The sequence below is a fragment of the Nyctibius grandis genome, chromosome 9 (assembly GCF_013368605.1).
Source record: "Nyctibius grandis isolate bNycGra1 chromosome 9, bNycGra1.pri, whole genome shotgun sequence".
Taxonomy (NCBI): Eukaryota; Metazoa; Chordata; class Aves; order Nyctibiiformes; family Nyctibiidae; genus Nyctibius; species Nyctibius grandis.
Genome location: NC_090666.1, coordinates 20,137,611 through 20,384,275, shown reverse-complemented (window position 1 = coordinate 20,384,275; position 246,665 = coordinate 20,137,611). Strand labels below are relative to the sequence as shown.

The 246,665-nt window shown below is 39.0% G+C and overlaps 2 protein-coding genes across 6 annotated transcripts; both read right to left on the bottom strand.

Annotated features, from left to right (window-relative positions):
* Positions 1-11,935: 11,935 nt before the first annotated feature.
* ITGB6 (integrin subunit beta 6) lies at positions 11,936-51,812 on the bottom strand. The gene is made up of 17 exons (XM_068407347.1): positions 51,770-51,812; positions 44,227-44,291; positions 43,700-43,776; positions 42,873-42,952; positions 40,016-40,220; positions 38,828-39,074; positions 37,781-37,946; positions 37,076-37,237; positions 36,217-36,312; positions 30,691-30,780; positions 25,535-25,669; positions 24,917-25,334; positions 23,742-23,964; positions 21,087-21,184; positions 16,170-16,289; positions 13,927-14,093; positions 11,936-12,064 (listed from the first exon to the last, which is right to left on the bottom strand). The coding sequence occupies exons 3-17, from the start codon at positions 43,758-43,760 to the stop codon at positions 11,963-11,965; spliced, it is 2,370 nt and encodes a 789-aa protein (XP_068263448.1). The 5' UTR covers positions 43,761-43,776; positions 44,227-44,291; positions 51,770-51,812; the 3' UTR covers positions 11,936-11,962.
* Positions 51,813-73,956: 22,144 nt separating this feature from the next.
* Positions 73,957-222,097, bottom strand: RBMS1 (RNA binding motif single stranded interacting protein 1). Of its 5 annotated transcripts, XM_068407504.1 has the most exons (15): positions 168,335-168,662; positions 152,458-152,551; positions 138,910-139,085; positions 112,994-113,052; positions 110,083-110,174; positions 98,519-98,676; positions 95,907-95,986; positions 87,083-87,198; positions 86,150-86,199; positions 85,964-86,057; positions 82,640-82,690; positions 80,367-80,477; positions 79,610-79,690; positions 78,278-78,362; positions 73,957-75,371 (listed from the first exon to the last, which is right to left on the bottom strand). In XM_068407504.1, the coding sequence occupies exons 2-14, from the start codon at positions 152,458-152,460 to the stop codon at positions 78,285-78,287; spliced, it is 1,149 nt and encodes a 382-aa protein (XP_068263605.1). In that variant the 5' UTR covers positions 152,461-152,551; positions 168,335-168,662; the 3' UTR covers positions 73,957-75,371; positions 78,278-78,284. The 5 variants fall into 5 exon arrangements, with proteins under 5 accessions (XP_068263605.1, XP_068263602.1, XP_068263603.1 ...); XM_068407501.1 differs by lacking the exons at positions 152,458-152,551; positions 168,335-168,662 and adding an exon at positions 221,880-222,097; XM_068407502.1 differs by lacking the exons at positions 152,458-152,551; positions 168,335-168,662 and adding an exon at positions 221,880-222,097 and having other exon boundaries at positions 87,092-87,198.
* Positions 222,098-246,665: the final 24,568 nt, after the last annotated feature.

Sequence of the window (246,665 nt, the reverse complement as noted above, 5' to 3'; positions counted from 1 at the left end):
GTTATGGATTCAGGCGGGCAGAAAGCTCTGTATTAATCTGATTTTCCATCTGGAAACGCTTACTTCCTTACGCCTGCACTCCAGGTACTTCTGCTATAAAAAGAACCAGAAAATTACACAGAGACACTGGAGGTGGGAGACCGCTGGTAGCACAGTCCGTGTTCACAAGTTTGCTGCCCTTTCCCTGACCGTCCCCACGCTTACAGACCCCACGCAGAGACTCTGTTGTTTTAGCTAGGTCAGCTTGTCCACTCGAAGTCACTTTACATTTTGGCGTGGGGAAAAATAATTGCCTTCTTCCATTTCGTTCATCTCTCTTCAGTCAAATATTCGCTGCCACTCTTGGGTTGAGTTTCAGTCTTACACAAGCTACGAATAGCAGAGGGAAAGTCAAAAGCAGAACCTCTGGGTTTAAAGATAGAGTAGTTTTACTGGAATCAGCAGAGCAGTTCATTTTTAATCTGCATAAGCATGTTTCTGCATTGTTCTTTATGCATAGCAGACAACTATATAAATATATATATATACATAAATGTATAAAAGTAAACACACGGTGTTGGAGCATAACTGAACCGATCCTCTCTTCCTCCGTGTCCGCCTCAATCATGATACAAGGATGGAAACAGAAGCCTTGGGGCTTGGGGGGAGCTTCTCACTTGTAGTTTGGTAGAAAAAGGAATTGAGAAGCAAGTGAAGCTGAACACTTAGAAAGAAGCAGATAAGAGGAGGGGTTTCTCCCAGTTTAACAGATGATAAAAATGTCTGGCAGAGAACAAACAGCAGGAAACATTGCTGAACAAGCTGTTCTGGACGTGAGCTGACTGTGCAAGACAGAAAGGTTGTAACTCTTGGGGAGCTGTAATGTACCTCTCAGGAAAGCTGCAGCTTTCAGGGAATTTCAGGTTCTGAGAGAGAAGCTTATTAATGGGCAGTTTATGAAAATCTGGCCACTCAGAACTGACTACATCTCTTTAGGAGTATTTGGCCACTGCTTTGCCTACTGAGCTCCAGAAAAGGGCTCTCTTGCTCCGGAACCTGCTTCTGGGTCACACTGAGAGATCACGCTGTGTTCGTGGCACTACATTTTAAAATAAAGGTGCCAGTGTGCAAAACTGAGGCTGCTCTAGGCTGTGGTAAGGAGCCCCACCTCAGGTGGATTTTTCTGCTCATTTCCGTAAGATCAAAGTAAGCATGTTCTGATTACAGATTCCTAATAATTAACACATCAACAATGTTTTTGTAAATATTTTACTAAATGCAAATTAGCAACTTATTAATTCTGAGTAGTTTTCCTGCTTCTTTTTTTTTTCTTTGGTATTCAGATCTTCCTCTTTGACTAAACAGTTTTTTACTGTCTTGAATCTGTTCTGTTCTTACTAAACTGGTAAATCCTTTGTAGTGCAGCTGCAGTTATACTGGCCTGGGTATTTATAGCTAAGCTATACCTACTTAATTACAATAATAAGACAACTTTGCTGGCATAGTGGCTTGTAAAACCAGCATGGTTGGCCACATTTTCTGAAGTAAACTTGGTGACAGTTTATATTATCTTGCACATTGAATTGTATAACTTTTTATTTTATTTTAATTATTTGTTTATTTGAAGCTTTTACATGCCTGCCTTCAAGGCATTAACTGTAGTGATTTGGCTCCTTTATTTCATTTTCTATCTGGAACCCACTGTTTTAAAGTATTTTTCTCTTCATTTCTCTGTCGATGATCTGTTCTCTTTCTTTTTGTGTGTACTTGGACCCATATATATATATGTGTGTGTATATATATATATATATATATATGCACTTGTCTGAGCTGATCTGCCTTTGCTATTTAGGTACTCTACATGGATGTTCAATACCTTCCCCTGTCTTTGCTTAGACATTAACTCAGCCTTCTGTATGAGACCTATACACAGATATGAACCCAGTGCGCATTCATGGCCCTCATCCACAAATACAGGCCCTCATCAAATTCACGCTGATTCCATTTTCTCACAAACCCATTGCTTTTCCAAGACACACACACAGATCTAGCGTGTCATGTGCTCAGCATCTTCTCACGCAGTAATTTCTGTTCATAATCTGAAGTCTGAGGGCAGGTCCCAGAATGGGAATACCAAAGCAGAGAATAGCTAGGAAGAAAAAGCAGGACCAAAATTGCTTGCATTGGCCGTGCCTAGCAAGCAACAGTTCCATCTTTTTCAGAGGCACCATCCTAGATCCTGTTTAGCTCTGAAAAATGACAGTTCCCAGGCATCTCAGGTCAACTCCCAAGCTTGAATTCATCTTCCCTTTCACTTAAAAGTTTTTCTTTTTACCCCAGACACAGAACTACTCTCATTTATCAGCTCTGCCACTCCAGTTACACCTGGCTACAGGCACTACTTCCACCTTCCCTACCTCCTCTGACACGTCCCAACCATGCCCAGCAACACCCATTTTCCTTTTGGCAGCTCTACCTGCCTGTTCCTGTTACACCACTCCATCCTCCCGTGCTCCCAGGCAATCGCTGCGGCTGCCAGGCTCTGCAGTTTTGGTCCCCATCAGCCCGCATCGGAAAAGACAGCCCTACAGGACAGATTATGCTGGCCAGTTTCAGATTATCATCTGAAATCCCTAGTTGCAAACTGGCAGTTTAATGTTCACTAGTCGAAATGTGTGGTTTTTTCTAAATGTGTAAAAAGGGTTTTTTTATTAGCTGTTCATAGCTTTAGGCTAGAAACTTCTTTTTCCAAAGTGAAAAACTCCCTTATAAGGGTGCCTCCAAGAGCATTAATACAGCCTTATTCTTCTAAAACTCTGCTAGGTAGCTGCTACTCCTGCATGGGCATGAAGTGGAGAGAGTAGCTACCTATGTGGCTGTTACTGTGCCACACGAGCCATCCCCTGGTGAATCCTCACCTTTCCAAGCCCTCTGTCCCTCCTCTCCCAGTAAATGCTCGCTTGAGACAAATCTAGAATAGTTCGTTATAATATAGGTGCTTTAATATTGGGTAGAAATTTTACTGTTATGATAAATCTAGTATGTCAGACTGGCTGTTGATGGGCAGTAGTATCAAATTCAATAGCAGACAGACATTCGTGTAATCCATCCAATGTAGTATTAAGGGAAAAAAAATCCAATACTGCAATACTTGCAATAAACCAAAACTGGCTAATGGAGCCAGAGCTGCCTCTGGCCCGTCCTCATTAGCTTCTCAAAGCCTGTCTTCACTGTATCCTTTCCCTTTGAGATCCTTGACACAACCATACCTGCTATGTAATTCATCCTTCCATGTAACACAGTCATTTTTTTGCCATTTTTGTCCTTTTCTCACAAGGGTTCCCTTTCCACGCTTACCCAATACAGTACTGCATACAAAATTTGCCTGCCTTACCTTTATTTTTCCCATATGCAAGGCTTTTAAGCGAATCCTCATTTCACTAATACATACACACCAATACTCTGTATTTTGCATAATTTTAACTACCTGCAGCTAAAGCAAAAATACACATACGCTTATAAATTATACACACTGCAGTCCAAATGCCTCTCAGCAGTGCAGCCAGAAGGACATGGGTAAAATAGAGGGTGAAAAGAGTTATTTGCAGCATCCCAAACGTGCTGTCAGCATCTCTGCAGGGAACGCCAAGAAACCAGGGAAGTGGCTGTGGCTCTTTTACCCTCTGAACATCCTCTCTTGAAGTCCTTGAGGGGAGGGACGCTACCACGTTGTGCAGGGAGCAATCTTGGATTGTCCCTTGATTGCCTTTTACTGAACTTCTGAGAAAAGCCAATATTAGGTCAGGACTTTGGATCAGTAGAGCAAAACCAAATCACACTGGCACCGTAGAAAGGGGAATTCCATGCAAAGACCAAATATTCAGCAGAAGTCTATTTTTATCTGCAGTCTTCATGCAGCTTTTAGGTACTTCTGTTCCCAGCTGCCCCACGTCTGAAGTCGATGGCCTAGACAGCCTGTGACTAGAGATGTTTTTCAAAGTATTGCTATCCCAGTTAACTAGTGCGGGTTTACAGGGCTCAGAGCCGTAATGTACAGCTGATCCACTGGTTAAAGCATTTCATGAATTTGTCACATAACAAATCTCAGTGTTTAACTTCAATTTTCAATTCTGGCAAGGAAGCTAATTTGTTGCTTAAGTTTTAAGCATTTATGTGCTTATAATGACTTTAAGCCTGTGTATATGCCCACCTACATCCATAAGGTAACTGAGACACAAGTACTTTGCTAACGTAGAGTAAGCATGCTTACAACATGGCTGCCATCAATGTATATATAGGGAGCCTTTCCATTGTTAGTACTATTATAGTAAAATCAATAGGAGAATAAGACAATTTTTGCAAAGATTTGCTGCAAAAGTGTAGTTGGTATGTTCCCAAGAAAAGCTATTAAAATTAGACTCTCGACTTGTTTACTAAACAAACCCATGACTCATTGTATTCAATACCAGAAATTACACATATTGTGATCAACAAATGTTTTACTTTTTAAACAAACCAATAAAGCCATAATTTAATTGCTTAGCAGACATTTTAGAATAAATATAAATCCCATAAAACTTTCACAAGTTTTGTTTCATGGTTTAAATGCACCTGAGAGACTGATAGTTTTCTCTGTGTTTTTTAATCTTATGCAAACAGGTTTGTAATAGGGAGTAAGCAGGTTCCACTATAAAAAATGGGAGTGGTCATTGATTCTGTCAGTGAAACATCGAGGACGCTTTTTATCAGCTCCAGGAAAACTGATGCTTTCAAGCACAAGTCCTCCAGTCAGTGTGCCCCTCCACGTCTGCATGCCCATGCTGCCCCACCAGCCAGCACTGGCAGCAGGAGTCCAAGCCTGTGGTTGCTGGTGTCCAGTGGCCACTACCAAAACTACTCTTGCTAGGCCCATTGCGTCTCTGTGCATCCTGCTGATTTAGCAGTGTCTGAAACAGTGGCGTGTCTGTGAGCTGGGCCTGGCTTTGGTATAAACTGGAGTGGGCAGAAGTGAGGGCTGGGAGTAGCCTTAAGTTTTGTCATTTACTAAGAGACTAAGAACAACAACTTAGGGAGAACAGACAACCTCTAACAAGGTACCATCCATCTAGTTGGAAAAAAAAATTGACTGGGTGTAACACTGAGAACAAGGATATAGAAAGCCTAGGGCATCAAGTGTACCTGGTGCTGACATGACTTCACAGGTTGGGAGCGGGCGTGCCTTTGCACCTTGTACACTCCTTCTCAAAAGAGCTGAACTTTTTTTTTCAGCCGTGAGTACACATTTAGAGTCATAAATCCTACAGCTAATGGAAACATTTACTGTGCTCATTAGAGAATATGCACACAGAGAAACCCAAAGCAAATTTACTTTGCCTCTTTCCTTTAACCAATTTCTTCTCAGGTGGAATAATTTTTGCATTAGATACCTTACCTTGTATTCAATAAAAATGCATATCCAATTATATTTTTGTTATCTTCAATATTTCATCTTGTGGCAAATCAGATATACAGTCAGTTCCATATTTGAGGATTTAAGAACCAGGATTTAAGAAAGTCTGTAAGTCAGAGCTTCCACTGGCTTCACACAGTGGTAGAAGCTGTCTTCATTACTTATATAATTATACTTTATATTATATCCACACACACACACATATGGGTAGGCACCAGGGAACCACTTGTTAAAATTTCTGCTCTCTTCTCTGAATTTTATGCTGATAAGACAATAGAAAAAAGCAAAAATATTTTTCCTTTGCATCCTTCCGTGCCCAAATTGAAAATTTGTTAACAAGCATGAGAAATTAAATTAGATTGATAAAACCCAATGATCTCTAGTAGCTGCTCATTTCAGATAGGAGGAGAATAACATTTGCTGGTAGATTTCCTGTGCAAGAACTAGACACGTTTGTGAGAATAGCATCATTTCTCTGCAGGGAAATTCTGTTTACTATCATGAGGCTGAGTTTATAATCACATGCAAATGTGCAGTCAAAAAACTTAAATGCTTTAATTGCAATAGAGTAGATGCTCTGCCAATGAGTCACTGAAAGGCTCTAACAACTCTCTAACCAGTGGGACTTATCACTGATGCTATTAAACCAGTCAGGCCAGGTATCTTGGCCTTTGATATGGAGAAAGGCAGGAAAATTCCCAGCTATTCATCTTTCTCCTCCTTTATCTCTTTAGAATCTCAACATGGAAGAACTCAAAATTTAATCTAAATTAATTAAATCGGTGACTGTACAGCAAATCACATAAACTGAATTAAACGTGTTCAGACACTCTTGTCCTTACTTTGGAATAAAGATTAACTAGATTAAGACCAGTCCAATTCAAAGTGAACGTTGTCTACGCAGTTTTCACATGGATTATCCAGCCCACAATAAAGTCCTAGATGTATTTTGGAATGAGTTTCCTGAGTGCCACTGGTGGACAAACCTGAAGGGAAAGTCTTTCCACAAGCTCTTTTGGGATGCTGACTAATCACCCACAGTAAGTACTATGTTCAGTGAGAAGCCTCTCTCTCCCTGAAAAAGCTCCGTATCTGCCATATACAGAGAGCTTCACAAGGGGAATCCAAAACCTGTAGTCTGCAGGAGGGAGATGTTGAACTGGTTTCTTGCAGCTGCTGTCCCAGACAGCTTGGAGCAGTAGCGGCAAGTACTCTAGGATGAACATGAGAGGTACAGAGCACTGTATGTGTGAAAAGTCAAATTCTCTTGCTTAACCGTGGTTGATTTGGTTGTCACCTTGTGTGTTGGCTCATGACACATGACCACTGAGGACTTTCTCTCCCTGAAGACATTGGTGGGGGGGGAAGTGTGTCAAAAGTTTTTGTAACAATTCATTGACTTTGAGGATTTCTAGGACTCTTAGCCTGAACTGTTCATTTCCTGTTTTGATATATTTTCAGGCTTAATGTCCCCATCACCTTTGAGACTATTGGGGATTTTTTGTTGTTGTTGTTTTCTTGTTTGTTTGTTTTGTTTTTTCCTGTTTGGTTTGGGGTGAGGGTTTTTTGTTTTCCTTTTTTTTTTTTTTAAACTGTCCTTTTTCAAATCTACCATAACCTAAAATAGAAGCAACTGAGAGTTTGCTACATGGTAATTATACTATAATTATAGGTCTGGTGTTTAAGTCAGTTGAGAGTTTTAGAGAAAGCAAGTTTTAACCTCTCACCTAAGAAGATCAACAGGAGATACAATTTGCCTTTGAAGCCCGAAGTTGGTGGTAAACACTTCCAAACACAGGTAACATCCAACTGCTGAACACTAAATAGAAATTTCCTGTTTCTTCATACATAAAGACCTTGGTTTTATTTACACTCCTACCTATTCTAAATATGGAAACAGTAATGAAAAAACAGCGTTGAGAAAAGTTACCCTGTGGAAAAATGGCTTTTTTAAAAAAATACATCACGCCTTGAGAACTTCACCTATCTGAATACAGAAATGTCTTGAAACTGTTTTAAATTGTCCAATTTCATTAAAAATAAATATAAACTGTAGTGTAAATAGCATGAGGAAGGGAGAGGTCGCAATGAAAACTAGTTTTTGGTTCTCTCTGCTTTTGCATGATGACCAGTAGAAGAGAGAGACTGAGCCAGCTTCAAGAAACAAAGTACTCATCTGCCAAGATCTTTGAAAAGCCAAAGCCTTTGTATTTATCTACACTACCTGTCGTTATTGTGCTTTCATTCCTACCTGTCAATATTAGCCGATATGTACATCAGTGAAAACACAGAAGAAAAGTTTCTAAGCATGAACCATTCCTAAAAACAAACAAAACTAAAAAAGTACAGACTTTTGGGGGTAGAATACGTTCTAAATTACATGCCATGGGTATAGGTTATGCAATTTTATTAGTTTCAGTTTTCAAAATCCACTGTGAAATGCAAGAGAACATGATCTTACTGTGTGCCTGGAGAATACAATAGACTTTAAATACAATTCTGTCAAGGGTGCAGAGGAATGTTCTCTTTCTCAGAGCAGGAAATCAGCAGATGTCAAAATACGTGACTTTTCATTAGAGGGAAAGAAGGATTAGAGATTAAAGAGAAATTTGCACTTTGCCATGTAGTTCCAAAAAGATATTATTGCTGTTACACTTATGGAATGGATCTTTAGCTTTAAGCAAGTTGTGCAATTTAAGGATGGCTGTATAAAAGAATGCCACATGTAATCAGTCAAAGTTCCAGAAACAGGTTCCTTACAGCATTCATCCATTAACTCATTTCCCTTGAAAAGTAAAAGGATAACAAATAGAAGAAAATCCAGACGTTAAATCTCATGTGCTGTCTTAAAAAAGGGGGGAGAGGAGTTATAAAATAAGCTCTAGGGTTTGCCACAGAGTGATAAATTTGCTAATATTCATCAAATCATGTGAAAACAATGATAAAGACACATGCCAAAATGGAAAATGAATAAAGAACAATAAAAGTATATTAAAAAATGCATTCAAATTTTACAATCTTTATTCAAGGTTAAATAACTCCTTTTTTACAGAAACGAGTTGAGGCATTTACCTGTTTCTTTCAAATAGACTAAGATAAAAATTATCTCTTTTTTTTTTACTTTTAGATGGTGTGTGATAAGTTTTGTGGGGCAACAACTCCCTTATGCCCACTGAAAAACAAACTTGAACTTCTGTAAAAAGGCAGACAAGGTATGGAGAGTATTGCACTTGACATCCGAGTCTTGTATCCCAGACTCATTACCCACTAGTTATGTTACAAAATGAAGTTGAATGCAATCTGGACATATACAATACAGATTAACATGCAACTTTTATAAATCAAATGAAAAATTACCCATTTAACATACATTACTGAAATTACCATTCTACAGGGTGTAAAGGATACACAAGTAACATAAAACCGCTAATGATTATTCTTTTATTCAGTTTAACTCTTCAGTGAACAGAAGTATTACTATTAAAAAATGTTTTGGCCACTCTCAAGGTCCAGCCTCAGGTCAAAACAATATTAATGAAAACAGCAGAAAGACTTTTTCATCCCACTCACCACACACAAACCCACTCACAGAATTTGGTGGAGATAAAAAGAGAAAAATATGAACTTTGATACAAATGAAGATAAAAATAATATAGTTAATAAAAAAAGATGAACACCACTCTTGTTTCTAGGGTGAATGCCAAGTAAGATCTGGAAAATTCTTGAAATCTGGGGGTTTAGTCGTAATTTGTGATCTAAATTAATGCTGTTAAAAGGATGGCTCATATGGATGAGACCTTCCTCACCAAGCCGTTCTATTTTCTCTCTTCTGATGAACTCTTAATTGTTTGAGTGATTTCCATCCTGACCATTTTGAAGGTGCACAGAACATTTATACTATGGTCAGTCACAGCAGGGAAACTGCAAAACATCCTGCCTGATTTCTGTACATCTTTGATCATTTGGAGAGAGATTGCGAGGAGGAGCAATTGGGCTGTAAACATTGTCTACATACCAAATTGGGTGTTTGCTGATGATCGGAAGATGCAAGTGATGGGAAGAGAATGAGTAGCTTTATGAAATGAAATATCCTGTAGCAACAGGGAATGAGACCAGCGAGTGTTTGGTATGAAATGCAAACACCACTTTGTTAATAATGTTTGAATACTGAAATGTATTTCAAAATTGAAATGGGTGACCTACAGAAGAAGGGCTTTCAACCCTAATATTGAGCAGCAGAATCAGCCTCCTCAGAACTTAAAAGGTATTTATGAAGCAGTATAGATTTTTATTACTTTAAGAGTAATAAAAAATATTTTCATTTATTTCAGAGAAAGTTTGTCATTTGGTGACTTCTACATGAAAAACAAAAGAGTAACAGATAATTTACATGGGCTAAATCCAGGTTTCCCTAGTTCCTTAGGCAATTCTTACCCAAGTGGAATCTGAGGCAGAATCCAGGGGCCAGCTTTGCCTCCCGTGAGTTTATCCATGAGCCAGGGAAACAGGGTTTGGTCCCATGTGTAACTTGCACTGACATCTGTGGAAGTATAGTGGTTGGAAGGGCTGCAAATGCAAGCCTTTGCCTGTGCACGGTTTCCACTATGAGATATGCAGAAATACTGAAGAGTATGGATGTGAACCTGTAATTAATCTGTTACAGTTTAATGACAGCCATAATCTCCTTCACACTGCAATAATTTTGTATTTAATATGTGTTTATAGCATCACCTTCTTTCCAAAGGCATCTGATACTGTTTATTTCTCTTTGCACAGAAGTATATACTATGGGTTCTAATCCACTATTAGATAGTATTAACCAGTTTGTTTAAACAAAACAATCTTTGTAAATCAAAACTAATAGTTTCACTGAAACTAGATCCTCATCTGTAGCCATTGACTCCAGTAGGCTTTGGATCAGGCCCTAAAACAGGCATGGGTCAGAGCTAGCTCATAACTCAGTCTCACATCCAGGAATTATAGAGGATACAGAGACTGAAGTTGCACAGACTTTGTAAATATTTATTACAAAATGGACATCAAGCTTTTTAGATCAAATACATGATTTACCATAGGGAATGTACATATTTTTTTGTCTGTGACTTTGTCAATGTACCTTTGATTTCTAAATCTTCTTTTGTAAGTACATTCATACGTGCATTTTGACCATCTCTTCCAGAGTACTAAAAAATGCAGAGGAAAAGTGACATCAAAAAGTAAAGTTCATTATTGTTAGCTTAAGGTAGTCCAGTGTTGTAATTTTTTATGCCAGCATGTCAGCTGATTTTATTGAGGCTTTTTTTTCCCCCTAGTGCTATGCATGATAACAGCATTACAATTTAAGAATTTATGGCAAGTCATTAGTAACTAGCTAAAACTGAGATTTAAAAATTCTCATTAACATCGTGGAAATTAATATGAAGTGGAATCCATAGATCTATTTGTTGCTTGAAAAAAAAATGGCCCAAAAGAGCTGAATAAATTATTTCACACATTAATAAAAGGTTTGGCTGCTGGGCATTGAAAGAACCTCACGATTTTGGATATATCAATAAGAGAGTACTGTCTTTGTGTGTGATACTGAGTCTTTGTGTGTGCACTTTTCCTGCAGGTAAAGGGCTCCTGCAACAGTTCATGTAATGGTCCAGCATGTGAGGTTTAATTTGAGTGCCTATACAGGATGTAAATGGTGAAATGGAGTTCTGGTAATCCTCTGGTTTAAAGTTTCTTTACCAGGGTCTCTAATTTACAAATATTTCTCTTTTGCTCTACATCCTCTCTACTAGAATTTAAAGGAAAGAGGAAAAAAAAAAAAAAAGCAGTCTATGCCTGGAACAGGAAACAACTCTGCAAGTGACTAAGGCCTTGATTTAGCTTTCCCTGAGATAACCTCAGGGACTGGGTTCTTAAAGACCACCGAACAGCAACAAGGACAAGGAAAGAGGGAAACAGGACAAGAAAGAAGAATTAGAGAGGAGACGTTTCTGTATACCTTAGATACACAGAAGATGATAGGCAATAACACTACTAGTTTCTGATGAAAAACTATTCAGTCACACAGGTGGTATGAGGAACCTGTAACCACAGTAGTTTAAGCAGCATTCATGAAAAAATTATCTTCTTAAATTTAAACCAACCCACCAAATAGACGGGTACAAATACATTCCTAAACACAAATATGTGGGATTGTGTGTATGAACAAAGTAGTATACAGCTCATTGTATATACCTAATTTCACAAAAATAGGCTTGCATATGATAATTTTTAATCCTCAGTATTAATGAGAAAATTAAAAATATTTGTGATGCTATTTTTTTTAAGATGGAAGGCTTTAATATTAAAGTTTTTTAATATATTTCTACTAAGCTTTACCACTAATATGTTATCTATAGTTTTCCCAACACAACATATATTTTCTCTAACAGAATAATTATACTACTGCAATGTGCAAACAAATATCACATAATCAGCTGAGAAGAAACAAGTGTTTTTAGATTTCCCTCCAGTAAAACTCAGTTTGTAGTGTCAGAGGTGCTAATAGAAATCTGCAGCCATGGCCCCTTTTTGCTTTTCTTGGTTCTTGTAAGTTACATTTTTAAAAGTGGTTGTTGAGCCTCTGTACAGTGGATTTGTTTCCTAAAAAAACCAAACAAAAACAGAAGAAATGGGAGTCATGCAACATTTAACTCATCTTGCCATTGCTTCAGCTGCAAGCAGCTGTAGCTGCACACCACCGCCTTGAGCGTACTGCTTCAGCAAAGGGACCATTTTGGTCCATGGTTCCTGACCCAGCGTTATGCTGCAGCTCGTACATCCACCAGCTGGTGCCACTCTGCTTCCCAGGGTGCAGAAGAAGATGATTTGTACTTGATTTTGTGAGGAACTCGGGCCAGACCTCTACCTGGCCCAGCAATGTGTTCCCAACAGCGGGCGATGCAGGCTGCCACACCTTTCACAAACCTCCTAGGTCAGAGGGGATGTCATCCTCCTATGGATTTGTCTATAGACATTTTGAATCCATGCAAACTTTTATCATTCAGAATATCTTTGGAAATAATAAATCATATGCCCTAAGCAGGTGTTGTGTAATGATGTCTTTTGGCTTCTTGGGAGCCTGCTATCCTTCTCACTGTGCTTGTATGGGAAAAGTCCCTTCTTCAGTTTCCCCAGTCATAATTTTATAGACCAGTAACACACCCTCCTCCTGCTGTTTCTTTTCTCTAGTGAGGACGGTCCATTCTTTGTGCAGAAGTGATTTTATACCTTTGATCATTTCAGAATAGCCTTCAGCAGCTCACTTATTCCAAGCCACTGGAATTCAGACTGTTCTATATGAGGCAGCACAAATCAGTCTAGGGTCAGGAACATGCTTCCCTTTGCATATGCCTCCCGGATTAAAGTAATGCACATCATCAGACAGTACTTTATCAATTATATCCGATGTAATTTGTGTATTAAATGTTGTGGTTGGACCATTCAGAAAGCACAGATAGTGTCTCAGCAGTGAGGTGTGACTTGTCATGGTCCTCTTGCTTGAGCCACACAGACCACCACGCACTGGCAGAAGGGCAAGTCCCACAGGGGCTTTTAATCCTGGCTTCTCATCTTTCACTTCCTATCATTTCCTCTTGCGACAGAAAAGAAAACTAAAATGCTTCTATCAAGTGTATCCTTCCCGCTCACCATATGTAGCTCTCACAAAGGATTAAGAAAACATTCTCAAGTGGCCTTGCCTGTAAGTAACTGATTTTTCCCATCTCAAAGCTGAAAGGCCAGCAGTGTCCGTTCCTGCCGAAGTGTTGCAATCACAGGGCCTTGTATGAGAATGGAGCAGGATGAACAGCAGTGTATCGCCTGTCCTCCTGACACCCACCAGAAATGCTTACTCAACATGCTTTTTTTTCAAAGGGCCCCAGAAGTCTTAAAGCTTTTGCAGAAAAGCAAAAAAGTCAAGGGCAGAAAGTAAAGAAAAAAGGGGAACATGTGGTATAAGCTTGCGTTAGACATCAGTGAGCTATAGATAGAAGTTAAGGCCTGAATTTCTCTGTCCTTTTACCTACATTTTGGACAGCTTTCATTCATTGCTCCTCTGTGTGAGTGGGCTCTCATCATGACAGAGGCTATCAATAATCTTTCTTTCATAAAACAGGCTCTGTTTCTAGGAAGAGGGGTACACCTCTGATAATTACATAGGCAGCGAACAACCTTGCTAAGATTAATCAAAGGTGAGGTACTAATTAAAAAACAACTAATAAAAAAAATGTTATCTACATACTTTTACATGCGGAAGAAATGAAACCAGGAGATTGAACTCTAGCTGGTTTTCATCCCTACAAAATATCATAATTTTGCTTTATAGAATACTAAACATAGTGCAAACCTACCAGTAAAATCTATCAATTTAAAAGAACAAAACCATGAAACAGAATTTTAAAGGCAGTTTTGTATCATGCAACCAAATTAAAGAACCTCATATAAAATCAATGCATTTAACATACCGTTTGCCATTTAACTTTCGATTTTTCTGCTTCAAACTTGGCCACCTCTTTTCGGTCTTGAACTGACACCAGTAATTTCCATATACAAAGTAAAACAATGCCAATGAGAAGGATAGCAAGGGTGACACCCACCATTATCATTGGGATGTTTGGAAGCTGTGGGCAATCTGTGGAAACAAAACCAATTATGATTGTGGATATCCAATCAACAAATTTTAGGCAATTAAAAACAGCCAAGAGGCATGCTGGGCTGCTTGTGCGCAGCAAGATATGCATGCCTTTTCCTTCAAGGCCATGTTATTTTCCTCCTGCTAGCTTGCTAAAGAGTTTGTGAAACTGGCTGAAAAATATTGCATTAAAATGTTAAAAAAATTAATTGCTAACTTCTTCCACTGCTTTTTTACTGTGTCGATTAGCAGCTGCTGGATACAGACCCAGATTCTGAAGAGAAAAGTTAGAAAATTATTTTCAGATCTGTATCAATATAATTCTAAACAACAGGGCTGAGTTGACAAGGTTATGAATTTTACAATGTTACAGCCGAAGCTCTACTTCAATTAACTGATATTCCGTGTGTTGCAGAAGAAAAGGTTCTAGTGAGATCTTTATCAGGGTAAAGTCACCAATGATATTGAGAAAATAGAGGAAACTGCATTTCACTCATGAAAACAACAAGAAAAAAACCTGTTAGACTTGCTGAAAACATTGTACTGAACAATTTGAAGGAATTTCACATTTCATGTTCTGCAATAGATTTTATCATACAGTATATCAGAGACTCAAAATTAAAACTGAAGTTTTTGCTTTGCCAAAACACAAAGTTTGATTATTTTAATATTAAAAAGTATTGCTCATGAAAGTTGGTGAACACTACTATTTTACAAAATTTTCTGCTGAACCATGGTTTAAGGACATTTCAAAATTCATTCAGTCTTATTTGGCTTACATGATTGTATTTCACATTACTTTTTCACTTGATGTCATCATTTAACTAATTCTGAGGAGTCTGGTTTGAGCAGTGTGTTAACACTCTGGCTACTGGTGCCATACTGAATTCAGTTGCATAAATGAAATCAATTTCTAGAGCATTTCTGGAGCTCTCATCTCAGTTCACGTGCATCACAGCCGCCACAGCATGATAGTTTCAAGGCCCAGGAGCACAACAGCAGATGACAGCGAAGCTGGTTATTGTAGAGCTGTGGGAGGGCCGCTACACAGCATTTAATGAACTGTGCCTTCCCTAAGATATTTCTTTCACTTTTTTTTTTTCTGGATCTACTTAAAATGCATAGTAAATGTATTTAATAAAGAGAAAATCTTACCCTTAAATTCTTGAGTCTTAGGGGTGTGGTTTACAAAGGGATGCGCTTCTTTAGTACTAGCTTTGTTACAACCACCTTTGCTGTAATAGTAACCTATACAAAACCAGACTACTGTTCTTATGGTAGAAGGTGCTTTTTTGTGCAGTGAAATCACTTTCATTCTCACATGTATGCTAGAGAAAGGCTACACAAACGGTTAACAAAATAAATGCCATTTGTGCACACAGAACGAGGTTAAAAATCCCTGAAACATAACTAACATTTAGCACTGAGACACTGAGTGTGTCCAAAATCAAAAAATGCATTTCTATTGCCTGGAAAATAAACTGTTTGGCAGCTGAAAAGTGGTGCCTGTGTTCTCTCCTCTCCTACATGATTAGGAGTATTAAGGAAAAAACAGTAGGAAAACAACAGTAAATAAAGAAGTAATGTTAAATGAAAGGATATAAAGAGATCTGTTGAATATCTGTTAATTATGCAAAATATTCAAAACTTAATGATACTGCTGCATTAAACGTAATTATAAATATATTTTAGAATTTCATCAGATATACCCAAATAGTCTTTTGGATATTTGTCCATCTATGAAATAGATGTCATTTCAAAGTGAATCAAAGTTTTCCCATATAATGCAAATGACATTTGGTATCATCATCTTCGAATTGCACAGAGCTTTAGAAAAAATCAACTTACTTTTGCAGCCCAAGGATCATTCTGCCCTTCTTTCATGAAAGGCCAAGTATTTATTTTACTACTGCATTAAATAAGTACTTGAGGAGGTGCTCTTTTGGCTGGGCAGAGGAGAGGTGCAAACACAAGGAGGTACAGTGCTGCTTAAAAGAGCTCAGCTTCTAGATAGCTCACCCTGCCTGTGTTTCTAAATCAGATTTCATGTAGAAAAAAACAATATTCACTGCTTACCTTTCTGTTCTATGCTATGAATGACTGTCCTTCCCTGTTTATCCATAGCCAGTAGAAACGTGATTACACATTCACTTTCCCCCTGCAAAGAGCAGGGAATGGATTTATCCTCTGAATAATCTGCAGAGGAAGAGAAAAAGTCATTCATCAGATCAAATGAAATTTAACATGTAATAACAAGAGAGACTGCTGGTATGTTTGTCACAGCCTCATCTGTGGATGGTAAAGAGTGAAAGATGATAGCAGAAATACCCTCAGAATTTCTACTAAATTTAACAACTTTTCTTCCAACCCAAGCTTTGTTTTGTTTCTGATTTTTTACTTACATTTCCAAAGATCTGGTGCAGGTATTGTCAGTCTGCACTGACCATCTAGTGCACGTTTGTAATCTAGTGTACTGTGAATTTCAATGAATTGGAAGTGCTTCCAAGATGCTTAACCACCAGCTGGCTAGGAAATGTAATAGTCCCCAATTATAAGACAAAGTAAGCAGTTATGTTCTCTTTGGTTTACAGCTACACCTACCATGTCTAGATTATGTTTCAGAAGTAGATATACATACATCAAACAGCAATGGATACTGTTTAAAGGGTTGCCATTTATTTCTTCCACAACAGCCCTCTCAAAGATTAGTGTGTCCAGTACTGCCACGACAGTAAATACAGATTAATAACAGAAAACTGCGATACTGGAATCTTTGTGATGTGGTTCCAGGGGAAAGAGATAAAAACTGACCTGAGATAAAAATCTGCCCCATTTATTTGTTTCTCCATTTAATGTAGATCTGCACAAAAACTTAATCCATTTTTTTTTCCAGATGATTCCTAACTGGGAAATCTTTTCTGCTGAGAAAAGTTAATTCAAAGGGAACAGGAGGACAGGAGGAAGCTGTCTGTGAGGGATGATATAAAGCAAATGAGATGATCGAAAATTGAGACTGCAGGTCCAGAGCCAGAAATGCTGTAATTTGGAGCATAACCATTATATAATATTTTTACAGAGCAAAAATATCTGACCTTATAACTCTGTGCAATAATACCTCTGGGTCTGAATGCTTATTATGTTTCCGTATAACCCATGATTTAATAGCCTTGGAAATCTAGGTATGATTTTCAATACATTTTTAGGGTTTTTTTTAGAAGTAAGAAAAAACAATAAGCTTCTCAAGCATTTCTTTAAAAATAAGTGTCACTCTCCATTATTTCTTACTCATTCAAAACTCTTACTGAAATTTCCTAAGCAACTGTGCTAAAAATCTGAAGTCCTCAAACATTAATATGAAGAGTAATGAAATATAAAGTAGGAATCAGACATGAATATGGATTTTAAAGAAACCTATGGTACATAAAGAAATAAGTGCTCACTTTTTTAAATTTTTTTTTTCGTATTGCTTATTATCATAAGGTTTGGCCTCATAGAAAACACTATTAAACACCATAGAAAATATGAAAATATAAACAGTTGACTATCCTACAGTCCTTTTCTCTGCATGTTTTAAAAGAAGAGTCACATCTGGTTGGATTTTAATGGAAACATGCTCTTGATTTGTGATAATCTTGTATTTAACCTGTTGCCTGTCCTTGGTGGCAGAGCAATGTGCTATCTATCAAGGTGACAGGCAGACAAGACTTGCTGATTTAACAAGATTTGGGTATGTTAGAAGAGCCACAAACTGCAGACTGAGTGTACTGAATTCATGGCACTCATTGCCAGGTCACAATTCCAGTAACACTGTCACAAGTTTTGCAATATTTGTTGTTTCTCAACTCTTTTAAGCAAGCAGATCCAAAGAATATTAGCTTGCTTTTTTTTTAAAAAAAAAAAAAAGAAGGAAAAGGGAAGTTGTTAGCTATCCTGAAGGCAGAGAAAAACTTGCAGGAGTATTCCAAATATCATCCAGAAGGCAGTAACTGCAAATATATTATTTTTAAATTGTACTTATTAATTTAATGTCATAATTTGAGACCCAGGGGAGCAGAAATCTGATTATGTGCAAGCATGTAGAAATGAAAGCAAAGATGCCGGTTCAAGCTATTCAGAACCCAGCTTACGCTTAGTATTTTTATTTCTTTGACATTATTTTTAGGATAAGGGATCACTAAGAGAGACTATTGCATAGATTATTTTCAGTTCATCAGCACAAAAATTTGCCTAGGTAGGTAAACTGTAATTTACACCTGTGTAATTTTCTGTGTTCTGCAGTGAATCATCATACTTTTCCCACTTCTGCCTGCAGCCTAATTCCATTAATTTCAGTGGCATTTGAAATCACTGCAGTCATACTGAAAGAAGAATTGGGTGACAGTGGCAAGCTGGAGCCTCAAAGCGCGAAAGACAGTTTCCTAAGAGATACTGAGAGGAAAGAGTCAATCAAAAAATTGACTGTAAATTTAAATGTTGTTATGCCCTTTCTTGTTTGTCTTTTGTTCAACAAAATACTTCTTTTTTTTTTTTTAACAGTTTCGTCTCACTTTGAGTCAGGACAACAGGGCAGCGCTGATATGGAGGTTTATTCAGGCTCCAGCATCCACTTTGTTGCTGCACTGGGAATTTGTGTGGTGTCAGCAGTATGGGGTAGGAAAACCTCTGTTTCCCCAAGGAGAGTGTAGCTATCCCTGTTGGGCTTGTGGCAGTAGCCTGGTGCCCTGCGGCCAGGGTGGTGACAGGAGCTGCTCTTTAGAAATTGCGGTTCCTCCTGGGTAGCGAGTAGAGCAACAAGGGCTCTTCTTACACCCGTCTGGCAAAGGGGGGATTAGCCTGCTTTAATATTCAAATATTAAAAATAGATTAAAATAAATATTCAAAAGCAGTGCCTGCGGTGGAGATAAGCCCAGTGAACGCGAAGCCACAAACACCTCCAGAGCTTCTGTGCCAGCCCGTGCCCTGCTGGACCCCCATCAGAAAGGCTGCCCGTGCCGCGGCCACGCCGGTGACCCCGCTGCGGGGAGCAGGGAGAGGAACCCCCAGCACCCACAGAACCGCAGCAGAGGATGCGAAAAGCACAGCTCAGAGGCTACAGCAGGCATTCCCAGGAGACAGGAAAGTGTAAAGCCTACGCTTTTTTTTTGCTCCACAGTTCCAGTCATTGTGTTGCAATGTATGCACGCAAAAGAGAAAGTAACCCTAAGTGCTAATATTTCATTTAACCAAGAGCTATTTCTAGTTTTCAAAAAGCCTTGAAGCATTAAAGAAACTGAAATATAAACCAGAAAGAAGCAGTATGCTACCGTATGAAATTGCTCAATAATCTGTCTTAAATTTTGTGTGGTGGTCTAGTTATACCACTTTCAAAAAAATGTTTTTTTGAGTAATACAGTTTTGATTTTAGTTTTTTTTTATTATTATTATTTTCAAGTTTTCTTTTTGCCCTCAGGACTTCTTAATGAGGCTGCCTCCATGCCAAAACTAATCCTTTGAGCTATTACACAAGCATTTAAGATTAAACACAGTTCGCAATAGCATCCTTTTTTTTTTTTTGAGTGGTTAGAATGGGAACAGTTATCCAGCCTTCACTACAGCAGTTGCTGTAACTGCTGTAAATACATTTTAAATATAAAGGATTAGCTAACAGTCCCAATCAGGGAAGCACAGGACAGGAAAAAAAAAAAATAAGCAGGAACAGGAGGCGATGTTGTCATGCTCATATTCCTGTGACCTCCGTGTATGGGAACAGAGCCATATAAGTGACTGCTTCTGCTCTTGATTGGTATTCATTATATTTGAAAGTACAATGTCTTATATATTCCTAGCTACAGATATCTGGCAATAGCAACATGAAAACTTTACTGACTACAGAGGTTCTCATGTGTTTTTGAAGCTTATAAAGACATTTTTATATTTATAAACAAATACAGATATCTACAAAGGCAAACAATAATAATAATATTAATAAAAATACATAATTAGAATTAGCTTTCCTTACAAGGGCAACATTTGCAACTTTTCAGCTCTATATTATGGAGTAATGTCATCAAAAACAAAAGGCGTAGCTTTGTTGGAAAGATGTGTATCAGTGAAATTTATGCATGCGTGCAGCTCTGGATGGGCTTCCAACAGTTTGCAGGCACAATCCTTAGATGTGCTTACAGCATTCTGCGTTGTCATCCTGACTTTTAGATTTGTAGGATTTAATGCTTATGTTTACATCTGTGGTGTGGATATAATGCACCTATGTCCTGCCTCACCTAACAACTGCATTTTGCCATAGGATTGGGGTTAGATTTGCTATAAGAATAAACACAGACTGCCTGCTGTACAGGCAAGCACCTTCCTCTACAGGAAAGAAAAAGACTCTGATGTAGTATTTAATTTAAGGTTGCATTTTTTTTCTGAGAGTACTATTTTATTCAAGTTTAATTCCTATTCCAGAAATTCCCATTAGTGGAGGGCAGTTTTGAATTACAATGAGCAACTGAAAGATGTGCTTAGCCTTTAGGATATGGGGAATGTCTCACTAAAACCTGACAAGAAGCAGAACGTCTTTGCCACAGGTTAAAGGGCTGTGTCTAGCTGCAGACTGTAATCAAGAGTCTGCATAAGGACTGGAGTCAGGTTTTGCGTTTGTGTGGTAAAAGAAGCCACACTGGAACTCATGGTGCAGGTGTGACCTAATCTCAGGGGCTTTCATCAGCCTCTGATTTGCAGGGACTGGTATTTATTAAATTCTGTCCTTTCTTATATCAACTGCTTATGAAGTAGTCATGATCCAATGAGTTAGTTAACCTGGAGGGGCAATACCAGCCCTGATCTGCATTTCCTACTTACTACAGAAGAACCATAGACAGACAGCAATTGCCTTATGATCCCTAATAGAATTCCATGGCAGAAAAACAAGGCTACTTTCAAATATAAAATTACTGAAAGTGGAAACTATTACTAATCACGCACACGCAGAAAAGGAAGATTGAGTGTACAAACCCTCTGCAGTGCTGACAGTTGCATCAACCAATTTGCATTTTTCACTGCATTCTCCTGGCGACTTGTCATCGGAAGCCAAGTGACATTCCACACAGCTCCTGTGGAAAATAATTCAGCGGCTCATCAATCTCTGTCTGTCATAAAGGAACAATATAAAAGCCAGTATGTATGCATCTGCATTTTAAAAAGAAGCTAAACAAAAGGTCTTGTGCTATGGATACAGTAGTTCTCAGAAATATGATAGGTATTGCCACCAAAAAAAAATCCCAACCAAAACCAAAAAACCTCCACCTGAATAAAGGTATTGTGGATAAGCTCTCTCTTGTCCTCTTTTCTCTCCCAGCTTATTAGCTACCAGACAGAACCCCAGGCAACATTATTCATGTAGGTCTATCAAAGGGGTTACTCACACATAACATTCATTTAAAAAAAAAAATGTCCTGAACTAAGCTCACACTAAATACCAGCCAAAGGAATGCCTATCAGATGAACAATATCTGAAATCGACTTCAGAGAGATCAAGCTGGGGCACCTACTATAAGTCTTCCTTTGTTGAAAGTCTATTGAATAATGTATTAAAACACTATTCCAGTATCTCTACAGATGTCTCTTGGATGTGATTACTTGTCTCAGGAATGACTTACTTAGATGCTAATTATACTAATGCAGTTTATTGGAAAATTATTTATGTTATTTAGTGGTGGAATGACAGGAATATTATTTAAAGCTATAGAGTTTAAACTGATTCCTTTAGAAGTCTCTCTAAATCTTCCCAGAAAATCAGTGAGGATTTTAATAAATCCAGAGTTCATTCATGGAAAACGGAAACAACGAACAGAACTCATATATGAAAATTTTTGATGTAAAATGTATCTTGCTGGTTCTCCGCAAATAGCCTCAGCCAGATTGATGGTCTGAGATTCTGAGAAGCAGCCTGAAGGACTGACTGCTTGAAGAAAAGGAAAGAGAACTGCAACAAAACATAAAAAAAAAAACCCTGGCCATCTCCTGTTGCAATGAGTTACATATATCCATGGGAATATGCTAAGGCTGCTGAGATTATCTTCACAGGATGGAGATGACCTTATCACTCACTCTGGAGAAGGTGAATAGTAAAAGCGAGCAGGTAATAGGATAACCTCTATCTCATGGAGACAAATTCAGTGTTGTTGGTGGTTTTGTCATATTTGCCATGTTTCTCATACTACCACTCTTTTTCTCAGCTGCCCAGCCATTAATCTCAATCCCCTCTGACCTGGTCTTTCAGCTCTCTCCGTTACCCTACTCAGGTATTCCCAATGTTCCCTCTCTTTTGGCTTTCCCTGCCCTGCATTTCAGCAAGGGAAGTGACCGCAACAGAGAGAAAAGATCTAACACTGCATACAATATGCATGTTTAAATAGGCTAATGTAGTGCCCAATGTGTAACTTTATATTTCTTATTCTCTGCCAAATTGGGTAGAGCAAAGAAGCAGCATTGTCCTTTATGTTTAGAGCAGTTGCATGCAGTTGTTGTCTTTACTTAAAGCTTTGAACAAACTGTTTGGCTTGGTTTTGTAGGTCCAGTTTAGCACTAACATAAACGACAATTGGATCACATGCCACAGAATAGCTTCTCATCTCAGACATAGTGTAGACTGCAATGACAGGCATGAAAATACAGTGGCAGAGAGCTGGTATGGAACAGAAATGGACCTCAGCTCTAAATAAGTAGGCACAACATCATCATGAAACGTTAATGCAACTTACACTGACTTGGCGCTCAGCAAGCAAAACCAAGGTCATTTAATAACATGTATTTTCTGTGAAGTCTAAATCAACTTCTAGCTTAAATTTCTGCTGAAGCCTGCTCATTTTGGGCTGACTTTAGCCCTGCAAGAGCTCACATAATACAAGCATAAGCATGGGTGTACTTAGAGGGTCAGCTATATGTCACCCATATTTTTGGTTGCTTTTCCTATCATGCACCGTAGCATACACCACACATCACAGCAGGAAAGCTACATAAATTTTGTGTCTCAGTGAACAGAAAACACTTCACCATTTACAATCAATTTATCATCAACTTATACATGACATACAGCTACCCACTGATTTCATCCCCAGACTATGACCTAGTTTATCATAGTTGGGCCTCTTTAATTCAGCCAAGCTTAACTGAATTTGGACTATGAATTTGCACATGTGTAAAGCTTGAGCAGACAGCGTGACATTATTAATTCATATGCATGAGAACAGTAATACTAACACCAAATTTTTCTGTGAGTCCTCATTTTTGCTGTAGCAGCTATACTGGGATGTTTTCACTCTGTACTGTGGACTGGAAGGAGGTTCATCTGGTTTTGTCTGATGTTATCATATAAGGCCACCATTCTGATTAGCTCTACAGCCAGGGGCAGCAGTGGAAGTGTGATGTTTTACTTGTGCTGCTTGAAGGTGGTTAAATTGTTTTCCATAAAGTTCTTTTGTACAAAAGTAATGCTGATAAATGGCTGGTGTACGAGTTATGACTACCCCTCTCAAAGGGCAAAGAAGCTCTTGGGTTCTGGTCTATAAATCCAATTTACAGTAGCAGCAGTAAGCACACTGCTGAGGCAGTATAGGAAATAGATACCTGGGTGATACAAACATCAGAGACATAAAACCATCACATTACCGCCTGGAACTGCAAGGGTCACTGCAGAGAGGGCATTTTTCACACGTTTGGCCTGAAGCCCCTGGATGGGTGCAAGCACATGACCCACAGATGCATTCTCCTCTCCCACTGCACAGCGTCCCATCCTCAGCAATGCAGGAGCTGGTGTCAGTTGTGCAATTACAGTATTCCCCAGTCCATCCGCTGTGGCACATGCATTCCCCACAATCACAGTCACCATTGCCTGGGAAAACATTTATTATACTTCAGATCAGTCTCTTAATAAGAATCTGAATGATGGCCTTTAAAATAATTCTCCTTAATAGCAGATATTTTCCCCTCTCCAGCTCTTCTCACTCTTAAACATCTTTCTTCCTCCGCCAGCATTTCCAGTTTTAAGCCAGAGGATCAAATTTTCACTTAGACTGGCTGTAAGTGCAGCTTCATTCTCTTCACGGAGTCCTCCACACAGATCTTACCTCCTGACAGTGCACAACCTGATGGGTAAATCCTCTTTCATTTATAGCAGCATAATTTCAGCCTATCTGTTCAGCACAGTCTCATGGCTAGTTCCTGCCAGTTTAATGCTACTCCCATTGCTTCAATAGAATAACTTCTGATTTATAATGGTATAGCCCAGGAAAAAAATTATAAATACAAGTTCTCAAATTCTGATTGTATCTTACTAAGATAAACCAAGAATCATCAAGGTTACTGGCTTAAAATTATAAAAATATCAAAATTATCCTAAAAGTGATTAATTAAGATTAATTAATTGAGTGCTATGCTTTGATAATTATGTCAGAGTGAAATTGAACACTGGCTAACACCGAGGTGTGTCAATACACTTACCTGAGCTTCCTTGGAGCTACAATCACCTACAGCCACTAAAAGTCTGACGCAGTGTGATGGTAGCTGATATGCTCCAATAAAGCCACGACAACTTAGACTAGATATGGAGTGCTTCAAGGTGTCTCATTTTTAAATTTGAAAACAGAGTTAAAAACCGTTCCTTGTTTTAAGTCTAAAGATCATTCAGAAATAGTAAATTACAGTTTATACAGAATTGATTACAACTGAATATATGCTGAAAATACAGATTCACACGCTCATAGCTAAGAGTGAGACAATAAATTTAAATGCATTTAAATGCAATTCAAAATGCAGACACTACAAACAGCGTCGAGGGACCGTACCTCCACACTGGAGCCCTCTGTGCCTCACACACGAGAAGTCGTCGCATTCACAGCGTGGCCCGTACACCTTTCCGTAGGGGGACGGGTGGCAGGCGCACTGCCCGCAGTAGCAGTCGCCCCTGCCGCTGCAGGAGCTCTGCTCTGCGGAGCCCTTGCAGGAGCTGGCGCCGAGGGAGCCCTCGTCACATTCGCAGTGTGGCCCCACATACCCCGGGCTGCAGATGCACACCCCGCACTCGAACGATCCTTTCCCTCTGTTGCATTTGGGGCTGTTTGTCTCGGCCTTTGCCTGACAGTTACAGCTGCATTGGGGATTAATTTCCATCTCCAGCGTGTCACTGAGCCCCACTGGTTTTATCACAATATGCCTTCTGGTTTTGTCACAAGAGGGGAGACTTACAGTCACATTGAAAGAGACCTGGAAGAGAAGATGATGGCTGTTCAGAGCTGCAGACCTGCAGAAGCACATGCAGAGGACAGAACAAGAGGGTTGTAGATACCACCTGCTTTTTTTGTAACTTGTTTGGAGGAAGATTGTTTGATAAAGAGTGAACTCTCTACCTCGGTGTCCTGAATTCACTGGAATTCATGTCTTTTGAGAATTTGTTCTTTACTTACTGTGTCTCCCACTTTCACACGAGAGCATTTCCTCTGATGTGGAAAAAGGGTCCCATTGTTACAGATGGCCGTGAAAGAGAGATTGAGCCCTTCTGTCTCTCCCAAGATCTCCAGCTCCACCTCGGACCTCAGCTCCTTAAAGGAAAAATGTGTGAGATGAATGGAGTGATAACCCTGCCAAGCGCTGCTTAATGCTCCACGTCTGTGTAATGTGGATTATAACTTAGCCCAACCTACACAGGAGTAAATTTGTGGGTTTAGCACTTTATTTACAGACTTCTCTTTTGCAAGAAAAATGGAGAATGAGCAAAACAAAGAACGTGCCAACAGAACCAGCTTTCTGTGGAAAGCAACAGTGGTATCAGTTTAATATCCGCTCTCACAGGGCTTATTTCCTGCCCTTGCAGGAGAATAAATTCAGTCTTTTATTAAATCATCTTTCACCACTAAGTGCTCTGCTGACTGATACAGGCTTTCCTTTAGCTCTGGTCTTACCAAGGGACGGATTTGTGTCCCTGATTGCATTGCTAGCACTGGGCTTTTCCTGATTAGCCAGCCTATGTCAATATTGCTCCCCATTTATCTCTGCTGGTAGAATCAAACCTCACAATCTCTCTCATGGCAGGGCAGGCTCTGAGCCCAGTTTTGCCTCTGTGCAGGGCCTTCATGACTGAGCTTGATGTTTCCAGGGCCAGAGCCAGAGTCAAGTCCCATGGTGAGTTCCTATGCTTGCTCTGTTCCTTTCTACTCCCGATGGAAATTCCTGCTTCATGAGCTGTCGGTGCTATTTCAAGTTGTACTCAACAACATACTCATTTATTAAATCGATTTGTTCAATCAAACTTTCATTTTTTAAGTGACAAACTTACTTCTTGAACTCTCTCACACCCAGATTTTTATATTTAACACTTTAAAATATTTTATAGCAACTTTGCTTACATAACTTAGCCTTAATCCAAAGCTTATAGCAGACTATGGGGAAATTCCCTATGACTTCATCGGACTGTGGATCCAGTAAACGGAAATTTTTCAAAAGTACCTTAGCAATTGCTGAGCAAAAGTCTCACTGACTTGGCTTTGTGCTCTTGTGAGCTTAATTGCTTTACAAAATACCCCCTGCACTTCAATCAGAGCATGAGGATCTCGCCGACCTTACTTTAGTGAGTCATTCTAGTAAAGGCATCAGGGTGACTCACTGGAGTAAAGGTCTGGTGGGGTAAAACAACCTAAAGGTAAAATAGGTATAAACCTGCATAGCCAACAACTCCCTGTCCTTTGTGCATGTTCTGTATTCCCTGGAAATTTGTCTTAGGGTTGTTCTTGGTGGGGGTTTTTTAACGTCTTTTTGTTTGGAAAACCTTGTCAGTAAACCAAAGCACTTTAATAAAGGACAGCAACATGTCGTGCAAGATGCATTCATGTAATACCCAGAGCTCTTTCCAGCACACAGCCAGAGCAGTAACACTGTGCGCTGGGCATCACATTGGTAACCTTGGTAGCTCTGGATGTGTCCAATTTTCCTTTCACATTTGTTTTAGAGTTGGGTGCTTATGTTGCTATTGAAACAATGCAGAGATTCTTGGATAATAATTTGTTTGCAATAGCTGGGCTCTCACAAAAGGACCGAATAATAGCAAATCTCTAGATAAAACTGTGAATGTGGGCATGTGCTAATGTTACAGGAAATACCAGCAAATAGTCCCTCTTCCACCAGCTGCAAAACTGTGAGGCTCAAATAAAGTGCAACTGAGAGAGAAAATTAAATGCTGCTGAACACCAAGTCGTAATACTTTGAATCCTGGTGCCTGTATTGGGTCATTAGGAACATGCCTTGCCATTGTGAGAGGTCAAAATACGCACCTTATGCCACTGAAAATGAATGTATAAACTGTGACAAACTCCAGTTTCTTAGATCTTAATATCTGTGAGGACTTCTAATGGTGTCTTAAATCCACTAAGCTGCCTGGCCATAGTTTGGGGAAAAATAGCGGCCAGTTTAGTGAGCTTTAAGGCATTCACGGAGAAACATTTGTAGTTCAAAAAATTTTCTGAATCAAACACCAGACAAAGCAGTGTTACAGACTTGTGCCCTTCTGTTATCTGTCCTGTTTTAATATATTATTTCTTTGATCTTATTTTCCTCTAAGTGAAAAGGGAACCAAGCACTGAAAAAGAGTGGATTTTTTCTGAAATTTTAAAATCCTGGAGTGACTTTAGTCAAACGGCCTGATATCTGTCACAATGCATTTTAGCCTACAGCTCTGCAATACGAAGTTATGCAGAATTCAATGTTAAACAAAGCAGGCAGAAATATGCTTACAGAAGAAAATGAATCATACTTGGAAAGAACACGAGAACTCCTTGTAACAAATATTTTGACAGCTCAGACTTTCTTAACTTGCTTACTTCCTCTCTGAAGCTTTTAGATAGCAACACATGGTGAATGGTGTTTGCAAAACCTTGTGTTTGCACAGCAAGCAAAGACTCAAAAGCACTTTAAAAGCATTAAAAGTTTTAGCCTGACTCTACTTTGGGCGGGGGGGGGGGGGGGGGCAAATAGTTTTTTTATTCCTTTTTTGTGGGTAAAGAAACAGAGACACCGGGCATTGAATTACACTGCTGAGAGTAACATGAGAGAGCTGTGACAAAAATGGAATTAGATCTTCTGTTTTGCATGTGATTCTTAGCCCTCATTTCCCCCTTCCCAGTCCAAAAAAATTTCGATGTCTTCACTTAGATCAAATAAGGTGGTTTTCAGTGTTTCCTGCATGGAAGATTTTCCATCATGAAGCAATAAAATTGTTAACCTTTAAGGTTAAGTGTAATAAAATGGGCTCCGGGAAATTTTGAGCGTGACATGTTGCTACTTGTACACTTTGTACATCTTGAAATGTATGTGGGATTTTAAGAACCTATGAGCCACACTGGTGCGTGGTTCAGACATGCTGTATCTGAATGAGGACACAATGAGTTATGGGCCAAAGGCAGGAGCACCATTCCTGCAGCCGCCTTCCTGCTGCTATGGGAGGGGAGCGAGCGCCAAGCTCAGAGCCCTCTCCAAACCCTGCGCACAGCACAGCTGAACCTGGGACTGGCCAAAACAACTAAAATAGCTCCTATCAGGATTTCTTGAGGCTGGGTCACCGCTGACAGCTCAGGGAGATGGTCTGCTCATCACACAGCAGGTAAAAAGCCAACAATGTCCTGGGCGTCATGAGCAAAGATGCTGAGAACAAGACAGAGGGCATCATTTTGCCTCTGTATAAACCTTAGTGTGCCATGTCTTGTGTATTGCAAGCTTTTCTGGTCTCCACATCTCAGGAAGGACTCATTGGAATCAGGGAAGGTAAAGAGAAGATCAGCTGAAATCACCAAGAGCAGCTGAGGAGAGACTTAAAAGGCTGGGATTGTCCAATTTGGAGAGAAGGTTGCGGGAGTGGAAGATGTCTCAGTGATAAAATATTATGAAATCATGAAGACCTAAAGATAAGGTGAATGCAGAGCTGTTATTCACCAAACCCTGCAACACCAGAACTAAGATGCACTCGGTGAAACTTTAAAGTATAGGGAGTAGTTTAAAATGTGGAAAAAAAAAAAAAAAATGTATCTTGACACAGTGCAACTGAACTCCCTTTTGCCAAAGGAGGCAATGGAGACTGAAAATATCAGCAAGTTCAAAAAGGAGAGTAGAAAAAAAAAATCGTAGACAATAGGAAACTCTAAGGGGAAGAGGCAAGGATGCACTCGTCACCTTTCCAGTGTTCCAGCAAGGCAGATGCCATGGCAGCGCAATTAGAGGAAGCACCATTCTGCACTTCACACAGTGTTACAGCAAAGGCAGCATAACACAGCACTGAGACAACTGTTTTATGTTTTTCCATTGCTCACTGGACAAACAAATGGTATTTCATCTGATAAATGTAGGAACCTTAGTCTGTACGTTAGAGTGCCAACCTCAAGAAATCCTGATAGGAGCTAGGTGTGACTAACAACAGGTTGGACTCCAGAGGTGAAGTTCTGGTGCCACTGGATGTTTAGCAATAGCTTTGCTCATGTAAAGATTTCCCCCCATATTTATTACAGCGTATAGACTCACAAGATTAACGTTAAAGTTCTTTGCCTATTTAATTTTCCATAGGATAGAGAATCTTCTGGTATTTTGTATGTAATTTAAGAAATCATAGCTCACCAATTGTATTGCTTTTATAAGAGTTATAAGAATTTGGTTTGCCTTCCTATCATCAAGACCAAAATAATTTTGGGCGTTATGATGATCATCTCATTCAAGTGATAGGAGGAAGAGCAGAAAAAAAAATAAGGAAAGAAACAGAAGCTCTTTGCAAAGAGTTATTTGGCATTGTAGCCAACTTGTAGAGCAGGTTTTTAATAAAAGGAGGCTGAGATGGAAGAGAGAAATCTATGGTATATCGGCATATATGTAAATTAATATATCTGTGAAAAGACCTGTAAAACTGTCTAAAAACATTCCCCTGACAGAAGAGAACCAGGCAGCCAGGATGCATTTTATAAACAAAGTTCTGACGAGCAGCACTGTGTTTATGTGCCTGCCATCTTTACAGAATATCTTGGTATTATCTAAACAAACCCATTCAAGTCTTGGTATTATCTAAACAAACCCATTTAATCTCCTGTGTTGTGCTTTTTAAAAACCCCAGAACAGCCTCACAGGGGCAGCATCAAATTGCTAAAGCAGAGAATAGCACTGAGCACAGGATAGTGCTTTTTTCTCCCAGATATTCCTGCAGAGCAATTGTGCATCTGCTCTGGTGACAGCTACAGATGGGAAGAGAGTTGAGTCCCTGTCAAGGTATTGAACTGGGACACCTGAATAACCTATAATTAAAGAAAGCTTAAGAGTAGGTGTGAAATACAGGACTTTGAAGAAGGCAAGACAGATGAGACAGTGATATGAATTTAGCATTCCAGCAGAACTAAGGAATGACAGAAGGTTATAGGCATTTTGTTTCTGTGCTCACTTAGTCCTCAGAGTGAACAAAACTTTTCCTGTTAAGGTCAGCACCTAAGCATAAAAAATGTTCTTGTAATCAGTGCAGATAAAGAATCAAAGACACTTGTTTTTACCAAACTGCAATCTAATTTTGAAAATATAGACATACAGGAAGAAAACACCTTACCTGATATGCAGCAATGATCAACTGGAGAATATTTCCAGAATCCTTCTGTAGTCGTCCAACAGTAGCTCCAGGAATAAGCTTTGCATAATTCTGAAAATTAAAAAAAAAAAAAAGCATAAAAAAAGACGAGGTGACAAGGAGCTACCATCTAGAAAAGAACAAAATATATTGGAGCCAACCAAAATAATAGTGACGTTTTCAAGGACCCTTGCAGATTCAATGATACACGTCCTATTGAAAAAGTCCTATGGAGAAGTGCTAGTTTCACTGAAACTTAATGGGACATATATTGCTAAATGACCTCTGTGTGCTTGGAAATTTGATACTATAGTATTTTTTAACTATAATTTTTTCAAATTTAGAATGAAGATATATTCTATCAACAGTTGTGTTTTTCTCTAATAAAAATAACCAAACCCAGATTCAGGTGCTCTACTGTTGCTGTACTATCTGAGTGTCTTGGACCCTATGGTTCATACCAGCAGTCACTTTTTTATCTTTGCAAGCAACTGAGCACCTTGAATTCTGGTTAGTGAGGGCACAGAAGTTAAGAAGTTTAAAGTAAGGGCTACAAGAACTTTAAACAAAGGCCCTTAAAAAAACTAGTGCTGGTTTATGATTGATGTAACACCCCACATGTATCCCAGTGGTCTGGGGCTATGATTGATTGTATGTTGACTTTATGTTAATAATATAGTGCCAATTTAACAATTTATTTCAGTGATAAGTTTTTTTTCTTTTTGCATTAAATTGCATTGTGACACTAACATGACATCTAGCAGCTAGATTTTAAATATGCTCAATTAAAATTTACCTTGCCTGATCATTAACTACATTAAGTTCTCTTGCTTGTACCCATGCCTTTGAAAAATAATAAGTGTTCGTCATTAAAACCACACATTGGTGATGTTCATTTTCCTTTGCAATTTATCATATCAATGCTGTTATTTTAATTTTAAAAAATTCCAGAGAGCTATTAATAAACATGGATAATTTGATACCCTTATATCCCTCTTATACTTTATGTCTCCGAAAGCCCTGTGATTACTTTATATATTATGTATGGGATACTTATCATTCATTAGATTTCTGAAGTGCTATTGTAAATCAGCAGGATTAACTGCATTTTATGTTACAGCTGGTGACTTTGCATTCCTGACTCGTCCTGCAATTAGTGCTCTCGCAAGGATTCTTAGACTATTGAAACTCTGCATTTTGTACACGTGGACCTTTCAGGAGGTAATTATAAGAAAAGATGATAAACCCGGAATTTAAAGTATAGCACCCTTTAATCTGTGGCATGCAAAACAAACAGTAGGGATATACTGTTCTGAAGACTTCGTTTTATCTTTCCTCTTTGAACAAAAATTTTCTGCATGGTGATACAAGGATGACGTTGCAAGCCCGGTCTAAGGGTGTATCTTCAGTCCATTGGTTAAACCCTGCCTTTTAGCACATATTTCTGTTTAACTGTTAACAAGGTGAGGCAGGCTGATGCTTTTGGAGTGCTACTATCATAAAACTCTGCAAAGGATGTCATGGAATTTAGTCTTTTAGCAAATACTCATTAAAAAATGAACTGCCTTTTTATAGAGATACTCTGATTCATGTTAGCGAAATGTGAAAATTATATATTTGAGTTCAGTGGGGTTATGTCTAACTTTTAGCAGTATAAGATAGAAGAATTTTCATCATAAAGAGAGTGTCATGCCAAATTTATAAAAATCATTTGAAATTCTGTACAAGTGTGGAGACTGGAGTATTTTTAGTTCAATTTTCAGCAGTGAAACGCAGTCCGAAAAACCCAATTTTCAAGCCATATTCTCCTGTGATATAAAAAGAAATAATCTGTCCCAAAAAAAGCAATTTCTGTTTCAAAAGAAGTGCTGCTTGGTCAGGATTAAAGAGGGAGTCTTTTCCCTCATCTAAGTTTTAATAAATTTTTAAAGAATTCTGCTTGAAAACAGATAATATCAACAATAATAACAACTACTTCATGAAACCTTACAGATTAGTGTTTTCTTTTATACCACAATAGGATTTACACAGTTTGTCAAAATATCATTATTATTGTAATATTTACAGATGCTTTTTGAGTGAATAGCTTTTATAGAATAAAAACATTCCCTGCTGCTTTGGTAAGACTCAGCTGAGACTAATGATGCAAAAAGTTAGAGATATATGAATATATTTTAAAAGACTTCTTTTTGGGAAAAAAAAAAGAATCCTTTTTATAAATAATCTCAAATTTTTATCAGGGCTCAGTGTAAGGAACTTCCTCCCCTCTCTTACATTTAATTTTGAATGGCCTTATAAATGTTTTCACGTGACTGCTTTTAAAGTTCTTGCGGTCAGGGAGAGCACCAGACCTAAACCTTCCCCCTCTTGTAGATTGCTGTGCAGTAGCTGTTTGGTTGCGTGGAAGGATCAAAACTAAAACCAGCTATGTTACAAGCATACGTATTCTGTGCTTGTGCGATCTGTAATATTTGTGTGTTAGATAATAATATACGTACGTGTAAGCGGATAAACTGAAAATTCAGTTGAAGAGGATCAAGAATATTAAATGACTGAATTATTTTGGGGTAAATTGTTGGGGATTATACAGGGCTAGAAATATAAAATATATATTTGACAGCCCGAACACTGTACTTAAGACTAATGGAATCTATGAAGTCTATTTAAAGAGGTGCTTTAAAAAGAGAGAGTCCTCACAGTCATTTTAATGTACGTTTGTCCCAAAGAACTGAATTATAAATAGCAATGGTCAGTTTTGGCATCTGATATAATTAGATGCTGAGTTCAAGTAGATTTGATATGAGATATTTGGGGAGAGGCTTTCCACCTCAAAGGGTAAAGTCTGTGAGGTTTTGCTGAGGAAGATTGCAGAACCTCCATCACTGGGTCTTTCAAAAAGAAGTAAAACACCAAGACAAGAGTGATTTAACGGTGGTGCCCAAGGGCCAGTTATTGTGTCCGCTCCCAGCTCTTCCAGGCTACCTGAGCAGTGGCAGAATAACTCTCATTGTCTTGCTTTGTTCTTTTTACATTCTTAAGCATGGATACCTGGTTATTTACATGTATATTACAAATTTGAATCACACAGATGAAAACATGACACTATTGTCTTGTTTGCAGGTCCTACATATACCCTTAAAAGTATACTGTAGTGTGGAATAAGTGCAGTGAGACTTAGATATGATTTTTGTACGTGCTTTGATTGATTTTCCACATCACCTACAGGATAGAAAGCAGACAATAACAACTATAGCTATCCAAATAAGTCACAGAAAGGAGTATTGAAAAGATAAAAGCCGCAGATAGAATATATTGAATGGAATTACTATATACCCTGCAAGACAGAAGATAGTCACGCTTTTTTTTCCTAACAAAGAAAGTAACAAGAACAAACCATTCCCCAGCTGGGTTAACAATGGCTTGCATTTTTTGTTAGCTATAAATCTTGGTTTAGTGTTCCCAGCGAACAAAGCGTGCCACTTGATAACTTTGATACTGGTATAACACTGACACAGGGATACTGAAATGGAAACCCCCTGATAAGAACACTGTTGGCCAACTCTGAGGGTGACCACCAGCAATTTCCAAGGGAAAATATAATGCCATCGGTAAGAGAAAAGTCTCTTTGGAAAAAATAAGGTGCTGTAAATCAAAGAGATACTTCCAGACTACATCATAGAACAGCCCTTATTCATGCAGCTCCTATTAAAATCAGGGAAAAGATTTCACTTGTCATTAATTGGGCCCCTATTAAGAAATTGTTAAGCAATAATGAGAACTAGTAAAAGCTTTTGAAGGTACAAATTTTAACTTATCTATGCTATGACCACAGAATCCCAATGCATTTATAAGTGATTGACTTCTACTATTGTTGATTTGAATTTTCACGCTTCATCTCAGTATTCTATGCAGTCTTTTAAAAAGCCAGGCAGTCAGTGCTCCAAGATGCAGAGTGATTCCACCCTTGTCAAGACTGTAATCTGAGAATCAGTTTATGAAAGATGTGACTCTTGTAACTTTTGTCAAACACCTGGAGTATGAGTCTTACTCAAGACAACTCTACAACTGGAACTGGTCAGAGAAGCACTGGGGGCGGGTCTTCCCTGGGTTACACAGGGGACAGAAATAGAAAACCATCATACTGGTGAGTATCTCAAGGGCTCATCTGCTCTCTCTGCTGTAATGTAGGACTTTTTTCCCTACCCTTTTTCTTTCCTGTTTTCCATGTGGTTATCACACCAGAGGAGCAGCTTTCTTCTCATTCCTTCACTTCTGGATTTTAATGAGGAATGTTGTGCAAAGGTTTTTCCTTTGGAAAGCCAAACTTATTGTATAAGCAGGATCACCCTTATTGACTCCTGCTCAACCAACCTGAATAAATTTGGAGGCACAATTTCTCTCCTCTTGTGCCCCTTCACGCAGCAATATGTGACCAGCTAAGCATAGGCTGCAAACCCACTTATTATCCTCACCGAATTCTTATCTAGAATTTCTTTTTGCATGTGAAGATTTCTTCCCAGCAGCAGGACTGGACAGAAAAGGAAAAAAGAATTGCCAATATCCTTCTTATTTTATCTTGGAGAGCTTTTGCTTATGTTCACTGCAAAAAGCAGTTAAGCAGCCGTTGGTGGCTTTGCCTCAGCTCACAGCTGGACCAGCAATGGGCCAAAACCAGCACGGGCCTTCAGGAGAGCTTTTATCTGTGGAGTCTGAAAACAGGTACCTGCACAGATGACTGGTGGAGCTACAGGAATGAATGATATTCAATTTATTTAAAAAAGGGATTTTGCATATCCATAACCACTGCTGCTCTGCTCTACCCTCTCTCCTCGCTCCCATTTCCCATGACATGGCTTCATAGAGCAGGGTATTATTTCATAGAACAGGATTCTGCAAATCCTAACATCAAAAATTCCTGTAATAAAGTGTTTTCTCTCAGTGGACATGAGGAATGATACATGAGAGAAGAGGACTTTGTCCATCATGTTTTGTATTTTTAATCTTGCCACTACTTTCCTATTTGTCTCATTGGAAAGAGACACAGAAATAAAGACAAATTAATAAAACTCTCAGGTCAGCTGAAAAAAACACATTGTCTCAGAGTTAAGCATGAAGACTAAATATATTTTTCAGAATATATTCTTGTCTTATAAAAGTAAGAACAGACTCAACTGTCCTTCTCTAGCTTTATGAAATGCAAAAGGCTAATCATAACGATTACACTGAATAGTCTAGCAATGCTTAGATTGACAATCCTTGACTTAAAAAATTAGTGTGATTCAACTTAAAATTCAATTTAAAAGTTACCTAAGAACGTCAAAATCAATACATGAAGAAGCACTTCCTAAGTAAAATAGCCTTTTTCTGATATATAATTTCTTAGCTATTTTTATTACATTAATATCTTACAGAATTCAGTCCTTAGTACTAGAATTACAGTATCAGCTGTGAAAAAAAGGGCAAACCTTAAAAGAAATACTGGAGAACAGAACATTTTAGTTTGCTCACCTCATATATGTGAACTTGCTCATTTGTTACAGCAAAAATTAATAAAACATTGTTTTGCACAAGTTTGTCGATTAATTGTCCAATTGTGGGATACTCCTGCAAACAAACAGAAGAGAGCTACATCAATCCATTTTTCATGGGCATCCAGTTGTTAATTATCTCCCATGAAACAGACATTCAAATGATCATAATTAACACCATATTCTCTGTAGAATATAAACTATAATTAGGCACTACATGTATACAAAATAAAATACAGTGTATATAATTTCCTCGCCTTGTTTTTAAGGAAACCCCTCTGAGAAAAGTACAATGCCAACCTCCATAGTGGGACACTTGGCTCAGCAGCATCTGTGATATATATATAATCCAAAGAATAACACTGTGCCAGAGCAACTGGTTAATTGTCCTACACTGAACACTTTAGTGTGTACACTCAGTATTTTTGACCACTGAACCTTTAGCTGATATGTTCTCCTACATGCACAGTGTCCTACGAATTCCTGAACTCCTTCTGGATTCACACCCTTGCAGGGAACATGATTAATGTAAATTTTGCCTTCCCTGTGGAAGGAAACACTAGTCAGGCCTGTTCCGTGTGTTTTCCAGGTTAGCAGGAATAAGATTTGTGCTTTCTTTTTTCCTAGCTATGATCTATCATAATTCCATACAAACGCACTATTCTCTTTTGACTAAAATGTGCAATTTCAAATAAAATAGAAGACAGTAAATATCTGGATTCCCTAACTCTTACACATTTCAGTGATAAAGGTATACTTTCATTAATTTTTCTAAGCTGCTCATGTTAGTCTTTAAATTTCCAGAATGTGAGAGTTGTACAAAATTCGTAGTAAATTACCAGAACAGTTGACATGGAATATTCATTATTGTGGTCCAAATGACAGTTCCCATCATTAGGAATAACAATCCCTGCCAGTTTACTGTCCATCCCAAAATGGGAATCAGCATCACTCACAAACACCAGCAAATGTAGAGAATCATTCCTCCATCCAATTTTTTCCTGTCATTTAAAATACGTTAGTTTAGCAGGCTGTGTTGCACTCACACTATAGAAAAGCAGCAAAAGATATGGAGAATAGCATCTCAAAATAAATGAAGGGAATAATTTTAAAGGCAGTGTCAAAAACATGACAACATCTCTTTTAAGAGATGATGTTCATTCCATCGTCTGTGGCTAACATTTTGTCTCCCTGTTCCAGTGTTTAATAACATGGGCTGGCCATGTTCATGTCAATCTGCTTACTGCTCTAAACATAGTTAATCAAAAATAGTTAAAGAAAAAACAATCAGAAAACAGACCCAGTAATTATACAGTTCATATTTTTTTTTATCCCTGGCAATTAAAAAGAAACACTAAAATATTGCAATATGCATGTTTAACTTGATACAGCCAAAAGTATTTTCATCCAAATGTAATGAGGCTCTTGGACTGCATTAAAAAAATCTTGAAAAATAATGATCTGTTGCTTTGAAATATAACCATATAATACTAGAAGTGGTAATATGCAGAATAATTAATATTATACCTAGAAGTTTCAATTACCTTGCAAACAGCTGCCTGCATAATTGCATCGAATCCTCCCTCTGGAGTGTCTATATTAGCAGAGATTCGCTGTCCTTTCACGATTTCATTGAATTTTTCAGCATCATTTGTTAGCGGCAAAACATGTTTGTACCCAAAGGTGGGTAAGCACTCATATGGCACACTTCTACAAGATAAGTGAGACAGCTTATGGATGTGAAAAATTATAGATACAGAGTGAAAAATCACTACAATGACTACTTTGCAGGCCTGTTTGGATTGAATTTTGGTCACTTCTCTCTGTGTCTGAGATAAATCTAGTGAAAAACGTTAAGAGAATCATAGAGCATGCTCTATGCCTCCTAGAAATGCCTCCTAGAGCAGAGTAATGCCTCCTAGAGCAGAGTAATTTAGCCAGGTAACAACGTGCAGTCCTCGCCATGCTCCCTGAGGTACCTTGTTTTCATACTCAGCAGCACATTAGGCTCTGTACTCCCGTAATGACATTCAGAGAGCACCACCAAGCTGCTGCAGGCCTGCTTCAGGCTGCAAAGCACAGCTTCTCCTGCACGTAGGTTAGGAAAGTGCTAGGGCAGCCTGGGTTTGGGGGATACTGCTGGACCTTAAGGGGAAAAAAAAAACACAAACAGGAAAACAACATTGATGGATAAATGAATCTGCTATTTTGTGTTGGGTTTGAGTTTGCACCTGGTTGGTGTAGCAATGTCATAAAATTCTTATATATATGTAGATCCTAGCAAATCAAAGAAAAATACATAATTATTCTGCATACCTGTTTGTTAACCCATTAAGCACATTTGGAACTAGCAGTAAAAGCTAAAAAGCAGAATCACTCCCAGATTCCTCTCTTCAAATAACATAAGACACAACAGAAAAATGATCAGAGTGCACAACTAAAAGAAACAAATCTTGTTTCCCAAACTGACTCAGTTATAGCTGGAAGAAGGCAGAGGTTCCAGTGAGGCTGCTGAATTGAATTTTGCCCTAAAGATTAATATTATGACTTAATGTTGGCATGCAAACCAGGTGGATATTTTCCCTGCCTACCTGCAAGGATTGTTTATTTCTTCAGCTGTAGTTTTGATAAATGGTGAAACTGGTTTTTCAACAAAAGATCCAAACCCCAGTCTGAAGTTGCTTGTCAGTTTTGACATTTCTTTGGAAAGAGTTGAACCCAGTTCTTTGATTGTATTCAGGTCATCATCCATGGAGGCTGAAAGATCCATGAGGTAATACAGATCAATTGGATAATCTTCAGTTTGGCGAACCTTGATCTGTATTGTTTCTTCATGTCCTATGAAGGTCATGGGAAAATGGGATACATATTAGCACTTCTAAATAGAAGTTATGAGCAACACCAAGTTTTTCAGAAACTTATATATATATGGTGAAAATTATGTAGTATTTCAAATCATCATGAGAATTAAAAAAAAAAAACAAACAAACCATCAAAAATTCTCTATCAACTAAAATCTCAAACAGGAGGTTTGAAAAATTAAAAGCAGTTCTGGTATTTTTTTCTAAACTGTTCTTCAGTGAAGGCATAACCATAGATTTACAACTGATTGCTGTAATTTAAAAGTATGAGAACATCACTTTGGCACTATGCAGCTTTAGAAAATTTAGATATGAAGCTAATTAAAACTAAAGGTAGCACTTACGGGACATATCACGTACTTTAGAAATTTAAAGAAAACCAGAGTATACGCACAGGTTTTATTCTCAGTTCCAACACTATGATATGACCTAACTGGGTGTCTCTTATGTTTCTTTATTCCAAATTTTCTCCAGGAAAAATTCACATCTCAAGGACCCCAAAGTAGGTCTAGTGTGTTTCCATAAATGTCACTGGTACCTTGTAAATCCTCAAAGCAAGATTTTATGCTGCCTCTGAGATATGCTGGTTGCCAGACCTGGGGGGAGAGGCACAGGAGCAGGGCTGGAGAGGTGGGGGGGGATTCCACTCTCTCACTGCCACCTCAATGGCAAGAGAATAGAAGAACTAAAAAAATATATCCTTACTTTTATGTTGTACCCAGCACTTCTGAAAGTATTTTCAACTCAGTTGAACCTATCTTCCATCTGATCAGTCAACAGATAATTTTGGACTCAACGCAAGTTTTTAATCTTTATTCTGTCAAGTTTCTTTTTTTTAGAACATTCAGTCTGAGACATTTCAGTATATCACATTGCCTGAAAAAAAAATATCCCACATCTATAAACTGAGTGTCTTACCTGGTCGCAGCCTGAGGGTTAATTTTTGAGGAGAAATCTGTGTGACATCAGAATTGCTATTCTGGGTCGCTACAGTTAGTGGCTTGTTTCTCTGAATTTCTACTTCTGAAATGGGAAATTCAATCAAATTCAACTGGCATCCTTTTGACAAAAGGTTTTCTGGGGTATCACACCTCCCATGAATTCCAGCCGAGTCCATGTAATTCTAAAGCAAACAGGAGAAGGAATGGATGAGTTAAATGTATTTACTGACCAGCCACCAGCACCTGGCTGACAAAAGGTCAGTCCCATGCAGGGGACGGAAACAAAGGTGGACGTTAGTGCAAACTAGTGCGGAAAGAGATCTAGGTGGCACAGAAATCTAAATTTGCCCTTCATGGATCGTGTCGCACAAGTGTATAATTAATGTAACTTACACCGATTTGGTATCCTGGGAGAAACTGAGCTATTGTTGGGGAATGGAAATTGTGCCACTCACTGCGTTTGGCTTCTTGCAGTACTGGGAATGATAACACAAAGCCCCCATCAGCCCCTGGTTTTCCTATTACAGGATTATGCCTCAAATTCAAACTGATGGTGGGGTACCCAGTGTTCACTGTCTTTCTGGCTTACTCTTTCTCCTCAATACTCATTTAACATGTTCACTGAAGCAGGTAGCAAGTCCTTGTTACTCTGTGTGGTGCCCAACAAGCACCATAGCCTCCCTCCCTCGCTCCCCAGTGCTGGCGGGACTCCCGGCACGCCCACGTCTATCTGGTTACATGGGGCCCAGTGCCCTACTTGACCTTCTCCCGTCCAGAGGAAATCACAAGCCTATCAATATCAGTTGGATAGCTTGCAGTTTATTTTTGTTACTCATTTCAAAGGACTTGATACACATTCCTTTCCACCACACTGCTGCAGGGTAGGTACTATCCCCACATAGTGGTGATGTTAATGGTTAGTTTTACAGAGAGGTTTCTGTGCCTTAGTAGCATTTCCTAGAGCTATGTCTAGAGTTTAGATCCTCAGAATCAGTCGGCTGCCTCCTGAGCTGGAAACTTCTCTGGCCTGCAAGACCTTTTGACCAAAACCTGGGCAATGCCCGGCAGAACTGGCACCGAAACTTTCAACTCCTGGCAGATGTTCATGGGCCCGTACCATGGGGCTGCTCTTTTCTCCTGGGTTTGGGTAAGCAACCTGGGGTTCAGCCATTAAATCACAAATATTCTCTGAATTCAGTCACTGAAAAACTTTCCATCCAAAGCAAAACCAATTTACTTTCAACCTATTAAAACCAGAACTGGGACCCTTCTTTCCATCAAAATGTCACCCTTCATGCCTGAAAATTATCAGGGATCTTATATATCTTGGTGGAAACAGTCTTGGGAATGGTGTTTTATTATTCTTCAGCCTGAATCTGATGTCTTTGCTCAGGCAAAACTCTCGCCAACAGTTTCTTAAATATAGTGCACATGAAAATCATGTACCATTACAAAACTTTCGCAAGGAGATCCATATAATCTCCTTTAGTTACACACTTTGAGTTGCTGGCTTTTCAAAACATATGTGAAGAGGCAAACTCATATTTCAAATACAACTATAAGGTGTGTTTTCATCCTACAGAAAACAGTGGTTTCTTTGGAGGCACTTGTGTTTACTCTGACACTAAACCTCCTACATCTTTTGCACTCTTGATGTGTTCTCTAGCAAACAAGTGAATGAGCCTATGAACAGAGAAAAAAATCATGTTTACTACTCTGAAGTTTTCAATAGTTCCACAGTTTTTTTAAGAAAAAAAACAATGAATTGTGTTTCATTTTTGTTTTCTAAAAATATATGGAAGTAGTCAAAATTATGTGATCAAATTTCATTTCAAGAAAATCCTGTTTTGTTTGTTAAGTACAAACATAAAAACTACTGCAAACACTCTAATGTGAGTGGGGTTTTTTTTCCCATGGTAACATTTTTTGCAAACTGCTATATTATTTTTAGCAAACTTATGTTGAAAAAAAGTACTATTTGGTTTTCGTGAGCTACTTCATAAAGCAGTATGTTAGTCCCATCCTAGGTATCATTTTGCTATTCAAAAAAGCAAGAAATACTTTTAACAGCAACCATGTAAATGAGAAACTATCATGAAAAAGACCTATTTTATTTCTCTATTATTTCTGGCAAGTTTTTAATTGTGATAGCTGACTATCTTGCTAAGACTAATGAACTAAGACTTAGAATATTTACTGTGAAGTAGGGAGATATTACAGAGCATCATTTACAGGTGAAAGTTTTAAAAGCAGAGATGTTAAGTGACTTGCCCAGGGTGACACAGAAAGTCTGCAACAGATATATAGCAAACAAATCCAGATTTTTCTTTTTTAAGCCCAATGTTTTAGCCAAAACACTTACACCTGTATCATACTAATTGTAAAACTGACACTATCATCATACTTAAAATCAACCACAGATTAATCATTTGTATATGCAAACTGACTGGAGCACCTTCTGTTTACACTGTCTGGCTTGGCATGTAATACATAAGATGCAGTCTGATCTCTGACTTGATGTCTGGCGCTTCATCTTCAGCCTGTGGCTGTCAGCCCTGAGGCTGGTGACCCTCTAATACCACTTTTATTTCTGCCTTAGATGAGGAAGGGATTTTTTTTAAAAAACAAAACAAAAACTAACAAAAAAACCCCAAACAATTAATAATAGACCATAAAGTCTAGACTGAATTCCACTTTTGATCTCCAGGAAGGCTTCGCTAAGCGCTGCATGCATTACAAAACCATGAGCTGACCCAATTAAGTCAATACTTCATCACTCAGAGCTACTACAAACAATTCAAGTCTTTGAAATTTTTTTGTATCATTTACTTTACCTCTTGAAAACACCAAGCGCAGTGTGGTCCGGAAAGCAAACAAACTTCACAAGTCACTGCGCTTTCCTGAGAACAGGTCCCTAAGTTTAAATCCAGGAAGATAAAAGACTATTAATAAGGTGTTTAATCATTCAGTTTACGAAGAATCTTGTCAATTAGAGAACATGGGAGGTAAAAAAATGCACACATTTAGCCATATTTAGGATTACTGATAAAATTCCTTCATAAAGGTATTTCTGTTGGTAGAAGATTAACTCTCTAAAAAAAAATTAAAAACCCACAATTGCTGTCAATTAACATACTTACTTTTGCATGCTTTATGGATGGCATTCACTGAGAACATGTTACTTGTTTTCTCCAGTGCACCTGATAAAGTGTTACGTGTGTTTCTGGTATGGCGCGGGTAAGACATTGACAATGTGACCAGGGACGTTAAAAGAACAGATTTATGTTCGCTCTGTATGCTTAATATTGCTTCACCCAGGTGTCTGCAGATATGTGGTATGATTTTAATTTATTGTGGAAGTACTAGTGAAATACTGAATCACATGTATAGTATTAAGTTTCTCGGCAGATCAAACACTGATTAGTATAACCCAAATTGCTCAAATGGCCATCCCTTTCATAAATGTTGTGCTCTGTAATGATCACATACATCTTAGATGAATTTGCAGGGTAGCCCTACAGCAGTCTGTCAAAAAAAGAAAGGTTGTTAAACCGAAAGGAATGATTAAATACAGAAGACAGAAAGCTATTTAGATCCAACTTCAAGCAGGAAACAATTAAAAAATAGTTTTGAAATGGATCTCTCTAACCTTGAGCCTTACCTTGCACATAGGTATTTCTTTGCAGAAATAGGAAACAGAGGCAAAGCAATTCAATCCCCATTCGTTTTCAGTGCTGGCTGCATGACAAAAAAATATTAGCATGTTAATTATCGTCCGCGTAAAGGTAGAATGTTGTAAAAATCATATGTTCCCGAAGGGTATGTTTTCAGATGTCACCTACACCGGATTGCGAGGAAACTTCAACCCTGCCGGGACAGACCATGAATAAAAGTGAAAACAAGGGCTACCTGGGCAGGTAAAGAGGACAAGCTGTGCATAAAGTAACGTGAACTCGGTTATCACTTCCTTGTTTTCCTGGACTCCTTATAAGGTATACAGGGAAAATTCATTCAGGTGAAGACTTCTGTCAATCCCAGTCGCTCTGGGTCCTAGAGCAACCCAGCCAAGACAGTGGGTTTTTGTGTGTACAGCAACTCTTAAAAGGCTCCTCTAAAATAATGCCTTTAATTGTTCCCTGAGGGAGTGTGTTAGGTAGATGGATCATTACCATTGCCAAGTGAGTATACCTGGAGAGATGTAAAAATCCCATTTTTTCAGATTTCCTGATGTGGATGGAAACTTGTAAAAGCAACTGTGAAAAAAAACAAAAAGCAGTCACTTATTATAATTGAGGACCTGGCTTCAGTAATTCAAGATACAGAGTACATTTATTTTATTAACATTGCAAACTGAAAAGGAAAAGCTTCAGTTGTGGATTTTTTTAATATGTAGAAGGAGGGATAATTACATTCCGAGTTCTGCAACTGAATTGGAAAAAAAATCATGTCAGCTTTAACTCTGTGTAATAAGTGGCCAAATATTCTGTAGCACAGATACAACAATATAACAAGTTATTGCTATCTCTTTTTCCCCCCAACCTGGAATGAAGGCAAAATATGCATTTCTTACAACCTTATTAAAAGGAAATAAAATTTCTCATTTGTAGATTTCATCTCTTCCCATCTTTTATGTTCTGCTATTGCCTATTTTGAAAATCATTTGTTCAGGACAAGCCCTTTCATATCATAAGGGTTTGCAACAGACTTGACTCTATGCAGCATAAAATTATAATTTCATCAGTTGTGTTGCTGGCCTGAAAACATATATCCTCTTTTTCTACAGTCATAAATCCTACAAAAGTTAGCTCCTAAGAACTAGGTTGCTCTCACCAAGAGAACTGGCAGGATCTCCCTTTTCAGACTGGTAGTAGCTGCAATCTTGGGGCAGGATGTGGCAGTAGGGATGGGTCTATACTAGTTAAACTCAACATGCCTGGAAGCGTTCCTGGTCACTGAGGCCAACTGGCACAGAAAGACCTGAGTTTATGCTTGCAAATTGCCTATAGGGACCATTCTAGCAACCAAATTGTGCCCAGAAATTGTTTGCAGAGAGTGTTAATTGGAAGAGGTCAAATTCATGCCAGGGAGCATTTTAACAGTTTAATAGCATAGACAATCTCATTCTAGTGCCTGGAAATATTCCCAGGCACATCCGATTTTACTAGTATTTACACAGTGTGTGGGTAGTTTCATAGCAGCTCAAGCTGGATTACGTCAAGCCTACCTTTGCCCTGCCCTTGTGTTCCCACCCCTTTGCTCCTACCAGTACTCATGTCCAAACACTGAGCTGATTCAAACTGATCCAATTAAAATCAGATCACCTTCCATGGGGAAAGTGAGGGGCTGCTTTTCACCTGGGTAGGTCCCTTGAATGGTGTGGCTGCCCAGTCCAGAGTGAGTGCCCAGGTCAAGGGAGGGAGCAGGAAATACAGGCAGAGTTGGCAGGAAAGGTGGGAATATTTAGGCTGAATTTAGCCCAGATTAGGCTGTTGTGGAACGGTATCTTAACATTTCTATTTACAACAACATTCCTAAGTCTCCTTCAACTGCTTTCTATACCTTGGAGCGTCCTTTGGAAGGCACTTGCTCAGCTACAGCACTTTCCTGTGGCATGAAAAAAGCATCGATTAGATTACGTTCCCTCGGCTGGTGAAGACACAACTCTGTGAGGACACTGTAACTATGTAAGGTCAAAAAGAAGTGGAGTCAACTGAAAATGTTTGCTCATACTAAGAAAAAAATCCTCCTGTAAGTGCCATCGAACACATCTTATTTCCTTGGTTTTAATTTACATTTGTGTACGCGTCCTTTAATGTTGTTGCTATGTCTACAGCCTTGCGGAGCTCCAAAAACCAGTGCTTTCCCTTTCAACGTAGAAGGTCACTTTGTAGCTCTTACTAGCCCCTGGTAATATAACAACACTTCAAAGCACGTGCTCAAAGGACTTGGTGGCAGTCCTTCATCCACCAAAAGGCACCAGACACCAGCAGTGTTCAGATTAAGGACCAGCCAGCTGAACAGCTGGCAATTAGCAAATGCTTATTTTTAGATTCAAGATGTCAGACATTTTAGTGTAGAGAGAATGGATAATACAACCTACATAAAACTTACAAATTCTGTTCGATATTATCAGTTCCCCATTTGCTTGTGTGGTAATATTTTATATAGATCTTGGCAAGGACAGCATGACTGGAGGCTAAGTGCCTGCCTCTGAATGGGATTGCTGCCAAAGGCTATCTGAATAAGAATTGCCTGAATAAAATAACTAGGTTTCTGCAAATTATTAAGAACAGACCTCCCCAGATTGTCTGGAGAGAGCAGAGAAGGAAAAGAAAGTAGCAGAACAAATAACAAAAACATACAGGAAAAAATAAGGAGAGAAAAATAAAGGTCAGTTTTGATTTTTAAAAACACACACAATGAGAAGATCACAAGACTGGACAGAGTGGGAATAAAAAACTCACTGATAGGAGCACAGGAGGTTAAGAGAAGTCCAGGAAGGGAGACAGCACGTACCAAGAGTAGGTCTTGGGCAAGGCAAGAAAACCTAGGCAGGAAGCTGATAGATGATTCTTGTTTTGAAATGTCATCAAATATCTTGAGTAATATCTAAAGGTAAGTTGGCCAGGAAATTCCTCTACTAATTTAATGTTTTATTGGCTTTAACTATCACACATGCTAGAAGAGCAGAACTGGAATCCAGAGTAACCATGCTGATGTGGGGAAGATGTGTAAAATCCTTTGGGGTCCTGGCATTGCTTGTTTTGATAGCAAGGTTCCCCTTAAGAAGGTTTGTAAGACAGAGTCTTGTTTTGTTCACCTACATTAGGGGCATCAATCCAATGAGATATAACAAAAAGGTAGTTTATAGTACAGACAGAACACAATTCTTATTGTTTCCATCAGCCACTGCATATTCATTTTGGAGTAAATTCTGGTCTCAATTGAATCAGGATTACAGTTTTATAATGACACATCAGAACAGAAACAGCTGTTTATCTTTCAGTATGGGCAATGCTGAACAATGCAAGTCTGTGATTCTTTAAAAGATAATAAAATGTGCATAGGTTAAAATGTTTAGTGCTATTTCCCCATACCTGGCACTTATAATACATAAAGATAGCACAGAAAGATATTCTGTTCATCCAATCAACTTTAACAAATTCACTGGCAAGTAACAAACATTGAATATCGAGGTATAGAAAGAAAGCAAGCTAATGTTGGGGGCAGGGAATAAGAAATAAACCAAAAATATTAGCCTCAAGTTGTATTTCTTTAATAATAGTGGGCTTTTTTTCTCTAGAACAATGGTGTATCTTTTCTGGCACACTGAGCTGAAGCCACAAGCCAGCCTGTGTGATGGGTCTGTAAAGGTTCCAGAATGGGAAATGTTTGCCTACAGAAGGGTGCCTCACCATTGGCTCATTCAAATCTAAAAATTACTTCATTTGAGAAAAAATACCAGCCTCCCCTGCAAACAGGATATAAACCAATGTAGCATAATTACACATACAGGGAGACCAGCCCAAGAGAAAACAACAATTAGTTCCTTCTGTGCTAGACAAGGCTTGGAAGAGGAGGCATGTTGGCTCCAGTGAAAGCTTATCAGTCAACATAAGAGATCAGTATGTCCCAACATCATCAGAGAAAGGAAAATCTCTTTTAATTAGAAGATGGAGAGCTATCCATATGAAGGAGAAATTCTTGTAAGCAATCTCTTGACCTCACACACAACCCAGCTCTTAATTCCCAATGCTCTTCTCATACACACTCTCACCCTGGAAGCCTGGAAAAGTACTGAGCAATTTGAGGTCTGAATGTCCCACAGGCTGGGATGGTTCTCAGAATATTTGCAAAGATGGGGGAAGCATCTCTGGCACTTCGGAAAATATTTCTCTCTTCCTGTCCTTCATCAGAGAGTTTTGTGGGACTGGAAACAGTGAGATGGCGCCTCCCTGCTCTCCATTCACCTATAGTGACATTCACCACCTCAATGTACTGGTAAAGGGCTACACTCCTTAGGTCAGAGGCAGGTTGTTTTGTATTTGAATCATCTGGTGACTTTTTTTCTCTCCCTGGTTGGCTTCCAAATCAAATCTGTCTAGAAAGCTCATGGTGATCCCTAATGGGGAATCAAAGTAGACTTTAAAAGTTTCAGTCAAACATTTTGACCCAAAAGATGGCAATCAAAGAATATGCAAAAGTCTACAGAATCAGTGGGTCTCACAAAGATATATGTTCTGTAGCTGCACAGTCAAGTGCTTCCAGACTCTTGGGCCAGCAGAAATGAAAGGCATTTTCTTTGGAAAAAACATGTTCCTCAGCAACCTAACAGACCCAGTTCCAAAGAACAGCAATGACAGATGTTTCAGAGGATGCCTGCCAATTAGCTAAGAAAGGAAGCCTGAAAAAAAGTTTCCAAGCTTGAAACTTAGTTTCGTCTCTAAGGAGCTAGAGGTGATTTGAGTAGCCACGTGGCGGTGTGCATCTCCTGCAAAAAGGACAATCCAGCACAGACAGAAACCACACACAAATACAGCAATGATACTGGAAGGACTGTCCTGTTTCTACTTTTACTGCAGTGTAAGTCCTTGCAACACTTCAGGGAGAGCTGGCAAAAACATTTAAAGAGGAAGCAACAATCTTTAATGAACAGTTGTATTTAACGGGTAAATTCACAGTGACAGTGAATGCAACTAATCAGTGATTTTTACTTTTTTTCTTAATTTGAACTTTTTTCTGTATATAAAACAATAGTATCACCTAGCAAATCACTGTGTAAAATAAATAAATGCATCTGGATTTATACATTTTAAATGCCAGTTGATAGTATTTGCTAACTCTTTCTTTGTTAATCAGCTGGTGAGAGATGGGTATTACTCCAACAGAAAATGCCATCAATCCAAAGATACCGCTGCGAGCATTCGGGTCCTGTATAGAGGACACGGAGCCTGCAGTAAGCGAAGATGTGAATGCATGGTGACTGAGTTGCTTAACACCAGCTCTCATGTTTTGGGGTGTACTAGTATCATATCCCATTAGGGGCCTAGGACCAAAACACTGCAGTGTCGGGTAAGCCAGAGAGCCTACTCAAGGCGTGGGCAGGTGTGTGGAGAGGCAAAGGCCTCTCTTGCTCTCCTCTTCAGGTGTTGTTTGCAAGCACCGCTACGCACGATGGAGAGTGGCTTTAAGAGAAGATTGGAGGTTTCTGTAGCTCCTTCCAGTGGGTTACAGGAGCTGAAGAGCCACACGGAGGAAAGGAATTTTCCCCCTCCAGCTCTGAGCAAAGCGGGGTGTCAGGGTTTCATGACTCAGGCCATGACTCACGCTCTGGTCTCCTCCTGCTTCCAGAGCAATGCGCTGCTGTTAGATGAGGGCAGAGAGTGAAGTCAACAACCTACCCCTGAACAAACAGAGAGGAAGAGGAGGAAGAAGAAGGAATTGCTCACCAACTGTGCAATGAACAGCAAGCAGATAACCAAGGGTGTTTTCAACTCATATTTACCATGCCCACAGCTCTGACCCGGCTGGTTCCAGCCGAGGGCGTGAGTGAACTTTTGTCCTCGCTTTCCTTTGAAGGGGTGAGCACCCTGCAAGATTTGTTTGGTTTTCAGATTTGAATACACTCTCACACTCAAAGCAAAATAATCAAACCTCCAAACTGCAGAAGGGCTCAGGTGGAACCGGTGGGAAAACCACGTGGCATTCAAGCGGGACTGCCAGCCAGCCCACGGCACTCAAAACATGCCAGGGATTTCCACACAGCCTATCAAATCTGGCCTCAGTTTCTGTTTGCTTTTCGCAGTTAGAGGGTACACTTTGTTCTCCCTATGCTATAAAAGCCTGGCGCTGGGGCACCAGAGCAAGCACCTCTGTTCGGTGCTGGTGCAAGGCTGAACATGCTGATAGTGAGAACTGCGCTGAGCACTGACTCCACAACACTTCAGACCTCCTGTGCTTTAGCTGAAGAGCTTTCTGTAACTTACTCCATTCAGATCAATGCTAAGTGCAAGGTGGACCTGCTGTCCCTGTTGCATAAGGGCCAAAGGCAGTCCTGAGACAAGCAGGTTGCAGCGGCACCAAGAGAAATGTGAAGCTTTAGCACAGTCCTGCAGCAAGCTGGGCTAGGCGACAATGCAGAGGGAGGACTTGCTTTTGAAAAAGCCAGTAGGGTTGTGTAAACACTATGTTTTCAGGTCTGCCTCATCCACATGTAAACTATAAACTGCTGAGCTGGGATTAAATCACTTGTGAAAAGTGATTCCACTGTGGTCTTACACACAGAAAATAAATTTATCGTATAGTCAACCTTGCTGTACTTAGACCTACAGAAGTCCAGTCTTTGCTGAAACACAGGGTTTGAATCCAGTTAATCTAGAATAACCGAAGCAGCTAAGCATGTTTAGCTCAGCACCCAAACAGCTGCTAAAAACTGAGGAAAACGGGCTCAGGCACTGCCTGAAACCAGCAACATTTCTGCAGCTTTCCAGGAGCTATTCTGAACTCCACCAGCACGGTTTCTATTTACAGATACGCAGCGTTCAAGCCACTCGCTCCTGCCAGTGGGTGCAGGCTCTTTCTGGCTAAAGACCAGGATTTAGGGTTTCAGGAGCCTCTTGTGCAGCATGCTGCCATCTCATGGCTACTCGGCTGCTCTGGAGTAGAGGAATGATTACTTTAAAACTTACATGGAAAAAAGGCGTTCAGATACTAACAGCCCTATTACCGTTTAGCAATATTTTGCCTTGCTACATATGTAAGAATCTCTGGGGATGTTAATATCTTTGTTAAGTTTGGTCATTGAAGTTATATTAAAGTTATAATTTTTTGTTAACATGTTTTTTTCACATTCCTGTCTCATCTGTGACAATAAACAGAACATTACTTCTAGTGTCTTTGTTATAAGCTCATCTACATGTTTCTGGAATGTCAGAAGTTGTTTACAGTATCTTCGTCAGTATAAATTATTACTGTATTTTGAAAATATTGCCTTATTGTTATGTGTGTGTTTCTTATGGAAATAGGAAGGAAATTGAACCAACAGTGTCCGTTCACATGTAAACAGAAACATTGGAAAAGCAACCTTATATAGAACAATTAGTGCTTCTACGATTCTTCTTAAAGAACTAGTAAGAACTGTCAATATTATATATCTAAGTAAAACCATGCAAGACTAAATGTAAATAGAACCAACTCTAAATAAAAATAAAATCAACTAAATAAATTCCAAGTATTTTGGCTGAGTAATACCAAAAGGATAAGGCAGGGCAGATTTTCCCTAACAATGTTTTCCAGGAGTTCAAAATAATTGATCACGTAAATACTGTCAATAATATTTGATCCACTGATACCTTATGTTTCTTATCTCATATGTTTGCAACCACATTGCTGTGCTTCGGTTGGACACTTAGCACACAGAATTACCATCATTTTCAACCGTTTTTTTTAAAAATTTAATTCCTAAAATTTTGTAACATGTCAATATGTCACAGGAGGCCATAGAATCAGGCTTTCTATCTGAACCAATAGATTAACAGAAATTTCAAAAAATACTATTGCCACAATAGTACAAAGCAGAGGGCACAACACTGCAAAGGATCTCATAGATAACGAAGATTTGACCTTTCACCTTACACAACCATGTTAATAAACTTATGAAAAATCCATCATAAGACCACTCAGACTGTTTAACTCTCTGGCAGAGAGGCAAATAGAAAGCAGTTCTACTCACCTTTATGGTATATGCAAGAACTAGGTGAGTTCTGTATTATCCAATTTGCAAGCAAGTTCCATTTTACTGTGATACCCTCACCTACAGTGGTTTGTTCCTGTCACTCTTACTAGAAGACTTTTTCAGAGACTTCACTCTACTCATGGCTGGAAGCCTCCACAGCTCCAGCCTGGATGGACTGACTTTCAATTTATATCCATTTAATGACAACGTTGTCTGGTAACTTAAATAACTTCTTTCCTTTCCTAGTATTTGCCCTGCCCTTCTTTCCCCTCCCCTTGATGTATTTATAGACAGCAATTGTATAGCCCTCATTCTTTTTTTTGTCCAGTACTACTTCTCTGCATTTCTTTCAATATGTTCTTTCCTAATTATGGATGACAGACTGTTCGCAGTACTCCAGAAGAGCTTTGACCAGTGCCTCTTACAACAGTGTCTGTACTTAACATATCCCTCCTTGAGTTTCCTGCATCGTATCTAAACAGGATCATTTTTGCCTTTCCCATGGCTCCATCCCAGCTCTCTCACCGTCCTTCTGTGACTGACCAAGACATTATGGTCTTTTTCTCGCCCAACTGATAAGCCACAGTTTATAACAGAAGTAATTTCCACTTCAGTTTGTGTGTGGTCTGGCACTTGTGCTATTAAATTGTACCCCACACCTCCAACTCTCAAGTTCCCCCACAACATGTATTTAATGGTATGGATACTTTTCTCATCTGACCATGCCACTTTTAGCAACAATGAAGGTATTAATACTTTCAGAGACTAACTGAAACTGTGATGATTGAAAATCTCTACGCAACCTTTAGGTAGACCGATAATTTCCTTTCCAGAACAGATGGTACCATACGTACATTTCTTCAGCCCTTATATATTGTATTAAACATTTATTGCTTTCATCCTATTTTCTCCATTTTATCTCCACACCCTTATTTATTCTTTCTTGCAAAAATGTGTATAAAATGTCCATATTACAAAGGTCGGATTGCTGAAGCTGTAGACATGAAGTCACTTTTTCCTCTGCTTTTCTCTTTCCTTTGTTTTGGCAGATCTTTTAAGAAAAACTTGCTCCTGTACTCGAAATTTAATTAGCTCATTCTTTCAGCATTTTTAGGATAGATAACAGACATCATTCCACTATAGGCCTACTATACTCTGGATTTACTTTTCAAGTTTGTAAATGTTAGCTTTTACTTCTCCAGATTCTTCCCATCCTAATTCTATTTTTCTCCATGGTCTCTACCATCCTCTTCACAAAAAAAGAAGAAAAATAATTTATTTGATTTGGGCAGTATCTACACAATCTCTCATCTCTACCCCTTTTATTTGTATGGTAGAAGAAACTTTCAGTCTTTCAAATTTTGTTTACGGGTGGGAAGTCTGTAAACTTGACAAATCTGACTGCATCCTCTGCTGCGTGGTTCCCAAGAGACCATTTTCATTGATGATGTGATATGGTGGCGTTTTCTTCCCCTATGACTTTCACTCTCTTTGCTCACTCCTAATACCTTTTTTTTGAGGGATTTATTCATCTTATAAGGTGCTAATACCCTTCACTCTCTACTTACAGTGCAAAGTGCAGATTTTAAAAATATTATTTAAATTAAAGAAATTTTAATACTCAGATTTGGAACCTTCATCCACTTGACATTGATAACTAGTTTCTTTAGGTACAACAGTTCAGAAGGACAAATTCTGAGAAACTAACGAGCCTATTCTTATTTATTCTTTCACTTCTTTTCAATTTAATCAAGTTGGGATAACTTTAGCTAGGTTATTTTCTACAACCAGCTGCTCTATGTCATCACTACCTAACAAAGACCACCTAGAATAGCATCATGGTAGTCCAGTGACTGCTTAGTGATGAAATCTGCCAGCTATTACACCCTGGAATAACTGGCTCTACCGTTATCAGTAACATTTGCTTTATACTTTATTTCTGAGCAGTTAAAATCTCCTGCAATGAGACAATGCTTGGAAGCTTCTCTTTCATGCTTGTAGTCATCTGTGTTAGATATATGTCTAACAGTTCCTTAGCAGTCCTTCAGAAGACCTTTAGTTTGACAAATGCCATTCTGTCCATGCCACCTCTCTCTGACTCTGTAGGCAACTTCATTGTTACCGAGAGATGCTTCTGTACCTCTGTTTTTATTTCTAGTTTTCTCAACAGTCTGCACATTGGTTTAAGTGCATTTCAGTCATAGATTACCCATCCACCATACTTCGCTGTTCTTGGGAGATTCAGGGTTATCCTGCGTGCTGCAGTTCTAGCCTGTGTCTGTTTGCACACCATTTTTGTACACAAACATCTCTGCTCATCTTCTATGATAATGTGCTATTTTTTTTAATTACATTGCTCACATGCCTTTTATTCCTGACATCCTGGCCATTCACATCACATTCCCACCCATGTCAGTATTGATTTTTCCTCTCCATTTTGCTCCCATCTGATATTTCTTTCTTCCCCCGGTATATTCACCACTTTCTCTGCTTTTCAGAACCAGGCGTGGAAGTTACTTACAAGTGTCCCCCAACCTTCTCTCCTAGTTCCTAGCTTACAATCCTTTTACTGATTATACCGATCTATAAATACATACTGTTATCATGTATTATTTTGTAGCATGCTACATGATGCAATCATGTTATACTATATTGGTATCAATTATAGCAATATTGGTTCCAGAAAATTAATATCACTTTTGCTCCAATGGAGTTCATTTAGTTTGTGTGAAAAATTCTCTTTCTTCTCAGAAGTTAAATGCCTTACAACACTCCTCGTAACATCAATTCTTAAGACATCTGCTGCTCTTTATTATCTTGCAGGCTTTAACACACCCAGTTCAGGAATGAAACGCTGTAGTGGGAGCTTTTCCTTCAGGACAAACTTACTCACACTGATTTCCCCTGTTTTGTGTTCTCAGTGCTCCCTCCTTCAGTCTTTTATCCTACAATATGAGATGCTACAAAGTTGTATTTCATCCCAGAGATGACTGCATTGCCACAGATGCTAAAAGGTCTTCTGTTTTATAAATGGAATAAACAATAAAACTGCACGCATATACTGTATGTGCATCTGCCTGGAATACAATCATTTCATCTTGAAATTATGCTGTAATAGTACTGCTGACTTTACATTTATGGGGCAGTTTTAAAATAGCTTCCGTTAAAATAAATATATTTTTGAATGAAAGAGGTAAAGTGAAAGCTTGAATATACTTTTGAACTTGAGTAACTGTATGAGATGTCTCATCAGTTCTCCTGGAGATATTTTAGTCATTGGGAGTTAATCATTACCTGAAACTATGTGAAAAACCTATTCAAAGCCAGTCTACAATACAGTGTTGTGTTAGGGAAGAAAAGCAGACACTGAGTCATAGCTGTCAGTTATTCATTACACTTCAGTCAGTTATGATGTGATTCTTTCCAACATTATTCTTGCTTTTGATTTACAGTAAGATACTGATCTGGTGGATGAGACTCTCTCAATTAGAGCAAGACCCTGCCCAGTCTAATCAGGAGAGACGTTTGAGTGTCTAACTACCATAAGGTGACTACAAAACTTCAAAACTGTATGAAAAAAATACATAAGGGTAAAGAGTTAATGAATTAATGTTAATTTGGAAGAGGCACCTGAACACCTCAGAGCATCAGAGAATGATAGCTGCTCTCAGTAATGTCTGAGAGCAACAGAAGAGACCAAGGAAGAATTCAAACAGGTCAAACACTGGTGCTATGGTTGCAGCCGGGGACCATGCCAAGCCCTGAATGTGGTTATAAGCAAACCTCCAGGGAACAGCAAACACAGGTCTTCAGCTAACACACAAGACGCCTCTCTCTGCATTTTCGATGGACACGGTCAAGAGCAAACTGGTTCCTAACTTGGGCACATCAGGTGCTTACTGATACATGAAGAAATCTGGGCCAGAAAAAAGGCAATCCGATATATCGTTTGTTCATTTTATTTTTCAGCTGTCTTTCTGGACTTCAAAGCTGGGGAAGTTCCTCTCTTGCCCTGTAGCATATGAACTTTCTTGAATGTAGGAAAAACATAAACGCCCTCTTCTGCCTGTGTCATGTTAACCTGAAGATAAAAGGGGATGGGTATGTGACCTACAAGTCAAAATCATGGTAACAATTTCAAGCAAGATTATGTAATAAGTAGTGCCAGCAGTGGACTGAATATGCTAATGATGTCTTGTGGAAAGTACATATTTATCATGTTCTCATGTTCTCATGATGTCATCATTTTCTGTCTCATTTTGTGAAAGTTGATCAATATTTATGATTTTAAGCATATACAAAAGCAAACAAAATCATTGCAGTTATTTATTCAGACTGGGCTTGCACACAACTACTCACGATGCCTGCGCAGTCACATTACTGATAAAAACACTCGTTTTTACTAGGTCTCCTTCATCATCAGTTTGCTCACGTGGAGTAATAAAGCCTGTTTTTCCTTCATCCTGAACTGATATTTATGTTCTCATGTGTTAGCATCTGATTCATCCTTACAACTTTTATAGGAGTATTTTTCTTCCCCTGCTGCTTCAAAAACCCCCTCTTAGGTTTATTTGCTATGCTTGTGTGTAGAGCAATGATAGTCTAATTTAGCTCATGCTTCTGAACTTAAATATTAACAAATCTTTCAAGACTTGGCCTTTTGCTTACATTCTTCTAAGTTCTCAGTCTTCATAATACATCGTTTTCTTTATGATCCTGGTACTATGCTGCTTCTGTTGTTATAGTGATGCTTGAGGAAGATTGTTCCTTGGAAGAAATTGCTCCGCTCTTGCAATCAGAACCGGTCCAGGCTCAGGGTCAGAGAGCATCACAAGCTCCAACCTGGGTAGACTTCCTGGCTGAAGAAATTCCTTAGTGCAGCTCTTGTGGGAGAAATTTGGCAACCTCTTTCTGTTTATAGTGTCTGTTAATACTCTGAGTAACAGCACAGGCATCACAGAGGCCTTGATTGAGTTCTACAAGGACAGCAGGTAAATACTGCCAGAAAAATAACAGTCTCGTGTCAGGAACAGGGGATTTCCAAATCTGAGCCTGAAAGCCTGGGTGGAGAACAGCCAAGCATAGGAGATGTGGAAGCCAGGAAAAGGTCAGAGAGGGAGCAAAGCTTGCTGAAGCTGATTTTAAACAACCATTTGAAGTATTGGCTGTGGTTTTAATACCCATTGCTACTGGACGAGAGGAATTGCTGCTAGCATGGCACTGTGGGACCAAAGCAGGCAAGAAGCATCTTCTGGTGATGATAAGGATCATCATTACAAGTAGGTTTTCTGCCCTGGGGAGGGACAGCAGCATGTGCAGTCCTCCCCTCTAGACGGTTCTGCTAAGGAAGGAAAAAACAATCTCTACGTGACCTTAATATGACACCTCTGCAGACACAGCCAGGAGGCTTTATCATATGAGTGCTGTTCCTAGGTAGTCTGGCATGGTCTCATTTCAGGGGCAGCTGGCGCTAAATGAAACCTCATTTTGATCAGGCTCTACCTCCTGGCTGACAGGCCTGCAGATGGCCGAGTAGTGTCTTGTCACAGCCTTCAGGCTGTCTGGGTGCCAGCAATGGGAAACAAACCCTAAAGGAGAAACCTGGCCTCAGGTTTGCACCTCTGTACCCCCAAGAAAAGGATGAGAACCGCTGCAAGAGCAGCACTGCTCTGGCTCTGCCGGTCTGCTGAACTCACCCCAGCTGCTTCAGTTGTTACTGGAAGAAAGTGCTCAGCAAGTGTAGGGAAGAAACCTGATGCATTAATTTGTGTTTTCTTATATATGGGATAACAGAGAGCAAGTCGGATGAGAGTTTTGGATACCATTGAGATGCTGACCAGGTCACAGAAGTTTGATTTAAGAAGCATATTCCTATCTTCCTAAACTTTAAAAATGAAATGTTGTTAATGACAGGACAGGCATCTTACAGATTTCCCCAAGCCCCTTCACTCTTAACAGACAGTGTGAATGTTTTAATTAAAGCTTTGACAGAGAAGTAGATCAGGACTACTGTATCATTTTCCCTTCATGGCATGCTTCAGCAAGCTGATGCAGATTGCTAGGTCGATGAGATATATCAATATTATAAGACACACCATGTGTCAGGCCGAACACATTAAAGGCTTAAGTTAAATTTTAATACAGGTCACGAGTCACTCAAACTTATTCAGCCACCCAGAATTAATATCAAAAGTATGAGTAACAAGGGGGCTTTTGTTTTGTTTTTACATAAGCAGGAGGATGAGGCACCTGAAGGTTCATACGAGACAACTTTAACTCCACTTATGTAGAAATGGTTCAGACATTTAGATAACAACTTGGAAACACCTACATTTGCGTTTTGCTGAAGATCTCACCATAGCTTTCTGAGAACCAAAATTTTGACAACTTGATTTGAGGGGATTCTGTTAAGATGATTAACTCTGGTAAAAAAATCTGTGTATACATTAAAAAAAAACACTTTTAAAAAAAGTTGTCCCCCCCATCTCCCAAAGAGATAACAGGTAATGTTCCAATTGAATGCTACTTTACTCAGTTCTTCTCTTTTTGACCATTTATTGGTATTGTCAGCTAAAGTGTCTTACAAAGGTGTTCAACTGCAAAATTTTTTGGGGTTAGATCTGAACCACACAACTCAGTCACTGAAGTGACTTACTGCATTGAGTAGTCCTTGACTTTACTGGCATTAATGAGAACTGTATGCGCTAAAAATTATAAGTATTTACATGATCTTACGTACTTTGAACAATGTTATCATGATTCGTCATTCTTTATCTGTCTTTATTTTTTGCTGATTTTGTTTCTTTCATAGCTCACCTCTGTCTAGACCAACACACAAATCCTTATAAACACAAGCTTAGTCATACTGAGACACGCAATCTCAGCTGGGCAAACAGGTGATGTTCTCTAATACTTCTCATCAGATTAAGAGTTTTCCTTTCTATTTCAGTAGCATGGAAATATTTTGTTCTCAGAAAAAAAAGCTTTATTTTTTCCCCCTTATTGTAGGATGTGTGTTGATTAAGTATCTGATGATGGCGTTCACTGCGGACTATTATTAAAAGTACTTGCTGCAATAAGATTACTCATTCACTTTATGCACATTTTTGGTAAGCCTGTGGTACCTCAGAACCTGCGTCTGTCACTGGGGACAGCAGAGAAGCACTCGCAGAGCTCTATCAGCTCTGCCAGAAGGACGAGGATCATTTCTTGGCAACATGAATAGCAATAGCTCTAGAGTGAAAGACCATTGTTCAAAAATGGCACAATCATCAGAGATGGTGGCAGAGCAAAAGAAGCGCTGAGAGCATTGCAACCAGAGACGCAAGTAACAGATCTATTCATAGCAGTGCTTTTCCCCAGGGGATGGCGTCTTGCGAGAGACTTCATTAACTGCTGACAGCAGACAGACTGCGCTGGGAGTGAGAGGGAAACACTCGTCAGATGGCCCCAGCCACAACTGAGGAAACGCACAGAAGAGATAACTGGCAAGTGTGGTGCTTTCCTCACTGTTCAGAAGTTAGTCACATCCTGAATTAACGCTCTGTTCCTTTCCTTTCGGTACAGCAATCTTTTGTGTACAGACTCGCTGTTTGCACAAAGGGCGCTGCTGTAGATTCAATGTGCCTCTTGGAAACTTCCAGGCTGTAGAAGGTGGGGTCTGAATTCCAGATTGGTTGCTAATTGTAAGGAAAAACCCCAAATATTTTGGCATTGTTACTTTAATAGTCAGGAGAAGACACCTACCGAACCTTGTAATCTGTCATTCAATGCCGCGCTGTTTGACCTCTTGCACTGCGTGCGATAAAACTTCCCTCGCTGTGTGGCCAGCAGGACGTGTGCTCTTGTTGATGTCTCCAGCACATTTACTCACAGAAAGGGGGTCACACAGCCCAAAAGACCTATATCCTTAGAACCAGAGATCCCCACTCCTTCCACAAGCTTAAAAACATCCATCTCTACTGAAACTGACCCCGAGGGTGTCTGCCTGCAGGTGCTCTGCACACTAAAAAGGTCATACTAACAGCTAAACAGCTCACAGCTGAAACACAAGATTTTCTACACACAAGTACTTCCTACTTCACTCCAAAAATATACAGAAAACCACATTACCTTACCTCCCATTCCCCAGTACGCTTGAGCATTTTTTGGGTGCAGAGCAGACTCTCCAACATTGCAGCAGTCCTTGCACCACAGCTCAGCTTCCCACTGGATCACAGGGAGCTTTTCCTTCTCCACATGGCAGCTGCCTTGCTCCTTGCCAGCTGTGTAGCCCAAGCCTCCTTCTTTAAAAAACACACCCCTGTGCTGCTCCTTCTAACTTCAGTTTTCTCTGAATTCTCCAGGCTTACCAGATGTCTGTGTTTCAAACATTAATATCTTGATTATTGGCTTTCTTTAGCAGGTTCACCCACTCTCCAAACCCTATCTCCTCTAGCAAAGTGTAAAGAAAACTGGCCTAAAATGCCATTAGTCAAAAGTCCTATTCTTCCCAGAGGAAACACTAATAGCCCTTCATAACCAAGCAGGCTATTTATAGGAATGGTGACAGCGTGTCTAACCCCACAGTACAATGAGCATGAGGCAGTCCACACGAGACATGATAATAGAGGCTGTTCATACAATCAAAACTGGAATTCGTCTGCTGTATGTCAATAGTGATTTAAGCAACCACTTTCTTTCCTCACTCCAGAGGGAAGAAATAAAAGCCCTGTTAGCACAGTGACCTAGCACATCGTCACTGGAATAATCAATCCATTATTTTAAAGAGTAATGTAGAAGCTATTCTGATTTTTTAAAGTTTTATGTTCGTTACAGTCCTAACCCACTCTCTTTCTGCAATGCAGTGCTTCCGCCTCTCGCGCACTTGCTTTCTGCCCAGGTCGCACACACTTTCTGAAGGTGCTTCTTCCCCCTAACCTGCATTGCAAGTTCATCTTAACAGACATAAAACTAGGTTCTTTGATCTGAATAGCAGAATACAATTAGTTTGAGAAAAACAACAGACAAATCCCAGACAAGCCCCAGCCCAAACCAGAAATGTCAGGGGGGCAGAATTACCTTAGGGAATGAGCAAGGAAGCATAAGTACCAGCGGGCTTTTGAATCAGAGCAGCAAACAGCTACAACGCTCTCTTCTGAGGTACTAAGTGGGAAGCTGAGTACAAAGAGCAGAAGCATCCTAGAAGCATCGTTCCCCTGGGCAGGGGATGAAGATCTAGGGGAGCACTGTAAGGAGAGGGAAAACACACAGAAAACAGGCAGGGAGGAGATGAGGAACTAATGTAGGGTTAGGGAAGCACTTAGTGTAGGATTGGAAAAAACAGAGCAGAGGCAGGGAAAGGGCATTGCTTGGAGTAGGGCTGGGAGCTGTGGTGCCCAAGGCACCCTGCAGTGGCACAGCAGAGGCGGCAGCCCACTGACTCCTTCCCCATGGCCAGGCTGCCCTGCTACAGGGGCAAAGGAGCCTAATGCAGACCCTATGGGCCTCAGTCCCAGCTGGGGACTGCTCACCACCAGTACTGCCCTTTTCCTTCTACATAGAGTAATAAACAAAGCAACCACCCCATGCCTGCAACATCCAAGTAGGAAGATACCAACCAGCTCATGCTGCACCCTCCGACATCACGTCCACCCCACCCTTCCGGGGGCACAGCCCTTTGGGCTTATGCACACAGGTGGGAGGCAATGGGGCCCCGTGCTGATTCTCCCTGTGCTGCAGGAGCTCGGGGTGTGCTTGTTGCAAATAAACACCCTGTATTTTCCTCTCTCCCTCCCTGCCTTCAAAGAAATGAAATCCCTCAGCAAACTTCACTCACCTTGTGCCTGCCAGTGACTCCCACAAGCGAGCTGGTGACACAGGTCCTGTGGCAGCTGCGGGGTCCCTCAGAGGGTGGGTGATGTGGGGTGCTGCATGGCACCCCTGAAAAGCTCTGCCCCACTCCTGCTCCACTTGGTGTGTCCCTGTCCTCAGATGGGACCAGCTGTGCTGCAATGCCATGCTCAGGCAGGACCATGCCTGGAGAGCAGACCCCAGGGAGGTACACTGGTGATCACTGGAGGTTACTTCTTTAATGTCAGTGTCACCCACACCTGTGTCTGCTTTTTGACAGAAAAGCCTTGGGCCAGAGATGTCTCTGCGTTCAGTCCAGCTTCATAAGGATCAAGAGTCTTGGAAAATTTGAAAGGGAAGAGGATGTTTGTTAAACACTACATGTGCCCTAATGCACGAATAATAAGTAAGACCAGAAAATATTTTTCTTCAGAGCAAATATTTATTGGCAATATATACTTCCCTGAACTACATAAAGCTTGCAGCTGCAAGAACAGTGGTGGTAAACCAGAGGACCTAATATGCAAGGAACAAATTACATGTAAAATTATTCTTGACAAGCTCAATGAAATCAAAGCTGTCACTGCTTATGACAGTCAACATTACTGACCATATTGAATTTGCCTAGATACATCCCTGAGAGGAAAAACTGCAGGTGCCTAGCATAAAAAGTCTAGATATAGCAGCTCAACAAACTCTTATGTATAACTCTGCTATGCAAAATTAAGTAATAGAAGTACCTGAATATTTTATGGGACAAATTATTCTGATGTATATTTATTCAAGATAAAACTTTTGGCCAGAAATCTCAGGTCTGCATTCTTGAAGATATTTACTTAATCTATGGCTAAGACTTTGGGTCAAACTAGAGCTAAATTCTTAAATCACTTTAGACCATGATGGGGAAATATTGCCTGTACTTGATTTGTAGATATAAAAGATGCTGGAGGTGGTGGTGGAAGCAGTTTATATGTTATTACTTCTATTACAGTACTACCTCAATTAGAAACCGAACTTTGTGGTAGAAAATGCACAAATGTCATTAGATAAAACTCATGCCCCAGAAAATCAACACAGGTGAATTAATTCCACGGCAATAAAGGTAAACTTTGGGGTGCATACCATGTACAGAAGTTGCTAGAAAGGGGGCATGGCAATGGGGAAGGACTCAAAGGGGGATGGAGTCTGTAAGAAAACAGCAGCACAAGAGAGTATGGACTGAGGAGGGGCTTCGTGGTGCTACAGGAGTGTATGAGATTTACTTCTGCTCTTTGGTAAAGAAACTACTAAGCCCTGTACTGGGGAGAAATGCAGGCACCATTCAGGGTCTGTCCCATACCAAATACAGAGTCCTGAATTACTATTCAGAACAGAATCTAGTATTAAATATATGTAGTGGAGTGAAATGTAATGCAGAGTTAATAGTCTCAAAGTATTAATAAGGAAAATTTAGCTCAAACTATAATTTTCATAATTATTAAAAGAGTTAACTATTGTACCATGCAGTGAACAATTACAGGTGTCGTGTGGGACCGAATTCTTAGCAGACATCACAGATCATTTCAGTACAACTTTACAATTGCTTTGTTTAAACATTCTTAATGCAGTAAAGCATCTGAAAAAGCCAGAATGGGTTTTAGGCTGCACAAATGGACTATGACCTTCATTCGTGTTTAAAAAATAAAAGATATTAAAGTGATGCATAGTTAGTTACAGAAACCCTGACAAAACAGCTAAACTTCAAGCATACTATTTTCATAGCCAAATCAATCTCTGAAAAACCTTACAAAGTCAAGGATATGCCAGTAAACCTTTCATGTTATTTACACAAATCATCAAAAGAAATGAGCATTCACAAACTTATCTGTATTTCAGAATGACTTATGTTCCCTTTTGCAGTCAGCATCAGTATTTTATCAAGAAACTTGTTGGAACCACAGAGTATTTTTAAATAATTTTTTAATTCATAAGTTGCATGTATTTTTTGTATTCTCAGCTGCAAATTACAGTGATAATAGGAACAGACCTAGAATATGTGCTATGAAGCCTTTAACCACGCATTGCACGCATTCAGGACAGGCCTTTCAGTTCAGAAAGTGCAAAATGAATTACCAGGCCCATTGTCCAAAACCACTGCTAGACACATCATTTATCTATCTCTATTGTGGTAATAAAGAGATTCCTGGCATTCTGGTAGTAAGAAACCAGAAGTAATATATTAGTTTTCCTTTTCCTCTGCTACTTAAAAATGAACACATATGATAGAGCACATAGTTTAGAAGACTATGAAGATAGTATTCTATTGAATGACAGACTGTCTGGTTGATTTACATGAAATACCAAGTGCTCGTATGAGAAAAGGTTAAAATTAGACTGACGAGCAAATGTGCTACCAGACTGCTGGCTGACAAATGGCAAAGTTATGCCAACGTATTACTTATTCTGGAGGCGCCCACGAAGCAAGCAGGAGGATAGTAATTCATGTGCTAGAATACATTCACGTTTAGCATAAACAAAGAGTCCTCAGGGTCTGCAACAGGAACATATTAGCTATATGTAATTTATGTCAACAAATAAGTCAGTGGAACAATTTCATTGTTAGATATGGAATTTGAATGACTTGTGTTTTCTTAAGTCAAGAGTGGGCTGCTCTACCATCATTTAAATTAGTTCAGAATAATGCCCTGTTGAATGACTACATTGTTCTTCCAATAAGTTGACTATTGTGCTACATCCTCCTTCCTCCTACCAGTCACACAATGAAAATACAGATTAGTCATGTAGCTTTTCACAGTGGCTTTTAGATTAAAGTCTGATTGCTTCTTGGTCACTGTAAAGAGCAGCCTGGATCGCTGGTGGTAACTCCTTTGTCTTTCTCCTTTCTTTTCATTAAGTTCTGCTGACATCCATGCAGTCAGCTATATTAAAACTAGTTGGTTAAGAAATGTTAACTATGGAAAAATTTTAACTTGCCCAACTGAAGGCACTTTGGTTCTTAAAATTCATCAGTGAATATGCATCACAAACAGACCTTCATGCTCTGGGCACTCAGCAGATCTGAAAATAAAGTTCTATGAGAGATGGGTGCTAAAATCAATACATCAGAGATGCAGGATACTTCTGTAAACATTAGCTTGATTAGCAGCTAGATAATGGCAATAATGAATAATCAGATGTGTCTCAATTTTGTCTATAAACTGTAAATACCATTCTGAAAGAGACAGAAACAAGTTACATTACTGATGGCTGCTACTTTTTAACTCATCCTATACCACTTAACCAGTTACTACTTAAAATTAAAAAGGTGTTACTTTATGAAGTAGACAACACAAAACTGTATCTTTCTCCCTTTGGAGTTAATGGAAATTCTGCAGCTTACTCCTGTGGAATTACAGGTTGGCTCTAGAGTGAATTTTTCAATATGTGAACATGAATTAAATAGGAATTTACAAAGCAGACAATATAGGCTTGAACCTGCTCTTCATTGGAACAACTTTTTGACATTTTGTTAATATAAAAGTATGCTAAAGCTTTAACAGACCCAAACCCACTTGCCAACCTGTTTCCTTAGGGAAAAGTGTTCTTATTCCCTTTCAAATCGCCATGACAGCATGTTAGAGGAGGGAGCGAATTGTCCCCATTAGTCATCACCTTGTCAGGATGACTGGCAGCCAGTAGCCTTCAGGCTTTCTTGAAAAGCTAAAGCTAGTTAAGATCTTCTTAAGTCTGGACTGGAGAGACACCTCTAGACCTGCTGCCCCTCAGTGACACCTGAAAAGCTGGTCCAATATTTTATGCCAGGTCTTTAATATGTCTGGTAGTTTCTCCTTCTTCCTAAACCACTGTCAAGCAACCAGGGAGGAAGAAAAAAGGAATTAAAGGTTTGAATTGCAGCAGGGTCTCCTTCTAGCCCCCTCCCCCTGCAATATTATTCTTGCAAGTGATTGATGAGCAGGGATATGCAGGAACAATTTGTTACTGTCTAAAATAAGCCACTAGGGTGCAAAGTAGCCTCTATAAAAAGAGTAGCCATTTCTGGAAAAATCTCAGCTTTTTAAAGCTCTGATACATTGAGTGGAATTTACTATTGGAGCCTTCACAAGTAGCTGTTAGAAGCAGTTATTAAACTAGGTATTAGGCTAGATTCAGTTCTTGTGCAAACAGTTGTAGCTCCCGTGACTACGATCACACTGACAGGCTGGTTTCAGTCCTTTAGGCAAGAAAGAGGCAAAAAAGTGAGAGACGCTAGCAGAGCATCTGCTGGTTAGTTCAAGAAAAGTCTGTCTTGTTGGCAGAGCTATTGTCCTTTGGTCACACCAATCCTAATTTGAGTCCTGCTTGCAGCAGCATATAAAACCTGTGACAAACATAGTCACACTAACATTGAGGTGGATGCCAAAAGAAGATAATCACAAGTACTTGAGACTGTGAAGGAAAAAAAACATGGAGAAGGAAAGCTTTCAGGTCTGAAACTTGGGAAAAATTTTTTTTTTTAACTTTGGATTTGTGTCTTTTTCTCCCCAATCTTCATACAATATAAAAAGAAATCTTCAAAAATTGCAAACACATACCTGGATCAGATCCTTTTGCAGAAATTCAGGTCTGTGTCTATGCACTGTTTAGCCTAAGGCAAGGGCATATGCAAAACAGAGAAATACTTCATATTTCCAGACTTACAGTATTTTTATTCATGACTGTCTATTTGTTCTGGTTGCTCTTTGGGTCTTTTATTGTGCCTGATCCAGCAATTTGGGCTGGTCCAGAAGTGATTCATCTAATTACTTTGAAGAGTGACAAAATCCCTGGCAGAGATTAACAACTGCTTTTTGTAGTCCACATCTACGAGCGAGATTGTGTAGGTCGGAGTCGCTGGCCTTGCCTGGGGCATTAATGATGCAGTATAAGGCTGAGTGCCCAGCAGAACCAGAGGTGAACACCACCCTCTGAAATGCGTAGGTAAGCTGATTCCCCTTGGCCAAAAGGGATGCTACAAAAGGCTTCTGAGACTTGAAGCACTAACATCATCTGTGGGTTATGGTTAACTTATTCATTAGATTCAGGCTGTACTGCACGTAGAGACGAGGCAGCAGAAGTAACTATTTCTGTTGTCCCCCCTCCCACTTTCCCCCTGTGAATTAGTAATCTGGAATATACATAAGAAGTCATCTTTAATGACCACTGAAAGGGCTTCTTGAATGAACTTTGCAAAAATGAGCAGCCTTTTCTATATCACCCCAAATACTTTGCACAGTTTTGTTTTGTACTATAGATTTTTCATTTAGCCCCCAAGATACCAATTTATTTTCAGAGCTTTATATCCTTCCTGAAAAGGTGCTTGTTTCTCTTACACTGTGTTTTGAATGAAGATATTTTTAATTGTCTTGGCTCTTATGAAGATGTAATAATAATACAAAGGAGGCTCCCAAAAGTACATGCAAATAGACTGGCTTTGAGTTAATGGGAAAAACGTTTCTTGGTCTGGGTTGAATCTTTGCAGTTTGCTTGACTTCTCCAGAATTCCCTTGCTGTTTGGCTCCTCTTGTGTTCATCTGTCCCATACAAGCTACTTGTTGATTCTCCCTGACCGTGCCTGGAGCACTTGTGTATTTGGTGATGTTGTGGTTTTGATTAGATTCATTTTTTCTTTTTTTTTTTTTTCCTCTTGTCTGCTGTGCAGTGAAGGCACCCTTATGTGTGAAGGCACCCTTATGTGTGAAGGCACCCTTATGTGTTTCATTAACCAAAATAAAATTACGGCTTCTTTTTTTTTCCTCTAATAAAAACAATCCTCTTGCTGTCTTAATGATGAGTAAAAACACATTATTAGAAATGTGAGCACTTGTATTGTGCAAAGGCAGGATGAGGTTTTGCTTTTAATAATAAGTAACTATAAATGCACATAATTACAGACTATGACTGGGAGTTTACCTTTTTTGATCATTTCCCTGATAACGAAGATGTCCTCCCCAGTTTGCCTCCCCTGACTGCACTAGCAGCCAAAGGCAGCAGCAGTGGGGACAGCCCAAGCCCAGGCAGCACAGTGCCCCTCTGAGCCCAGGGCTCTGCGCCGCTCACTCACCTGCGTGAGCCTGGCTACAGAAGGACGGCTCCCAACGGTTGGGTTTGCTGATGAGCACAATGTTGCTTAGGAAATTAATCACAGCCTTGAAACGGGGCACGCTGTGCATTGCAGGGCTGATCAGATGATCGTCATCTGGAATAGATGAGCCGTGCGTACGCTTACTGTAATCCACACAATGGTATGGTTTGTCCTGAATTGTTTTCCCAGAGATGACTGGCTAGTTTCATCTGCAAAATATTTTCAGGAGAGGAATTCCTGGAACTGCTTAATTCCTTTTTTTTTTTTTTTTAAATAACTGAAATCTGGATTTTCAACACTTCAGTACCAAAAATTTGCCCTGGAATGGAGGGTAAAGATTTGCTGTTTCTAGAGACACCACGGTGAAGATGGAGCTAGACCACTCTCTTAAACACAAATATAGTTTACTAAGAAACAACTTAAAAACCAAGGGTGAAACTTGGGCTCATACACAAGCTTACTTCCCTACCGTTATCTCTGTTCAGTACCTTCTGCGGTTCAAGAGCTCCTGGCACAGTGACTGCACAAGTGGTGATGGGCTTTTTACTATGTGAAGCCTGTGACTTGCTGATGAGCTGCCTCCTTCCCACTCAGCTATGAACCCTCTTCCTACCCACAGCTGGGACTTGTTGAACTACAGAAAGCGAACAGAGCTGGGCTGAAAGAGGTCACGAACTTAAGATACACACAGCTGGTAGCCTCTGGAGCATTTTATTCTACAAACCTACATCGGCCCCTCTTAAAGCTGTTGGAAACCTAGTTTTCATTCTGTTCTGGCAAAGACAGCAACATTCGGAGCTCTTTGAATACCTGCTCCTCCAACTGCACTTGAATGATGTTTTCTTGACACAGGGGAGACCTGGAGTGTGTCACCCCTCTGCTGCAGCCCCTGTCCTACATCTCCCTCCCTTTTCCCAGGGCTGTAGCAGCCCATGCACTAAGGCCCATCTCTGATCCAGCCCAGCTGCATAACCTTGCCTCAGACTGCTGAAAAAAAAGCTGTTGAGAAAGTCTGTGGAGAGAGAAGAAAGATAAAATTACAGACAGAGCTGTTGAGACAGGATTACCAGTAGCTCAAGGATTCAGGAGGGAAAGCAACAATGTGGAAAGGTATAAAACTAAAGGAAGAAAAGAGCAAGGCTAGTCAGGAAGCATCAGGTTGGTTTGTTGGGGCAAGTCATCAGTGCCAGGGGCACTGATGGAGCTTGGCAGAAGATGGAAACACGGCAACGCTGAGTGTCTGCTCCCTGAAGCAGCAGGGACTGACCCTTCCCCTCCTGCCCAACGCCTGTCTGGCCAGCTCAGCCACCGTGGGTACCTTGCTGGGTGAGCGTGCTCATGCTTAGCCTCATAGCTCATGAAATCCTTTCTTTTCTGTGGGCTAGTCAATAAATAACTGCTTTATGCTCCTAGTTAAGTATATTCTGCTTACAGATTATCTTTAAGGCTGGCTAAAGATACCTGAACAAACTGATACAGAAGTGAGGCTGTTAACAAATACCTCTAGTAAATACATTTTTATATCTTTTACATTCACTAGAAGGCAAAAAATATCAGCAGAGTATTTTCTCATTGGTGGAAAAGTATTTCCCATTGGGGAAGAGACTGAAGCACACCAAGGAAAAGTCATTTTCTACTTGTGCTTGCAAAAAGCTAAAACTGTTTACCAAAACATTCTATTTACAAGTAAATTATCTCTTGGCCTTCTTTTAAACTCTTGTTTTATTCCATTACCCTTAAGTGCTTTACCAGTATTGCTTAAAAACATCAGCCCTGTGTGTGAATGTCAAGTGGTGAAAATACTGGGGGAAATTCCTACTGCAGATGATTTCTTTAGGATCAGCAGAGCGTACATGCAGAAATCATTTTCCAGTTTTGTTTCCCTTCGTAACACCAGCATGCTAGGCTCTAAACCAATAAAGCTACTTAGAAAGCTGCCTGAGCAAGCTGATCTGAATACCTGTAGTGTGCATGTGGGAAGTCTTTAGGGTGCCACATACCTTAATTCTTTTAAGTTCTCCAAAAATCTCTTTCTATCCCAGTGGAGCTGTTGAAAGAGATCGTGTTATTCAGCTGAAGGGAGACCAACGAAATACAGGAGAATTCAGAACATCACCGATGTTAAGTACTGAGTGAAGGGATACTGCTGAAAAAGGCAAGAGAGATGAACAGTTAAAGCCTGCCTGTTGACACGCTGTCCTTTCTTCTGGGACATGGAAAAAAAAATCCAGTAGTATTTTCCTGTGATACAATTTCTTCTTTACTAGAGAAATGGGCTGCACAGGTTTCTCAGATGGTAGATGCAGTGAGAGTGTCCAGAAAAGGAAAGACTGACTCATTCCACATTCAGACTTTTACACACTCACTCTGGACACTGCACTGTAGATCTTTGCTGTTCTGACATCAGCTTGGCTTTTCTTAGTAGCTGGAGGAGAAGTTGCCAAACAGAATAGGTTTTGTATTTCCTAACCCCTATTCTGGGTAGAATTAATGGACCAAGTGTGAAAGCCAAAAGCCTCAGATTTGTTTGGGTTAATCAATGCCAGAATTTGTTGGCTAGGGAATGATACAGATGATCTTTCACAGCTGAAAGAGTACATCAGTGTTGCAAGCGTTTGGAAGGTAACAGCATACATGTCTTAAATGCCACCAAATAACACATTGGCTTTCACAATAAGATGCTGCTGGACAGGACAGGATTGAGTATCTTATTCCAAAGCATGTGAAAGTTTGCAAATAATTTTGGAGTGGTTCATCAAAGCAAAAGGAACAGCTGCAGTGAAGTGTGCACGGGAGGAATAGCAGTACAAACTCATATAAATATTCTGGCACATGAAATGGATCTCTCATACGATGTTAGCTGTTTCTGTGGAAAGTGAGATGGCACAGTTTTAGTCAATCATCAAGTTCGTCTGGTATGGTGGAGGCACCGTAATATAAATTAAAGCTAGAAGTGGAGAGCAAAAGAGGACTTCTGAAAAAAATTTTTTTTTCCTAAGATAACCTGACAAAAAGTACCAGGAAAGTGCTTCAGACTACTCTGACTTACTCCACATTTATTCTAGCCCAATATATGCAAACAGTCATTAGCAGAGCTCAGCTGATGAACAGTAATTTGTTATGCTGCTGTCAATGCCTTGGTTGCACTTGCCTTGCACCTGCCCAGTGTAGTTAATTCAGAAAATAGAAAAAGATAAAAGGTTTTATTCAGTGCATAAAGAAAGGCTACTTTCCCATCACTACCAACCAGCAAACAATAAGGTCTGTGCATAATCTTGCACAAAATACTTGTATCAGCGTAAAATCACCCTACGTGAATATGATGTTTATCAGTATTTGTTAACAGGTAAACATTTTATTAACAGCATGTTTGCAACTAGGGTTCAAAACAGGTTGTATGCAACAGGATGGAGTCAACGTCTGAACAAGCCAGTTGGTAATAAATATGAGTTTTATTGTATATAATAAAAATATATTACATAAAGACATTGCATTATCGCAGATTGCCTGATAGAAATGATACACACAACCTTATTATATCAAGCAAAAGGTACTAATCTGAAAGCATTCTTTCTTATCAAATATATTTGGAGTTATCCCGAGTTATCTTGGTAAGACAGGTAAGTTTATCATGGGGCTAATTAGAAAAGCAAATAGATAGCAAAAAGTCTTTCCAACCTGCATTATTCTGAGTTTATTTCATATAGCTTTTGTAAGGTAGTACTCATACTTAACCCAAAAAGACTGCTTATTAATGTGAGATTAATTCAGTATGGTTGTGAACAGGAATACTGTAACCAAAACCCTTTAAAAGTTTTCTGTATTTCATCTTCTCATCCATTGCTTTTTAGACAGGCAACATACCAGGACAGTATTTAAACTACCACAAAATAGTAACAATGGCATTTCTTCAGTTACAGGAGTCTAAATGTGTTTAGCAGCACACAGCACGAGGTTTTTTTTCTCTTCATTAATATACATGCCATCATTGTCAAGGATGTCGTCATTGCACAAGCTAATGTAAATCAAGTTTCCTAACCTCTAGTGAGTCCCTTTCACTAGCTCCACTGAAAACACATTTATTCTCAGTGTCTTGGCATCAGTATGCTGTGACTGAAAGCTCAGGGCTGCACACTGCCTGCAGCGTGACCCCAGCCAACCCACCCAGGAGGCTGCCTGGCCTGTCGCAGGCTTGGCAGAGTCCTTTGGGATACATCAAAAGCCGGGTGTATAATGTAAAGGACAGTCTCCCAAGGGGGAGAGGGTTCTCCAGGGCGGCACAGCCTGCGGCAAGTGAGCTATCCAGGACCGGTTGGCAAGGCACGGGAGCCCGCTGGATCACCCAGTCGCTGCTCTCTGCCAACTGGGTGCACCCTGGGTGCCCAAGACTAGGTCAGAGCCCCCCTCCTGCCATACGCACCAATACAAAGCTATGTCGAGGACTGGGTGATTGGTAAAGCATTTGGCTGAGGAGACCGCACTAGTTGATATTTCACTTTATTTCTTTTCCAAGCCTTACTTTGGGCAGAGCAGTTCTCTATCTGATACACACCATGCAGCACTGGCAATCTTGCCAAAAGGATAATAAAATCTGAGATTATCTTGAAAGAAATAAAATCCTCAAAGATTGCAGCTGGAAGGCAAACACTCAGGATAAGTTTTAATTCAGTGAAGTATCACCTCCGCTTTCAGAAACTGGGAATGCCAGCCAACACCACTGCGCTTGGGAAGACAAAGGACTTTTAGGCAGCAATTCAACGCTACAAACTACCAAAGTGACCCTCCATCTCACCCTCACTTCTAGAAAATTGGCTTGCATTGACAACTCCAGTGTGCAGGCCTGGTTACGTACAACTCCCCGAGCAGCTGACAGAGAGGACAACAGAGTTCTTGCATTCAAATCATGGTATTTCATCATATATTTCTCATACATCTCTTCCTGTTTGACTGAAAGAATAAGTTGACTTTATAATGTGGTTTGAAAGAGTTAAAATTTGATTTTAATGAAAGACAGAGGAGGGGAAAACCCAGACTGTAAAGCAGAAAGCAACTTGGAGCACGTCAAGATAAATGCGAAGGTTTTCCATAACCTGTTTGGGTTTTCCCCCAGTAAAGGAAGGGCTGAAGGAAAAAGGCGATGCATTTTCATTTTTTTTGGATCTTTTTTATTCAAAAGTTTTCAAAGAAATAAAACAGAAAAAAGCTAACAATCTAATCAAATTTACAGTTCAAAAATGTCTTTTGGCGTTTAACAACAAGTCCTAGGAAACAAAACTACAGAGTTATCTTGAACCGGACAAATAAGTTACCACTGGCAAGTTTGTGGCACTAGTAAAACAAAAATAAAAAATTAACTCTCTTGATCATATAGATATCTCTATGAAAATCTTTTTTTTTCAATCTGTACAAAAGGTCTTTCTTCATAAATTAATTTTTTATAATTTAATGGCTGTCTACTATGTGATGTTTAAGTAACTGATTATTTCTTTATGTACAGAGGTTAAATTTCCCAAATCTTACCCAGACAATGAGTATGGCACTTAGTTCAGACACTTCCGGCAGCAGCTCTTCCCTCCCTCTAACACAGCTATCATACTGCAGTTTTAATTAACGCAAAAATATCAAGTAGTGAGAGATCCAGGTTTGGAAAGTTACCAGATACAGGCAAGGTGCTGCAGGAAGTCTGGACTTTTACAAAGCAGTAATATTCCAGGGAGCATAGAACCAATAATACCACAACTTTTTAAAAAAAAGAAAAAACAAAAACACATCTCTTATGACTATGTATTTCACTAGAATCTACACTTCTCAGAGCAGCAATTTACTTTTGAAACTATGAAATGTCACCGACATCTATACTCCAATAATCACATAAAATTTCAAAACTAAAAAATACTTGAAAGAAACAACTGCTTAGCCCTAGCTCCTGAGCTAGGATGATTTGGTCTGTGGAAACAGGGAGGGCCAGCAACCTGTCCCAATACAAAAGGAAATAAACTTTGAGGTAGATAACTGATCATATACAGCTGACCAGAGAAGTACACAGTTTTGGAAGACAACTTAATTTATCATTCGATTTAAAACATATGCAATTGTAATAAAGAGCTTTAGTAGCTGTGGATTATCTAATATGTTGAAGTACAAATAACTGTGTATTTATGAAATCAGGAATTTCATAGTTTCAAAATTGGTTTTCTTTACACTTAACACTTGTAGTGATGATGTAAAGTGTGGCACTGCCTTGGATTCCAAGTCTTCCGTCATGCTTTTGTGTCCATACAATCAATTAAAATTATAAAACCTAAATGCAAATGTACAAAAAAGGCACATTCTCCTAACCGCAAACTGGTCCGGCAAAAATAAAGAGTACTGAAGACGTAATGCTGAGACAAATCAGAATTATTGGTTACTGGCTCTTTGTTCTTTGGTAAAGTTACCTTTTAAAAGTGCCAAGTCTTTTTATTTTTATTTACCTACTATAGAGAGCTAGTACCCAATCAATTATGCTTCTACTTACATCTCAGCGTATGTTTGGAAACGAGTCCTTTAGCTTTTGCCATTTTTGCTGTAACAGCAACTTTTCTGTTTGGCTAAGTCTCAGCACAATCCTCATCCTAAAGCACTATCATTAGTATAAAGGAAGGACAAAAACATTCGGTGATATCCCCGCCCCAAACTCCCTACTCTACCTATGCTAAAACTAGAACATCAAGTTAGTTTCTGAAAAAGGCAAAAAAAAGATTTTACATTGCATCGTACAGCAGAGTTCCTAAATCATTCAAACTACCAGAGGGAACTATTGGCATATGGCCTTACAAACAATTTACCCTATTAAAATTTCCCCAGTCAGAAAATGTGTTTCACACAAAACATTTTTTCCCCTCTTGCATTTCACTACCTTACATATTATGTGAAAAATCATTAAAAACACTTACTACACATTAAAAAAGCCAAATTTTCAGCAATTTTTATTGACTACCTTTAAAAGCCCTATGCTGCTGTTTTACAAGGCATAATAGACCAGCTCATTTGGTCAAAGCATTCTACACCATTAGTTTGGACTACTTACTGAAACAGCTACAGCATTGAAAGATTTAAGGCAAATTGGAATTTATAGAAAAGGATAAGACACTTCACACTACATTAAAAGAAAAACAGAAAGCTAAAAGACCAGACACTATAACTGCAACACTGCACTAAAGCAACACACACACACTGCAAGCACAGAACATCATCTTAGATGTTTTACTATTTTAAACTTCAGAAAACCCATTTCATACAATTAAAAAAAAAAAAAGAAAGAAACAAACAAAATAAAAATAAACCAAAACACAAATTCTGTCATGCACGTGAATAAAGTCTTCGTGGTCATCTGTGCATACCCAGAAATCTGAATTTTTTTTTTGCGTCATAAACACTTGATAAAAATTTTTTTTTTTACTAAAATAAACCTGTTCATGTGGAAACAGCTACTAGATGAATTTAAGGTTTTCCTTATGCACCTTATAGACCTTATAGCAAACAATAGTTTTAGTTGATTTCATTATAAATAACATTTCAAGAACCATGTGCAAAACTGTCAATAATTCCTAAAGCACAATTGATCAGTAAAATCCATGATTGTTTCAGCCTTTGCACCCTTCTCCAGGCCAGGTCAACACTGGACACCTGTAACACAGAAAGGTCAGAGCTAGAGCAGAGTTACAATTGCTTGGGTTTTTTCTAACATAGCTGTCCATAAAACTAAATCATTTCCTATTTTAGACAGCTGTGAGAGGACTAAGTTAATCTAAGTACGAATCTGAGAAGTAACACAGGCAGCACTACAGGTGCTTGGCCCTTCCCAGGACAAGGCTCTCCGCCAGGATACAGCCCCTACTGAAATTTCCCCCTCTACCTCTAATACCTGCTCAGCATGCAGAGTTCCCACCGGCGAACCGTGGGACTGCATTCAAACCTATTCCCTTCTTTGTTGTTTTGGTTTTTTCCTCTTAATTGACCAAAAGCGGTTGAGTGTGGTGAGCTTACACTCCTGTGGCATCTCCAAGGCTTTTGATCTCTGGAAGAGGAACACAACTTTCTCTCGGTGCAGTCTCAGGGAAGCTACGTACAACAGCTAATGCAGAGACAGCTACTCTGCCTCCATGGTGGTTAATACTTAACAGCAATTCAGGGCTCATTAAATTTGAAGGAAGACTTCTCAATTTACTATATTGGCACATATTACCATATTGCCATATGGGTTTAAAAAAATACCCACCTAATGAAAAAAAGTTTAGACAATTCTTGAATTTCTCAATGCAAGACAAAGTCTGGTATTTTAAGGTTTGTACATTTACGGGTACGTATATAATTATAATGTTTTTTTTTCAAGTCCCTTGACTATTTTCACATAGTAGCGACTTTTTGAAAAGAAGCTATAAAGTTATTAAATGTAGCCATTAAAGGAAAGATGCTGTGTATTTCTGATTGACTGCATCCACTTGTGCGAATGTGCGAGCTGTCATTTACCTCTTATTTATGGCAATATGTACACCGACTTTTAATAGGACATTCCCAGAAGTGCTGCACATGCATTTAGAAAGAAGTTTCGATTTGACAATAGTAATGAAGCCACAACAATTAACACACTGCAGTGCTCCCTGTATTTAGGGCGAGAAATAACTGTCAACTCCCTCCCCTTCACCTGTCTGAGAAATGACAAGTACCAACATGTTCCAGGGACAGAAATACCAAATGCCATACTCCGAGGCTGAAATCAGTTGAGTAATATTAACCTCCCCACGTGCCCACTGCCATACCCATTGCTGACATAGATTTCACTGGCTCCTACTGCGTATAAATACAGGTATCGGTACTTCTCTGAAGAATAAAATACGTGGAGGATTGGCTTACAGCAAACACACAGAGTTGCTCAGAGCTCGGTATTCTACAGAGAGTCATCGTTACAAAATGTGTCTCAGATGGCAACACATCTCGTCCTCCTTTCAGGAGACTGATGCTGCTCCTCCTGCCTGGCCCCAGCCTATGGGAAAGATACTGACAGGCTGGGAGAGAGAGGCAGGACAGGGAGATGCCATGCAGGATTACGCTTCGCTTCGCTGCCTACCACAGATCTCTCTTGGTAAGGAGGTTTTACATGCCCACAGGGGAGACTTAAGGCAAAACAAATAATTCCTTAAAAAGCGGTTAACACCAGCCAATAGCCTTGGCATGGGAAACATGCAGGAGCCATGATTTTAACACTAGAAGATGAATAACGAGAAGAGCCTGTGGCTTTGCTTTCTCCCTGCCCTGGAAGCAATCAAGGATGTGGGCTTTCTCTAGATGCCGGCATTTGGCCAGACTACAATAATAAACACAGGTCATATGTTGCGCTATGCAGACTGTGCCATCTGTTGAATGTGCCAAGTTTCCCCATTGGTTTGTTTCTATCTTTACGTTCCTGAACATACACGAAGTTGTTATGCCAATAATGGGGATGAGAGCAGTGTTGTCAAATGACACAGCTGACCCACAAAATCAAAGGTAACAGCAAAATGTGTGTACTGTTAGACCTATACATTTTAGGGAGAATACCACACCATTAGAAGTTCCTCACACATAACTGATTATGATTTTTGAGTATCTAATAAATGCCGTGACAGCTGTAGAAAAACCCTTCTAAGACGGCCTCTAGCACATTATTGCAGCTGAACAGAATTTTTCAGTATAAGGTCTTACAAAATTTGATAACAAAAATTATGTAGTCAAGTTACCTGGCTTACAAAGCACTTGGAAAAAGATGAGTTAAAAAACAACTAAATTCCAGAATTTTAAAGCTCAGAGGATGGAGAAGGGGATGGTTGCTGAAAACAGTAATTTCAGGATGGCAATCTACAGAAAGCAAAATTTTTGCATGGAAGGAGTTCGGGTAAAGCTAATGATTGGTTAATAAATAAAGACCATGCAAGCAAAACCAGAGGAAACCTGGACTAGAGAAGTAAAACAATTCTGGAATTAGAGCCAAGCTAGGACATGGATTAAAAATTAATTTACAAAATTCTGGACCAAACTGCTTTTTTTCCCAGAATAAAGGATGAGCAGCAAAGCCTTCAGGAGAAGGGGTCAGCAAGGATTTCTACCAGACCACCCCCCTGACTGTGGTCTGTAAATCAGTCGCAAAGCTGCTTTCAAATCTTACATGTACCACAGAACTAGAGGATATTATATGTATAAATATAGTTCCTTTTAGCACTGTGATTCTAGTATTTTTGCACTAATTCATTGTTATTCTTGTATACAGCATGCTGCCAAGATGAACAAATTAAAATACAAAGTAATCCAGTTATGCTATAGAGAAATTATTAAAACACTATTACTCATAATTCATTAACTCACTTCTGGAACCTGTGCTTCCTTTCCTGGCTTCTAACTCTGGCCAAGTTCAAATTAACTTCCCTGCCTGTGCCCAGATATTATCAGTGTTATTTATATGAGATATAAAAAAAAGAAAATTTGATACAGAGTACTGTAAGTTATGAAATAAAATATCTTTGAATTAACATCTTTCATGTGACAGGATGAGCCCCTACCTCACAGTTACTTATTTTGCTGATACGTATATGGAGAATGGTCACTGGACGTCTCTACTGTAACCTGTTGTTGACCACTGGCTTCCTGCAAATAAAATGGAAAACAAGATATGAGACACAAAATCAGGCAGCATTATCTGCAACCTGTATTTCTATGTGACTTATGCAACTAACAGTCTTCAAATCTAAAGTCTTTCTAACATTCCTCAAGGGGGGTATTCAAAATTTGAGATGTTGACTTTGTATTTATTTACCTTTCAGCAAACAGAGAAATAAAATGATAATGCAAACCTTTTATTTCTTCAGTTACTTTGATGATAATTTTAAAAACCCACAAACGTTTGACATTATAGAAATAAAAACATAGAGGGAGCAAATAACTGCTAGCATATTTTCCATCTGCAAGTGCGAAAGAGCATTCTGCCCCTCTCCTTTTAAGGGACAGCAAGAAGAATGAGATCTACTTACCACACATACAAACACTATCGCTTTGAGTACCGTGGTGTGATTGGCACTAGGCAACACAAAAAACTGTAGTTGGGACTCCACACACAGATTCCCAGAACCCAAGGAATTAATTCAGCTTGTAGAGCTCTGGCAGACCGTGCAATCAGCTAATTACCAAAAGTCTTTCTCCAACCGACATGGGCAGATGCATAAACTGAACCAAGCAAGTTCTGGAGTTTCTGGACAAATAGACTTTGAAATGAAATGGTTTTTTCTTACACGCTCTGGAAGAGACTGTCTAGCCCTCACTCTGAATATAAGAGCTGCAGCATACCTTGTCTAGCTCCTCTGTTAAAGAAGTACTGACCTATAAAAGGCTACAAGGTAAGTCAAAAGAGTAGAGAAACGATTGTCTACCATCTAGTTATGCTCTTCAAATGCACTTGCAGAGGGGTTTATTAGGCAAACAGGCACAGCATCCTGCGATGCCAGGGTAAAATCGGGATTCTTTGCAAAAAGTTACCATCTTGGTCTGTTGGTAGAGAAGTTTGCTCTCAGGAGAACTAAATGAAAGATCAAAACTACACTATAACCCCTGGCTTGTCTCTATTGGAAGTTCACAAAACACAAAGTTTGTCTGAGCTATGCTCATACGGAAGACTGCTCCAAGTACTGTACTGCTACAAAGGTCATTCTTTGTTATAATACCAGTTATATTAGTTGAGAATAATGACACTTTATAGTTTTAATATACATTGTATTCACAGCACATTCACAGTTACAATGTTAGGCTTTAAACCGTAGTTTTCCTAGCAAAAAAAAAAAAAAAAAATCTAGTATCATATTCATGTCTCCCATCTCTGGTCTTTTATACAATATACTGACCTCAACAGGAACTGCTGCTGTCTGGACATGTGTATATTGGGGTATGTAGGCTCCTTGCATAGCTGTTGTGGCTGGCATGTACTAGAAAGACAGAGAGTCCATTAAGTTGAGTTAAAGCCCAATATAAATTTAAGAGTATTCAAAATACCTATCATGATACTGTTTAATAGATATTGACTGTTTCCCTGAAGCAATGCTCATGAGAGAAAGACTGTTCTGTCTGAAATCAATAGGCTTTTCAGAAAAGTGAGATACCTGTTTTGAGAAAACTCAAATTTAGATTTCAAAGACTAGGTAAAGGACTTTTCCTTCTCTGTTAATCCCAGTCACCATCTTCTCTTTTTTAAATTCTATCTGCTCTAAAAAGAAGGGTCTTTCAGTTAGAAGCTAGCCTGCATCTCTTCTTCTGGTTTCGTTTCTGTTCCACACTTTGTATTACTTTCTGCAACTCTGATCTCCTGAAGAATAAAAACAACTATTGTTTCTTTTTCAATACAACTTTGGAGTTACCTCCTGGATTCCTTTCATTTGCTTTGATCTATTTTATCTACTCATTTCCAATTTCTGATCAGCTAACAGACTGAATAAAAACTGCTGAGTAAGATTTAAAAATGGAGACAGTTCTTAATATTTTATTGGATGAAAGACTACTTAAAGGATTACTTTTTTTTACATGCAAGCTGTACATGCATACTGTGATCTACACGCAGTATTTTCTACTTGTGTAAATTCTGCTTTGTATTAAATTGCTACATACTGTTCCAGTACTGCCTAATGAAAGATGACTCATCTGCTGTGTCAGAGGGCTTATCATCGACGCAGGCTGTAGTGACATGGTGTGGTCCATGGAGGGAGTCAGTACAGCACCCTATTAAAACAGAGAAAGAAAAAAATGGTTGCAGCAAGACTCAGATGTTAATTACATTTTTGATTTGAGAGTCTAAGTATGGGCTGTCCTTCTGAGGGGGTATACCAAAGAACTCTCCTTAATCCCAGGCACTGGCTCAGGAAGCAGGTCTGGGACGTTCTGAATATTCTACTCGAGCAGATGCGCTTTGCATGCTTTGGTAATGGGGCAAGAACTGCATTGACTTCCTCTTGAACATGCAACTGACGTACAATGCACTTGAGATACCTGCTGAAAACACTTTGTAAAATATGAGTTTAACCAGATGCTAACTTTAAACCAAAAATCTGCACATGTTACCACGTATAGATTCACTTAGCTTAAGCTTTGGAATGTCAGGCTTTAGGAAGAAACTTTTATCTCATCTTTAGGAATGGAGGCTTTGGAGGAACATTTGCATTATGAGAATTCTACCTGTCACATGTGATGTTCACACACAAGACAGAGCTGCCCTACTTAATGGCTGGTTTCATTAGCACGCACATTTTAGAAGAGTGGGTTAAGCAATGCAGAGTAAAAGACTGATTCTTTGTCTAAATACTAGCTACTGTGATGACCTTTCTATCACTCCTGTACCATTTTGTTAACTTCATAAAAAAGTACATGTCAGATTTTTAAACACTTGAGATGATTGCTAAATGTGGAGGTCACATTCATAAGGTTTTCAGAGTTATCTGAAATGGAGGGTTATCAACAAATTTCATTTTACCAATCATTTTCTGCAAAAACACATTTCCAAATACTTCGTACGACCTATGCTTGCAGAAGTGTTGATTAAAATTGATGGAGGCTCAAAACTAACAGAAATAATTGCAGTGTACTGAAAGCCAGTATTTTGAATCTATAACTAATCCTTAAAAAGAAAAGAAAACATCCCTACAGAGTACAGTTGGAAAAACAACCACGTGATCAGTGTAGATGAAATGAGTCACAGGCACATCAAACACTAAAAGAATTTCCTGTCTGTAGACTGCAGGCTTCTCTGCAAAGCAAATGAGCAAGACAGCACCAGTCTTTGCACAGGCAAAAACTGAACTTAAGTCAGGAATCTAGGTCTTTTCTTTCAGCTGTGAAATCTCATCTTGTATACCTGTGAAACTAATACACCTTATAGCATTGTAACATGTTAACTTGTGTCTTTCACAGCATAATTTGCAAGATGTATTTTTATGAAAATCTGTGTTGATAGAGAGAAAAGTTAGAGCCAGTTGTGTCTGTGTGTGTTTAACATCAAAAATCACAAATACAACAACAATTAAGTGTGTGAGAGGGTGTTCTGGTTCAGTATCACCTTCTCTAAATGCACAAGAAGAAAATGTTCTGCCAAGAAGATTCATATTCTATAATCTGCATGGAGAGGTTAATTAAAGCCAAGACAATATCCTGTCTATATCTGGAAACAGACTTGTTTGTTAACTACAGGAGCGCGTGTGTTAAAGCGCCTGTTATTATTTGTAATGCTCATGTCAAGAAACCTACTAAGTCTCAGATATAATGGTACTTAATTGGCAAATGGCATAGATAAGAAGCAAAATATCATGAGAGAGTATAGATTAGAATACCTGACAGTCTGGTACAGATGCCACAGCCAAAAGTGTAGGGAGACTAGCATTACTGTGAGTGGTGAAGCCAGAACAAGCTATGCAGGCTTTCTCAAGTGAGTGCCCATAATGTCATTTATATCGCCACATCCATCTGTCTTTCACAAATTATCTGGTCTGAACTGTTCTAGACCCATTCTAAAACCTTGGATCTTCAATTCCAGCTCCTGATAGGTAAATATTATGTAAAACTTTGGTATTTGCAAAGTGCTTTCCATTTAAATAAATTAAAAGGAAAAAGAAAAAAGTCTCCTCAGGATGCTGACTTGGTAACTCTTAATTGTCCTCATCACCTTGATACCCTGAAGGCAACTTTCTTTTTTTTTTTTCCTAATAAAATATGCCCCCAATTCAGGTTACTATCTTTGTTTCTCTTTTCACTTTGATCCATTATTTAATCATGAGGTAATTGTCAAAACCCTGGAAGTAATTGGGCGGGAATTGACCTATCTCCTGTTATTTAAAGTATGTAAAGTGTTTATACAATCAGTAACACAACAATGGAGAAGCATAAAGACTTACTGGGTGCTGCATTATATATGGTTGAGGCTGCATCCAAGAAGGACTCTGAACCTGGAACAAAATCAGTGTTTTATTTTTTGTTTTAGTCATTCTTTTCTTGAATACTCCAACTGAGACATAGTAATAATTTAAAAAAATCATGTTAACAAGCCCTCTCCCTTATTTATTCACTTTTTAATGCAAGTATTAACTCTGTGGAGCAACATTGATTTCTATGAAAAGTGTATTTATTGTACCTGCAAATCAGAAACAAAATTTGGAGACAATATACCACACACACCTTTCAGAACAGGACACTATGGTTTTAGTGCAGGTCTCAGAAACTTTATCAAGTACACTGAAAGGGTTCAAATAGATGCATGAGAGATTTCTGCTGTGTTGAAAACAGAGGCACCTTCTGCCTTTGAAATTCCTTTGGGAAAAAGTGATTGTGATCTCAGAAGGTATAGCATCCTTTGCCCTCTAGTGTGATTGGAATAAAATAAATTATTGGATTTTCACAAGGGAAAAAGAAACCAGGAATTCTGCTGGAGTCTTGTTCCGGGAACAAGGAGAAGATTTAGGAGAATTGTTCTTCTCCAAGATATTGCGATGCGTTACTCCCAAAGCACAGGAAGGGGAGAAGATTCTGATGAGCATTTCTGCTCTTGCAACTAGCATGTTTTCTCTCCAAAAACACTGACTACCCAAATACTTAAATTGTGGCAGGATGCCTAACTTTGCATGACCAGGTAAATTAAAAAGATTAAAAGGTAAACTAATAGGTTATATGGTTATCTTACTTAAAAAGAGATGGTTGCAACAGCTCTTTTCAAAGTGTGTTGCAAGAAATATTAAAGGGAAAAAGGGAAATGTTTCCTTTCCGCCTCCTGTAGGTGTGCAAGATAAGGTGGGATTCTGACCTGCACTACACATGCTGAACTGACTCACCACTGCTGCTGGACATTTCAAGCCCCTTAAACACCTCTACCAGCATTCCCAGAGTCCTGTGAACAGGACAGGTAGACAGACAGTCTTGAAAAAAATCCAGGTGAGATATTTTCTGCAAGATGGAAATATTTCTTCCCTCCTTTTGGTACTGACTTTCAAATCAGAGTAGTATTTTCTTTCTTTTCAATCAGAAAAGAGCAAACAGGAGTTCAAAATGGAAAACACTTGAACCCTCCCTTTGCTCAGGCCAAAGCTTAATGGCAAAAATACTGGCATAGCCTGATGAAAGCTTTGGCTAAATCTACTCGTACTATGACAGTAACTGGCTTAGTAGTGTCATTTGTGTATACAGGAGTTGCAGAAACAAACACTAGCCAAAGCTTCATTAAATTTGTTTACCTTTAATAAGAATAAATCTAGGAACAGGTTATACAATGCCTCAAAGAAAAAATAAATAAATCATGCTCCTGTGATACATCCTGTTGTGTAGATGACAGAATGCTGCAGGGTTCAGTGAGGAGGGATCAGCGATGAAGATGTGACTAATGCTCATATTGTGAAACTCTTCTGGCCAAGAACCTCCTTCCTCCCCAATACAGAATACTTGAATTTTAATTTTCAGTTCCTATTACTGGGGCACTTTAAGTGTAATGATGTTAATAACTCCATCCACAACAATTTAAGCTCCATGCCATGTATACTGCAATACTGGTAACAACATTTCTGGTAACATACAGTTTTGTGGCCTGCCCATCTCAATAAGCTCATAAAAGTGACACAATATTCCTAAGAAGTATGTTTCCATGCCAACTTCCAACTTTTACTTGGATTCTGAATATCTGAGAGTCTTATATTGATAAATAATTTATATTTTAATAAAGAATAGCAGCTAATTCTACTGGAATATTTTTCTGGGTAAGAACTTGCTGTAATTTTTGAGGTATTGCTGTACAAAGCAGAATGTATATACTGAAAAATACAGTACTAGCACTGTCTGCTGAGAGCAAATATTTTGTTGCATAAGTCACTTCAGAAATTAATATAAAATTAATCCAGCTGCCCTTTACCCCAGAGTACACTGTTTTACCTCCTACATAACGCTTTGCTCGCACCAGAAGGCATTAGACTCCAAACTAATATTAGACAATTCTTCCTCATTCTTCTCACCTGGAATGGGAAGGTATGTGGAAATTTCTGCAAGGGAATACTGACCAAACGGCCCACTGTGCCTGTTAACCTTCTATATGCCTTCTGCATAGCCTTCTATATTCATTTTCACCCACAGTAAGCTAGAAAACTCAGCACGTCTCTCTCACTAAAAAGCAAACAGCCTCTTCTCCTTCCCCTGACATACAGAGGTAAGAATTTTCCAAATTTAATTAGTTTTGGTTATTTATGACCTGAATCACCAATGTCTACTTCATCTATGTGTTAAACAGTAAAATGCCAAAATAGCTGATCATTTAGCTTACACTGGGCTGATTGGCATGTCTCAAGGCAGTAATTATAGAGCATATATCTGAGACTGCCATACTAGTTGCATTAAATCCAAGTTGCTTGTAAACTGAAATGTACAATGCCCTAAAATCGAGTATTCCTAAGAGATTTACATCAAAGTACAAAACTGTTCCATATAATTTCTCAGCATGTTGAATTGTTTGTCAGTATCCCTTAGTGAGGTCTCAGGATGACACCTATCAAAATTCCTTTTCAGGAAGCTTTGGACTGGGCTCTAAGAACAAAGAATGTGCATGATTAATGTTTTAATTTATTGTTCAAAATAAAGTAACTTTTGGTTTAGAAACACAGTTCTAGACTATTAAATTCTTTACTCTGAATATGAAAACACTGAATTTGAATGCTAACGTCGTTTGAACTCTTTTTCAAATTTCATTCTCTAATGTCAAGCAAGTTTCTGTACCCTTCTTAGTACAACTATGTAACACATTATTGTTGGGCTTTTTTTTTTGCACTGAAACAACCTGGAGAAAAAAAGCATGGAGAAATATCTTTGAAATAGCATTTAACTAAATCAAGAAGGTTTAAAATAAAGAATAATTATTTTAAAGATATATTACTGACATTAAAAGAACGTGACCAAGAGAAAATGAAAAATCATACATGAAATGCAGAAGTAGCTACAAATAGCTTAGCCATCAGCACAAGTTAGAGACTTTGTTTTGCAAGACACCACATATCTCAATAAATTGCTGTGCTTCCTGAAACAAACGCACTTTTAGTTTTTAAGGCCTTCATTTTCATGCTGTAGAGCATGAAGAGGCCACTTCATTAAAATGAAGCATTATTGGAGAATTCATAAAACCAGATGTAGCAATTGATAAATAAACATAAGCTCCGATGAACCATTTCAGCTACTAAGTTCTAAATACAAACCTGATATGTGGAAACTGGAGAAGCAATATATGGCGTAATAGATGTCTGAGTGATCATTCTGTTTGCTGTAATACTGTAGGGTGACGGATAAAATCTAGAAAATGAAGAAATATTTATTAAATGTCAGTTCTGTGCATCTTTCATAATGCAACTTTTGTTTTCTTAGTGTACCATTATTTAACATACCCATTTTGTAAAGCAGCTGTGGTTGGATCATACGTGAGTGTCATTCCAGCCTTTAAAAAAAAAAAAAGTGGAAAGAGAGAGTTGACAAAATTCATTTTGATTGTAAATTATTTCTCTTAATCTTCCTTTAGTTGTATTATTTTTAACTGAAAATTTGTATTGAAATAGTTTATTAGTTTACTACTATAAGTTAGGGAAAGGTTAATCAACAGAAGTTAATTATATAGTGAAGAGAGTCAGCGATATTGGCTATGAATACAAGTTTCCAAGTTCCCAGCATGAGGAACAAAATGCAATCTATGAAATACCTGGCTAAGAGAACATGTGTGCGTTTGAGAGGCAGGGCATGAAGATGATTATGTTAGGGTGTTGCCTACAATATATTAACTATACGAATGAATGGGGAGTGCTGTTTTTCAGAAGACACATTTGAATTTTCTTGTCTTATATAAATGAGGTGTCTAGGCTTGCTAACAACTGTAAGCCTATGAAACTATTATCTTGAACATTAAAGATTAAAAAAGCTGTGACTAAAAAAATTAATGCTGCACTGCATTGGTATACTATTTTAATCTTATGACAGGGATGTGCATTTCAGTGCTGCATAAATCAAAGGATTATTTACTACGTGTAAATAAAGTTATGCTCCAGGTAGTTTTATAATATGAGAAATATCTCAGGCGTATTCCTGACCAAGTTGAAGGAGATTTTATTGATCACTTTAATGAGGTAGGATTTAGTGTTTTGCATTTTGCCTTTTTACCTCTCAAGAAAGATACAGTTAAGTATTTTACAGAGTTGCAAACTGTCAGGTAAGAGTTGCTTGCACATTTTTAATATGCCAAAGAGCCAAGCCAAGAAGTCTCAATGCCTATCATTTTCATAAGTATTCATTATTGTACACCCACACTAAAGCTTGAAGGGAGGACTTACAAGTCTCACCTCGCCTTCTCTGTGCCACGCTCTTCCATTCTGTATATATTTATTCTGATTCTGTCTTTTTTTCTGTCCTCCATCAGCAAACTTGCACAATAAAGGTTCTGCAGGAACTGAGAAGAAAGAAGGAATATTAGTTGAAGTAGCGTTCATACACAGGTGGTCAGCACTCCAAATGAGGTATGCTTTTTAAGTTATATTCCCCATTTGACAGTTAAATAACACGGACTCAGACTACAGCATCAACGACTGTTCTGCATAGCACGAAGATAGCTGCCACACAAACAGAGCATCTGGAATGCCTTATATCTTTGATTTTAAACTACTGCTCTAAAACCTGCTGGAAAGAAACATGGTCTGTATATCCTGAGTATGTGTCTGTTGGTCGGGGGATGAATGAGAACTGCCATCTGAATTCTCAGCTTTGCCTCTTAGGAGGTACATCTAAGGAGGGTGGAGAATAAATCTGGCCAAAGGCCTTTAATACATTTCCCCCACCCCTTGGAGGTTTCAGTAACGTCCCAAAACTTAAACTACTCTGCTCATCCAGAACAGCCAGAACAGCTGGCACAGCACCTCCACTTACTCTAACCAGCAGGGTGGAGTGGGTACCTTTATCTCCTGCCACCTTGCACTGTAAAAATGCCACAACTGTCCATTCCCTTTTTATCTCTGCTCTATAAAGAGCATACAACACAACCAGAAATTCTTCAAGATTTTTCTTTTAGCTTGTTTTTTGCATACTGTCATGAAACAGTATTGCTATACTTTTTTTTTTTAATAACATAATCCTCACCATGACTTCAATTTTTAGTCTCAAAGTTCAAGCAATGAAAAAGAAAAGTTTGCATGGTATTCTTTCCTTGTTACTAGCTTAAACTGCAATAGTTTCCAAGTACCTATGGCTGAAGCCCAGATCTGCTACATCAGACCACACCCTCCCTAATCACAGGGTGGAAGCACTGTTATGACTTGGACGTGAACACTTCTCTGCCAATAATTCCTGAAGCATGAGCTATCTAAGCTTTACCATGACACTCCTCCAGTCATTCTCTGTTTGGAAACACCTTCATGAGACACGGCTGAATCTGAAAACATGGAAGTTTCCAAATGCAGAGTAAACACATGCAGTAGGAGGGCCACCCGCAAAAAAACAACCCCCAAAAAAATTTTAGCATATCTGTATCATGCAACAAAATCTATTAGTATAACCATGGCCAGTGCTGATGTGCTCTTCCCTCTGTCTGCATTCACAAAAGATGATTGGTTGAAAACCTCAGAGGCTTATAACCTGGCAAAGAGCTTGACTTTTAAAACTTTGGCACAAAACCAGCACTAATGGCCGAGTCAGCCCTGGCTTTGGATAGCATACCTAAAACACTAGCTCTGGTTCTACTGGCAAAATAGCCACTTCCTGCATGATACATCTTTTGACAGCCTTCTCGATAAAAGATGGATAGACTGGGAGACAGAACTGGTATGTGGTTCCCTGTCTCATCTCCAACACTGACCACACATCCATCAAAGACTCATACCTCTCCTACCCGGGTGCTGTTATTCAGCCAGGTCAAATAACTTTAATATCAGAGAGTCAGACTTTAGTACTGAACATGACAACTGAATTAACTTAAAATGCATTATCTTACAGCAAATGGTAATTAAAATCCTATAATCATAAAATAAACCAGGGAAAGGTTAGACTAATGACACTGGAAAAAGTATTGGAGACATCTGGACAGCACAGTAAATGCACAAGGAAATAACAGAAACCCTGAGGTAGGAGACAGAAACTGGAGATCACTGTCTTCAAAAATCTTGCATTTCTGAGGAGATTTTTGGCATTCCCAGAATTGAGTTTTGCTTTGGGGTCTTCTATTGTGAGATGCAACTTCTGGGGCAAAAAGGTACTATATCAATATGCTGATGGATAATTTGATGTTACTTTATAAAAACTAGATCCCGATAACCTTGGTCATTTCACACAGCATTTTAATCCACATACAGTTCTGTTGAAATAGGAGTTAATCTCAGAAGATGTCAGTCAATATGGGTACAATTGTCAGGGTCTGGTCTGAAAATATTTTAAGTCTGATTTTACACAGTGAGGGGAAAAAAAAAAATCCACCAGAAAGGGAGAGCTGAGATCCAAATGCCAAACTTAACTGCCTTAAATGAAAAAAACCCTTTTCCCTGAGTTGAGTATCTCTGGTTAGTTATAAATTATTTCAAACCATCTAGTATTGTGGGAAGCATGTGTGACTTCCAAAATACACACTATAAATTTTTGGATGAAGTTAAAAGAAACTGGCATGAGAACAGCTTATAAAGACATCAGAAAATACCTAAAGGTTTCTAGCCCTGTGATTCTGTATTATAGCACTCACAGGTAGTAAATACTTTATTTAAAGCTACATTATGCTTTCATTAAAAATCCCCATAGTGAATTGTACAAAACTTTTCTGAAAACTTTATTTGTGCTTACATTTTCCATCACTGTCTCAAGATAAAGATAATTTTTTTCAAAAAGTCAGAGTAAACCTGTCCAACTGTTTGAACAAAAAGTTCGTAAAAAGCTATTTTAAGAATAAATATGATTTTCCTTGTCAGTAGATAACTGAAAACAGCTAAATTTTAAATGATGAAACATCTTCTGCGGTGCATTGGAAACACTTTCCTGACAAATTTAAAGAGGAAGAAAAAATGGAACAAGAATTATCCACATGTATTGGATTTTGCATATGTAATATCCAAAACCTGCAGCAATGGAAAAGAAAATTTTAAAAGGCATTACTTTGTGATTTGCCAGAAGTTGGTTCTCCGTCTTACTGAACACAGATCTGGTCATGAGAACCCTTGTTTTTCTGACCTTCCAGCTTCTCTTGCTCCTCACTGTGTCCATAAATGAAGCCAAATGCTGTGAAAGCTCCAACTCACATTAAAAAAAAATGGAGCAGACCGTCTGTTTAATACTGCCAGCTGCTGTGAGAAGGGTCTATAGCATTTGCCTTCCCTGATTCCAGTTCAAGATGTGAACACTGATAGTGGGGACTGCTGCAATTGAAAACCTAACTGCAATTTTTGGCTGCTCTTCCATACTTGTGACCTGAGTACTACTGCGTTCATTGCCTCAAGAACACAATGACTGATGGTCATCAGAGTGCGGGTCATGAGGACATAATCCCTCATGGGAGCCAAGTATGATCTATTGATCCCCCTCCCACCCAAGAATGAACATAGCCCTTACTCTCTTCAAAATTAAATCTGAAATTTATTTCTTCAGCTTGCCTTTCCTCACATTTTTCACAAATATGTAAGATATTCTCTCTCTTACACATACAAACATGTATATTTTTTATATATATATATTTTTTATATATATATATATATGTATATATAAATATATATATAAAAAACCAAAAAACTCCAACAAGCCCTACAGACCAGCCAAGCAATCTTTTTTTGTGGTCCAGGAAGGAAGGGAGAGTCATTTTTATTGTTTAATTGTTGGGAAGTGTGCAGGCCCAGTGATGAAGGGGATCATTACATTCAGTAACTTGTCTGTATGTGCAAGGCAGAGAGGCACAGTATAAATATTCAGAGTTGCGTTCACAGCTAAGAGATAGCTGATGTAAAAGGCTACAACTTATAGTGGGTTTATGCTTCTGCAGTTAAGACATCGTGTTTAAAATGCCCACTCTATGACGCTTAAAAAAAACCAGACACTCTCAATGGTTTGTAGATGCCTGTTGAGCTGCTGCCATGGAGGTGTTCTGTAACTGTGAGCTTTCCTGTGCTCTTCTCCTGCTCTGAATCACCCTCGTCTAGGGATAATGTTTTTACAGAAGAAAGATGTGAATGCAATATTAGTCCAGAGAGTAAATACTTTCTTGTCATACACATGTTGTGCACATGTGTACATTAGAATTCAGTCTCCATTTGTTCAGTGTCTACCCAAATATGTACCAGGTTATACTATAAATGCAAGAACAAAAGTTCTTACGTTGGACTTTGTGTTTACACCTTTGACTTTATGTGGCTAATTTTATCAACTTTTCAATGAGGCTTGCTTTCAGATATTAAAAAACACAAAATAATTTTAAAATACTATTCTTTCAATCAGTTTTCAATTAAATGGCATCTTCTAGTGACTTTCATTGCTTATATTCTAGTAACGTATGGGATTAATGAATTCCGACATTAAAACATTGCTTTAATGATAAAGCAAGCCTGTACAGCTAGAAACTTTTGCCAAAAGCTGAGAGAATTAAAAAAGTAGTTGCGCAACCCAAGATCTCAGTAGCTTTATATGTTTAAAGAGAAACAAAATGTATACTCTTTACCATCCTAATCTTCACATAAAGAAATGTAACCCTGCGCACTGTGTTTAATAATTTACACAGGGTTTAATTTGTCACAGGAGCATATTTTGAGTGCTTTTAAGTAGTATTTTTCTTTTCTATTCCAATGTTGCTTCTTAAAGCTAAACAGTAATTACAAACTATGAGAATTAGAGCAGTAAAAGCTTCTAATCTTTGATATAATGGGTAAAATCTTGGTTCCTCTGCCTTCAGCATGACAATCAGGAGTAACATCAGCACTGTGACCTCTTGATACCCTTTAGCAGTGGTTTTCAAAATGTGGTTTATGGATTATTTCTAAAGGATCTGTGAAAGATAACTAAGAAATGTGAGATTATGGTCAAACGGCTTAAATTCACTATATAGACATCTGCAATGCTGGATACCTTGTGAAGTTAAGCAAACAGAAAAAGCTCGAAAATGACTGTCACAAGATAACTATTTCCAGGCTCCATTTTCACTCCTCTCCTGCATTAGAAAGATGTCCAAGGTCAGAATCATTTCAAACAGTAGTGTCTACCACATCTGGTGGACCTCTTCCTAGCCTGCCGCCAAGAGCACAGGCAGGAGCAGGGCTCTCTCACCTGTCCTCAGTTTCCTCCCTAAAACAGAATCTGAGTGACCAATATTTTTACCATAAGTGGGAAGAGGAGGGTGGATCAAGGATAACCTCTGATTTTTGGGTCATCACCATAACTCACCATTCCTGAAGCAAAAATGGTATGGGCTGCTAAACAGAAATGCTCTCTACCTTACACCCACTAAAACAAAATCACGTAAGTTATTTTTCAGTGAAAGAAGTAATAACTAATCCATAAAGCCTATACAACAGACATAAAACATTCATAACTTTTTAACTTCTATATTTTTCATTTTAAATGTAAGAGATACAAATACACTCAGACTTACGCATACCTTACGTATTCTACAGCACAACTGCTTTATGTAATTATTTATATAATTATTCTCATGTATCATCATGCAGCTATGTGCTGCTGTGATAGGGAGGAGATGCTTTTCATGATTTTGTCCAGCAGATCATTTCTGCAATTGTTATGGGTCCAACACAAGACAAAAAGATAGTGAACATTAAGTATCATCTTTAGGGGAGGGAGGCTAAGTATGCTGCTCTGTCCTCACTACCCATCTTCTGTGTCCTGGCTCCTTATACTAGTCTAGTCTGTTTCCTCCAATTCACGTCATGAGCTTCACATTTCACAGGAGAATAGAAAAGCTTTAAATATCACATTATTCATTGAAAACAATAATTCTTTAAAGAGAAAAGAACTAAATGCAAAAGTTATTTCAAGATTATAGCAATCACGTAATAAACACACAGTTGAGAAGAGAATGAAACACAAAAATCAAAGTCTTGACAGAAATGGACAGAAAGTCATAGCCCATAAAACAGGACAAACTATTACAATAACTTACATAACAAAAGTACAAACCCCAACTAGAACAAATGGTGAAACTAATACACCACTCCTAGGAGTTTTAGGATTATACCCACTTGCGGTGCATTTGAAATTGCTCTCTGAGCTAACCTTCCTTCTTCCTGATTGAGGACAAACAAGGACACACTAAATATTGAATACATTTCAGTAAGCTAACATGAAGCAGGATAATAAAGCCTGAATTGTTTGTTACACCTGGGTTCAGCTTGCTCAGGATCATCAATGCCCAGTCACTCACTCAATTCTACAGTTGATGCTTTTGTGACCACCCTGTGCTACCCTGGGCCCTCTCAGATTCATAGAGGTTTTTCTGTTCTGTCTTCTCGCGTTCCAGAGCAGGTTTCATCTATGCTTCCTGTAACTCTGTTTAACCCATTCTTCCATTTAAACCCAAAGTTAGTTAAAATAACAAAGCTGCATTATGAAAGCATGTTTTTGTTGAACAGATGTTCTTCCTCCCACACCTATTTCATTACAGGCCCATCTCTCCTACCCTCCTCATCCTGATAACAGTGTTTTTATAGCCAGCTCCCTTTGCTGATTTTAGCCAAGTTTCTAGGACACAATGTTTTAATTTAAACATAGTTCCAGTTCTACAATTTTATTATGCATGTATTTGAACGTGCTCCTCTATAACCCTGAAAGATGCTAATCTGTTTCAAAACATTTTCCCAGCCTTTGTTTGTCCAAGAGTTTTCCCACTACATCTACTTTTCTCTGTGCAGGTAACTCCAAGACCACAGTTGCCCCATGACTCTTCCCCACTGTTTGGCAGACTGCAGCATATTATTATGCATAAGCTGCATCCTCTAATAAGACTGCATTATTGGACACGTGCTTGCTATGTGGTGAGGAACTCCAGGAAGAATTTGAACTCCATAAAACCTTTCCAAGGAGCTATACATCAGCACCAGCATGGGAAAGTAGAGTTGAGGCTGTAAACTATACAACAAAATTGAGTCTTCAATAAACAAGGCTCTCATGACTCCCTTATGCGCCTACTTATCTGTCGCATTTTTCAGCATCATGGAGGGTGTGACTCGTCTCATTTAACTGACTTTCAGACATTTAGAGTTATCTATTTCTGAGTGACTCATCTAGACACTCTTTGTAACCGCAAGGACAGCTGACAGCAAAGATATATCCGTCTCTGGAGGTGTGTGCTTAACAGAAAGCCTAGATGACCACTTTGCCAAGTAAGCATTTGAAGTTAAAGTCCGTGAGGTGGATTACATCTTGAGATCCCTCTTTAGTTTCCACTTTCTGACAACCACCAGTTCTGTGCAAATTTCTTGTCCCTAATGAATCACACTTTTCTGGTAAATGTTTTCCTCCACATTGCAGAAATCATTCTTACAATTCCATGCAGCAACTTTTTATTTCTACCTGGTTGAACCTGATCATATAAGGGTGAAACTCCAGCTTCAGCAACGGCCCACCAGAGACAGAGCATGATTAGCAATGACATGCTTGATGGCTTCTTCATTGAGAACAGGATAATGCAAGAGAAAATAAAAATGAGCAATCTAAAAAGGACTAATAGGAGGTTCTGTTACAGTTTTTTTTACTGGCTCTAATTGAATAGAAACACCTATATGTTAATTTGAACTCTTGGTTTCTCCATACTTTTTACTCTTAATTATGTCCAAGCCATAGCAGCACTATAAAACTAATCACGGAGGGTGGATCAGAGTACAATCAGCGTTCAGAGAAAATCGTTCCATGATCTCTTTGCCCCTAAAGCGATTTTCCATCTCATAAAACAGAGATTGCTAAATATATGATATAGAAAAGTAAATTTTACAGCCCCTATGTATAACAAAGTTTTAACTAAGTAATCTCGTCAATCAATCCCAGTACAAAGGGTCTGCAAAAGCCAAGCCAGGGAAGTCAAAACGCTGTGTTAGATTAGTGTTGGTGAAGGGAGTGGTTTCCTGTGTTCTGAAGCAGCTTTCCATCCCTACCGCAGCACGGACTGCCTCAAACTGGAGTAATCTTTCAGGGATGAGGCATGCACATAGTGTTATTAAACAAGCCACACTCTTGTCTGCCTGCTGAGGGCTGCTTTCCTCCTCCTCAGTGCCAGGGTCTGGCTGCAAAGAACATTTCACCAATGGAATAAAGGTGGCTTCAGCAACCACATCAACAATGTAACTTGTAAAATTCCCACTTAGGATTCTCAATAAAACGGTTACCAAAAGCTACCTGGAATGTCAGGCATGTATTCTTTCCTCCTTCATTGTCCTCTTTTCTTTCTACTTTGCTGCTCTGAATTTCCTTTCCTCATTTTTAAGTGTTTATGGACTATACATTTTGTGTCTTAGAAACAGTGCTGACAAAGCAGGCAAACTGATGAGGAACTTGGCATGACAACAAAATTGCACTATGTAGCTTCTCTGCATTTTGCCTTGCACAACATTTCTAGAAGTAGCATTCTTCATTGACCTCCTTCCATCTTCCTGAAGGACCCCAAATCCTGCTTTAACATGAGAGTCACAGCTCCTCAATGAATGAAAGTGCCTGGCACTAAGGCACTGCTACAGAATCTATTTTTTTTCTAATCAAATCTTTTTTTGAAAATTACTTTGAAAAAATCACCAACAGATGGCAAAAGTAGTCCATTTTTTGCCTGTCTTAAAAAAAATTGTCCACGGACAATCAGCCAAATTCTGTTCTGATACACATACAACACATACTTGTCTCCTGACTTCAACTGGGATTATGTGGGATGTAAACTTGCGCATAGCTGGCTCAAGGCATCTTAGCTGCTAGTCTATCTGCTAGGAGAGAACACTACTAGATTCCTAGAAGAGGTTTACAGTAGAAAAGTGATATACTGTGTTCCAAGTGAGCAAGTATTACAGTCATCCAACAAGACACAGTTTGATTTTAATAAGCCTGCCTCTGAACAAGAAGCCAGATACAACAATCAGTGTAACAATCAAGGCTTCCACTGTGTCAGCAGTAACCCATTCATACATCTTGTTAAAAATATATGCAACATACCAGAAACTCCTGCTGGTGTCTTTATGAATTTTCCATTAAAATGAGCAATCACTGCTTCACATTTTTCTGTTGACTCCATTCTAAGAAAATAAAGAATAATTTACATAAATTAAACACTCACCCAGATTCCCATGTTTGTGATTTTTTTTAAGCACATTTGCTTTTTCTCGCTTCACTTTTGTGGCTTGCTTTCCCATGTGTGAGAAAGAGAGAGGATGTTTTCTAAGGACACACAACTTCAGAAAGGTAAAACCAAACTCTGTTAACATTTTATGCACTCTGAGGCCAAAGTCAGTTCCAAACTGCAAATACCATACCCTTATTTACTTAGAAATCAGGCAGAACATAACTTGGACAGCTATAGTACAAAGTACCTATGTTGTCTTGAAGGAAGCAGAAAGGCTGATCCATAATCACTCATAACTGAATCCATAGTATTCATGATACATATAACAAATGTTCATGCCACTTTTGACAGAGGATTCTGAAGTGTCTGTGCAGTTTAAGAGCAATAAACTTAAATATAAACATGCCTGACCGCATGACCCAAACTGCCTTTGCAGCTTTTACCTTATACGTATCATCCCAACTAAATGATGTACCTGCCTCCTATTTAATCATTTCAAAGTTACCTTCAAAACAGGAACCAGTAACAGAATAGCTGTGACGGCTACTGAGAATTTATCCAGCACGCTGAACAGGTTTGTGCACTTATGTTGTCAAAACTAGACTTAATAGACTGGGAGGACTGCTGGTGAGCTGGTGCTAGTCTGGGAGTGGCTCCACACGTTGCAGCTACATCCTTATATTGCAACATAGATGTGTCAGTCCAAACTGCCAGCTTGGACTAAGTTGCAACGGATGACCGGGACATGCAAGTATAACAAAATTTCTTTTAAAAGAAGAATATATTTTGCAGCTGTCTGCAAGATGATATTTGGATATTGTTGAACAGAGATTTTCTTTTTATTTGTTTGTTAAATTCTGTAATTCAGATCCACAAATTAGGCCAATGACCTCAGCAGCAAAGAAGCAGTACTAAAAATTACTAAGTCTTGGCACCTTTTAAATTCTGATAGCCTTTCTGCACAGGCTGATGAAATACAGTCTTGGACAACAAGCAAAATCATCAAAATGCCAGACTGAACAAGAAGTTTTCTTCATAATTTCAAAAATGCCTTCTAGAGAATTTTCAGAAGTTCTGGATTGTTGGATCTGTATCAAAGAAATCTAATTTTTTTTTTGTCTCACATGAAACAAACAATATAATTCAGTTTTAGACTCAAGTCTGGACTTGATAAAATATATTACTCCTTATTAACCTAATAAAATGCTCCCAAAGGCAAGAAGTTAAAATCTTTATTTAATGTCTACATATTTCTTGGAGAATTTTAACTTTAACTGGTATTTATTCAAAAATGTTCCAATATCTACCTTGCAGAAGGGGAGAAATTCTGATTAGATATGACAGCAACAGCTTATTCTATAAATTATGTATAATATATGTATGTGAATAAAACAATGTATATAAAAATAACTTCACATTTATGTACATCTATAAAACATACAATATATAACACAGAACCTATTGAGAAAATACTTTAAAACTAATCTCTTTTAATGTCTTCAATACAAGCGAGGTTTTGGATACACACAAGTCTTTTGGACTTTTGCATACAACTCTAAACATCTTCCGGCTATATTAGAATAACAGCATTCCTAAAATACCACTGACTCAAGGTAGAGTTAGTAAGCAAGTTTGCTCAAAGCATGCCCCTATTTTTGATGATAGAAATCTCCTATCTAAAGCCCCCAAATTTTGATGGCCAGACTAGGTTTAAAGCGCGACTGAATGAGAGACACAAAAATATTAGAAAGGCACAGAAAAGTCTTCAATGAAGAGAACCCAGAACAAACAACTGAACTAACTAGAGAAAAAGTAGACTCACATGGACAGAATATTTGGGAGGTATACACTACTTTATGGAAAATATTTGTTCTTGTTGATTTGGTAGAGATATTTGACCGAGCTGTCAAATATTTTAAGGTGAGATTTACTGTAAGTGAATAAAAATATTTTCTTTCCCAGATGACGACGTGTTAATGAAAGAAAATTCAAATGGCCGATGTTCCAAGGGGAACGATGAGTTGATTTTCTCAGAGGAACTAATGAAGAAAAAAGAAAAAAGGGTGGGGGGGAGGAGGGGTTCTTCTTTATGGTCTCTTGTCTTGAATTCAAACCTCAAAAGCCAGAAAACATCACAGAAGTTTCTGTGAAGCACTGCATAACTCTTGCTTACTGGTTCAGCAATAGAGGGGAAAGGAATAAGCACAGAGAAGAGGAGGAAGCAGTGGAGAGTGAACTCTTATTCTAGATAGTTGTCCAATAAGAGCAATAGATTCAGAGTTAGCCATCTAAGCAAGATGAGACACAGCCATATTTGCTTTACCAAAGGAAGAATTAACAAAACCCTGCTGGTATCTCCATTTAGATCTCCCTTTTCTTTAAAAGCTTGGTCGTTCTTAAGAATTTCTGCCTTTTCTTCCTATTCCTGCCTGTTTAATTAAAAAAAGGAAAATAGTTGCCAGCATGGCTAATGCCACTGAAGTACCTTGCAAAGCCAACACCACGGCTTGTCCCACTTGAGTCCCGCAGTATCCTTGTAGAGATAACCTGCCCAAACGGTTTAAGCATGTTCTCAAGCTCCTGTTCATCCATTGAAAGTGGCAAATTGGAAATGTATAAGTTAGTTGGATCTTGTTCCTGTTGCTGAAAGAGAATTAAAAACAATTGTTATTGTTGTTGCCACTGGAAAGATATTTTGAATATAAAATATAACAACAATTACATATAACTACTGGTACAGATTTTTACTCTCAGGCCCCTTTCTAAAGGCTGCTCTTCCCTAGTATTAGTGACCTCCATCTTCTGTCACTGTATACAGCATTCCTGAGAAAAGCTCCCCTCCTCCTATTACTGCTGACAATGACATTTTAAAGTGCAGATAAAGGTGAATAATTGACCAATTTATAGTTCATATTACAACTTCATGTTTTGGATTTTTCTGAAAGAAAAAAAAAAAGCAAAAACAAGATAAGGGAAAGAAGTTAGCAGACAAGGAAATACAAGACTGGTAGAAAGAGCTAAAAAAAGCCAGATGTAAATTAGAAATAGACAAGATTGGAATGACAATTTGAAAACAACACAGGGAAAGAAAAGGAGACAATGCATTTAAGAGTATGTACATTGCCAAAATATTACAAGAATAGGCTGATGATACACACAGAAGTGAGTGGGACACTGTCTTCTTCTCCCACACATGAATGTGTTTGAGTTTTCATCAAACTTTTACATTATGCATTCAGACAATACAAAAGTCTTCAAAAACTTTCTCTAGAAACAGACAAAATTACAGAGGAGGGCAGCCAGTAGATGAGTGATTAAGGAGGAGATAAATGTAGTCATGTCTTTGCCATTCCCCTGACCTTAGGCTATCTGCTTTGTGTGATCTATGTATGTACCATGAAATTCCATCTCAATCCAAGAAACATTTTTGTTGAAACTGAAAATTTCCAGTGTTTGTCTACAGATTCTCCAGCTGTGGTTAGGGAGCATCTCTCATACTGCTAATTGCTGGCCGTGGTTCATGATGAAATACATTCTTAATCTACACAGATCTATATGACTTGGCCCCTTACAGTTGTGCAAAAACCTTGATGCTGTTATTGTGGCTCCCTGTGTAGATCTAAGTCTCTGCAGGATATTCTATATTCAGTAGAACTTTTTTGGTATTAGGAATGATATGTTCTGAAACAAATACAATTTTGTTGGCATAGTCCTCAGCATATTTTCATTCTGTACAAGAGGGCTAACTGACTTACAGGGAAGTTTGAATCAAACCAGAAAACAAAAAACAAAACCACAACACTCTCCTACTGGAATTAAAGCATTTCTTAAAGTGATTATAGCTGTATGGGTGGTGATACCTTCTTATGCAGATTAGGCATCAACTTCTCCTTAAGCTGCCCTTATATTAACAATATCTCAGTCCCTTTGGTAGCATATTGCATAATTTAATAACTTGTTATCCTGGATATCACCTCTCACTTGGGGCTGGTTTTCCCTAGGACAAAAAAAAAAAAGAGAAGGAGTTGGGGCTGGGGGGGAGGTCACACCTTTTAGGCACAGAAACGAATTCTCATGTTCCAAAAACTAATGAAACTTCAAAATGGGGAAACAAATTCTACGCTTCTGGAACTTCACTGTTTTCATTTTTACCCCGAGTCTCATATTCAGTTAGAAAGGGCTAATGTTTTGAAGTTTTCTGTAAGGTTTTTTTAAGAAATTTCAGCATCAAAGGACCTACAAAAGGGAAACATGTTCCCATTACATCCTCCTGACCTGCACGCTACGCCACTGATATGACTGTAATTCCTAGGCACACTGAAATCCCACATACCTTAAAAACACAAACTTTTCCAAGTGCCCAAGTGTTGTTCTCGTCAGCCCCTTTACAGTCCATTCCAAATGGCATTTGACTGCCATGTATGTTTTCCCTTTTGTCATCTAGTGGGAATATCCCCACTCCCAAAATAATACTGAATCTCTACAGTACACATAGAAGTTTGTGATTTAATTTATCTTAGAATATCTGACTTCTCTTTCATATTAGAAAAATCAGCAGAAAGAGAAGACAAGAAAATGGATTCACTGAGAGGCCAGAGCTGACATTAATATTCATTGCTGGGCAGTGTTCAACCATGAGGGAAAACCTATGTTACAGTAGTGACATCTTTGACATGCAGTTCAAATTTCCTCAGGTAGGAATGTGAGATGATGACAGCTTTCATGTTTTTAGAATTCGTTTGTTACTTTGATTGTATTAGCCAATTTTGTTTTGTACCTTGAGAGATGTAGGCTTACTTCCTTCTTTAATGAGCACTATTAGCAAAAGCTTTATAGGAGGTTTTAGCCACAGGCACTACAAAATTGTATTTGTAGCTATAGCATAACTTCCTGAAACTTGGAATAGTATTTGGAAGGACAAATTTTGGATTTTTTACTTTTTCTTATAAGCTGTAAAATATATTTTATACAAATATCCCCAAACTTCCCTAAATAACCTAGAACAGTATACAAGCTGGAAAATCAGGCCCTTTGCATATTTTCATCTAATTTGCTAATGTTTTTATTCTATAATAACAGAAAGTCTGAATTATATTATAAAAATGTTCTCATTAAAAAGCCTAACAACATTTGGGAAGATAAAAAAAGGCCCCATTTTGTTCACACTAAAAAAAATGTAATTTACATGCAAAAAAAAGAAATGCTTACATTCAGAAACAGCTAATAGAGAAAGAAATTCAGTCAACTGCAGAATGTCAGAGCAATCTGTTTTATTCAGGTAACTGGGGAGATCACATTCCCCTCTGATCGGGCTCCTATTCCAGCCTAGGGGGTTACCACACTTTCCCATTATATAGGCAGCCAACTCAGGATGAGAGATCCTTAGCTTTCCATGCCAAAAGCAACACAAACATCTACTGCGATTCACTGTAACACATGAAGATCTTCCTCCATACATGCTGGGAAGCTCGATTCTTGCACCTATTCACCTAGCAGAGAAAATTTCATGCCATAAAATAATGCAACAATGTTGTTAGAAAAGGGAATGCTCAACTTCGAAAGATTATTAGCAACTTTACCACTAACCCACATTACAAATCCCTTAGGAACGGAGAAAAAAAAAGTGCATCTGAGGAAATCGTTTTAAGGAAATTGCTTTCTGTGAACAGAAAGCATTTCGTGATGGAAAAACCTGACTTGTGGCCCATAAAACAATTCATATTTTCTATTAGTAACTAGATTGGATTTTGGTCAGGCATGTGCTGAATGGGTAAACGGAAAGGACTTACTTCTGCTCTCCTGACCCTTTCTCTATGTCAGTCTATTACAGCCTGAATCCTCCCAGGGACTCAGTTACTTCTGCTTTTGATCCTTCAATGGGACGTACTGACCACAGTGGAAAAAGGGGAGTTTGAAGATACTCGTACACAAGTCCATAGTTAGTAGTGGCGAGGAAGGCAGACATGAGAGAGGAAGAACAAAAAAGCAGCCAACAGATGAGGCTGTCACACTGAAATCCTGGAACACGAGTTGAAATTTCATTCATCTGTAATTCTCCCAGAAGAAAATAGTTGAAATGCCAACAAGCACATTCCACAGCGCACCAAGGTTGTATTTGCAGTGCAGGTGCAAACCCACAGCCGCCCTGGGGAGCAGCAGCAGTTCAGCTATAAGGACAAATCATAGGATATCTCAAATTGGAAGGGACCCATAAGAATCATCGAGTCCAGCTAGGTCAGGATACATTAATTTAATCCACTTCTTCACTTTGCAGGAAAAAAAAAAAAAAGACTGCCATTGGTTCTCAAGAGGTCATTTACAATACTAAGATAATACTGTTGGGGTAGCAAGACTGAACTCTTTCTAGAGTGTATTTGGAATTTTATACAGTTTGGCAGTGGAAAAAGTATACCTATTAATGTTCAAAACACCTCCTCTCCTCCTGTTACTTACCTCACTGTGCAGCTTCTGTCATCTCCACAAGAGTACTAAACCTTAAAACAGCTATCTGGGTACATTTTGGGAGATCATAAGCAGCAAGTAATTTCCTTTCCCTTAGAACACGCTGGATTTCCAAGCTGACTTCCAAATGGCAACCACAACTAGGACTCCCCATCCATCTTTATTCTGTCTTACACAAAAGGCACCATACAAACAGATGTTTGCTTTTATACAACGTTTTGGCATGGAAAATGGTTACACAGTTAAAAATTCGGGAAGTTAGGAGAGACACAAACTTTTTAACTCTTCCCTCTGTGTCTCTGGCAAACAGCAGTTTAATACATTAAGTGTTGTGACTTCCTTCCTTACCAAAACCTGTCTCACCATATTTTAATTCATGTGGTTATTACAGTTGTTTCAGAAGAGAAAAATAATTCCTTTCATATCTAAGTTTCTAATTTTTATTCTGTAATTCAGCAAAAAAGTGCACCCTGGCAAAAATAACTGCAAACGTAACAACTCAGCTCAAAGCTTGCCTATACACTCCGATCATTCTAAGTGCTTTCAAAGGCAGGGTTTTTTCCTGTGCTTAAAATCCATGAAATCACATAAGTTGTTTTCACCTTAGAGATCTTAAATCTATTGAAACTATTTGTACCATTTTAGGGGAGTGATCAAAAAGAATCACTAAAGCTTCCTACTTTAGGGCAGCAAGCTAACATTGAAATATAAACCACTGAAGCATTGAGATTATTTTTTCTTTAAAATTCTACATGATTTAGGAAACCTGCTTAATTTGAGAGTCTTCATATCTCATGCAGGGTCTCCTCAGTTAACAGAATTTTCAGCAGGTCCTGAAAGACACTGAAAGTATTCAATATTTGCAGATTATGGGCAATGTCAGGAAACTTGTGGGCTACTTTATGTATCTATATTACCGAGGAAACTAGGAAGTATTAGTTTTAGCAATTCCTGTCAGCAAGTTTCTATCAGTCTTTTCTCATCAAACATCTTTAGCCACATCTCTAGAATATAGCAGAACATAGTAATACAAAGATGCAGGCAGTTCTCTTGCAGATTAATGCACTTCTTATTCCTAAAAAGCACTTACAGCACTAACTTAATAAGCTGACTACAAGATACAGTATTTCTCATAAAAGGGATAGGAATAATCAACTGCTAATGCTCATTTCTGTAGAAAAGTGGTGATCAGGAGTCCTACATAATGCAAAATGCTCTACCATCATCTGAAAGAAATTAACAAAAAAACTCCCTGTGCATGTGGAACCGTTCCTAAATTGCAAGCAAGAAACTTGGCAAAGTGATAAGACATCTGTTTTCTCTTGCTCTGTGTAAGGTCAGAGTGAACAGATAGCCATTCAGAAACATGTGACTAGGCACTGCTCACAGCATAGAAGATCCTCTGGCTGATAGGGAAGGGATTAAATGCTTGTCTGACTTCATATAGAAACTACTTTAAAATTTACAATTTACCTGTGTCTCACTGAAATATGTCTGGTTTAGCCACAGTTTTAATACTGTCTGACCACAGACTGTTAACAAGACAATTCAGTGGAGAAATCACTACGGTAATCTTTACTTGTTCTCCAGAATTGCATAAACGCTATATGCGATTAATAAGCTAAACATTTTAATTCATTTTCACAGGCACATCTATATTACAAAGAGGAATAAGAACTGTATGAAAAGGAATTTTTAACTACAATAAGCATTGTGCGCAAGTTTGCAATCAGGCTATCAATGCAATCATATGTTCCCTTTTTATCTCTTCACATTCTTGCTTTCCCTTTGCTAGAAGGGCACCAAGGTGCTCCCTGGAGGTTCTGCATGTTGCTCATGGATACCACTGTTTTCAACAGAAAGCTGAATAAGCCCACCGCAGTTCATAACAGGGCACTGGACCCTTGTCTGAACAAGCCACAGCACTGCTTAGCAACTGAGATAAGACTCTTGTGGGTTGAAGCTGTGTACTCAAGGGAAGTGGTTGTTAACCGTCTCCTTTAATGCAAATGCAATTCCTGAAATGACGGTCATTTAGGTCTCAGGTAAGCAAAATTTGGCTTACCTTCAATTTGTTGTATAATGACTTTTAAGAACTTTTAAGAATAAAAGGAGGAAAATTGACTGTATTTACTTAAAATAGTCTTTTACAGTAGGATTTAATACTATTGCCTACAGAAAGTACTACAAACCAGGTAAAAAGAAATCTTTTCTTACTAGACAGTTGCTAAAAACTGCTGCAGAAATTTGCTTGAGTTAGCTCCTGTTTGCCTGTCATCTGTTCTTTGGCATTCAGAAGTCCAGATGCAGAAGAGAAAAAACCCCTGCAATATGCCTACCTTCTCTAGTTAGATTAAGTGCACTAGCTACCATGGTAACCTAAACCTGTTTTCTTACTTTACTTTGTAGGAATGAAAACTGATTTAATTCTCCAGAAGGTTGCCACAGTGAAGACAAGTACAAAAAACAATACATTACTAAAAGTCATAAAAGTTAGCTGTTTCTCATTTTTGCTAACTCAAAACCACATTCCTCATCAGCAACATAAAGGAAGATTGCCTTTAATACATTATGTTTAATAGCTGTGGAAAAGCCTTGATTTCTGTTACAGAGATGAGGACAAGTGGCTAAGCAGCCTTTCCCTCCCAAAAAACCCTGTAACAACTGTGCAGTTCACACTTTATACAGTGTGACAGTTTATCTTTTCCAAATATGCTTGGAAAAAAAGTCACTTAAACTAAGTTCAGAATATAAAAAAACGCTCCTGCATTGTACTTAACTGGGAAGGAAGACAAAGCTACCAGCTCATGGGGAGTGCTTCACAGTTCTGCCTTTGTAACCATTAGTAAAAAATACAAAGATTACAAATTCATGTCATCTCTGGGTTCTGGAGGATCAACGTGCACTCAGACAATGGGCCAATATTTATCACAAACTAAAAACCACCCCCCCTTAATCAGAGAGTTTGGTCTGTTGCTTTGTGGGCCAATAGACCACTCCAGAAAACAGAAATTGTATCTTAAGAATGGTACAGAGTCAGTACATGATGGTACAACATACTTTGCATTGTTATCACAGGCATCCTTCTGACACAATTTGAATAAGACACAATTCTGAAGATGGCCTTAACTTTTTGCACAAGCCTAAAAATACCTGAAAATATTTAGTGATGTGTTAATGTGAGAGCTAATACAATATAAGCAAAAGCATACTTAATTGTGTCAGTGGAAGTGAAGATTTTAAGGAGGAGGAAATTATAACACTATGAATCTGAAGCCCTAAGTCCTAAAAATGTGTGACTGTGGGGAAGTCTGAATGAATAAACAATGAGTCTTCCCCCAAAAACGCACAATAGTACATGGAACAGCATTCCTTGGCTCTAATTAATGAGTTCCATTGACCACAGAAATCTTCCATGTCCATGGACTACTTTCATGGGTTCTATTTTAAGTGGCATACACTTACTAAAGGTAAGTTTGTGCTTCTGTATAAGACAACATTAGGAAAAAACAAACTGGAAAAGAATTAATATCACTTGTTTAAGTTATAAATGATCTTTATAATCTTATAGCAAAGTTGTACATACAGAAGAACTAAAAATCTCACTAATAGAGAGAGAGAACATAGGAGACATGAAGGAAGGCAAGATCTTCAACAACAAAGTCTGAAGGATCAGGCTCATTGAGTCTATAGCATTTGTGTTGGACTCGGATGGTTAAATCATTTTAAAGTGAGGACACTATACTAATTCTAAGGACAGGGCTGAAATACAGTTGTGAGAACACTGGAACGTATTTAATCCTTCTTGTGATGCTCAAAGCACATTACAAGCTCTTTGCAAAAAAAATGGTAGCTCCATATGTAGAACAGTTTTAGTAGATATAACCCTTTCACTATATTATCTCAGGAATCTGTTAACCCACCATGAGCTAGACAATATGGCTATACAAATGTCACTGCCATACCAGGAAGGACGTTGTTTAGCAGTTGATGAACCCTGAGCTGCCACAGCCAGGCTGGTATTCTGGTTGGCTTGTGTATCTCTACGTTGCTGTCAGTACAATACAGATATTCTCGAGCTGACTTTATCTGGGCTGCAAACACAATCATTCTCCTCCTGGCTTAAGTTTGCTGATCGAAAGATGAGAACAACTCTGTTTTTTATTAACCATTCTTATTCGGTAGTTTTTTTGCCTTTTATATTTACATATTAGTTTACATACAGAAGAATAAGAATTAAATTCAACTTCCCACTTAAAAGGGTCACTTTTCCAACCATCTAAAACACAGTTACTCCAGTAACAGTTGAACTTAGTTGAATACCATTTGATGAGACAGAATTTTGTCTGACAGTGGTTCAAATGCCTTATGTTAAGTTAGGTCAAAAACCTATGATGATTAGGTGACTCATACCTCCATAGCATTTAGACTTCACCATCTCTAAAACATCCCTTATAGATTCTCAGTTTTTTAAATTTCCATTCAAAACGCCAACATACAGTAGATTTTCTGTGTGTGTCTCTCTATCTTTACAAAGTCATTCACTATCTGCTCTGAACAGCGTAGAAACCTACAGTTATCTCACTGATTTTACCTGTGGGCTAGGGGGAAAAGAAGAGAGACCTTTCTCAGAGAATTCACTCTGACAGCAACCATTACCACTTTCCTAACAAAGAAAATGGGCAGAGCTTTTCAACACTACTCCTAGTCTTACTTAAGAATGCACAGCTCTACAAAATCAGAGCTTTTGAACTTACTATTATTGGTTTATTATCGAAGCACTCCTCTAGGAGCAAGGACAATAAATTAATTACATTAAAGAAATTTCAAGATATTAAAATTAATGAAAACAAAAATTAGACAGTCAGCTAGTTACTAACTAGCTTAGAAATAACAGTACTCTTGCAAGACAGGTATCTGCTCTTTCCGTACCTTATCTCTAGAGTAAGAGGTAAGGCATTGGTTTCGTACTAGGTCCTGAAACAAGCTGGCTACCACTACAGCTCACATCATCTCCCGATCCCTTTCCACAGCCACTTGTACACCCTGAAAAAGACAACTGAAGACACTGAACACTGGTAATACGCACTTGGAAGAGACGAGAGGGGCAATAGCCCATCACTTCCATTTTAAATTTCCATCCATTTTAAAATTCCATCCGTAATTTTTAATTCACCAACATAGAGCTACAGCAGGACACTGCAAACAGGGGTTTATGGCAGCCAGAGTCAGAGTAAGGCTTCAGCAATAACATTTCTCTTTCCCCTTCAGCTGCTGCAGGTCAGGGACTACCACCACAGCTGGGAGGAGGGCGAGAATACTGAGGAGCCATGGTGCCGGCTGACACACTGGGCACAGCGTAATAATACCACCTTCCCACGGACAAATCCAGCCAACAGGTATTTATTTCTCTTTGAAATTGAAGCAGTTGTAATGGTCAGTGGGAAATCCACTGGCCAGATAGCTGAGAAACTGTTCTCCAGATCTTTCCCTGTGACATTCAGGCTAAAGCCTGAACAGTTTCACTGCAAGAAGACCACTTCATGGCACGGACGGTAACATGCAAAAGGGTAAGATATTAAATACACAAACACAAGTAAACTTTTATAATGTCTTGCATGTGCAGAGTCTGATTTGCTAATCTTGCCAAAACAACTGTTCGGTGACTGGCAAGTCCAAGTTTGGAGCCTCCAGGAGGAGACAGGATTTTTCAGACAAAAGGAGAGTAGCGCTGACCCGAAAAAAAAAATCCAGTGGCTCAAAATAGACAAAAATCAAAGCACTCAAACTCTTAGTCACTTGTGACTGTTCGTTGTGGTACTGTTTATTGGGTAGGTTTTGGGTTTTGTGCGGTTTTTTTTAAACAATTCAAACACTCCTTCCATGTTAAGAAGCTGAACAAGCAGTTACATTCTAATGCAAACTTCATAGTTATAGATTTCCTACAGGTCACCAGGCTTGACACACACACAGTGTCAGAAAAATCAATCAAAACTGTGAGGTATGATGGTGCACATTTTTTCATTAATGCTAACAGAAAGAAATATTAGGAATATTGCAAATGACTGTCACAGGAAATGAGTCAGAAAAATATATTATGGGAAAAATTAAGAAACTATTCATTAGATTACTATAGTGAATTATTAGAGCTTCTCCATCTATTCAAGAAGACAATTAAATCAGACATCAAAATTCATTAGCAAAATGAATTTACATGATATCACATTCTCTTTTCTCCCCTCCTACCCAGATATCATATCCATAAGATGGCAGACAGAGGCTTTAAAAAAATCTGGTGTATATTTTGAAGTGATTACCTAAAAACTAAAGATTAATTAAAAGGTCTTTATTAAGCATGCATAAAACCTTATAAAAAGAAGGAAAAAAAAAAAACCCCACAAGTGTTTTCCACTAAGCAGGTATGTTTGTGTCATGGCTGTAATGAAGCATGCATTAAGTATGAAACATATGGTTTCCATTTTGTTGCCCTGGATTCCATCCAAAGACATTTTATGTTGTTAGCTTAACTGTTCTCCTCAGCTGAGGAGCTGTGGAAAATATCTCATCTGAAAAAAATCTGTACCTAATGGATAACTATAAAAGATTTGTTAGATCTGCAGCAGACTACTTTATTAATAAAAGTCTCTGAGATCACTATTTAATTACTGGATTATTTTTTAATTAGAATATAATTTTCAAACTCAAAAAAATTTGCTTTAAGAGGTACCACAAATTATATGAATAGATTATGTTAGTAATATTTTCCTTATTTAATACATTTGTAGTGGTGTTTATGGCACTCTGCTGGAACCAGGTCATCTGACCTAACAAGAACACATGACAAAATCATTACTAATTTATCATCTCCCTGATTTTATAGATTTGGGAAACTTATCTTATACTGAAAGAGCACTGCTCTGGAGATCACTTTTGGCTAATAACGTGATTCAAAGGCAAGGATCAGTAAAAATGAAAGAAAAAGAAGAAAGGTCATACTTCTTTATTTTTAATAATGCTTGGGTTTGCCCTGATGCAGAAATACGTTGTCAAAGAGCTGGCTACGAATTTCAAGACATCTATCATGGATGTCAAGATTTAAATTTTACTTATGTTAACAGAAAATATACTAAAAAGGCTGAAAACAAAGTCCCGAGGTTAAATTTTGCCATGCTGTGCTTAAAAACTCATCCCCCTTTGTGCTGTAAACTATTTCAGCTATTGACTTGTTCCAGGAATTAACATGTTATACTTAAACCATTAAGCTTGCTGTAGTTTTTACAACTTATTGCTAATCTTTCTTTTGATGAAGACAATGGAAAAACAGTATCATGAATAAATTGATAAATCCAGCCAGATCAGCTTGGAGACTTCACCATACTATGTTTTTTATTTCAATAGTTGAGATGATTTGGGATATGGCAGTCGAAAGCCCCTATTTTGTCCCCTTAATATATCACGTGGCTGGAGGACTGTTCTCTCTGTAAAGGGTCTGCAACTTGACAATTCACATTGCCAATGCTCTACTAACATGTAAGCGTCTTCATCTTCACAACCCATTGCAAGAATCAGCCAGTTATTTTAACTCACCTTTGCCATCTGTGCTTGGACTCCACTAGCCTTTAAAGCAGAAACTGCCTTCTGAGCAGCTGCCGGGCTGTCAAAGTCAACAAAACCATAACCTGAAATACAAAACATATTTAATTAACGAGACAGCAACCAGCTTATAATCAAACAGTTCATATGCTACTAGCACGGTCATTTAATACAATTTTCTTGTTGCTGAAGAGGGCCAATTTGAACTCCAAAGTTCTTCATGTAGTCCTAAAAAAACAATCTACCAAAGTCCTTCAACCTTGAACTGGTAGACACCTACCCTGGTGGAACAAATCCATTTCCATGCTCAGTCATTATCAGGATTTTGGCCAAATTGCTAACAAGTAGTATGGTGTTTGCTTTGTGTTATCTGTATGTATCTTCCAAGAGCAAATGTGACATCATCGGTTTATTTCATAGAGATCAGAGTAAAGCATAATCTGTTAATTTTTCGAAACTAAATTTCTAGTTTGAATAAGTGACCAACAAGCATCTAAGGTACACGTCATTTACTTAAAACTGGGAGAGGAATTTAGTTTAAAAGACGCATGTCTACTGCATCAAAACCCAATTTTTGGTGAATTAGTTACTTCATTGTACATACTTAAAAGAGTTAAATTTAAGACATGAGTGAAAACTCAGCTTCAGTGAAATCAAGTGAGTTTTTCCCATTGTTGTTAATGAAACCAGAATGTAAAAAATTGTCCTGAAAGTATTTTCTATGCCATATAATGCAATCTTTAAATGCTAAAGTAAACTGAAAGTTATTTGCAATAATTTCCATCTATTTGCAGTAACTTCTTTTCTTACTCTGAACAACAGTGTACGGCTAATGGATTCTAGGACATCTGAACAGCAACGTACCTTGGCCTTTACAGACACTGACCTTACAGACTGGGATTTTTAATGCAACCTGGGAGCTGGATGCTCAAGTCTCACCAAAAGGCAGAGTTTGGAAGTTACTTCCCCTAGTCGTTACTGCACACCTCATTCTGCATTTTTCAACCCCCTTCCTTCCCACCAGTGAACAGCCTCAAATATTAAATCCCTCTCCAATGTCTAAGTTGGGTTAAAAGAAAACAAGCAAAAAACCCAACAATTAAAAAAAGCCCTAGAGGAGTAGGAAATAGAATTATTTCTTCAGAACATAATAGTATTCTCTTACAGTATGTCTATACTGAGGACAAACAGGTTGTGTAAAGATACAGCTGAACAGCTTAAAGTCCTTAACTCAGGAAAAACAACTTGAGCAGCCTTGTACATCAGTGCAAGCTTATTTAACCTGCCAAGAAGCTGAAGAAAGCAGCATATTGTTCTGTGTAACATGTGGTGTTGTGGACTGTTAAATCTTGACATGAAACAGAGTGAATTAGCTCATATCAAGTTTTGTGCTGCCAAGGCAAAACCAGCTTTCCGTACCCAAAACCAGCTTTCCATACCCATGACACCCCACGTTATCAACACCACCACACTTCAGGGTGCAATATAGATGAAGTTACATATTGATATCAAGCATGCCATCAAAGCCATTTTTGCCATCTTCTAGATGATACATAAACCCAATTACTTGTTGCTCCAGTTGGTTTAAATCCCATGGTGTGTTTTTTTGGCAAGAGCCAGAGATGCTGTCAATCTTTTGGTTAAATTCCAATTAGATATCTGCACTCTGCCTACTTATGTTCCTACTGCAATTTCAATGACATGCAGTGAGCTTCCCTGCAGCCTTAACTTACTGTATATTGTTACAACAGACTGTTAGTTACTGCTTTTCACCAGCAAGATTTAAAATCTATGTTGGAAAAGTCAGCTTAGATCTCTTAAAACATTAATGTGAGAATTTCCATATTACTGACAGAGCTACTGAAGTCTTCAGAAACTGGGGGAATGGACAGAATAAATCAGTTAAGTGCTGTCACAGGTATTAATGAATTAAAATAATTGAAAAGGGCATCTGCTCTTTCCTAGTCACAATATATGCAGATGACATCAGCATACAAGCTGGGAAAAAGAATTTCTAGAAATTTCTGTTTCTGAACTGTCAGCACTCCTTTAATTGCTTAAGATGGGGAGCTAAGAAGCTATGCCCCTGCACTGCTTCCAAGTTCTGCACAAAAACTGTGTCTCAATTAATGATGAACTCTCCTCTCCTGCCTCTGCCTGTCAGCTTTATGCTCATTCATGAGCTTTAGGCTTATTAACATTGCTAAATCAGCTGACTTAATTCTTCAATTTGCTTAGAAATTATCTTCTTAATTGCAAAAAAAAAGAAAGTCTGAAATCTGATATTTCAGTGTCTGCTACCACACCTTCTCTCCCACCACGCACATCGCTGGGATACGATCTCACTGTAATTGCAATGAGTGACGAAAATCAGTGAACTGATGTATCCAGCTTATCTAAAGGACTTCTAATATTTTTTTCCAGCTGCAATTACTTTGGTGAAAATGAACCCTCTCTTTGCTCCCAATACATTCAATAGCATATAACAAAACACAATTACATGTTCCAATCCTCTAATTAAGTGCTGCTTTAAACTACTCTAATCAATGGAGCTGATTTCCACAATACGTAATTTTTTCAGATGTTTAGCACCATTGAATGGTCTTCTGTAAGCTTCCCTAGTTTCTCCAGGCAAAAGGGGAAAAGCTGCTTTTAACTCCATTTTTGTTTTTAAAACAGAGGCAAACAGCCAGCCAGCACTGTGCATGTCAGCTTCACTCCAGCTTGGCTGCACCACTGACATAGGCTGTCTGCCAGCTCCACTGGAAACAAACATATTGTATACTCCGATCGTAGGCAAGAATAAGACTGGTTTAGGAATAAGAATGGAAAAAAAAAAAGTTGAAAACACTTAAAATTCAACATTAGTGTACTTTATAGAATCAGTTAGGACTTTCATACATACCTTTGCATTTGTTTGTCGTTTTATCCAAAATAGCCTTCGTGGACACAATTTTCCCATACCTAAAATGTATTATACATATGTAAGAAAAATCAGAAAAAAGCATTGTATTACAACAGATACCCAATTCACATTATTTTATATCCTATTACCCTTTACTTTTAACAAAATGGAATAATATATACACTATATAATTATATAATGAAAACTCATACATAGATAGAAGTGACAAAAACATCAACAATTTCAAGCATGATCTTGTTCTGTTCTCCTTGTTCTCAGTAGCACAGCAGAATCACAAAACAAGGCAGAGAAAAAGTGCTTTACAGAAAAGAATACAACACAGGTAAAATCCTGGTACATATAAGAAACCACATTTTAGCCATAAGCATAGACTCTCTCAGTATATACACCAAATAAAGCAGACAAACTGCCTTGTCAGTGTTAGCCTTGCTAACTAACATGAGATGAGGAAGAAAAAAAAAGTAGTAAAAAATTTATCACGCTCTTCCCCCCACACTGAAAAAGATCAAAAACTCTGTTCTGGAAGGTGACAAGTGCAAGTCAGATTTATGACAGCTGATCAGCAAAGGTGGTAAAGAATTTTCTGGTTTTTAAAATGGAAAATTGAAATGTAAACAATTTCAACTAAAATCAAAACATCCCTCAGTAAAGTTTCAATTTTCCTTTTTTTTTTTTAAAGAAAAACACACTTGTTGCCTGCTTCTCAGCTTCTCGATAACTGGGCAGTTCAGGTGCCAATCTGCTACGCAGTCCAAAGCTGAGCGCCCAGAGAGCTAAGAGCAATTAAGCTTGGGAAACAGGCAGACAGCAATCCCAGCCATAGGAACGATGGCTGTTTCTGAAGTGCTCTGCAAAGTTTATCAGGATTAGGTTTTTTGATCAAATACTGGTGAAAACTTGCCATTTTCCTTGGAAGTCAAATCCCAGTTTTAATTTTAAAAAAACAACTCCCATGGCCTGCAGGTAGACAGCAAATCAGCAGCAGAATCGGAAATGGAGCACAGGTTTCTCTCATTCCTTACCACAACCTCCTCTGTTTTCTTGTGAACTACATTTCACACAGCGCTGTGAGTATACAAGAGCGAAACGATGCGACATGAGTTTGCTTTCACATGAGTATATAATGAAACTTATTACATTAACAGGTATTCCTAAGCACTGTGTGCTAAGAGGTTCTTTATCATTGTACAACCCAAAATGAACTGAAAATTATGAGAAATGTTATCAGCATAAGAAAGTAAAATTTGGGGAATAATGAAATTTTGCCAGCTCACCTGTTAAATAAAACTTCGACAGAGTATCATTTCAAAAATATATTATTTCAAAAGACAACTAATTCAATTTCTGCAGTAGCTGTATTACTCTTTAAAAGTTCTTCAAAATATATAAGAAGCCCAATAAATAAAGTTAAGCTTAGTTACGAGTGCTCAAATAACTGTTCACTTGCAAAGTGATAGTCATTCAAGGATGAAGCCTATTTACAAAGTACTTTCTCACTAAAGAATATTTAAATACATGTTTCAGTGTAGCTATCACTCTTTGTGACCAGTTTCAGGGCCCTTCTGTTTCTTCAATGAGTTATTGTATGGCTTTAAATAGTTGCAAGGGGGTAAAGACCTGGGACACTAGCCACCAGGTATTGGCTTCCTTATTGTATCTGAAACTGTGAGCATCTACACTGATAGAACTATCCATCTTCAGCCTAAAAATGTACAAGCGTCAATGAATATCTGTGTATACCTAACTATATTATGCTAGAAGCTGTAATAAAACAATACAAATTGCACCTAATAGCTGGAACAGGTACTTCCTTATCAGTGCCGCTTATTTTCCAAATGTGTCATTCTATTTAGAAAGCTCTATACCCTCTAAATCTAAACTTCTGAAACTTTCTCCAGAATTTTTCCAGAGTGCAGAGTAAATGTACATGTTATAAATGAGAGAGGCAAACCGTTCAGGGATGGCATTCTTCCAAACCCACTAAACTCTTGTGTCCCAAGTCACTTGCGCCCAGCATTACATTTGACAGCCAGCATTCTCCATACCCTATCCACTTCCCTAAGCTTCTTAAAGTGAAGAGCCACACAACCTTTTGTGGGAAAAAATCCCTGAAGGATAATATTGTCCCTGCTACTGTTTCAGTTCTTGAAAGCATGGAAAGTTGTGGTGGTGAAAAACTACATCAATGGGTATCTATGTAAACAAAGTTAACTGCAACCCTCAGCCAGTTTGGTCACGGAGGGGAGCCAGAGGCTGGCTATGAACTGCTTTGGCCCACAGAGGCTGATGCACACCAGCCCACAAACATGTGTCTGCATGTTTGTTCTTTACAGTCACTTCATGGACCATCTTCCAATGAGCAAGACTGCTAGTGATTTAATTCACTGTCCTAGATAGAATGGTTCCTGCAAAGAATCAGCTGCCATGGAAGACTGCCAAGAAGTTTCAGCAGTGTGAGTCTAGGAACCATTTGAAGACCTAGTATAACAACAGCAGCTATCACCAGGATATCTCCTACGACTTTCCCTGTGAATACTCCTCCCAAGTGCTATCTCTCCACTCGCACCATAAAGCGCAGAAATGCAGTTTACCCCACCCAAGCCCGGGCAGAGGGATACATCCCCTCCTTCCTCCCACGATGTGGTCTGATATCAGGGGAAATTACTCCTTGTAGTTCTTCCTAAGTGCTTCCTTCCAATGATGACCATCATGAAAATCTACTTTCTTCCTCCTGATTCCACAGTCCTAATACTGCTGTTAACACAGGCTCCTGCATTCAACTGCTCATTTGTTGGGTGCAACTACAATCAAGACCCACCAGAAATCAATGAGCTATAAAACACATTAAAGACATGGTACAAACTAATACGCACTGCCTGCTTACAAAAAGGAATACAGCAAGCAAGAGAAAACTTATATTCCAAAGTTGTCTATGATGTTAGGTCTTGCCTGAAGATCATCATTCCTCTCAAAGCTCAGGCACATCTAGTTGTCCTAGGCACCCTGCTGAGGCTACTCTTCTGCTCCAAAGCCCTACTGCGTGCTTGGTGAGATTTGCTATCTAAGGCAGAGCACATCTCTCATGGTTGGCAGAATCACTTCTACAATGACTGGTGATTGATCATTCCTTCTCCTCTAAAGCAATTTTTCAAAATATGCTTGCTTTTTAATTAAGGGTTAATCTTGAGAAATAACTGCTAATCTGGCTGGCAACAAGCAACTAGGTATTCCTTATTAAGTGCGTTATTTTTCTCCCAAAAATAACATCAAATGAATGTTCAGCAGCAATAAAGAATTCATTGGGTTTTGGTGGGGTTTTTTTTGAGTGCTATTAACACATTCTTTCTTTAGTCTGAATTATCTTTGGAGATGGAAAGATGTTTTCAGCTTTGTATCACTTTTCTGTACAGCACTTGTACCAATGTCAACTATCATATTAAGGAAGAGGGGGCCAAGGGACCTTGGTTATGGGATTAAAACGGGTATTTTCAGTAACAGTCTGTGTACCAGTGTACAAGCTACCATTACAGTACAGAGCACTAGTACAAATGTATATTTGGATAGGAGATAAAGAAGAAATCTGTTCAAAAGCCAAGTTAGGAAGATACACAGTACTGCTACTTAATAGGATAATGCTTACCACTGCCCATTATACACTCTTCATGCAGAAATGGAAGGGTAACCCCCACCTACTCAGCTGCCCTAAGAACATCTGCTGCCAGGCAATGTGAATGTCAAAAGACAACACTATACCTTTGTCTTAGATACTTTTGAAGTGGAAAGGCTTGAAGCAAAGCATCAACACATACATTTTAAAAATCACATTGTTCAGCAACACGGTCAAACCCAGTGCAAATAATCACACTGACAGATCTATTACAAATAGCTAGGAATACTTTTGACATTTAAAACATGTCTGAAGCCTAATTTTCGTGACCTCCATGATGATGAAAGAAAAGGGTCCTTAGAAAACTAAGTACATGGATCAAACTGAACCAGTGTTTATTTTTCTTCCTTTGTACATCTGCTAGTATAATGAACATACTTGCAAACGTGAGGGCGATAAGATGCCATCATGAGCATGACAAAGAATGGGAAACGAAGTAGCTTGAAGTCTCTGCCACAAGTGCTCTTTTGAGTGTTGAAAGAACTTATCTGTGTGTGCATTAGGGGAGGTGCAGTAAGAACAGGCAGTGAGAGGCTTGATAGGGTTGTCCGGAATGAATTGTTCAAATCTTTGTCCACAACAGCTTAACATAATACACCTCATACCACCAAGCTCACAGTGCTCCCCTTTGCAGTACTTTCAAACTGTCTTCTTGCTTTTGCTGTGAGGGTTTCACTACCACGTGATGTTAGCTCCGACACTAACATGCCAGAAAGATCTCTGTTACCATGGAAAGTACTTGCCTCTTAGAGCTACTTAGGTGCCCCATCCTGAACTGTCCAGATCTTTGTGTTGGAGATGAACAGTGCTCTCTCTTTGCCTAAGTCAAGTCCAGCTGTAAAAAGAGCATTCCTAGAGATCCTGCTGTTATCCCTTGCATTACTGTAGTGCTGTCAGAACTCCTCTGCTATGCAGAAACAATGCTGCATATCTTCTGTGTTTATTCTAGATTAATTTTTACATCTTAGCATCTTATCACCGCCCTTCATGGAACGCTCTTTATTTCTAAGAGCTGGAATCATGTGGTAAAAACAGGCATGAATTTCATAACAGATAAGTGGCTCTGAGTACATAAACTCACTATAAGGTGGAGTTATGAAAGGAAAGAGAACCTGGCTGAACACAAAAATTTCAGTAAGGAGCCAATATTCCCACCAGGTGACCCAAAGACAAGAGAGCGCACAACAAACAGGCAGGTCCAGCAAGGAGGGTCATGTGGGAGAGCAGATCAGTTAATCCTAAAACAGAGCAGATCAGTTAATCCTAAAATACATTGCAGTTGCTGAATGGATCCACATCAAAATAAACCCTACTTTAGACTAGGGTAAATAACTAGAAGAAAATGGGTAAAGCAAATACTTCCAAAGCAATTACTGTATATTAATTGTAACACTAAAAAGAACATGTAGGTGTAGATGCTTAGTCTGTAAATCAGCTTTAAAAAAAAAAACCGTCAAAAACAACTTTCTTAATCAAACATGGCCTTATTCAGTGCACAACATGGTCAGTGGGCACATTGCATGTGCTCTAAACGCAGTAAATTCCTGCTTGAAAGGGAATAATATTATCCTTCAGTATGACCCTAAATAAATGCATGTAACAAACACTGACTTCTGCAAACCAGCGATGTGCAACTTTTAAGACATCATCCTCACCTCCCCAAACAGAGAGTACTCTATTTTGAACAGTACGACTCAAAACATTTACGTGAAACTAATGCTCTTAATAGCCAAGTCCCCACCACAGTCTATTACACTTGCAGAGTACATGGAAGCCCAACCCATTCACCTCAACTGAGACCTGAAGAGAAGAAACCTGAGCAGTCCATGGGAAGGCCTCACCTATGCTGCAGTTCTCAGCTCCTCTATACCACCTGGTGCAAAAGGAGCAAAGAAAATTCCCTGTAACTGAGGAAAAGAGTCAAGGGGAGTTGTCAGCAAGAGCTTACTTGGTATGGCTGGCTCCCATACCTCACTGCTCTTCCAGTGTTCAGGGCATTTCTAAGCCAACAGCACAGCCAAGGGAACGTAATCAGGCCCAGCAATCTTTTCTCCTAAATCCAAAAAACACCCCTGAGAAGTACAAAAAGTTTTATCTGGCTCCCATACTTCCCTCTCTTGCTGCATCTTGGGAAAGTGGCGTACTGAACCTTAAGCTCTTGCTCCCTTTTAAGCTTAGATAAACACAGGGAGCTTTTGTTTCTCCATGTATCAAATTTCTAATTTCCCAATAGCGGGAATTCCAGAAAATAATTGTCAATACAATACTGCTAGTCCTTGTGACAACCTACTGTAATCCTGCTATTTAATTATGGGTAAATGTTCTCTTACAAAAACTTGATAAAGAAATTTATTCAATCCAGAATACTGAGTTTGGAGAACAGAATCAAACCATATGGTTTCCATTTTTAAATTCTTCTTCACCACGTCTATGACCCAGCGTAGAAGGAGACATTGCTGAGAACATTTTGTCCATGTTTTGTTTTCTGTTGTTGGAAGACACACTGTTCTTTGAGAAACTCTTTGGAATCACTCAGTTTCTTTACAGTCATCATGAACCTAAATATTTGCTACCAGAACATAATGAGTACCTACCACCAAAAGCTGGACCAACCATTTTTAGTGCATAATTAAACATTATATAAAAAGTTGCAGTTATATTTTCTTATTTTTATTTGCACAGTTAATGGGTATGCATAATCTAGCTCAGTACAAGTTGTGTTTTGAAATTGCTATAGTTTTGGCTAATTTGCTTGGTTCAGCAAAATCTCCTATACTAGCTTCAGATATTCAAGCACTGGGTTAATCAACTCAGCCACATGTGCCCTGTTTCAAGCATTGGACCACATTTTTTACTATGTGAAATAAGACTTCCTTGTGAATTTAAATTAAAGTTAGAGCTCTGCTTTGATGACGTTCTGTCAAATGGTCATGCAGTTTTGACACAAAGCTAGTTCCTTTCTTTCTTATTAATTGTCCCTTTGACTCTATGGTACTTCAGAGAAAGTCGGTATTTTCAAAATATCCAAATATCCAAGTAGTCTTCATTGTAATTTTTCTATTATTTTACTTGGGAGATAAATAAGATTTCCAAATAAATTAGAATTTCTTATTATGGAAGCCAACTACTGCTTTGATTGCCTTTACAAAATGACCAAAAGTACATTCTAGCCATTAATGTAAAGACTATTTTTGATAAGTTAACATCTGTATACTAAAAAAAAAAAAAAAAAAAAAAACACAAACACAAAAAAGAACCAGTCCCATAGATCTTTGGTGTATTGACAAGTCAGTAGTCTTACATGCTGCTGTAAATTCTTCCCAAGGTCAAGAAAGCTTTCTTCACAACCTCTCTACCTTTAATTCTTCATTTAAGTTTTGCATATTTATGTTTTCAATAAGAATCAGTGGATAAAAGCATATTTCATCATCATTACTGATGCAGTTACCAATACTAGTATAAACTAGTATTACTTTGGTACAAACCATCTTTTCTTCAGGCTCGGTAGGTTACAATTCCAGATTTCACTAAGAAGTTATCAAATGTAGCAAAACCAGATACAAAATCAGATATACTATCAGCTCTCAGAGTTATCCATCCTTAGAAGAGCAGATGTTCAGCATAATGGACATATACAGTGTGGTGAAGTGCGAACAAATGCCTTCTCAGTTTCTTGGACAGTATTAATTTTAACAGATAAAAAGCAGTATTTTATGAATATATATTTGGTTTCAAGTGTACAGGCTCTACACAAATATAACTACTCCATAGCTAAAAAGAACCAGGAACTGAAAACTCTAATAGCAAAGAGACACACAGGAAGAAGATTTTGGAGATTATTCTTTTTCAGTTATCCATTTTGTTTTTCTTAAGAGTAGTTATTTCCTGGTTTAGCTGAGGATGAGCTGTGGGGATAGGGGAGAAATGTTTTTAGAATCAGGAAATGTTTGCTTCCTCTTGCTTTGTAGAGATGCGAATAATCTCTACCCACTCCTTAGAAGCTGATTGAAAGTCATGGGGGAAAAGTCCTGTTAGCATCCTACAGCGATTTTTACGACATTTTGCAAAGGTTTTTCAATTAGCATGCTCCTTTTTGCACAACAACTTGATTATCTTAAAAACACAACCCACTGTACAACGCCCTTTCATTTAGCACAACTGAAGAAAATTGCTTTTTTTAGAATCTCTGGGTATTTTAAATGTTTAAGACATATTACTGCTGACACTAAAACAGCATTCCTAATGTGGCTTTCTAGTGTGTACTAAACCAACAGATTTGCAACAATTCCCTGCAGGTGTTTTCTCTGTCAATCTTAAATCAACAAATAAAGTAATGGCATGTCTATTTGTTTTTACTTTATAAGGTTAAGAATGTTGCAATATGTGAAAAAAAGCAGTTACTCTTTAGCACTATGACTACACAATCATGGAGAAAGAAAATAAAAACAAAAATCCATGAAGCTTGCTCCCGCAAAGAGCTTCTGGAGTTGGAGGTGAAGGCTCTCATTCTTCCCTGGCAGGCCATGAGAAGAATTCAACTGATGATATTTTGAGAAAAACACAACAGCAGTAGAATCAAAGTGATGAGAGATTTAAAACCTAACTACAGAATCTTTACATTAGGGTTTATTTGGGGGCTTTTTTGCTAATTTAAAAGAGAATAAAAAAAGCAAATTCTGAAGGATGAACCTATAACTTCTGTTCTAGGCTCTGACAAGTTTATTGGCATCTCTTGCCTTAGTCGCTCCACTGGGGAGGTGAATACAGACATTTGGCAGAACGATGATTAATAATCACCCACTCTTCAGGGTGAGATTCCTTACAAAGCCCTTAATCTTGGCCTATCCTTGCTCAGCTGCATCATGATTTTTACTACTAAACACATGGCATTTAATTTTCATTTAATCTTTCATAGGCTAACAAGATAATAATGCTCAACTTGATGGTAGGGAGAGACCAAAGCAACAGCTCCAGACACTGAAAAAGGAGAGAGCAACAGCAGCAGAAGCAGCAGAGCCAGCCTCTTGCCCTGCACAGGAGATCATCTTTCATATTCCATAGACATCTGAAGATTCTCATCATCCTAATGATTCTTATGAAAGCCAGGATACTAACATGCTGGCCCTAAATTTGTTGATTACACATCTGTTTTAACTGTAAAGACACAAGATGTCACACGCTGTGAAGAAAAATGGAATTTTAAGCAACAAACTGAGAAAAATTATCCCATTCAGTGTTCCTTGGAGCCACTGCCCCTGCAGTAACCCAGCCTAACTTCTGACAAGATGAGGTGATTTAGCATAATCTCTGAACCATCTGCTAGGCTATCAGTTCAGTAGTCTTGTTACTTTGCAGTTTATAGGTTAAGCAGGATAAATAACCTATTAGAAACACAAACGGATTTGCCTCTTAGACAATACTTGCACTTCAAAGTGTGTCGAAGTCACCATAGTTTGCTTTCTCCTAAACTGAAGAAAAAGAAAATAAAAATCACAGTAATACATTAACCAAAGTGTGTGTTCTTTCAGAAAATAAAATTGTTTATCATCATCTTTACAGTTTATGAAATCAACAGTTCATCAGAGCTAAGTAAATACTTCATAACTTATTCTTGCCTACACTTTTAGGAGCTTTTTCCGTTTACCCATTTGAAAACTCATGTGAAGTATTTCAAAAAGTATGAACTACATAAGGTTACATTCTGTTTTCAAACACCTGTTTGCAGGGACACAACTCCTCGTCGACATTAAAAATGTTTCCTGTCAACGTTCTACTGAGTTTAGTGACCTAATATTAGTGACCTAACATTAGTGAAAAACCACTCCGTATTTTTCTTATAAATCACGTGGAATTGTTCTTTAAGAAAAATATTTTACAATTGGATGGAATATGAAGTGATGTGCGTAAATTACACTGAATGGTTTAGAAACTGATTTGCTACTATTCTCCTTCTACTATAGTATATTGTAATTTATATGAAGTACTCTTACACTGAAAGCATTATAGAAAGTTTTACCATAAGACACTGACACTGAACTGCGGATCATTCATATGAAAAAAATGCTTTGTGCAGTTATTCAGATAGTCACAAACAATAAATCTCAGAATTATCATAAATTATCATAAATCAATTAACATCTATTAAGACATTAACACAGGAAGTTATCACTAAATGCTACGACATTAGAAAAAAAATGAAGATGCCTGCCTCAATTCCTGCTTCACAAAGCAGGCTGCACTTTCTAATATGTATCATTTAGCATCCAGTTTAGCAGAGCACGCTATGGAGAATCCTTATTTTACAAAAAGAGATAATTAATTAAAAATATATTTGGGGTTCTTGGCTAACCCACTTTTTGGTACTACAATCATTCTTGCTCAAAAAAAACATAAGACAATCTACATTTTCTGCAGGAATTTGCCTGTGCATCTACTGACAAGGCTCTTCAGGTACACAGGAAGGGCTTACAGCTTCCTGCAGCTACAAGATGGAAGAACAAAGACATGTTATTTTAAGAAAGCAAATGGTCTCACCCTGTTTTTCTCTTACCCTAACACTACAGAATGAACACAAATCATGCCTGGGTTAAGAGTAAAGCACTGAAAAAGAAACATCTGCATTTTACACACAACCGAAAGCCAAAACTGAAGCAATATTCTTTGAAAATAAATTATCATAGTTCCTGTGGCTCCCAGAAAGAATATAAAAAATGAGAGAACAGTTTCACATAGTCATGAAATATACAGGTTTTTTTTGAAAAATCATAATTCATTTGCAAGCAAAATAATAAATTTCTGGAATATTATTTCTACAGTCTAGCGATTTATCTTTTTTTCACACTGAGAAATGATCACTAATCAAGACAATGATTTGGGAAGATGAGAAATTAAAACATATGAATGCTAATATGTATTTATAAGCCAAGATCATGGCAGGTCTGCGGACATGCATGTATTGATTTACCACTGCTAGCTGTTTTAATCTGAAAGTAAGGCAGTATATTTCTACACCCAACCATAAATCTTGGCAAATTTCAGCCTCACCAGTTTTGCAGAGCCTACACTAACAGCTTGAAAGAATAAGACTATGAAGACATAAGAGAGCAGTTCTTGTTATTCATAATTTATAACTCCTTTCTCTTCCCTGTGCTAAACAGTACAGATCAGCTTGGGAGCATAAATTAGTCTCTCTACCTGAAGACCTTTTATTTTTCAGTTCCTCCTCCTCCATCCAAGGGAGCCAAATTCAGTCACTGTCAGTGTATAATGCATTGTCCTGTATTTTGGCTTTTCCTAAGCATATTTGTTTTTCTTGTGGGAGGAAATTAAGGACAAGGCAAGGGGAAAATTAAATTATTTATCAACATTTCCCAATACTTTTTTCCCTTGTTTTAGTCAGAACAGTATAAATCAAAAGGTGTTTTTCTGCCTAGAATCCTAGCTAGCATGAGTCTACCTCCTAGGTGGATAGACACCTATTAATGCTACAAGCCTGTATACTTGCAGAAGATTACTCTTTAATTTATTCTTGCCTATTAATTTCACTTCTAGTGAAGGTTGCTAACCAAGTCTAATACCCTCAGTTTAAATAAACAACGCCCTGAGGAATATCTTGGCAAAGCCTTGAAAACCATGAGACTGGAGATTGCCAAAGTACAAGGGCACTTTCAGCCACATCCCATTTCCTTAGCCCTGACCCATCTGTCAACTCTGAACTATAAAAACTGTCTCACATATTGTGTAAATTACATATATACAAGTACATACATATGTACACACACACACACACACACATATATATAATGCTTGTTCTCACATTTCTCATGTATGAAAGATGTTTGGTCATTGGAATAATGCCTGTCATTGACAACTTTTTAAAAATATGTCAGGGTGTTTAGTATGTTTTCCTTCTGTTTTTGTAATATTAAGATAAGACAAAGCTAACAGGATGAATCCAAGACCTGGCCTGCTGGGTTAAAATACCTTCTACACAAAGATACCTATTTGTTCTTACCTGCATCTTGCACTAATTCAACACCAATCTTAGAAAGTGCTGACTGCCCCTTTCTGTCTGGAGGGCAGAAGAAAAAAAAAACAACAACAATACATTCAAATAACTTCCAGTCTCTCTGAACTGCATTTTAACAGTGTTTCTTTTATGAAATACTCATAGTAACATCCTGCTTTCAATAGCTATTCTATACTGGAATTAACACATAATTATGAAGAAACTGTACAATTAATATTAGAGTCTGATCTCCTTTAATTTCTGGTAAATTAAAGTCAATCATACTAGAACAGCACACTAAATGGACAAATTATTCAAAATCACTGCTAAACCTTCCAGAAGTCTTGCCCCCGTAATAGCACGGCACATAGGTTTGATCCCTGTTTGAATCTGCGTCTCTAGTCTCAAGTCCCAGCTGTGCTGAATAGCAAATGTCTCCATTTCAATAGGGAAAATGGTTGCACTAAAGTAGTTCTCTCCAGGGGTCAAAATACTTCAGAAGGGCCTTTGAGTGGCTGTATGTTATTGAGCACAAGTATCAGCTCACATATTATTGATTATAACTGCATGGCTCTGTTGAAAAGATGTCTGCAGTAGTATTAAGTGCTGAGATAGGGACAGAGGAGTCTTATGCATTAAAAAAAAAATACTATCCATCTGTTGCCAAATTTTAGATACATGAGCAATCAGAAGCTGTAACACAAAATCTAAAGTGCAACCTTTGTGGCTGATGCGTCAGGGTCATATTCAGTGACACTTCCTCAGTTTGACACTGCTTAAGACAGACAGTCTTTTGACTATTGATTGAAGCAAGCAGGAGGCAGAGTTTGATTTCTGCAGCTTTGCAAAGAGAATGTAATAGATACTTATCTGGAAATTTGCTTTTTGTAGCTTAGATATACCATTTTCTTTAAAAACTCCATTAACCTGTTCTGATTCCATCACTATAGCAGCTAGCCACATACAACTGGGGTCTTCTGGAACCACTGCACATTCAGCCTACCCTTAGCCCTGAGCTGCAGACAGACCTGCAGTCACAGCACACTGCCCACTACCAGATCGTCATGTAGAACATTCCCAAGCTGGCCAAAACTAATGTGATCCCCCAGATCCTCATTTCCAGTAGTTTTTTTTTGTATAATGACCACGTCAAATGCCACCATGGAAGGACAAATCCAGTGTCCCAGATTGTGCTGTGGCTGGTGTGCCTAAGGAAGCACTTGGATCGATGGGCTTCACTGTGAAGAACACAGACAAGGGAGCTTAATCCTGGCCTAGCAGGGAAAACCCAACCCAGGAGCATCTGTGCAAAGGGGTGACTCAAGACTGGGTCGACTAAGCTCAAAGCAAATTGCGATCCTCTAGCTGGCTGTATCAACTGCAAGCGTGGATGGCATCTACATTAAACAGAGTAAGACATACATTCAAAGTTTCTTAAAAGGAGCAGCTGTGGTGGTTTCAGAAACCCAGAGCACCAGCAGTCACAGAAGGGCCTATTCAAAAAACACCTTCTGATACAGTGCCAAGAAAAATCAGCCAACCACCGCATGATAGCAAAGCTGACAGGCAAGCCCCAAGTCAGTGAAGGTAGTTCTGTATCACAAACACCTTTCTTGAACAGATTCAACAACATATGCTAACAAAGGAGTTTGTATGGCATGGTCACAGTGTTTCTGGGCTTTACAGACATTTTTCTTTTGGCTATTTAGAGGCTAAAATGACCATTTCTTTGCCTGCAAGAGAGCAGCAGAACGAACTTTTCTCTTAAAAGTGAAAAAGTACTATATGAAAGAACCCATAACTTCTACTTGAGGGTGAATCTCAATGCCTACGCTTCAGATTCTAAAACAGTTCATTTACTAAATTTCCAATCAATTTATCTAAACAAGATGTTTAAACCAATCCAAATAGAAATCTTAAAATATTTTTAAAGAAAAACACTCAGAAGCAGGAAAATGAAATAGATACAGCTACTTCACAGAAAATGACTAAGAATCCAAAGCGGCAATGGCTGTATCCAATGTCAGAATGCCACTCATTAGTAAAGAGTTAAACAGTATCTAGGTCACTCTACAATCTTTCCTGCACACCCTCAACTCACTGCGTATCGGAAACGCTGTGTGGGAAGGCCAGGGAACTAAACTCACAGACCGAGTATGACTCAGACTGCAGCAATTTAATGATACTTTTTTTTTCCTCTTAAACTATCCTTGGGATTAAAAGAATCCACACACTCCACACGAAACCAAATCACGGTGAAAGGAAGAAACCACAAATTCACAGATCTTTAAGTCAACAAAAGCTATTTAGAAGCAAATTAATTATTAATGGTAAAGGACTGAGACCTTTCCTATAACATACTATATGGTCAGAACAGCAGAAGGTGAAGAATTTGAGCCTCAGTCAGATGTTCTTCTGAAAGCCCTAGTGGGGATGACCTCAGCAACAAGAATGTCAGAGAATTGCCTGCCAGAAAAACAAAGGAGAGCTGTCACAGCCAAAGGCTGACCTCTATGACGAGAGGAAAGCAACTTGAAACAGCCTCACATTTCCTCCACCACTGCAGAAGCTGAACTTAAGATTTGTCAAATATCTTTGGCACAAGCATGAGCAGAAGACAACTATAAGATACTGAAGAAGGCAGAACACCAGCGACCCAGGTCCGAATATAAATTCAGTTAAATCCCTGAGGAAAAATTAAAATTTCTGCAAATTCTGTCCCACTGAACAAAGCAGAAGTTTGGAAAGGACACTAATGAGCAGAAGAAAACGTTGCCCTCAGAAATATTCGTTCCTGACTACAATACATAATTATGAAAATTTACTCTTTCCTCTGCACTTCAAGCTGCCTCCCTCCCCTTCACTTAAGGAAAGGGCAAAAAAAAGCACACTAACTACCACAAAAAGAAGAGCAAAGCTAAAATGCCCTAACAGCACTAAAATGTCTTCTGTCACAGAAACTCGTAATTTTCATCCCGAGAAACAGAAACTAACTTCCCCCTTTTCATGGCAAAAATTTAACTAGTTTTGTTGTGGTAATATAAACAGCAGTGGATCCCTTTTTCAGAAGGGTTTTTGTTAGTATATTGTGAAGTACGTGGCAAGCCAATTTAAAGAATTGAGCATCCGGCTTTATAGCTATATATTTAGATGTATTCTGCTCTGTTACTAATTAAATGATCTATTTTTTTTTTAATCTTACGAGATAAAGAAACTAACAATGTTCCCCAAACCTATACCCATCATATAAACATCACTAGGATGCTTGGTCAGTTACCTTTGAAAGTAAAGTTTTGCTGCTGCTCACCTTTCAGCTACAACCATGAAGGAGTTCAAAGTCAGTTCAGGTGGAGAGCTCTATCTTGAGAATACAGAGAGTGTCACTTGATCAATGAATTTTAAGTAACAATTAAAATGGCAACATCTTCAATAGAAAAGACCAAAAGAGTCACCACAAATGAAGCAGCAGTCCTGCTTTCCATACTGATTTAGATCAACACGGGTTCAGTTTCAGGTCATTGCTTCAAAAAGTGCAATTTATTGGTTAAATGAAAACTTAAGAGGAAAAAAAATTAGTCTTTCTTGTTTCTCAAAAAGGAATCAGACTCAAAAACTTTTCTTACCCTGGCTATCTACCCAAGAACATCTTAACAACTGGGGCCTTTCTGTGGTCTACTGAAACCTACCTACTTTTTGCACCTTATCAATCAGCCCAATTCAGTTGTCCAAAAGCATGAGCCTGTTCTCCTTAGACCACCACCTCACATCTCAGTTCAAGTGTCAGATGGGAAACAGTTGATTAGTGTCAGTCAGGGCTGTCCCCTCTTCCTGGGAGGGCCACTCTTTTAAAAATATTTAACAACATTTGCGAAACTGCATAATTCAGAGTGAGTGTTCTAGACTTCAAAGAGAATTAACAAATATTTAACTGAATAAGCAATTAATAAAATGGGTGGAAAAAACTTCAGAATTTCTCATGGAACAAAGTAACATGCAATTCACTTGGGAAGAATGGAAGACTGGGACAGATTCTTGTATATTTTTATAATGTCACAGTTCTGAATATTTGGAAGATGTTCAAAAAGAATTGATCCCAATTTACACAATAAAGAGTACATTCATGCCGAGGCCTTAGTATGATGATGGATTGTTTTCAACAGCAGTCCTGGCTAATGGTCTTTTTCTCTTAGTACCGAACCTCTGGACTGCAACATGGAAGCGCTGTAAACTGCCACTGAGAAAAAGGAACGTGGAGCAATACTTTGCCTCTCGGTATCTGAGATCTTCAAAATATAGCAAATAGACTTTTGACAACAAATAAAAAAGCCTTAACAATAAAGTTAAGACAAAGCCTGCCACACAACAAAAACAAGTAGCTTCAAGTGTGGGAAATGTAGGGGGTTGAATACTGGATATCTGGGGAAAAAAAAAAAATAACACAGATGATTTACAAACACTCCTTTTCAGATCACAGTACTACAAACAGCGATGAGGGGAAGGAAATGCACACTGCTGCGTCAGCTCCACAGGATACCCCACCATGCTGGTACCCTCAGGCCTCGAAGGGAAACAGTCTCTGCCAAACAGCTTCTCCAGAACTCAGCCAAGGCATTCAGACCTAACATGGGGGAGGATTTCTGCCTTGGGGTACTGCACAGCTACAGGTTGAAAAGAAGAAAAAAAACAAAAACCACCAAAAGAAAGAACCAGAGACCGTGGAGTTTATCTGGCACCATGCAACGATGTAGCTGAAAAGCTCAGTCTTCACTATCAAACAAATCCCAAGTCCACACTATGGAGCACAAAGTGGTTTTAAACCCTGATACTGGTAATGGGAGCTGTGGGCTCCTGCAGGCACTCTGTGCTTCTAGGATCAGGCCTTTGAGAGCACGCTGCAAACAAACCAGAGTCAAGCTTGCCATCCTCTTAGGGGTATAGGTAAGCATTTCTGTTTTACGTCAGGTTTTTTAACATACCGGTTCCTTGGCGATATTACATACACACTGAATAAAACTATGTACTGAACTGTGAAACTCTGCTAGTCGCCAGGCTCCAAAAGCTCTTCAGTTACCCTTTCAGCAGAGCCCTTGAAACCAGAAATAAGTAGCTTAGCTCATTTTCGGGTGTTTAGATCGTTTTGTTTCTGACATTTAGGGTTTGCAAATTTGAGATGTCTCCAGTATTTGTATTACCCTGTACGAAGCGGGTTTTTTTTCCTCCTGGTTTTAGATCTTCTACTAACAAAACACTTATTTCATTACTGTGTTCACTCAGACATTAAAGAAAAAGTCCTTATTAATGCACCAGAATAATTGCTGGTATTTTGATAGACTTGTGAAAGCTTGTTAGTGACTATATCTAAGCCAAAAAGCTGCACTAGGATTTGAAATATTAATAACATGTAAGGCCTAAGTCCACAATGTTCTCCTAGGCAAAAATACTGACCCATACTCTGTATTTTAAAGATAGTATGTGAAATTACACAACTGCACAGAACAGAGAAAACAAACATTTAAAAAGAACACACATTTTGGGCTAACATTTCAATTAAGATGGCCAAAACAATCAATTAATGAAATGTAATTATTAATACCAAAAAAATTAAGTGAAGTTACACACAATGTTTATCTTGGTGCATTTCTCTGTGGCAGCAAAGCAACAGATTACAAGTTTTTCCTCTTTTGGGAAAACAAGATATTAAACTAAGTAACAGAAGAAATGAAAACAGAAGGGGCAGAATAGGAGTACAAATCAGAACATATTTCTTCCACTGAAATTGATTCCGTTAATGATTAATTCAACTCACACAGGTTATTTCAAGTGGAATATTTGTATTAGTAACAGTGTCAAAACAGACCCCAAATCAAAGTCTTCTCGTGCTTTCATTGGTGTTTTTTGCTCTATGTCCATGTATTATAACATTATCAACATTCCAATTAAAATTTGACTTTTTTTCCCCCGGTACTGCACATCTATCTGCAAAGATTAGACATTTAAATGATGAAATGTTAATTCTTCTCTCAGCAGCCCTTTAGTAATTTATTTTTCTATAGGGTGTCTGAGTCTTGAGTAAGGCACTGACTAAACTGAACTGAGGCAGCTGACATTTTTTGAACATCAAAACAGGGCAGAATTTTAGAAGATGTGGGAAAACAATTGAGGATCGAGGCTTAATATTTTGTGAAGTTTTTTAAGGATAAACACTGATTTTTCTCCCTGTTCCCTCAATTACAAGTTTCATTGGAGGTAGCAGGATCTGAATTAACTTGTTTACCTATATTTGCTACTGCTTTCACTCTGCAGGTAAAATATGCACATTTATTTTCTGGGTTGCATACTATTTGAGGGTGTTAGTTTCTCAACCCTAAATGTATCTTGGAAACAATGAGGGGAAAAAAAGGTTGAAAGGTTACAAAAAAAATGACTGGTCTTATAATGTATCAACATCAGATGGCTCATTTTTTCATTTAAAGGAGTTAACACTACAGAAATCAGAGCTAAGCAGAACTAACCTTTAGCAAACAAAGTCAAGACTTCACGAGATTTCTGAGTTATGTGAAACCACATGAGATATTAGACATTAGATATAAGAACCTGCTTGCAAATACTGATCCTGCTTTCTACGCTGAATGGTATCCTGAGAAATGCCTCCCCTGAGCGGGGGGGTTGGAACTAGATGAGCTTTAAGGTCCCTTCCAACCCAAATCATTCTATGATCCCATGAAAAAGGGCAAGCTTAACGTAAACGTGCTGGGGCAGAAATCAACTTGGGCTCTAAGGTGATTCAGTTCTGAACTGGTTTCTGACTGAGGTGCCTTTCTAACAGAAAAGACAATTTTTAGCATCATGGAACCCACTAAAATCCTGGTTAGTACTTGCATTTTCAGTAGTCCACTGAAATTAAACAATCCCCTTCAAAACGCTCTTGAATTACCTCTTATTCCGATGAATAGCTGTGCTGCTATCACCTCCCATCCGAGCCGGGCCCCTGCCACCAGGGAAGCCCCTGATCAAAGGCATTCCACCAGCTGCCGCGGGACGTTTCTTTCCTGCGGCTCTGTGATAGGGAACAAGGGTTGCATCTCCATACAAGAAATACCTGCCTACTTGGAAACACTCACAGATTTTACAGTCCCCACACTATCAAATCAGCTTTTTCTTTTCCAACAGGAGATCTTTGATGGCGGTAACTTTTACCAGTGTTTTCCTAGTGCTTCTTTTACAACCAGCTGTGGCTGAAACATTCCTTCCACTCTCCTCTCCTCCCTCACCCCCACTTCCTAGAGGAAATTCCATGGGATCACCTCTCCTCCAGCCCCACACTGCAACAAAACTCTCATCTCCTGGGGGAGATGGAGCTTGTGCAATCGCTGGTCCCTGCATCTGTGAGTTCTTCGGCACATTTGTATTCGGATTGCTTGTTTTTAAGAGGGCGTGCTGAGGGAAACTACTGATTGCTGTTAGGCTAAATGAAATACTGAATTCGAAAAACTTCAGTCTTTCCTTAATCACAAAATGGAAAGAGAAAACTAAAACTATATTTATTTTAAAATCAAGACATCTCAAGAGACTGCCTGCATCCAGAGGATAGGACTCTAGAAGGCAACTTTTTCTACTTTTTTCCCCAATTACATTTTCCACGAAAATACATACGGCTCCCTAATGACATTCTACAGAAGGCATTATTGTACAAAAAAAATACCCTGGAACTCCTCAGAAAGGATTTCAGTGTGGATTTCATTTGATCATGAATGTAAAGCTGTCTGAATTTTATTTCTGTCTAATTAAAGTGCAAATATTGAGGGGAAGAGAGAGAGTCTTCCTTCACATCATGCCAGGATTGATACTTCATAACAGGACTGCTGAAAGCAGTTGCTAAAAAAATAAAGGAAATTACTATTTAAACCAAACATCACATCTCCAGGCCAGCCGCAATTCCCACGGCATACATGTCAATGCCTTGCCACTGACTGCAGAAGTCAAGCCGTAACAAAAAGCAACATTTCAGTCTCCACGTCAGGCCTGCATCTCTCCAGTGCATCTGGCAAAAGGGACATACAAAACTGAATACTATTTCTTCTCATCTGTAGAAATGGGATACTTACGTTTGACAGCAACCTCTTAAAAGATCATCAGCTAAGACAGAAGCTAGCAGAGCCGGTTTACATACCATACTGGCATGCAACTCCTCCTCTAGTAGTTTGTCTAGCAGAGAAACTGGGTGCATCAGCTGGGCAAAACATGAGTGAGATTATCTAAATCCCGGTCTCAAGGTTACTGTGGGTGTTTCTCTGCAGCATTGCTCTGTATTCCACACCAACGTGTGCCTGCACAGGCAACACACCACTGGCACAATCAGTTATTACACCTAGGGAACAGACCTTCACCATTCTTGGTGTTACATTTGCTCTGAAGAGTAAAACCAGATGAAAAAGTGCAGCTAAAGGAAATCTACTGCAGATTATACAAACCTCAAACTATGCCACAGTCCTTGAAGGAATAAAGAAAAAAGATGATGCTGGTACCATACAACATAGAGCTGAACATTACAAATCACATACTGCTCAATTGCTAAAGAATCTACCTCCTCCTATAGCCAAATTATATTCTGTAAACCTGGTATTATTTATTCAGAGATGTATGCCATAACACTATTTTAAAAAATGCATACATAAACCTCTCAAAGAACTAACTTGTAGAGGACTTCTTTCCACCCTAAAAAAGTAAGAACAATAGATAGGCTCCTGCTCCAATATAATCAGTATTAATACTGATCTCAAAGGGAACAGTTTCAGAGACACTAATGTATCACACTTAATTATATGACATGAAATCATATTCCACATAATTATGAATGCAATATTTCACTTCAGCTGACAAACCATGAAAGAAAAATGCAAGGAAAATTGAGAAAAAAAGAGAAAGGAATGAAGAGAAAATACTTAAAAAAAAATGGAGAAGTTAGCTTTGAAATCTTCCATTCTACTTTCCCTTACCCACACCTTCTGTCTCAAGGGGCTGTATTGACATGCTGCAGACATCTCTTTAGACTGAGCTAAGCAGCAGTGACCTGCCCAGACCATTCTCCCAAAGAGTTAAACTCAAAAGATGGTCGGACTATCTCCTAAAGTCCAGACAGGACCTTTTGGTAATGAGATATACTGAGTAAAATTATGAGATTTCTTGCTCTTAACTGACCGCAGTGATGAGAGCTCCCTGCTACAGTAAATGTTTGAGCTCCAGTTCACCACTTCTCAATCCTGAGTGTGTTTGAAGGAGATGGGAAATGGCAGCACAGGGAGAGGTCACAATTACACGGCAAGCAAAGAACATGGAAACATTAATACGCTAATGGATGTCACATGACAATGAAAATATGTGTTTTCTTAAGAGCAGGGAATTGAAACAACTTTTGGATGCTCTTGCCTCAAAACAGGGTAACAGTAGAGCGTGCAACTATAAAAAATAAAAGTTCCCATGCTGTGGAAACAAAGCTGTATAGCATGTCTGGCTCAAATGTTTCAAAATGACCATTAGCCTGCCATTCATTTTAGCTATGCCTGTGTTTATGGTGCTGAGTATTTAGGAAGGAATCCTTAAAATACTCTCTCAACAAGATACGTGATTTCCCAATGCACATAAGCAAAGGCAGCCGCTACAAGGTTCTGTTTTTGTATTCTGACCATCCTGGTGCAGAACAATGGTCTGTCATGGTAATTATATCACTAACTTTGTTACCTTAAACCAGCTGCTTTCCTAATTGTAATCCCATTAAAAACCCGCATTATAACCACACAGTGATAATTTAAGGGGGAAAGCTTACATGGAACTGTCCAGAGCAAAAAGAGATTTCAAAAATATCATATAAACTACAAACAGCTTGATAGAAGTGGCACAGTATGAGCAAACAGCCTGGAAGGGAGCACACCAAAGGGTGGGTTGGCGTGATGATTTATGCTGAATTCAATGGGGGAGACCTGGGTTAAGCCTCAAAGCTTGAAATCTCACTCTGGGACTGGGGATTGTCAGGAGGATGAAGGGTCTGCTGCATCATCCTCATTTAATGATGTAAATGGCACAAAAGGAGGTCTCTGAAGAAATTCAGCATTACAGAGATGCCATGCTGCAGGCTAGCAAGTAAATCATAAGCAAGGCGGTGGAAAGCACAGGGCTTTGGATCCACGCGGCTTGGGCATAAAGGTCATCCACAGCAAAGCACAGCTCTTAGAGTCTGGAAAGCACCTAGAAAACATGTCAAAGCAAGTTACAAACTCTTGGCTGAATCTCCTAAGACCCAAATTGCCTAAGTCCCTAATCACATAAGCAGTCTCAACAATTTCAGTGAATAACTGGAATGGATTTAATCTTACATCCTCAGATCCAGATATTAAATAAGCTACAAGAAATGACTAACAGTCACCAAATAAGAAAGTACAATTAAAGCCTAAATAATGTATTCATAAACCCAATGCAACAGCTGAAGGAAGAATATCAAGCACATATTGACAGCCATGCCAGGGTAAGGGAGTACAATTAGGCACGGCTGAGGCTACACTGCTCCAGCAACCCTGTAAAACCAGCACTTCACGGCAGAGGTTTGCTCAGCACAGCAGATCTTATGCAATGGCACTACATGGTTTGGGAAAAGAAACCAGCAGTCAGGCAGCTTCCTACAGGCTTTCCCAAACCGTGCTCATCGGCTCCTTACTCTAATTTCTCCTGTCCTCTGCTCTTGTCCTTCTATTTAGCTGATCGCTCCTGTCTAGCCTCCCACAGAAAAGACGGTATCTGTGGGCCACTGCATCGATTGCTTTGCCTACCCTTACATACCTAATGCAAAGCTCTTATGGCCAGGACTGACTCACGTGGTGTCCCCTTGACGCTCCGGGCTCTGGTTCGGGGTTGGCTGTTACAACATTCTTGCGACAAACATAATACCTACCTTATTCTTCCCCACACTTCTGCCTCTGGCACAACTGATATGAAGAAATTTGTTTTCCCAGTGCAGAACTGGAGTAGGAGGCTCAAGTTTGAATGAACTATTCAGAAACATGGCAGCTTCATTTTCCACACAAAAGCCAATAATACTGTCTGAAAATAGCTGTACTTCCAGGTAAGCCTTCACAACAAAATTATAATACGCTCTTTTCATCTTTGAAAACATGAGAAAGCTTCATGTAATAGAGCACTAGAAAGAATCAAGCATGACGAAGGGTGGAAAGGAGATTTGTAGAGATATATATTAGCAAATTGCACTCTTTCCAGGAAAATACTTTTCCACAAAACTCATGAACATTTGCTAACTGTGTTTGTAAATACTGCACAGCTGTGCTACAACAGGAGAGAAAGCCCAACACTTCTATAATTTGATAAGAGGTTTCTCTAGTGATTCACCAAAAATAATTAATCAAAATAAAAACAGGGCCAAAATTAGCACTGCTAGCTGTTGTGAGCAAATAAAAGTCACTGTATATCCAGACCCACACACAAGAACTCTGTAGATTCTTCTACCTTGTATTCTGAGGGATTATATTGAAAGCATCATTTCTCTACAATAACCATCACTGAAAATAACTTTTCAGTACATGATACAAGTCCTTGATGATCAGAGGGGAAAATCTGTGCAGATGGGATGTTTCTAGCTTTTGTAGTGACAATGACGTTTTTCAACCATTATTTCCTCAATCCACAGGTGTTTTTCTGTCTTGTCTGAAAGAAAAAATCTGTACATCTGCTGAAAACTGCTTATTTCCAGCTAGCAAGACCATTTGTGCAATATGCAGAGCAGCCTTTCTATCCATTCTTAGTTAGCACCAATGACTCTAGTGGACACCCTCTTAGAGCAGCAAGATCCAGCCTAAATGGGAAAATGGACTAAAATTACTCTAAAGCCTCCCGGTAAAATCTTAGGTATTTTGAAAGAGCTAATGAAAATATTTCAGAGATCTGGAGCAAACAGCAGTTTCTTCATTACTTCTACATGTTCAAGATTTTATTCTCCATTCATTTTGTATTGCCTCAGCTTAAACAATGAACATGGAAGGTTCACTTTCAAGAACATCTTGCCCTCTATGTCCTAGAAGTTTAGGCAGATTTGTAGGAAGGAAAAATTTTGCATCTGAAACTTTCCATAGTCTATAAAAGTGGATTACTGAGCTTCTGAGAACAAGGAGAGAGTGTTGTCGTTTCTATCTTACTGCAGCATCAAATTAGTTGCTATGGGGCTATGTTGGCAGAGAAGCCTGAGGCTCTTAACAGATCACCCAGATTTTTGAAAGATGTTCCAAGGCTAAAATTTCTGGACATCTCATTTGGTTCCTCAGCAGAAATGGAGAATTTTGAGAGAGAGCCTCCTTTCCTCTCAAATAAGACGTTTAGGAGAGAAATATCTCACAGGAAGAAACGCAACGACCTTCAAAGTCTGTAAATTCACTTCAGAACTGATTTAATAACTTCATGGCTAGAGTTCTTGCCTTTTCTTTATTTGCAAAATTCATGCTGATCCAAGTACAATCATATATTGAACAGCAACAACAAAAAAAAATGGAATCTTTGGCCATTCAAGAGGAAAAGGACCAATTACAGCAAAGTATTGAACATATTTTTTCTAGGATGTTCATGCATCGATGACATCTAAGATTCTGCAAACCAAAATGCCTTCAGAAAGAGATTCAGGAGCTATAGTAACCACTGCACAAATAGTAGTTACTGGGCGGCTCCAGCACAAAATAACCTCACAACTGTGTCCTAACGTAACATGAGTGCGCAGGCCAAGGCTTCTTCATCAGTTCAAAAGACAAAAATGGGAAGGAAAAATCCACTTCTGTCAAACATGCATTTGTAACTAAAATTCGAGTGACAAAAGGTCATTGCCACATAGGAAGGTGTAAAAATGTTTAAGTTATTAATGAATCATTTCACAGATCGATAAACTGTTCCCTTTTCTGTAAGATACATGGATTTCATTTGCTGTTGGTAAAATGACTACATGGAAATTTTTTTTTTCATGACCTGATAGCAAGTTGTTTTTATTATAATATTCAGATGGATCAATATTTGACTAGTATCCTGAAAGTCCGAGTTTTGTTTTAAAAAGAAAAAAAAAACTTCTTCTCTATAAATAAGGTATCGGGTTTTTTTCAATATTCAAAACCAAAGGCACCTCCATGTAAGCTGGGATCCAAGACTTACAGGTTTTCCTAGCTATTTTGCTAACTTGTGTTGAGATCTTGGGCATGTATTTTTGCATATCCCAAGTTACTTATCTGCTAAATTGAAGATAAAATTACTTTAAGAATTTCAGATAGTACTGTTATATACAAATCTTAATGATTCTCCATTCATTCAAAAGAAATCTGGGTGGTTTCTTACAGGTAGTATTGAAAATACAGCTAAGTACTTTGATTTCGAAATAATCCAGGAAGTGCACTATGAATTTCAGAAGTACCAAGGATTTTAAAAATTCAGTAAAACATTTAGGAAACATTATTTTAAGCACTGTATAAACAATATAATTGCACAATCTCTTGATATCTGACCCATATCTGAAAGTAACTAAAAGGTAAGTGCTGCTGTAAAAATTAAAAAACAAAACCAAAAACTCACACAAGCAAAAAAATCTCACTTTAACAACATTGCCTGAAAACCTTCTGCTAAGCCAAGTCTACCTGGAACTCCAGCCACTAGCAAGGATTCTTACATAGATCGACTATTTCTAATTATAAATATAATTGTACAGTAATGTACAGCCAACATAAATTAATCTGAAACTAGGATAAGCTTTCAAATGCACAATGTAATTTACAGTGATGCAGAACACTTACTGGAGGAGTTTGTATCAACAGATGATGCTAGTAGGGAACAGAGAAGACCCTCTATTGCAGGTTCTTTATAGTAGGTTTCACATCTGGGTGTTAATTTTCATTAATCTGTGATTTCAAGAGCATCAGGCAGCAGTATGACTGATCATAGTTTTTACTAAAGCGATGGGTTGCTTCTGTTTACCACTACATTTAAACTTTCTTTGCTTCTCCAAAGTGCCAAACACTTTCTTTTCCTTCTGATTGCCACAGAAGTTGAAACTTGCCATCATACTACAGCACGAGGATTTTTATTAATGAATCTCTTTTTATTCCCTTGTAATCCAAATACTCATTTTGTATACCTACTATAAACTGTTAAGGTATGACACTGTCATTTATATTTAAGCATAGTACTTACGGTTGGCATAATTTTACCAGGTCCTGATCAGTGGTGTTTGGAGGCAGTGCTCTGATGTAAAGGTTTGTTTTACTTAATTGATCCCATCCTGAGTTGCTGCTGCTACTACTGTTGTTATTACTGCTGGTGGTGCTGGGACTAGGAGGAGCCATTGGGTGGGCTGGTACGATGGACTGCTGCAAAGGAAAAAGCACGTTAGGGGAAACTATAGATAGCAATCGCAGCATGCACAATATCTCATTCTACAGTAGCCTGTTTACCATTTGGAGCGCTGTGTTAAATCTGTACATAATTACTCATACATTTTAAATACACCTGCTTTCACACCACGTTTGGGACAGGTTTCACGGGCACATTCTAATATACCCAACCACCATCTGAAGCACGTACAATGCATGACACAAGCTCAAATTATATATAACCTCTGCTGAATATTACTCATAGGATTTTATCACTCTTCATTGTGGCATCTGGTGTGAAAATAAAATTAGAGATATTGCTGCTTTAGGTTCCAGCAGGTATAAACTAAGTTTACATCACTATGACTATTCCATATGTCAAATGAATTATTGTGGCAGACATGAAGATTACGCCATTTCCTCAATCTATCCAGAAATATAAAAATAGTTAGAAGCCTCTTTTGCATCTCTTTGGCTTTTAGTACTCCACACAATACTGCTATTATTTTTCTTAAAGATAGAGAGGGAGCACAGACAGCTTAAGGACCAGACTTGAAATTAATTGTGTGCCTTGGCAGAATTCTCATACTGCCACTGATCTCAGTATTTGTGAATTAGTTCAAGAGTTTAAAGAAAAAGATTCTGTATAATGGCAAAAAAATTAAAAGTTTCAGAAGGAGATAAGCACATAAGCATTTCTACGTAGTCCTCAAGGTATTTAATGCTATTGTTCTTAAAATCAGACCCTAATGGAATGTAAAAACGTCCTAGAGAAAATCTGCAGCAGAGCTGTCTTAATCATTTGCATTAACAACAGTAGAGCAAGACACGGTACAGCAAGTATTATAACCAGGCCTCTGGTGTTGTAAGAGGGGAATACTTTAATTAATATACTAGAGGGCTAAAGTTGCCAATAAAAGTCTTGTGACTACAAGGTTTTCACTGGCAAAAAGAATTCAACGCACGCGGCCCCTTTCCTACAAAAGCCTGAACCTCCACGGCTCGAGAAGCTCCTAGCAAAGAACTGCCCTGTGAACTGCAGAGGAGAGTAGAAGTAGTGGAAAAAACAATAAAGTCGAATATAAAGTGAGATGTCAGTATAGATTCACTTGTTCCCGCCCCAGTGCCACCCTCTTCTTTGGACTAGTACAAACAGTTGTGTAGCCACAGCCTGAACCAAAAAAATTATCTTTCCTGATCTGGTTCACCACATGTGGTTTTGTGCTACGCAAAAGCTTTGGCTGTCACAAGGCAGGGAACAGGAATGTGTAGGCAGAGAGGAGGGGATTACAGTTTACCTCGGTTTAAAGCAGCCATGAAACTACAGCTTAATACACAAGAAAAGTGAAACTATTTTGGAGATAACCTCGGGAAACTGGAATGAAATTGTGAGTGGGAGAACAGTACAAAAGCATGCCTTATATCAGATACTTCATGACAATTATGTGTTTCTTTTCGTGTTTCCCTAGGAAAGCTTTGAAATCTTCCAGTTCGGCATATTGCAAAGTTCATTATGCAGCAACAATAGCCTGGAACAGCAAACTGCAACACTCGCTATAAAATAAACATTGCTATGGAGAAACATCGTTGTAGCCTAATTGAATTGAACATTACAAAAAAATATATATTCCTGATCATTTAAAACTTCAAAACTAAATATCAGTATTTCATTGCCATAGGGCTGGGACTTTGTTTGTTTGTTTGTATTTAAATAAAGGTTTTTAGAAACATCAAGTCTCTTCCAAAAGATTTATACTTGGAGTTGAAGCGCTGATCTAGAATTTCTTCCAGGCATGATTTAAAATGGGAAGAAGATTAAACCCAAGTTTGTAATGGAAACATTGACGGATTTTAACTATAGCACCGCAAGTCAGACTGTCAAACTGTTCTGCTTCCAGTAACGCCAGGCAATTATTTTTAGGGTTACAAGCAACACAGAACGACAGAGCAACTAGTTTCAAAACATTTTCATAACAAACTACACAAACTTAGTCTGGCACAGCACTACTCTTCCCTTCAGAAAACCTTCAGCCGAGTTCTCAAAACGCACACAGTGATCAAATGCACAACTGCTCTGTTCAAGGTTTCAAAACGCACATTTCTCTCGTGCATGTGCATACAGCTGCCATAAAAGTCAACATACACGTGCCAGTCATCATCTTAACTGGTAATTACTATTGGAGACTAAAAGCTTCTATTCTGTTTTTCAGTAGCTTTGGTTTAGTTTTGCTTTTATTTCTTACAATTTTTTTCCCTTAAAATCTTTGGTTTTCTATGTTATGAAGAACTGGAGTTTTGTAAAATCTTGTCACCAGCTGGGTAAAGACAGGAGAGGAGAACGTGTCTGTGTGTGTGGAGAGCAGGAATCCTAACTCTGTCTTCCTGTAAAACATAAACACTCCAGTCTGAGAAATATAAACTTTTATTTAAACATGAAGATGCTGTAGTGCTAGTGGTCACATCCAAATATGATGGGAATGTAAATGTGATTACAGTTGTCTTCCTAAGTTTACAGACAGAAGGTTTTTCACCGCTTCCACAGAAACTCATACCTTTACCAGCCTTCAAGGCTTTACAAAACACAGATGCTGGGTGTACTGCAGCTCTCAAACCCTGCAACCCAATGACACACAGACAGCCATTAAAGGGCCAGAGACATCTTAAAGCCAGAGGACTTAAACACATTTTTAACATTAAAACTTAATTTTAAAATCTGAACCACTCTCTTTCCGCTCTGTTCCTCATCGACAACTACTTGTAAAAAAAGTGACGGAGGTCCCTCTTTTGTTCCAAGGGGCTTTTCTCTTCCAGTTGCAGTTGCTGCAAAAGGCTGGTCAGTGGTACAGAGCCTCGCTGCTGTGGCTGTGCTGGCAGAGCCTCCTACGCTGGCAGCGCATGCCAAGAGAAGAGTTTGTCTGCTGGCATAGTTGCATCACCTCCCAAAACGACATAAGCTAAGCTGATAAAAGTTCTCTTCTGCCAGCACAGCTGCATCCACACCTGGGGTTTTGCCAACGTATCGATGTCAGCGAGGATGTATGACTTTTTTCCACACCCCTGGCTGATATAGTGCTCGCTGGCAAGACGTTCTGCAGTGGAGACCTGGCCAAAGTTTGGGGCTGTTGTTTAGAAACAGCTTTCATGAACATCAACTGAAAGCTTTTTATAAAGCCTGAAATCAAATTTGAAAAGTTTTGTTTTACAAACTGTAGTCTCTGCTACAAATTTATATCAAAAGCTGCTCTTAAGATTTTATCATATGGACTTCACAACAGTTTGCAATTACATTACATACATAAAACCACATTCGTTAATTTTTCTTTTTAATCATTGCATCTTAAATTAAAATACTGAACACAAGTAGAGGAGGAATAAATCTAAGTTACAAACCATTATTTCTTGTGACAATATTCCTGTTCACAAGAAATATAATTTTCACACTGGTTTGCCATTTCCTCCTTAGTCTTCCCTCTCAAAGGTAATTAGCGGTCATTCTTTCTCACAGCAGTTTCCTTCCTGTCATCTTCAACAAACATCTAGGCAAAAAAGGCCAGTGACAGAATAATCATCCCATATGCTGTATGATCACCCCATCCCATTCCAGAGCCAGCTGTGAGGAGCTCCCAACACCCGCACCTGATTTCCTAGGGACCTTCCCTCCAGCCCTCCCCAGCCTGACCACAGCAGCAGGAAAACCACAGGTACTCGTTAGGAAAAGGAAAAGCTCGGTGACAGAACAGGCCCCGTGGAGCGCCTTAAACCAAGGAAAACTGCTTGCCTGTGTTTTCTTCTCGATATAAACCCAAACAGGAATAATCACAAGTACTGAAAAACAACTGGAGAATATACTCGTCTTTGTATGAGCCATTCCTGTCTTTCTTATAAACCACTCTATGCTTAAGGACTAGAAATGAGTCAGAGCAGGATTTTGCCTGCCAAGGAAGAGAAGAATCTCTTTGCTGTCAACAGGAAAAAACCACACAAAAAAAAACACCCAATCAAAACAAAATGGAACAACCCTGAGAAATTCCTTTGACCCGGGAGAGATACTGATCCTTGCTGCCTTCAGACTGCAAAAGTCCAAGGAAACTTCAACAAGAAGAAGATAAGCTGGATAACAACTGTCCCAAAACAGAGTGTGATTATTGTGGTAGCAATCCACTTAAGTCTCTAACTTTGTGTTATAAAAGCATGTCTGTGAAGTTATATAACATGCTAGCATTTAATTGTGAGTTCCTTCACCCAGATAAAATTCCTGATGGGAAAAATACTGTGACTTTTAACAACAAAGTTAGTTCTCACACATCTACTCTAAATTCAAACCATAAATTACAGCATATATTAACTATCTGATTTAGCCTGAACTGCTACTTGGATCATCTCATAGTTTCAAAATCTTGTCACTGGTGTTTGCCTAGCTTTGTTCAGGTGATTAAGTTTTAAGTACTTGCTTACCCTGCCTGACTTTGCCTAACGTCCTTGATTTCACTAAATAGCATTTTGAAACAGTACCTTCAGTAACTGGCATTGATATAAAAATTACCATACACTTTTATGGATGCGTTCAACAGTGATAAAAAAGTATTAAATTATATGAATCTGGAAAATTTCTGGATTAAATTGGAAGTTTATTTATTTATTTATTAATCTACTTACACAGAGTTTTATATGTACAATGAAAGCAAGTGCTCAGGAAAATAGAAGATGCCACATCTAGTAAAGCAAGACACTGCCACACTTAGTGCACAACTTAGGAAACAGGAGGTTGTTTGGAATAAAATCATGTCCCAAACAGAAAGAAGAACTCCAAATGTTTAACAAAAATGACTGTTCACTAATGAAGACAGTTGCTTTATCACCTTTCTTTATATAAGGAAACATTAAACCTTGATCACTTAGTCTAGGCCTGTAAACTGATGGCTGTAGAGGAGATGCCATTTTGAGTGTCCTGCACTATTCTATTTCACGGTTTCCATCATCATGTCCGAAATGTTATGGCAAGCACAATTGAATTTCTGGAGGCCTCTCCAAGTCCAACTCTCAGTGGATGAGTCAACCAGTAGAAACTGAAAGACCTGCGCTGCTGTATTCACATCTCCTGCCTTAGGGTAGGTTCTCTGTTCTTCTTCAGTATGTCAGCACTTGTCACAGGAAGATTCAGCAAGTCAGCTGCTTTCTAAGCATTTTGAGGAAAATACCAGTATAAAGCATAGAGAGCATCTCTCAGAAGCTGGGTCCTCCAGACTCCTGTTGAAAATCTCCTCAGGAGGGAAAAATCCTGAGACCTGCCCCCTTTTCCTCCTTTAAACTACCAACCTTAATTTCTCCTTGCACAGGTAAAGAACATGGTCTCACAGTGATGCTGCAGGAGTCAACAGGACTATTCCAGCAAGGGCTAGTTTACTGCACAAGGCTGAAACCATGGATTTCATGTCTTGTGATCATACAGAGCTATTTGCACACCCAGGATCCAAGCCTATTCCATCTTCCTTTAGATAGTGAAAATGGGTGTTGGTGCTCCAGCCACATGGAGCAGAAACAAGCAGGTGCTGGGAAGAGGCAGGACCCCGTGGGTGGAGCCTGGTATCAAGCAGAGACTGTTACAAAATAGCACAGGCAGCCCAGGAGCACCTGGAGATCCAGCTCTGGGTTTCTCCCAAAAAGCTCTCTAAACCTTCCATACCTTGGCATGGAAGAACTATGCCCAAAATACTACAGCTGGCATTACGATAACAAAATAAAAATAGAGGGTTATACCCTTCTTCTTGCCTGTATGTTAGACTCCAGTCCTATGAAAACTATTTTTCTAAATACAGATGACAGTCTTCTACATACTGAAAGGAAATAAAAGGAAATAAAAACATAGACGGATATCATCACATATCTATGAAAGTAAAAATGTAAAGTTATTTTCACTTTGACTTTTTTTTTTAATTAATATTGCCTTTCTTCTCAAGTCCATTGTGTTTTAACTAATTTGAACCATCATGCCAGTAAGAACAAGAAAATTTTCCAGCAAAATCCAGGGAAGGAGTCAATACACCTTTTTTTCTGAGCCATTTAAGAAGCCCTTCCTTGAAATACAGAAATGCAGGAGTGAACAGGTGCTTTTCTCAGCTTCCTTTTAAAAGATCTTGATGGAGAGTGGGTCTATCAGCAATGAAACAAGTCGAAGTCTAGCATAAACCCTTAGTCACAGCTCAGATGCTCCTAAAAATTTCACCCCTAGACTATTCTGATTATAACCCAAGCTCTCATTCCACTGACAGCTACTTTGCTTCCTTTTCCTCAGGATGGTGAGAGGACAAACCACCCTTCACAGTAACATAACAGGGCTAAATTTGTTCTCACCAGAAAGCAACGATTACTAACAATAGTAAGTACAGAAGTAAACCATTCCACCTTGTTACAAAAATGTCACGTTCCCATATTTTTACAGGAGACGGACCAATATTATTTAAAATTATATATATTAAAGCTTAATGCAACAGCAATCTCCTGCTAGTAATGAAACAAAGCTCCATAATCTGGCGTCTATCAGGAATAGCGTAGGCCAGCCGGTCTAGGGAAGTGATCGTACCCTCTGTACTCGGCACTGGTGAGGCTGCACCTTGAATACTGTGTCCAGTTCTGGGCACCGCACTTCAAGAAAGATGTTGAGGTGTTGGAGCGAGTCCAGAGGAGGGCAACCAAGCTGGTGAAGGGTCTGGAGGGTATGACCTACGAGGAACAGCTGAGGGAGCTGGGGTTCTTTAGCCTGGAGAAGAGGACGCTCAGAGGTGACCTTATTGCAGTCTACAACTACCTGAAGGGAGGTTGTAGTGAAGTGGGAGTCAGCCTCTTCTCCCAGGCAACTAGCGATAGGACAAGAGGACATAGCCTCAAGCTTTGCCAGGGAAGGTTCAGGTTGGACATTAGGAAGAATTTCTTCTCAGAAAGGGTCATTAGACATTGGAACGGGCTGCCCAGGGAGGTGGTGGAGTCACCATCTCTGGATGTGTTTAAGGAAAGACTGGACATGGCACTTAGTGCCATGGTCTAGTTGACATGGTGGTGTCAGGGCAATAGTTGGACCCAATGATCCCAGAGGTCTCTTCCAACCTGATTGATTCTGTGATTCTGTATTTCCTTTTTATGAAGACACTTGAAAATGTGGGAACATAATCCTGGCCACATTGAAGTATACGACAAAACCCACACCGATGCTACCAAACAGTTTTTTCTCCAATAAGTTTTTTTTTCATTATTATTAGTAGTATTACTAAAAAAAAAAGATCTCTAACTCGGAGATGGCAGGAGAGGTTGCACCAGCAGAGCAAGCAATGGATGCAGGAAGCTCCTCCTGGTTCAGGTAGCTCTTCTAAAGTCTCAGTAATAATGAAAAAGCTTCAAAGTTCCCAGGAGCTCACTTACTCCATTGACTTCGTTCCCTGTTAGGGATTTTTAAGTGCTCCACTGACTGTCTCCCCCAGTCCAGAGACAAATAAAAGGTGCTAGATACATGAAACCAGCCACAACACAACACAAAAGGTATCACAAGGAGAGAGATGGGAGCGCTGAACTGGGCTACATCCCTGTTGCTTTGCAGAAGCTATCAACCCTTCTCCCTTCTGCTTGCTCATCATGAATCACAGCATCCTCTTCCCTGTCAGTTTTATACCTGGATTCCCTGGACAATCCTCTGAAACAATACATTGGTACCATGTCCTAGCCATGACAAAACTATAGACTTATCTAAAGCAAAATATTTCAGTTTTAGTTTCTGAAATTTGAACAGGCTGCAGCAATCCAACAGCTAGTTTATGTTAAAACAATATAAAAAGAAAGTCAAGACACTGAAGTAACTGAAGAAAGAGTTTGGTACTGAGATCTACTGGACCAAAAAGCATGTACGTGTTTTTGTGGTTAGCCCTTCATTGAGCAATAGACACAAAAGAATTCACTGCCAACTTCCTTCTTGACTCTAGTAAATACACAGACCTATTTCCTTCAGTGAAACCAGCCAAGGCTTTTGCTCAGGATCCAGAGAGAAAATGGTACTGAATCCCTACACTACATTAAAATTTTTGTTCCAGCCTGAGACTTTAAGTTGCAATTAGAAGAAAACACATCCCTTTTCAGCGAGGCTTAACTCACATACTAAGGGTTTATGCAAGTCTCTGAAAGGTAGCAAGTCCAGCACATGACACTGAATACAGAAAATGAAAATAATTCCTCCCTCACATTGCACATCTGTTGGTACACGTTAATAGCAAGGTATAAAATCTTACAATGTTCTCCACAACAGGAAACATCCAAGATACTGTTGGTAGGAGAAACGCTTCAACTGAAACAGCAATTAACTTAGAAACTCCTGTGTCGTGCAGCAGATAAGACTAGACCAGAGATGGTCACATCAGAGCTGACGAATCACATACAGCTCACAATCACTTGTGAGCTCATGGCAGCTCAGAAGACAGTACTTCCAGACACTAAGTCAAATAGGATGCAATAAGCTTTTTATGTCTCAGGTTGTGTGATGGGAGAAGGGCCACACTGGGTCAAACACCAGCAGGAAGGTCCTACATAGTGGCATTGGCCGTATTTCCAGTGGAGTCCATGAAATGTCGGCGATAAGCACACAGAGGGTTTCTTAGAGCATCAAAGGCAGCAGCTATGAGGTTTAAGGGGAAGAGTGCAAAAATGTAGCATTTGCAAATGCTGACAGGTGACCCTTTTGGTGCTCACAGTGTTAAGAGGTTCAGATATCCCTAAACTAGAAGGTCATAGCAGTCCCTTCTCTCTGTATATACAACTTTGCTTAAGCATTCATTAAACGGGAAACTCCTACTCACTACCACCATCTAAAAACTCTTCAGGTGTCAGCCCAAAACAGATGAAAAATCAAAGAAAAGAATAAGTATTCAGGCAATTGTTGTACTTTATGGAAGTTCTCGAATTCCCAGGTCATGACAAAAAGGTTCAGCCAAACTGCAGCTGGCACATAAATAGTTTCACTTCTCTGTTAGCCATCAAATGTCTTGCAATTTTTTTTTTTAAAGGGGAAGAAGAAGACACAGAGAATTTCACAGCAGTCAGTCCAACTTCAATTCCTAGAAATACTCTGGAACAAATTATGGAACAATCAGCTTACAAGAATCTAGAAGATAACAAAATGACAAAAAAAGCTGACAGATTTGATCTGTCAAAAACAGATTACATCAAAACAATCTAATTTTCTTCACTGCCAGTACAACGAGCTTAGTGGATAAGGCAGAAGCAGTAGATATCTAGAGATCTTGACTGAGACTTCTGACACCGTCCCACGTGATTTTTTGTCAGCAAAATAAGGAAATATTGTCTAGATCAGCAGTTCCCTTTCTAAGGCACTCTGTAGCAGAAAGTGATGTGTGGACTGGAGTGGAGAGCAAGCTAATAACTCATTAGCTTCTCAGCATGCCCTGTCACAGGAGGGGAGGAAGCAGAGCAAAAGGCACACTAAAAGGCATCATTGATCCTACCGCTTCCTCTTCCACCCCAGCCCTCAAATTCATAGTGCTTCTGAAGCTTTTTGTTTTTAACCACTGCTTAATAAGTGAAATTACCCTAAACAAGACTGAATATCAGAAGGTGCACTAATACCTCATAGAATCATAGCGTCATTTTGGTTGGAAAAGACCTTTAAGATCATCAAGTCCAACCATTAAGCCAGCATTGCCAAGTCCACCACTAAATCATGTCCCTAAGCACCACATCTACTCATCTTTCAAATACCTCCAGGGATGGTAACTCCACCACTTCCCTGGGCAGCCTGTTCCACTGCTTGATAACCCTTTCAGTGAAGAAATTTTTCCTGATATCCAATCTAAACCTGCCCTAGCGCAACTTGAGGCCATTTCCTCTCATCCTATCGCTTGTTACCTGGGAGAAGAGACTAACACCCACCTCGCTACAACCTCCTTTCAGGTAGTTGTAGACAGCGATAAGGTCTCCCCTCAGCCTCCTTTTCTCCAGGCTAAATAGCTCCAGTTCCCTCAGCCGCTCCTCATAAGACTTGTTCTCCAGACCCCTCACCAGCTTTGTTGCCCTTCTTTGGACTCACTCCAGCACCTCAATGCCTTTCTTGTAGTGAGGGGCCCAAAACTGAACACAATATTCAAGGTGTGGCCTCACCAGTGCCGAGTACAGGGGGACAATCACTTCCCTAGTCCTGATGGCCACACTAGTTCTGATACAAGCCAGGCTGCTGTTGGCCACCTTGGCACACTGCTGGCTCATATTCAGCCAGCCATTGATCAACACCCCCAGGTCCTTTTCCACCAGGCAGCTTTCCAGCCACTCTTCCCCCAGCCTGTAGCACTGCAAAGTAGAAAATACTGCTCTGATTAGGATAATACAAAGTTCCTATCTTTTTTTTTTAGAAAGAAAAATTAAAAACAATCAGACATCTCCCATAACAAAAAATGCAAACAAAAAATGGCAATTATTTTTTCTTATTCGTGGAATCTGGAAACAAGTGTACTGAGATCTGAAAATAAAGAATATGTATTATCCTCTTAACTGCACTTATAGTGTAATAGGAAGAAGTAACATACTAAAAGCAGCAACACCAGGAGGGACTTAAATGTATGGAAAATGAGCGAGCTGGATTTATACTGGGTATTTTTTGGCTCACTTGTAGGAAAATAAGAGACAGCAGGTAACCATTTCTCTAAGTGAATCCTGCAAAACTAAGCTCTGGCAGTGAGACTTTCCTGCATCACACAAGGCAGTTACTTCTATTCAGAGGACAGACTCTTCTATTAGAAAAATGCAGATCTCCAGCTCAACTGCTATTTTGTTCACCTTTTTTGTCATTACCTGTTCTGAACTTTTACTTCCAGTGCCAACAAATGGGGCCACAGACAGTATTCAACATGATCAAAAACTTACTCTTTTCAAGTACTTCTATTTATGATATGTAAAATGCATATTCTTATGGACATAGGTAATTAAGTTTTTAATTTCATAAAGTAATAAATATGCAACATTCATGAGGCCATCCTCTTTTCTTAACAATTAAGAATGCCATCCATCATCGTATTTTGGCAGTTAGTCCAGCTAAGTCTATATATCTCAAAGCTGCTGTTTGTGAATCTAAGTACCGTGTTAAAAAATAGCACAGTACAGACATGTAGATAACTTGGCTTATTCAGAGAACTGCTTGAATATCTGTATTACAGACTGGCAGTACAGTAAAAAAAAAAAAAGTATGTTTGGCCAATCTTTAGTTCTTTAAAATAACAGAGAAGGAAATGTTTTCTTTTGAAAAGTTAAAAACTCTGCAGAAAAGTTTCTGAAGTATTATTTACTGTTCTTCCATATTGTGTTAGATTTAAGAGTTCTGATAAGCTCTTGCAAGTGCTGTCTCTTACTTAAAAAGTGTCACAGGTTTCATGAAGTACATAGAATTTGGCAGATTTTTATTTCAGATTTTTTTAAATTGTTTCTATAGTGTTTCTTCTTTATTTTTTGTTATTATTTTCCCCCAAAACTACAATGTAATCGTTCTGCTCATCTGGCTATCCTATCCATCCTCCCTCCATAGACAGCAATTATAGGATAGAAATGGCACCACATTGAAGATGCATGTCAAAAGAAGCATCTGCTTTTTTGGCAAACTCCACACTGTTGGTAGCATTGGAATTATTGCTATACTGTTTGTCACAGGGTTAGACCACAGATGGCTCTTTTGGCTGACATGGGATCCGCTATGTCACTTTCTGTTTATTCAAGTTAAAAAATAAATTGAAGAACTTGTGCCCGACCATGTATGAGGGAGTCAGTTCCTATCGAAATCCCTTTGTCTATGATTGCTGGTTCCATATGGGCAGTACACTACACCCAGCACACAGCAGCATTGTTACTGTGCATCCCCCTATTCTATCTTGAAGAAGAGAAGGTATGTTCTTTTTGGCAAGGCCACCTTTTCTGTCCCACCAGTCGTCGTCCCAACAGGTTGCCCAGTGCAGTAACCCCAGCCTATTCCTGCTTCTCCTGCTGCGCTCTTTGACAGCATAGATGGGACAATGCAGGCAGCTGGCTCTGGCCCTTTCTTCTACATTCCTAAATCTTAATCCTTCCCTGACAGACTACGCCCACTTCACTGCAGCCAGCATCTCCAGCTGGAGGAAGGGTGGCATGTCAGAAAAAAACCCTGTAGAAAAAGCAGCCAGTTTTGTAAGACTTCATCATCAAGACTGAATCCAGATGATTCCATGAACAGGCTCTTTTGAGCTGCACAATTTATGCTTTAAAGTAGAGATCAGTTTAGATATTTTATCCTTCCTACAGAGTCTGCAAATGGTTTTCCTTTTCTAATTGTCTGATGCATTTCTGTGCCTCCAGGCCTAACGACTATAGAGGTATCAGCAAAGAACAAGCCAGTGTGGATATATTGCACAAGTACAACACAAAAGTTATTGTAACACTGATACCAAGAAGGCCCAATTCTGTTGCTCAGCAGCTTGTTATGTGCCTACGCCAAGATACAGTTAAACTGACTTCAGTGAGAATGGTAGCATCTTACATCACTTTCCACGGGAATGAATGACTCCTCCAGGAGCTGGGCAACAGGAAAACATACTCCAAGCATCACTGTCCTTCCTAGTTACTCCACTGCAAGTATTTCCATAGTTCTTTATAGTATTTGCCATAGAAGTGAGGTCGGCATGATCTGTGCTGGGCTGAAAGTTCCTCTCATCTTTTTGTTACTCACTTCTGAAATTTCAGGAAGTGCCCTTGTGGTTCTTCTACTCTGCGATATGATAAAATGCAGCAGATGCAATTCATTATAATCAACAAATTGGAAGAGGACATACACAACATTGCTGGTAAAGTATTAAAGCAAATCTTAGGTATAACTTGGAAAGAACATACCTAATTCAAGAAACACTAACAGTGCAGATTAAATACAACTTCAGAATTTCATACCCCACTGCCTTCTATACACAGCAATCATGTAAAAGGGAAGCGTAAGATACCTTTACAATCATTTCAGCCCAGGTTGAAGTGACTATTAACTAAATTTCAGCAGAAATGGCACTAAGTTTGTGCTAAATTTGTCACGGTATTTTGATATTCAAGGATTCCACTGTTGAGAACACGTTGCTGCAAGTGGCGTATGTATATATGCCACTACATACATATATATACATATATACACACATATGGTCTGACACTGAACTTGCAATTCTTTATGGCAGGGTGACTGCACCGCCATAAATGTGATTTCCCCCATGGTAAAAACACCAAAATGAAGAGAAGCAGCCACATACTATTAAATTAGCAGTGTAGCCATTTTTTGAACAAGAGCGAGATCAGTAGCAACTTTTTAAATCATCAGACTCACCATGTAAGGAATTGGCAGTTTTCTACACTTGCACACTTCGGCCTAGTTCCACTCTCACCCCGTGGTTCTGCATTCATTTACACAAGCTGAAAACCTGTCCAAGAGTTTTACACATTTCACCATTGTATAAAACTGACAGATGAGAAGACACGAGTGTATAATGTGGGCAAAACTTTTCAACATCGGGCTTTTCTATAGAGTACCAGGGAGCAAACTCTGCTTGGTTTGCATGCTACAACACGTATACCAATTTTCTTTGGATTTTAACGAGACCATGTGTAGCACGTATAAGACTGCAAGTGAAATTCCCAAAGTCTTCTAAATGACTCTCAAGACACTACATGGCTTTCTAAAATAAAACATAGAAGTTCAAATCTCATTAGAAAAGAACTGAAGCTGAACTTCACTGCTTTTAAAACATTTGCCTCTTGCATCATTTCCCATTTGGGAGGGGAGTGTCGCAAACCCCACGTAAACCTGGGTGCAGGCGCCTGGCTTCACTGCCTGCAGCATGGGTATGACATGGCCGTAGTACTTACCAAAGATTTTCATTAATGCAAGTATATCAGTGCAGTAACATGCATGCTAACAAGTCTAGGATGGACAACTCCAGCAAAAGTGATTTAAAGCAAAGAAAGAGCTGCGTGCAGGAAGATCTGATGTTAGTGTCAAGAACTGTTTCTAAATTTTTGGGGCCAGTGGATACCAGTCACCTTTCGACATTTCTCAGAGATGATCCTCCAATGTTACACAGCCATACTAAAGCCCATCACATTCAACCTTTTTGGCCAAACGTCCACTACGGCATATTCAGCATAAGTGGCATAAAAGGTCCATTTTGTACAGATGTATGACATAATATACAGTCACACACAGGATACCCTCTGCTGTTCAAGAAAAAAGGAGTAGTCTGTCGTACCCAGAACAATTTGCACAACTTTCTCCTATGTAGCACAGGGAGATTTACCCGTGCACAGGCACCACAGAACAAATTACAATCAGTTTAGCATGACAAAAGCAGTTATGTTTAACTCCCGGGAAAGACAGGAACAAGAACAACTCATCCAGCCAATGAGCAGTTCAGACAGATACCAAACAACACTTATCCTGTGGCTGCTATTACTACAGAAAATGCTGCTAAGACGGTACAGACAACTTAAGATGGCCTCAGCTGATCAGGAAACATTAGCAGCAGAAAATGTAGCTTGACGAGCAACAAGAAACTATGAATGTTTCTCTGATTTGTTATCACCATCCTGCCCCTTTGCCCTTAAAAAGGTGCATGTGTGAGTATACACATAAAGCAGTTATATCTACATTCTTTTAGATTTGTGTATCCCATCTACTCGAATCTTGAATTAAACTACAGGTTGTTTGAACACTGAGGACTAAGACAGTATGATGCACTTTCTACTTTTTCCTTCCACAAGCTTTTATGACCTGCTTTCTTGAAACTACGTGCTATGAAGAGTACAAGGAAAATGTTGACATTTGGACAATTTTCTCCTGGAAAACAACCAGAAAGTCATAATTTTTGTCTCTAGACAATCTCCAAATTCCTAACCTGCAACTGTAGCTTGGTTTAGCTTCCTAGAAGTTAGAGGGAAGCATTTTCTTCTCACATTTCCAGTCAGTACACCTTTTGCATCTCACAGTAATAAGCGATTATGCCCTCCAACACTTTTTTCTCTCTCCAGCTAGACAATTTTTATGCACAAGAGTAGAAAAAGAACATTTACTTTGTTTCTTCAAGGATAGTTTCAGATGTTACCGTAATACACATATCACTTGTTTCATTACCGGCATACTTAATGGAGAGATCACTTTTCCAGCACTGTTTGAGGAAACACAGACTAGGATACTCCAGAACACAATGCTTAGTATAATACAAATACTATTTAATCCCATTGAACTTGGATCAAGCAGGGCTTGTTAGCATTTGCTCGGCATCAGTCTCAACAGATCCAGGCTGTTTCTAGCAAAACTGTTCTGTTGTTGTTTGATGAAAGCCAGTTCAGGCAGCATGTCTACCTCTGTGGCCCAGAGAAGTTGACTTCAGCAGTCTGTTTAAAGCACAAAGCTGCTGAGCACCGATTTAAGACGATCTGTGGGTGAAGTCTTTTGAATTTTAAGCCATAACAAACAGGAGTGTGACACATTTAATTTAAAAATAGTAGTTAGGGAACCTAACCAGAGAAGTATTAGTAAATTAGTATTAGATTAGTAAATCTAATCCTCTTTATGCAAAGTTATTAAAAATGTAAATATTTTCCTAAATGCAAGTGATCAAGGGTGCACAGATGAGAAGGAGTCCTTTCATACATTAAGGCAATTCACCACAACACTGTAAACACAACAAATCTGGGGACCTGATGAAAGACGGCAAGGAGTTTGCTAAAATCAGCATAGCAAAATCCAGCACAAGTCTGCTTTTATAAACAGTAGTTTGCTTCTCTTTATAAATAAGGAAACCAATATTCCTTCAGTAGCATGAAATTTTCAACGTAGTAAAGGTAGGCAAGGTTAAAACTGCAGATTCATCCATAAAAACTACGGCAAGACTTCCTAGGGTAGGTAACTTCTGGCGGAGCTCCCCAGTAGATATCTAGTTGCATGTGAGGGATGATTTGTCTGTACTGACCTTTGATGGTCTGAACGTGGCATCAGGTCAACTAAGAACAGCACAGAAAGCTGAAATCTTTCAAATGTTATTGATGGGTGTTTTAACATGGAAAGTCAACTCCTGATAAAGTTGTGAAGTAGAAACGGCACTTTCTGACAGATCTAGGATGTGCAGATAAGGAAAAGGAAAAGGGCGGTATAAGGAAGTCAAAAAGCTTTAACACTGGTGGTTAGATCTGCTGGTCTGATAAGCTGGCTTTGGTGCAGAGCCAAATAAAGAACAAAGATGACTTTGCTGGCCCCGTTGGCAGCTCAGCTTTCGAGCTCGGTTTGGCTGAGAAGACCAAAGTGTGATGGAGACAATTGCTGGCCCTGTGCATCTCAGCTGGATCAGCTCTGCAACTGGGATTGCCCCAGAGCCACAAGTGTGAGAGAAGGCAGAAGCTACAGGAACAGGAAAGAGGGAGAGATGTGACTGATGGCAGGCTAAGGATGACTGCAGACCCACAAACCGAGATGGCAGTTCAAGGAATAGCTTGAGCTGGCACTAATGCCAAAAGCAGCAGCCTTGCCCCCACGGCTGTTCTTTCCCCCTCTTGGTGTCTCCCCGCTGATAACAAAGAAAACAACAATAACAACAACAACACCACCACCACCACACAAAAAAAGAAGGAAGAAAAAGGAAGTTCAGACTGCTTCTTTTACCATGCTGCTGACTCATGAAAGCGGTAATAAAACAACATTAGGCTGTCAAACAATCAGGAATTAAACCAACTTTGGTTTTACATACACAAACTAAGACAACTGCAGTGAATACATGTGGTACCTGTGTCTGTAACTAAGCCTTAAAAGTAAGGCAACAAGCAGCATGCACAAACCTGTCTGCTAAATCTTTGGTGAAATCCTGTGCACATACCACATGCAGCAATGCTGCTCTGGCCTTAGGGTCAGATTTTCCTTATAACATTATCTGAAACAAACCCCAGTCAGTCTTTTCTCATTCTTTAAAGGATGATGTTTTCGTAGATGCTTATCACTTATTAGATCCAATACTTTCTGACTGCTGAAAACATCGTATTTTCTCTTTACAAATGACAATCTTTTCCAACATCCTTGTGCACGCATTTCAAAAAAAAAAAAGTGTGCAGTTATGTCTATTTTATCATTTCCTGTTCTTCCTGAAATCTGGAATTTATATTTGAATAATGCAAACAGGAGAGCTATTCTAACTCACTTCCACAGTACTTACTAATTTCCCTTCCATTTTGCCTTCTAATTTGAAACTTCACTCCTGGTTTGAACCAAGAGATAAACTTTTTTTTTTTTGTAAACTACAGTTTTAACTCATGCAGCTAGTTTTTAACTCTAAGAGATTTTTAATTCTGAGAGAAAAGTGGTTTTAAGTAGTTAAGAATATCACTCAGATGCCTGAAACTCAAGAAACACGATATGACTTATTCTAAAATTAAAATGTTGGTGACTTCACAGTGCATGATAATTAATGATTCCTTTTACATCCAGAAACTTAGTTCTTAAGTTAATTTACAAATGTTTAGCAACAGCATGCTGAGCAAATGCAGGATGCTGTTCCTTGGTACATCTTAAAAGTTGAAGGAAGCAACACTCCAAATAGCTGCCGGGGTGAATGTCTGACTGCATAATGCATCATTTTCATAGACACTACAGATCATTGTTAATTCTGAAATTAAAAAATACAAGAATTAGGTAACACCTAAGAAAGCTTCCAGATGTACTGCTCATACAACACGTTAAATATATGGAGGAATTCAACTGCCAAGATGAAATGGTCCTGGCAGCATAGATAACAGAATCATAGAATGGTTTGGGTTGGAAGGGACCTTAAAGATCATCTAGTTTCAACGCCCCTGCCATGGGCAGGGACACCTTTCCTCTAGACCAGGTTGCTCAAAGCCTCATCCGGCCTGGCCTTAAACACTGCCAAGGAGGGGGCATCCACAACTTCTCTGGGCAACCTGTGCCAGTGTCTCACTATCCTCACAGTAAAGAATTTCTTCCTAATATCTAACCTAAATCTACCTTCTTTCAGTTTAAAACTGTTACCCCTCGTCCTATCGCTACATGCCCTTGTAAAAAGTCCCTCTCCAGCTTTCCTGTAGGCCCCATTCAGGTACAGGAAGGCTGCTATAAGGTCTCCCCGGAGCCTTCTCTTCTCCAGGCTGAACAGCCCCAACTCTCTCAGCCTGTCTTCATAGGAGAGGTGCTCCAGCCTTCTGATCATCTTCATAGCCCTCCTCTGGACTCGTTCCAACAGCACCATGTCCTTCTAATAGTCTCACGCAGACACATAAATGGTTATAGCTAAAATCGCAGAAGCAATACAAGCAGTGCTTACAGCAGCCACCAGCGCGGCCAGAAGCCCGTGCAGTCAGCAGGGCACGCACGAGCCCCGCTGGCACATACAACTGCAGCACCTGTGCGAGACAGCCTCTGGCTCTGGCAGGGGAAGGGACATTTCACTTGAACCATGTCTGGTGCTATGTACGACTACAGATGATGAACACCCTGACAAACACGAGTCAGGAATAAACCAGTTCATTTGGGCACAGAGCCCAACTCATCCACAGCTTTATTAGTCATGTTCTTGTCCTTGGTACAAGAATTCAGCTGAGGAATCATACCCTTGAACACATCAGAAAGTTACAGATAAAGGAAAATACTTTTGATAAGTACACTTGGAATTGATAATTAACTTTAAAACACCGCAGTGAAAGGGAATCTGCGCAGCTAACATTTTAAGATAAATTAATCACTTGCCTCTACTTACTGCACAACTACGGTCCCGAGCAACTGCTTTCAGGTTTGTCCTACATTGTGGGCAATTTCAAGGAATTATATTTTTAATAAGAACATTCAGCTCCACTTTTCCTAGCAGCAATCCCTACCTTTGCAGTTTATCAATCTGTGCAACTGTTGGATGTTTAACACTAATGATTCTTGTAAACCATCACTAGTTTGCTAGAAAAGTTACAGTAAATTGAAGTTGAAAGACCGTGCATTGCATTTCCTAAAAGAAGAAACCAAATATTTGAATTTATGCAATTTAATTGGATTTCAAAACCAAAATGGGACAACAGAATATAGGAATAAGGACTTCCCAGCGGAGGAAAAAAACAAACAAACAAACAAAAAAAACCCAACAAGAACTTAATTTAGTAGGAAAGATAAGGCCACAAAACCACTAAAGCTATCTAGATAAAAATTCTGCAAGATCCAGGCCACAGAACTTCATGGAGTTATTCCTGTTTTGGGTAATATTTTAATGGTTGAACTCTGCTTTTCTGCACACTAAACTTCTGCTTAGAAATAAAGACAGCTATTGCTAAAAGAAAAACAACATCTACTCCTTCCTAAAACTAGAGTTCTAGGTAGTTTTACCAGCCCAGTTTCTTGCCAAAATGAACTCTGCCATTGTTATTAATGTGGAAATATCAATAATGGTATTCACGTAAACATTCCCATAGACTGTAAAGAAACTACTCACACAGGAAATGACAGGCAGAATTTGAATATGAAGTTTTATTCTGAATAATCCGCTCTATCCTGAGCTTTAGAGAACAGACTTAAACATATACATCTATATAGGTATGCGTGCGTATGTGTGCCTATATATAAGATATTTAGTCCTAATTGCTCTAATATCTGACCCACTTCCAGATATTAGTACACTTCTGTACAAAATCTATGGGAGGTAGGAAACTACTATTAACAAATACCTTACCTAAACAATTTACCTAAGTTTAGCCAAAATATCATTGACAGGACAATTTGAACTTCATGTCACCATCTTAATCCCTGTACTGTCCTTGAATAAACTCTATAGGTGTGGCTGACCTGGAACGTTTATTACCACCCAAGACAATGACTCAACACAGAACTTATTTCAGGGGCAGAAGAAGGTGGAGATGGAAACCAGCTCTGAGGATTCAGTAATTTTGAAAGAGGTTTGCCGGAGAAGCATCACACCAAAAAAAGGTCTTTTGATAAAAGGATAAAACAGACAGATAGGCTAGATCTTTCATTCCATCATCTTATATATTGGAATACAAAACCATACATTAATAATACTAAAACAACAATAAAGTTGCAAGTGAAACATTAAAACAGAAAGCACAAAACAGTCTTGAGCTTCAGAGCGGGGAATTCCCAACAACTCATCAGAATACATGAAGAACGGTTACATGAAAAGCCGAAGTGCCTTTTCTAATGACTAAGCCAGTCTTCAGCCCCTAGTGACTTCCCCAAGAGCACGACACTCCACACCTGACAGATCTAAGAACAGTATGTTTGTTGGCAATCTGACAAAGTCTGGTTCAAAAGTTAACCTGATTTTGTCACTATAGCAATTAAAATATCAACATAATACTGAAACAATGAATGACTTCCTTAACCATTTCCATCTTGCATTAACCTCCATAGGATCGTGCAATATTGTAACTGAGAACAGAGGTAGCTTCTAGGGCACTTCAGACAACCTAAAAACCACTGCATTCTTCTGTTGGTGCCATGGCATGCCCCAAATTTCACTAGTGCCTTTAACCAACTGAAATTCTACGTAGTAAATCACATCTTGGTATTCTTCACTGTAAAAATGACTCAAGCTTTCAAACATGCACTATAGCTCCTCAGTACTGTAGGATACTGCTGGTTTTCTGCTTTCAAAATTTGTCCCTAGTTCTGGAATATTTACATGTATATGTGCGCATTGGAAGTGTTCTTGCTCTAAGACAATAAAGGAACAGTTATCATCTGTCTTTTTGTTTAAGCTAAACACTGCAGAAATGCTTTTTTTAAAAATCCAGTTTTGGTAAGCGTTTCTCCTAAATAGTATCCAGAGCTACATCTCCCGGAATGCTGAAAAGCCAAAACTTGTCCCTGTTTCAAAGGTTAGTAGCTAAGCAGTTGTATTTAATACTCAACTCAAAAGTTTTTCCCAAATTATGCAGAAGTATTTTTAAATAAGCACAAGTGCTACAGTAATGAGGATCATGTAAGCCAAGTAGATTGGATGGAATAATATTAAAGCAATCTAAATACCATTTGACTCTGCTGAATGTCAGTCTAATACCAACCCTAGGAAACACCAACTATTCATCTCAGGTTTCTTGTTGAGGAAATTCAAAAGTCTCCTGGTTCTATGTCTCAATAAGCACTTATTCATGTCAGCAGTCTCACCACAGGCAGTGGCACCACTGGGTATGTAAATATGCACTGGCATAAGCAAGAGTCTTAAAATTCAGACCCACATTTTTAGAACTCTTCTTGAACTCATCTGGAAGACAGACCACTAAACACTTCAAAGGATCTCGTTCTGCTGGCGGTTGCTTTCATACCGGACAGAAATCTGTGGAATTGTGTGCCCGGCTCTGCCTAAGCCCAGGTTTATCTGCTGCGGGTGCTGCCTTCCCAGGCTCGCAGGAGGCACGTTACTGGCCACGCGATGCATTCCCAGATGCCTGGCACACCCGCTCTGTCCCTCCTCTCCAACAGCACAGCCGCAGTGGGACAAGTTAACACAAATTTGTACTGTGTGTTACTTGTACATTACATACGTTAAAGACTTTCACGTCATAATAGGTTATTTAAAACCTCAGCTAAGCGAATAGCTAAGCTAAGCCATAACAACAAGCTCATACATGCAGCAATACAAATGGTTCAAAATGGGTCACTGTGGCCATCCTCAAAGATGGGCACACAGGCTACATAGCTGCCAGTCATCTGCAGCAGGAATAACAGGGTCTCCCCCACTCCAATATTAGCCCGGAGAAGAGTCTCTGTTACACGGCTGTTTAAAGCATTATTAGCAAATTATACATATAGGTAGAAGAGAAAGAAAAACACTACAAGGCTTGAAATTCATCCATCATAGCATGAAATCTCCTTTGCAACACACCAACCATCTCTTTAGTGCTTAGCTGAAGAGCACTCCAATGCCTGGGCAGGCAGCATTGCACCTGGTGATGCCCAAGAGACATTACTACTTCCAAAGCAGGAAAAAAAAACTATGGTCTGGTAAAAGAAGGCTGAGTGAGAGAGGCATCACTGACTTAGAAAATAAAAAGAAACCTCTACCCCTTATCCCAAACGGGTTAAGTATAAAAGGAAATACGGAGCCTTAAATCAGTCACTTCTCTGAACACAACCTGAGGCAACAGGGTTGCACAATAACCAGCCACAGGGCTGCATACAAGGTAAAGGAAACTTTTAGGTCCTGTACCACTATTTTGGGTTTTTTTTCCCATTCCTCAGTTTTAAGAATTTTATATTTTTGTTTGTGGATTTGTAAACAAGGATCTGCATTTGATTTTACCCTCACCTGCCTGGTGTTTTGAGTGATTTCAGATGGTTGCAGTAGCACCAGCACAACTTGATAATGTTCCTATGGGTCAGACAAACCCTAAAACAGGATTCTGAATCACCTCACAGGAGTCAAGCATCTATGAACATTGCTTCAGATTGTCAAAGATAACTGGATACTCCTCCACTAAGCTACAGCAGCCTTCCTGGGAGCTGGTAACACCTCAGGCATAAAAGAAGAAGTGGCCTGCAGTGACTAACAAGCCTGAGAAAAGCTCCCTGTAACACTCACCCAAACCCACATCTGAATTCTGGATTTCACTCCCCAAGCACACTAAAAATGGAAGTGCCACACACGTACCTCCGATATCCTAAAGGACTGAATTCTAACACTGTTATGCTGTAGTACCCAGATGACAGAATATATGAGCTGTAGTTAACCTAAGGAGTCATGTTTCCACTTTCTTAAAGCAAAGCACCACATGGTAGAGGAGGTTCAGATATAAAGGAACAGAAAACAATAGAAGGTAAGGAAAGAAATAAATCCCCTTCTCGTCTAAGTGGAGAAAAAACACTTAGAATAAGGTGTGAAAGTGCCATTGCCAATAAGAGACACTGTCAAGAAACAGAATCAATAAGGAAACACAAGTTATGTCTATTTAGTTGCTGTAAAGAAACATTTCTTTTCACAAACAGGTAAACGTCAGGCTAGACTAAGTTTGATGCTCACCTTGCCCTGCTGTTTCTGCTGTTCTTCAACCAAGGAACATGAAGCCCAAATGAGGCTCCCCAGAACAATGTGTTATTTGTTTCCACTGCAACCTCACAAAGTTCTACAGTTCTACCAACCGAATAAGTAAAATCAAAACACCCGCTCTATTTGACACATCATTTTTCTAAAGCAGAATACTTTAAACAAATAAGACACACACCAGTGACTTCCTAAACTACTATGGTTAAGAGAACAACACTGCTTTTATGAGGACACATGAACAAAAAGGTATTATTATGTATTATACTATTATATATTTGTACACATCTGTAATTATCAGCTTGTGTTTTGCCACAGACCACAGAGCTGATATATCCTCATACTACATCATAAACTCAGAAAAAGACATTTTTGAAGTGTTGTAACTATATTTCTGTTTCAAAGAGCTTATAACACTTCAAAACATTTGCTAGTTATTTTTAAGCCCATGCATCTTAGTGCACAGGTTAGGCCTTAAAATTGGTATAAAGTTTTATTGTTAAAAATCAATTTACATGAAATGTAATAAATGTTACTAAATTTAAACTGCTATAAATAAACTAGCTTAAACTGACATGAACCTAGTCCATCTTGAATCTGTTTAAAGCAATCCCTCACCAGCATTCAATTACTTCAACTGCAGTTTAAAACTACTTTGCGTGCCAATACACAGCTGCAGCTACACTGCTTTAACTGCAGTCACTTGAGGAAAACAGAGCTAAACCTGTGCTAATCACAGTAATCAGCCCCTACAGCACATGATTTTTTTTTTTGTTGCGTCTATGTTTTCCTAAGTTGCTGGGTTAGGAGCCTTGTGCTTATCTAACCCATGGTTCCCCCCCATGTTTCTCCTCTGTAACTCATCCCTTCCCTTTCCTGTTGCACCAGGAAGCTGCAAATACTGTGGCTTCTGCAGGGCTGTTATAATTACCACAGTACACTGCAATTCTGAAACGTATGCAAAATAACTAACAATTACTTCAACAAGGTTTCTGAGAGCATTTAAATGTGGTTCTGTTGGCTTTCTAGAAAACTTCTGACCAACACGCTTCATTCAAGATCAAAACACCTTCATGAACCTCTTCATTAGGGCTACAGCTTCATAAGCCTTCCCAGTGTCCCCTAAGTAAGCTGTTTTAAAAATAATCTGAAGTAGAAACAGAAAAACATTCATAAGAAGCCAGAAACAGAGCCATGAGGGAAAGACAGTAAAAAAAGTTCCTGTTCTCCACTGACTTCTTTTGTTATACACCACCTCATGCAACAAGCAAAGGTCAATTTTAATGAAGATTTTAGAGATTAGAAAAAAAAATTCAGACCGAAACAGCTATCATGTCAAACGACCGTTATTGTTATTTACTTGGTTGCAGCACTGTGTGGATGTTTTAGGAGCCATCTCAAGCTCTCAGGGAAGGATTTTCCCCTCCCTTCCTTCCTTCCTTCCCCTCTCCTCCCTGCCAGTAATCCTAGTTTAAAGGATCTAACCCTTCTGAAATGTGTTAACCCAAGCAAATTTTTTTAACAGTTGAAAGTTTCAGGAGAAAAAAATGAACCCAAAACAAAACAGCAGATGTTCAAGACACAGACTTCTATTTTCCTTTCCATGTGAAGCTTAATGGCAAAAATACATACTTTAAAAAATAACACTTCCAAAGAGATAAAAATATATTATTCACCCTGTTAGAAATACTAAACAAAAACTTCAAATTGCTAAATGCAGATAAGACAATCATATCGCTTTTCATAATCTATAACATCACGCCTGACAAGATAAGGTGCTTCCTTTTATTTCTTTCATTCACTATTGTGTTACAAGTATAGAAACCCACTGACTGAGCAGTTTTGCTCCCTTGAGAATAAAGCAGAACTTCACAAACAATCTTATAGACACACTTAAAAATTTAAAATAGCTGATACTCTAAGTGCTGAGTCTTGTTAAACCCAGGTAGACCCTTTAACATAGTATTACAATGTAAAGGGAAATAGACTAGAAAAAAGCCGATGCTACAAAATGACATAATTCTTACCATTCTGAAAGAAAGAAACAAAAATAAACTAATCCCATTTATTTAGATAACCAAAGATACCTGTTCATTCTTAGGCTCCTCAGCCTCCCCCCACAGCACCATCCGTACACACAAGTGGTGTAATGTCACATCAGGCTGATCACAGACTGCTCTGCAGAGCTGTGTGTTCTGAGTTATGACGATGCCCAGGTCTTGCAAGTTTAATGAGGTTCCTTCTCACACACATACAGACACCACACACAGTGCCAATTGGGAAATAATAAAGTGTAGCTCACAGGTGTAGCTTCTTGATACATTAAACCTACAGACAGAGTGAAAAACTAATCTACATTTTTAGCCTAAGATTGGTAAAAGCTTTCTTCATTTAACCATCATTAGAAACCCACCTTACTCTTCAACTTTTAACAAAACAAAACCCAACCTGCGACACAGCACTTGATGTTAACTGAGCTGCATGAAAGGATTAATCAAAAGCTTTGTATGTCTCTCCTTACACAGGCCAAACACCAAATCAATGTTAAATTCCTCACGTGCAGCTACGCCCAGTTAATCTGCTCGAAAGCAGCAAACTATGTAAATCTCCTTATGCTAGCGAGATAAACATTACACTCATCAAAACGTACCAAGAACCACTGTTACTGGGCAAAGCTGTTAAAAGGCACAGACACGGTGGGCTTCCTGAGCACCCAGGCTGTGGGAGGTGGGACCTGCACTCGCCTCCATCCCAGGCCTCCAGAGCTGCTCCCAGCTTCCTCTTCGAGGAACCTGAGAGCAGAGAAACCTCCCTGCACAAAGCAATTTAAAATCCCTAATCAAATAGCTGCACTAGCTCTGTAGATTCAAGGAGCAGATGGCAGGAGAAAGCCTAATTTTCCATTTACGATCATTTTACAGAGTGTAGAAATATTTACTTCGGAGGAGTGCCTCCCAATTTACATGAGAATAGCAAAAGTGGGAGGAGGGACAGAGAATCATCACATTCTCAGCAGACACAAACCAAGAGCTAAGAAAGCCTGTATTAAGCAGGATATCATTTTGTTTCCTTTGCACTACGGATGCACACATGTGCATTCTTCGCATAGCTCGAGTAACCTTGTTAGTAAAAATATTAGCTTACGCCTACCTTTTTCAGATAGAATGCATGGCCATGAGCATTGTGATAGCTTATTACTGCAGATACAGTATGGCTTTCATTCTTTAACTAGACCTGGATCTACATTTCAAGCCAATTCTCAGATGAGCTGTCACTCATTTAAGCAACATTTAACTTTTAAGCCTGGTAGAAGTATTTTTAATATGCCTGTCTGCCCATAACACAGGAAATCCTTTTGAAAATACAACTTCAGAGGCCATGTTTTAGTATTCTTACAAGTACTCTAAAAGAGAGAAAAAGATTAGGCACCACCCAATCAAATCTGACCTGAAACTGAGGATGTCGACTGGCTTCTACATGCCTGAGTTACACACTGAAATAGATACACCAGATAACAAGCAAAATACTATAAGCACAGATTTGTGTATAAAACAAAACATAGTTCTTTGGGAAAACAAAAAGAGAGTATGGGTAAAGCTCTGGACCTCCTGCAGCTAACTGGTATTTGTCAATGTTCTAAATGAAGGCAACATTTCACATTACATTACAGTGCATTAAAAACAAATCAAGGGAGTATTGCCTTGCCTTTTACCAATAAATCACTCATCTTTTCACCTGAATCTGTTATAGGCTGTTAAAAACAAAACAGGAGAATACTAAAACTGAAGTGCTCTTATACTATTCTGATATCATATAAGTTACAACGCAAATAGAGACACACCAGCTACTCAAAAGACTTCAGCTTCATTTTTAAGTTAAATTTTTCTCAGCTTCATATACTACGTGCTGTTAGCATAGGAAATCCAGTTTCTCCTTTTAGAGACAATGGTAGACTACTTTTCCTACACTAACAGTACCTAGTGTCTCAGACTAAAGCACAATTATAATTCAATTGTCTGAATATGGGTTACACAGCGCATGTGCAGACACTTAATCGGGACTATTCTTAATTATCAAGAGTTGAAAAATTAGGCTCATAACACTCTTCAGTACTGTTTGACATCAGCTCACCCCAGCAGGTGAAGTCTGAGTGAAAGGGAGATCAGAAAGTCAATCTTTAAACGACCTTAGTCTACATGAATGAAGTTAACAGGAGTTTTCCATGGACTTAAAGGGAGAAAGGCACAGGCCTCAGCTCCTTATGTAGGAAGTGTTTGAGCAGAGAATGGCTACACAGTAACAAAAGAAACCTTTGGTACCCAGGGTCTTAAGCCCACATAATACCCCTGCATTCATTTCTTTCTCTGCCTATTGGGAAAAAAAAGGTCTGTTTGTTTTTCTGATTCAGTCGGCCCTTTTAGCTCTTTGAATCTAAGGAGTGCACTGTGAAAAGAAGAGCATCTTATCAGCCTGCTCCAGAGCAGCAGGCAAACTCGTATCCGCACACAAGGCACAGCCCTGCCAGGCACAGCCCTGCCAGCCGCAGGCCTGGCCCGCGCTGCCCTCCGCTTCTGCCCAGCGCCCGACAAACACAGCACACCCCAAGGGGCCTTCATTAATTAATGGTCCTTTCAGGTGGAGTAAGAAAGTAGTATCTAATAAATTGGCTTCATTTACAAAGTATGCAGGAGCACCAGCCAAGATCATCAGCGTGGGCGTATCCAGGGCATTTATTAAAAACAAACCAAAACCAGCACACACAATAAGCATGTTTTATTATGTATGGACTTGAACGCTTCGAGTACAAGATACAAAGATAACTCCACGCACTGTTCGGCAGCATCTGCAGAGTGCTGCTGAGATAACACACCAGCGATTCTTATCGGAAAGATATTTCTATAAAATAAGGGAAGAGGAGAAAGGAAACAGCAATTTTTGTTTAAACTTCAAGAAAAGATGAGTCTAACTTTCACTGTCGCACAGGTTAGCCACACAGATCACACGCTGTCCCAACAACGCACCGTTCAAAATTTCGAAGCCCATTTCCCCATTATTTCTATGAAACCCTTCACTGTGCGCGGCGGGGAGATCTGATCTGCTATTGCTGCCCTTAACGTGTTCTAACCCCGAGCAAAATAGGACAACTCCCTCCGTATTGCTAACTGAACCCGTCAAATCACTTGTTTCAGCTGCTATGAGCAGCAGACACGGAAGGATTTTTCCTCACCTGGAAAGCGAGCTGCCATAGTATTTTTGGCATGCTTTGTCAAGCCGGGAGCTTGTCAGTGACCTCTACTCCATTTACCCTCTGGCACAAAAACAGCAAACTTCCTGATGAACTTAAAAAGTAGTATTTTTTTTAAAAAAAAGAGTCAATGAAAAATAACACACTTTGCAGTAAATAATGTAACACTAATGCCAAGAGTTTTGGGGAGAAAAAAGTAAAAAGCACAGCCGAAGAGACAACGGCCCGGTAAGGTTGTAACCCAACTATTTCAACTATTTTATTTTCAGCAACTAAACAAAGAAAGAAAGAAATACCTCTTTCAGTCCAGCTCCATAGATGCGAGTGCTCCGAGCTTATCAGAGCGATCTGTCTGCCCATAAAATGTCACAGGACTTCCCTTGTGCTCTTCAAGGGGGGGAGAACCGGCAAGCCCGGAGCACGGCGGAGGACTTTGGGGGGGTTGTTTGAAGAAAGAACGCGCCGCGATCCTTTCGCTCATTTCAAGCCGAGGGAAAAACATCCAGCCCGAAGTTTCCCTTTGCGACCCGCGTTACAACAACCGGCTCGTTTTTAACCCGTTGCCGAGCTCAGCAGGGCCGGCAGCCGCCCGGCCCTCGGCGGCCGCACGCCCCGCACCGCCCGGCCCGGCCGTTAAGGTCACCCGGCGGAGGCGGCCCGGGCACCCGGCAAGGTCACGGCACAGCTTTTAAGAGGGAAGGGCGGGGGGGGGGGCGGGGGGGGTGTGAAAGAAGAAAAGAAGAAAAAAAGAAAGAAAAAGAAAGAGTTTCTTTTTGTAAATCCCAGCTCTCGAGGAGCTACCAGGCTGCAAGCTGCAACTCACGCAAGTCACCACCCCTCTCCCCACTCCTCCCTCAGCCCCTCGGGGGGAGTGGGGGGGAAAGTGGGGGTGCGGGAGCCACAAAACCACCCCCCGCTCTTACCTGCTTCCGATACGGGGTCCGGCTGCTGCCCGCCGTGCTGCTGTTGCTGCTGGGGAAGATCATCGCCCCGCCTGATCCCCGGCTCCCCCTCGGGATGGGGAGCAACTTTGGCGGCCGCCGGGCTGTGGCGCGGCGGGGCTGCAGGGCGCTCCCCGCCTCCGTGCCTTCCCCTCCGGCTGCGCGGTTCTTCGCTCCCGTTCCCCCGCGCCCCAACCCCGGTCCCCCGCTCCGCGCCGACCCTACCCCGCCGCGGCCGCCCAGCCTGCCATCAACGGGCTCTCATTGACCGCCGCCGGCTTCCCCAGCCCGGCCCAACCGATCCCACCTCCCGCCAGCCTCAACCACCGCCCAGAAAGAGGGAGGGAGGAAGCGCCCAGCCACAGCGGGGAAGCGCGGAGCGGGCAGGGCGCCCGCGCTCCGCCCCCGTGCTGCGCGGGGAGGCGCGGAGAGGGGCGGCGGGCGTCCCCGCGGCGCGTAATGGTTGCGCCTAAACGAGGGGGCGACGGGCCCGCGGCGGAATGCGCGGCACGCGGGGCCAGGCGTAACTTGCGCCTGGCCCCGCGTGCCGCGCATTCCGCCGCGGGGTGCGCCCGGCTCGGTCCCGACCCCCGAGGTGGTTCGGGACACCTCGCGATTCCCCGGCTTAAGCAGGGAGAGCCGACTTCTGTACAGTAAATATTGTAGGTTTTAACTCTCAAGTTTTTCTTGATTAGAGTTGGGGAGAGGGGGAGGAATGTGTGGTCAAAGCCCTCATTAATGCCTCAAGGAGGTCTTTGGGAAGCAGGGGGAAATTCTGATTTCCTTCACAAAATTTGGGCCTAGGATACATGACAGTGTGTAGGCAACAAGACTGGGACACATGGAGAAAAGGGGCTTCCAACTTCACTACTACTTTGCATTGTTTACATTACTACATTTACATCACCCAGTGACACTGGTAAACTAGCTTTTAAAAAGTCCAGAGTTACAGTTCTGTCAAGCCACTGAGTTTCTGACTGGCGACACTGCAGAAGATCTTCTGGTATGGACATGCATCAGCAGGCACCTTTTGGTTTCTCTTCCTCTTTCTGATAATACAGTGGCCCTGATCTCACACACACAAACATGACAATGGGAAACAGCTGGGAAGAAACAAAAAATTGCCAGGCAGTTCATTACTGAAAGGCCAAGTAACATATACCATCTGACAACACTAGTATCTACAAAAGCCACAATCTTCAGTTACTCATTTCCCTAGAAAAAAATCACCAAGTATTTTCACAGAATCACAGAATGTTAGCGATAGGAAGGGACCTCGAAAGATCATCTAGTCCAATCCCCCTGCCGGGGCAGGATTACCTAGACCATATCACACAGGAACGCATCCAGGTGGGTTTTGAATGTCTCCAGAGAAGGAGACTCCACAACCTCTCTGGGCAGCCTGTTCCAGTGTTCAGTCACCCACACCGTAAAGAAGTTTTTCCTCATATTTAAGTGGAACCTCCTGTGTTCCAGCTTGCACCCATTGCCCCTTGTCCTGTCAAGGGATGTCACTGAGAAGAGCCTGGCTCCATCCTCATGACACTTGCCCTTTACATATTTATAAACATTAATGAGGTCACCCCTCAGTTCTCCTCTTCTCTAAGCTAAAGAGACCCAGCTCCCTCAGCCTCTCCTCATAAGGGAGATGTTCCACCCCCTTAATCCTTCATGGCTCTGCGCTGGACTCTCTCTAGCAGTTCCCTGTCCTTCTTGAACTGAGGGGCCCAGAACTGGACACAATATTCCAGATGCGGCCTCACCAGGGCAGAGTAGAGTATCCTACCTATTTTGGTATCCTAATATATTGCCACCACAGATCAGAGCCCATCTTAGTACAGCTGAGAGTAAGAAAGCACCGTCGCTTGGTAGAACTACATTCTGCATAACCTTCCTTTTCGTCCCTCTTTCAAGTCCTAAAATGGATCTCATTCAGTTTGGCCTTGATTTGATAACACAAGCTTAAGGGCTGCTAGTACCAGGTGGAAAGCACTGCAGCCACATGGTGATCACTGCTATTGGAAAATGTTTGATGGAGTATGTTTATACCGGCAGACTTCATGCCAGATCAGGTACCGTCTGTCTGTATTACCCTAACCTCATGCTAGATCACAGATCCTTCCTATTCCCACTCCTGGCATAAAGTTAGCACAGAGGCTTAAAGCTAGGATAAATTCATATTCCCTGGTCTGGTTAAGGCGGTAACTTCATGCCTGCTTTACAACAACATCAGTTGGCATCACTGCTTAAAAAAGCAATGGTTCAGCAACTGATTCTGGGTGAAACCCTTTTTTTTTTTTTCTTTCTTTCTCTGATCAGGTTAGTTTTCTTCCAGATCATTTCCTTTGTCTGGTTCAGCATGTGGCTGTGCTACTGCTTGTGCCAGCATAATGGAGGAGGTAGCATGGGAGCAAAAACAGGCAGGGGTGAGAGGGTGGATATGACTGCTTATTTTGGCAGGAGTATCAGATTATATTGGCTTAATATGTTCATGTACCTGTGGCTTAATTTGATAGAAATGTAGCTGTGTGCTCATGCCTTCTTGAGATGTACTACACACAGTAGGCGATCTGTGCTCCGGTCTTACTTATTATAGCCCCATGGTCACAGATGACACAATCGGATTCAGTGCTGAAACGCTGTCTTAAAGCGGTATAAACTGTAACAGTGACAGGCCACTTTGCTCAAATCTGTATTCCCAAATGAAAAAGAGAACAATATTTTTCTGCACAGTGTTCTGGTCACCAACGGGGTGACAAAGCTTATGTCTGCTACACCTACAGGGGCTTTGTTAGCTGGAGATGAGCAGAGTGACCACACCTTTCCCTTGCAGAGAAAAGCTTTTCAAAACCCATCAATCATCCCTTGCTTCCTTCCCTCTCCTCTTCCTGCCCCATCCCCCAGGGAAGAGGCTGGAGGGATGTAAACACTATATGCTCGATTGGGCCTATTCTCAGTCACTGTCATACCAGGGAATGCACTCAAGAATATTCCAAAGCAGTATCTGAAATGCTGCCGTCTTGCCCTCTCTGCCGCCACACATCCCACAGCTTCCCATAATCCGGACACGGATTTCCCTCTCTTGGATTCAGTATGTGACACATTTCTCTTGGTTACTATTACTCTCTTTCCTAATCTATCAGAAAAACACACAACAACAAATATAACCCTGTAAACATCTACTAGATCACAATCAAATGGTATCTGCTTATTTATTGTTGTTAAAGAAAAACACATAATAGAATTTTTCTGGGAAGAAAACCTTCATGTCCTGTCCTAAGTGCTAATCTACCTATCAACATTTTCTGTTCTCTTTAAAAGGCTTAAGTAATCTATCTCCATTTTTGTCTCAAACGGGGAAATAGCTGCCTTCCAATAGCTATGATGAGGTTATCAAGAATACAGAGCCAGCCTCCTTACAGCAGTGTGGCTGGAGAGAAGGGGACAGCAGACCTAAATTGAAACAAGAGAGTTTCTGACTGGACGAAAGGACAGGCAGGCATTGCCCAGGGAGGCTGTGCAGCATCCATCCTTGAACCTTTTCAAGACCAGACTGCATACAGCCCTAAGCAACCCGACCCGATCTCTTCACTGATGCTGCTTTGGGCTGGAGGTTGGACTAGAGATCCCCTGAGGTCCCTTCCAACCTGAACATATGCCCATATGAAAAAGCTGCTTTGTTCTTACTCCAGAACACCGGCAAAATTATTTCTGTGGAAAACCCTGTATTTGAGATTAAGTTGATAAGGCTCAAGATAATTCCCTGGACTTTTCAGTACATGTACAGTGATGTATCAGTTCAAGATACTGATAACAGTTCCCCTACGTATTTTCTGGGATGCAAGAATCATGCCTTCTTTGCAAAGAACAGTCTCAGTCTTACACATTTAGCAATCACAAAACTGCGACAGCTGATCTATAAAATGTATACAGTTGTGATAATTTAAATCATATTGTCAAGGACTATTATTATTAACTGTGATACAACAGGTGTGAACAGACTTGCAGGTAGCCAGGCATCTTGCTGCTTACAGTTATAAATGAGCAATTCATTTTGATCCTGAGGGAAAAAGGTGACCATAGGATCTAAGAAAATCCAAGTGCCTGTATAAATTATGTTCAGAGCTTCTTTAAATTACCCAGAGTTGCTTATTCAGAAATAAGGAACACTTGCTGAGCAGATCTGGTGCATTTTGGAGCTACAAGGTTGTAATTACATATTCTGTTTTTTGGGGAGGTTTTTTACGTATGAGTCAGAAATTCAGGTTTGCAGAGAGACTGGGTAAACACAGAACGACAGGTTTCTCTGAAAACCTGGAGACAACTGGAAGTCCTCAAGAATCTTTCCAGGAACATTTATCAATCTTAACAAATAGTAGGCTGGCAAAACTAAGCCATTATTTTAAAAACAGTTCTACACATCTAAGGTACTACTTTACCATTTCTGTTCTAAATCAAATCCATGGCTTCCCTATTTATCTCAAAATTCAACTAAAGTAGCTATTTTGCCTCAGGCCATTCAGTGCCTCTGTAGGACAGATGGTCCCTCAGCCCTAGATCTGCTTTAAAAGGGAAACTTTCCACCTATTGCAAAACCCTGTGAGTCCAGATCGGATCTCCTGAATTTCCTCACAACCCTGCTCTCCTGGCCACTTCAGGGCCTCCTGAAGACCCATTAGTGGAGGAGTAATTGTGAGCACCCCATTTCCCCACCTTGAGGGCGGGACCAAGAAGACCAACGGGCTTTCCACCACAACAGTCACTTCCTTGAGGATCCATCCTCTCATCACACCTCATCATACGTAAAAAAAGATACAAACCAGAGTAGGCAGGAGGTTGAGCCACAACTGTGCAAAAATACTTTGAAATACCCTATGCCAGCCAAGTATGCAGGGCTGAACTTTGAGAGATATTGAGCACTTCCTGAAAAGCGTTAATAACGGGGTATGGGAAGCTAAGCATCATATAGAAGCAGATTTTTTAATTTTAGGCTTAAATTCATCTATTCAGAACTAAAAGCAAGAAAAGCATTTATAACAGCCAAAGGAATAAAGTAAACTTCATTACATGGGACACTCCTTTAGGGAAAAATAGTGTCATAATTAATTGGTTTTATTATTATTGAAGTATTCCCAGTACACGTGTCTTTATTCAGCCAGGGCTAAACAATAACAGTTTTTCTCTCACTCAATGTCCCTTCCCCAACAGAAGAAGAAAACTGGGAAAAAAAGGGAGACTCATGGGTTAAAATATAACAGATTTAATAAAATAAAGAAACCAATATCAACAATATCACAAAAGTATACTTAGCTACAGAGTTGCAGCAGGCTGTTCTAGGAACACCAGTCACTGGGAACAAAGAAGAGAGGAGAGCAAAACCAGCCCCACTTCTCCCCAGCAAGCCCTCCCCTTTATAGTGAGCTTGATGTTAATGATAAAGAATGCACCTGTGGGCCAGCCTGGGTCAGCTGCCCTGCATTTAACTGCTAAGGGCCTTGATCACCATGGCTGGACACAAACTGAAACAAAATACCAGTAAAACCAGGACAGGAGGTAATGAAAAAAAATCTGTATCTTGCTAAGTGAGGATGAGAAAGAAAGGTCAGTAGAATTGGGACATAGTAATGCCATGAACACGCAAAACAATTTCTATATAAAAGCTTCTGTAAATTTTCTTTTTTTTAGAAAAAGAAAATTATTAAGAAGCAATGACTTCTGCAGAAGTATATGACCTACTAAAAAAAAGCTGTTCTTTAAGAATGCAGTCTTCATAATAATCACAGGAATATATTCAACAATAAGAAAAGAATCTCCGTGACAATCACAACCAAAAGGGGAAGACAAATAATCTTTTCCAGCTGTACTATTTCAAATATTGGTACCAAGATACCAAATTACTTATATTCTAGATTAGAATACAAAAAATAAATGCCATTTTATCACTCGTTGTAAAATACCTGTGCACACTCACTATAACAGATTTCTTTTGATTCAAACCCATCGTCTCATTCTCTCTGGGAATCCTCCAACCTGTCTCTGATTTTCCCATCAACTCTACTGTGGAGTTTTTTTTTTTTACCTTAAATACTACACCTCTCTGTGAAAAAAAGAGCAGTCCTCTACTCCCTTCAGCGCACAGAGAGTGCCTCTGCTGTGGCCACTGGGTTTGTGCCTCCCATGACATGTTTTCACTCCTCCTATTCATTTTAGCTTGTAGTTCATTCCTTCCATGCTTCCTTAAATGTTCTTGGAAGGACACTTTCTAAATTGCACAATTATAAGTAATTGTTGCCATTCCTTCACTGATGACTGGTGTTAAGAATATGAACATAGAGAGCAACGCAATCTCTTGTTAATGCCATGCCAGCATTTTATATTATGGAATGCATTATTTATTCTTTGAAAGCCACGAGAAGATACTTCCTTATAGAAGTTATTTCCACTGTCAAACAAACACCCCCTTCCTAAATATACCCTGTATATTCTGGGAAGCACAAGCATGAAACAGAATTACTGTAAAGGATTACTATGTAACAGGAATTTAAGGAGGCTGCTCATAATCAGTAATTAAAACACAGGACAAAATCCAATCTTGATTTGTGGAATTAACTAAAATGACTCTCAAAGATCTGAATTCTGCCATTAGCTTGATAATGTTGCCAGACACTTGTATGAAACTGTAAAGCAGTCAAAGGCTGTAAACAGTTGCCAGATTTATTGTAGAACAAAATAATAAAGTCTGTCTGAAATGACAAAGTATATTGTTTTTTCTGCTTTGCTATTAACTGTGGAGGAAGCTGTTCATCATTATATTAAAACATATTTATGTTTTAAGTGAGACTACTAAGAAGAGCTCACTGTTCTAACACGCTTTCTTGAATGTGTATTTTTTACATTTTGTGAAGAATAAATTTATGGAACAGCAGAAGAAGAAAGTGAAAATAGTGGCTAAGCATTTTCTAGGAAACAATGATTCTATGCAGCTATTTTTTTATACATTTTACATATTTGCATTTTAATACAAATATTAATAAAAGATGAAGCAAAACCTGGAAATACACAAGTATTTTTTCTAAAACTTCAGAATTAGTATGGTTCTAAAGTAGGGTTATATCTGCTGGTTTTCCAACAGAGAAGAGGCTCTCTCTAGCCACAATTTGTTCCATTTTGGTGTGCTGGATTTTCTTGGATGAAATTTTTCATTGTGTGGGCCAGACTTGAATGGTTACTATTTTACTTAGAATCTTAGAAATAAGAACAAAAAGAAATTAAAAGACTCCTACAATTAAAATATGTTTAAAGATTGAGAACAGTTAATGACACTGAAATATAAATCATTGTGCAGTGGTTAGAGTGGAAGGTCTGACCGAAAATCAGCCAGACATAAATTTTATTCCTTTGTGTGTTGTTTTCTCGATACCTAAGTCCATGAAATAGCTTCAGATTTGTCAGTGCTCTGCGGTTATGGAGAAAACCAAAATTCAGACCCTTACCTGGTCTTTCCACATTTATAAAACAGGATGTATACTTTGAAGCCTTGAATGAAACATGCACTATTTGCATTATAAGCAAATTTTGTACTAGTGCAATGAGGAGCAGGCTGGAATCACAACACACGCTCTATCCAAAGTGGCTCTTTATGGAAAAAGAGGAAAAAGGCAGAAAAAGTCACTGAAAATACGATATGCCAAAAAAGATGGAGTTATTGCCACTAGTGGAAAACCAGTCTTGCACACTCAAGCCATGGACTTGAAGAATACTTGAGGAAAAGCCTGTCCAGATAGTGCTCTGCGACCCTCGGCTGCAGACAGTCATGCTGGCAGAAGCAACAAGCCAGACTGGAGATTGTGTACGGTAGGTGTATCCGTGTGGGTATCTTGGAACAAAACCAAAAAAAAAAGGCTCTTTCCAAACAATGTCATTGTCCTAAGATGACTCTTCTTGCCTTTTTTTTTTTTTTCTTTCCCTGGAACCAAGTCCTGTTGTGTTTGTTCGACAAACACTAGTGGTCAAGTGAAGAACTGACAGCTCTACCTTCTGACAAGCACTGTGCAAATTTTTCCTGTCCTCACACACATCCCTGTCAATTAACCTCATTTCTGACCTGCAAATGTCTTTACAGTGCTCAAAGTCCCCCGAGTACACTGACAACACTGTACTGGCTCTCCAGTGTCCATTTACATCATCTCCGTTGGAGTGTGAGAAACTAATTTCCATATAGATTTCAAAGGGGCATATAAACTTTATCTGTTTCAAAATTATAGCCTTTACCCTCCAAGTTTGTTTTATAATCACATATAAACAGAAAGACATTTGTTTATAATACACAATCTGATTATAATGACCTAATTTAGAGTATGAGGGGAAGAAACAACATCATGTGGCAGAAGCTAAGCAAATATTCAATAATAAGTCTGAATCTTATCTCATTTTCAATATCTTGAAAATAAAAGTATCCACATAAACCTTGATAGAATTGTTCTGAAGTACCTGGCGTAGCTTACATCTCTGACAGGCGTTATGGGTTTCAGTCTGCCAAAGAAGCTATAAACTGTTTTTTTTCCCCCTAAAAATGCATGCTCTACCCCTCTGAGTTTCGAAATTGCATACTGGTTACATTTGTAGCACCTACACAACACCAATGTAACACAGAGCAAAATGATCAACAGATACATCTTCAGAATAAGAAAATTCTTCCTCCAGTGTAAATTCAGTGCTCATAAATGTCATCGGCCGGTGGTCCTGGCAGTGACAGTCCTCCACGAGCAAGGCACTCGCATCTGCACCGGAAGGTTCCCTGCGCCTTGTGATTGTCTGTAACTTGCAGAGCCCACTCTCGGGAGTGAAAGAAGGATGTAGCTCCTGCTGATGCAGCCCTGCCCTGAAGGGCTATAGGATCCTATACGTGAAGGTATAGGATGTGGCTGATGCACCACAGACAGGTGAAGAGCGTGAGCAGAACACCAAAGCCCTTTTCTGACACACTGTACAGCCATCAGTTGCAAACAGGTTTTTTTGCCACTTCCACTCTAAGCTAAACTAGCAACAAACTTCATTGCTATCCCAAGTCTGTGTCTTCACCTTCATCATTTCAGTTCTTATAATTTTAAATTCAGAGATGACCTGAATATTTATGCTCATTAATCAGTAAATTAATCAAGATGGCTAGGACAATTTATTTCAGGGAGTAATCCATAGTGTTATTTACTAATAGTTCTATACTAAGTGTCATAGGCTGGCAGGAGCAGAAATCATGGTGGGAAAATATTTCATTGCATCACAATTAAGTTTTACATTTATTTAGGTAAATACATTCTTAAAGTTGTTTTCAACACATTCTCTTTAGTTGGATTCATCCCACACAACCATATTTCATAGGTCTGTTCACCAGTATCAATGCACATAAAGCAAAGCTAAAACCTGGAATGAAATCCTGGCCTGGTCAATAGGAGCTTTACCAGTTGGGTCCCAAATTTCACCCCAAATGAAAGCACTTACACTGTGCTTCTGGGATCTACTGGGTGCATTTAACTGCTCAGGGATGCTAAAAAGGAGGAAATCTTCTGCTCCTTTCCCGCTTCCTACTCTGATCTTTATGGTTTAGAGCCCTTTGCTTGATCCTCTGTTTCTTCTGCTTGCGGATTCAACTCACTAACTCAGCAGAAATCCTTCCGCTTTTCTTTCTGCTATGACAGGGAGTTGAGTTGGGTCACCGAGGTGCCTAACAAGGCCATCACAAGTTAAGTGGCACGAGCACGCAGCTGGGAGAAGGCAAGGTGGGGAAGGTGTGTGTCCCCCTGGAAGGAGGTGCTGCTGCCTGGGTGGCTTCCCTCACTCTAGGGCTCCCTCATGGAATTTTACTCAGAACATTTTTCACTGGCGACCATTTTTTTAACCATACATTTCCAGTCAGATTCCAGAAAACTGAGGTTATTGCCACAACCAAACCCCAGCCATTTTGTGCAGATGCGCTGCAACAGAGTTGGGTGAGCGAGTCTGGATAACACAAGAATTAGGCTGAACTTTCGCCCCTAGTTCCAGCATTCTTTGAAGTTCTTCACTGCCTTGGCAACTCCTCCCCTTATCTTCCACTATTGCAGCTTCAGTCAGAGGCTCCGCATAGCCAGGATTTTCTCCGTTCTGGGATCTTCAAAAAGAATTTTGCACTAGAGTCCCCAGGGACCAGATCTTCACAATGTCTCAGTGCTTGCAGTACAACTTGCTGCACTTATTTCTGAGCAGAGCAAAACTCCCAACAGTGTTTGCTGAAGGGGGCTCTAAGACAAAAAGGATTTCAGCAAATGGCTACGGGAACCTTCTAGGACTACTTACTAGGAGGAAACAGATGATCTTCTTCTAGTGGGAAGCAAATTTGGGTCATTTTCTCTATAGTATTTTAACATGAATCTATGTGAACATGTGCCCTTGCATGTACATCATATTTTTGTTACCTATCCATCAAAACTACCAAATAAACAACTGCCCACTTCAGGACCTGATCCAGTTGTCCCCTACTGTAATTCAGAAGTACATAATGAAGACAGCTGGGTACTATTATAATATTGCTTTTGACCCTAAGACACAATTTACCCTTCACTATTGTAAAGATCACGGAAAAGTTTTCAAGAGAGTATTTGTTTACATAATTATAGATGGAGATTTTCACAGTTATCTGTCAGATATATTATTTAACCTGATTGGCTGAACTCCAGTCCAAAATACTATCCACCTATATTTGGTGCAGCACACACAAAACTATATTTGGACAAACAGATGGATTTTGGAGACTCGCAGATAACATGGCTGCAGAACACAGGCTTGGGTACTCTAGAAGCGAGGAAAGGTTAATGGCTTGGAAAGGCAAACATGCTTGTTTCTTATACCTTCATTGTAACCAGTTACTTTAGAGCAGACAGTCTCATTACTATAAATTTCAACTAGAGGCATTTTTGCCTTGCAAAGGAATTCATAAAAACATGTCAGATCATGTCATTTGGGATGTTATATAAATCACATTCTGCACAAAGTGAAAAAATACATTTTGCATCCAAGAAATTTCAGATTGTTTTCTGAGTAGAGCCCACTGTTTCACAACTCGAGAAGGATTTTTATCAGAACTACAGACACCATTTAAAAGACATGAAAGGAAAGTTGGAAATCTAAATACGCCTAAATGCTTCCATTTTAATCCCCTTGTTCATTATATTTCCACTAAAGTTGCTACTTTATTCCACACAAGGGTTGTTCCCAACACTGCCTCAGACCATTTAAGAATACACGTTAATTTCTGCGCTTGCACGTATGCAATCTAGTGACATTACCTGGAGAAAAAGGAGCGTTCTTAAATCAACTACAAACATACTGACAAGAGATATGAGTAAAGAAAAATCCCTATGTTGTAATGCTAATTTCAGCTGCGGGCTCCTGACACCAGTTGCTAAAACCTGTGAAAACTACTAACTTTTTTGACGCTACTAGGTCTTTAGCTTTTTTTTATCTACTTCAGTATTCAGTAACTTGAGAAGGAATAAACCCTTTTTCCTAGCGACAACATACAATATGACGGTTCATGTGAGTAAATCATGTAGGCACATGATTTTGCAGGAACTAGGCCAGAGTGAAAAAAAGCCAGAGAGTTGTATTAATCCCTTGGTGACTATATTCAGTGGGCTATGCATTGGCTACACCAGCAGATTTGACCAAACTGTTCTTACTCACAGAATGGAAAAGAAAAATAGGAGAAGCTAAAATTGTGAGACATAAATGACTTAAACTGCAAGATGAAGTCCAATCTGGATCGTCATTAAAAAAAAATTAAACAATAAATGCCATATTTTGTATCGAAACACATAAAATCTGACCACAAATCCATTTGAGCACAATCACACAAAACAAGTAACTCATGTTGAGCTGCTTTTCTGTAGTTTTTACTAGTGTCATTGTAGAATACAGAAAAAAACTGTTTATTTTCCTTCAAAAAATCAGGTTAAGTCTTTGAAATGTCAGCAATGTAGACAACCTTTAATTTTTTTAACAAAACAAAAGGCAGTTTTTAATTAACTAAAAGGTTAATTCTAGAATGTATTACCATAACATTTCCATTTAAAATAATACATCCTCTTATAATCTATATTTTAGATTCCTTGGCTACAGTTGGTTTAAATGCTTAAAATTTTCTAATTGCTGATTTTCTATTATGTTTGGCTGATAAAATTCAAGGATTGAATCAAAACTGTGCTAGAACTCTTTTGTTAAGATGTTAAAACAGGGAGGCAATGTGCCTCGCATTAACTACCAGCTCCTTTTTGATTGTCAGTGTCAATTGCCTGCTAGGCAGCTCACCCTACGATGGAAATTATTTTATTATACCTACCTACAGATCTTAGTTTGTGCTGGACTACTAGACTGCTCCTTGCTCCTTTCAAGAACTGTAAACTATAAAGTAAACATACTAAAAAGGCAAAAAAAAAAAAAAGTCATGCCTTTTCATGCTGAGAAACTCCAGATTTCAGATGACACACAGTACTTAATGCTATTTACTGTACCACTGTAATTATTTGGTAGCTGATCAAACTAACAAACATACCATTTGGCAGAGTGGGTACTTGTTGTAGTGAGTAGATGTGAGCTCCTTTTTTCTTTTCACTAAGACTTTGCTTTCATATCAGATCTGATTTAAGAGATGTCTCTCCCCGCCACAGCATTCCCTCTCCACATCCCTGCCAGCCGCTTATTCCACCCTTTGGAGCAGACATTACCACACTCCTTAGCTGGACTGAGTCAACTGTTCACGCGGGTGTGCTATGAAGTGGAAAAGTAAACTGATACAGTTTAAATCTACAGATATACATATATATTTTTCCTAATGGGTTTATTTCCCAGTTCTGCTGTAGAGAGCAGCTGTAACACGTAAGAGGGTTGGCTAGACACGGGCACAGAGGCAGGAACTTCTAAATCCCACCCAACTGCTGAGGGAATGGCAATGTCGAAATGCAGTCTGACTGTGGAGCCCTGACCAGACTCAAAACTGAAAGCAAGCAGCTACTCAGGGTTTTACATAGCAGCACATAAAATATTTTCATTTCAAGAGACATTTGCAAACACAGAATGTCCTTATCAGATCTCAATTAAACTTGCAAATGAAATCGTCTTTATTTAAAATCATACTTTAGGGAAAGACACTGCAATATACTATATGCTTGGAAACACATTAATAAAGCTCCACAAAGAGAAGGGAAATGGTGTGATTTATCCATCTGAATATCAGTGGTTTAAAAACTAAAGTGGAGATGTTGCACATTTAACAAAAAGCTTAAGTTCACAAATTTCCTCACACATACAGCAAATCTTTCTTTAAAAGCTGAAATCATGGTTACAGTAACTTCCTATTCAGTCATTTCCTTAATTAAACCATTGAACTTTAATGTGAAATACAGCCATTACAAAACCAGAAAGGAATCTGAACAATAACAATCCAGTCAAATGGGCAGTGCAATAACCAACAGTGATGTCAAGAACACTGGCTGATACTTTTTGGTCTGAATCAATTATGCTGTGATTCCCTGAGATACTAAATCAATTTTAGGAAACTGTGATTCTGTGAAACTCTGTACTGGGTCACATACACACTAGCCACATGATGCCAAGCAGTGAATACTCAGCAGAAATGGGCTCTCCTTGGTAAAAGTTCTTTAAAAAACAAACTGTATGTATTTTTTTTTCCAAATTTTTGAAAGGTGACAATTTTAGTCCAGCGATACATATGCCTCATCATAGTCTCAAACATCTGTCCTGCTCTGTAACTGAAGATTACCCAGACAGAGGCATTTTTTAGTCCCTTTTTGTCTCCTTTCTACTCCAACATCACGGTCCCCAGTGGTGTCCAAAATGTTGGTGTTCTCATTTTAAGCAGGCTCTTTCCCTTGGACAGTCACTGTATTCACGCCTGTCCTTGCCTCCGACAAATGACACTGCCTGAATTTAGCGGAGAAAGAGGGCACCAGTGCAGGAAGACTGCTAGGAGCTTCGGGCAGGCTGCAGGTACTGCTCCACCTCCACCACCACAAGCCCTGCACTCTATGCTCTGCCTCAGCTGCAGCAACGCAGCTCGTGTGAGCTCGTACCTGATTGGATCACATTCACACAGCCAAGCAGTCCCACGGGGCACAGATCTGGCAGTAATGATCATGAGACCACAGTATTAGGTTTTGATACTATTAGCTCTTTTCTGTTGCCCAGACAGTAATAACTTTGCGGCTCTCTAGTTACACAGCCAGCTCACGCTCTGGGTAGGTGCGGAGGGTCACAGAGTCACTGCAGGGAAAGACATGATCTGTTTTTCAGGCTGGTTTAGGGTGCTGGGGCATAGCATCTTCCTGAAGAGGCAAGGCCACTAGCTGATCAAAACTGACAGCACCCTAGTTTTTGAAGATCAATAGGTCGTTAAAAAACAAGAGTAAAAAAAGTGTACAGAACAAATGCTATCAAAATTCTGGTGCCTGCTATCTAGAATATAGATACTCTTACGTAAATCCTTACATTTGATCAGGATATTTTTGATTGGTATAATCAAAGATTTTGCAAAATAACTGAAAATACATATACACTGACCTTTTTTTTTTGGTCTTATATATTTTACACCCCTTATCACTGAAAGTGAAAGGCACGTTAGACACGTGGAACTGACTGATCCAATGGATCCAGGTCTACCATGCTTAGGTTACATTTAGACTTTAAATTGGGCTGAAGAGACAATGTTTAACTCTTAATGTAAACCTTGTTGCATAGATTGATACACAGTGAAACAGGCACACTAAAACTTATAATTTTTCCAGGTATCACCATACCTTCAAGGATTAAAAAAAGAAAAACAGACAAAACCTCAGAGTAAAGAAAAGATTTTTAAGACAACAATGATTCATTCAGGCTGTGGAGTAAGACACAATGGTGTTCTCTCCTCTGCCTCAAATAGGCTTCTTCTAAACGTTTCTCCTAGTTGATTTTATTCTTAATTGCTAAAAAAATCCATAAAGATAAAAATCAAAAAAATCCCTTAATTAGGCATTTTAAGGTGCATGTTGTCTGCAGTTTGATCCAGCTCCCAGACAGGGGGATTTTTTTTTTCCATCTATTCAACAGGAATGGTAGGTATCATGTTGCTAACCTCAACACTGCCATCTGATTTATGCAGGGCAGCCCAAGTGGATAGCTTCTGAAATCAGCTGGATTCTTTTATGGGTACAAGATAAAACTGTACAGATAACACTAAAGATTGAGTGCCAGGGCTAGAGCCTGCTGTTTTATCTAATTGGCTGCACTAACATATCAACAGAGGCTCCCTGGCTTTGCCTTCAGAATGCTGCACGGGAGGAGGCGGTGCCCAGCGCACACTGCAGGACCCTGCCTTTACCTTATGCTGGAAATGCCCTGAAGCGGAGATTTCTAGATAAATGGAAATCTTATTTTCACAGGTGTAAATCCAAAGTGATGACTTTTTGGTTCAGTTTACAAAATCTCATTTGGAATGAATCCTGGATTTCTCTGTTGCTAGGTGCTTGTAAAGCACCACGAGTATCGATGAGCTAGTAATTAAGTAATAATAGCCATAATAATATTGTGAAATTCATATATACTAGATAAGACCATAATCCTGCTGGATGATACCATGCTAACCAACTACTTTTCCCTTGAAATTAAAGACAAATGTAGATGATATTTGGTAACATGCTATTATTAAGACTGCTTCTAGTTTACAAACTCTATTAAGAAGTATTTTTCAGAAAAAACAGTACTTGTATAATAACACTGTTAAACAAACAGACTGACACACAGAGATACTGAGGCTTTGTTTGTAATGAAGATACTTTATTAAAGGGAAAATAAATCTGCTTCTGGGCTGGATCTTCAAATTGAAAGGGTTTTTCAGCTGATGGAAGTGAGTATCGTGCTGGGTCTCCAGCCTGATTACTTCCTGCAGGGATGGTTTTGTCATTGTGCCACCACCCCTCCCCTGTGATTTCTAAACAACCCAGGGTCACTGTGTCCTCTCTTTAATTAGTATCTCACTGCTGGAGGGAGGGGAGAATGTCAAGGAAAAAAATAATGAGAAGACACTGTAAACAAAGGTCCTCAGGGGCATCTTAAGGTTTTGGACAAGGAATGGAAAAAATGCTCAGTTCTTTTGTCGGCGGTAAAAAGGAAAAAAATGGTTGGGATGGGCAGAATTTTAATATGAGTTATATGAATTTGGATAAAATGAAGAGAAATCATGCTAAGAAATACACTAATTTTGTTCCCAAGAGGGCTTTATCATCCAACAGATGAGTACACAACCTACATTTTACAAGAAAGCCAACTAAAATACGGTGTTCCAACCATAAAGCAGTCAAAGCCCTTAAGGTATACTCTGCTTCCCTAAGAGCCATAACCAAGCTCAAGCGGGGTGAAAGTAATTATTTTCATTTGCATTAAAAGAAAACTTCCAATGTATATTTTTGTACAAAACTATTTGTACTGCAATGAGTAGTCTGTTGCATTACTGCAATTTACACCTGTATTTTCCACAGAAAAATACAGCTAATCCAAAAATGAAGTAAAATAGCATATAAAGCAACAAGAGAACCCCACCACCCCACACTAGATAATTAACTTGCCCTGAAAGTTCTCTAGACTGATGAATCATAAAAATAGCAAATATTACTGAAGTTAAAGACTCTCCTTATAAAATGGGAGATGTGCCTATGAATGTGTGGGTTAAGAGTTACAACATTCACCTTTTCTACTTTCCAGAATCCATAATATGACACATAGGAAAAATTTTGCATATGTTTTGTTAGCTAAATACAGTCAAAAAGCCAGTGTTTACACAAAATCTAACTTTTCTTAGAATCTAGACTATTTTACAGTATTTCAGATTACTTTTTTTCTGTTCTCTCCTGTTAAATCAGGAAGTGAAACTTGCTTTTTAAAGCAAAACTCCTGCAGAAAAGAGGGTTTCTCTTCACAGCTGACAGCATGAGAAGTTAAATGGCAGTTTGTCAGTCACTTGGCTAGCTATTGTAGCACGTAGTAGGTGGCCTTCCCCCTCCTGGAATTTCCTGCTCCAAGGTAGACCCTTAGGTTACTCATGCCTTGAGTAAAGGAAAAGGGAAGAGAAACCACACATGCTTCAGAGGAAAACCATACACGAGTTGCAGAAGAAACACACATTTGGAACATCCCAATGGAAACGAGAGCCCCAAAATTCAACCTGGAGCCGGCACTCACACCCTGTCCTAGCGCCTGCTGCCTTGAGCATTCGGGAATGGATCTCTCTCAATTTCTGCTGTCAATGTGGTCACAGTTTTACGTAAAATAATGAAATGCTAACAAGGAAGAAGGGGAATAGACTCTGTAACCTGTGGCTATGGCACTCATCCCAAATATAAGAAAACCACATTCGAATTTTTGTCCTTATATTCTACTTCCAAGCTACTGAATGCAGAAATATATGCAAAATATATTTAGATCCTTAGGTACACATAGAATTAGGCACCAGCTAAGGCAGGACTTTACTGGAGTGCCCCAGTGACTGACTCAGCTGCTCAGCCCCTATAAGGATCTAAACATTCTGTTCCCCTATTTAAAATATAAATACAACTGAGCAATTTGGGTTTGGTGTGTTGTTCTTTTTGGTCTTGTTTTGAAGTCCTGGATCATGAAGTCAGATGAATGACAGACTTATGTCAACAATTCTAACGTGCAGCTTCAGTACATGGATGCTTTTGGTTTTGTTTTGCGTTTTGAAGCTCATGTACCCTGAGCAGCATAGTCACCGCAAGGTGGGTTTCAACTTCAATGGCATAAGTCTGGCTGCGAGCTAAGCATCATTCCGTGGGTTTAGTCTATACCACAAGAGTGACACTTACCAGTACACAGGCTAGCTCAGTTTCTACCTTTGCATTGCAGTATAAACATATGCAGAATCTCACATTTCATCTTAAATATATAAAAAAATACAGAATACCTCCCATCCCTTCTGTGTAACGCTGGAGTGTTAAACTGAAGAGCAACCTGATTAAAAAAAATTTTTTTTTTTTACAAAATCAGATGTAGCTTTTAAACACTTATCTTTTTTTTTAATGAGTAGCATGATTTTCATGATTGGACTTACAGGGCAGGTAAGAGTGCCATTCTTCATGCCCTAAGTCCTCTCCTCTCCCACCTTGCACAACCACAGCAGAAAATTCTTCTTTTTAAAAAAAAACAACAAAAACAAATCCAGCAAACGAATGCACTCTCTGGGTGAGGGGAAATAAAAAGCACATTTGAAACGTATGAATTTTAGCTTTAAAAACATTGACATTGATTAAAGATTTCCATAGTGTACAATTTACAAGAAATTACCTCAGCAGGGTGAATGGATTCGGTTTCATAATCACAAAGTTCCCTAACTCCACAGTATTATATTCCAAGCAAGCTTGTATATTAAGTTTAATTTCACTTTTTTCAGGAAGTGATTTTACTCAAGATTGAATACAGCTGTTGGTGCAGTTCACTGTTCCAAAAATGCTTCTATGCAAACTGAAAAAAGAGACGTTTCTGGAGGTGAGGATTCGCATCCTGATTCTGAAACGCAGAATACTTTGGAGAAGCCAAGCTCCACTTCCAAAAAATGTTACTGAAGAAATACAGTCTTCAAATACTTAAAAGAATGGGAGAACAGTCTGTGTAACGTGTTTGATGACTTAAATGAATTGCTCAATCTTCTTTGACAATGCAAAGCTAGCATACTTGCTGGTTTTACAAAAAGAAACACAACCATAGATATACCACTTCTCGTCTTGTTCCAAGCATTAGTATTAAAAACCCAGTTATTGGGGGAGGTGTAGTTTCATTTACTATTTCATCTTGATTCTGTTCTTTTAATATACACAGAAATGTATGCTGGCATACAGAACAGGGCCTCTGCAGAGGAAATGCTGCCAGCTAAAAACACAGGATGTAATGGAGACCACAAGAGACACATACTCAGTTATAAACGTAACTATGCTGGAGGTATGGGAAAGAAAAAAGAAAAACCTCTTATTTTTCATTGCCAGTTTTAATTGTTTCAGTGACATTTTCCCACTCTTATTTTGTGCCAGCATAATGAGAAGAAAAATAATCAAATTTAATTACTTTTGAAGCTAAGATAACTGCAGGATTCAGCATTCGGAGTCCAGCCATTCATTTCTCCTTGAAGTAACTCACAGTTTGTTCTACGCACATCTCAGATGACAAGCACACATTATCCATGCGCGCAAGCTTTAGCAGGGCACTATCTGGTCAAATGAACCCCAAATGCATAATTAAGTCCCCTGTTAAAATCCCCTCAAAAAAAATGCAAACCTTAAAAAAAATAACACTAAGCAAACTAAAATTTAAGGCAAGTAGAAATACATAGTAACAACCAAACCCCACCCCGCGCCCCCCCATCAGCGTTTGCACCCCAGACACCCCAGGTTTCTGTTAAGACTAGAGAACCAGGAAGTAAAATGGACTAAAAAGCCAAAAAAAGCTAAACCAGTTACTTTCTTTTCTACAACAAAATGTTTTCTCTAAAGCAATCAAGAGCAAGCGAGGTCCCTGAAACGCTCCCAGTTTTAATAATAAACACTATTCATCATAATACGGCTTAAGACTTTTAATATTCGTTTTTAATAGGCAGCCTAAAGCACTCGCCGCAGGGCAGCGAGCGCGGGGTGAGGGGCGCGGGCACGGCCCCACGACACCCACGGGCCGCGCCGGGGCCAGGCCGCCCGGCTTATCGTCCGTGCCTGCGCTTCCTCCCGCGGCGTGGAAATACCCCTCCGCGGCGGGCGGGGCGCCGGGGCACCGGCGGGGGCTCGGGGCGGGCGGCCCCGGCCGGCGCCCCGGCTGTGAGGGAGCGGGGAGGCTCCTCCGCCCGCCCGCCCTCCGGCGGGACTCGGCGGGAAACTCTCCACAGCGCAGTGCGGGCCGGACACGGCGGCCAGCGGGGTGGTACCGGCTGCCCTGACAAACGCTGGATGGAGGCAGCGGTAGCCCCTAAGAAATTAATCCTGCCAGAGCCTCTGCTCTCAAACCAGCTGCGTGGTACTGGGTGCATCGTGCGCGCTCTGTAACTTTTCCCTTAACTTCACTGAGAGCGGCGGCAGCACCAGACGGACCAGAAACACGGAAGGATTTTTAAACCTTGAGGCTCCTGCAGCCTGTCAGCCATCTTGTTTAGCGGCTGTGAACTCTCCAAGAACAAGCCCGTCAGAAAAGCTCATACGCTAAAATTACCCACTAGAGGGAGCCCATAAATCCCTGTGATAGGAAGAATAAAAGTCTATTCAATTAGGGAAATTGCATTTTTACTTACTCGGAAAGTTTGTATATGATGTATTTAGAACACTTCACCACCCACCCACAACCTCCAGTTCTGCAGAGCTGCTTCTATACTGCCAACAGCCTCGCTGACTCATCGCAATATATAAAGCAACCTTGAAGTTTTGAGGCTATCACTGTTACGCAGTATTTATATAAACTCACCAGTTCGTAATGCACTTTAAAAATAGCATGGAAGTAAAAACTCTCCCTAAAATATTTTCTATATGCGTACGCTTAGTCTGAAAGGCAGATACACATGCACACACACAAGCAGAATGCAGATCACAAACACCCATTTTTTTTCAACCCTACCACGGCTACCCTGGCTGATGCTCTGGAATAGGGAGTAAATTCTGGTTTTGCTTAAATCATCCGGTATTTTACCTCTGAACCCAGTGGAAGCAGATTTAGCTCTAGATACACCGAACTGGAGGGGGTCCCTACGCACTGCTCCAAACCACGGGGTCTAGGGTTTCACACAATCTGCAGGAATGAGGCAGTTCTTGGGCCAGGCCATCAGCTTAAGAAACTGTTAGAGATGGGTACAGTCCTGGGGTGTATTTGTCAGTTAATTTCCATCCATCCAAAATGCTCTTCAGCACCTTCACAAAGTGGGTTTTGTGCAGAAGAGATGTGTTTCGCCTTTCTCGAATTAACTAACAGCATAACTAGAAGTTTCTGCTTTTCCCATTCAATATTTCTCCTTAGGAAATACAGTTGCTACAAGAGGTAAAAGAAGATAAAACCACTTTGCACAAAAGCTTGAGACATACGTTTGAGCAGTAAAAAGGCACTATTTTTGGCAACAGAGTCTATTCATATCAAGTTTGACAATACATGCTTTATTTCAGCATCCACTGAAATCCATATTATTGCCCATTTGCTTAAAACTTTAGTAACAGATTGCTGATATGCTCAGCATATCATTTATCATTTTAATCAAGTATCTGTCACCCCACCATTACAGTTTACTACTCCTCAGATTCTGACCTGTACACTGATCTTGAACTTTCTTTCAACAAAAGGACTACAGTACAAATATCCAAGTATCCAAAGTGAATACAAAAGGAAGATGAAAAAATACATCATTTAAAGTTTGTCCTTTTGAGCGCCCTAGCAAAAAAAGGACACTCACGGTAAAGGGGTCTAGTGATTAACATACCACACTAGGATGCAAGAGAGCTATATAGGTTCTATTCTACTTCTGCCACTGCATGATTCCTCCACTGTGCATTCATTCCTCCTCAGTAAAATACACTGATAATCCTGGGATTGTACTTTAAAGCTGTTTTGAACCTATCAATCAATGACAAAGGAGGCATTAATACTATGATATTAGAGCTGTGGTTGCTCTTTATCTACTGTTACTTTTCCATTCATATTTGAACATTTAAAAAAAAAAACCTGTTATTGCATACACTTCTAGCAACATTTTTTTACCCTTGGAATTTAAGATTTGATGTACTTTGACCTTTTATTCGATCCAATACTGGTTATTAAAATTAACTGTAAAGCAGTTCTGCTTGTACACTTGTAGCATGACCCAAACAGTATAATAACTGATAGATTTGTCCATGTTTCATGTTACCTGTTTGGAATCTTGATGTTTATGTCAATGTTTTTAAAGCAGTTGACTCATACAATATTTGGGAGACCCAATTCAATCTTTTTCTCAACCTAGTACCGCTTTTGATCTCTTCATAACATAGAAGAGAGAGTAGAATACTTAGAGTATTTCAAAAACATCACTTACTATTAAAGACAGTGACATCTAAATAAAATAAAATGTTACTGAAACCTGCAATCAATAGTCATTTGACAAGCACTGGTTTAGGCAGAGTCAAGAACGCCACTAGATGGAATGATGTTTCAATTCTTTTCTTGACCTCAGGTCTTGACATCTTTATCATTTAAGAACATCAACAGAGTGCATAAAATAGGTATAAACAGAGTATAAAGTAGGTGAATAATATTCTTTTGGTGATCATGGCAGAATGCACAGCACCCCTACTGATTGCCATCACCTAATCCTTACTGTAGTGTCTTAAAACCTCTGTAGTCAACATGGGAGACACAAGATATATTCCAGTGGGATAGAGCTGAGTTGAGAACTGGAGACAGTACTGTTCCCTTCACACAGATTACTGTTCCAACTTTTGTATGCTGATGAATTGGGATCATTTATCTTACAACCTAAGATTCTACAGAAGAACCTAAAAGATTATAGAGATATTGAATGAGCAAATGAAAATGGTGGTGATCTGTTACCTTATTCATGTTTAATTGCTGCTGGGTTTAACTGGAAGAAATAAAGGGAGAAAACAGAAACTGTGAAAGTTACATAGGGAAAAGTGACATTGTTGCATCTACCTTGCTGAAGTGATCTGGCAGGCTACTGCAAATATTACATAATAGATAATGGCTACATGAAATATGGAAAATGGAAATACGGAGGCAGTCATCAGACAGGAAGCTGTGCATTCGCAGCCTGCAAACATTCATAATGGGGATTAGATCTGATTTAACCATCTGATTGACAAAAAGATATATTGCTGGACCAATCCAGATTTTTAGTTTAGACAAGAGAACTAGACATTGTGTTGACAGGCCAGCCTTGCAACAGGAAAGCTGACCCCTATTTGAAAGCAAAATAGGACTTTCTTTACCTATAATAGGGAATTACACAGTTGCAGTATCACTCTTCCAAATGCAGAAGTTGGGATTTATTTCTTTGAAGGTACAAAAGGGTTTTAACTAAAGGGACGATTTAGGAATTGCAATGTTGTGGGAGGTGTCCCTGCTGCTAGACTTCCTACTGTCTTGGGTACTCTTGGACCAACCTTTTGTCTTGATTATTTGCAGACTACCTAAGCTATCCATTACTGGAAAGCTGACAACAAGCAGGCAGTCTGGGATGGGGGAGGTCTGGGATCTGACTCATGAATTCCCTGTGCTCTGGCTAGTCATTTGTTCTAGTGTTAGAAGACTCCTGAAGATTTGATTTAGATTTATTTGAAGACTCTGGATAACAGACACCTTATGCCCACTTCGTTTTGCTATAAATACTATCATGAAGGGCAAGGCAATAAAGAATCACAGCTCCTGTCCCTCCTGGTTAGGAACACACAGGAAAACCATGATGATCAGCATAAGATAATAAGGACGTTCCTTGTTTTCTTGTACACTTGGTTCAAGCCTCTTGCGGAGGGGGTGTTCACCAACACAAAACATTGCTTTTTTTAACACGTGTTTGTATCTTCTTTTCTTTTTTTTTCTTTCAGAGGTATATCAATAGATACAACCAGTTCTAGAGATAAAATTAATGACCCCACAGTACCACTTTCTTCCAAATTCGTAGACAAGTTCACAGCATAGAATAATGCTGATTCTCTTGATCTATGTATAGATTCCTTGCTCACTTAGTCATAAAGGGCAGAAGTCAGGTCAGAGAGGAGAAGAATTATGGAAATAATTCAATACTGAATTGGAAATGGTGGCTGAATAGCAGAGACAAATTGGATGTAAAATGTTATCCTACAGTAGCTGCTATCCCAGACAGCTTTAGGACGCATTTGCCTGTTCTTTGAGAAGAAAATGGTGCCTTCAGTTGCAGAATGCAGAGCTTTCCTGAGAGAAGTAAAGAACTCTGCTTCATGTAAGCAAAAACGGTGACATAGATCCATATGAAAAGAAGACATTTGCATTAGCTATAAATTCTTTTTCCATTTCCCCCCACCCCAGCCTGTGTGTTTGCCATCACTGTGGAGCACAGAGCAGGGATCACTCTCAGAGAGGAAGAGATTGTTGCTGTAGTCAGGCACAAGGTATTTCCTGAATTCATTATTTTCAAGTACAAAGTTCTGCAAGCCTGTTGTCTGCTCTGTCAGATAGCAATTTGTTTCCTCAGTATTTGAAATGTCAGATCTCACCATGCAACTAGAAGTTGTGCTTTACAGAAGTTGTGTTTGTGTGCAGCACTCAAGTATATAAGTACATAAATGTTTTAGAAAAATTAAAATATATTACAGTCACATACGGGAATATTGTAGTTCCAAAACTACATGCTAATGAACATGATGTGTTGTCATTTAATTATAAAACACCCATTAATTCTTACTCAGTTTTCACAGTGTATAAAATAATAATCCTGAGTTTCATCATTCCACAAAAGATGGATCAAAGAGGGAATGACTATTTTGGCTAATTATTTTCCAGTCTAACTCATTGACCATATTTTTCTATTACACACACAAACTTTAATTACTGATTGAATTTATTTAACACTTTTCATTCTTGAAGCACTGCACAAATAATGAATCTTCTCAACACTATTATTACTGTTAATATTTATTATTATTTTTTACTACTATTACTAAACTTTTCATTTACAGATGGTGGAACATCTGTGACCATTTTAGGGGTCTATCCTCAAGAGTAAACAGAAGACAGCAAACTTTGAAGGCTTTTCCCCATTTGTACATCAGTTTTAAAAATCCTGTTCACTAACTCAGCATCAAGTTGAATATTCAGTGTCTTAACACCTTCACAATCAAATCTTTTGCTCATCTATGCCATGTTCAACCTCACTGACAAGGGCCAGCAGATAAATGTCATCTAGTCTTAAATTTCCCTGACTAAATAGGGAATAACTAACAAGGAAATAATAACTAGGGAATAACTAACAAGTTAGCTGTAGTGGATCATTCCAGGGCACCAGTGGTATTGAAGCAGTCTGTTATTCTCAGCCTCTTTATGGCCTTAAAACGTACCTGATGACCCAATTTTTAATTTTTTTCACTGAACATGATCCTACTTATTGCCTTTGAAATCTTAGGGGTCAGTGGCAAGACATTCACAGAAAAGGTGTTCTGCATTTGGCCTAGGCCCTCAGTTATTGCCCCACAGCCAACATTGCATGATTTTTACATTAAATCTCAAAAGGTTTGGGTTTTTTCAGTTAAGACTTGCTTAAATTTGGATCAAGACATTAATCTCAAAGTTAAAACTTAAGTTCATCTTGAAGTTAAACATCAAATCTTCCTTTTCTACTTCAAAGCTAGTTTAGTAGCTCTGGAAATTACAAGATCCCATTTTCCACAGAAGGAGGTACAACATGGGCAGTGGGAGAGCAAGCTTCCCCATACTGCCCTGTGGATGTGCTTCAACCCTGGTTTTGGAGGTTTGCCTTCAAAAAGGAACGAGTATGCAATTCTCTTTTTTAGCTCTCTGCTGAGTGTGCAAGGAAGGGTGACAACTGAGATGGTCACCTCTATAAGTACAACAAACACAGGCTGAGACTAGCATCTCATTTCACATTACCAACAAACAGCTATTGAACACTGACAACTCTGTTCACTTCCTACTAGCTACTATGACTTCAGACAGTAACATCAGATTGGAAATCACGTATGTTTTGGGGAAATAAGGATTTTTTTAAATCAGTTGCGGATGGAAAAAAGACATGTAAACATCATTCATGCCTTCATAAACTACATTCTCATTCTAAAATCAACAAAGCATTACAAATGATGAGACAATTTACTGGATGTAAAATAAGTGAAAAGTGAACTCTGAGAAACCATGTCACTTTTGCTGAAGTTACTTGCAAAATCTATGAAAAGCAAAGGCACAGAGGAGCAGGCCACAGGGGCAGAAGTTGATTAAAAATTATTTATCTTACAGCAATGTAATTCCATCAACCCTTTTATTAGCCAGGAAGAAGATAAAGATAAAGGATATACCCCTATCTTCCAGAAATCAGGGCATGGAAATAAGGACAGAGCTTTAAATATACAAGGAGGCATTTGAGCTGGAAGATGGATGCTCAAGGAGGGTCCAGAGACAATACACCAACAAATTCTAACCTTTTTCTTTTTAAATGATTAAATATAACATTTCAAAATGATCTTTACTTAATTTTAAATGAGCTTTAAAAGTCTTGAAAATTAATTGGGGCAAAGAAACACTTAGCTCAGCTTGAAGCATAATGCTCTCAACTTCTTGTTTTACTGAAATCTCTAAAAATGTTCCCATTCAGGTGGACTCTAAATGTATTGCCTTTCACTCCCAGTTTTCAAATTTCAGCAACTCAAAAAAAAAAAATTCTTCCGATAGTTCTTGTCTTATCAGATAAATGTTACTCCTCCAAACTATCCAGTCTTTTGATCCACTTTATAAGGCATAAAACCCAAACAGATAAGATATGACTATGTTTGAAACTATTTAACAGAATCCCTGCTTTAAGGCAAAATAGGTTTCTTCAAGGTGTTGGGATGTTAGAAGAGGTTGGCAAAGCTTCTTGGGTGTGGAAAGACCTCTGCCTGTGGCACCCTGCTTCACCACATACCCAGGAAATGCCGGTATCTCAACATCCATACCCCCAGTCCTTCGCTGCTGTGTTTTTCTTGCTTGTTTTTAACTAACAGCAGATATGAAATATAGCGTTCCATGCCCTGTTTACATGAAGCAAAAGACCTTTTTACAAATACATCAGGTAGGGTGTCTCAGCCTTTGTAAATCTGATTCCTCCCCAAATATAGCATGCTTTTCTCATTCCATTTGCACTTTATGAGCTTATTTCATGTCCTGTGGTATGAAGATGATTTCACCACTAAGAACAGACTGACTGACTGGATTATTTTTTATGCTGTACAACAGCAGTCATTAATCTTTACTCAGAAAAGGTAGCTTATTTTTCCCCTATTTCCATACCTTGACATTAAATTAATTTCCTCATTTCATTTGTAATAATGAAAATTAATATCCATTCTTTATATATTTCAGTTAGCCTTTTATCATTATATAAATACACTGTTGGTGTATTTATACCAAAGACTACAAAATCTAGTATTGAATTATTCTAATACTATAACACAGGATTTTCTCCAGAAACTCCCTTATTCGAGTTCAAGTTTCACAATTACTTTTTCCTCCACTGTACCACAAAAGCAATTTTTAATATTTAACTTCTATAACCCCTTTTTTACTTACAGATTACAGGGGGGCCTGACTATGCCATATTCTCCATGGCAATAACATTTATGTAATAACATGAATACTATCTCACATTAATACAATCCCTTTCGTAAGATACAAAGGTAAATAATAATCACGATTGCTCTTCTCAGACTGTCAAGACATAGATCTGATGTTTTACTTTGCACATCATCAGTTGTCATTTTCTCCAACAGTAAATGCACATTCACTAGTGCAGAGTTTCTTAGGCATTTCTTTCAGCAACTGTGCTAGCATAAAACATTTCTCCCCTTATCCTGCTGGTTCCTGGTATTCATTTTTGCTGTTTATTTTTAACCTGGACCAGTTCCCAGATCTATTTCATTGTTTGGCCCCACTAACAGCTATGCTGGCATTGTTGATGGGGTAATGTGGGGAGAAAGAATGGCTGGAGACAAAGAGGGGTGCTTAAAGTTGGTACTGCTACAAAAGAATACATCTGAAAACACAGCTTTAGTTCTACAATGCATCTTCTGTATTATAGGATACTGGTCTGAATTGCGCTGCAGAGCTTGGAGCACAAATTAGGAGCACTTAACGTTCATCTCCCGTTCATCTCCTTTAGACCCGCTACTTGCACCAGCTGCTTCTATTGATACCATACAGAAACAACTTTGTTTGTTGAGTACTGAAGAGCAGTGAATGTTCTTACTCCAAGTTGGGCTTTGGCAAAAGAGCATTTGCAAGCCTTCCTCTAGTAGTTTGAGGTATTGCTGCCTCCAGGTGTCCTTTTTGCTCTTCTGCCAAAAATGCCTGAGTAGCAGAGTGAGCAGAAGAGAACGCTTGAGCCTCAGCCGCTACAAGTACAGCGTGTGGTATCTTAGTTCAGCAACCTTTTTTCCCACATCTCCCCACCCTCCCACACCACCAGGGTTACTTTCCAGGCACTCCACCTCCCGACTGTGAGAAGCATTTTATTCCCATAGGACAGACCGAGGAGGAGGCTGGAAGGTGAACTTTCATGTGCTTGCAAAGTACTCTTTCTGTTTCTGCTCTTCTCTATTCCCTTGGTTGCTGAGTCCCTACCCCCTTTCCCAGCTAGACTTTTTTTCACTGAAGCTCTAGATCAGTCCCAGGTGGATTCCTTTTTCACCTACTGCCTACAGCAGACTTTCTTCTTTGCTCCCAGGTAGCCTTCCGTAGTTATCAAGGTGGGGACACCTTGCTTCAAGAAGCAGTGTTTATGGTGCTGTATGATCAAGTAAAGTGAACTTGAGTGGTAGTGTCGAACTCTGCAAGGGAACAGCAGAGGCATGGGCAGATGTCCCCTTGCTGCCTTCGCTGAGAAGGTATATGAGTAGGGAGAGGCTAGGCAGTGGAGGGAGTGCGGTTGGCAGGGAAAAGTGACATCTGAAATCTGTGCAGCAAGATTCACCAGAGTTAATCTCTAAAACCCTTTAAATTATTGCCTGCATAGGAAAAGTTTAAAATGCATTTTTCTCATGTTTCTCCATCCTATTACTGATCCAGAGTCAAGAGGTTTGCGGTCAGGATTAGAAATAAGGAGGCACAGCCCATTGCTGTTTCAATCTTAAAGCCATTTGTGACACATCCTGAGTTATGACTCTAACAGAAGAAAATGTCTTATGACCAGAGTTACTTTGGTAGAGCCTTTAGCTAAACAAAAGCTGAAAAATAGCTGATCAATGCTTTCTCTTGATGATTTTAAGTTGTAATCTTATTATGAAAATTAACCTTAGGAAGGCATCAAGGAATTTCCAGGTGAGGACTGTTGCTAGGGACTTAACATGGTTTGGCAGTTACATGCTGCAGTTTGTAATACCCATTTGCTACTGTTGATTATATCATATTTAATAGATAGTACTCTATAAACTCCTATGTTATTCATAACTCAGTTGCCACCTCTGAGTTTTACTGTCATGCTCTCTAATTCTTTCCTCAGTGTACCTTGAGACAACATAGGGTATGTCTACACAGTCTTCTTCCAGTAGACCTGGGATTACACTGGCCTGTGCCCTTGGACCAGCAGTCACCTCACTGACACCTCAGCAGGATTTTTTAGCTCAGGTTAAGCATTGCCCCAGCATAGTTTCCCTTTAGCTCAGGGCTGAGACAAAGTGAGATTATGTCAGCATGATAAAAAAAAAAACCTGTGCAAATACCTGCAGGTATCTCTTAGGGGCATTCACAGCAGCTGCCCTGCTAATTGAGGAACACCAGAGCACCTGAGGAAATTTTAATTGTCCACTCAGAAGAAGGGCTGCAACACATTTCCCTCTTACTCTCCGTCTGCCCTTTGCCACACCAGGTCGGCAGCAGTCCCTGCCCCTGTTGGTTTTACTGTGAAACTGGAACTCGTCAGCTAAGCTGCTGTAGAACACCTCCACTAATTCAGAGGGTTGTTAAAAGAAAGATGAATTGCATTTTCTCCAGGAGGAATATACCCCAAGGAAATAAAAAAAGAAAAATACGAGAACCCTTTTTCTCTCTACTGAGAGTTGCAGAATTAACTTTTCTCGACCGCACCTCTCACTGCCTGGGTAGGGCTTCCGTAACAGTTTAGTTTATAATAAAAAAGTTTAAGCCTTCACTGCCTTGCTTCATTTGCCCTTATAACTCCCCTAAAAGGCGGCAGGCATTTCATTTTCTTCTCGATCCGTTTGTGATCTGTATGGGCGCCGTGCTGAGGGCAGCAGGAGCTGAGGGTGCCTGGAACACTCGGCAATACCCAGGACCCAGAGCTTGTGTTTAAGCTGCAGCTCCCTGCCAGCTGGAGACACATTTAACATTCCCGGCATGACTTCAGCAGTTCAGCCGCTTTCCCACATTCCACAGCTGGCCTCCCACCACCGCTCAGCCTGCAAGCACACACCACACCGGGGTCATATTCTTGCCATCAATTCTCGAGTAGGACTTGCTAGTGAAAGCACTGGAGAGTTCTGCTTAAAATGCAATGGCACCATAAGGCCCAAACGTCCCGGCGTCTCCAAAGTGGCAAGGCTACGTATAAAAAAGTACTTTCCGTTTGCTCTTCGGCTCCTCTGTGGTTTATAAAAGGTATGCATATCTTGGGAGCCACAAAATGGTTGGGTGGCAACCCTGTAAACTCTCTGAACAAATCCTTACTACTATGAGTAATCCCAGTGCTTTACAACAGGACGCATTTGGAAAGAAAGTCCTTCAGGACTGCATTTGTGGAGGTTTATTGTTAATAGTCCTTTTTTCTCACTGCAAATTCATGTTGCTTCACATGCACGCCACATCCATTTTTGTCCTTCTGCAGAAGGTAAAAAAAGGAAGCATGGAGTCTGCAGATGTTAATTTTTAGTACCATAATTAGCTTAATGAGTTACAGTGGTTTGTATTTTTTTATGTCTACATGCCAAACTGGCTTGTGTCTTTTTTGTCATGCTTTTTGTGTCATGAAAATATAAACAACAACAAATTTCTGGAAGAATTGATGAAGACGTGTAAATTCAGTAAATAGTGAGACCGTATGACAGCAACATTCTGGCAATTCATACTTAGAATTTACCTAAAAAAAAAAAACACACCAAAACTATTCACACAATTTATAGGTTAAGAATCAAGATTTTATGGGGACAACGACTAGGAGGGAAACCTATTGTATGATCTGTATCTGGATTCCTCATTTGTCTAATTCCAATAACATCAGTGGTTAGGGACTGTGCAAATAAAGAACACTTGCACAAAATTAAACCAGCACATCTGGGTGTGTCAGACAGAAAGGTCTACAAATGCATTTTAGTTTTCCCTGGAAGCAGTGAATGAGACTGAGTGAACATATCATTGACTTTCTCGGGTACAACACGGGACTATTAATTCCACTGAAATAATGATTTGCGTAGCTGAAGTGAGCTTGAGGTGGACGTATATCAACTGGATGTTTCAAGTCTACTGAGATAATCACAATAGCCATGAAACCGGTTCATGGGTCTGGACAGGGGACCAACGCAATGCTTGGGCATTACTCATGTATCCTTTTAGGCCTATTTTGGGACATAAATAGGACCTCATCTTTGTGTAGCACCTTACACTGACAGGATTTGGGTCCAAATGTATACCAGAAAATATCTACCAGAAGATGCAGTTTATTTGTCTTTTGATAATTGTTTAACACTTATTTTACTAATGTTTGAGTGAATATCTTAAAAAATTCAACCAGCCATATTATCATTATAACATAAAGACATTTGGCCCACATTCTGAAATATCAGGTAACATCCTCTTGCTTACTTTAAAAAGCTAATTTAAGTCAAAGTTGAATGAAAAGTATTGCTCAAATACGATGCTGTCTTCCTCTTACAATTTAAAAGATTCAGAGAAACATATTTTGTACAGACTATTTTCTATAAACTCATTTTAAGCGAGCTCCCAGTTTATGAGCTAACATAACAAATTAAATGCAGTCTAGCTCTAAACCTGGCTAATACAAATTTATCACGGAAGCAGTGACAACCCCTTATCCGCACAGGGATGGCTGGCACCAATAATACACAGAGGGAGTAGCTACAAATGCATGCCATTAGGTATTATGAGAAGAAAGCTGTGCTGCCAGTGAGAAGGTACATTTATATTAGCAGACATTAAAACTTTATTAAGACAGAATTATTTACAGCCACAAGACATGCAGTGTAGCACAATATTCTTACAGCCTTAAAGTAAATGTGATAATTGCAATTGAAAGTGAACTAACTGTAATGGCTTTCAGAGTTAATCTCTCTATTCATTGGGCACAAGCCCATTCAGATTGGTGGAAATACTGGTGAAGTTACCCATAGATAGCAACAAAAAATTTCCCCACCCAAGCTAGCAGGCAAGCCTCTCTAGTCCACTGTGGCGACAGCTGTGGCTTTACTGATTCGCAGCAGCCAGGAGCCTTTAGGTTTAGCATTTCCTTTCACTCTCCTCAGCCTACAATTCTTGCACGCCTAAATACCAGCCACCGCCTAAACCCAGAGTGTCCCCATAGGATGTTGGTTTCCAGCCTACAAGCACAAAGTTGTGTACCAAGCAAGTCTGGCAAATGGTGAATTCCTCTCACAGTCCTACAAAGTTACTATCCATTGATTTATGTACTTAGAGCACCAACATATTGATCTGACTTTGCAAGCCGGGGACTTTCTTTGGATTCCCAGGACATATAAAAACTCATCTAATTTAAAAAAACAGAACTCATTAGATATTGAAAGAACTTTTTTGTATCAAAAATATAAGGGAAAGGTACTGGCAATAGCTGGCAATGTAATATCAGTCGCATCTGGCAGAAAGGCCTAATTCAAAGGACAGTAATTTCAGAAAATGTATTTCAAAGGTAATAAAGTTGCTGTACACTCACAGACAAAAAAAATTCTTGATGAGGCTGCTTGGAAGAGCACTTTCTAACACTTTTAGCAAACGTGCTGCAGGATTGCTAATGAAATTGTTTATCTACTACTCACACAAGAGCCCATGCACTATTCCTAAGTTCTGTGTTTCTAAAGCAATAATACTGGCACGTTACCATTCTCCAGCTGACTATCAGTCCAGACAAATGAGATGCTATTTTTTTAAAACAGAAAAAATTATTACAGAATAGTCACCACTGAGGGACTGAAGGTCTGACAACATAAAATGATTATTATTCCTCTTGCTATCAGCTCTAGTATAGAGTAGAATATAATTATTCTATCATAACTGTAATAAACTGCAATTTCAGACAATAGCATGAATAATTTTTGGTCAATGAGCAGTAAAAACTGCTCAGTGAAAGTGAAGAGAATGTATAGTTTAAACATTTTAATTTCAAGTCTACAAATACTACCAAAACCTGTTTTAATCTCTCATAAGTGAGTGTTGTGATTATCTGAAATTGCACAGGATTAGTATTACTCCTACAGAAAGAAAAGGTCAAAAGGTCTCGATTAAAAAAAAAGAATATTTGAAAGAAAACATTGTCTATTTGAAGCATTTATGTTTATAATTTGTTCATAAGCTTTGAACTGTTTTTCTCTTCTGGATGCTGATGAAAGTTCAGAGCATTTTTCATATGCAATACAATTAGTGCTCATCTTTCTGCAGTGTCATCAACAGCATACAACCTAGTTAATTGTCCTAGATTTAAACAAGTCATATATTGCACATTGAAATTCATATCCTACATTAACTTCCATTTTTACATATAGCCATTAATATTAACAGCTTTTCATTAAAAATGTTCATTCAGATATAGTCTCTACATAAAAATAAACAGCTTAATAGAAACTGAGTGCGGCAAGTTAATGAGGTAACATTAGTTACAAGCATTACAAGAACTATTATGATGTATATGTATGCAAAAGTGGTATCCAAAATAACTTCTTTTCAAAAAAAAATTAAAAATAACTACAACAAATATAAAATCATATAGGTGATTCTGGGAACTCTTACTGTTATAGTGTGAAACACAAGTATTTCTGAGACTAATGACATGCCAAACTGCAGTTCCGGTTCAGATTATCCACTTTCAAAGTCTACCAGCTGACTTGTTGCTTTAGCTTTCCTTTATTCCTTCAGTAATTTGTGTTTGCTTTTCTCAGGTTACTATACTAAAGCAAGGATGAGTATATAGATGCTTATTAGTCACAGAAATAAGGGTGCACAAAAGCAATCAAAATTAATTTTGCAATATGTTAAATAACTATTAGTCCATACTTGCAACTACCATAGAATCATAGAATCATTTTGGTTGGAAAGGACCTTTAAGATCATTGAGTCCAACCATTAACCCAGCACTGCCAAGTCCACCACTAAACCATATCCCTAATGTGTACCAAATCAGGTACACATTCGCATGTCAGAATTGAGTTCATGTTTTGCTATGCCCTTACCATTATTTTATATAGCTAATTTACTTCTTAAGCTGTATAGGTGAAAATGCAGTTATGCCCCTTGATGCACTCAGCTACCATGGGATAGAATTACAAGTGAATGTTCTCTGTTCCTGTTTATGTTGTAAGTTCCAAGAATGACTATCGTATGAGTACAATGGAGGTCTTTTTAGCAGTATGCTGACATGAAAGAAAAGTTCAGCTATGTTGTTTAATTGTGTATACTCCAGTGCTAGGCAACTCTCCAAACCTGACTGTAAACGTTGTTTAAGGTTCATCCAGATCAGCATGATAATGAAGCTTATGCTTTTTACGCTTAGCTTTAAATGACAGTTGCTTTTCTTTATGGTTTTATATTTACCCATACTGAAGCACAGTTAGAGACATCACACCGGGCTGCCCTTTTTCTTTTACAGAATGATGGGTTGTCCTCTAAAGCCCTGGTCTAATATTCTGTTTACATGGTGTCGTCTTCCTGGACAGAGAACTGATCTGTTATCTTTTGTTAGCTTGTCTGGAGACCATATTCATCACAGCCTAACAAATGGCAATATTAGATTAATAAGAAAAAAAGTTCATATTCAACAAACATGTTTTTGAATATTTTAATGGAGCCAAAAGCACTTAATAGTTCCACAAACTGTATGGTTACTCTGAAAATATCATTCATGTTCTAACAAGTATGTATGCACATAATAATGTAAAACTGGCACCATTAACTCTAATGGATAATCATTATGAAGTTATTTTTGTTAATGTAAAGACATCTTCCACTACAAAAATATACAGCTGAGGCCAAAAATATAGGACATGTGTGCTCCTTCGACGGCAAGTTGTTATTAGAAGTGCACACTGGGTGTGTGTAGGCAGACAATTATGAGACAAAGAACATTACATTCCTAAACTTCAGTTCAATATAAGAAGAAAGTTCATTTATTGTTCAAAGTACATAATTTACGGTGTTCCAAGTTTCTGTTATATAAGTGCTTCTGTATTTTATGCTCAGCAGGACAGTGAAATTTCACTGAAGAAATGGTCATTAGATTCCATACAAATGTATAGTCTTCATGTGAAATCCCTTTTTGGGGATGAGTACTGCAAGATGTGCTTTTTGTAATCAGCTTTTATTTTGCAATGTAACAGAATAACCAGTATAGTATTTCTCCAACCCCAACTACATATGTCTATAAACTTATGCAAAGTTCAACACACCTACATTTTTATGGATGTGTTTGTCAGAATCTAGACAATTCAGAGCTATGGTAAACACAGGCAAAATTCTTCAGACTTGATCTGCAGAGGTCAGATAGAACTTCAAATTTTTAATCATGTGAATATTCTTAACTACATGAATAGTTCCTAATGCTATTTCCATGATTACACATTTTAAGAATTGTGACACAGAGCTGAAGGCTGTTCAAGTTGATAGAAATTAAGTATTGGCAAAAAATAACATCTCACTTCATTGGAACTGAGGTGTATACATAGTTCTTTTGACAATGAGATTAATGTGTTGCTTTGTTCTTTATCAGGTCTCCAATGCGTCTGACATGATCTCCCTAACTATGGAGATTTCCCTAACAGTACCCATTAGTCACAGGATATTGACTGCACATTATGCAACAAAGTTTTCAAAAAAGCAATAGTCTATCTTAAACCCAAGGATTATCACACAAAACACTACTACTACCCAATTTGTTTATATCCTCCTAAGTCCATTTTGTCTGCCATGTTTCATTGAGACACAAAAGCCCTCCGTGGCAGTCACACACCTCGTGCAAAGGATTCCTGACCTGTGTGGACGGCTGCCAGGGTGCTTTCATAATATAAAGAGGAACAACTGATAAGCTAAATCAATTACCAAGTACCTTGTAGTCTATCGCATGCAGTGGCAAACCCAGCTTCCAGAGGAAATCCTCCTGACCACCTGGGCTCATGTGAACAGAACCTCAGGTAAAATAACAAAAATAAGAAAATCTGCATTTCCTTTACTATTTATTTTATTTCAAATAAACATCCTTTTCTATTTCCCACAAGAATTGGCTCTCTTCAGGTTTGGCTGGATCCTCAGCAATTCCTTATGTTGACCAAAGGCAACAGAGAAGGGTCTCCCCAGCTGTGAGAGCTGTTTAGCCAAAATCAAGATCGTCACCTTCCCCACCTGGCCCAACAACACTCTAGGCAGGCAGGAGTATCATAGTAAGAAGACGAGATGGATGGAGTCCAATACCCCCCATTAAACCTGACCAGTGTAGAGCTTCAGTTTGTACTGGGAATGGATTCAGGAAAAGTGAGTGGAGTTGACACTACAGAAGGTACGTCCGCGTGAGGACAAAACAGCTTGTCTGTACCTGCAAGTGTCTGGGCCAGTGTGAAATTAAATAGGTAATTCTTGTCGATCTTAGATGCACTAATACGGACAACAAAGTTCACCAATTCATTTTTTGTTTTCAGTAACTTTTTTTTTTTAATAGAATACCACTGAGAGCACCTTAGTGGATGCTTCTGTGCAGATGCCAATAAGAGTTTAGGAATGTTTGCTCCTTCCTTGCTGAAATAAGTCTGTATGTTTGGAAATTAATTGCTTAAGATCAACGTATCTCTTCTTCACTCCAAACATAATTGTAGTGAAGAAGAGAAGAATGTAAAAAGAAATTAAAAATAGATACTTACAAGAGTCAAACATAAAACTCTGATAAATTAACTCAAGAAAAAAAAATCTTATTTCTTAAAGAAACATTACTAAAATTTTAAAGCAGGAAATACAAACATACATATTTAAATGCTTCATATATTTATGATCCAATGCATGTCTAGAAAAAGAAAACATATATTGTTTACCCAGCATAATGCTCTCTTTTACTAGAAAAATATTTAATTTCAAGTATTTCTAATGTGTAATTTGATTCTCAGTTCTTAGCTAGATATCAGTCATGGGATACATTCCACAGTTATGAAGTATTACCTTGAGAGGTTTCATGCTTCCAAGCACACAGCCAGTTTCTGCCCTGGGATGCAAATGTACAATTCTCTTTGAAGTTTATAAGAGTCACAAAAGTAGAATGTGCTACAGACTGCAACAGAGTTTTTTCTGTATTTAGAGTGAAATTCTACTCAGCATTACTTATTTAACTCCATTCCCCTCCAATTTTAATTGGAGGGCTATAACTGAGCAGAGTTGGTCTCTCATGCCAACACTTAGTGTAATTAAATTAAATGTATGTATATGTATACATCATTGTAAATGTGGTTTTTATAAAGCTAAGCAACTTCATAGCCATTCTTCTGTGTAACATAACTTTTTATTTATAAAACTACTACTATTCAATATAAATGTGTTAATATGATACACACATTCATGTAGTTACTTGTGTTCTGCACTACTGCATATCCTGGAAACCTTTCAATTTAAAATTAAATTCAAGATACCTGTGTAACTTCAGTACTTATCATTTCCAAGAAAGGAGACATCAAAAGAACACAATGAAATCTCATCTGTGTTCCGCCAAGTACTCCGGAGCCCAGTCCTGAATACTGCATGCAGGCAAAATGCTCACTTAATGAAGTGAATAAATATTCATTGTGCATTTATTTACTTTAGGTATTACTGGATTTAGTCATATAATTAAAACTATTAAAATTATTCATTAGAGGACAATACAGTTAATAGAGTTTTAGTTGACATGAGGTTAGCACATCAAGTCAGCTTAATTAAGTCTTGTCTACATTTGGAAACTTAGCAGAACTGCTCTGAAATAACCCCTGTTATGGACATGCAGATGTGTGAACATCTATATGGGACTTTATAACGCTCAATAATTCCAGAAAAGTATTTCCTTATAAATTCCATTATATTTTTAAGTGTAGACAAGCTCTAAATCTTGTTAGCATCAATATTCTGCACCTTTGATAGCATTTACTCTCTAACACTCCAGTGTGTTTACTTCAGTATCATCAAGCTTTAAGGCTTCATCCTGGAAAGAAGTAGGAACAGAAGCCTCATGTTTGCACAAAAATTGTATCAGAATAACAGTTTAAAATATAACATTTATCAGTAATGCCATGAGAAGGCAATCACATTTCAGAATAAGAATGCCTTTTCTTGTTTAGCTGGCTTTGAAAGTGGATTAAGCTGTTTTGGACAATGGTACTCTTATTCAAGAAGAAAGCTTTGCTCACCTGAAATTATTTGGGGATAATTATTCCAGAATACCTAATAAATCCTTATACCTGGCCTTCCACCAGTGCTGGCTGTGCCAGTACTGTGCACAGTGCTTGCACACCAGTTACCTCTCAAAGATCCCTGCTATCAGAATAGAGGAACTAGATGCCAAATACCATTCTCAGAGGATCACTACACACGAGAGAGATGAAACTGTATGCTGCAAAACTCTGGAATTTTTATCAGTTTTTGAAGGCTAACATCACCAATACAACCAATGATTTAAAAACAACAAAAAGAAACAAAGCTAAAAGCTACAAAAAAAGAGACATTAAACCTGAACAATGTAAAAAGGATCTTCTCTTGGTTAGATGTAGTTATGGCTTCAGGATAGCATACTCAAAGTGCAAAGTCACTATTTATTATTTGTGACTCCTTCTCCATAAAACTAAAGCCCTTTTTTGGGCTGTGTTGCTCCACAGGGGTAGACTGTGACAGAAAAATACAAGTTCTGTGTTACCCCTTTGTAATATCATGATCTCCACCACCTCCAAAGGCCACAGCACATTTGAGAGTGATTGTGGCCACTTCACAAAAAATACGAATTAAAATATACAAATCATCCCATCTCAGGTATAGGAACTGAAAAGGCTCTTCTCCAGTAGTGACTTCAGCACTTCAAACCTTCTCTTGGTCCTGTTTTTCCCTCCAATTGATCTTAAGCTAAATAGAAAGCCCACCTCTCCGCTCACCAAAGCAGGCTGGAATGCTATTTCCAGTCCAAACACCGGATCCGCTCAGGCTGCTAGGATGGACCTTAGCCTCTGAGCTGACTGACACATGACCAGAACAGCGTGCTTGGACACGTAAGTGTGCTGGCATAGTACAAACAGCACAAATGAACGATGAAAACTTTAATATGAGCAAGCATGTCTCTGTATATGTAAAGTTTAAAGACATGAAAATATGTTGCTGTAAATTCAAGGTTTCACTCTGGCTGATATACTGTATAATTTCAACTGAACTCTATTTTCCACGCATACTCTTCTGATTTTTTATATTGAGATGGATGCCCTCTGAGGTTTTTTTTTTTCTGTTTAGCCACTTCTGCCAGGAGTAGTGTGTGATACAGTATAGTGGTATTCTGGCTGCTAAGTGGATGCTAACTCCATTTAATCTTTGCCATACTGTATATTTTCTTGGATTCAGATTCATGCCAGACCTATCAGGATAGGAGAATTTCTGAACATATAAAATATCAAAAAGAATAGCAACATCACCACGTCACTTAAGTGTGTTCAGGAAGTCCTTGCACTTACTCTAGTTTCAATGTAGTAAGAAAACAGATGTATCATCTACAACAAATAAAAAGAAATGGCAAAGTCCTCAATTCTGAGGAGTTTACCTCTGTAACTTTATGTACAGTATCACAATATGGCTGCACCAGTGAAGAGGCAAAGACAACTGCCAAATTTGCTCCATGAGTACCTTCTGTCCTCTCACAATCTATATAAAACAAAGCCTTTCCCAGAGGTCTTGCCTGTCTATTCCCCAAAACCCTTCATTGTTTTTGTAAAAATAACCTTTAATTCTTGCTGAACTTTAGCGGTCCCCAAACTGAGTTCTTGCAGAATGCTGCCTTCAATCTCCTTTTGTTGCAGATGTAGCTCCCCGGGGATGGCCTGGCAGCTGGAGGTGTCCTCTTGTGCCATGCTCTGGCACACATGCCACAGCCTCTCCACTGAACTGTGCTTTTTCTCTTCCCTGCTCTTTTCTCTCTTATTCTTTTCCCTTATCTGTTCTCTACAGCAATTTTCCTCTTTCAGAATTAGTTTTCCTTATATTTTCCCTCTGTCCAGCTTTGTATTTTTCACTTACCTTTTCCTCTTTTCCTATCTCAAATGACAACACAAGGCTCAAGAGACAGGTCTACAGCCAGGTTTTAAGAGCCTATTTAAGCCACTTTCAGAGATAAGTTCAATGCTAGTGGGGCAAAGAAAGCAAAGTAGATCGCTCCGTGGAACCACCTCCCTTCTCTGCAAACCCACCGCTCCTGAGACCACCTGCTCTGGGTTTCAATGTGGGAGTAAGGACTAACAGTAGGTAGTTCTTCCAAACGTGTCTGTTGCTTCAGTGAAGCCAAGATTATATAAAATTACAGAAACCAGACTACTTCTCTGTTATTATCTCATTGGTACCCTGAGCCATGCTTTCCTTTCCTCTTTTCCAGATGCTATTCCTATAAGTATCAATTATCAAAAGATTCTCACTAAAACTGTGAAATATTTATCATTCCCAGACATGGCTCTCTACTCCCAGAAATCCCAGCTCAGTCTCCTTACATCCTCTAGTAATTAGGCAAGCCAGAGTTGCTCAGACTGGTATACAATCCGTGATAGCTGCGAGCCATCTTTCCACTGTCTCCAAGGGATCCAGAGCAAATGGCTCCTGAATTCTGCGTTAAAGCTATAGTCATCTGGTATGGTCTGGAGATTCTGCAGCTCATTTAAATTGAAAAATGGGGGGGTTGTAATGAAATAAATATGAAAATTAATGTTACAATGTTTATTATTTCTTGAGATAAGAGAAAAGTAAGATTCTGGTGCATGATTTTTCTGCAAAGACTAGATTCTACAGCCATTTAAATTAGAGAACACATGGAGCTCAATATCAGTGTCAAGAGAAAGACTAAGGTCTTAATTTATGAAAAAAATCACAACTAGTGACCATTTTACACATGAATGCCTTCATTATACACACAGCAACCCAGAATATTTTATAAATAATACACACACATACATACTTCACTTGATTGTCCAATATCTAAGTTACTTGAAGCACAGGCTATCCTGCAGAGTAGACACCATACTGTCGAGAATCAAATAACAGTAACTATTCAGTCAAGGAAATTGAATCAACAGTGAATATTTTCTATCAATTGGTAGGTAAATCTAAACTAAACTATATATCCAACACATTTTTAAAATGTGTATATACAAGTATTAGCAACCACCACCAGAACAGAGGAATCTGCAGCATCCTCCCAGGATGACAAAGCAGCTGGGTGAGATGCAGGACACTTTCCATCAATGAGAAAGACGGAATACATTTTGGAAGACAGCACTCAGATAAAGCCCTACTCTTACAAAGGTGTGCTGCAGAAATGCCCGGGGTTCTGTTGTTCAACATACATGTGTTTCTAAACTTCATATAAATATCAGTAAAAGAGGAGCCATTTATACCAACCTTCACAGAGCTGAATAGAGTGTAAGCAAGCATGGAAAATGACCCATTGTGTTTCATATGAGTAAAAAAAAAAAAGTATTTATTATTCATTTGTTCATTATTCAATTATTCATCTGACATGGGATTCCACTTTCAGTTTTAAAAGAAGGAAAGTGGTAGCAGATATAAAATATGCAAGTTGCTTTTCTGCTTCTTTTTGGGGCAACACAGCAGAGTAAACTTGTCATTCTTTCATCTTTACCATGTTTTTTTGCTATTTCTCCTAGGAAGATGCATGGCTATTCCACATGTAAGTGTTAGATGCTGGATAACACTCCTGATTAGTCCCAAGCCCTCAACTAAATAAAAGAATAGCATTTAAAATTCCTAAGAGCAGAAACATCCCCAGTGCACAAATATCTCTTCATTTCTTCCCAATTCCGTATTTTTGTAAAAATCTTCACTTTTATTTATGTTCAGATAGCCCAGTCACCATCACAGTAAACACTCTAAGATAAAGAAGGAAATAAAGAAGTGTTCAATTAGGTAATTTCTTTTCTGTGATACTGACTTGGAGTGATAATGCTGCTGTCTCTGAAACTTTCTGGCCATGAGGAAGTCATCTTAAGGCCAACATAATCCTGTCTTAGGTCCCTAAATATATATTCTGGCACCTGACAAGAAACCTGGTTTTCAGAATTAATGAACAACCATAATCACATTATTTAGTTAGCAGTGTAAAAATGAACTGACATTTGATGGGTTTTACATGTTTTTCTCCTCATCAGTCTGGCTGTCAACTATAGCTGTGATTTTTTATTTTTTTGAAGATGTAGTAGAAGAAGCATCTTTAAGATTAACTTCAGGGTTTGGGATCATGAGAGCTTCCTATTATTATACCTGCCATTGAAAGTCCTTAGAAAATATGGGGGAGTGAGTTTATAAAAGACACTGCAAAGAAGTGCTAATAAAAGCAGAGCGGGCTAAAGAAGTTGGGTGAGTGGGTTTGGAAACCCTTCACATATCCATAGCTTCTGCAGCTGATGAACTTACTGTAATTTGGAAGAAAAGTCACTTGAGATATAGCAGAACTGTCAGTGAAGAGCAATAGGAACATGCTAATTCTTCCCATTTTTTTCTACTACAAAGTCAGAACACAGCCTTCCTCAGTACTCTCTGCTGTTCCTCTGAATAATGTCTGCTTGGAAAGAAACAAGATTTAATTTGGGGTTAATTATTATTGTATTTAATTTTTAATCCATGTCCAAGACAAGAATTTATCAACAAATTTAGATTTGATGTGGGAACAAGAAATGTCAGCCTAAAGAAGTGGTTTGGTATGAGAACGTATACATGTCTGTCACAATTTACAGCATAGTTTTGTAGCACTACAATGTTCTGCCAGGAGAAAAACAAACAAATAGACAAACCTAAAACCTTAAATTTTAAGCAGCTTAAACAAGATATTTGTTAAAATGGGATAAGGGAATTTGCATGCTGAAGAGATTATTGAAATGTCATTTGCATATTTGTAGAATACATGTTCTGTTAAATAGAAAAAGGGAATTCCTTCTATACCTTTCCTTTCCAAATACCATATTACAGCTTATAATGATGAAACATAGAAGAAACAGTAACAGTTACTTTGGAGCCTCTTATGCTGATGATAGTTATCAGGGTCTACCTTACAGAATCACACACTAGTTTGGAAAGGACGTCTGGAGGTCATCTAGTCCAACTTCCCTCCAAGAGCAGGTTCAACTAGATCAAGTTGCTCAAGACCTCATCCAGTTGAGTTTTTACTGTCTCCAAGAGATTCCAGAACCTCTCTTGGCACCTGTTCAGGTGCTTGGCCACCCTTACAGTGAAAAAAAAATTTCCTCATATCTAATTACAATTTTCTCATGTCACAACTTGTGTCCATTGTGTTGCATCTTATTGCCTGTTCCTCTCTATGATAAAACTACTAGAGAAAGGGAGAGCAGTGAATGTCATTTACATTGATTTTAGCAAGGACTTTGACATTGTGTCCCACTATATTCTTGGACCCAAGGTAAAGACATTATAGCCTGGATGAGTGGACAACTAGATTGGAATGAAACTAACAGGATGCTCAGGCTCAGAGAGTCACAGTTAATGGGTTATACTCTACCTGGAGGCCAGCACCAAGTAGAGCACTACAAGGGTCTGTCCTGGGACTGGTGTGTTTTAACATTTTTATATCAGAGAAGTGCAAAGTTCTGCACCTGGAAAGGAAGAGTCCCTTGCAATCATATAGGCTGGGGAGCAGCTCTGCTGGAACAGACCTGGGGGGCTGTGGCAGACAGCAAGCTGAGCATAAGCCAGCTGCATGCTCTGGCAGTAAGGTGTGCCTCCTGGGCTGCATTTGGGTAAGGGAAGTGACCATCCCCACATTTGATAGACCCCATCTAGAATACTACAGGCAGCTTTGGGCCCCCAGTAAAAGAAGGACATTGATAACCTGGAGCAAGTTCAGTGGAGGGCCGTCGAGATGGCTGGGGGCTGGATCACATGCTCTGTGAAAAGCTGAAGGAACTGAGCTTGTTCAGTCTGGAGAAGAGAAGGCTTTGGTGGGACTTGACAGCAGCTTTCCATTCGTAGAATGGAAACCTCTGAGGAGGTTATCAACAAGGAGCCAGGTTCTTACAGTGGTGCATGATGTGAAGGTGAGTCAACGAGCATAAGTTGAAACAAGAGAGGTTCAGACTGGAAATAAGGAAAAAAAAATTCACCATGAGGACAGCCAGCATTGGAACAGGTTGTGCAGAGAGGCTGTGCGTCTCCATCATTGGAGGCTTTCAAGACCAGACTGGATAAGGCTCTGAGCAACTTGGTCTGATCTTCTAGATGACCCTGCTTTGAGCAGAAAGTTGGATTAGAGAGGTCCTGAAGTTCCTTCCAGACTGAATTATCCTGTGATCTTATCCCTATGCACCTCCAAGAAGTATCTGACTCCACCTTGTCTATATATTCTCATTTGATAGATTTAGACAGCAATTAGATCTCCCCTTAGCCTTCTCAAAGCTAAACAAAGCCATTTGTAGGACCCGGGGATAAAACAGGGAAATATACATCTTCATCAGAGGAGGAAAAAAACCTCACCCAAATACAGATATGGGAAGAGTAGAGAAGAACCTAAACATAAACACTGAGTGTATGGTCCCGTAAAAGGCCTAAACAGAGAGAAGAGTGAATTGGGGAAAAGAATTTGGGACTGAGAACAAAGAAACTGCTTCCATTATTCAAGATCCCTGTGTTCAGGGAAACTGGAGTTTGACTACTCTTTGTCAATAATTCCACTACATCAAAGCAACAACTAAGTATCACCATTTTTTCCTTCTACCTGGAACAATAAGAATCTGAATTTTTGGCTAACTGACTGGGTCAAAAGAAGTAAGAGGCATTCTGGAGTCTTTCACCCTGTTAAGAGAGATGTTTTCCCCTCCAAAATGTCCCCATGTATTGTCCTCACTTTAATATGCAATTGTCAAAAGCAAACGGTCACTAATCAGAAAAGCTACCCGGAGGAAACCAGAAGGTCACAGGCACTATTCATGAAATTTAAAGTTTATATCATAAACCCTTCTTGAATGTTTTTTCTAGGAGACAGAATGTTTTAGCTAGTACTTTTCCAAATGAGTCACTAACACCCCTGTCTTAATGCTGCAGCTGCTGCTGATTTGAAGTGCCAGCCTTCTCCCCTCTTTCCCCAGAATGAAATAAAATATCAATGTTGCACTGTGCTGAAAATGGAAAGTTAGATGTAACACTATGCGACAAGGCCTCTGGAAGTCCCACTTACGTTTGATTCTTTCTTTCCCCCCCAGGCCTATACCTAACTTAAACCCTCTCAGCAACTTATTTCACACTTTCTTCCACACTCATTGGTTGTTAGACTGAAAGACAGACTCAAATGGGTTTTTAACACTTAGTGCACCAACATCTAACCAATTTAAAAAGTAAAAGAGAAAATAAAGTCATAGAAAAATGATGCTAGCTTATCTGCATATATACACAATCAAGAGATTTTGGTTACCTAAGAGCTCTGTTGTTCCTTATTTTGGCTTGACTCTTTTGCCTTTTTGGCCAAGGACGTGGAAAGCCTTTATATAGAAAAGTTAAGCACCACCATTTTGTTGTACAAAAGTGAGACCCAGGAGCGTGTACTTTTCTCGGAGACAGTTTCACCCATAGCTATGCGATCTCAGACTCCTTAAGTATCTCATTAGTTGCTCCACTGTAAAAATGTTGGGGGTTTTTGGGTTAGTTTTCAGCCAGACTGGTTTCTTGATTCAGCCACTGACTGATCATATGGATGCTAGTGCCAGCACAGGGGAAGGGACAGGAATGAGTTGCTGGGGGCAATGGGGAAAGACAAGACTGCCCTTTTTGGCTGCTGTGCATAGTTACGTAAAATTAAAGTGATTATGTAGCTATGGCCTGAGGGATAGAAGAGGTCACAGATACTACCACAGCCTGTAAACTGCTATAGAAATTGTGTCAGTGTGTGTTGCCAAGAGACAAGCAAGGGAATTCGGTTCTTAACCTGTAGTAAAATCCACAAAGTGAAGCCCATTCGCTCTGCCCCTCTACAGAAGATCAATACTTCCCTCTCAATGCACAAGTCACACTGAACTTTTTGAGTTGCGTTTTGCATCAGGAAGCTCTGTTTATCTACCTGGAATGATTCTGAAGCACTTTTCACAGGCCTTATATATACACTGAGATTTCAGAAATTTAGCTTAAATATATTTTGAAATGTTTTCATCAAATCAAAGCAACTGAGACTAAATGTATCCTTATGGTCTCAGACCATGAACAGAGCACAGTGGCTTCAAAAGCTACCATGAAACAAGTGAGCCATGGTACCTGATTATACCCATGTCCAAGCTCTTTGTCTTCCTCAATTCTGAGATAATATAATTCAGCTTAGAACTTAATGAAATTACATTTAAATGCAGGTCTCAGTATTTTCAGCTGAGGAAGACTAAGAAAACACATGAAGTCAGATAATAATTATCACCTATTAGCCACAGTAAATATGACCTGGATCTGTTGTGTACCTGTGTTTTGGCTGAAATGAACTAAACTCAAGTAGAACAGATTTTTATTGGCATGTTTTTCCAGCATTTTTCACCTCTCTAACAAAGCAGGTGATTTTCCAGTAGAAATAGTTGTGATCACTGCTTTGCACAGGCCATAGAAAGTCTATACAATACAACAAAAATTAGTATATAATTTGTAGCATTTTTTTGGCTAAATCTGAGCATATATCTTCAAAGGACTATTTCTCAAACCAAAAGCATAATTTCATTTAAAACAATTTAATTTTTAAACCATTGTTATTCGCTCTTGATTATGACTACTCGGAAGACAAACTGAAATATCTAACGGTACCAAGCTATATTTTCCAGTTTGTCACTACACATTTGTTCAAACTTCTTTACTGCTTTCACAATCAAGTGCCCTTCATTAGGAGCACTGGATTAGTAGCATCAATTATCTTTCTGAGTAAGAGTGATGCATCTACTATCAACACTGACAGCTCAAACTGCTGCTTGGACTTTAAAGCAGCTTAAAAATTGTGTCTGAGGTGGTTTTTTGATGTATATCCTAAATAGATATGTTTCTGAGAGGTATTGTTTTATAGAGAAATAGACTTAGAAGAGAATGATTTACTACATTGTATTATTCTCCATTGGAAAATTTTTTTTTAATTGCCTTTTCTTTGTTCCTTCAACACTAAGTGGAAGCTTAGAAATTTACTCTCAGGAAAATTTCATCTTTGAGACTGAGACCTGAAGTTTTATGCTCTAACTGGAAGCAAAGTATTTTGAAGTATAGGGTTCCCTTTACAAATAGGGTTAAGAATCTAAATAGCACGCTCAACTCTGGTTTAAAAGTAATGAGAAAAAACTACAGTCATTACCAAGAGTAACAGTTGAGTTGTGAAAGAAAACATACTTTAAAGAACTATTTTATTCAAAGAAAATTAACTTCTGCCCCCACAAACTTATTGCACACCTTTCATGACTGCCTTGGGATCCTGTGTTGAAGGTAAAGCTAGAAAATACACGAGTACAAATCAGACATATTGTGTAATTCTGGTCTCTTACCTACTGGATATAAACTTCAAAGACACTGTTTTGGAACATACCCGGTGCCTGGGGGGGGTTAACAATCGAACACAAAAAGAAAACAGTACTGAATAATTTTTTCAAGCCTTTTTCAAGTCATGTATTGGTTTATCATTTTTCTGTAAAAGTCAGTCCCATAAGACTATCATCAGACTCAGGATCTGACTCATACATCAGCAGGAAAGTTACTACTGAATCAAGGAGAGGGACCAAGATTTTGTTGACATTTGTTAAATGAAGCCAATCACACAGTATCAAATTAAGCCTCAAGCACAGTACACTAGGGATGAGTTTAGTCTCAAAATTCTAGAAATTACAAAGCTAATAAGAACCTGTCATTTCTACCATTAATGATGTGGGGAAAATATTTTTACGTTATCATTTGCAAATTCAGTCTCTAGTGCTTGTATATTTATACCATTCCCCTCTCTAAGGAGGATGGATTAAGGGAGGAATGTCATGGCTTTTTAAGAACTCTTTTTAAAAGATTCCCTAGAAAAAAATACAAAATCATCACGTCTTATGGATGTCGTTGCTACTTCTCCTTGATTCCAGCCCCCATTACACAATCTATATGTCACACTGCCTAACTTTTTCTCCTCCAAAGTGAAGATTATGAATATCATGTCATTGCAAATCACCCCCAAATTAAGCATGGTCAGCATAACCCAAACATGAATCAAGTTTCTACTGAATAAAATCTTGCTCATCTGAAATCAAAGGCAAAACTCACGGTGATTTCAATGAAGCCAGTCTTCAAGATGATGATGTTGTGAAGTATTTCTACATTTCATGTACCTTTACCTTTATCAGAGTTTAGATAGTTACAATGATGTACATTAATATACATGATATATTAACATACATCCTTCTTGACTCCACCAAACAATGCAGTGCTTCCAGTGTGAAATATTTAGGTTTAAACCTTCCTGAAGTCACTACTATTAACAATGTAGCTGGTTACATCCTGTTTCTAATGCATATTTGCCCATGGGACTAATCTGACATTACTTCTCAAGAGAGGCCCTGATACAGAATAATTCAAAACTGGAGTAATTCAAGGCAAGGAGGACGAACATTTGCAGAACTTTGTATGAACTCACCTCACCACCAGCACTCTCAAGTTTTTCTTAAAATTGGTAAATTTTACACTTCTTTCCCTTCCACAATGTGGTACACTTTTGGAAGGAATCCTTTGGATAGTTGCACAATAAAATCCCAGCCCGGCCAGAATGGGAGAGAACACATTGAAGAGGCTGACGAGGCTCACAGTATCAGGTAACTGCACGGAGACAAAAAGTTTGCCTGCAGCTAACCTGTGCTTTTTTTTTTTTTTTTTTAAATGGTTTTCTAAGCCCAGTCAAGAACCAGAGAGATCACAATCATGGACAATTAATGTAACTTCCCACAATAAGAAGTGAGCAAATTATTTCTATCCAACCTGATAAACATAAACACCTACACTCTGTGTGACTGTGAACTTGTCCTTTACTATGTACAGATTTTGCGGTCATAGTGCATATGGAATAAATCTAACTAAACTGATTAGAATTAGTAATCATTTATGCTGATTAAAATCACCTCATAAGCTAGTAAAACTTTTTAAAGGGTAATAGACCTGTGCTTGGCACAGAAAGTGGTGAGCAAAGGTATTAATTAGCAGCAAACCATTAGAGGGTCCTCCCACTTCTGCTTTAGAAGCATCTAAACCAGAAGGTTCTACATTGTCTATTAACTTCATACACTGACACTAAACTGTGGATTATCCAGTGTCTCCTAATAAGAAAGTTTCATATCTGCTTTAACACTACAATAAATTCCCTGTTAACTGATTTCCTACTTACTCTGCCATCAACAGGCTTGGATAAAAATTAAAGGTTCCCATTTTAAAGTTTGCTGTCAACAGCCTGAAAATAAGTTTTTGACACGACAGAATGTGCCTGCTCACTACAAGTTTACACCGGTTGACAGTCCTGCTTACAAACCTACACAAACTTCTAGAAATATTAGTTCTTTTCATAGCTGCCAGGGTACTAATTTTGCAGCTACCAAATTGTACAGTTAGAAGCCCACTCTAAGGTAATTTAGCAAGATTCACAAGATTTCATTTCTTCTGGGTTGTTGTTACCTAATACCATACAAAAGAAATAGAATTCAAGTATCACATAAATAGTATCTATGACTATTAAATGCTTGCACTTTAAATAAACCATGCTATCTACAGAAAATGTTGCTGTTTTCTACTAACTCTCTCTTATACAAAGAATTTTCCTTTGTTATACAGAAACCTATCGGTAAAATATTGTCACATTACTGCCCAAGGAAAAAACAGTAATACAGTTAGTTATCACAATTTATTTGTAAATCACTGTGTGCATCGTATCCCTGAATTACAGTTGATGTTTAGGTAAAGGAAAACTAAACATATATTCACTTGTATTCCTTACTTGACCAAAGCAAACAGATTGTGGCTTAGAGAGATATATACACATTTATGTTTGTTTGTGTACTCTGTCTCATTAAATGTTACAATACTTTGCCTAGCAAGTCAGATTGTACTCCTGGCCAGAGAGGCCTTTAAGCATTAGTAAAGCATACAGTCTTAATTAACATCATTTTCTAAAATGTTGAAATACAGAATCTCTTCACTAAAAATAAAATATTAAGTAAGGAAATGAAATACAACTGAGTTAAAATTTGAACAGCAATGTTACAGAAATATTGCTAAAGAAAGTATCTAAACCTTTAGAAACAAGCATTGAACTTGGAAAACATTTTGGATGCTCTCTGACATGCCATACAATGTTGCAATATAGGAACTGTCCTAAAACATATATTCATTAGAAGACGCAACAATGTAACAGATGACGCAACAATGTAACAGATGAGTCAAACATACTATTTGCCAGAGTAAAAATTATGGCAGTCCCAAAAATGCAGAAGGTTTTACAAGCTACAACTAGAAACCATTTCAAACTATTTTCATTGCCATAATGATTTTTCGTATTAAAAGCCTTACACCTTCTTCCAATGTTTATTTTGTTCATTTCATTTAAGTCCACAGTTTCACTAATGTCTTTTGATGCTGAACTCCCTAAGATTAGGGGGAGGGAGGTGCTGAATCACAGCAAATGTTTATATTTCCTCCCAGAATATATGACTGAACCAGCTTGAATACTTCATGAATAAGATTGTGAGGATCATAACAGACAAATACAAAATCTGTTTTTAAAATCTACAACGTATTTTATAGCAATTAAAATAGTTGACCTTATCAACATTTTAACCTAAAGAGCCATTAGGAATAATGCAATTTCTAATGAGTATTTTTGAGCTCTCCACAGAAAAACCGATCTTCGAGCAAGTCCTGCCATCTCCTAATTATCCATTTGCAGTTTATTAGTCAGCAGATTTTCCATCATTACTTAAATATAGATAAGATGAGAAGCAAAACTTCTAGTTTCAAAATCTTTTACCTCCCCCAGTGTAATCATGTACCGTTACCCACCATACATTCAGCAAAGGCTATTCAATTCCATTATAATTGGTCTTTAATAAAAACCAAAGATTTCTCCAGAATTACTGAAATAGTTCGTGTACTGGACAATGGGTTGTTTTAGGGCCGAAAGAATAGAATAGCTGAAAACTATGAATTAAATTAATTTTTCTACATGTTCAGAGAGGATCCATAGTGGGAACATTGCTTTTATTACTGTATTCTGCATACCTGAATACCGAAACCTACAGTTACTGGTCCTTTTATCTACACCAAGGAGCCACCTTTTTTTCTTTCATTTCTTTTATAAAATCAAGATCTCTGAAAACAGGAAACTTTCACTGGATCCCAGATACTTGATTTCATGTGTGTGGGCCAAATGGCTGTGTGTTCTCTCTGCTGAAACAGAGTAAATAACTTCAGGCTGTACGGTTTTATAGCAAAGACTGCAAGATGTTTTGAAGATGTCATTGACTGTAATACAAATCAATATTGAATTATCTGTACAGGAAACATTTTCAAAAGATGGTCCATCAAGCTTTCTCATAGGATCATGGATTTCTAGGATCATACTCTAATAACTACAGTAAGCTATTACAGTTTATCTCCCTCTTCAATTATTTACAGATCAAAAAAGCCAAGTAACATTGCTTTATATATATTCAATGTTATGTACTTGGTTTGTAACTTACTAACACCACACAAAATCATGAAGGTAAAACTTTCTGAACAAAGGCATTTTTTCATTTGAGAATATTTATATAGTATACAGCTAAGTGATGCAAAAGGCTGTCCTTTAAGCAGTCGACCTTTCTTAAAAATAATGCATTAAAAATATATATCTAAAAAGCACTGAAGTGATTACTCTGCAGCATAATCTTTAAATGGCTACAGGCTGTACTATTTAGCCTGATGTCGATTACACATTTAAGAGATTAGTAATTTCAAATCACCTAAAGACCTTCATCATATTTCTATCAATTTCTATATATACAAAAGCACTTTTCAAAGCCTCCTCACTGCTGACTTGTAAAATGCCTCATGACTATCAAACTGAATTTATCATTCAGCCAAACAGTATAAATTACATTTCGCAATATAGTAACGCAGAACACAATAAAAAGAAGAGCCTATCAAGTGTGCAGATAAAGAGAAGGGAATTCTTGTCCTGTCATTGCCACACAGGCAGGACACTTCAATAGCAAAAAAAAACAAAACAAAACAAACAAAAAAAAAACCCAAACCAAAAAACCCACGTAAACCACCAAAAAAACCCTCACACCACGGTTATAACCTCTAAAAAAAAGTTCACACATTGAAGCCTCATATGGGTCTGTTCTGATTTGTGAGGAGTGACACTGGTGGTTGGAGAGGCTTATGCTAAATGTTCCAGACAGCTGATGCAACCACCTCTGCATCTGCCAGTTTGCAGCATGATGCTTCTAGAGCAGTGGGGCTGGCTGCCCTTACAGCCTTGAAGGAGAAAGGAAGAAAATAAAGGTGGAGATCCACCACCACAAGAACTACTAACATCAATTTTCCTGCAAACAACAGCTACCCGTGTACAACATTAACCAACATGAGCTGGACCCTTAATGCGTTTTAAATGCAGTTTGTAAACTGCGAGGTGGCAGCTCACAAAGGTCCAACTCCACAGACAATGCGGATCCGTCCGGGTCCAGCAGCCTCCCCGGTGTCCGCATGGAAGTGGAATTACGGCCATCGCCATCACAGCGATAAGCACGCCCTGCCATCCCCCGGGATGTCAAACACCCCCACCCCAGCTGGAAGCGGACAGTCCCCGTCCGGGCCTGCCGGCTCAACTTTGGGTCCTTGCCCTGCCTTGAGGGAGGCTGCGGGAGGTGAAGGCAGCGGGAGCGGGGCCCCGCGGGCTCCGCAGAGCTCCGCTTTGCGGCGGGGTGGCCGAGGACGTGGTGGGGAAGGAGGAGACACGCCGGGAGCCCTGGGGAAGAGGAGGGACCGCCGGCGGGAGGGGAAGGCGAGAGGGAAGGAGACAGGTCGGAGACGGCACAGTCAGGAGCGCGGGGAAGGGGTGGGAGCCCGGCGGCCGCAGGCGGCCCGGGGGCTCCCGGCAGGAAGGGGCTGCCGGCTCTTTCCTGTCTCCGTCCCCCGGCGCACCCTGGCCACCTCCCCCGGCCCGTGCCCCGCGTAGCGGAGCCCCCGTCCCGGCTCGGCCCTGGCCCGCCGCCCGGGAGCGGGGCCAGCCTCAGCCCTGCCGCGCCGCGCCGCCCGGCGTGCCGTACCCTACCTTCGCCTGCAGATACTGGGGGTAGTAGTACGTGGTGTACTGGGGGTACATCTGCTGTTTCCACACTTTGCCCATGAAGCTGGAAATGTAGCCTGCAGTGCAGGGACGGGGGGGCACTTTGGGGGGCTCCAGCCGCCTCTCCGTCTCTCTCTCCCTCCTGTCTCTTCCTCTCCGGCGGCGGCGGCTGCTGCTGCTCCTCCGCCGAGCCCAGACCTTCCTCCTCCTCCACCCACAAGCCACAGCGGAGCGGTAGCAGCGGGGGCAGGCACTCTCGCTCTCTCCCCGGGAGTTCCTGCCAAGTCCCCGCCCGGCCGGGGCCGAGCAGCGGCGGCGGCAGCGGGCCGGCTGGCGGAGCGGCGGCGCGGGGAGCGCTCGGGGCGGGCGCGGCGGCGATGCCAGGCGGCGGGGCAGGGCTGGCGGAGGGAGGGAGGAGGAAAGGAGGGAGAGAGGGGGCGAGGGGCGGCGCTTAGCCCCGCTCGGCGCCCGCCGTGCGAGCCCCGGCCCTGGCCCCGGCCCGGCGGCGGGGCAGCCCCCTCGGGGCAGGGGGAGCTTTTCCGCGGCGGGCAGCGAGCGGCGGCGCTCGGCCGAAGGGCCGCTTCAGCGCCGGGAAAAGCTGCGGTGCCCGACGGTGAGCGGAGCGGGGGGTTTCCTCGCTCTGGAGGAGGAGGAGGGCTGCAGTGGTCGCATCCGCACACGGATCGGCTCTGACCTAATTAGCCGGGTTGTGCTTTGTTACCGCCTTTGCTCTTTGTGCATCTCGCTGCCGAGCACTGGTGCAGGGCGCAGGCTTCGGGGGAGAACTGGATGCAGTTTTGGAAAAGTACCTTTGGCTTCAGTTCTGCCTGGCGGTAGAGGGTCCATTTATCTGATAGGAGCAGCAGGGACTGCAGTGCTAAACTCGGTTTACAGAACAGCAACCGCAAAACCAGACCAAATTCACTCTCTGGCCCATCGTACATCCTTCAATTTGTACTTTAGCCAGCGGTGCAGAGTACATCTCATTCTCAAACAGGAAACATGCCTGTTGTAGCCGATAGTAGTTATGATTTTTTTTCACTTGCATATTTTCTCTCTGAAAGATAATTTCCCAAACATTAGAAGTAGGGACCAGCAGCACACTATAATCCACCGTTATTTGTAAGAAAAACGTTTAGCCCAGTGGGTTTACTCCTGACAACTGTGTCTCTTTTCTATTCAAAGATAAACTGCTTCTCAGAGTATTAACCAGATGCTGTTTCTTTGTCACACTAATCACCATCACTTTTGTCTCACAGCACTGTTTTATTAATAAAACATATATGTAAGGTCCACCAAAACTCCTGAGTGTATTAGCATCAGCCAAGTTAAATGTGACCATAGTGGACAGGAAGATAAAAAAACTTAAGGATTTACAAGCATCCCAGTGCAACAGCAAAGGCAGACTTTGTGCAGCCACGAATCCCTGGTGCAGGCTGAGCAATGAGAGGTAACTGCAGATATTCTTCCAAACTCCAGCTGAGCAGAGGACAATTACGCAAATGACATTGCAGCTCTCCTGGCTAGCCATTAAGATTCCTTTACAAGTTTTTTCCAGGGAAGAAATTTGTATACGCTTTATGGTCCACACAGATTAAGACTAGTTGCATCTCTAGAAGACATCTTTTTCTCCAGGAAAGAGGCATGGCAGCTTTTGAGTTTTGGTTAGGTTTGAGGGTTTTCGTTTGGATTAGTTTGGGGGTTTTTTTTGGTTAACACACAGCTAGAATGACTATGAAAAGAAAGACGAACACAGAAACCATATAAATTGGTAATATTTTTGTGTCCACGATGGTAATTTTCTGTGGGAGGGACAGAGGTTAAAGTTAGAGAAAAGTTGAGCAGAGAAGAAATATCAGGTATTTGAGGGGGTTAAGAATGTGCATCTGGAAAAGCTGAAATGGCCATGGCCAAAATCAGCTGCCTTCTGTTGACTGTACTGGCGTTTACGCGGTGGAAAAAGCATACAGGCTGCAATTATAGCTGAAGAATGCAAGGTAATATTGCTCCAGGGTAGCGCATGGTCATCGGATAGTAGAAACGAAGTTTCAGAGCTTCATGGGGAAATGTGTTGCTACAGCCCAGATACGTGATGATACTCTTATAGATTGATTTAAGAACTGCCAAATTGTGGTCTGTAGTTCTTGGTTGAACTGCAAAGAATGTGGTGCTGGCCTCTCCTAAGCTGACAGGTTACAGGTGCTAGTACACTTAGTTTCCTTCTGAGAAAAACAGAACAAGCAAGAATAAGAAATAAAGACTGGTAGCTGATGGGTGGATTTTGTGGGGATTTTCCTGAGGAAAAGGAAAGAATGAGATCTGAAAGAAAACACATATTGTACTGAAGACAGCTAGAAATAGAAGAGTGTTTTCCTAGAATCCATCTTCACGTAAACAGCTACTGTGGTTGTCACAAGTACATTGTGCAATCATGAATGGGGAGAGAAGCATTCAGAAGAAAAAAATCTCTACAAAATGAGGATAGGGGAAGTGTAGCCTATATCATTCCAGCATTTGCAACTGCAACAGTCTCCAGATCAGTTGTGTCAGGTTACTGAGAATGGCTGATGGCTGCCAGCGAGAGGAGCAGCAATGCACTCTGCCACAGCGGCTCCTGAAAGTGATGAAAGAAGAAATCTGGCTAAGAGAGTATTTGATTACAACTGCAACAGCTAAAGCTGATCTCCAAGTTCCTTCTCAATCTCTCCTTGCAGAGACTTAGAACTTCCCTGAATTAGGTCTTTTGCCCTAAAGCTTAATCTAGTCCCCAAACATGTGTCACTGTTAATATAAAGTTGAAACAAATTTGGTTCCATTTGCAACCAGAATATTTTCTAATTAAAGACCTTCTTCTGTTGGAGTATCTCCTCTAATTTATTTAGCAAAGCTGACATTGCAGAAGTTTGAAATCGATGAAGTTTAATTTTATCATTGAATTTAAAAAATAAGCCTGAAACTTAATATTACAAACTTTTACAGTGCAGTGATCCCACTGACGATTAATGAGTATTTGAAATGGTGCTCAGTTTTTATTAAAATGAGGTTAGAAAATATAATTATTTTATTGGAATCATTTATATGAGCCTTAGTTACAATAATTTTTTTCATTTTTTAAAATGGTATTGAAGGTGTTTGCTGTATTAAGAATGGATCAATGAAGAATTCTTAGGCAAAAAAAATCTTAATTTAGCATCACTCAGAGAAGTCTCAGCTTGTATCTTTTTAATATGTTGATTGTTCAGCCAACTTAGTAATGTGAATGCAAGTTGTGCAATACAGACAGGATGGCATTTCAGAAGAAACTTTAAACAAAATGACTATTTCTTAACTTTTCATACAGATGGAAATGTTTGGTTTTAATTGCTTATTCTATGTTCATAGCAAGGGCAAACAAATAATTTTAAATTGAAACTGCTTATGCTGTCTGGCGGTACTAACTCCTGCCATCACAACTAAATACCCACACAGTTAAAAATGCTTCCCTCATTTACGCATTACACAAAGTATAGGATTAAGAAGGAAGGTAAACACTGAATTGTGTTCTGAAGCCTAGTAGATACACAACAGAGTAACAAAAAGATTTTTTTTCTTCTTTAAAAGCTGACTTCCTACACCCTGCACAAGTACAAATGTAGATACTGCAGCTTTGCGAATGTTAGGGAAAACAGTAATCCATAATTTTTTCCATGGCCAGATTTCACTTACTATTGATGGAACAATATTTAATTCTCTTTTTTTTTTTTTACATTATTTCCTTATCATAGTTATAGATTAAAATATGATGAAAATGCAGCTGGGCTGTTGCTGGAAAAGCCTGAGAAACATTGTATGTGCTGCCATGCCAGGGGAGTTTTAGGGCAACTCAGTTAAACTCAATCAATGGTTATCCACTGACTCTGAGTGTTTTGGAAGAGAAATCCCATTTAAGCTTTACAGATTAATTTAGACATTAGGAGTTCTACCCTAAGGCAGAAAAAGTCAAATGCAATGGAGAATAGGAGGGAAATATATTTAATCCACCTCACTCGAGGAACCAAGTGGACTGCTGTACTCTGCACCACTTGGGGTCTTTGCACTGGTTTAAGCTGAAAGAGACAGACATGTTTATGCTGAAACATTACTACTTTGACACAGTCAGGAATATTTGAACAAGGATATTTTTTTTTCCTCAGGTTAAGATACTAGCTTGAGTCTTGGGGGATCTTCGTCCAGTACCAGATCTACCACAGAATGTGGGCAAGAGGGTGAGCAAGTCGCTGAATTACCCTGTGCCTTACTTCCCCCGTTTGCAAACTGTGTCAAACATTCCCCCTCTTCTGTTCTTTGTCTGCCTTGTGCGATCAGTCTGCAGGCAATGCCAGGCACCACAATCATTTGCTAGGAATCTGCCTAGTGTGATTCACATGAAAAGACTAAAATAAATAGAAGCAGTGACAGTGCATCACTTGTGGATGCAGAGAAGCCAGGTACTGCATCCTGATTCACATACAAATGTTAACAAACCAAAGATCTGTTTTATGCCCCCAAACAGTGTGTTAGGGCTACAGAAATGCAACTAGGTTTCAGCTCTCAACCAGTAACTTCTTTGCTCTTCCCCTCACCCCGAACACACACTGTTCCAATTACTTGCAAAACCTCCTTGTTGTAATGCCACCCTTAGCCCCATCATATGGCCTTGACTGCTTTGCAACACAAATGAAAGACTCTTCAATGCAGGTCGCAGTAGGCCACACTCTTAAGCACAAAGGCTAAATAAACGGCCATTGTTAATGGGCCACCAAGATGAAAAGCACTTGATTGTTTTCATCAATTAAATCAACTCTCTAGATTTAGTGGCTATTAACCCTTTCAGCAAATTCTTAAATATTTATTTCAACAGAGGGACTACAATTCTGTACTTTTACAGTAGCTCTCCTGGTGTAACTGCACTTCACTGAAACATTGCTGTATGTGGCGTGCCCTTCTTTATCCTTACAGCTGAGCCATATACTACACTGACTCAGCTGCTCCTGACAGCTGCAGTCAGTGTAATTCACTTTTGTAAAACCTACAGGGCTATACGCTACTCTAAGATTGTCCAACTGAAGTATTTAGCTGGCACTAACATATAGGAATTTAACATATTTCTGCATTTGGGCTTCCCCTCTTACGAAGTTTCATGCGCACCAGGCAGTGCTCCCACTACTGGCAATGGACGTCAACAAAAGCTGCAGCCGGACTGCTAATGAAAACAGTTCCTGTGTTTGCAGCTAAACGTATCACCATGAATTTGGGTACACTGGTTGCCAGCAATAACCTTTTCTTGGTGTTTAGATAGGTCTGAGAGAATCCTTTCCCACATAAGCATTTTCTGAGTTTTCTATATTCTGGTTTACTTTACCTTAAGATGCCCAGCTAATAAAGATGATGTATACTAACAGCAATTGGGGTTTTTGTCCACTTTCTTCATAAAACCTGTGAGGCACCTCCTGTTGGTCCAGCTCTATAGGTCTATTTAATACATGCACATTTTATTCAAATCATCTTCTCATGACAGCAAAAATTAGCTGTATTGTAGGAGTATGTTCATCTTAGGGTGGAGGTAGTTAAGAATCCAACATCTATTCATACATTATTTATCAGAAACTTCTATCCCATGCAGTTTCTAACCACCCTGGAGTCTCTTTAGCAATACAGCCTTCACTGCACAAGCAGATCAACAAGGAGGAGAATAATTGTACCTCCATATTGACCAGCTACAATTCTTTCATTAGGACATTCCCTTTCAATTTTCTCATCTCAGTTTCAGGGCAGTATTTGCCATTCCTTCCCATTCTCCACAAACAGGTAAGGAAAACACCTAGCCCAGTCTGCTTTGGCTGCAGTGTAATAAGAATCCTTGTGGGTATCTGTCTTTTTACCAGCTTGACCAACCAGCTGTGGTTGGTCCTGATTGAATTCAAACCATTGATTTTAAATATTTGTGGATAATTCAGAACAAACTTTTTTTTTCTGCCATGCAAAAAAAAATAAAAGTTTAATTAACATAGACAGCAGACATCTTATTTCTACAGACTTTAGGGACACATTGCACTGTCTTTAGGCATATCTTAAGCAAGTTCTGAATAAAAGGTGATGGATACATCCTTCAGGCTTCTATTCTAAAACGCCCCTAAATTGTCCTATTTTTGGAATAAAACTATTCCCAACTATGAAATGTCAACCTTCCAATCCAAACACAGTTGTATTTTAGACAAGTTCTGCAGCTTATGAAATATCATAAAGTCTTTCCAATGTCTCCAACTCCTCCTACTCCTTCCATCACCCACAGCAATACCTTCAGCTGTCCCACACTCTCTGTGCAGTCATACATACGGGTTAGCTGATTTAATTCAAGAGCTGGCTGGCCAGCAGGCTGCTGGCTGGCCAAATGGCCCAGGCTGAACCCCACCTGCTGGGCTCTCAAGCAGAACACCAGCTTTCTCACCTTTTCACAGCTACTCATTTTCATGCAACTTTTTGGGCCATCCTGTCTGTGACACCTCCGCTCCACCACCACCTTTGATCGAAATTGCCCGAAGTTATTATCAAAAGTTATAATGGCATAAGGGCTGAAGAAGGAGAAAGTGAGTAGGCAAAACAATTCCACGAGCCTTATTTCCTTAAGAAAGCACATGAATAAGTCAAAGAGCATAGCTTTGTTACCTGTTAGCAAATATACAATATTAAATTCTACATTTTTTATGTATTAAATTTGTAATTTAATGGAACCAGAGAATAAGGCATTTTAATAAATTTTTAAAAATCCTTTGCCATACGAACCTAACCCTTAAACTTTTCTCAACAGATACCTGTCAATCACTGCTATTTTTATTTGGTTTTCTTTACACAGAGAAAACAACTTTCTCACAAAAGGACTGCAACACATTGCCATTTTGAATTAGTTCATGTATTTGAGCTTCATTCACAATTTATCATGTTTAGCTTTATCACAAACTATTTATAAATACTGGACATTCAGACCCATGTACATGCAAATTAACATTTACAGTGCAATACATCGTCAGAGCTAATAGGTGTTGTGTCTCTACTGCATAATTCAAAAAACCATTAAAGTGTCATCACCCTTGATCTGCTGTAAAAATGGAAGCTTCCTTCTTGGCTTTGAATCCATTTCTGACTTCTAGATGAAATGCCAGCTCCTCAGCAGAGCTGGGGTGATTCATTCTAGCTGACGACCTTGCTGTGGGAGCCCCAGCATTCCCTGCTGAAATAGTTCTCAAGTCATGCAACACTGACAAAGCAGAGTTGAGCAACTTCATTTATTTTTCTCCGTTCAGCACAGACAGTAACTCTAATGCTGATGTGAATTTGTGGAATTAAGAGCAAGGCCCAGCTAGATGTCCCAGTTATGGTGTATTTCTTAGGGGAATAAAAAGTTTTTTCTTATTTCTGAAACTTGATAGTGGGAAAGTGTTAATCTGATAAATTGAGATTCTTCTGGATCCATTTGGTGCTGTTTCAAGACATGCCAGTTTACATTCTAGTGGGACTAAGACGATGAACCCCTTTTTATTTAATTAGAAACATTTAGGATATTTGTATCCTGTCCTTTTACTGTACTGTGATAATGTCACAATATTTTTTTGGTTCATCTTCACAACACTTTTCTGAACCCATTTTTTGAGCCCATTCATAGACATGAAACTGAGATGCGGAGGGACTACGTGACTTTTACAAGATTATATAGGACATAAATTTTGTTGCAAATAACATAAAATAAAAATAACATAAATAATTTTGGATTTTCTGATTCCAAGGATAGCTCTCCAGTTTTGGACCAGCTTAATGGTTTTTGTTGCTCCTAACATAAATGAGAGAATACAACAATAAAAGCTTTGAATTCTCACAGGTACATTTAATGATTTTGTATCTATCTTGTTTCCAAAACTATCAGAGTCTCATTTTACTATAGTTCTTACCTTCCTTAGGATTTCATGCGTGTCAGAAACATTGTGATATCAAAAAAGTGTTTCAGATGTACACAAAAACATTCTTAGCATTTAAAATTCTTTCCAGATCTTGTGTTTCACAACAACTCTTTATAAACCAATGTGTATTTATTTTGCTGGAAAGTTACCCAAATAAAAATACTGCATTTCCAATTCTGGTCTCTGGGGCTTTAATCCACTGAGAAACAAAGAAAGTACTCACTGATCATGAGATAATATTTCTATCAGATGCTAGCAGTATTTATTGCATCATTTTATGAATTTTGATTCATTTTTGTATAATTTGACGTTTATAAAGCACTTTTGCTTCCATTTTCACTAGGGGAGGCACAAAGACATCAAACCTCCAAACATATGTTCCTAGGGGACCTAAAAAACTGTAAATAAACAAGGCAAAGTCTGAGCTGTAATCAACACTTCTCTAGCAATGAAGAATGTTAATCATTTTTTCTCAGAGGACTTAGAGACTAGCAAGTGTTTTCTAAACCTTGCAATCAGCTTTAGGATTTGTAGTTTTGGATTTTCATATTTTTATACTGGCTGATTAAATATGCTAGGGATTCACAAAGTTTTTAAAGTTTTAGTTTATTATAATTTCTAGTTTATTTACAACCCTAGACCCCCTACATAACCTAAAGAACATGAACATGTGTGATGACAACTGTAATACAGAATTTTTGAACTATCAGTATACAATTCTGTATATGGGTCAGGTTTGCCAGGCAGACATAGCAGTCTCTTTAACAAATCCACATGCAGACAATTGCTTTTTTCAGGAACCTCAGACAAGTACCAGTTCCTGATTCCTCAAGAAAAGTGTCCTTCAGGAATTGCCTCTAGTCAGGTATGAAAGTGGAGACTAACCGCTGTAGCTGTTCAGCCAATTCCATACCTTCTGTGCAGAAAAACAATGTTTGACTCACAGTGCCACAGATGTTCCCAGCTCTCAGCATTTGCTGGTACATTTGGAGAAAGAATCCAGCAAGGTTAAAGACATGTCTTCATAGGCGGAGCTGGGAGGACTCCCCTTCCTTCGTCACAGGCTGAGGTGCCCAGGCAAAACCCCCTTGGCCAGACGGGTAGCCATGTCCCTGCAGTGCTGCTGGGGAGGGCGGTTGTCCCGCTGGGTGCCAGGGGTGGTCCAGGGCCAGCGCAGCGCTGTGGGTAACAGGGCTGCCTGGTGATGCTCACCTCGGACGTCGCTTTGTAATGGGTTTATTCACAAAAGTAAGTCACTTCAATTGCAGGGGGATGTAGCCACGCAACACATGCTGATGTCAAAAGGCATGTCATTTTGATTTAAGAAATACAGGAAACTCATTAAAGCCAAGAGCCCTCTCCCAAGTGATGCCATCATTGATATGCCCAGAGAAACACCATTTCAACAATTTTGATTCCAGTTTTGACATCTGAAAGGTTTGATGCTGCGAAGCGCTGCATGTTCCCCATTCCCAACGGATTCATACTGAGGGAGTTCATCTCCCACTGGAGATACGTAGCACCTTGTAGGAGATCTCATGGTACTGCACATTGCCCATCTCATTATCAACTCCATTATTTAATGTTTTCTATAAGTTCTTCCAGATTTTGGCCTTTCCACATACCACCATGATGATGGTTATATTAATAATAAGTTAAGCTTATTACAACAACATAATCTCTGCATGTTAAATAAAATAAATTTTGTTCCTTTTCTTGTCTGTATTTAAAAAGAGAGCATACCATGTTGAAAAGTAACGGATATATTTGATTCCTATTTAGCCATTCTATCTTTTCATATTTTTCTGCAATATTATTTGTTTTAATCACTGTTACTGAATATCATACCTTTTAGAAGTATCTTTGACTATTGATTGTGCATTTTCTGACAAGCTTTGAACATATTCCCCATCTCAGAATCCAATTAGGTATTCAGAACACCAACAAAGGAAGTAACATTAATCTAGGATAACTGAAAAAGTGAACAATTAAAATAACTTAAATTAATCATCGTTAATAGTATATTTACATGAGTATTTAACAGGACTAATGCAAATTCATCATATATCTCATAATATATTTATACAAGTTTTAAATAGGGATGTAAGTTTTTAGTGTGATGCACAGATTCTTGTTATCACTCAAAGCTTCTGCCAAAAAATGAAAAAATTAGTTAAAAAAAACTATTTTAAAAATACAGATTCTAAAATCAGTGGATAAGCTGCTTTATTCTTTTGACTTCTTCTTTTTTGATTTCTAAATATTATTGTTTCTTTCTTTCCAGCTGTAGTACATTCTTAGTAGGATATAGTAAGACAGAGATTTAAACTAATTTCTGAACAGGATACTAGAGGTGAAGATACTCCTGAAAGAGCACGTGTCCTTTTGCAAAATGTATGTATGCACCAGTTGAGCTGGGAGCATGTGAGTGCATTTGTGTGTGTATGGGTATTCTTGTAGGCATAAATAGACATGGACATCTTCAACTCAGATACGGGGGTCTGGTTCAAGGCCATGAGTTTGAAAGGTCTCCAGACAGGGAGAAGCCTTTTTCCAAAAGAGAGTGAAGTTAAAATTACAAGAGATTACATGTTTACATGAAGAATACCGTTATTTGACTTGACATTGGAGCTCAGCCTCTTCGGTTTATCAAAGGAAAAGATAAGGTATGGCTTCAGTCACGGTTGCTCATATAGCTGTTCACAGACACAACCTTGATAACGGCCTTTCTTCAGTCTACCATTTGATCATCGCATGATTCAAATCCGGAAGACAATTTTTATGTCTCAGCTTTTCCTTCACTTTGTACATTCAGGAAGCTGAGAACATTGCTTAGGAAGGATCATACCTTCTCATGGGGAACATTTATTTTATTGCTAAAAAGTAAGCATTACGCATCTTTTGACACTGGTAAGTTGTTTGGCCTTGGCTTGTGTCTGAGATCCAGTTCCTGTGAATAGTCCTTTTCATGGGTGTGATAGGCACCCAATTATTTTTACTTCCGCAACTGTTTATATGCTGCTATCTGTTTATCTCCCCATCTCTGATCCTTTCCCTCAACTCCATTCCTATTAGGTTAGTTTAAATTGTTGAGGGATCAGAGATGTTGGGTCACCTATGCTAAGGTTCTTTAGGTCTTAAAAACATAGATGCTTGCAATTTATGAAAAAAGTGAATAAGGTACCACTTTCATATAGAAAAACTCCCTAAGCAGACAACTTGTAAAGAGTTTACTCGTAAAGAGGAAGCTGATGTAATAGACTTGGGACTCCGTCCCTCTCGGAATAGAGTGACTACCATGAAGAGCAAGCTTTATGCACCTAGCCCACACAGGATGGAAAAAGTTATTTTCTGTCCTCTGTGTTACTTTGCTATTACATTCTCCTGTGTTGCTGTAATGACTCCCTCCTCCAGGAAGAATACCATCGGGCTCTTTTGCTCTCCGTTCTGGAGTTTGGTTTCTGATATTTACAGATAAAACGTGGTGATGGGGGCAGAGACTTATTGAGAAAGAACTGTTTTCCCTTGCAGGTTTGTCACCTATGAATCCTTTCTTTCCCTTTTCACTTAAACATGCTCACAAACACACAAACACCTAAACTGGACCTGACTCTCTCTCGGGTGGAGAGATTAAACACTAATTTATTGGGCTATAAAAAAAGAAGTTGCAATATGGGCTCTCAGATAGGTTATGTAATGATTTCACTATCAAGTCTTGTCTTACATGCAAAGGTAAAAAACATTGCTCTAAAATACTGGATCGTCCTGCATTTTGCATATTGTATAACTCCATCAGACCTCTGACAGAATAAGTGTCTTGTAAGTCTTATTGATAAATGCAGATGTTCAGCACTAGTGCTCGCAGTAATAATTTTCCGTGGACTTCCAAATTCTCCCAACCTTCCTTAAAAAAATTTGCTTGGGATGCCTGTCCCTTTCTCAGTAGCTATACACTCACAGCAACTGCAGATACTTTGTTGTACATTATTTGTACAAACAAGGGAAAAAAGAGATGCACAGAGGTATTTTTCTTTCCAACTCACTGTGCTAGACAATTCTATTTTACACTTGTAGAAGGTTCTCAGCAGTGCCTCATCCTAACTGGCTTGCCACCGGTCATACCATAAAGAATTAAAAGGCTCAGCCTAAAACTACATTGACTTCCTGAGACAGTTATTCCGTGAAATGAATTGGGATACATCATTCAAACAGTGCAAAGAAGCAGGTGAGCTTTCAGTGGTTGTCCCATTGAAAGAATAGGTAAGCACAGGATTTTAGTCTTCAAGGAGAGCCAACAATTCAAGAGGACAAACTGGCATCTTTTTAGGCACAGTGCTAATGGTAGGCAAACATCAAAAAGAAAGGTCAGTTAGCATTAGCATCCAGAAAGCTCAGCAGCTTTCTTGAACAGCTTTGGACTATGAAGCTTGTGAAATTTTTGTATGGGTGTTAGTGCTTCCTGGCTTTGGTAAGGCAGGAAGTATTGCATAAACAACCCTTATCGTGATATTTTGGTGCTGCCAGTTCCAGTGCCAGCAAAACCCAAAAGTCCCAGGGAATTATAAATACAAACACACACAAGAAAGAAATTGTTGGAAGTCTCTGAATATAAAGAAAGCATAAACTTATGGTGCTTTTTGAAAATTTAAACCAAAACAAGCCTATCCTCAATTAGCAGTGTTTCCCCTTAATTTAAATAGTTGTGAGTATTAACTGTTAAACAGCAGAGAAATACTTGCCTTGTAAATATTTTAGCAGAAAACATGCAATAAATGTATGGCCTTAGTGAAAAAAAAAACCAGAATTACGTACATTACAAGGCGTACATTACAAGGCATACATTAAGAAAAATATCTAGGGAATGAAAATAGTAAGGAACTAATTGATTTCCCAGCTATGTCATCATTATTGGCTAATACTGATGATGCTTTGCATAAGATATTTTATTTCTGCCTCCAAAACGCTTACAATCTAAACTAACAGAGACACAGAACAGGGGTAAACAGGGAAGGTAAAAGTAAGGAACAATAGACAAAACCAATCTACATATATTCCATCTAACATCCTTTTAAAATTAATGTGAATGCTTTCATCAGATTTTGTTGGAGATAAAAATGAATATATCCATCTGATCATGAGGGAAGTCCATGGATGGAGGGGGAAAATGCTGACTTTGTGGTGTGCTTTCTTTCAACAAAGAAATATTCTCAGGCATCTTCATAGGAGCAGGTGAAGAGGGAATAGGATGAAATGGCAGTCATTCTCCAGAGCGTCATCCTGACCAGCCCTCTAGAAATTTTGAGCATAATTCAATGATAATGTATAAGAAGTAATTATAGTCATTCATCCACCACAATGGGAATCTTTCTGAACTGGGGCAATGCGTCTACGCTCGCAAGGATAGAGAGAAATTTCTGTTAAAACCTAAGGTGCTTTTAACTTTCTTTTTAGCTTACAACAGCATGTCAGTGATTAAAAACCCTTAGTTATGTGGTGTGGACCTCTCTTCAGAGCTGTAGAGGGCCCTTTCAACAGCATGTGAGCATCCAGTGCTGAAACATGTTCGGCTTTGGCTTTGACTGAAGGCAAAATCCAGAGTAAATCAAAGCTAGTGTGTCTGCATTGGAACATGTAAGATAAATGACAATGAATGACACAGAGGGTGTAAATCTATTACAGCTCCTCTGCCTCTTTGTTCAAGCTGCAAAATACACATTTTCCTGTTTTAGCTGTCCTTGGTTCACTTCCTTCTACTAACAGCTTACATCCCTCAGAAACTGTGCAGTGATGATTTCCCTTGTAAAGCACTTCCCAAAGGCCCTGGAGCAGAGTAAGCTATACACTGCACTGTGAAAGTAGGTACACATAATGCTTTCATACATGAGAGAGATCCAAATATAAATTTATTAATGTAGGAAGAATTGAAGTCATGAAATCTAGATCAACTTCTACACAGAGACGTCTACATAGATATAAAAGAAAAACAACAAAATCTATGTCTTTCTGCAAAGTGGAAGAATTTGAGAGTGATGAGAGAGGAAGAAAGAGGAAAAATAGGGAGATTTTTCAAAGCAAATTTGTTATTGCATATATTGGAACAAAATCAAAATCAAAATCAAAGTATTCTATGAACAGCACAACTACCAAAGCTTGATTCCCTCTGTGTGTGTGCCCTGGAAACCTCTCCTCGCCAGCCACGCAGCTCCCTATCCCTTATGACTGCACAAGTCCTGTGATAAAGCCAGTCCCTACTCTGTTCCCAGCCACTCATGTTCCTTGACATTATCTCCCCAGCACTCCTCCGCCTCCAACTACTGCTTAGGCCAGAGGCAGCATATCCAGTCACTGGTTTCTAGTCAAGAAAGTGCTTACTGGCCAGCCAGCATTTGCATGCTGACTGACTAGTGACAGGCTAAACAGGACTGATCACTGCTGAGCTCATCATGCAGCCTCTCCCTGTCCTGGGGCACTGCTTGGTGTCTCTTTCCTTCTCCTTTTTCTGTTCATCTGATTTTCATAAAACCTGTTGAAATTTGACCAGTGAGATTTCTGCCTTTCTGCCTAATTTCACGTAATCTTCAACAGTTTCAGCACCAGCTTCAAGAATTGTTAGGGGATGCACACATGGTGCAACTGCAGGACTTTATTTCTTGATGACACCCAAACTATTTAGAAAAGTGTGCAAAGGCTCTTCAGAGATAATGTTGCTCACCAGCATTGGTACCAAACACCAAGAATGATGGGATCAGTGCTGATCCTCTCAATTGTCCTTTGAGTTTGTGATAGGTCCATGATAACTCAGGCATATTATAAAACAATAGTAGTGTAACTTTACTGAACCCAGCTATTATATAGACCATAATAAATTCTCCTATGTGAATAGTTATACTATGAATTATTTTTTATATATTCAAAGGCAGCTCTTCTGTTGAGCAATCTTACGACAACGAACCTCTGTTGCTGGTTACCACCCATATTTTAATTCAGTGGAATAGCTCAGCTTCAGCATAACACAGCAACAAGCTAAATTGATGAAGTCAAACTGAAAAAAATTTATACTTTCTGAGCAAGTTAGTTTTAGCATCTCTTTGGATAGGATTTAGGATTCAGATCAGTGCATCTTTGCTAAATCTGCCATTTGTTCTCGTGTTTGCTACAGATTCTCCAAGCATTCATGCCTGCTGAGGAAAATCTCTCCACATCTCCATTGCTTGCTCTACAGTAACTCTCTTTGACAGAGCAAATAGATGAACTCCAAATTAGAAAAAAAGATCTATTTTTAAAGAGAAGCAGATCTATCTTTCTGCCCATTTACTCCTCAGCTCTTTGCTAAGATTCCTAGTTACAGTATCTTGGTTATGGTGTTTGTTAAGGATGAGTGATCTCTTGGAATCCTTATGAGATCTGCAGTGACCAAAGAATAAACTATAATCAAAGGCAGGATGGAGTTATGATTATTTTCCAACACTAGCATTTTCACAAGAGAAACATTCATTCTAACTTACATGTAGGATGGATTTTTGGAGACAATTAAAGAGCTGAAAAAAATAGATTACAAGATAGGAATAGTCAAGCAGTTCTTAAGAAACCTTTTGAGATGAGTAGGATACTACTCTACAAATTCTGCGAGCTTGGAGAAGGCAGAAGAGCAAGTATTACAGCTTTTCAGAGGATATACAAGAAAAGCCTGCAGGGTGTCAATTTGTAAGGAAAGACGACAGTAAGCAACTTTTTATAGCAAGAACAGAGATGTTGCTGGACAAAAAATGTTCCCATACATCTTCACTTGCAATAAGCTTTTGAGTGTTGAAGAATAATGGGTAGGTTTTGATTTCACGGGAATCATTGAAGATTTTTTTTTCCCTTTCTTTCAGGGAATAAGATTGAAGAAGAGAACCTGACAAAAATTTTACATTGATTTGTCAGCAAAAAAAGAGATTTGTTTTGGTTGCTTTTTGTACAATTTATGATGTATAGACTATGGGGAAATGATAGAAAATCTTTTTTGCCTTTAAGTAACAACTCACAAAAATAGGGATTTTCTTCTAAAAGATACTGTGTCAGAAATGTCAGCGTAAGCAAAGCAGATTCACTGAAACTATGTCCCATTTACTTTTGGGAAATTGTGCTTAAGCTGCTAAAGGTGCAGACAACATCAGTAACCTCATAAACCAGAGAAACAATCAAGCAAAACAGCACAAATAGTATAAATATTGTATAGAAAACAATAAAAATTGAGGCATTTCCCGTGGTTAACTTCCGTACTCAGAGAAGTCACTCAAGAAAATAGTGGTTATTCAAACTCAGTAGGAAGAAAGAAAACAGATTCTTTACTGAAAACAATTTGTGACTAACTTAGGTTGGTTGGGGTTTTTTGTCCTGTTCCATCATTTATCAGCTCATGTCAATTGCTATTATCTGCCAATAGCAAGTACTCAAATTTGAAAAGAAATTTCAATCTGTGAACTTTTTATCTTGGCCATTTACTTTTTCTTATTCATACTGAGCTACTTCACCTAATTCATATTGGTGTTTCTTCTCTCTGTTGGTTCATCAACACTGTCAAAATCTGGGAATATTAAAAAGCAGCCAAGTAAAAACAGGAAGAAGAAAAGACAAAAAGCAAACAAACAAACGAGAAGCTTTCTCCCTTCCTATCCAAACAAGATAACCCAAGTGAATAACGGTTATGAGTCATGACTTTAAATCACACATCAAAAAGAGAGTTGACTGATATTCATAAGTATTTGAAGAAAGCCTTTACTGAAGTAACTCTTGCTTCATTTTCTTCTTCGGTTGCTGTTTGGCTTTTCTAATGTATCAGAATTCCCATTCATCTACAAATATTTATGCATTCTTCTGCACAGCACATTAGGCATGGAGACCCCTCCAAACTAGTAGGTAAACATCATAAATTCACCTTTTTCAGTTCCCTCTTGACTTGATTTGATGTGAAAATCAACTGGATCTTCAAAAGTGACAGACTTTTTTTATGTGTGAGAACCCCTAGATTCAGAAACCTAAGTGCCATCTCTAAGACTTGAAAATTTAAATCAAGTTGAACCAAATATAAACCATGAAAAATGAAATGTGTTCTGAACTGGTATTTACTGGGTAATACCAAAATAGAAGGAACTGAAGCTTATGCTGACCTACCAAGTCTACCTCCAAGTATAATAAGATAATTCTAAGAAATTAAATATAGCCATCAAATTAATTAGAAAAGGTCTAAAGAGGAAGGCTGAAGGAATTATCCGAACACTGTAGAAGTCTAGTGAAGTCATAAATCTGAGAATTCTTGTAAACTTTATGTCACAGAAATGGACAAGACAGAGAACAGCAATCATAAAAATTCCGAAAATTCTACCCTAGGAATCTATTAGGACATAAATTTTTAGACGCAGACATAAATTTGGAGTTTTGTTAGAAACTGGATAGTAACATATGATCTCTAATTATTTATGAGAATGCATTAGTATTCAGAAGGGAATAACTGATTTCCTACTGAAGGCATTGGAAGCCTTTAGTGATTAGACTTTTAAAAATCAGGGTGTTAATTTTTATTTTAAAGAGTATGAACTCAAAATAATATCTTGTTTGGAGTTTGATCAGATACGTAAATTGACGACAGAATTGTAATGAAATTTCAGAGCATATCCTTTACACCTGACAATGCCATAGGAAATAAGTCACTAAATGCAATCTCCTAATTTTCTTTTCTTTTTTTTACACAATGTTAGGTAGGAATTTGAAAATCCAGAGAGAAATGAAGAATCTTGGTGCATGGTTTTACTGACTTATTAGCAAAAATATGATTAAATATTTAAAATGTTTATACTGAGATTATGAAATAACAGCAAAATCTATTTACTACGTAATTTATTTTACTTGGTGCCAACAGCTGCTTTATGTTATCAGTGGTGAAATCATATAGAATAGAAAAGAGAGAGGCCTATTAGATCATCTCATGTGTCTGCTTCCCTCCTCCAAAGCCGAATAGCTCCTCCCTGCCTGGAATTTTCCAAATGACACCTATGTTTATGCTTATCAAACTGAATTCCCCATTTTGCAAGACTATCTGTAAACTTTTCTGCAGCATTTTATAACAAAAGCTTCAATAGCAAAAGCAACATATCTTCTATCTTCCAAAGCTATTAACAAAAATAATAATTAAAACTTTTTTCTCCCCTTTTCAGTGCTTTCCCAATAGTTATAATCAGCAACAGCATAAAGAGATAATTGCTGAGTGACAATGGAATAAATTCAAGTAAATAGCAGTAATAATGTTATGTAATATTACATGGTACATGTATTTATTAGTATGAGAGACCTTTCCTTATTTACCTCAGGACACTTTCATCAGTTTCTTGGTGAATGCTGTCATTCTGTAAGGAATTGTCTGCAAGGATATTGCATGAATCTGAGTGTCTCTAAATGCTGATTTTTCCCCCCTCTTTACCTATTATGCTTGTCACAGGAGTCTCTAGCCTGAAATCAACATAAATGAGTGTGCCTGGCAATGTGTGCATGCAGAGTCACACAGCCTCATCTGTGAATCTGCAGCAATTAATTATATTTATAGTGAAATATCTGCAGAACATTTGCATGTATGAATTATGTATTGGGCAAAAAGCAGTACACTATGGTTTATGCATTTTTGTTCTCCTGAGAGTCCCTTTTTAACTGGAATATATGCTATAAAGTAAAACAGATTTTTATTAATTTGTCTATCATCTTAATGATGAAATATGTTTTTAATTAAAGACATTCTTTTTAGAAGTGTTTTTCAAATAGCTATTTATCCTGGGTTTACCCTTACATTTTCCAATAAATTGTTCATTACTGTTTAATATATTTTTTGTTTAATATTGAGTTCTTCTAGCAAACACCAAGAAAAAACAAAATCATCAATGAGTACAGACCAGAGTTTACGGCAACGAAGTATGCATGAAATATAAATGTGATATGATTATCCCCCTTATTATGGTTATTACAATACATAATGAGCAGTGTCAGTCTGTTATCTTATCATTTTATTATTTTGTGGATTCACCCAAGAGTAAAATGTAAATGTAGTAGCTGAGAAGTAATGAGTCAATGGGCTGGGAAGCATGATAAAGAAATAATAAGAAGGTAGTGTGCTGCAAAGACTATTCTTAGCTAGACTAATTGTATGCTCTGAAATTAATTATCTGCTACAAATATGACAGGTGGCTAAGTTAGCTGTGAAAGAAAACAGAACAGAATATTCAGAAAACCTGTTTTCTTTGCTAAACAACTTTTGGTGACAATACAGAATTAAAGCTTCATATACTAAAATTAATCTGCTCCTGTTCAGAAGTTACTCTTAGTTTTCCACATACTGCCTAAACAGGGATACACCAAAACACAGCTTTAAATTTTTCTTGAATTAGTGCCTGCACATGGGATGACCAGCCTTCAGTTTCAGTGTACCTCTATATTTTCCCAAATAGCAACAAAAATTACCTAAGAAACAACAAGAGATTAGATAATTTGCTTAAAAAGTGAGATAATAAACAGTTGTCTCAAAACAAACCACAAATAGGATTTATTTAAAAAAAAACAAATTCTTTAATGATTGAGCCAGATTTTATTGCAGCTCTCTCATGGCATGTAACTATTACATATACCCCGTGTGCCTGTTTGCTTGTGTAGAGCTTTGCAGCCTGGAAGAAGATTCCAAACATTAAAACTGAAATTATATAAATTAAATCTTTTGTGAATATCAGTCCCTAAACATGCTAGTTGTTTACAGTTATCACCAAATTTTGACAGATTAATACAAACCATTAAAAATTAATAATTATTAAAGCATTTGAGGAGAATTCTGAGATGAGATTGGTTTTTCACAGAATCATGGTCCGCATAACCACACACTCCAGTATTCCTTAATTTATTTTGCTGTAGGACAGTACTCAGCCTGGAATTATCTTAGTTAGAGAGGAGGAGGGGGTTATATTATTCTTCAAGGTTCTGTTGCAGGAAACATATTAACATTCATTGACCTTGCAGTGCAAATTTGTACTGATGAGCATCATTATATGACTGGTATATTAAAGGAGCTTATTAGAGATAGGAAGCATCCTGTGCTATTCAGAGACACTATTACCATTTGAGATGTGGCTGTCATGGAGTGTTCACATGCAGAAGATATTTGGAACAGTGGAAAAATACTAGAATAGCTTGGCTAAGCCATCAGGTTATCATAGCTCACAGCTCAACCTTTTAAAATCAGATCATGCAAAAAATTCACATCGATAACTTCCTGGTAAATAAATATCTCATGTCTTTCCAATTTTAACCACAGAACTACTTTCTTTTAGTGGATGAGTAAAAATTAGAGAGTATAGTGAATGAGAAAGACACGTTTGGGAGTACAGAGTCACTCTCCGTTCTGACCATGGAGATGCTGGCTGAAAATAGAACTGTGATTGCAGTATTCTAAATAGAGAGTCACCCTGCAAGCTCTTCTTAGGAGGTGCAACACATCTCATTACCACATTTTGGAAGAAATATGTTGTTAACAGAGGATTTTCTTCTTGTATTGAGACCATGAATATAATTATCACTTGATAATTTACAGTGTGCCAACTGTTTTACTGCATCTAGTAAGCAATAAAGCACTATAGGGAACATGAAGTTTTGGCACCTGCAACTCATTAAAAGGGCACTATCAGAAACAAAATGTTTAGTTATCATGTAGTGGTTGGCTATACGCGAGCAGCATTTAGGATTAATCTAGGGATGCTTGTATAAAGGACAACTGGCAAGACAGGATGTTCAGAATGCAGAATATAGGAAGTCTCAACAATTTATGAGGGGAAATTCATTATCTTCAGAAGTAGAGCATACCTTCTCTGACATGTCATAGGAAGTTATTTTTCCTAATGATCTTCTCTGTGTTCTCTCTTGCTTCTCATGTCTTTTACACACTTCTACTAATAAAAGTGTTTACTACGTAACCACAGACGAGGGCATTTAAAATGAATCATTTCACTAATTTAAATAAACAGTGAGGTACATAAAAGGAAACCTCAGCTTTTATTTCTTAGCAGAATTAACGTTTCCCAAAGATAAAGAGGTTATTCAACTAAAACAATATAGAGTATTTCAGAAGTGCTATGGCAACCTTTTCGTTGCTAGCTCCTTTCGGTATCAGGGAGCTGCACAGCACAGCCACTCCCATACAGGCAATTGAGCATGTCTGACACACTTACTGTGTGAACTGTATTCAAGTACAAATACCAGCTTTATCACATATGCATTGCAAGTGCATCCACCAAAGTTGAATCCTGTGTGCTCCAGGATTGTCTCAGAGAAGAGGTCACTCAAGAAATTCATGGAGGTTGCTCCTAGTTGCCACCTTTGTTTGAGGTAACTCACGTGCATTCAGGGAATGGGCTGAGAATTGTGTGAATTGAGCTGGGCACACAGCAGGAGAGGGATCTTCAGGGAAAAGTAACTTTGTAAGATGAGCTACCTTCTCCAAGACTGTCCTGTTGGCACTCACAACGTGCACAAGAAGTTGCAGGATTCAAATTCAGGCAGAATACCAGGCAGCGTATGGAGGTAAGAGGGAAGAAAATCTGGAGCAAGGAATCTGGTGATACTGAGACTGGGTGGGTAACTGGCAATAGGAATTAATAAACAAGAAGATTGGTTGAGCTAGGTACAAGAAGTTGGTAAGAACAATAGAGGAGGCCTGGGAATCAGTTGACTGGGGGAGAATGACCTCAAGGTAGAACCGACCAAAAAAGGATTGCTTTGGTAAGTAAACTGAAAATAGGAAGTAAAGAGAATAGGAAAGCAATAGGACAGCCCAGGCAGGTTTGATAAAGGCCAAGAATATAGACCACTCAGCCTATATATACAGCCAGAATATTCAGCCTATTGAGATAAGACTGACTGGACAAGTAGACTGGGACAGTGAGCAAGGCTGATTGTCAGGTGAAGGTTGAAAACGAGACCTCAGGGAGGGAGATGGGGAGCCAGAGTAAAGAAAGGTGTGAAGGAAGAGGCAGTAGAACAAATCAGAACAAAAAATCTGAATGAAGAAACCGAAAACAGAGGACAGAGGTGAGGCAAAAGAGCCTGGAATGAGACAGGTAGTACCAGAAGGGCGAGCAAACTAAGGGGTTTGTGCCAGAAAGCAACATCAGGAAAAAGAGGTCTGGCTGAAAAAAAGGTGAAGGCTAGGATGAGAAATGAAGCAGATTGCTTGGATGTCAAAGTACATCATGCTGGAACAAAGAGAGATTGGAATAGTGATAGAAATCAAGTATATGTGTGTATTGTTCTGACTGCTACCCATTATTGGATGCTCCATGCTGGAGTCAGTATGAACCTGAAGGTTTTAAAATCTCACCAGTCCTCTCTTATTAGCAACATCTGTAAATCCTACTGAGCTACTGTCCCTCCCTGCCACTGTCACAGAATCACAGAATCACAGAATCAACCAGGTTGGAAGAGACCTCTGGGATCATTGAGTCCAACCATTGCCCTAACACCACCATGTCAACTAGACCATGGCACTAAGTGCCATGTCCAGTCTTTTCTTAAACACATCCAGAGATGGTGACTCCACCACCTCCCTGGGCAGCCCATTCCAATGTCTAATAACCCTTTCTGAGAAGAAATTCTTCCTAATGTCCAACCTGAACCTCCCCTGGCGAAGCTTGAGGCTATGTCCTCTTGTCCTATCGCTAGTTGCCTGGGAGAAGAGGCTGACTTCCACGTCCTTTTGCCATCTAGTAGAGCACCCTGCTACCGGCTACGCCAGCTGAAGTAGCTGAACAGCAAATCACACAGTTCGATCTTGTAATGACCCATGTGCACAAGGAATAACAGTATCTTGCCCAGGAATAAACTTTTACATTTTTCTTTGTCATTTTAAAGACTTTTGAAGTTACATACACAAGAATCTGAAAAGATTGGCTAAACCCCCATGCAATGGTAACTGGTAGAGAATTAGTGTCACAAATATTTCTGTGCAACTTTTAAATCGGTAATTCTTCAATACCATATTGTGAGCCTTTCTGCTTTTAAGAAATAAGCAGCACTAATGCTAAACATTAGAAGCATCTAGTAACATGGAAGATATTAAGTCTTATGTGTGCTGCCTGTAGATAGTTTGTTCATGATTCACAATTGCTCATATTGAATGAGTCATCCTAAAGCAGATAATCAGCCATCTTCCAGCTATTTCCCCTTCCCACCACCAAGGACTTTGTAGGCTTGAATTAAGAAGAGGCTTTAAAAAGTAGCTGGGAAACAGAGGAGACTTCTGTTTTTTAGTGATCAGTGTAAGTAAATTAATCTTTCTATGGGCTAAGTAACCCACTGATGAATACTTTTCTATGATTTCTACTGAGAAACCAGCGCAGGCCTCCCTTTTCAGAATGAGGTGCTCAGTTTACAGCAACATCTTTGTACTTCAGCATTCAAGTTGATGCAGGCATGTAGTATACAGCAAGTAGCAATTAGAGTTAAGTGAAAGGAGAAGAGACCTATATTTGTAACTCATGTTTGAAAACTGATCCAATTAAAGTCTGTTAAATTGACCCATTTTACACTACACTAACCATGAATAGGGCTCTGGGTAGAATTTTTGGGAGTGTGCCAGAGGAGGGAGTGTTGAATACACACTTTTACATACGAAGCGGCAAATATCCCATAATGGGACTGAAGGATATTAGGACCAGTTTTCCAAGAACGAGTTTGAAGCCTAGCCCCCTACCTTTATGTTAGTCAGAGAATACACTTTTTTCCTTCTTACACATTCACTGCACAGTGCCAAATAATTTGGGACTTGTGAAAACATATGCAAATTCTTACCTGAGACTATTTCCTACTAATAAATTATTCTGGTTGTGTTTCTTTCCACACTTTTGTTCCTTTGTCCTTCTTATCATGAGGCAATTGTAAGAAAAAAGCAAGAAAGAATAGATTGTTAATTCTAACAGACTGATTACTATGGAGCTGTGTTAGCATCAACATGAAGCTGATCAAGATCAGAAAGTCCTTTCTGTGGATGTTTTGTGGTTTTTGTAAAAATAAGGACAAAATTAGAATGAAAAGAGTATAATTTATTATTTTTCAATTATCCTCAATATACTGGATAAAGAATGAACATCCTAGACCAACAATCTGCAAAACTTGCCTTAAAAGAATACAGCCATTTCACACAATTCTTTTTTCCCCACTGCAACAGGAAAAAAAAGATAAACATATAAAAATAAGCTTTTATTCCCCCTCCTATGTACAGTCCTTTCTCAATCCTTTTTAACTGTTGAAAGAAAAGTAATTGTTACAGTAAGACAGCATCTTGTGAGTTCTTTAATTGCACCTGGCGTAATAGGTACAGTTCTGTCTCCCATAGTAGTGATGCAGCATGTAACTCAGCGAGCCAAATTTATTCTGTGTGACTCATGTGTCTTCAGCAGAGTTATAATGGGAATTAGTTTGTTCCAATAGACTTAGCTGTTTCATAGGAATGCCACGTACTTTTATCGTTTTAATTAATATTCCGAGACTAAACTCCAACTCTCAGCCCTCAAGCACTTTCTATTTAATTCACCATTTATTGCTGTTACAATATCTCTTTTGATGCAGTCCATCATTCAGATTACTGTTCTCAACAATGTTTTATAAATTGCCCAATTTCCTAAATAACAACGATCATTTTTCTTAGTTACACCTTAGAGAAGGAGCCATCATACAGAAGCATTTTCCACCTTTTTCTTAGCACAAAGGTATAAGAATTTCTCTCCTTTCTGGATAA

Bases quoted from the DNA above. Each gene is read 5' to 3' on its own strand.
- ITGB6 (XM_068407347.1), bottom strand. From the start codon at position 43,760: ATGGGGATTGAATTGCTTTGCCTCTGTTTCCTATTTCTGCAAAGAAAT. The intron at 21,185-23,741 runs GTAATGTGATGG...TATTTTCCACAG, and splicing joins GACCCTTGCAGTTCCAGGCG to GAGCTGTGTGGAATGTCACT. The intron at 16,290-21,086 runs GTTTGTACACTC...CTTCCTCTGCAG, and splicing joins AACTGTCAGCACTGCAGAGG to ATTATTCAGAGGATAAATCC.
- RBMS1 (XM_068407501.1), bottom strand. From the start codon at position 221,954: ATGGGCAAAGTGTGGAAACAGCAGATGTACCCCCAGTACACCACGTAC. The intron at 98,677-110,082 runs GTGAGTTAAAAT...ATTCTCTTTCAG, and splicing joins TCCAAGCACAGATGGCAAAG to CAACAGGAACAAGATCCAAC. The intron at 95,987-98,518 runs GTACTTCAGTGG...TTATTTTCTTAG, and splicing joins CGTGGTGTTGGCTTTGCAAG to AATGGAGTCAACAGAAAAAT.